The following is a 288,358-nucleotide window of genomic DNA, read 5'->3' as shown; positions in this document are numbered from 1 at the left end:
GCTTTAGGGTGGGCTTTCCTTGCTTCTTATAATTCCTCCAGCCACCCCTACAAAACTCTGACATAATCCCCTGGAAAGGTTACAGCCCTCTCCTCCCTGGAGGCTCGGAGGGGGTGGATGGACAGGTCTCCCCTCCCCTTTACCACTATTTGGTGGCCCAGGACTAGCTCACCAGTCATTACAAGCCTGTCCAGACACCTCAGAAAGCCATCGGAACAAGGGAGGGGAGATGTTACCATTGAGTTGGTGCAGACGCTTCTTTAAGCCTCTTCATTCCAAATACCTTCCTTCCCACAGGAAGAATTCTCATCTCCTGGGTTCTCCTCCTGCCCCAAATCAGGAGAGTCATGGTCTTGAGTATCTTCTACCTCAACCAAAGAGACGGTTATGTCTCTTACCTTCCAAGATCTTAGATGAGGATGCGTTTCGGTCTTGCAGGTATATGAGCATCCATCCTCTAATTCAAGGTCTCTTTTTAAGTCTCACCAATGAGATCTGTGGTCCTGCTGGTTCCTTCTACAGTTCACCTATAAAACAGCCTGCCCACTGACCTTTTGGCAAGACTGATACACGAGGTACCTTGAGACTTTGCCCAGTCCATATCTGAATGACTCTTCAGTGCAGCCTCACCGTCACCATGCAGGATACTCACGAGCCCCCCAGTGAAGACTGTGGATGGTAGACTCCCAGGGACAAGTAGGAACTGTGATAAAATACCCTTGTTATAATAATGCTTTAGGAGGCTATAAGTGGAAAAAAGAAAAAGCATGGTTAATAAAACCCTTCTTAAACCTCTTAATGGGTACATACTCCATTTGTAGTCAAAAGAATAGACAGTATGCCTAAACCCCATGTGGCTCGGTTATCTATCTTCTTGGAAAAAACACTACAAATTCTATAAAACTCCTAACATATTCCTAATTCCTAATATTCCTGTACTCCACATACTACTTTTGTGGACTGAACTTGGTAATAAATATTATTAATGATGTGATAACCTCTACCAACAGAAAACAAAAAGGAGATGATAGAGTCTTCTTTCTTACCTCTGTCCAGGAGCAGGAGTTCCTGTCCCCTTCAAGGGTCCCTCTAGGTGGACTAAGAATCAAATGGACATGAGACAGATTAACAGGTAAAAATCAAATGTAATGGTGTACATACAGGGAACCCACACAGACATGGAAATTCCAAAGACAGTCAGACAAAATGAGGTATAGATGTCATCCTGAACTAAAGAGACAGGGGCAGGGGTCTGGAATTTCAGAGGAAAGGAAAGCACTTCATAGGGCGGTAAGAGCAGCAGATGTTTGGTAATTAGAATGTTTGTCTTGCCATATAGATGTGTCACTCAGATGAAATTTATCTCTGCTGATTACCTTTATTCTGGGAAAGACCCAAATTTAGATTCTTCTATGTAATGGGTGGCTCAGTCAGTTAAGCATCTGACTCTTGATTTCTGCTCATGTCATTATCTCAGGGTTGTAAGATCAAGCCCCACCTCAGACTTCACACTGGGTGTGGAGCCTACTTGGGATTCTCTCTCCCTCCCCTCTGCCCATCCCCTGCTCACATGTGCTCTTTCCACCTTGGTCTCAAAAAAAAAAAAAAAAAAAAAAAAAAAAGGAAAGAAAGAAAGAAACAATATTCTTCTATGTAGAGAAAAAAGGGGCAAAAGTTTCTCTTGAGCCCACAGGATTGTGATTGTCTTCAGCTCAAAATAATCTTTGTTCCAGAGTGGCCCATCTTATGGTGGCCTGCCCTCAGCCCCTACAACTCCATGGTGGTTTCTGTCTTGCAGAGACTGAAACTTCTCATTGTAAAGATACTGGACATATATCCACTTTGTCCCTGAACGGTTTTTTGAGTTACTTTACCAAAACCTGTGCTCACGTTCAAGGTTGCTGGGCATAGCTTTTATCAGTAAGAAATTAAGAAATAGTTCATACAGTTAACTTAATCATTTCTATCCCAGTTTCTATTTTTATTGAAGCACACCATTCAACAATAGTAACCTGCTTTAGTAAAGAAAACTGGGAGTTAGGGAATAAATGCCAACCATCGAAAGAGAAAAGGATCTTGACACTGGTCTTCTGGTTTTTTCCTGTTTTCGGACAAAGCATGGTTTAATGGTGTTTCTAAAACACAAGCAAACCGATAGCTCAATACAGTGCCTTTGCTGGCACCAGCTGGTTGAATCATCAGAAAACAGATTTCTTCTGTTTTGTTTCGTGTTTCTCTAAAATGGCGCCCAGTTTGTGGTGGTAAATTGTTTTTAAATGATAGGTTCTGAGATCAATAAGGCATGCATCCTCCTCTTGAAGATCAATATTATTTTCCGCTCCATCTATCTCACTGTGGAAAATGGCGGCAGGGGTGGAAGTTACAGCAGGCTGGGAAGGCTGGTGAAACCCGGCCATCTGGGCCTGGATCAGTTTCAGAGCTCTTTTAAAGCAAGCCTGGGTGAACAGAGGAGGTTTGTTTAAAACACTTTGTCATGCTGCAAGGCCAATAACTAGCTGGGCAGGCTGAAGGTAGGACAGGGTTATAGGCCCCTAGACAGTTCATCAGAGAACTTGTATTAGTAAATTGGAAATTGCACACCTGGAGGAAAAAAAAAAAAAGAAACAGGGCAAGAAATGCTATTGTTAAAGTGATATAAAGAAACCCTCTGCTCCCCAGAGAAATGGCATCTCATTTTTATTCACATAAGCTGTTATATAATAAAAACAAAGAAAAAATAATGCCCAGAAGTTATGTTTTGGGGGCAAAAACACTTAACAAATCTCTCAAAATATGTGAGAAAGCTTGTGAGTAAATATTCCACTGTTACGGGGTGTTATACAAAGTTGCTAGACTTCAATGTATGTAGAAGTGAAAAAACTTTAAATGAATCTATGTTTCTTTTGTTTTTAACCTTACTAACTATCCACAAATAAGAGAAAGTTACCAATAGATTACCAAATTAAATTAGGAAGTATAACAGAAGATGAAAGTAAATGAGATTTCATTTCATATTTAAAATAACAATCTTTTGCATTTAAATGAAATTCTACCTTAAAATACAGCATATGTTAAAAAAAAAAATGGAAAGCAAGTTTTCTCTTATCTTGTGGAGGGGGGACAGATGTGCCCAGATGAAGAACTATTTATTCTACTCCTCAAACATTCACTAAGTATTATAATCTATATATCATTTTCATATAGTCAAATGTCATAGATGGATCTGATTAAATTATAAATGTTAACATTATGTGAGAATTTTGTGGGAAAGTGTAAGGTTTCAATTTGCTTGCTACCATAAAATTTTTAGAAGTTTCAAGTAATCCACAGATTTTGTACAAGTGAATGGAGAAGAAAATAATATTTCTCATCCAGGAGAGTCCACTTGATCTGATGAACTGACTTCAGGTTACAAAATCACCAGATGTCACTGAGGATGCCCTCAAGTAGAACCTTCCTTCCATCCTTAAAATGATGAAAAAATAAGATTATAGAGTTGTGACTATATTCTTTAGTCTAACAAAAACAAAAACAAAACAAAACTTCAGTTTTATTAGAGGTGCCTCTCCCTGTTACTGTAAGTTCCGGCTGCCACCATCCACTGGGTACACACACTCACATTCACAGAGTCAATATTTTCTTTGTCAATGTTCTAGACACTAACCCACCATTCAACCTGTCCCCCGTGCCATCCTTACCACCCCACATTTTATCTAAAACAGTAGGAAAATCCTGCACACTTAAAAAAAAGAGTTGGAATAAGCATCTCGAAATCAAGTTGATGAATTTACAGGCTAACAGTTCTGAATCTGACAGTATCTATCAAACCTGTGTCCAATTCTTGAACTCCAATGACTTCCTGCCTCTGCACCTTAGAATCATCACTTATTCCTCTGGGGTTCCATTTCCTGGTCTGTAAAACAGAATTATATCAACTGTGGGCATTGGTGGGAGGATTACTGATACTGGAAGTACAGCGCCCGGGGCCCAGGGCTGGCGGGCGTGGCTACTGCTGGGTCACTTAACACTTGGGAAGCTCCTGATGCTTTGGGAATCAGATTCTCTCTAGAACCCGATTCGCTATTTGCACCGAGACTTCTGTACCATTAAAAAAAGTTACACATTTTTTTTTAATTTTTTTTTAATGTTTATTTATTTTTGAGACAGAGAGAGACAGAGCATGAACAGGGGAGGGGCAGAGAGAGAGGGAGACACAGAATCTGAAATGGGCTCCAGGCTCCGAGCTGTCAGCACAGAGCCCGAGCGGGGCCCGAACTCACAGACCGCGAGATCATGACCTGAGCCGAAGTCGGACGCCCAACCGACTGAGCCACCCAGGCGCCCCAAAAAAAGTTACACATTTTTAAAATGAGGGGATGCTTTGGCCACTCTTGAGTGGTCTGCCTTCTCTTCTCCAGGTTTATTTCACTGTTTGATTCCATTTGGATTGGAAAGTATATTCATTGGCTAGGGGTGCTCCAACCAAGCACCACAAACAAATGGCTTAAACAGAAACTTGCCATCTCACAGTTCTGGAGGCTCGCAGTCCAAAGTACCAGCAGAACTGGTTCCTTCTGAGGGTGTGAGAAAGAATCTGTTCCAGGTCTCTTCCCCAGCTTCTGGTGTTTTGCTGGCAATTTTTGGCATCCCTTGGCTTGCAGGATCATCACCCCGGTCTCTGCCTTCACGTGGTGTTCTTTCTGTGTGCATGTCTGTGTCCAGTTTTCCCTTTTTACAAGGACACAGTAACACTGGACTAGAGCCCACACGATTCCAGTATGACTTCATCTTTAATTACATCTACAAGGACACTTACGACCTCAACATATGAGTTGGGTGGGGGGGGAAGTTGTACAATTCAACCCAGAACAGAAGGTTATAAGGCTCTCGTCATTTCCATGAACTTTCTGGACCATAAACTCCAAAGGAAATAAGCAGGACCTAATGATAACTCTGGGTGTCAGCCTTTTCACAATGCAAGCCGTCTGTGCTGGGCACGAATGTGTAACATGATATACAGAACAGAAAGGATCTGACCTTCCTACAGAATGGCAGATCTTTCTAGAATTCTATCCTTTTTTTTTTAATAGAAACGCCACAATTAATGTCCTGAATTTATTTTTCACTTTCATCTATTGCAATTAATACTTCAGCTAACAGTCACTCCATTGACAAGGTGAGATTTCAGAAACCCTGTAATAGGAAATAAAAAACAGGACACCACTTGACCAAAAGCCTAACAAAGAACTTCACCTAAATACATGAACATTTTGATGTTGCTCAAAACAAAGGAGCCAAAACTCTGAGCCTGGGAAGTATTTTTGTTATGACAAAATTTTCTTCAGGTAGGTTTTTCTTATTGCAGTTTTCTGGGTCTGTTACTTGAAGAAGTGATCCAGACACAGAATTTTTTTTTAACGGGGAAGAGCTGCTTGCACAAAAGGTCTGCAGTAATAATAAAGGAGTCTTCCCTCTGTGCCTCCCAGCTACCCACTTCCGCTCCCCAGAGGAAACCCCGGCTGCCAAGGTTTTTAGTGTCCACAATTAGAAACAAAGACGCCTGTAAACTCACACCAAAGATAGTGCTGTGGACTGTCCTGCACCTGGCTTTTTTTTTTTTTTTTTTTTTTCTCTCTTTACCTTGTATCTTGAAGCTCCTGCCCTATCAGTAGCTGTTTCATCAGTTGTAACAGCTGCATTCATTGTGTTCTGAAGTCAGGATTCCTCCAGGGTAGGAATTTTATCTCCACAAGTAATGCTGTGTTCTCACAATACTATAGTACGCCCCCTCTCCATCCCCCACTCCTGTGAAGGAAGGAGAAGGCAGGTTTGTGCCTAAAACACAGTATCACATGGAAAGATGGACAGACCTAATCAAGGCTTTCAATGGCACCATTGTACTGGAAAAACTCTGGTAACTTGCAGTGTAAGAAAAACATTAAAAATCAGGTTCAGGAATTGTTGCTTCCCTACCCAGCCTCCCTTACTAGCTCCTTTACTAACGTAATTTGCAAGTGAAGGAGTCATTAATTCCACACCACCATGGCTAACAGCCACAGCGACTCCATCCTAGGGCTGGAATATGATTTATTTGAAATTCCTCTATTGTTGAACATTTAGGTGGTTTGTACTTGTTAAGCATTCAAAACAATGCTGAAATTCACTTACCCTCGACATTTCTGGGAGGGCACAAATTGCCAGTTTGACTCTCAGAAATCAATTAAGCATTTGTTTTTAACATTTGAGAGCATGGGTCCCTTTGAGAATCTGATGGAACTTTCACCTCTCTTCAGAAAAAAAAAAGAGAAATACACACGGAAATTTGCATGCAATTTTAGGGAAACTTCCCTGCCCCTCAACTGACCCCAGGTTAAGAACTTAGTATTAAATTATGCTCCAACCAACAATGTAAATGCTTCTTTGCTCACACCTTCACTTTCTTCTCAAACTTTTTACTGATTTGATAGATGAAAAAAGTATACCACCCTTAATTTTTTTTTTTATTTCTAATTGATAATAAAATGTGAACACCTTTTTTAAAAGTTGATTTGGTCATATATTGTTTTTGTCTATTACTTACTCAAGTCTTTTATATAATAACTTGCGTTTTAAATATTAAGTAAAAATTTTTAGCTCAACACTATAAAAACAGATGATAAAATGGAAACATCCAAGCCCTAGGCATTGCCTGGACTAAAATAATGCAATCTTTCATCTAAGAGTGTCAGATTCCAATGTTGCATGTTTCATGTTTTCCACTAGAGGGCGATATTAGCTTGTCTATTCTCTGGCTTCTGCGGCCCTCAAGACTGCTGCATTTGTTTCCTAAAGAGAATTTTTCTAAAAAAAAATTTATAAAAAATAAAAAGTTATAAATACTTCATTATGCATAATATACATTATTATATAAAAATAACATTTTAAATATTCTATTTAATTTTATTTAAATTAATTAATTTAACAAAAACCCTCGAGAAAGTCGGGATAGAAGAAACATACTTAAACATCATAAAAGCCATTTATGAAAAGCCCACAGCTAATATCATCCTCAATGGGGAAAACTGAGAACGTTCCCCCTGAGATCAGGAACACGACAGGGATGTCCACTCTCACCGCTGTTGTTTAACATAGTGTTGGAAGTGCTAGCATCAGCAATCAGACAACAAAAGGAAATCAAAGGCATCAAGATTGGCAAAGATGAAGTCAAGCTTTCACTTTTTGCAGATGACATGATATTATACATGGAAAATCCGACAGACTCCACCAAAAGTCTGCTAGAACTAACACATGAATTCAGCAAAGTTGCAGGATACAAAATTAATATACAGAAATCAGTTGCATTCTTATACACTAATAATGAAGCAACAGAAAGACAAATAAAGAAACTGACCCCATTCACAATTGCACCAAGACTCATAGAATACCTAGGAATAAACCTAACCAGAGATGTAAAAGATCTGTATGCTGAAAACTCTAGAAAGCTTATGAAGGAAATTGAAGAAGATACAAAGAAATGGAAAAACATTCCGTGCTCATGGGTTGGAAGAATAAATATTGTTAAAATGTCAATACTACCCAAGGCTATCTACACATTCAATGCAATCCCAATCAAAATTGTACCAGCATTCTTCTCAAAGCTAGAACAAGCAATCCTAAAATTTGTATGGAACCACAAAAGACCCGGAATAGCCAAAGTAATATTGAAGAAGAGGACCAAAGCAGGAAGCATCACAATTCCAGACTTTAGCCTCTACTACAAAGCTATAATCATCAAGACAGCATGGTATTGGCACAAAAACAGACACATTGGCACAAAAATAGACCAATGGGATAGAATAGAGACTCCAGAATTGAACCCACAAAAGTATGGCCAACTGCTCTTTGACAAAGCAGGAAAGAATATCCAATAGAAAAAAGACAGTCTCTTTAACAAATGGTGCTGGGAGAACTGGACAGCAACATGCAGAAGAATGAAACTAGACCACTTCCTTACACCATTCACAAAAATAAACTCAAAATGGATAAAGGACATGAATGTGAGACAGGGAACCATCAAAACCCTAGAGGAGAAAGCAGGAAAAAACCTCTCTGGCCTCAGCCACAGCAATTTCTTACTTGACACATCCCCAAAGGCAAGGGAATTAAAAGCAAAAGTGAACTATTGGGACCTCATCAAGATATTAAAAAGCTTCTGCACTGCAAAGGAAACAATCAACAAAACTAAAAGGCAACCGACAGAATGGGAAAAGATATTTGCAAATGACATTATCGGACAAAGGGCTAATTTCCAAAATCTATAAAGAACTCACCAAACTCCACACCCAAAAAACAAATAATCCAGTGAAGAAATGGGCAGAAAACATGATAGACACTTCTCTAAAGAAGACATCCAGATGGCCAACAGGCACAAGAAAAGATGCTCAACATCACTCCTCATCAGAGAAATACAAATCAAAACCACATTGAGATATCACCTCACGCCAGTCAGAGTCGCTAAAATGAACAAATCAGGAGACTATCGATGCTGGAGAGGATGTGGAGAAACGGGAACCCTCTTGCACTGTTGGTGGGAATGCAAACTGGTGCAGCCACCTCTGGAAAACAGTGCAGAGGTTCCTCAAAAAATTAAAAATAGGTCTACCCTATGACCCAGCAATAGCACTGCTAGGAATTGACCCAAGGGATACAAGAGTGCTGATGCATAGGGGCACTTGTAGCCCAATGTTTATAGCAGCACTTTCAACAATAGCCAAATTATGGAAAGAGCCTAAATGTCCATCAACTGATGAATGGATAAAGAAATTGTGGTCTATATACACAATGGAATAGTACGTGGCAATGAGAAAGAATGAAATATGGCCTTTTGTAGCAACGTGGATGGAACTGGAGAGTGTTATGCTAAGTGAAATAAGTCATACAGAGAAAGACAGATACCATATGTTTCCACTCTTATGTGGATCCTGAGAAACTTAACAGAAGACCATGGGGGAGGGGAAGGAAAAAAAAAGTTAGAAAGGGAGGGAGCCAAACCATAAAAGAGTCTTAAAAACTGAGAATAAACTGAGGGTTGATGGGGGATGGGAGGGAGAGGAGGGTGGGTGACAGGCATTGAGGAGGGCACCTGTTGGGATGAGCACTGGTGTTGTATGGAAACCAATATGACAATAAATTTCATATTAAAAAAAATTTTTTTAATAAAATAAAAAATAAAAAATTATAAAAATAAAAAGTTATAAATACTTCATTATGCATAATATACATTATTATATAAAAATAACGTTTTAAATATTCTATTTAATTTGTTACAACACAAGAAAATGTACAAATAGAATTTCAATTATCATAATCAGTGCTTCAGATGAAAACTATGCCTGTATTAGTATTTACTATCACACAGATTTACTAAAATTATCATAATTTATAGAATGGTATTTACAGCATGATTTAGAATTGTAACTTCATTAATCATTAGTATAAAAAACTGAAGAAAAGCAAGTGACTCCTGAAAAGCCATTCTTAAAAGGCAACCAGATTAATTCTTGATTCCAAATATTTATTACAATTTGGCTGGCCACGTACTACCAGATATAGCCTGATTTGTTCTTGTAATTCAATAAATATTTACTTGGGGCACATGCGTGCCTCAGTTGGTTGAATGTCTCACTTGGCACGATCCCAGGGTTGTGGGATCAAGCCTCCTGTCATGCTCCGCACTGAGCATGGAGCCAGTTTGGGATTCGAGCCCCTTGTCTGGCTACACACTGAGATGGGCGCTGAGCAGGGAACCTGCTTAACATTCTCTCTCTCTCCCCCTTTACCCCTCTCTCCTGCTGGCACACAGGTTCTCTCTCTCTCATAGATAGATAGATACAATTTACTGATCAGCTACATTTGCAGGACATTCTTCTGGGGCCTACAAATACAGTCATGAAGAAAACAGAAATCTCTGACCTCAAGGAGTTATCACACTAGAAGGTTAAGGCAGAGAGGATATACAAATATGTAGTCTTATATACACGCTTGAAGGTGTTAACAAAAATGCCTCTGAATTTGAGTGTATTTGAAGATCTAATGGACTTTATTAAGCCATTCATCTATTAAGCATCCCATCCAGCAAATAGAAAGGAGCTGTAAGGTGTTGTACAAAGCAGAAGGTTTTTATAGGAAGGAGGGTGGGACAAGGAAATTATTAACAAAAGAAAAGAAAGGATTGCTTTAGGCAAGGTCACTTTCCCCCTAAGAGGAATGGAGTTCTTATTGAGATTATCTCATCTCCTGCTGGGTGATGAAGAGGACCACACAACTGATTACCTCACTGTTGCTGACCTTAAATTCCTTAAGAGACCTGTTAAGACTTCGTTTCTGGGGCTGGTTGAAACTGCAATTGGGTTAGATATTAAGTCCCAGTTTGGTGACTTGGTCTAGCATAAGTGACTCCATTTTGGGCCTGGTTTTCTTTTTTTTTTTTTCTTTTTTTTTTCTTTTCAACTTTTTTTTTAATTTTATTTTTGGGACAGAGAGAGACAGAGCATGAACGGGGGAGGGGCAGAGAGAGAGGGAGACACAGAACCGGAAGCAGGCTCCAGGCTCCGAGCCATCAGCCCAGAGCCCGACGCGGGGCTCGAACTCACGGACCGCGAGATCGTGACCTGGCTGAAGTCGGACGCTTAACCGACTGCGCCACCCAGGCGCCCCCACAAGAGACTCTTAAATACAGAGAACAAACTGAGTTTGATGGGAGGTGGGGGAGAGGGGAAAGTGGTGATGGGCATTGAAGAGGGCACTTGTCGGGATGAGCATTGGGTGTTTTATGGAAGCCAATTTGACAATAAATTATATTAAAAAAAGGAAAAGAAAATGTTCCCTCTTCTATTTTATGAAAAAGTTTAAGGGCTGGTATTACTTCTTTAAACATTTGGTAGAGTTCACCTGTGAAGCAATCTTAACCTGGGCATTTATTTTTGGAAAAGTGTTTGGTTACTAATTCTGTCTTCATGTTTGTTACTGGTTTCTTCAGGCTAGTGTTGTTCAAATCAGTCATTTAATTTTTGTGTATTTTGAAGTAAATTTCTGCCTTGAGATATGCCAACATTGGCTTTATATTTTAACTGCTCTAATATTGGATGTACACTTATAATTATTATATCATCCTGTTAAATTGACCCATTTATCATTATATAATGACTTTTTGTCTGTAGGCAGTTCTAAACTTAATCTATTTTGTCTGATAAAAATATAGCCATGCCTGCTTTCTTTTGGTTACCATTTGCATGAGATAGCTTATTCTATTCCTTCACTTTCCACCTTTGTGTATCTCTAAACCTAAATTGGTTCTCTTGTAGGGGGCACATCACTTGATCTTATTCTTTTTAAAAATTCATTCAGCTACTTTATGCCTTTTTAGTATTAAGTTTAAGCCACTTATATGTAAAATAATTATCAATTGAGGGCTTAACACTGCAATTTTAAAATTTTCTGTTCTGCAGCTGTGTTTCTCTCTTCCTTTTTTTCAGTTTGAGATATAATTGACTTATAACTGTATAATTTTTACATTATAATAACTTGATTACATATATTGTGAAATGATTATCACAAAAATTTAGTCAACATTCAGCACTTTATATAGTTACAATTTTTTCCCATTTAATGAGAACTTTTAGGATTTGCTTTCTTAGTACCTTTCAAATATACCATACAGCAATGTTAATTATAGTCCTAACCTCAGTACTTACTTATCTTTTTTTTTTTTAATTTTTTTTTTCAACGTTTATTTATTTTGGGGACAGAGAGAGACAGAGCATGAACGGGCGAGGGGCAGAGAGAGAGGGAGACACAGAACCGGAAACAGGCTCCAGGCTCCGAGCCATCAGCCCAGAGCCCGACGCGGGGCTCGAACTCACGGACCGCGAGATCGTGACCTGGCTGAAGTCGGACGCTTAACCGACTGCGCCACCCAGGCGCCCCGGGCCTGGTTTTCTTTTTGACAAATGTTAGAGGGGCTAAGGAGGGAAATAAAGCTGGGAAGGGACTTACACCATACCACCGGGGAAATGGAGGCAGTGGGTGGAGGCTTCACACACGAAGTAACATCTAAGCAGACAGCTTAGGGAGCTCAGTTCTATGGATCTGAAAAAAGATCATTCCATGAGGAGAAGGGAATTGCGAGGTGCAAGGGTGCAAGGCTGTTGAGGCAGGAAAGGATCTGTGCAAGTGCAAGGGTGTTGAGGCAGGAATGGATCTGCCTGGTGAGAAACAGCAAGGAAGCCAGTGTGGCCGGAGAGAAGTGACCCAGGGAGGGGGACAGGGCCTTGGCAGCAGCATCAAACTGGGAGTTTTACTTCAAGACGAAGAAAAGTTGGGGTGTCAGCCACAGCCAAGATATAATCTATATGCATAAAAAGAATCACTCTGACTACTATGGTAAGCAGAAATAGTTGGGGGTCCCCTGAAAAAGAAAGACAGGCATAGCTCCCCCACCAAAGGAAAAGTCATTTTAGGCCCCCAGCCATCTCACCATCTATGCCTGATAGGCACTACTTGCCCAAAGCAGATTTCTTGCAGAACTTCCTGGGATATGTTGAAATTGCAGAAGAATTGACCCCAGTAGATTACGATTCTAAGGGAACAAAAGAATGCAAGAACAAATAGCCACTAACAAATAGCCCAGGAGATAGCCTAATCATATCAGGAGCAATAAATCAGTGGTAAATCTCCCAGTGCTGGCTCAAAAGTGAAGATTGACCTGAAGTGCATTCTTGAGTTATCTTGCAGGATCTAAACCCCTTTAAGCACTCAGATACCGGACAACTAAATCCAGAGAACTGATGATGTCTTGACCCTTGCCAGCCCTCATGACTTCGACCTGGACTCTGTCACCTTAAGATGACTTTGCCCCAATGCCATGCTGAAATCCCCATTGCACAAGCCCCTTCATAAATATGCATGAACCCTTAGCTTGAAATTTCCTCAATTTTGCTGTTTGAGGAGACACAGCTTTGGGAAATATCTCCGGTGTTCTCCTTTAGTTGTTTCAAGTAAAATCTTTCCTTTTCCTATTCCTTGACTTGGTTGTGTCCTGGCTCAACACCCACCAAGAGGTGAGTTTCAGGCAACACTACTTTAAGAATAGACTGTAGAGGGACAGGAGTAGAAACAGAAAAGACTAGTTGGGAAGCTACTGGCATTAATTAGGTAAGAAACAATGGTGATTTGGACCAGATTGATAACAACAGCAGAAGGCTGGGGGCAGATGATGTTTGAAGTGCCTATGAGCTACTGAATAGGTAGCTGCATACAGGAGACCAGCATTCAAGGCAGAGTCTGGGTTGGAAATAGAAATTTGAGAGACATCAGTGTAGAGGAACGAGACAGTAAAGAGAACAAGCGTAGAAAGAGCAGAAATGAGGTCTGAAAACACCCCCAGGACATCCAGCGTTTAGAAGTTCTGGCAATCAGAGGACCCAGCAAAGAAGGTTCAGAAAGAGAGTCAAGCAAAGTAGGAGACAAACCAAGAATGAGGTGTCCACAAGCCAGTGGTCTCCAGGAGCACAAAATAATCCATCTCCATTGCTAAAAGCTGAGGGAAAGGCCTGACCCTTGATGTTAGCAGGGCAGATCATGGTGGCCCTGACAAGAGCAGTGGTCCTGAGGTCCAGGGGCTGGAAGTGTGATCAGAGAGGATTACAAGGTAAAGGGTGACACATGAGATGGAGAGTATAATAGTTATTTCAAGGAATTTTCATAAAAAGGGAACCTAAAAATGAAGTGATGGCTGGAGAGTGATATGAGATCAAGAGAAGGTTTTCAAAAGATAGGAGAAATGATAACATGATTGTATGCTACCAGAGAGAGGGAAAACTGGAGGTTACAAGAAAGGGATGAAAGTTTCCACAGCAATGTCCTTGAGTAACAAAGGGGATGGGATCTAATACAAAACGTGGGGGCAACCACTTTTAATAGAAGGCCAAGTCTATGGGCCCACAGTGGCCGGGGCTTAGGTTTCACAAGAAAGCAATGAGTTGATAAAGCCTTCAGAAGGCACTGCCTCCCGGCCAACGGGGACTTTCTCAGAAAAAACCTCCCCATGAGAACAGCAGGGTTTTATCCAATTATGACACATCCAAAGTAGGTGCTTAAACAGCATAATCAGGAGGTGGCATGATATGGTGGGAAAGAGTTATGGTGAAATTACGGTCAGGTAGCCCTGAGATCATGTGCCTGTTAAATATTGGTTTTAGAAAACTTACTTTCTTATATGCTATAAAGAAATACGATTGAATCATTTGCTCAATAAGTACTGTGTGCCAAGCACTGGACTAGCACATAAAAGTCATTCCAGGGGCGCCTGGGTGGTGCAGTCGGTTAAGCGTCCGACTTCAGCCAGGTCACGATCTCGCGGTCCGTGAGTTCGAGCCCCGCGTCGGGCTCTGTGCTGACTGCTCAGAGCCTGGAGCCTGTTTCCGATTCTGTGTCTCCCTCTCTCTGACCCTCCCCCGTTCATGCTCTGTCTCTCTCTGTCCCAAAAATAAATAAAATTTGAAAAAAAAAAAATTAAAAAGTCATTCCACGTGAGACAAATTTTCCTACATTTTACTTGATCCTTTTGCTTTATTGACAACATCTTGTAGAGTAATTACCTTCTCAAAAATTCAATTCACTCATTCTTGCCCAGAACCATGAAAGAAGTCAGTTCTTTTGCTGAAGGAAAGATGATTCTATAGACAGGATTTACTTACACACAAAATGAGTGTTTCAGTCCAACTCTATCTGAAGGATTTTTCTCCACCTTTTTCATAACCCCCTCACCCTAATTTAAGATCACAGGCTCAAGAACATGTGTTATTTACTGTATATCCTATTACCTTCATCAGCAACATAATTTGTTATTCGAAATATGTATATTCCCATTGCTACCAGTTCCCATAGCAAATATTAGTGAGTCTTTCCCTCTTGAGTTTTCAAAGGGGCATTTTTCTTTTTTTTTTTTTTTTTTAAATTTCTTTTCCCTCTTTTTTTTTTTTTTTTTTTTAAATTTTTTTTTTTTTCAACGTTTATTTATTTTTGGGACAGAGAGAGACAGAGCATGAACGGGGGAGGGGCAGAGAGAGAGGGAGACACAGAATCGGAAGCAGGCTCCAGGCTCCGAGCCATCAGCCCAGAGCCCGACGCGGGGCTCGAACTCACGGACCGCGAGATCGTGACCTGGCTGAAGTCGGACGCTTAACCGACTGCGCCACCCAGGCGCCCCAAAGGGGCATTTTTCAACACGGCTGATTTTTCTTTCTTATCTGGGCCTTTTTTATCTGTTCAATTAGCAGCATTTAGTTAACACTGGATTACTTCAGGCTCTACAAACTGCCTGCTCCAGGTCCTGTGTCTTTCATGGGGGAAAAGAGAGGGTGTAATGTTTGAGCAGCATAAATTCATTAGTGGTCTCCCACAAGACTAATATAGTCTGACATCCATCGGTGGAGGACTATACTTTTGACCTCAGACTTGACAGTGAAGATGATAAGATTCATAAAAATAACGTGAAAGAAGGGAGAAATGATAGTTTCCTAAAAAATAAAAAAGCAAAACAAAAACAAAACAAAAAAAAAAACAACTAGGAATGTTGCTCTCCTATGCTGCATTGAAGAACAAATTGAAAATGAACAAACCAAAACCACGTGGTCAGATTTTGGCCATCCTATTGTTCTGACTCTTGGGGCAGGTATTATAAAAGAGAGGTACTCTCCTCATAGGAAACGGCTTCATGATCTGTGCAGTCCTCTGAGTGTTATCCGAGTGTTTGAAGGTTCATCGGTGAGGTCTTTGTTCTAAGGTCACTGAGCCCAATCTGCCCATCAGTTTATGAATTACATTCATAGGCCCCCATGTGTGTGGGCCAGCCTTGCAAATTGTATCATTCTGCACACGTTTGGACACAGAAACCTCTCTGCTTATTTACTTCCTATGATTCTTGATATTCCTTTTGGGCACCCCACCAGGAGAGAAAGATGCAAATATAATCCAATTGGTAAACTCCATTAAACAAACAGTGTCTTTGAGTAGCTTGGGCTTTCTGAGAAGAAGGCTGAGCACTGTAAGTTTATTCCACTTCCCCTTCTCCTCTCCAAGATGGCAGCTCAGAAGTGGTGGTGGGTCCTCAATACAAACACACCATTCTTTTTGCCTTCTATCTCCCATTCCTGGTCACTGGAGCCCCTACCTGGCATCTACTCTTCAAACCTGGGCCTGAGAAACCATCAGTCTTTCTCAGCTGGGTCTGATGAGGTCTAATCTTCAACTTCCATTCTACCTCCTGTCCAGCTGAGCCACCTACCCTTGCTTAGAGTCACTTTGCCCCAACCATGTTTACACCCTTCCCCTTCACCTACCACCCACACTCCACTTACCTGACCCTGAAGTTGCCCACATTGTTTTGGGAAGAATAACTCTGTGAGATTTCCTCCTAGCAAGAAGGAAGACTGCTCTTCCTTCACCTCTGCTCTCACCCTACCTAAAATATCTCTACATTCAACACTGTGGCCTAGACAGAGTCCCTCAGACACATTCTGTATCACCATTCCCTCTGCCTCTGTTACCTCCTTCTTCCCACAAGGATAGGCTCCTCTTTTTCTCTTTGGTCCTGACCAGGACGTACCTGTCATGCCCTCAATCCAAAGAGTTCCAGATGGAACCCACCCTACCCTTCCTTGTAGCCTTTGAGTTCAAGGTTCAAGTTTGAAAGCGAAGAAAAAAAAATATTGTGGGACAAAACAAAAATACTTCACCATTTTTCAAAATGTGACTTCCTCATATCTATTTTCTCAGAAGCAGAATTTTTTAACTCCTTTCTAGAGCTTCTTCATCAGCTTTTAGCTCCCTAAGTTGCCAATGTGCCTTCAGCATTCCAAAGAAGACTTCTTACTATCTCATCTTAAAAACAAAACAAAACAAAACAAACCCACCTAACCAGTTCTGTGAGCTTTGATGTCAAGACAAAGCAGCCAAAGGGCTGGAGGCTGCAGAAAAGCCATGTGTAAGAATGAAATATATATTCAACTCAGAAAACAAATGACTCACAGAATTTGGCGCACATAAACGCATATTTGGAAAATCAAGGCCCGCATTATTAATGAGGAAGACTTGCTTCATATGGTGGTGAACACACATCCATAATTACTTTAATGATCTTCAACATCACATAGGACACACCTGCAAGTTTTAAAAGGGGAGCACTGCCCTCTGAAACTCATCATATAAAACCAGTTTCATCTGGCCTCTTTTAAAAATTAATCTTCGGGGCGCCTGGGTGGCGCAGTCGGTTAAGCGTCCGACTTCAGCCAGGTCACGATCTCGCGGTCCGTGAGTTCGAGCCCCGCGTCGGGCTCTGGGCTGATGGCTCAGAGCCTGGAGCCTCTTTCCGATTCTGTGTCTCCCTCTCTCTCTGCCCCTCCCCCGTTCATGCTCTGTCACTCTCTGTCCCAAAAAATAAATAAATGTTGAAAAAAAAAAAAATTAAAAAAAAAAAAATTAATCTTCTAATGGGATTGCCTAATTGAATAAAGCTTTAGTATGACCCAATCTTATTTCAGTTTCTTTAGGAATTCAGTCCAAATATTGATGTCACTGTTGGCACAGTCATTTGCAAGGTCGGGGGGATGGGGGTGGGGTTTGATCAAAAAGACTAAATTTCTCATTACTTATCATTTCCAGATAGTGTATGTCCATTTGAAAATTAAATGGATCTCAGGGGAAAATTGAAGATCATTTTTAGAGCCTTATTATTGAAGACTCAAACAGATGCCAAGTAAAGAAATTTGCATAGTGACTAATATAAGCATTATTTTTAAAAAGTCATTCCTAAGCAAGACAAATTTTAGTCAATTAAATGGATAAAATACCCACTACCTATTGTTTTTGGCGTGTTCTCTTCAATATTTACACAATAGTTCACTGTCTTCCGTGTATGACTTCAATCAAAAAGAATAAGTCTCTGCTTTGGAACCACTGTCATTTTGAAGGGGAAAAACAGAAAGAGTCGTGGAAAAGTGATGAGAGCCATTGGAAAATGTAGCTATGCAGAAACTCTTGGAAAAACAGGCATAAATAGGGTGATAAACCGAGAATGTCAAGTCTACTGAAGCTCCCTAAACTTCCCTGAAACATAATGTCATTGTTAACCAGGATATAAAATGTCACTGAGAAAACCACAGCTTTTTAGGAACTGGAGCCCCTTCAGCCTTTTTCTCTTCCCCTAATTTCAAAATCCACTTTTCTATAACAACAAAAAAATAAATATTTGTGAACTACTGCAGTTCTTTGTTGCTACGCACGTCAATACACTTATCCACAAACTTCTGCATGTGCTTGTCTGCTTCCTCACACATACACACCCCAGATTAAAAACTAGAGCAAGGATTATGTCTTAATCTTTTTTAATCTTCCACAATTCTTATTCTCATTCTTGTAGACAATAGGTACTTAGTATTTATCAACTTGAACTGGAGTTTGCTTTAATGGTTTAAAATTTTAGCTGATATTTTCTATAGAGAAACATGGAGCTAATAGATGGTGAAACTGACGCAGTCAAAAGCTTTCAAAAAAGGGAGAATTTCTAAATAAGATATTTTATTTTTATTTTAAAGTTTATTTACCTGATTTGAAAAGGAGAGAAAGCTGAGGAGGGGCAGAGAGAGAGGGAGAGAGAGAGAATCCCAACTAGGCTCTATGCTGTCAGCAAGCCCAAGCAGCCCGATGTGGGCTCAGTCTCACCAGACATGAGATCAGGACCTGAGCTGAGATCAAGAGTCGGATGCTTAACTGATTGAACCACCCAGGTGCTCCTAAATAAGATCCTTTAAAACGCCATAATTTCACGGTACACTGGCATGGTGTGCAGACTAACATGGTTTTTCATCAATTCTGTTATACCTCGGTTCAGCAGAAAATTTGCTTGTAAGTCAATACGATAAATTCCCAGGGTTTTAGATGGTCTATTCAAAACCGAAAGCTGTGTTGACAAAAGGTATATCATAGAGATTGAGTGCACTGGCTTCTGATTAAATTAGTGCTGGATGAGATTCCCTGCCTTTTTTACTTTCTCACCAGTGAAGGCTCAGTGCAGGAGGCTGAATTTAATTGTTAGATCAAGTTTCAGGAAGAATGGCTGTCCTTCCAGGTTCTGCCCACTTCTCCCGCTAGGACAATTTCCTTTAATTAAAGACATAAGTGTCTGCTTTCCTTTTCTCTTTTTTGTATCAAGAGTGGCTCAAGATTTAAGTCCTAGGACAACCAATGCACACACATGGGATAAAGGCAAACAGATACAGTTTTGATGAAGCAGAGTAACTAAAAGAGAAGGAAAGACAGGAGGGAGAGAGGGAAGGAAGGGGGAGGGAGGGAACGGGAGCAAAGAAGTGAAAGGTAGTCCAGTGAAAATGAAAAACAAAAATAGGCGGAGAAATGAGTTGTTATGAATTTAAAGACACTACCTAGGCAGGGCCAGGACTAGGTCTCTTCTTGACTTGGTTACCCCAAGCACTTAATCACACTGCCATGCCCTCTGTAGTTCTCAGAGAATGTTAGTCATGCTTTTCAAATGCTCAGTTTTGAGCACGCATGTAAGTTGCCTGGGGATCCTATGAAAATGTATATTCGAAGTTAGTGAGCCTGGAGTCCGTCCTGAGACGGAGACAGAGTCTGTATTTCTCACCAACTTCCAGGCGATGCCGCTGTCATATGGGGACCAGCCTTTGACTAGTAAGGTGTTAGCTGGCACACTAAGCAAGAAACTGGTTTTCTGGTCTTAAAGTACAGAATGTGGTTCCTCAATTTTGGCACCTTTGTCACTTGGGGCTGGATGGGTCCTTGTTGTGGGTGCCACCCTGTAGACTGTCCCATGTCCTACACTGGAGGGTGTTTAGCAGCATCCCTGTCCTCTGCCCACTAGATGCCAGTAGCATATCCTTGAGTCAGGACAATCAGACATGCCTCTAGAGACTGCTCCGTGTTCCCTGGGAGGCAAATCACCCTAGCTGAGATCCACTGAAATCAATGACATTTTGGGGCTGTTACAGGGGAAAGGCTGCTATGTAAAACACATGCATTTTCATCAAAGCTGCCTTCTCTTTCAGTTCTTTGGCAGTCCTGACCCTTAGCCAACCTTGGCCTTCCTTTAGGAACCACAGGGGAGGAAACAGTGGTGGAAGCCTTCGTGCCAACACCTCAGATGAAAACATTACGACTCGGCCAACTGCAGCCTGGCCCCCTCCAGGGAGATCTGCCATCCAAGAACCACCCCCGCCATTTGCTGCAGAGCTGGCAAGATCCGAGCATATTCCTAGCATCCAGAAGAAATAAAATCCGTCGTACCTATTTTTAGGGTTTAGTTAAGTGTTAAACTAGTAGAAATTTTCACTATTTCAGATACACTAAAAATGTAGTTTTAATATCACCTACACAATGCATCTCAGAGATTCACTCCTTCCTTGCATTTAAGGAAGCAAATAGCAAATATTTTCTAGACTATTTCAGAAAACAGGAGAAGTTAGCGTGGCCTTTAGGGTGAATTTCAGTTTTTCCTTCCTTTCAAAAAGGCCAGTAAAATAATCTCTTGCATCATTTCAATGTTGTCATTTTCTTCACCACGTAACTCCCCAATTGCTCAAAGTCTGGTTCAAAATATTTTCCTTTACCTTCTTTATTTATTCCGTGTTGTTCAATTATATTGAATAAATTTAATTGAACATTTATTGGGCTCTACTAAATTACAAAATGTGTGGAAGACAAAAAATAAATAAATAAAACAGTATTTCTCATCTCAAAGAAGTTATCTATTTAGGTAAGGGAAGACTAACACAAATAAATGTCAAGTGAACAATACAAACCGTTCTAAGACTCCCTGACTCCTGAACGACGCCCAGCAGATAGAAGACACCCAACTGATCTTTGTGGAGTGAGTGGATGAACCACTAACGCTCCAGTTTCCAAACGCCATCAGAGTTGACAGATGGGGACCCACAAGGAATTATATTGGTCAGAGAAGTTTTCACCGGTGAGAACTGCAGACCTCCACCTGTACCTCTGCACTAAGAGATGACCAAACTCTAGGTTAGCTTTTAGCAGCATAAGGTCGTGTCCCTAGGATGACCGCAGCCCCCTCCCCCCTCCACCCCATCAAAACACCTGCCTGAGAAAGCTCACCTCTGCCAGGAAAATTGACCGCTTTTTTTAGCCAACACCCCAGGATAGGCCCAACCTCTGTTTCTTAGAGCATCTGCTAAAAGGAACTTACAATTGTGAATCCTTCCTCTCTCCCCTTGAGATGTATTGTATCTCTTACAACTCGGGAGTGTCCTTAATGACCTGAGAGCCTTTGAAATGTAACAGTATGGAAGTGTAGGGCCTCTGCCTCCCAGCCTGGGTCTAAGCAGAGAATTCTCACTTCCATCACCACCAGCTAGCACTCACAGCTGGCCTCAACACATTGGTACTGCCCAGCCTTTGTCCTTTTCCACGGGAGCCCCACTCTCATCCCCCATGCTTCCTCCGGCTACAACGCCCAGTCACCTCCATGCAAATCAGAATGGAGCTCAGCTCTTTCCCCTCCTGTCAGTAGTTCTGAATAAAATCTGTTTTCACTGCTTTCACTAATGGCCTCCTCTGTTTATCTCTGAAATGGTGACGTCGAGACTAGGACAACGGGCAGAATTCCCTGGTCCTCAATCTCTTCTGGGCCCTTCTCTCGGCCCATTTCATAGACGTGCCAACCTCCCCACAGCCACTGTCGCCGTCCACCACCGGGTCCCATTTACCTGTCGCGTCTTTCCCCAGCCAGTGGCAGCATCTGGGGAGTGTGGTCCTGGGGCAGACTGACGGCACACCCCTGAAGGAGGTCTAGTATCTGAGGTAGCTCCCGTTGCATCTAACTCCAGGAAGTACTCAGAAACTGTGGCCCACACCAGGAGCCCCTGCTGGCAAATTAACTGAAATCCCTGCTCCTCCCAGGTGTGGTGGGACGGAAGGGCTTTCCCAGGTGGGCAGAAGTGAAAACTGCTCTTCAGGGGTCCTCCTCCCCCTCTTATCCTGGCATCTGTAGGCAGGACCAGAGATATAAAGACTCTATGGAGTTCCATCTCTACAATCTTCTCATGTAATAATAGAGGAGAATAAGATCCCGGGGTTGCTGCTACTTCCACTGCCACTCCTACTTTCTTTTTGCAAGCATACTCTGCACGAGGAATTCTTTCAAATGCTTCACAAATTGCACATCCTTCTCCCCGCGTCTGCAGAGGAAGACACCAAGGCTTGAGAAAATGAAGAGTCTTACCTGAGTTTATGCAGCCAACGAAAGGGGCAGAGCTAGAATTCAAACCCACTTTAAAGACTTTTTTCTAAATGTCTCACAAATATGCAACTAAAATTAGCCACGCTCTTGTCCCTCAAACTTAAGTAAAATAGTAAGTCCGCCACCGCATTTTGTGAGATGCATTTAAAAAAATTTTTTTAAGTTTACTTATTTACTTTTGAGAGAAAGAGAGAGAGAAGGAGACAGGCAACAGAATCTGAAGCAGGCTCCAGGCTCTCAGCTGTCAGCACAGAGCCTGATGCGGGGCTTAAACCCACAAATCGTGAGATCATGACCTGAGCTGAAGTCAGACGCTTAACTGACTGAGCCACCCAGGTGCCCCTCGTTAGATGCATTAAAAAAGATTTTTTTTAATGTTTATTTATTTTTGAGAGAGAAAAAGAACATGAGCAAGAGAGGGACAGAGAGAGGGAGACACAGAATCGGCTGTCAGCACAGGGTCTGACACAGGGCTGGAACCCATAGACCCCAAGATCATGACCTGAGCCAAACTCGGATGCTTAACCAACTGAGCTATCTGGGTGCCCCTAAATGCACTGTTTAGAAAGAGATGTGTAGGGGCACGTGGGCAGCTCAGTTGGTTAACTGCCCAACTCTTGACTTTGGCTCAGGTCATGATATCACAGTTCATGAGATGGATCCCTATGTGGGGCTCTGCACTGTCAGTGAAGAGCCTGCTTGGGATTCTCTCTCTCCCTCTCTCTCTCTGTCTCCTCTGCTCTCTCCCTCAAAACAAACAATAAACTTTTTAAAAATTGAAAAGATTTACATTAAAAAAAAGAGAGAGATGTGTGCAAAATGATCAGTTTTGAGGATGCAGGTAAAGAGGTCTATGATATATAGTTAGAAATTTGTACAAAGTTCTCTGTAGACTTACCCCGATCACATTCTCCGTAAATATGGCAAGATTTCAGTAGCAATTGATTTAATATATGAAAATGGTAAGATAACATGTTATCCTAAGAGAAGCTAAAGCTTCTTCTTTTATTTGTCTCAGTTTAGTGAAAGACTAAATCAGTAAAGAGTTTTGCACATATTGGAAGTTCCATTAGGGGGCAACATAGGGCCATCACATAACTAAGACATTATTTCACCAAAAAAATCTGATTCTTCTTTTTAACCTCAAACATTTCCAGAGCCCAAGCTTACTCCAAAAATAATATTCTAGGAATTGATTTTAAAAATTATTGCCAGGAATTGAAAATTCTGTGAAACCTTCCCAGTGGAAGTGGGAGGGAAATAGAGTTTAGGAGGATAAGAACTGAAGTTGGACCTTAGGTAAGTTCTTTGCCCACTTTAGGTCTTCAAGTCCAATATTTGTTAAGTAGGGCTAAAATCACCTACACTGCTTACTACAGAGGGCAGATGCTAATTTCCAATGAAACTTTATGCCTGCACATGTAAGATTTGATTAAAAGCAGTTAAAAGAGAATGAATAAAACAACTCAGCAATCCCCACCAAATTCTCTAGTGACCTGATGTAGGTCACCAGCAGAGGTCACTAAAGAAGTGATTTGCAACAACGTGGATGGAACTGGAGGGTATTATGCTAAGTGAAATAAGTCAGAGAAAGACAGATATCATATGTTTTCTCTAATATGTGGAACTTGAGAAACTTAACAGAAGACCATGGGGGAAGGGAAGGGGAAAATATAGTTTCAAACAGAGGAGACAAACCATAAAAGACTCTTAAATACAGAGAACAAACTGAGGGTTGATGGGGGTGGGGGAAGAGAGGGGAAAATGGGTGAGGGGCATTGAGGAGGGCACTTGTTGGTATGAGCACTGGGTGTTGTATGGAAGTGATTAATCACAGGAATCTACCCCCAAAACCAAGAGCACACTGTATACATTGTATATTAGCCAACTTGACAATAAATTATATTAGAAGAAGAAGGAGGAGGAGGAGAAGGAGGAGGAATGGGAGGAGGAGGAGGGGGAGGGGAGGGGGAGAAGTGATTAGGTGAGCAGGTATCTAACCTAAACCATTAAATGAATTTTCAAAGGAAGACACGGGGTGATAAAAATCTGTTTAGTATTTTCCATAGATGTTATATATTCTAGGCAGGAAATGATCCTGTTCTAAAAAATTCATCAGGTGGGGAGGAAAAACATAACCCTTTGTTGGAGTCATAATAGGGCCAACCGTTGAAAAAAAACCAGAGCCTGTTCAACCTGGGTTCATCCATCTACGGAGTCAACATTTGCACATTCAAAACTTACAGGTATCACTTGCAGGTATACACATATTTGTTTTGAAGAGAATTTTTGGAGCCAGGAAATAGTTTACTCTTAGTGACAACCATTTGACATCTCCTGACTTTTGTCCTACCATACATGAAGAAGTCTCAAGAGAAATTTTAATTTTTACAACTTTAAGTATTTTTACTATTGTGCTGAAAACACATAGCTAGAAACAAAAGAATTCTCATGTCTCTGGGTCCCACACACCTCCACAAAGCTTCACTGTAGACTGTAGAATTCTGAAAGCTGACCCTCTTGAAAAGTGCAAAAGAAAGTTCTCAACAGGCAGTGGAAGAAAGCAAAGTGGAAGAGGGAAAGTAAGAGAAGGTGAAGGGAAATGTTCTACTTGTAGTCAAAGAAAATTCCATGACAGTGGTGTTGGGATAGAAAAGAGCTGTGTTTGGACACCAGAAATAAAGGCATGGAGTATGATAAATATGAATGCTATTTTGGGAAGAGTTAATACAACGTATGAAATCAGAGGTGTCCTAGACCCAGGTTCTGTTAACCCAGGAGTTTACAGACCTTTTCATAAGGCTCTTGGGTTTATGGTTACAGGAAGTCCTAGTGTCATGTACAGCCTCCTTTGCTTAGGCTACATACACACACACACACACACACACACACACACACACACACAAATGGCCAACTTCCCTCAAACACTGGGGCATCTGAATTTAATGCATACCAAAATTTTCAAGACAGTTTTTGCATGTAGATAGGGCTTAGCTGCCTACAATCCCTGCTAAGCCAGTCTTTCCCAAAAAAAGGCATACTTGTCCTCAATCTGGGAAAGCTGATTATCAACTTGGTTCATGCCTCCCAGATCCCCATTTAGTGACCTGTGTGCTAGTTTCCATTGGGGTTTCCAACCACCTGAGCCCTCTCCCAGACATTAGTGTGAACCCCTTCTCAGTACGTTTTTTTCTCATCACATGCCAGGCTGAAAGTCGATTTCACCACACCAGAAAATGTCAGGATTGCCCACAATGATCCAACCCTTCCAGGAAGTTTAAAAAGATAAAATGTGCCTTCAGCACCAGCTCCCCAATCTCACCCACCACTTTCAGTTCTTCACTCACTCTTTCATGTACCCTCACCTGTGCCCCAGCACCAGGGACAACCCCTCTGCACCCTAGTCCTGCTGTAGGACCCCACGGAGAAGCTGAAATTGGCATCTCTGATGGACATCATCACAAGGGGATTTGCTGTGTCAGAAAATGAACTCAAAGAGGTACAGGATATACCCCATCCTCAAACTGATTACCATCAAGTGTCAATGGCAACCTCACAATTCAACAAAATGTTTTCCAGTGCAAGGAAATGTTATAAAACAACTAGATTGTCAAAAATGTAGGTTTTATGTCAGTAGCTTTGCAGATAAGCCCCCAAAGTTAGGTTAGGTGAGAGCAGGAAGGTTTTCAAAGCCAAGGAAAGAAGTTCAATTGGATGTGATGGGTCACAGGCCATCGATAAAGGTTTTGGAGCAGGGAGTAAACACAAATGATGTGTGAGTTCTAATACTACCAGAATATCTGGAGGGCAAGTGTCTAAAGGCAGAAAAAACAGCTGGAAGCCTAGTATAATCCTCCAGCAGGGAAAACACCAAGGCCTAAGCCAGAGAAGAGCAGAGGAGATTAAGAAATAAAAAAGAACTTGCAAAGGAAAAAGCCCCTGGAACAGGACACAGAATGGTTAAATGCAGTAAAAACAAGACTTCAACCCCTGGTTCCAGGGAGAGGAGTGGTACCGGGAGCAGAAATCCTTTTTGAGTTACATAAATTTGTTCGCAAGAGACTGAGACCCTCTCTCTGGTTTTCCCAAACAGAAATCATAGTGGCCAGAGATGTGAACCCTATTTTCTCCAGCTGTTCATTCAACAATCATTGATTTAGTACTTCTTATGTGCTAGGCATTAAAAAGTCAGAAATAGGGGCACCTGAGTGGCTCAGTCAGTTAAACGTCCAACTTCGGTTCAGGTCATGATCTCACCTCCATGAGTACGAGCCCCATGTCAGGCTCTGTGCTGACAGTTTGAAGCCTGGAACCTGCTTCAGATTCTGTGTCTCCCTCTCACTCTGCCCCACCCCTGGTCCTGTTCTGTCTCTGTCTCTCTCTTTCTCTCTCTCTCTTTCTCTCTCTCAAAAAATAAACATTAAAAAAAATTTTTTTTGGGGCGCCTGGGTGGCGCAGTCGGTTAAGCGTCCGACTTCAGCCAGGTCACGATCTCGCGGTCCGTGAGTTCGAGCCCCGCGTCAGGCTCTGGGCTGATGGCTCGGAGCCTGGAGCCTGTTTCCGATTCTGTGTCTCCCTCTCTCTCTGCCCCTCCCCTGTTCATGCTCTGTCTCTCTCTGTCCCAAAAATAAATTAAAAAAAAAAAAATTTTTTTTTAATCAGACATAATTAAATGAGGTCCAGACCTCCTAGGAATTTATCAACCAGTTCCATGACTTACAAGTAATTATTTTGGTTTCCTCATCTCTCAAATATAGAACTGCCACTCAATTTTCATTCATGATTCCCCCCATAACCAATTATTATGCAGCTATCATGATTTAAATGCATGCTCTCTTGGAGGTATCACTAGCCACTGCTAAGATGTGAATAATTTATTATGCTCCCCTTTCTAGTTGCATTGTCAAGGAGAACACAGAGCTTAAAGAACACCATTTCAAATGGAATTTCAAACATCACAGAGGACCAGAGGCAATGGTCCTTCACAGCTTTTAGCAAAAAGTATCCTTCTCTGCTCTTTCTCAAATGGAATTTTGTGCTCCAGCAGGAGCATGGGCAGTACACTAGGCTGTACGTGGAGCCATGGGTAACAGGGCACGTTATTCTGGAACATCTATTTTACTTGAAGCTTTGGGGCAATTTTATTGACTGGAAGTAGCTTATATTGAAACACCAAAAGCACTATGGAATTCAATATAAATTTTGCACAAATTTTTCATTGTAAACAGGAGAGACTTAAATTTAATGCTGGGGCACCTGGTGGTTGGGGCGTCTAAGCATCCAACTCTTGGTTTCACCCCAGGTCATGATCTTAAGGCTCGTGACATTGAGTCCCCCATCAGGCTCTGTGCTGACAGTGCGAAGCCTGCTTGGGAGTCTCTCTCTCCCTCTCTCTGCCCCTTTCCACTCATGTTTCCTACCCCACCCCCTCAAAAGTAAATAAACATTTTTTTTTAATAAAAATAAATTTAATGCTGGGCTGTTGGGAGCATGTGAAAGAGACCTAGGGGAAGGGAGAGGAAGGTAAATAAATTGACTCTTGGATACAGTCCAGGGTAAAGCTTGGGAATCCTGGCTTATGCACCCTAGGATGAAAAAAAAAAAAACAATTCAGGACCACTCAATGAGACCCAAAACTCAGTCTTCCTAGGCATCAGTACATTACTAAAATTTCCTTCCTTTTCCCCTATTTTCACTTTCAGTAGAACTTACATATGCTTTATAATTCTGAGGCTATATAGGCTAGAAGTCACAAACTCAGTAACCGAAACGAAGGAGCAAGCTGTGAACCAATGACAGCGTCAGAGCTGATACTGGTGTGTGTGGGGTGAAAACAATTGTGAATATGGACACCATTGTCTGCAGACCATAGCCAACCCCCCTCCCCCAACCAGTGATGGTTCACTGGCGTGTACCAGTCAAAATGTCAAATTCAAGGTTTGTACACTCTGTCTGCTTTTGGTCTCCCCCCACCTTGCAAGGCCTTTAAAGAACTCAGGAGCCCAAATTCCTTGCCCTTCTAGGTTGTCTATGTAAATCTTGACACAAGGGAGCCATCTCCATAGTAACCCTAGATAAATCTAGACATCAGAGTGGCTTTGATCCCTTAGAAATGAGAAAATTTGGTTCAAACTGCCTGACTTTTGATTCTAAAGATGATGAATTCAAAAGATAAGACAAAATTATTGAAGTCTGTCCTCTGTGGCATCTAAATAAAGTGGACAAGTGGACGTATGATTTTCCCAGAGTTTGTCAGCTCTTGTGACTGATGGCTGAGATTTTTTGTGGCTTGGATGCAGCACCCTGGGTGTCTTCAGCAGGCAACAGCTAAAACATCACACAGGTGAGAAAGGACCCCCCTAGTGAGGTTTAGAGAAGAGCAAGCCTTAATCCTCCATTTAGAAACATTTGCAGGGTAGAGAAGAAAGCAACAGCCTTCAGTGCCCACAATGAACAGGAAGAGAAATGAGCACTGGCAAAAGTAAGGGTCTCAGAAGACTGGTTTTCCCAGACGTCTGCACTCCTTCCTATCCCTCTACTAGAAGGCCAAATTTTAGAAGGTGCTTTAACTCCCTGGAAATCTTGAGTTGGAAAAGTAAGGTGTGGGGCAGTATAACCTGATCCCTTGGCTCCCTGGGGAGCTTGCTCTCCTAGGTCCCCACACGGGTGCAGGGAGATCCAGTCTCAGAAGTTTCAGGTCTAGTCCCTGACTCCACCCTGCCCTGCCCCAGGGGATCCTGGCAGTCATTCCGGCAAGGCTGGTCTCTAGGAGTGCAAATCTCCTTCTGCTCCCGAAAAAGAAGGACCATGGGTGGGAATGGTAGGCTGACTGTGGACACGGCTTAGTTTATAACTTTAAAATATTGAGATATATGCTATGCAGCCTGCTTTCATGCTGCTGAATCTGATCCGTAATCAATTTCTAAGAAATACCAAGTCAGGGAAACATGTTAAACCAAAGCCCAGTGATGCAAGCAGCAAAAATCCAAAAAATGGAAACTCTACAGGACAAATAACAAACAAATTGCAAGAGGGAGGGGGAAAAAAGGCCACAGAAACTGTAGATTAAAAGAGACTTGAGAAACCATTCAACCAGCTACCCTGTGCAGCCCTTCAGAAACGGAGGGAGCTGACTGTTACAGTCATTCATGAGCCGCTCGAGGTGATTTTAAATTTTTTTTTTTTTTTTTTTTCTTTTCTTTTCAACATTTTTATTTATTTTTGGGACAGAGAGAGACAGAGCATGAACAGGGGAGGGGCAGAGAGAGAGGGAGACACAGAATCGGAAACAGGCTCCAGGCTCTGAGCCATCAGCCCAGAGCCCGACGCGGGGCTCGAACTCACGGACCGCGAGATCGTGACCTGGCTGAAGTCGGACGCTTAACCGACTGTGCCACCCAGGCGCCCCATCGAGGTGATTTTAATACTGACTCGATATTTGGCAAATCTAAGGTATTATTGTTAACTTTTTAAATATGTGGTAATAATATCAAGGTGACATTTTAAAAATTATCTTTTAGAAATATATATTGAAATATGAATGGATGACATGATATGACATCTGGGATTTCAAATAATCTAGCGGCAGGGAGAGGAAGGGGGGTGGATAGAGATGAACTCAGATTGGCCAGAAATTGACCCCTGTTGAGGCTGGATCATGAGATATGACAGTTCCTGATACGACTGTCTCTAGTTGTACGTAGGTTTCCCTTCTTCCCTCCCTCCTTCCTTCCTTTCCTCCAGCCATGCCTATACATGAGACTAAAAGTAAAATAGGAGCACTTTGTGCAAATAAATGCAACGTCTTTTGATATTTGAGGAACTTAATCTTTCGAGTCAAATGCTTTCCACATGTTAAATGGAGGCATTACCTATATCAAAACATTTGCTGTATCAAGACAGTGTATAGAGAAAGCAACTCTGAATCCAGAATGAGCTTTAATTTAAATCTCACCTTACCAGCTGGGCGACCTTGAGCAAATCATTAAACCTTGCAGAACCTCCCTGGCAGTTTTCTCACTTATCAACCGGTAATAAAACCACTTTGTTTGCTTTGTTGTGAAGATCAGCAAGAATGTTTGAAAAGTACCAGGAATGTGATAGGTTCTTAGCACACAGAGTTTACAATTGATTATAGACACTGTTGCTTTTATCATTTCTGCGAAGATTTAAATTCTTTGAAACAGAAGACAGAATTCTTGGTTTTAAAACTTCCACAGTTCACCATTTTATTAAAGGTTTTGTTGCATTTATATGTATGACTAACTCTTCCTTTTAGTCTGAGATAGCAGCTATAGAAAACAGCAAGCAGTTTAAAGTTCAATAGGGGTGCCTGGGTGGCGCAGTCGGTTAAGCGTCCGACTTCAGCCAGGTCATGATCTCGCGGTCCGTGAGTTCGAGCCCCGCGTCGGGCTCTGTGCTGACAGCTCAGAGCCTGGAGCCTGTTTCCGATTCTGTGTCTCCCTCTCTCTCTGGCCCTCCCCCGTTCATGCTCTGTCTCTCTCTGTCCCAAAAATAAATAAACGTTGAAAAAAAAAAATTTAAAGTTCAATATTAAATGTTGATCTGATAATGAAATTGTCTTTGACCATCACATTTTGCCTTATTCTTACACCAGCTTCTGACTGAATATTTTCTGCGTATATACTTATCCATAAGAATAAATTTTGTCGGTTGGCATATGCAAAATTCATCAGCTCTTGGGAGTGTAAAGAACGAATGTAAAGGAGGAGTATTTATCATTAACCCCCCACACTCTGCCTCCCCTCCTGGAACATGGGAGAAGCATCCCTTCTCCACGGAAGCCCCATCCCTCCGCTGCAGTTCGGCTTCCCTCTCCTCTTTGTCTCCTCAAGGACATGACTCCATGATTTTCCCTTCTCTCCTCAGCGTCTTCTGTTTCTCCCTCACTACTGGATAAAATACAAATGATAACATCTATTTAAAGAACCCAATGCTCCCTTGACCCTAGGACCCCATTCAGCCTCTGCCACATTCTTTGGCTTTCTTTAGAGCAAAATTTTAAAGTCCTCTCTCTCTCTCCACTCCCTGGCCAACCCCTCTAATCATCTTTCATCCCCACCACTCCCAAGAAACAAGTCTTGTCAAGGACTTTCTGTCACACTCAACCCAAAGACTGGGTCTTTGTCTTCATCCGAACTGACCTCTCACTGCATTTTGATGCCGTTGTCCACATTCCTCTTCCTGATAAGCTTTTTTCTCTTAGGACCTGAAGCTCTTCACTCTTTCCCTATTCCAGCCTCCTTTTCCTTCTTCTATACACAGCTGCTGATCGTAGATCCCAGGCCTAAGTCTTCAGCCTTCTTCTCTTCCAGCCTTTCTGCTCCCACCAGCCCCCCACCCCAACCCCCAACCCCAACCCCACCATGGATCTTTTCTAGGCCCATGATTTTAAATGTTATCTATTCACTAATGACAACCTTATTTTTATCTCCAGTCCTGACTTCTCCCCTCCTTAAGCTCTGATCCCATATATACATCTTTTTAAATTCAAGTATAATTAACATAGTGTTATATAAGTTTCAGGTGTACAATGTAGTGATTCAACAATTCTATACATTTCTCAGTGCTCATCACAAATAAGCGCACTCTTAATCCCTTTTACCTATTTCACCCATTCCCTGACCCCCCCCCCCCCCCATGCAACTACTAGTTCTCTGTATTTAAGAGTCTGGGGTATTTGTTTGTCTCTTTTTTTCTTTGTTCCTTTCCACAAATACAATTATTTAAATAACATCCACTCCACATTTGGGTGTTCAATTGGCATCTCAGAGCTAACATTTCCAAAAGAGACTCCAAATTTTACCTAAGCCCCACCTCTTGATTATGAGCATAGAGGGGAAAAAGATCTAAGGACACCAGTTGTTTTGCAAAAGTCACTATAAAAATAATTAGGTTTGGGCACCTGGGTGGCTCAGTCAGTTAAACACCCAACTTCGGCTCAGGCCATGATCTCGCGGTTCATGAGTTCAAGCCCTGCGTCAGGCTCTGTGCTGACAGCTCAGAGCCTGGAGCCTGCTTGGGATTCTGTCTCCCTCTCTCTGTACCCCTACCCCGCTCACACTCTGTCTCTCTCTCTCTCTCTCTCTCTCAAAAATAAATAAACATTACAAACATTTTTTAAATAAATAAAGAAACAAAAATATTTAGGTTCTGTAAATCATTCAACAAATATTATATTTTAGACACGGAGCTGAGTGCTGAAGATCCAAGAGGGATGAGACAAGGATCTCCACCATCGAGAAACTCAATATAGTATATAGCCATTGCTACTTACCAGTTGTCTAAACTTGGCAACTTCTTGCCTTGGGTTTTCCCCATCTGTAGCATAATAATAATAAAAATAATAATTATACTTTTTTCATATGATCATTACGTGAACCAAATAAAATACTACAAATAAAAGTGATTTTTCCAGTGTCTGGCACATGAAAGGCACTCAATAAAGGATACCTTTTAAAAAAGTAACTAAAAGCATATATGTCCTGTTGTCTCCTGAGATTCGAAGTGTCCTTCTCTTTATGCCTCGAAGGGAGACAGACATATAAAGAAATATGGAAATTATGTAATCCACTTGAGAGTAATACCTGAGTATAAATTCTGAAAGAAAATGTCCTCCAACAAAAAGCCCAAACCAAACAATTGCTACATAAACATCCACCGCATAGGACACCTTTTTCTCTATGCTTTTCCCTTTAACTTATTCATCTTTGTCTTCTGGTCATCTCTTCCCTCTCAAGTGTTTTTCATTTAAAAAGGCAGGCCAGGGGCACCCGGGGGGCTCAGTCGGTTAAGCGTCCGACTTCAGCTCAGGTCATGATCTCGCGGTCCGGGAGTTCGAGCCCCATGTTGGGCTCTGTGCTGACAGCTCAGAGCCTGGAGCCTGTTTCAGATTCTGTGTCTCCCTCTCTCTCTGGCCCTCCCCCGTTCATGCTCTGTCTCTCTCTGTCTCAAAAATAAATAAAAAAACGTTATAAAAAATAAAATAAAAAGGCAGCCCATATTGAGAGGCATGTTCTTTCTTCCTCCTACACGCAAGGGATCTGTTATGTTAAAAATCTGAGGCAACAGAGTGATAGTGTTCAAACAGCAATTATGGAGAACCATAAATGAACCATATCATTTCACTTCCTGCATAAGTACTTTGCAGGCACTCCAGTTTCCACACATTAGGATTGTTCTTGCTCCCCAACCACAGGCACTGAGTCTTTAGAAGTGTGTCCTTTCCTTGGGAACACTGAGGGAGACATTACAGGTAAGTGCTGTGAAACAGGGTTGTTCTACAGAGCAGTGGTACGTGTTCAGTCACTTGAGATGAGCTATTTTCAATCCTGGTTGAAAAAAGCTCAGTAATGTCATGAGCTGTTTGAAAATTCCTTTAGACGCTCTTACCAACCAAGCTAATTATTCAACCGTAGTTTCTTCTATGCCTTGTTCCAATTTTTGCTAGAGTTTAATGTATCCCATACTTAAGTCATCCACATCTCAGTCTTATAGGTTGTAAGGTTTTCTTGGAAGCACACTTAACCTTAAATTACATAGTACGCACATGAGTACTATTTTTTCTTTACCAAAATCTTTGCAGGCATGTAAATTATTGGCAAATTGAACTCCTCAAATTTCACATTAAATCCTGATGAGTGATAAAGAGTGCTATTTAAGGGTTACAGGAGAGAAACTGAAACCCAGAGACATTACTAAATCCATAACAGGGCAGGAATGGGATGAGATGATGGAAGCCGAAATAAAACGCTTTCTCCTTTTGTTTTTCCTACAGGCCTTCTTTAACCATATGCCTAGTCAGCGCCCTAAACAAGGGGCAGCCTCCTGAAGATGTTCACATTTTTCTTGAGAGGGGACGACAAAGTGTCTCCAAAGGCTACATTTAGCTTTATTCACTTTCCCAGCCCTCTTAAAGCAAATGAGTCCCTCTGTGCCCCTCCTTTGATTTATTTTGGTGAAGACCTTACAAGTAAACTTTCTTGTCTCTGTTCAGAGTCTATAAATAATGAATTACTGTCTTCAGAGATAAAAGGGAGGATTAGTTCACAGCAAGGTCAACAGCACATTGTAATGCTCCCTTAAGCCCACCCTTGATAGAGCATAGAAAGGGCAGGTCATGTGTCAGAAACTTCTTCATCAGGACCTGGGAGAAAAGCACCAGACTACCTCCCTTATAGAAGGGAACAGACTCAGGGAGGTTGACTTGCCTGAGCGCTCACAGCCAGCACATGGCAGAGCTGAAGTGTAACGGAGGCTGGTCCTATTCCACATCCATCCCCCTTCCCCTCTGCACCATAGAAGACAAGGCTGCTCTCCTGGAGCATCTTTGGGAGGGACATCTGGAGATCTATAATCTAACCCATCCAGATCCCCTGTTCTGGTCCAACCCTTGGGCCGGCCTCGGAAATCCATTTGCTCCTTCTGAGACACTAAGGCTTTGCCAAGGGCTACCCCAGATTAGGCTGAATTCCTGAATTTTGATGTTTTGAGTCTTTCTCAATCAAATATGAGTCAGGGTCAAATCAAAGCAAACTGGTCTTCGAAAATGGAGGGCGGGGGTACCTGGGTGGCTCAGTCAGTTAAGTGTCTGACTTCAACTCAGGTCATGATCTCACATTCATGAGTTAGAGCCCCACATCGGGCTCTCTGCTGTCAGCACAGAGTCTGCTTCGGATCCTCTGTCTCCCTCTCTCTCTGCCCCTCCCCTGCTCAATCTCTCTCTCTCTCTCTCTCTCTCAAAAAAGATTAAATAAATAAACATTTTTTTTTTAATGGGAGGGAGACAGAGGTCCTGGAAGCAGAAGGCCAAGTATTCTGCCTGGAATCATCATTTGCTGGCAGTGAAAACATATTGCCCCACTGCTCTGAGTCCAAGTTTCCTAATCTGGAAAATGGAGATAGTAAAACCTCTGCCTATCCCACATTATTACACTGAGAATCAAAAAAAGTAATGGAAATAGCCCAGGTGTCCCTCAATAAGAAAAAGGATAAAAGAAAAAAAAAAACTGTGGTGTATCCACACAATAGAATATTACTCATTAACAGAAAGAAACAAATTACTGATACCTGCAACAACACAGATGACTGTCAAAAGCATTACACTAAGCGGGGTGGGGGTGGGGGGGAGAGCCAGACACAAAAGCCTGAATGACCCAATTTATATGAAGTTTTCTAGCAAGAAAAGCTAACAAGTGATGACAAAAATCAGGACAGTGGTTGCATGGGGCTGGGTGGGGGGAATTGACTGAGAAGGGACATGAGGAAACTTTCTGGGGTGATGGAAATGTTCTGTCCCTTAACAGAGTATATGTGTTTGTTAAGACTGATAGAATGCACACTTAAGACCCATGCATTTCACCATATGTAAATTGTGGCTCAATAAAAAGGATAATAGCATTTAAAATTCTATGAATAGAAAAGCTGTGTACAAATATAAAATGCCACAGTCCTCTTTACATCACTTCTTGGTCAGACAACCACATCTGAGTGACTTGTGGTTGCTCCCAACAAAAATGCATTTAATTGAGGTTGCTTTCTTTTAATACCCAAAGTTCATGATTGGATCAGAACACAGGGATTTCTGAGAAAAGCAAATAGCATACAAATAAAGGAACACTAAGTTTAGAAATAATGAGTCACATTCTAATAGCAACGTGGTGGCATATGGGCCATTCCACAGCATATACACATTTCCTCTAAATCAGACTCCTAGATTTCCATAGGAAAGGGAAGTCGCTGTTTAAAATTTAGTCAAGATAGCAAGCAGCAATGAAAAGAATAATAGCCATTTGTATTGAGTATACCACCAGCCTCCTTTAGAGTGTTACTGTTTCTGCTCACAACAGCCTTGCAAAGCAGATAGCATTGTCTCCATTTCACAACTAAGAAAATCAAGGCTCAAGAATGGCAGTTACTTACAGTAAGACACATACCAAGAAGTCAAACCTATGTGTGTCTAATTCCATAGCCTCTTCACTCTATCCTGACAGATTATCAGATTATATATACATATATATATATATATGTGTGTGTGTGTGTGTGTGTGTGTGCGTGTGTGTGTAATTTTATATCATTATGTAACAGTCAGAATAGGAGTATCTAATATTTATTAGGTAAATATATTACCTCACTAAATGTTTGTGTAAATCTCACATTTAACATGTATTATCTCACTAAATGCTTGAAACAGAGTAAGAGGTAGACATTATTACTAGCTTGATTTTACAAATGAAAACAACTGACCATGGGAACTAAAGGAACCGTCTGAAGATCACATATGTAGCCAGGACTTGTACCCAGACAGCCTGGGAAAGGGCTCATGCATATTCCGGCCATTGCACTATCTTTCCTCAATGCCAGTTAAAGGGTGCTTACCTCTGAGAAACCCAAAGTGCAAGGCATAATACAGTAGGATTAAAACTTTTATTTTGGAAATGAGTAACACATTTTTCAAGTTTGCTAGGAAAGATCTGGGGCGCCTGGGTGGCGCAGTCGGTTAAGCGTCCGACTTCAGCCAGGTCACGATCTCACGGTCTGTGAGTTCGAGCCCCGCCTCAGGCTCTGGGCTGATGGCTCGGAGCCTGGAGCCTGTTTCCGATTCTGTGTCTCCCTCTCTCTGCCCCTCCCCCGTTCATGCTCTGTCTCTGTCCCAAAAATAAATAAAAACGTTGAAAAAAAAATAAAAAAAAAAAAAAAAGAAAGATCTGCAACCAGGTGCTAGTCCTAGACTATAAAACAGTTGCGCATCTCCTACTTCTAACTCCTAAGAGTAGTGGGGGCTACCAGTGTTTCTATAGTAGATGCAGTGACAACAGAACTTTATAAATCTTTATCAACAAGTATTGTAAAAAGCTCACCAGGATTGACCATCTCTTGGAAAATTACATTTATCCAGTCTAATGGTTCACCCCAACACCTCCCAAAGTTGTGTCCAAAGTTGTGTTCAGATTCTCAGAGTAATGGCTCACTGTGCAGTAATGGAAGATAGAAGGAAGAGTATGAGAAAGGGAAGAGAGACTGTGAGCTTAAGAAGAAACCCAAATGTTTCTGATACTCTCCTTCCTCTTTCTCCTCCTGGAGAATTATTGACCTAAGTCTTCTATTCCTATCACAGGGCTGCCAAATGTTAGCATGCATCAGAACCACCCGGAGCAAGGGAAAGTTCTAACAAGTCCCCAGGTGAGGCTAATGCCACTGGGCCAAAGACCACACTCTGAGAACCACTGACCTATAATATTCATCGCTAACCACTGCCCTATAATATTCATTGCTATAGATCCTCTGTTTAAATATCTCCAACCACAATGGACACCGAAGTGAAATTAACACTGCCCACTCAGCAAAGCTTCAGGAAGTTAGAATTTTATTTACTTTTCAAAATGTTAAATTGAAAAGCATTTTGTAGTAACAAATTCTAAACACATATACTTCTGAAATAAAAACAACAGAAATTTCCATATTTCACCAAAAACTAAGAGGGCACACTTCTTCTTTTTTTGTTTTACAAACACCAAAAAGCCCAGCTCAAAACTGTTTACATACGAAACCTCTGCAGACACAGAAGCTAAGGTGCAGCTTCTGCATAAACATGGGCAGCCCGAGTCTCAGTTGAGCTCATTGAGCTTAACAAGTCTCTAGCTCCAGTTCACAGTCAGAAGCAGAGATCAATAAAGCTCCATAATGCTTGTCCATTAGTCTCCAGACTTTCTTTGCACGAAATGATAAAAGATGAGCAAGGGTCAATAGTGCAATAGACATAACCCATCCCTGCAGACTCATTAGAGCTCACTACAGTTACATTGAGTCAAATAGCACTTTTTAAGGGGGTTTCTGTGTTTTTCTGGGGTCACTTTGGAGAGATCCCCTTCCCTTGGTTTATCAATTCACCAAATCCTAGGTAGGAAAGGGACCTTAGAAATCTTGTGGCTTAGGGGGCGCCCAGGTAGCTCAATGGAGCCTGGGAGCAGCTTCAGATTCTGTGTGTCTCTCTTGCTCTCTGCACTTGCCCCATTCGCTTGTGCACACGTGATCGTTCTCTCTCTCTCTCTCAAAAATAAACACTAAAAAAAAAAATTTAAATAAATAAATCTTTTGGCTTAACTTCCCATCAGCCTATATTGCAAGAAACTTTCCTACAAGATTCTTAGGAGATGCAAATATTTGCAGTCTCCAAAAAGATGAAGACAGAGAGTGCCTGGGTGGCTCAGGCCATTGAGTGTCTGACTTCAGCTCAGGTCATAATCTCATGGTTTGTGGGTCTGAGCCCCACATTGGGCTCACTGCTATCAGTGCAGAGCCCTCTTTGGATCCTCTGTCCCCCTCTCTCTGCCCCTCCCCTCCTCTCAAAAACATTTTTTTTTTTAAAGAGGAAGACCGAGATCTACACAAGTAACTTTCAGAGTAACTTTACCTCATCCCTGACCTATTCACATGATATGATTGTTGTTTAAAATAAATCCTCCAAAACCAAAACCTCCAGACTGCTCAGCTAATTTACAATCACAACAATGAAAAGCTCCATGAAAGGAGGAAGTCACCCTGTGTTTGTCACCACTGTAGGCTAGAATGGGCACAGCTGGACCTGGGTGCTCAATCAGTGTTCATTGGATAAAGTAATGAATGAATGAAACCATCATAGGCACCCATAGCTGTAACAATACTTTGTAACTTTCCAGAATAACCCTAAATGACTTGTTCTATTGCTAAGATTCCTACAAGACTGCAAAGACACAAGTTTTAGCTTCATAGAAGAAGGAACTGTGTTTTATATCTAAAATCCTAGTTAGTGATACCAAAGAGACATGTTAAAATAGAGGAAATTTAGTGTGTTAAGCCATAAATGCAGATATGAAACATTAAATTAAATATTAGTGTTGTGAAATTTAAAAAATTTTTAATTTTAGTTTGACCCTAGCGAGGCTTTCTGTATATATGAACATGAAACCTACTCAAAAAAGGAAATTAAAGCTTTTATTAACCCATTTAATCCTAAATCATAATTTTGCTACTTAAAAAAAAAATCTTTCATAAACTTCACTATTAAGGAAGTAAGAAAAATAATAACCAAGGAGTACCTGCTATGTGCAAGGCAATGGGAAACTTTTTTTAATATGAAATTTATTGTCAAATTGGTTTCCATACAACACCCAGTGCTCATCCCAACAGGTGCCCTACTCAATACCCAACACCCACCCTCCCCTCCCTCCCACCCCCCATCAACACTCAGTTTGTTTTCAGTTTTCACAAATATCATCTTATTGGGGCACCTGGGTGGCTCAGCCTACTAAGCGTCCAACTTTGGTTCAGGTCATGATCTCACGGTTCATGAGTTCAAGCCCTGTGTCAGGCTCTGTGCTGATGGCTTGGAGCCTGGAGTGTGCTTCAGATTCTGTGTCTCCCTTTCTCTCTCTCTCTGCCCCTCCTCCCCTCCTCAAAAATGAATAAATTAAAAAAATTTTTTTTAATATCATTTTATTCACCACATCAGTAGGTACTAACTTTCACATAGCCAGGTAATATAGATATCTAGATATCCACTGAAACCAACAGTAAGCCAATCAGGCAACTTTTGTGTCAAATTTAAATTAAATGATCCAACAGCTAAGTTGAAAAGTAAATTTCTAACGCCTTACCCATGCATTAAATGACTAACTAGACTTGGAGAGAAGAAACATTAGCTTTAGTAAACAAGAGTAGGGAAGGTATTTCCCGATTAAGTCAGGAATACTATTTAATATCACTAGAAAGGACAGGCATTTCAAGGGACATTGATTATTTCCTCGTGAACAAAGAAATAAAGTCAGTCAAAAGGGCTCCAAGTGATATTTTTAAAAGGATACAGGGAGGGTAAAGACAATCATCCCGTCCTTCGTAAGAGGTATAGGAGGTCAAAAACCTAAGCAAAGGAGGGCTCAAAAGCGGATTATTTACTAAGATGGTGAGAAAGCAGAGTGTCTTCTCAGAGCATTTGCAGTAAATATCCCCTCCTGTCTCTCATTCTCTATCTGTCAATCTCTCTAGCTGAGCCACTTTTCATTCTCTTGTCATTTGGGGGAAGAACCGTCTGTGTGTGTCTCTCCCCATCTTGGTGACACCCCATCCTCATCGTCTTCCCTCCGTCTCTCCCCTAGTGGCTGTGGTATAGAATTGAAGTCTTCAATTTTATAGCCCTTGATTGGAAATTTTTATAGTTCTCCCTGAAGAATGGCTCAGCTTTTTTTAAATGAGCTCCAGTCTTATTTAAAACTTCAAGGTTTATAATTACTAAAATTGTCTTGAAATCTGCTAAATCCAGAAAACCTTGTTCTACGCCTCCATGAAAGATAATTTTAAGATGAATTCAGGAAAAGCAGCATTTCTGCAGATCCGGAGAAGGAATACATACACACTGCAGGAGGGTATGTATCTACGAGTGCTCGACCTCTTATAAAGCCAACCATTGACTTAAAAACAAAAATAAAAGTCATCATAAAAAAAAATTCTAGTATAAAAGGCTTGAGGCAAATAAAATGTACTATCTCTGAGGTATATTGACTCAAACTATTACACTGTTTCCGTGTAAAGAATGAAAACCTGAAACAGAAAAAAAAAATTATTTTAAAAGAAAAAACCAGTTTATCTTAATATAAGACAATTTTCTCAAATAGAGGGAAATTCCTAGTGCTCATTTTGTTTCAGCTATTGATCTACCTCTTAATTGCTCCTTCCTTTGCTATTATTGATTTCAAAATCAGAAGGAGGGCTTAGCCTATATATTCATTTGTTTATCCCTCAAATGCCTGTGGGGAGAAAAGCTGCTGACAGAAGGGATAGTATCTCCCTGCCCAGCAGCTTCTGAACTTAAGAGACCCCGCCTCGGAGCCCAATGTCTCAAAAAGGAGGACACAAAGGTTGATGTATTATTGACTGAAACTTGTCCAGCTTATAAAAAACAAAGAACAAAAATCTGTGCTCCAAGACTCCTTGCAGCTTCAGAGTTACTGTCAGGTCCTACCATGGGTCCAAATTCACAGCTCTGTTATTTCTTCCTCAAAAGCAGGTCTTTTATTGTTGCTAAGTCCAATGAACCCAAGTCTGGCTCCCTTCTCCTGGGACTTGAAAGATCCTTAGTCCTTAGAAGGGCTTAAGTTTGAGTTCATATTTTCCAAAGACCTGTCAAAGAGACTTCTGAGTAAGCCCTCCACAAAACTGTGTTGCATCTAAACAATGACCGCAGTAAAAATAACTTTACCCTTATAACCTGGAATTGATGGTGTATTATTCACACAACAGTTTGAGGAGAATGCCTAGGTAACCTCTTACTCAAAACTGTATCTCAACTTTCCTTAGCAATAACAGCAATATGAATCTTTTCTTTTTAAAAAACTATAAGCCTCCTTGAAATTAAGATGAAAAAATAAACACTTACAGTTTTTATTTAATATTCTCCTCACTTAAATTTGGATACTTACCATAGAAATGTAGCTTCATGATGAAAGCTTCATCTTCCCACTATTTTCCATGTCTAAGAATTTTCTTTTTTTTAATTTTTTTAATGTTTATTCATTTTTGAGAGAGAGAGAGAGCAGGAAAGGAGAGAGAGAGAGAGAGAGGGAGACACAGAATCCAAAGCAGGCTCCAGGCTCCCAGCTGTCATCACAGAGCCCAATGGGGGGGGCTTGAACTCATGAACCTTGAGATCATTACGTGAGCTGAAGTTGGACGCTTAACTGACTGAGTCACCTAGGAGCCCCAGAAATTTTTTAATAGAAATGCGGGACTGCCCTATCTCCTCTAAATAAACTCTATTATCTGTGTTAATAGAAGATAGGGATATTGCAAAATAAGACTCCAGTAATTCAAATATTTTACTGTAAATATTCATGTTACCTCCCACCTGTTTTTACCAGAGCTGATGGCAAATTAAAAACAAAAACACAATAAAACAAAACAACTTTTTAAAGACTACCTCTTACTCACTAGCTAGGTCACTTCCCAACTAAGGAACTTGCTCTCTCATTCCAACCTCAAATTCAGAATTCAAGCTTGTGGCTCAGCAAAAGCACAAGTTTTAAAGACCTCTAAAATGATTTAAATGTAGTGAAATTAAAAAAATGTTGCACCCACATGTTATGCCCAGGGTCTATTCTGTAGCCTTCATTAAAATGTTTACTTCTTTATTTCATTGGTTAGATTTTCAAACAATCAATAAGATAATAAATATGTGAGAAACAGCAGTTCAACTTACTTCTTTACCTGAAAATTCTTTTTCAGGGAAAAATCTGAAAATCTACTTACATTTTTCTATAGAGAAGAAATATCACAGGTTTTAATGTGGCTTCCTTGGGGAATACTTCCTGAGGTATTACTTCCTTGGGGAACTATTCCTTTGGGAATACTTCCTGAGGTCATTTCTTTTTGAACCACTTACAATTGAAAATTTCTTCATCTTGGGTCCAGGCAGCCATCATCGTTCATCAAGTTTAGACCTGAAAGGCATCAGTCAATGATGGCAGTTCCTCCCTATGCCACAATGTCTGCTATCCTTGATGACAGGCATTTCTCTTAATTCACCTCCTGTTTCCAGCGTTGGAAACTCTAAGTGTAATGAGAATTGTGTAATCAGTAATATCTAGCCAGGTCTAACACTTTACTTTTTGTCCATTTGGTTGCCTCGCCTTGACAACGTCTTCCTGGTCTATAAATGCTAGATACCCTGCTCTCCTTTCAGTCACTGTAATTTATTTTTATCCTTTTGTTATTATTTTACTTTTGTTTCAAGTTCTTATTTAAAGTCTATTTAGTTAACATATAGTGTAAAGTTAGTTTCTGAAGTAGAATTCAGTGATTCATCACTTACATAACACTCAGCACTCATCACGAGTGCCCTCCTTAATATACCTATCACTCATTTAGTCATAATAATTTAATACCTGTTTTATCTCATGCACTTCTCTTTTGGATGCTCAACCAAACGCTTAACTGGATGAACAAGTCTAATGAAGAGACACAACATTCTAGGAGATGTCAACTGGTAATAGAGATCCCTCCACTCTGAAACACAAGTAGAAAAGAGCGTCTAGAAGGTTTGCTGTATGTTTAACTCCATCTCTGGTAGTCAGACTTTAATTAAGTCAAGAGACTTATATCTTCACATCAATGAGTCACTGAAATGTGACGTGGTGATAACTGTAAGCCTTTTCTCCACTTTGCTAATTGAAAAGCTCAAAAAAGAAATACATCTTGTGAATGCAACCCTTCTTTTAGCCCTAAAGGATCTGGATGATATGACAATATACATTTTTTATGTAATTCAGTAAAAGTCACATACTGCCATCCTCTTTTTCCCCCTGATCTTTTCCATGTGCTTCCTGGTTTAAAAGCTTTCAGAGATACGTGGCTCATTTGGTTAAGTATCGGGCTTCGGCTCAGGTCACGATCTCGTGGTTCGTGAGTTTGAGCCTCACGTCAGGCTCTGTGCTGACAGCTCAGAGCCTGGAGCCTGCTTTGGATTCTGTGTCTTTCTCTCTGCCCCTCCCCTGCTTGTGCTCTGACTCTATCGCTCTCAAAAATAAGTAAACATTAAAAAAAATTGTTTTATTAAAAAAATAAAAACTTACAGTATTAATACAATAGTGGGGGGAAATGTTGAATGTTGCTCTAATTTTATATTTGACATGGTCCAAGTATGTTTGGCCATGCCAATTAATCTTCTTGCCTTCATATATTATCTATTAGTTAACTTTCTTATTAAATAGGGTTAATACTTATTCTTTTTTTAAATGAGATGCTATAATAAAAAAGAACCAATATTCATAAAGTTTCTAAAAATATAAAATATATTTTCTCAATTCACTTCAATAAACACAGGGATTGCCAACCACAATTCAAGACACTAAGCCAGGAAGGAGGGATACAGAGCAGAGTTGACCAAGACATAGTTCCCAAACATTGCTAAATATCATTCATACTTGGGGTTTAATATCAAGAGTTTAACAACAACAACAAAGGTACAATACTCGTACACTGAAAACTACAAAACACTGTTGAAAAAAATTAACAAAGATCTAAATAAATGGAAAGACATCCCATGTTCATGGATCAGAAGACTTAATATTGTTAGGATGGCATAATCTCCAAACTGATCTACAGATTCAATCTGTAGAAAGGGATAGAAATCCCTGTCAAAATTGCAGTTGTTGTTTTCCAGATGTTGGCAAGCTGATTCTAAAATTCATATGAAAGGGAACCTGGGTGGCTCAGTCAGTTGAGCATCCAACTCTTGATTTCAGCTCAGGTCAGGATCCCAGAGTTATGGGATTGAGCTCCATGGTCAATCCACTACACTCTGGGCATGGAGCCTGCTTGGGGTTCTCTCTCTCTCTCTCTCTCTCTCTCTCTCTCTCTCTCCCCCATCTCTCTCTCCTCTGCCCCTCTCCCACTCACATGCTCTCTCTCTCTAAAAAAATAAAATTAAAAAATTAAATTACATGAATATAAAAATGCGAGGGATCCAGAATCGTCAAAACAATCTTAAAAGAGAAGAACAAAATTGGAAAAACATTTCAAATTTTCAAAACTTAGTACAGTAAAGCTATAGTAATCAAAAGAGTATGGTATGGCATAAGGCTCAATATATTGATTAATGAAACAGAATTGAGTGTCTAGAAATAATCCCTTACATTTATGGTTGTCAACTTGGGCTGCTATAACAAAATATCATAAACTAGATGGCATATAATTGACAGCAATTTATTTCTCACAATTCCAATGGCTGTAAGTCCAAGATCAGGGTGCCAGTATGGTGGAGTTTTAGTAAGAGTCCTCTTTCAGGTTATAGACTGATGACTTTTTGTGTTCTCAAAGGGTGGAAAGAGAGATACCTAGCTCTCTGGCCTCTGCTTATAAAAGAACTAATCCTATCCATGGGGGCTCCACCCTCTTGACCCAATTACTTTCCAAAGACCTCAACTCCAAATACCACTATTTTGGGGATTAGATTTCAACATATGAATTTGGTGGGGAGGGGGGGACACAAATATTAAGTCCATAACAATGCTCAATTGATTTTGACAAGAGTGCTATGAAAATTCAATGGGCAAAAAATACTCTACTCAACAAATGGTGCTGGACCAGCTTGATATCCACATGCAAATGAAAGAATGTGGATACCTACATCACACCACACACAAAAATTAACATAAAACAGATCATACACCTAGATGTAAAATCTAAAACTCCTAGAAGAAAATATGAATAAATCTGCATGACCTTGGATTAGCAATGGTTTCTTACTTACACACCAAAAGTACAAGAGATCAAAGAAAAAAGATAAATGAGACTTCATAAAAATTTGTTTAAAAATGTGATGCTTCAGGGGCACCTGGGTGGTTCAGTCGGTTAAGTGTCCAACTCTTGATTTTGGCTCAGGTCATGATCTCATGGTTTGTGGGACGGAGCCCTGCATCAGGCTCTGTGCTGACACCACAGAGCCTGCTTAAGATTCTCTCTCTCCCTGTCTCTCTGCACCTCCTCCCCTCATGCTCTCTGTCTGTCTCTCTCAAAATAAATAAATAAATATTTAAAAAACACAAACTTTTGTGCTTCAAAGAACACCATCAAGAAAGTGAAGAGACAACCCATAGGATGGGAGAAAATGTTTGCAAATCATGTATCTGATAAGGGACTTGTGTACAGAATACATAAAGAGCTCTTACAACTCAACAATACAAATACCTAATTAAAAAAAAATTAAAAATGGGCAAAGAAATTGAATAGACATTTCTCCAAAGATGTACAAATAACCAGTAAGTACATGAAAAGATGTGCAACATCATGATCCATTAAAGAAATGCAAATCAAAACCAAAATGAGATACCACTTGACACCTCCCAGAATGGCTAAAATCACAAAGACAAACAATAACAAGTATTGGCCAGGATGTGAAGAAATCGGAACCCTCATATATTCCTGGTCAGAATGCAAAATGGTGCAACTACCTCAGAAATCACTTTGTGATTCTGGCAGTACCGTGATGGAGGCAGTACCTCAAAAGTTAAACACAGAATTGGTATATGACCCAGCCATTCCACTCTAGGTATGTACCCAAGAGAAATGAAAACACGTGTTGATACAAAGAATGTACACAAATGTTTATAGCAGCATTATACATAAAAATTCAAAAGCGGAAGCAACTGAAATGCCCATCAAATGATGAACGAATAAAATGTGGTATGGCCACACAATAGAATATTATTCAACAATAAAAATGAATGGATAACTGACACATACTACAACATGAATGAACATTGAAAAAGCTATGCTAAACTGAGGGTTGATGGGGGGTGGGAGGGAGGGGAGGGTGGGTGATGGGTATTGAGGAGGGCACCTTTTGGGATGAGCACTGGGTGTTGTATGGAAACCAATTTGACGATAAATTTCATACATTGAAAATAATTAATTAATTAATTAATTAATTAAAAATTAAAAAAAAAGAAAAAGCTATGCTAAATAAAAGAAACCAATCATAAAAGACCACATATTGTATGATTTCATTTATATGAAATTTCCAGAATAGGCAAATCCATAGAGATAGAGTGCTGGTTAGTGGTTGGCTAGGGAGGAGGTGGGTGTAAGAGAATAGAAAGTGACTGCTGGGGGTGCCTGGATGGCTCAGTTAAGCCACCGACATTGGCTCAGGTCATGATCTCACAGTTGGTGGGTTCAAGTCCTACGTCAGGCTCTGTGCTGACCGCTTGGAGCTTGGAGCCTGCTTTGGATTCTGTGTCTCCCTCTCTCTCTGCCCCTCCCCTGCTCATTCTCTCTCTCTCTCTCTCTCTCTCTCTCTCTCAAAAAATAAAATGAACTTTTAAAAAAGTGCTAATGAATATGAGATTTATTTTTGGGGTCATGAAAATATTCCAGAATTAGATAGCGATGATGGTTGCACAACTCTGTGAACATACTAAAAACCACTGACGTGTACCTTATAAATGAGTGAGTTGTACGGTATGTGAATTATATCCAATAATGCTGTTTTTTAAAAATAAAAGAAGAGTAGGACAGCCATTTAAAAAATAAAATGATGGACATCAATATAAACTTTTGGTTCCTATTTATGGTAAGATTCTGTTTTAATTTACACAGCCAATAGCATGTTGTGACCTGCCTGATTTTAAAAAGTCTAGTCTTGCTGGGAAGAATTTCTTAGGTGATTATTACATGGTTTGTGAGATGCTTCACCAAATTCCCCCAATGCCTCCCATAAAGCTGTCATATAAATTTAAAATACAGGTCACTAGGTCACTAGACCAAATACTGAAGAGTGGGACAAACTGCCCACAAAAGGACCTTGGCTTCATTTTCAGTTGCCATTATGTTTGCATGAGCTTCTTTGCCTATTGTTGTTTACTCTTGACACCTGAATTTTCTTATTGCCTTAGTTTCTTTTTTCTTATTTTCACTCTGGGTTTGTTCTTTTTATACCTAACAGCAACCCTGACCCCAAAATTAAATTTGATGGTAACTAAAATAATATCTTTACAATGAATGCCAAATTCGCCACAGAAAAATCTCACAACCCTAGAGCAGCTATGAATTTTCATAGTACATAAAAGTCAGAGAAAGATGTTTTGTTGAAGAAGGGTGACAATTCACTCAGTGGGGAATGGGGCAATGATGGGGTTGGAGTTCTCCTTTTCTCATTACACAGCTATTAATTACAGCTGAAGAGTCTTACTCCAACTAATTAAGGATAAGTCTGAGAAGACTGATGCTAAATCAAAAGCCTTAAAAAAAAAAAAAAAAAAGAAGGCAATGAATCTCTTAGCAAAAGACAGGAAAAGTAAGTTTGTTCTGGGCAGAGTTGCAGTTACAGGTCAAAACCCAAAGTAAAATAGTTGGATCATTCAAACATTTTGGCCACTGTGCTGATTAATGGTCAACTTTACTGGGCCATGGGGTGCCCAGAAGTTTATGCAAACATTATTATGAATGTGTCTGTGAGAGTGTTTCCATAGGAAATTATCATTAGAATCTGTAGACTGAATAAACATGATTGCCCTCCCCAATGTGAGTGGGCCTCATGAAATCAGTTGAATACCCACATAGAACAAAAAGGTGAGGTAACTCCTCCTGTCTGACTGCTTGAGCAGGATGTTGGTCTTTTCCTGCCTTAGATTCAAATCAAGAGGTCAACTCTTCTTGAGTCTGGAGACTGTCAGCTTTTGGACTGGAATTTACATCATTTGCTCTCCTGGGTCTCCAGGTTTCCAACTGCAGAGCTTGAGACTTGTCAACCTCCATATGAAAGTGAGCCAAATCCTTATAAATTTTCTCCCTCTCTCCTCCTCTCCCACCCCCACTCTCTCTCTCTTCTGTTCTCACTCTCTCTATAATTGGTTGTGTTTCCGTAGAGAACCCTAATACAGTCACTTTAGACCAATATGTATTTCAGACATTGAGAGTTCCATCATTACTATCCTTAACTGATGAATCAATCTCTCTCATAAAACAGGAAATTGTTCTCTTTAAGTTAATTTCTACTTTTGAAATCTGAATTATTTATTTTTTTTAATTAACTACTGTTTTACTAAAAGTCTTTTAAACAGATGAGGAAATGAAGTGCTCTGTGTTTGAATATGTGATACTGAATTAAAATATGTCTTATGTTGGTCTGTTACATTAAGGTAAGCAATGGGTTTCCCTGAAAAAGTGGTTCATAGAAAACACAGTTGAGTTAAGTCATAGTTGGCACAAAAGGAGAGGAAGGGAAGAAGATAGGGAGGTAGGAGAGAAAAGGAGGGATGGAGGGAAGGAGAGAAGAAGGAGAAACCAATCATATTCCTAAAAGACTAGGTTCAAGCTGTATGTGTTATAAAAGAAAAGATTCTAATAAGTAAAATAGATGTATTAAGCATTTTCTAAGGTCCAGATACTTAGCTAACTGCTTTATATATGTATTATAATCTCATTAAGCTCTCAAAATAATGGTAGGGAACACTTATGAGACATTTACTCGGGGCCAGGCACAATTTTGAGTGCTTTCTGAGTATTAACTTAAGTAATTTAATATGTTTATTTTCCTTTATGGCAGATGAGGAAATTGAGGCTTTGAGGGTTAAGTAAGCTGTTCTCATTCACAAGTTACGTGGTCATGTTGGGATTTAAATATGGGAGGTCTGGCTCCAATATCTGTTCTCCTAACCAGCACAACATGGCCACCTTCTCTGAGAAAAGTGATATATACAAAGTCATGGGAAGATTGTTTACACTGAGCCAACAGAGTATAGGGCAAAAGACAGGTTTTGAAATCCAGCTCTTAAAGTTGTGTCACTTCCGAAGAGGCACAACCTCTGATTCTTGCTTTACCATCTATGAAAAGGAACTAAAACCTCCTATCCTGCAGACTCGTGGCAAGACAAAGATGATTTATGGAGACCTTGGTAATCATAGTTCAATAAATTATAGTCATTATCATCATTATTATTATCTTTATCATTATTATTATTCTTTTGAAGCTTGACAGAGAGCTCAAAGACCCAAGCCATACGACTTTCCTGATTGGTTGGTTGTTGGTTGGTTGATTTTCAACCTAAAAGTTCTAATTAATGAAGAAAATAAAATTCTATGTAGATAGAGGGAAACACAAGAATTGATAGTAATGGAGGATAGCAGGTACATCTTTATAATCACATAGCCAGGACGGGAAAAAATGTTTTCATTTAACACAAAAACAGAATTACCCACTTGTTCTGAGAACACAAGGATAACTATACAATCACTAATGACGTTCCTTATACTAAGCAGACGGAAACTGAGATTGTTCCTTTAATTAATATATTCCAGTAATTTATCCAAGCACCTGGGTTTAACCATGATATGGTTCTGGAAACAGTAGCTGGCTTAGCCAAAAGTGCAGAGTCGGTACAAAGCTAGTTGGTGACTCTATGCAAGCTTCACAAACCTTTAGAATTCTACTAAGTGTTACAAAGAGTTCTACTCTGGGACAGTAAGAGCATTTTATGTCATCATAAAAATAAGTGATGCTAATCTAATACTGTTTTTAAAAAATAAGGGTTAACCTGCACACTGTGAAAGCAAACCAGAAAGAAGTCAATAAAATTTGTCTCAAATTTCTGTTTTTTGCATTTATTTATTTATTTATTCTTATTTATTTTTGAGACACAGAAAGAAAGAGTGCACGCAGGGGAGGGACAGAGAGACAGGAGACAGAATCCCAGTGCAGAGCCCTATGTGGGGCTCAATCTCACAACCATGAGATCATGACCTGAACCAAAATCAAGAGTCAGACACTTAAGTGACTGAGCCACCCATGTGCACCCATTTTTTGCTTTTAAATACCCACATCTGTTACTGGGTTTCCTACTTATTCTCCTCCTGATAATACGACGAATATAAGAGAATAGGGGTTAATAGTTAAAGGGAGATGTTGCTGATGTAGTTGGCTGGAACTTTATTTTTTTTGTCTTAATTTCATTGGCTTTCCGTTGTCCTCTTTGTCTTGTCCACATGGTTGTAGATACACATTGGATAGTGTTATGTAAAGACAGTGTTTGAAACTGCTTTAGAATAGATCCTGTAGGAAATCTTTTGTTAAGCTGGTCTTACAGCAGCTCTGGGGGTTTATGTATTGTTCTTCTGGGGTCTCTTTATTGCTAAGAAGTATCCTTTTAAGAAGAAGCCTATTATGATACATTTCATATGTTTGTGACAATTAATGGGACAGCCACATTCATTCCTTAATGAAATACTCCTTTTCCAGTTTTTAGAGCAAACTACTGACTCTCATTATTAACATGACTTTTATTCTAATATTAAAATTGAGAATGTTTAAGGGTTAGGATCTTCTGACAATGAAAGACTTCAGCTTAAGCATATACATATCTGTAAACTTGGAATCAGTAAGCTGGAGCATCGTCGCTCATGCTGCTAGAACATAGCTCCATAGGTACTCAGAAAATGCATTAAATTAAGAAGAAAGTAAAGGAAGGAAGGAGGGGAGGGAGGAAAGGCAGGCATGGAGGCAATCCTGCTTTTGACATGCACCTTATAAGAGAGCAGCTCGTTTAGTTTTTAATTCAGGGGGCTCTTTCTAAAGTATTCCAAAGGTTCTCAGTCATGATGCTTGGATTTCTGAATGCTAAAGAGTCATGAAGGAGGTGGCTGAGTCACTGAAAGGAAGGGAAGGAACATACAGTCCCACTAACAAAATAGGAGAAATGTCATAGCACATAAGAGAAGTTCTGAAAGATGAGTATTTAGAGAAGGCAGAATGGAGGAAGGAAGCCAAGAGGATAAGGGGGGGAGGGAGAGATGGAGAACTATATGAGTACTTTGTAAATGGTGGTTCATTTTATTCTTCAGAAGAACCCTATGAAGCTAGTACTATTCCCACGTCACAGATAAGAAAACTAAAATATAGAGATACTAGATCATTTGTCTCAGAATATAGTCTGTTGGTAGAAAAAGCTGGGATTTGAACCCAGGAGTATTTGGTCCCAAAGTCCATAACCCTTTCCACCATGCCACGGTGGTTAAGTTTGGAAGCCTGAGAAAACTCACATTTCAAACTGTTAATTTTGCTCCCCCAGAAGTAAGACCATCCTCAGCAGATGCACACCAGATCTCGCACCTGACAGCTGGCTGTTTTAAGTAAAATCTCACATCAGGTCCTCTCTCCTCCCTGGTATGCTGAACTCCAGATATATTCCAAACAACCTTTCTGGATCAATCAGTACAGCTTTTACCAAGTGATCCCATTCCCTTCCCTGTAATATTTGTCCCCAAACCTCCCAGGTTACCAAAGGGAATATACTCTTTTATTACTTTTAACTTTTATTGCCTCTAAAAGATTTCTACCTCAGCAAACATGGGCTCTTCAGTTATGCAACAGTTGCTTTATGATAATGATGACAAAAGGCCTGGTTCAAAATGTTCAGTTGATACAATTATCATTACTTCAGATTCTTCTACTATTATATTCTAACAATTCTTTCTGGTTCTTTAAATTTTATTCCCCTTTCCGTAAGCTGTGGGGTGTCTTAACCATTTCTTATCTCACAATTTGTATTATCAGCATCAAGGGAGAATCCTCTTCGTGGGGAAAGAACATCATTTGAGAATTTTTTTTTAATATCCTCCTTATCTGTGGCTATATTTCATCTTCCCTTCCTAATGTTACTTGTGTCTTTGTTTCTTGATTTTCTCAGTGAATAAGTTTTCCTTTTATTGATCAATTCTCCTGGATTTTTAGTTTTCTATTTCATTAATTTCTGCTCTAATCTTTACTAGTTAACATAATTCTTTTGTAATTTTTTCCTAAGTTTCTTGGTTTGTACATTGTTTTGCAAAAAATACACTTAAGGTTCATGATTTCTGCTTATCTATACTCTCATGACTTTGTTACGTATGATTTTTTTTTCTTCTGTTTTTAACGATTTTGTGGGAGCCTGGATGGCTTAGTCGGTTAAGCGTCCTACTCTTGATTTCAGCTCAGGACATAATCTCACAATTCGTGGGATTGAGCCCCAGGTGAGCTGTGCACCGACAGCACGGAGCCTGCTTGTAATTCTCTCTCTCTTTCTCTCTCTGCCCCTCCCCTGCTTGGGCATGTGCAGCTCTCTCTCTCTCTCTCTCTCAAAATAAATAAACTTTAAAAAAAGATTTTGTAATCTCATTTGTTCTTCTCTTTAATCTATATTTAAAGTATTTTTAAATGTCTAGTTGTATATCAACGAGGGGGAATTTTTCTTGTTAATTTTATCCTCATTGTGCTTTGATAGATGATGTGATCTGTATGATTTCTGCCTTTTAAAATGTGTTGATTTTGAGAGCACCTGGGTGGCTCAGACGGTGAAGCCTGTGACTTTGACTTGGGTCATGAGCTCACAGTTTGTGGATTTGAACCCTGCATCTGGCTCTGTGCTGACAGCTCAGAGCCTGGAGCCTGCTTTGATTCTGTGGCTCCCTCTCTCTCTGCCCCTTCCCTGCTCCTGCTGTCTCTCTCTCTCTCTCTCAAAAATAAATAAATATTAAATAATATAAAATGTATTGATTTTTCTTTTTTTTTTTAATTTTTTTTAATGTTTATTTATTTTTGAGACAGAGACAGAGCATGAGCAGGGAAGGGGCAGAGAGAGAGGGAGACACAGGATGTGAAGCAGGCTCCAGGCTCTGAGCCGTCAGCCCAAAGCCCGAGGCGGGGCTCGAACTCACGGACCGCGAGATCATGCCCTGAGCCGAAGTCGGCCGCTTAACTGACTGAGCCACCCAGGCGCCCCAAGATTATTTTTAATGGTCTGGACGCTTCTGCCAACTGTACCAGTTCCTCCCCAACTGCAGTTGAAGTAATCACAAGGTCTTGTATCCATTTCACAAACCTTTGGCAGGGAGAAGTGAGACCTGTTTCTATGCTTCCACAAAGGTATAATCACATGGGGGGGGGGGGGGGGGGGGGGTCAAGATCTAGGAAGAAAACTAGATAATGAATAATGAGACCTAAAAACTAGTGTAAATAGTATTGGCTGTACTATACAACAGGCTTGGTGACCCTGGACAAGTCACTTTTCAGGTTTTCTCTTTGCTCATTACCCCAATGGTGGAGTCTTACTTGCTCTGCCCAAATTACGAGGTTTGTCAGGAGAAGCAGGGAGGTTAGGAATGCGAACTACACACAGTGATGATGAAGTAAAAAATACTAGCAACGGGTGCAAATATTTACATGCCGTACAGGAGAAGGACAAGGTAACATGTAAAAACGGCCAATACAGCCTCCAAAGTGCTCAGTTCCTCCTAGTGGTTTCCTTCCCCAGGTCCCAGCCACCTCCAGCTTCCTTTGGGGACACACTCCCTCCTGCGTGGAGAAAATCCCGCCCGATAACGTTAAGTCTCCCTCTTCGCGGCACCCGCAGCTTGGAACCTGCTGGAAGTGTGTTGTGAGATGAGCAGAAACCTGCCAGCAGCTGAAATTCGCGCTCCAGCACAACCAGCCCGGGCCGAGCATGTGCAGTGCCTCCTCAAGCCCTGGGGGCTGACTGGCAGATGTTGCCCAAATGCTCATCAGTCAAAGGAGGCTCTGGGCCCCGGACGCCCCTGGGTCTTGGGCAGATCGTCTCAGGTGCGGAGTTATCAGGGCTGGGAGCCTCTAGGGCCTCGGCGCTCTCGGCAAAGCAGCCGCCACGTTAAATCTAAGCACCTTGCTCTCGGTAGAGAAGGGATCGATGGTGTTCTGGATGCTGGCTCCCAGGGAAGATGCATTTCGCCGGTCCCGCGCCTCCTCGGGAAGATAATTGAGAGCGGAGCGCGAGCGCTGGGCACGCGGGCCCCGGATCCGCGGGAGCCCGCGCCGCGCGTGTCTGCACCGGCGAGCCGCCTCCCAAGCCCTCTTTCCCCAGTTTGCTTTCCTGCCGCAGTCCGGGCCCACATTAATTCTCTTCACTTGTGAGTGAGCACACACAAGTTCCCCGGGCACGATCCTGCCATCTGTTTCCCCGGGGGAGTCCAGTTTTTCAACGATTAACCTCCCAGCCAAGGGGCGGAGGGAAGGTGGCGGGATGGAGGGAGTGGGGCGGGGAGAGGCGTTTTGCACGTTCAAAGGCACCAAAATTAGCTGCCGACGCTAAACGGGTTTACTTTCCTCGGTTTTTGACAAACAAATGCAGTGGGATGCCTGCTCGGCCGACTGCCGCCCCGGCCCCGAGCCCTGGGCTCACTCCTCAGCCTGCTGCCGAGTTTCGCTCCGCAGTCCTGCGCGGCATCCGCCGAGCTTCGCCCCCTTGCCCAGGTCTGCAGATGGATGGATGCTGGGCAGGCTTCCTTCCCCTGGTCGGGTTAACGCCGGCTTAGGCTAAAGCCCCAAAGCTCCCACGTTGGGCCTCCTGTTTATCAGCCCGCCCCCACCACCACTACCAAAGGACGTGCCCCTTTGGTTAGTGTCGGGGCTCCCAGCCCAAGCGAGGGGGAGGACACCTCCCTATCCCCTCCTCCCCATCCGCGCGGCGGCTCGGGGTTTTACTGCAGCAGCCGGAGGTGACAGCGACGCCTTAGCCTCCTCCGTTGCTCTCAGAGCCCCGGCTTCCCCTGCATCCGGAAAGCGCCCCCTCCAGAGAGGCTGGTCCCCGGAGAAGTGCTAACGAGCTGCAGAAAACCAAATTTAAAAATGTAGAAGTCGCTGGGCTGCATTCCTCCGAGGACGAGCCTGATCGCCCAGGACTGAGAGTGGCAGCGTGTGGGAAGTTGGGACCGTAGAGCAAGGGGGGAGGGGAGTGGTGCAGCCGGCATTCTCTTCTGGAAGGAATCGCTGGGAGCAGTGCTGTTGGACACAAGTTTGCGTGGGAGTGTTTTCCTTTTGTCAATAATTAATCACCGGAATCAGTCTGGCAGAATTGGAGTTTTAGCAATAGTGCAGAGGGCGGGGCCGAACACCTAACTCCAGGACGCTCCGAGCCACCCGGCGCAGTGGGAAGCTGGCAGCAGCTGGGGAGGAGCCAAAGCCTGGGTGCTCACCTAAGCCGCAGGGAGATACACCCGACCGGGAGGTAAGCATCTTCCAAAATATATGCTTGAACGCTAAAGCAGATTTAGTAAGATAGAATTCCTTCCTTTGCAGGGGAAAAATTAATCCTAGCTTTAATGCAATTTATCAGTTTATTATTTAACTGCATTAAAAAATTAAAGATTGAATGGGTTTTTCCATTTGCCTTGAACTGTGTTGGAAACTAAGAGGTTTCAACTCAACAGAAGCCAAACTTTATTACTGAAACTTTCCCAGCCAAAAGAAGAGAAAATTACTTCGTTAATTACTTTCAGGATTTATCTTTGTGTAGTTCAGTAACTGTTCAGGGAAATATCATTGGGAGATGCTTGGTTTCATTCTTAAATATTCTAGTTTTATGTTCTTATACAATACTTTTTTTGCCCATAAAGCTACTTTAGGCAGTAATACACACAAGCCAACTGGCCAAAAAGTGACGAATTTCCAATAAGGAATACATTTTAACGTTTTCTCACGATTATTAAGCAATACGTATTCTCTCAAAGATGCTGATGTAATTATTTATAACTAACCAGACTTCTAAACCCCAAGAGAAAGGAATAGTCAACTTCACCATGGAGGTGGGGATGTGAGGAAGAGGAAGAAAAGGGTTTTAGATATGAGCAGAGTCTCAACTAAAGTGATATTCAACTGGTTGGCGATTAATACATAGGAGTTCAGCCCTTGATTCAATAAAGAATTTGAAGAATTATTAAATGTAAATCTTAGCCCTAAAACTACAAATAAATTCATCAGGGAAATTGGGAAAGTTGTTTTTCGAAAAGACATAGAGTGGTGTGGTAGTTCTTTTGAATTAATGAAGAAATGTATGGTCATTTTTGCCTATGAACTTTTCGGATTAATGCATAGAACTAATGAGGTTTTCATAACTTGATTTGCACATTGTAACTCTTCCTATGCTTTTAAAAACAGGCATCATTTTGATAAATTTCAATGGCGGTGATGGCCTTCTACACAGATTACTAGAGCAACAATAAGCTCTCATCTGAAATGCACCCTCATTGTTCATCTGAAATCACCCTCATTGTTCAAATATTTCCACTCAACTATTTAATAACAATAAATTAAAAATGGTTTGTCAGACCAAAAACATTTGAATACAAAGTTAAAAGTCAACCAGTCCTCAACTTCAATCAGTTTTCTTAATCCACTGTTTATAAACTTGCAAATACTTTTATAAAAACTGCCCTTCATAATTCTGTATCTACTATGTCAGCATAAACTATTTTACCACCAAGTATACAAGGTGAAACATTTTCTTTAAAAAATTATCCAAATGGAACTCAATTTCCAGAATGGTGTGTAAGGAGCTCCATGAACCCACTCCTTAGCAAAACATCAATTGGTAAAGAGTATACATCAGCAACTAGTTAGTCTCTAGAAATTGTCCTGAGGAAATATAACGGATGAAGAAAACTTTATTCAAGACAGTCTACTAAAATTCAGTAAGAGCAGCAAGAGTGTGAGGCATTTGAGCCACAACCCAGTCCCGGCCCACCTCCAGCTATGGGACCATGTTCCACTCTGGATGGGTGCCGCTGAGAACACAGGACTCCCTCTCAACTTGGATCCTAGTCTAAGGCTATGGTATATCCCTGAGAAAAGCAGGCTGCCGGCATCTTACCACCCCAGCTTTGTGTTGCAAAAGTTCTTTTCTAGACTGGAGCAGGCAAGAGGTCTGAGGCTCTTCCTCCAACTATCCCCGATTCTTAAGGCCTGTGATGAAAAATTCAACATCTAAAAGACAAATAAGCCATTTAAAAATGGGCAAGGGAATTGAATAGACATTTCTCCAAAGAAGACGTACAAACAGCCAATCGACACATGAAAAAGTGCTTACTATCAGTAGTCATTAGGGAAACGAAGATCAAAAGCATAAGATACCATTTCACACCAACCAAAGTGCCATAATAAGAAACAAACAAACAAACAAACAAAAAACAGATAATAACAGTTGTTGGAAAAGAGGTAGAGAAATTGGAATCATCATACACTGCTGGTGGGAATGTAAAATGGTGAGCTGCTATGGCAGGTAGTTTGGTAGCTCCTCAAAAAGCTCAACATAGAGTCACCATATAATCCAGCCCCATTCCACTCCTAGCTGTATATCCAAGAGAATTAGAATGTGTGTCCACGTAAGAACATATACACAAATGTTTGCAGCACCATGACTCAAAATAGCCCAAAATGAAAACAATCTAAGTGTTCATTGACTGAAAAATGGATAAAGTATGGTACCGAATGGAACAATGGAATATTATCCAGCAATAAATAAAAAGGAATGAAGTACTGATACTTGTTACAGCATGGGTGAACATTGAAAAGGTTACGCTAAGTGGAAGGAGACCATATATTGTATGATTCCATCTGTGTTCCATATCCACAATGGGCAATCCTGTAGCCAGAAAGAAAGGGTGGAATTGGAAAAGAATAGAGGACAAGTGGGGCGCCTGGGTGGCTCAATTGGTTAAGTGTCCGACTTCGGCTCAGGTCATGATCTCGCAGTTTGTGAGTTCAAGCCCTGCATCAGGCTCTGTGCTGACAGCTTTCTCAGAGCCTGGAGGCTGCTCTGGATTCTGTCTCCCTTTCTCTCTGCCCCTCCCCTGCTTACACCCTGTCTCTGTCTCTCTCAAAAATAAATAAACATTAAAAAAAATTTTTTTAAAGAATAGGGGAGGGGCGCCTGGGTGGCGCAGTCGGTTAAGCGTCCGACTTCAGCCAGGTCACGATCTCGCGGTCCGTGAGTTCGAGCCCCGCGTCAGGCTCTGGGCTGATGGCTCGGAGCCTGGAGCCTGTTTCCGATTCTGTGTCTCCCTCTCTCTCTGCCCCTCCTCCGTTCATGCTCTGTCTCTCTCTGTCCCAAAAATAAATAAAAACGTTGAAAAAAAAAAAAAAAAGAATAGGGGACAACTGCTAAAGGATACAGGTATCTTGTTGGGGTGATGAAAATGGTCTAAAATTGGTGATGTTTATATAACTGTGAGCATACTAAAAACCATTGAATTATATACTTTAATGGGTGAATTACATGTTAATAAGACTTTTTTTTTTAATAAACTAGCCAAGATATTAAAAGAACAGATGGATTTAGAATTTGGACTTCATGAATCCCCACGTACCAGTAGATGTATAGTTTATATGAGGCTTTCTCCCAAGGACCACACTGAAATAGATGACATAATTAAGAGTGGCACAGGTGTTACACGGCTATGTGATTTGCGTATGTTTGCAAACCCACCAAGCTTTCCTCTGTTTAGAAATAAGTCAAATGTCATTAAGGCAGGCCTAGAGAGAATTGGCTTGCAAATCCCCTACCTTTTTGGACTCACCAACCTACTCTATTAATTTAAGCCCAGTGAAGCCAGTTGTTCCTCCCACTTCTAGATAAATCTAGTCCTTTATCAGTTCTTCAGGCCACTTATTGAAAGAGGCCACACTAAGTGAGAGGAGGTTACTAAATCTCAGTCAAAAGTGAACTTTGTTACTCAGATTAGCCCAGTCTCGCTTACACTAGATTGGGCCCGGAAGTAGGAGTCTTGGGAGGAAAGGACGAGCTGGGGCAGCCACTAGGGTCCTCAAAGCACACTGACATGTCACTGCTGGGAAGCATCTCCTGTGATTGGGACAGTCTCAAATACAGGAGAAGCTCTCAAATAATTAATGGACTGCCTGATCTGGTCCTAAGAACCATGGAATTGGATGACAGTGTTTTGTCCAGAAATAAGAATATAAAATTGGTGAGTCTGAGTTTCGTGTGGCTGGTAAGCAGCACCACAACTTGCTGCTAGAAACAGTTATAAGTACACTCAGGCAAACCACACCCTTACCCTTAGCTGTAGGGACTCAAGTAAGTCTGCCTGCTTCAGGAAAACTCAAGATTTTCCATTCTCATCAGCATAGACTGATCCTTCCATGTATGTTTATTTTTTTTTTAACTTTTTTAAGTGTTTATTTATTTGAGAGAGAGAGAGTGCGCATGCACAGGAGACGGGCAGAGAGAGAAGGAAACAGAGAATCCCAAGTAGGCTTTGCCCTGTCAGTGCACAGCCTGACACAGGGCTCGATCTCATGAAACATGAGATCATGACCTGAGCTGAAATCAAAAGTCAGACGCTTAACCACATGAGCCACCCAGGCGCCCCATGCCATGTATGTTTAGAAGAGCCTATCATGCTGATAAAAATGGGTTCTATGTGACTTTTGACCATCAAAGTTTTGTAGAGGTCCTTTTGTCATATTTTAGCCAATTAGAATTTTTAAAAAAAATTTCTTTAATGTTTATTTGCTTCTGAGAAACAGAGAGAGACAGAGCATGCACAGGGGAGGAGGAAAGAGAGAGAGGGAGACACAGAATCCAAAGCAGGCTCCAGGCTCTGAGCTGTCAGCACAGAGCCCAACGCAGGGCTCAAACTCATGAACCATGAGATCATGACCTGAGCTGAAGTCAGACGCTTAACTGACTGAGCCACCCAGGCACCCTGCCAGTTAGAAGATTTATATAAAATAATTGTAATTGTAAATGTCCAACTAGTTGTCTATAAATTAAATATATGTAAAAAAAAAAAAACCTTGATCACAGTTATTATTTATTAATATTACTTTGATCAGGATTAATAATTCATTTATCCAACAGATATTTATCGTGCACCTATCCTGTGCCAGAACAACTCTAGGCCCTGAATGAGTAATAAACTAAGCTCCCTTGAGGAGCTTAAATTCTAGAGGGGACATCAGCCATTTAAAGAATTACTTAAAAATAATAATTATTATAATAAGTGAATTTTATAGCATATGAGCGGAGAAAAGGGCTCTGGAGAAAAATTAACCAGGGAAGGGAATGAGGTGCAGTTTTAAACTGTGGCATCAAGCTAGGAAGTAAAATTATATAATTAGATAACATAAAGATTGTGTACAAACTTGGCCACATGTCTCTGAGATAGACCATGAAGATTTCCCCCTGGGAGTCTTGGTTTCCCCTTCCCATCAGCATTATTTTGCTACCTTAGATTTGCTGCTGTTTCAATAAGGAAAATATTAGCCTCAACAAATTCCAAGCAGGTACAAGGAAGACATAGCTAATACCTGCTCTAAAGAACTATAACCTAAATAAAACACCGCCTTATGATAACAAAAATTCTCGTTGAAGGAAATCATTAGCCCGGGCTTTCGGTTTTCTTTTGCCTTTCTCTTTTGCTTTGCCCTGGATTCTTGTAGTCTGCCAGAGGACTGTGTGGTAAATAATTAAGAACTGCTCTCCCAAAGTTAACATCTTTTTGAAGAGTGAGAGGGTAGGGGAGAGGTTGAGGGGAAGAAAATTTTCAGGCCAACTTGGAAAGGTGAAAGGAGAACAGATCTTTCAAAATTAGAGAACAGAGCATGGAATCCCACAGATCACCTAATAAAAGGTGGGGGAAAGTAACCAGAGTGTCCACTTAGCTGGACTGTCCCAGAATCTCTACTCAATTCACCTGTTTTAAAAGATACCTGAGGACACATTGTTCAGTAAAATACAATGGGTGTGGCAGCTTTCCTGGAATAGAGCTTTTGGAAAATGGCTTAAAAGAGAGCAGGGACTTGATTTTTTTTTAAGTCAAAAAAAGAGCATTTATTTCAGGCTTACAGGAGAAGAATTTAAGCATGTTCAGAGTCAAGTTAGAAATAAGTCAAAAGAATCCCTGTTGGGGTGCATGGGTGGTTCAGTCGGTTGAATGGCCAACTCTTGATTTCAGCTCAGGTCATGATCCCCGGGTCTCAAGCCCCGAGTCGGGCTCCTTGCTGACCATGGAGCCTGCTTAATCCCTCTCCCTCTGCCCCTCTCCCTCACTTGCACGCTCTCTCTCTGTAGAAAGTGGCCAGAGGAGAGTGACCGTGTCAGTCTTATTCATAGTTTATATCTCCAGCATACTCTTGATGAACAGTTGATTGGATGGACAGATATGTAGATTAATGATCTGCCAGGTTAAGATCAAAGGTGTTTGCACAAAGAGACAGTATAGCAAGAGTGGTTAAGAGTTGTGTTCTCTACATTAGTTGTGAGACTTTGCACCAGCTTTTAAATTTCCCAGTGTCTCAGTTTCCTCATTTGTGAAACAGTTATAGAAATAGTGCCTCCATTATAGTGTTATTAGGCGAACTACATAAGGCAATACATATAAAGTGGTTAGCAAAGTTCTGGGACATAAGTTGTTCAATAAATACTCTCTGCGATTGTTACCAAAATAGAATGGTAGTTTCCTGGGTGACAGTTTGCTATTTAAACATTGCATCCCTGCCTTTTCAGCTCCATTAGAAGATCAAAGGTTGTCAAGTAGGAATTCCAAGCTAATGTGATCATTTTGAGTTCCAGATCTCTGAAAAGATACAAAAGAGAATTTGGGAATTAATAGAAGTAGAATATTGAACAAATAAATTAAAAGGACTAGCAGAAGAAAGAAGGAAACAAGCTCAAAATGTTACTTCCATGGCAATTTTTCTGGAGCAATAATAACTCTACTGTCCTCACACCCAGACCTCTTCTTTAGGTGACCAAAGTGCCAGCTCATCCCTGTTCTGCAACATGCTTGTGCCTCATAGAATGTCATGCCCCACAGGCATCAATAAATGTTTGCTCATGCAGAAGAAAGAAAAGTGAAAACAAAATTTGAAGTTGAGTCTTATCTAAACTTAGAGAATGTGGGGTACCTGGGTGGCTCAATTGGTTAAGCATCTGTCTTTGGCTTAGATCATGATCTCACAGTTCGTGGGTTCAAGCCCCGCATCAGGCTCTGTGCTGATAGCTCAGAGCGTGGAGCCTGCTTCTGATTCTGCATCTCCCTCTCTCTCTGCCCCTCCCCAGCTTGTGCTCACTCGTGCTCTCTATCAGAAATAATAAATGAATAACTTTTAAAAAATAAATAAATAAACCTAAAGAGTGGTATAGTATCTTTTTCATTTCTTTTGAAAATCGAATAATCCGCTTTTTGTGTGAGATCTTTAGTCAGAATTATCATAGTATCTCCTCATAGACAGTTCCCTCTTACCTTCTAACTGAGGCCAAAGGCCGGCCTATGACCAACCTATGGAAACCCAGCGTCTTTACTGCCTCCTTCTACTTCTGTCAGAGAGAATTCACACGGTCTCTTTCCTAACCATGGAGGAATGTCATGTTTTTCATCTTCTGTTAAGAATAGTAAACTGCTTGCCCCTTACTAACTCATCAACTGGGGAGTCGTTTTTAAGTAAAATCAGCTTAGAATTGCTTTATTGATGGAAAAAAATAGGCATAGAAAGAATACATAACTGACCCAAATACTTCAGTTACCAACTCTTTATTCCTCGAGGTTGCAGATACTTTACTCCACAAGGGAGATCTTGGTCCTTAAATTTTTAATAAGATATTTTATTGACTAAAATTTTAAACAAAGAAAATAAATCAATCAGGTTGCCCTAGTTCTGGTTTCGAAGGGCAGGAAAATCAGGTTATAATTTAGGACAAAGGAGTTGTTCCACAGGTTTCCTCCATTTAGGAGAAAACAAACATTGATGCAAACACAAAAGAGGTGATATGGTACCCCTGTGAACTTCCGGAGTGAAGTCTTTCTCCTAGACTCATGGGAGTCACCATTTGACCCACTTAGCTCATATGTCTCTGAAGGGTCCAGTAGAGTCACTTGAAAGGAATCTCTTCGGACTGGAAATAAGATGCATGTAGAAAATAAGAGGAACAGGTAATAAATGTGACAAAAATTATTCTCTCTGAGCCCTTACTCTCTGAGCTCCCTGAAGCATCCTCTACCAATGTTGTGTTTGTTGTATCACCTTCACAGCAACGCAGAGATAATCATTTTTGTGCTACTGACAGCCTAACCGATGTTCCCAGAGGTTAAACAACATTCTGAATATCGTACAATAGCAAACTCCAGTTTGCCAATTTCAAAACCCACACTTTTGTTATGGCAAAAAAACAACTTAATGAAGCAAATCATTCTCTAGTGGGATATTGAATTCTGTTGTAGAAATAAGATCTTAGATTTGATGAAATCTTAGTAATTTCTTCTTAAAACCTTCCTGCTGATTGGTAACAACCCTCAGAAGGTGTGGTTCAGTCTCTGCTTGAACAGTTTCCCTAATGGAAATCTCACTCCTTCAACCAGGCAATCGTTTCCCCTTTAGATAGCTCTTATTGTTTAAAGTTTTTCCTGAGATTCACCTCTGAAAACAATAAAACAATTCCAAACCTTCACCTCCATGATAGCCTGTAACACATTTAAAACACAAGTTTCTCTCTCTCCAAATCTTCTCTCAATGTTGCCCTTGAAAACCTTCCAGACGTTCTCTATCTAACTTTCTTTGGCTGTGCTCAACCTGCCGCAGTAACCACTCATACCAGCTGGAAAAAAGATGCTAATCAAAGCAAAGAGTTGCAGCCCCCTCTTGTCATCCACGGCACAGTACTTCTGTAGATACAGAAGAATATTGGCACTGCAGTCTGAATGTATCTCCCCAAAATCCATGTTGAATCGGAACCCCCAAAGTGATTAGGAGGTAGGGGCCCTTCAGAGGTGCTTAGGTCATAAGAATGGAGCCCCCTCATGAATGGGATTAGTGATCATATAAAAGAGGCTCCAGAGGGATCTCTTGCCCCTTCCACCATGTAAGGACGTGTTAGAAAGTGCCAGCTATGAACCGGGAAGAGGGCCTTCACCAGAAAGACAGTGATGCTGGCACCTTGATCTTGGACTTAGTCTCCAGAACTATAAGAAATAAATCACTATTGTTTATAAGCTACCCAGATTGTGGCATTCTATAAAAGCCCAAATGGACTGAGACAATTAGATCACTTTTATTTGCCAACCTTTCCACAACACTAATGGCTCATAATGAACTTGAAGTCAATTTAAATTCTTTAGTGTTTTTTACTTGAACTGATCATAGGCCACATTTCCCTCCATCCTACCCTTGGACAAGTAACTATTTTTTTCAGGTTTTTTTTTTTAAGTTTATTTATTTATTTTGAGAGCAAGAACTCCTGTACATGAGCAGGGGGAGGGGGCAGAGAGAGAAGAGAGAGAGAATCCCCAGCAGGCTCTGAACTGTCAGCATGGAGACTGACATGGGGCTTGATCCCATGAACTGTGAGATCATGATCTGAGCTGAAAGCAAGAATCAGACGCTTAACTGACTGAGCCACCCAGGTACCCCCAACTGACTTTTCGAACTGAAGAACACGACTTTATATTTCCCCCAAAGTTTGACCATACTTGGAACTCTGTAATCTGCTGTATTTTACAACTCCACCCCATAACTTGGACTTATCTGCAAATTGTCTTTTTCTTCCTTTCTTTCTCTCTCTCTCTTTCTTTCCTTCTTTTGCATTCTTGCTTTCATGTCTATTTATTTTTGAGAGACAGACAGACAGAGCATGAGTGGGGGAGGGGGAGAGAGAGAGAGAGAGAGAGAGAGACAGAATCCCAAACAGGCTCCAGGCTATAAGCTGTCAGCATAGAGCCCAACACAGGGCTTGAACCCCAAATTTATGTTACTTTACCAATTATGAAGCTCTTTCACAAACATTTCATATGATTCTTACAACTACCCTGTAAATGAGATACTTTTGTCATTCTATATGTGAGGACAAAGATTCAGAAAGACTGTCTGACTTGCCAAATGTGACACAGCTAATAAATAAGAAATTAAGAAACAAGCCTTAGGCCTTCTGACTCTGTTTCCAGTAACTTTTCAAAACCTGATTTTAAATACAATAATTAACTTCACCTCTTTCCTTTTTCTACAACCTCCCTGCCCCCCACATGGATATCAACAGAGACTAATTAAAATCAAAAAATATTCTCTACAAACAAAATCTCGCTCAGAAACCCACTACATAAAGCAGATTACAAGCCGGTTGTTCTGATAGAAGAGAGGTATAAGCCTCTTAGCCTCTAACTCTGTCCCAGTTGGGACCTCCCCTAAACCCTGCTATGGGTGGTAATGTGGCACCTTATAGTCCTCCAAGTACATTCAGATGTCACTAGCCAATGGCATGTTCTCAAACTGTAACCTTCTCTAAGAATAATTTTTAAAGTATGGCTAACTTTTCATGCCTTGTTTTTATAATACAATCTAGAATTTTGTGGGAAATCATTTAGCAGGATGGAACAGAATTGTCTTATTTATTTATTTTTAGATTTTATTCATTTTTTTTTAATTTATTTTAAAGAGAGAGAGAGCATGAGCATGTGGAGGAGAGGGGCAGAGGGAGGGAGAGAGAAAATCTCAAGCAGGCTCCATGCTCAGCGCAGAGCCTTTCGCAGGTCTTGACCCCGTGACCCTGGGATCATGAGTTGGACACACAACTAACTGAGCCACCCAGGCACACCAACATGGAACAGAATTGTTTTAAAGTTTGAAGGCAACCTTGGGTTAATTCCCATCTTTATTTCACAGATGAAGAAACAGCAACCCAGAGAAGAGAAGTAACCCACACAGGATCATTCCACAGAGGCACAAGGGCAAGAACCCAATCTGGACCCTCCCTGGCAGGTAAATTCTTCCAATTAGAGCATGGAATCGCCCTTTTAGAAATCTGACCCTTTTGAAACAATATGACATCTTTAATAACATGGAGCTTCTGGTTCTCACATAAGCAATCAACAAACATTTATTATACACTTGACATTACAATGGCATTTAAGATAATATAAAGGAATAAAATGTGGCAATTAGCTTTAGTAATGAGGCCTTGAAGCAGCCGTTCTCAGCTTACAGATATCAAGGCCCCTTTGAAGTGTAGGTAGAAAATGTTTATGCAAAATTTGCAAACATTTTAAGGGGTTTATAGATGCACCCCACCACCGAGTACTTAACCTCCAGGTGAGGAACCTCTCGCCAGCTCAGTACAAGTGCCAGGGTCAGGACTGTATAGCTCCAACTACTTTCTTATTTATGGGTCTGCTGGTTAAAGGCTGCTTCTGTTTCAGTATCCTTCATCTTTTATTTAAATGGAGCCGCATCCCATCCTGAAGACCTTTGATACAAGAGAGGAGTAAATGTCTTAGTATCTAATTAACTAGATGGGACAAATTGAGAAATATAAAATGAAAACATTTTCTTTCCAAAATGTTAACTGTGAAAGTGAGGATGATCCGTGCTTATAATAGGACATTCATTTCCCTTCTGTTTCTTTAACTTTTAAGAAAGTAAGAAAAGAAAAATAAACCTAGATTTTGACTAGTTGCCTGGCCACTTTTATGAAATCTATGGTAAACGGGAAAAAGAGTAGGGGTGGGGACAAAAAGAAATAGATTTATCTTCTAAATTGATTGTTTCTTAATCCTTCCCTTTGCCATAATGTTTTCAGAGATTGATGATCCTGAAATGGTTGGCCACAATTTCTTCATTTCAAAATAATTTGGGAAGTTCCAATATTACTTTAAAGTTATTGATAATTAGGCCTGATTTCAAAATTCAAAAAACACTCCTTGGACATTAGCATGTGCAGAGCATTGTCACAGGAAGCAAGTGCAGTGTGAGAGAAAGACCACTTTGGAGTGAGAGAATCCTAGGACTGAATCCCACTGTCATTTCCTCCTTGGCTTTAGACCATGAGCAAGGTACAAAAAGATAACGAACTTCAGTTTTCTTTTTTTTTCTTTTTTTTTTTTAACGTTTATTTATTTTTGAGAGACACAGAGAGAGAGAGAGAACAAGCAGGGGAGGAACAGAGAGAGAGGGAGACACAGAATCCGAAACAGGCTCCAGTCTCTGACCTGTCAGTACAGAACCTGACGCGGGGCTCAAACCCATGAACCGGGACATCATGACCTGACCCGAAGTCAGTTGCTTAACCGACTGAGCCACCCAGGCACCCCTCAGTTTTTGTATCTTTAAAATGAAGTGATATGTTTTTTATCTCCTTTTGACAGCCACACCAGAACTGAATAAATGTACTAGAGAAGAATCTCACTAAAAGTGGCCTCCAATGTGATAACTGATAAAGTTCAGATGATTTGTCTTACAGATGAGCTCATTCTCTTTTAGTCTATGCCTGGTGTCCATAGCTAAGGCTATGATTAGTAGGATTAGTATAGTGTGTAGAATATAGTGTGTAGTCTAGTGTGTAGTAATCCTAACAGTTAATGTTCACTTAGCCCTTCTTATGTATTATTCTAATACCTTACACATTTTCATCTTGCCAGAAAGTTTATGATGTTCTATTATGATTTCTAATTTCCAGTTGAGGAAACTGAGTTGGAGTGGGTAACTTAGCCAGGATCAAAGCCAGACATGATCCAGAGCCAGAGCTCCATACTCACCACACTGCCTCTCAGTGAGATTCTCACCCAGCTCCCCGTGTGGTCACTGTGAGACTTTTGCCCTCAGTTTCTTCATCCTTCATCACTTAAGTTAAGCATCTAGCCAGTGCCTGCTGCAGTGGTACTTAATAAATGTTTCTGTTCCCTGAAGAGAGTTCCACATTATAAAATTCTAGGGTTTTTAAAGAGCTCTTAATTTGTTTCCCAGGGCTGTGGTAACAAAGTACTACAACGTTGGTGGCTTAAAATAAGAGAAATGTATTCTCTGATAGCTCTGGAGGCTAGGAGTCTGAAATCAATGTGTCAGCAGAGCCACACTCCCTCCAACAGCTTTAGGGAACATTTTTCCTCTGTACCTCCTTTGCTGGAATTTTAGCTACAAAGACCCTTTTCCCAAATAAGGTCACATTCACAAGTTCCAAGATGTGGACATATCTTTTTGGGGATCCACCACTGTTAGGGGGTTCCCTCCGGTATTCTTGACCAACAAGCCCTCATTTATACAAAGAGGGAAAAGAACATTTCATCTCACCCAGTTTAGGTGTATAGTTAAATTGGTTATAAAATCTGCCAGTTGAAAATATTTTTCTTAATGTACCCACTTGCCGCTAACCTTCTCACATTTACTTGAACATCAGCAAAGTTCTTAGGAAACAAATAAGTGTTACCCATTTAAAAGAACAAGCGTGGAGCTCAGCGCTTCTCCGCTTTTCACTAGAATCACACAAGGCATCCGTGCACCTGGAGAATAAAGCCAGCAATAATATGTCCACATACTAGGAGAATGAGAAATCCGCTTGGCTCAGTTGTCAACGAGAATTTTTTCTTTTAGTATGTCATTTAAGTAACTCAATTCTAAGTACAAGATCATAAGATCTAATTAGAGTAATTTAATTTACTAAAAGCAACAACATTTTTTGACATAACTCTATAAACACCTGCCTTTCCTTTCTCCCCTTCTCATTTTACCCCTCCAATTCCTATCCCAGAAACTAGCTGACCTAGAATCCCAACCAACTCAGTAGGGAAATGCCCCTGGATCTGGGGGTTGGCAGAGAAGATAGCTCAACAATGCTATGTCAATCTCCATGACCCTTGGAGTCAGCCTGGCTTTCCACTCATTTGCCTAAAAGCAGTAATAACTGAGACACGGAAGTAGCTCAGTTGAGGGCAGTGAAAAGGCAGCAGACCATATTAGTACTGTCAAAAAATTACACCTATGGACATTCAGTGTTAGTGGTCACCAAAATAAGAAAAATACCGAACTCATCACCAGGAGCATTCCAGACAGTATGATAAGAAGTAAAAAATAAGCCAGAAGAATGAGAAGGAGGAGAAAGCAGAGGAGGAAGAACAGAAAAATAAACAAAAACAAAGTTTTATGAGCAAATATTCAGTGTTATCAAAAAAAAATAAATAAATTTGCAAAGAAAACTACAGTTAGGAAACACTGTCGGAAGTTATCTTGGTTGCCCAGCTGCCTATGCAAACAGATTTCCTTTGACAGAACTCTGGGAGCAAGTGCTCAGCAGGTATGATTTTGACACATCAATATTGCAGTAACTCGCCTTCTTCGGCCTCAAATTGTTCCTTGGAAATAAGCTTTCTGTTTCTGATGAAACATCAATTATAATGAGGATAGGTGGGGATGGATAAAGGCTTCATGGTCAGACTTCTAGCTCCTAAGAAAAGAGTCCTTTGAAACAAACAGTAAGCAAGTAGTTCCTTTACCAAATTGTGGGTTTTATGGCTAAGAGCTGGGGAAGAAAAGAGAAAGGCAGAACAGTTATGATGTGCATGGAACACAGTTGCCTAGAAAGGGGTTTATAATGATAGTAGAAAAGTTTCAATCAAACAATTTAACCACTTTCCCACTCTTACTCCTTTGTAAGTGCTCATTGTCGAAAACGAATCAGCATATCATAATTACAGTTCCTACAAGTACTGCATTCTGTATATTGTATGCCGAATTTCACTGATGCCAAGAATACACCTAAATATGTCAATCCTCCTCTCAGAAGCTTCTTTGTAGTTTGGCAGTTCCCAATTTTCCTCTTAAACCCTGCAAGTCAAGAAAAAGGGAACCCCGTTGGGACCTTGCAATTATTATTTGAAGACATCTGGGGTTATTCACTTACTCAGCTTTGGATAGTACATCTATGTGATTTTGCTCAACTTGTCATGCCCCGCTATGAATGGAGAACCTCAATGACTTTTAATGACAAAAAACATATATTGTTCAGACTGTTTCCAAGTGTATTTTTAAATTTCAGTTCTCCATAATGTTTAGAGTTATTCACTGACATTTAAAATTTTTTTAAGTTTATTTTTGGTGGGGGAGAGGCAGAGAGAGAGAGGGAGAGAAAGAATCCTAAGCATGCTCCACACTGTCAGTACAGACCCTGACACAGGGCTCAAGCTCATGAACCATGAGATCATGACCTGAGCCAAAACCGAGAGTCAGAAACTCAACAGAATGAGCCATCCAGGTGCCCCTGACATTTAAAATTAGTTGCAATAAGATACACTACACGTAACATAAAAATTTACTATCTTAACTATTTTTAAATGTACAGCTCAGTAGTGTTAGGTATATTTGCATTGCATTCAGTTTCTGAAATGTTTTCATCTTGCAAAACTGAACATAACCATACCCGTTGAACAACTCTCAGTTTCCCCCTTCCTCTAGCCCTTGGTAAGACCACCATTCTACTTTGTTTCTATGAGTTTGACTACTTTAGATATCTCCTGTAAGAGAAATTATACAACATTTGTCTTGCTGTGACTGGCTTATTTCACTTGGCATAATGTCCTCAAGTTTCATCCATGTGGTAGCATGTGCCAGAATTTCCTTACTTTTTAGGGATGAATAATATTCCATTATACGTATATGCTGCATTTTATTCATCCATTAATCTGCCAGTGGACATTTGAGTTGCTTCTACCTTTTGGCTCTTGTGAATAATATGGGTGTACATTTAATGACTTAATTATTTTTAATGACTTTAAGGCCACTGTTTGTGTGGCAACTCTGTTTACTTTTTACCTCTGAAAACAACTTGGCAGACCTTGGGAATAGTATCTTCAGAAGGAAAGGGCCACCCAGAAGCTATAGTCTTTCCTCTTTCCTTCTTTATAGGATAACAGGGTTTCTTCTTTAATAAAATAGTAATACAGAGGTTCATCTTAAGAAATGACATTATAGTTAAAAACTTGGCTTAGAAGCCCTACTCTCCACTCCAGTATTGGCAGAAATAAATAGGCATACTTGCTCTTTTTCTTTTTGTTATTATTTATTTTTTAATGTTTATTTTTGAGAGGGGAGGGGAGGGAGCGAGAGAGGGAGAGAAAGAGAATCCCAGGCAGGCTCCATGCTGTCAGTGCAGAGCCCAACGTGGGGCTCAATCCCATGAATCATGAGATCACGACCTGAGCCAAAACCAGGAGTCAGACATTTAACCGATTAACCCACCCGGGTGCCCTACTTGCTCTTTTTCTATATGAGTAAATGAAAGGACAACAGGAATAAGACAAGATATATCATCTCCCCTAGTGCAAATTTCTCTTCTTATTGATCTACTCAACACTAATGTACTTCCTGCTCTTTTTTAGTTTTGAAATATTTATCTTCTTTTTGATAGCTACCCAACATAGAGACTGGTCTAGTATGAATAGTTTATTTCTTAAATTATTTTGAAATTTTCTGTTAAAGTCAAATTCCAAATTTTCTTTCCCAGGCATGTGTCCTTAATTCACAAATCCCTCTGGAATCTGTCAGCAAATGTCAAACAATAAGGATTACTTTGAAATTACAGTTACTCAATACATGCCATGCTGCCCAGTGGTCTCAGTTGAGAGTTGGACTGGAAACACATGTTTTCTATTGTTCTGCTTTTATTTAGTGTCAGTTAAATTTGGAGGTAATAAAGTTGGTCCAGATAGCCACAAAAACACTCTGCTTTCGTGTATGATTCAAACCAACACTGTACCAACAACAACTTGGCTAAACTGTTAGTGAGACTTTTTCGTTTTAGTACTATTTCAGTAACTCACTTCTAAGTACGAGAGTAGAAGACTTCGAGTAACTTTTGCCCAAAGCGGTAACATCCTTTGACTTATAATTGTTTGTTTCTTCCTCTCTGAGGAATCTAGAGAATTTTTCAAATCCATCACTTCTGGTCTGACTTCCAATATTAACCCTGGTATCACCATAAAGGATTCGTTGCCAAAGGACGGCTGGAGCGTATTCTAAGATGGAAGGGAAATTCACATGAAAATGTTAAGCAAGGATGGAACTTTCTATGAGGCACAGAAAACATTGGCATCATCCACAGAAAACTTAGAGCAAGATATCTGGAAAAGTGGGAAGCCAATAAACTGCTATTATGCCTGATTCTTACATAGACATGATAGGAGGTTTTGCCATTAAACATATGAACTTTGTATCTTTGTGAATCAAATCATGTTCATATAAAGAAGCAGCTTTTGATTAGGTCCCCAAGACAAAAACTATTACTTAAGGTTGGGCAGGGCACAGCCCACACAGTGGTATGTGGTAACCCTGCCCAAGATATTTGAAAATGTGCTTGGAGATTGCGGTGCCTTTCAAGTAGTGGTTTGTGGTCATCGCTATATATGTGTGTTGTTGTATTTTTTATTTTTTCAAAAACATTACTAGGCAATCCAACTAGCAAACACAAATAAGGGCTGAGGTTTTCTTTTCCCCATAAAATATACAAAGCACTCCGTTATAGATAACCGTTATTTCACAAAGACTCTTTGACTTTATAACTTAAGAAAATCTTGCAAATAGTTTAAAGCGGTACCAATTCATAAGAAACAACAACAAATACTACTATGACTATGACTTCTAAAGAGCTCACAACCTATCCCTACATTCTTTATATCAGTGAGACAGACTTAGAGACAATTATGAATTATCTTTATTTTACACAGAGAAGCTGTGACCCAGAAGATTTTGGAACTTGTTCAAGGACACAAAGTAAAATGAATGAATTAATGAATGAATGATGACAAAACAGTAAAGCTGAAACAGAATTCATGTCTTCAGATGTTCTCTCGTCCTGTGATTTTTTTCTATTAGAACAATTTTTCTACCTACCAATCTTAAATTATTACTCACCTAGAGTAAGCACTTGTAAAAGCCATTTTAATGGGCTTTAAAACCACTTCACAAGTAGTTTTTTGTTCCCCACAGAGTCTGTGAACTTTTAACAGTATGAGAAGGAAAGAAAAAAAAGCATTTGTTACACTGAAAAAAATTTAGTACCAGCTTCTTCTTTCCTTCCTACAAAAAGACAGATTGTACTGAATTTATAAAAAACAATCTGCCTAAACCTCATTGCCTGAAAGCAGACAATGAGAATTCATAACTACCTTTTATGTACCCCACATTGTGCTGTGGAAATATTAAATAAGTACAGGTATGATCCCTGCCCTCACCCCACTTACAATCCAGTCAGCCATCCATCCAGCCATCCAGCTCATCAGCCAGCATACAAGTATCCCACATTGCAGACAGTGGAGATAAAGAGCTGCCTGGGGCATATTCACAGTTCTCAAAGACCTCGTAGTCTAGGGGAGAAACAGACTGTACATGGCTAATTATAATATGGTGTAAGTGCTAAAACACTGCTCTAGTAGTAACACATAAAAGAAAGCAATATAGGGGCGCCTGGGTGGCGCAGTCGGTTAAGCGTCCGACTTCAGCCAGGTCACGATCTCGCGGTCCGTGAGTTCGAGCCCCGCGTCGGGCTCTGGGCTGATGGCTCAGAGCCTGGAGCCTGTTTCCGATTCTGTGTCTCCCTCTCTCTCTGCCCCTCCCCCGTTCATGCTCTGTCTCTCTCTGTCTCAAAAATAAATAAAAACGTTGAAAAAAAATTAAAAAAAAAAAAAAAGAAAGCAATATATTTCCCTTGGGAAGGGTAGTCTCTTGGGAATGTTTCATAGAAGGGAGAATATAGGAGCTAGGATTATGAAAGTAATCAGGATTATGTCTAGAAGAGAAAGGGCACAAGAGCATTTCCAGAAAAAAAAAAAAAGATGAACAAAAGCATAGAAGCTTAAGAGTAAATGGAATTTAGCAGGAGAGTTCAGAGATGCTACTGGAGAGGTAGAGAAATCAAACTCTGAAGGGCCTCAGAGAAATGTTTCATATCATAGGAAATGGAGAGCCACTGAAGGGTTTCAAGCAGAGAAATTAATCTCTGATTTTAGAAAGTTAATTCCAGCAGCAGGATGGAAGATTTTAAGGTGAAAAAGAGATAAGTTGGTAGGCTATTTCATTAGTTCAAGCAAGAGATGGAGAGAATCCCCGGCGCCTGGGTGGCGCAGTCGGTTAAGCGTCCGACTTCAGCCAGGTCACGATCTCGCGGTCCGTGAGTTCGAGCCCCGCGTCAGGCTCTGGGCTGATGGCTCGGAGCCTGGAGCCTGTTTCCGATTCTGTGTCTCCCTCTCTCTGCCCCTCCCCCGTTCATGCTCTGTCTCTCTCTGTCCCAAAAATAAATAAAAAAACGTTGAAAAAAAAAAAAAGAGATGGAGAGAATCCATAGCACTACCCAATCCCAATAAAATTTGCTGCAATGATGAAAATGTTCTACATCCATGCTGTCCCATATGGTAGCCATGAGCCACATGTGGCTACTGAGCACTAAACATTTAAATTGCCACGTGTGACTAGTAGCTGCTGTATTGGACAGTGCAGAGGCATCTTAGAGAAGCTGGCACTTGAGTTAAGCCTTAAAGGAGGGTTTTTCCAATTGGTGTAGCTCACAATTGGGATATTTTTCAATCACCAAAGAGAATAACATAGAATACAGTAGAGCTAATCAAAGAGAATAGAATAAAAAAAAAAAGCATGCACTGCAGAGTAATATTGTTGAGAGATGTTTGTTTCGGTTATGTAGCTGGGTTTGTGTGTGTGTGTGTGTGTGTGTGTGTGTGTGTGTGTGTGTGTACCCTGGATCACAATGTAAATGTACTTTCCCTCTCCATTCTGCTTAAAAATGTTTGAAAGCCATTCCTTTTTATGAAAGGGTATGATTTAACTATGTTCAGAGTTATTAGGAAAACGTTTCCAGAAGCGCAGAGTTTAAGTTCATTGGAGTTTAGAATAGGGAATAGGGATAACTCTGGACCTTTCAAGACTTTCTTAATTACTATTTTGCCTTCCAAAAATTAATAGACTTTATTATTTAGAACAGTTTTAGACTTACAAAAAAGTTGAGAAGATAGTACAGAGTCTCCACATGCCCTGTACCCAGTTTCCCCTACTAATATCTTACATTAGTATGACACATGTGTTACAATTAATGAGCCCATGTTGATATGCTATTCAGTAAAGCTAGTATGTTACTCGTATTTCCTTGGCTTTTACCTAGTATCCTTTTTTCCTTTCCAGGATTCCACCCGTAATAACACGTTGCATCTAGTTGTTGTGTTTCCATAGGCTCCTTTGAGCTATGACAGTTTTTCACACTTAGCTTGTTTCTGATGACCTTGAGAGTTTAAGGGGTACATATTCTACAGCATGCTACTCTGTTGGAATTTTGTCTGGTGTTTTTTCTCATGATTAGACTGAGGTTGTCAGTTATTTGGGATAAAAACACAGAGGTAAAGTGCCATTTTCATGCCATGATATCATAGATACCTACCATTAACATCATTTATCACTATTGATGTTGGCCTTGATCCACTGGCTGAGGTAGTGCTTAATCAGTCTTCTCCACTGTAAATTTACTTTTTTATCTCCCTTTTCAAATAGTACTCTTTGGAACGAAATCACTCTGCTCCTTTTAAAAATGAATTACTTAATTAAAGGGAGGCTTGAACTTGGAGTAAATCATATTGAGTTCCTTCCAAAAGGAAACCTACTTCTGAGAACAGACACAGTCTCTTTTTAGATTCAGTGTCTCTTTCTGTAGCAGGCAGAATAATTTTTCACATCTCAGATTTTCAGGTTCCTAATATGAAGCACACACACAAAAGCTGAGTGACTGACATAGAGTTCCAAAGTAAGTCAGAAAGGAATTAACCCAAAATCAATTGCAAATCCTTCTGACTTTTCTCCTCAGCCCCAGATTCTGATGTTTTAGAAGTAAATTTAACCCAAAATGTGTTGGAGGGTGTTTTTTTTAATCCCCCAAGAGAGAAGATTCATTTTTAGCTAATGTTTAGAAAGGGAGATCTCATACTGAGAAAATCCAGGTATTTGGAGTACCTTCTTTAGGTGCAGGATCACGTGTTCTGTGATATTAGCAAGGTAAATTCCACCCTGCCAAACCACCTGCTACTTACCTCTCACTGCAGTTGCCTAACTTTCTGCCACTCCTATTCCCATGGACAGAAAACAACACGGAACTTCTGAGCAAGCCCCACCTCCACATTTGTTACATCCCTGCACGTTCCCTTTACAGTATTCTCATTTCATGACTCAAACATGGGTTCATGGGAACACATGTTGTTGTTTGTTTTTCATTGTTGATGTTGCTCTATTTATCCTTTCTTGTCCATTCAGGCCAGAACAAAGTCCTGCTCCTGAGTAATGTGTGTCATAAGCCCCAGGTCCTCCCTGTTCATTCTGGGAAAAGAGGTGAAACTTTATCTCCTTCCTCACTGGACACAAATCTAGTGAGAGAAAAAAATCATCATCTGTTGATAAAAAAAGGGCAGTGACATTCGGAAATAAAATATAGTCACTTACTCTCCAATCAATTGTAGGATAACTTCTTAGGGGACTTCCAAGCCCTTACTGTTTTCCACTGCCCCAGGGTCCCTGGTCATTTGCTGGATTCTCTGTAGGATTCAGTCTCTTCCTGTGGTTCCCAGGACTCTAATAATCCTTCTCCCTCTTCCTCCCCTGAACTTGGTAAAACTCTGCTTTGGGTCTTTTAACCATACTAAGATGTACATCACTAACAAGAACCTTAATTTTTGCCAGTTCCAGGTAACATTTGCATTAAATAGGCATCAGGATCCACATTTGGTTAGAGGAGCATATGGACTGTGGGATTCAGGAAAGAGTCCTGAGTAAGGCAAGAAGAGTAGAGACTGGGGAAACAGGGTAGGGCTGAAGTCTTCCAGATACCCTACATACCTGGCTCCATTGTCCTTGCTCAAGACTGAGTCTTCTAAGACCACAGAAAACCTTCACTGGACTTTTCACTTCTTTCATCCAATGTTAATTCCCAAAACACAGGGTGTTCCCTGCCTGGTCCAGTCACTTCCATTCAGTTTGACAAACCAATTTAAATGTCAACAAATTTAATATCAATTTGGTGTTAGCCCCATAGACTTGGCCCTTTTCTTTAAACTGAGTGATTTGGTCTAGGGGATCTCAGTTCCATTAACATTCTAGATTTCATTTTAACATTCTAGATTTCACTTTAGCTGCCTAACACATGTGGCAAATATTGTCCATAATGTATATGGGTGGAATATACTCAACTGAATTAGAATCCTCAAGGGTGCCTGGGTGGCTCAGTTGGTTGAGCATCCGACTTCGGCTCAGGTCACGATCTCACAGTTTGTGGGTTTGAGCCCCACGTCAGGCTCTGTGCTGACCGCTTGCTCAGAGCCTGGAGCCTGCTTCAGATTCTGTGTCTCCTTCTCTCTCTGCCCCTCCCCCGCTCACGCTTTGTCTCACTCTGTTTCTCAAAAATAAATAAATGTAAAAAAAAATTAAAAAAAAAAAAAAAGAATCCTCAAAGATGATGGTGACTATCTCTGTCACCATGGAATCTCCAGTTCCTAGCGCAATTTCCGGCATGTCAATAATTATTTTCAGTAAATAAAAGGGAGGGAGGGAGGGAGGGAGGGAAAGAGGAAAGGCTTTTTCCAGTTAGATTCTAACTTCCTATCTATATGCTTCTCCATGTACAAATCCTTTGAATTGATGCTACAGTTTCATTTTTACTAATCCTTACAGCAAACTTAAACACTAGGGATTATTATCTCCAGTTTACAACTGAGGACATTGAAGCCCAAAACAGTTAAGTACTGGGCCCAGTTTGCACAGCCAGTATGTGGAGGAGTCAGGACTTGAACCAACATCTATCTTTATTCCCAAATCCATACTCTGCATTATGCAAATGTAATAAAAGCATTTCCCAAACTATAAATAATCCAAATTGTTTTGTTATTATTATTAGAGAAACTCTGGTAAATCAAATCCATTAGGCACCTTAGAATGTAGTACCACACTGGTCCCCATGTTTTTAAAACAATGGCCCAGAGAAAGCCTTTCCTTACGCCTCACAGTCCATTCCTCCAAGTAACACTGCTGCCCTTTGCTTCACCTCCTACCTCTTACAGGGAGCCTCAATTGCTTTGTGTTCCATAGGGGCTTCCAGCCCTCCCAATTCACCCAAGGGTATCATCACTCAGCTTCAGCTGTCGGTCACACCCATCTAGGCCCCTGCAGCCACATCACTATCTGCTTAAGCAATGCTACCCCTAAAAGTACAGCCTCCTTAAAGATCTAGGAAGGTTTTCAAAATCATCAAGTTTAGAGGAACAAAATTGTTTTAATGTATGTTTATTTTTGAAAGAGAGAGAGAGAAAGAGGGAGAGAGAGAAAGAGAGAGAAAGAATGCAAACGGGGGAGAGGTAGAGAGTGAGGGGGAGGGGCAGAGAGAGAGAGGGGGACAGCAAATCCAAAGTGGGTTCTGTGCTGACAGCAGCCAGCCAGATGCAGGGCTCAAACTCACAAATTAACGGAGTCATGACCCGAGCCAAGCCAAAGTCAGATGCTTAACCAACTGAGCCACCCAGGAGCCTCGAGGGAAAAATTATTTTAAAGGTAACAAACTACTGCCTCCCTCTTTTCCATATATGGAAATCATCTTTCAAAAGCGCTTAACCAAAAACAAGGAGATTCACTGTGTGCTTGAGCAGAGTTACCATTTTAAGTTCTTTGTTTAGCTTTACTGGAATAGGGCATTAGGTCGTTAAGGAAGTGAGCAAACTAATTCCACCCTTCATTGTGAGAAATTAAGACTTCAAGATGTTTCCTCTCATCTAGTTCTATGTTACCTATGGGTAATTCATTTCATTGCATTTCTGCCATCTTATTTCCCCAAATTCAGCCTATTCTCCTAGTTTCCTTCTTAGCATCTTTCCATGTCCTTTCCCCCATGTGGTACTCATTCCTGGCCCCTCAGCCATTGTGTGTTTGTTACATGGTCCAGCGTGCTGCCTGTAAGAGCATCTCCTGTCTGCAGGTCCATTTTGGGGAAAGATTCCTTCTGAAGCCATTACTATTCAGAAGAAATCACACAGTAGTACTCAAAATGCATTTGTTGATGAATGAGTGAATTCTTCTACCCACATTACTCATCTTAAGAAGTGGGTTTTTTAAATCTTGGATGCAGTCCCATAGGAAATTTAAAAATGGAATCAAAAGGAAGTAGACATATATTACTTAAGCAAATCTAGAACCTAAATATAGTGATATTCCAACAATAGATTGTAGCAGATGGTTTACCAATAATAACCCACTCTCTCTTCTCACCTTTTCTTTTTTTAAATGTTTTACACAATTTTATCCCATTTTATTCTGTAAAAATGCACACAGATTCTAGAATATACTATAATGCCATTTTTTTTCAACTGCATTAGTAATTTTTTAAAATTATAGTTGACATACTGAAGTACCTGGGTAGCTCAGTTGGTTCAGTATCCAACTCTCGATTTAAGCTTAGGTCATGATCTCACAGTCGTGGGATCGAGCCCCGTGTCAGGCTCTGTGCTGACAGCACACAAGCTTGGGGTTCTCTTTCTCCTCTCCCCCTACCCCTCCCTTGCACACACTCAAACTCCCTCTCTCTCAAAATAAATAAACATTTTAATATAACATACAATGTTATATTAATTTCAGATGTACAACATGGTGATTCAGCACACTAACAGCACTCACTACATAAGTGTAGTCACCATACAGTTATTGCAATTATTATTGACCATATTTCCTATGCTGTACTTTTCATCCCCGTGACTAATTTATATAGTTATCTTTCTACCTAAGAAACAATAAACAATCTTTAAAGTTGCTTTTCATCAATAAGGGAAAAAATAATCCAAGTGGGGGGAGAAATCAATGCCTTGTATTGACTTTTAGAACTTCAGGAGACCGAAGTGACATATGACAATAAAAGCATTTTTTACATGTCAGAATGGCTACTGAGAGGGTTAGAAAATTATACAGAGGACTGGAAAAACTAGCAAGACAAGAAAAACTTCTAAAATCTTAATTCTCTAAATTGTTAGCAATGTGTAATCAATGTCCTACCAGGTATCCACCTTTGGTGTAATGCATTTGGTATGCTTTAGATCTATTGTTTGATTGACTGGTTGATTGATTTTTTACAGCTTAAAATAATAAACATTGACTGTCTCACAGTTTCTGTGGCTCTGGAATCTGAGCACATCTTAGCTGAGCAACTCTGGCTCAGGGTCTCTCACAAGACTGCAGTCAAGGTGTCCGTCGGGGCTGCTCAAGCAAGAAATTTAATTTTAGAAAACAAAGCTATGGCTTGTGTGTATTTTTAAAAGCTAAAATGTAGGGAGAAAAAGTCAATGATATTTCTATAAATAATTGTAAATGAGTAATTTATCTCATTTATAAAAGTGAAAAGAGTATTAAGAATATTTTAACCAGATTTTTAGTACAAGGTTGATCCTGAATGAGTAACGCCCATGGGAGAACAGAGACAGGTTTTCTGAAATCACTGGGCTTCAAATTCATTTCAACTTGGCTTTAGAATGCAGGGAAGGCCATGTGTCCATATGAAATTAACTCCTCATTCTCTCAAACCTACCACAGCATTCCCCTGTTAACCCTTAGAGACCCCTTCACTCATAGGATAAAGACAAAATATTTAGCTTATCCACCTAGGCCCTGCAGTGGTTGCCTAACTCTGGCCATTCCCTTCTCTTCAGTTTTCTCCTACTCCCACCCTACATCCCCAGATCTCTATGGCTCCATTCCCTGCCTCCCACAAACATCCATCAACCCTCTTCCCACCTTAACTTTGGCACAAACGCAACTTGATCCCTATCTTGGCCATTCTCCCACCTGACTACCCATTTTATCTGTATGACTTATAGTCATCCCTTGAATCTCATCTCAAATATCTCTTCCTCCAAGACATGCTGAGACTGGATCAGGTTTCCCACAGCCCCTTATACACTGCTCTTTTCCTTTAGGGCGTAATGTAGTTGGAAATTACATATTTGTGTATATTATTTGATTGCTACCTGTCTCCTCAACCGGACCAAGTTTCCTAAGGGATCTATGCCATAGGTCTATGCCTATGTCTGAGTCATTGTTCTCCCACCTTCTCCTAGTACAACCTGGAACATGATACCTGATGAAGGTATTCTCACACTCCCCAACAGTTACCTGGTGCCACCCTGAATCCTATCTAGGTAATGAAGAGGAAGCAAGTATGGGTAGTCATGAATAGAGTTTTAAATATAATATATACAGTTGTTTAGTGGGACACCCTAACAGCTCAAACGGTGATACCTCCTCATTTTCTCCATTTCAGCCTATCAGTGAAAAATGTTGGTTGTTTGGATAATATCACTCACTGAAATTACCACTTCTTCGGTCATTCATTTCCTCCAAGACCTAATTCTATTGGCCTTTGCTCTTTCTTTACAACCAAAGCTAGGAAGGAAAAATAATGTGGAAGTCAGCTCTTACCAAGGTCCACCTACCAGGACAAGGCATTTAAATCCAATTACTTAGTTCTTACTTTGGCTTTTAGGAAAAATGGGAGGCTGACTTTTCATAAGAAAGTGCAATGACTTCAGTTTGTATCATCCATTTATTTGGATTACCCTGGCCATTATTACAGATAATAGCAACCTGGTAACACAAAGACTTTTCATTTTCAGGTGTTGTTTTTGTTTGTTTGTTTGTTTGTTTGTTTGTAGAAATTACACTTATCAGAAAGAGTTACTTATTATCAAAGCCAAACTGTTGAAAGCCAATAATAGCTAACTATATCCTACTTAGGTTGGGACTCTGAGTGATCTATAACTATTATTTTTCTTTAAGTTGGTTGCTTGTCATTCATTTATTCACTCATTCAGCACGTATTTACTTATGACCATAGCCTGAGGAGTCCACAGTCCTATGGAGCAAATACATCATACTTTCACAAAAAAGAATCAAAGAAAAGAGACATTTTCAGGTCAGAAGATAGAAATGATCTTTAAAAAATTTAACTGTGATTTGAATAGGAAGCATTCTCAAAGTGGAATTAGATGATGTGGCACCGTTATATTCTTAGGAGTAAGCAGAAGAGGCACAAAGGTCAGCTTGTATTACCATAGACACCTATCATGTCTATGAAACTTTATAGTATCTTCCCAAGAATCTTCTTTAGAAATGATAGATGCCCTTCTTTCTAGGAGGTTTTAGATGCATATAGTTGTAACTGTGATCCATCTAATCACAGTGAGACCAAGAAAACATTTTTATGTGGTTTTCATAAGTTCTCTACCCAAAAATCAAATGACCATCCAACTTTGGGCTTCCCGTTTGTTTTAGAGATCCCCAAGACCACCCACCTGTTCAGTGACCTACCAGAAAGACTCACAGAAGTCAATATATATTTATACTCACAGATAAGGATTATTACAGTGAACAGATGTACAACAGTATCAGCAAGGAATAAAGATACAGGTAGTATCCCAAAAAATTCATTTAGAGGCTTCTGATGCTCTCTCTCTCCCATAAGTGGACAGACCAAGTGCTCTTCTTTCTCCACTAGCAAAAAGTGCAGTGATACACATGCAATATTTCTGCCCAGAGGAGCCCATTAGAGACACAGCACTGAAGTCTTCACTGGGGCTTGTTCCATGGACATCCTTTGCCTGACAATTACCAAAACTCCAGACTTCCAGAATAAAGTAGGTGTTCACCATGAATTATGTCATTTGCACAGTTTAGGCGTAGTGAATCATCCTTATCCATTAGGGAATGGAGAGAACATTCCAAAAGCCAAGTTCCCAGATGCCAGCCCAGGGCCAAACTTGCAAGCAGATCCTTCTAAAGATAGCAGCCTCAGGCTTGCTATATTAACTCTTTTCTGCACACCATTCTTTAAATCTTCTTCCAGGATACATATTGTAGGAAATAGAAAGTTCACACTTCTCACTCTTTGTACACATGGCTAAAGAAAATGTGGTTAGCCTCAATTTTTAGATATTTTCACTAGACTGTTACTAGCAATTATCATTTTTAGATAAATATTATCATTACTAATATTGTTGCCATTAATCCTAGTACTAATTATTATTTGTAATAGCAATATTATGAATTCCTATGATTAACATATTGGGTATTATTTCTATATAATACTCATATTAATCCATTCAGTGATCATTAACATGTTTTTAAAGGTGCTAACGTGCGGAGACCATGAAAACCTAAGGAGCTTCTGTGTTTGGTTCCTTATTTTATTTCTCTTCTCATCTGTTAACAGGACAGACTTTCTGCAGCTTGAAAGGAGCCGACCATGGATTTCAGACGTGTGAAGGACTATTTCTCCTGGCTCTACTATCAGTACCAAATCATTAGCTGCTGTGCTGTCTTGGAACCCTGGGAGCGATCCATGTTCAATACGATCTTACTAACCATTTTTGCTATGGTGGTATACACCGCCTATGTTTTTATCCCAATCCACATTCGTCTGGCTTGGGAATTTTTCTCCAAAATGTGTGGCTATCACAGTTCAATTTCTAATTGATCTTAGTTGCATTCTGTGAGTCGGCATTGCCTCTGTAAATGTTGCTTACAACTTACCAACTTACATGAATACTGTGTCTTCTTCCACTCTCTGATCTGAAAAGCTCCCTTCTCTATGCACTCTTGTATCTTGCCTGAAATGTGAGATAGGTGTCTCTTTAGGTTCTTTTGTACATTCTGCATTGTGCATCGGACCATGGATAACACAAAGACCTTACCTCACATACCAGCCGTATTCTCTCAATTTAAATCTACAACTTCAGATTTTTTTTTTTTAATCAGAAATTTCATATAAAATTTTTCTGGGAAGTTGGCTCCTAAGAGACCTACCAGAATCATATTTAAAATGCTCCCTTGATACTTGTTCTGTACTAAAGGGTCTATTTTTAAAAATCTGTTCATAAGCTCCTGTCAAAAGTATCCTATCCTTGTTTACAACATATGAAAAGATATGAATAAATTATATGGGCCCCCTAAAGTCTTATTTTCTAGTAAACTGCTGATACCTAAAATTCTTTTACTTCAAGTGCAAAAGAATAGGCTGGAGGCAATTATCTCTTTTCAGACACGGTTCATGAATTATTTCAAATGCCTTCTAAAAGTCTGGATTTATAACAGGTTAAAATCAACAATGTTGATTTTAGATAACCCAGTAAGTATTATGACACAAAAATGTTAAGTGTAAGGAACAAAACATAATCAAAGTAAATTTAGATATTGTGACTTGCGATGCTGCCTGGCCTTGCGTGATGCTGGGGAGCCAGGGGGAGAAGGGGGAGGGAAAAGAAACTGCTTTCTTTCTGTGATTTCACTCAGTGGAGGGTTGGGGGGAAGCACGTATTGGGCTACAGGAAGAAACGCTAATAAATAGACTGGAAGTAATATTCTACCAGCAGGAACTCGACAGCTCCAGTTAAATGCTTTGATATAGTGACTCCTTTGCAGAGCAAAAACAAGATTTATTCAATTTCCTTCAAAGTGTTTATCTCAAAAACAAATACAAGTTTTTAAGTATACTGCTGAATCAGATGTGAATGCCAAAGACCAAACCTTATAGTTTGTCTTTCCTTCCAATAACCAGTAAGGTTAGGAATTCTGGAGGGTAAAAATGGAAATAGTTTTTGGACAATATTTGCACCTATGTTTGTATTATGGGGGGAAAAAAAAGAAAACATTCCCAGGAAGCCCAGAGAGAAAGATGTTTGGCATGCCAAATTAACATGCATGTTTGTTAAAAAACAAAAACGTGTTTTGAAGATAAACCAGATCTGAACATGTACTGTTGATTTTTGCAAAATAAAATTAGGTTTAATTTTGTAAATAAAATATTCACCTCCAGATTTGCTTTTTCCTCATATTACACTAAATATCCAGGTGCTTCTGTCCTCATTTGTCCCCAGACTTCCTGTTTCTTACTAATCCATTGTGGCAACTCATCTTAAAACGGTAGGATAAAACTAACATTTATCAAGGGCCTTCTCCATAGTGAACACATTTTACATGTTGAAGTAGGTATTAAGGTCTCCCAGTTACAGGTAAGGAAAGTAGAACTTGGCAAAGATGAGATTCATGTTTAAGATCCTTTATCTACTAGTGGCAAAGCAAGAAAGCAAATCCAGGACCACACAGGGCCCTGAAATATTTGCCACATGCAAGCCCATGGGAGGATAATGTGAGCAAATGAAAGTTGATGGGATAGGGTCACCAACATGTCAGAAAGCAAAACCACATCAATTTAAAGGGGCAAGGGTATGAGGAGACAGCTGAGGTCAGAGGAACAACAGGCCCAAGTCCCAGCTTTTACCTTTGCTGTTACCCAAGTGCTGTGTTCACCCATTTCTATGCTGTCCAGGCCCATCTGCCTATTTTGAAAGATTGCTTTCACTTTTAAATATTTAACAGAGGATTCTCAGTTAAGCATGAACTTGGACACATTCCCAGTTCACAATGATTTAACACCCTTATATACATGGACCCCTACTAAGTACTCTTGGAATTCAATTACAAAGATACTGCATTGACCTTCTTAAAATCCTCCTTCTAAAAATAAGAGTTAAAATAAATGTGAATAGACACAGCAAAGCTTAATAAAAGATATTGCAAAGCACTGCCCCAGGATGTCACTTTGAAGGTAAGCATTTCCTCTGAGCAATCAAAATGATAAACACAGAGTCCAACAAATACAATCAAACAGTTTGGATAAAAACCTATCTGCATGCAGAAGGCAAGAAAGCCCTACCTGCCGTGTCTGCTTTGTCAATTTTCTAGACTAGGCAGAGATGCTCTTTACCATGACTACAGTTAACCTAGTTTACAAACACTGTTTATATGCTTTTTCTTTATTTCTTTTATATGTATGTTTCAATGGTGGTCACAGAACTGTAAAAAAAAAAAAAAATAGCCAAAAGCTTCATGGTTAAAATGGGCTTATGTTTGTCACTCACTAAACTTGGAATCATAAAATGTTCCTGCACTGATATTGGCCAAGTCGACAATTGCTTTTACCTACTTGAGCAACAAAAAAAATATGAAATGCTAAGAAATCAGGCAGTTTTAACAGCAAGATAATACTGGTCAGTCTTTGTTAATAAGTTGTGTGTACAAAAAAAAAAAAATCTCTAGTTCACATTTTCTACTTCTTTCTTCTTCCATCATTACCATATTTAGATTAGGGTTAGGGTTAGGGTTAGGGTTTAGGGTTAGATTATCTCACTAGTAGAGCATGTGTCCCCTGGAAGGCAGGAAATTTATTCTTTCTGAATGCCCAGTATCTAGCCCAGTGTGTAATACAGAGCTTAGCAGATATACCTCCTAGAGAACATTACACAGTTTCCCATATCCTGTATCCACATAGAAACAAGGAAACTCAGTATTTGTATTGGGCCAACCTCAGAATGGACAATTTCCATCTATCAACCAAAAGAGTAACACTCATTCGTTTATTTCTTCATTCAACAAGTGTATTAAAAGCCAACCATGTACTGATAGAGGAATGGCAAGATGGATAGATATTCTATGAAGAAAGCATCGTAGAAACTAGGTGGTAGGTATTCACATGTTTGTTGTAAAATTCTCTCAACTTTACTGCATGTTTGAAAGTTTTTATTGAGAAAACATTGGAGGACAAGTCTACCATGTGCTAGTTGTTGAGCTTGCCACTAGGAAACAAAGATAAATGAGACAGAAACAGTAACATTCCCAAACTCATGAATCATACAATCTGGTAGGCAAGATGACACAAAGAAAAAAATAAGCAAACAAAATATTTACGAGTTGTGGCAAGGTCTTATGAAAGGAACAGCAGAGTGCTAGAGAGGAAGAAAACAGAGGGTCGAGGCAAGTAGAGCAATTGGGGGACCCAGTGAGACTTAAATCCAAACTTCTCTTACTGTAGGAGGTTAAGCAGGGGGACGATGTGGAAAAGAGGTGATCTTACCTTGTAAGATGGGGACACCTGGCTGCTGTGTGAGGGCAGATGGGATGGGCAGGGGTCAGAGCCGGGATACCCCAGGCAGGAGAGAGCTGGACTAAGGTGGAAGCATCAGAAGCAGAGAGACAGATGGTCTGATTTCACATGTATTTTGTAGCTAAAAAGCCAACACGCCTTGATTATAGGTTGGATCAAAGGAGTAATTCCATGAAATACTCACGACCTTTTTCTTCCTTTTTTTTTAAATTTTTTAAATGTTTAATTTTATTTTTTGAGAGACAGAGACAGAGCATGAGCAGGGGAGGGGCAGAGAGAGGGAGACACAGAATCCGAAGCAGGCTCCAGGATCTGAGCTGTCAGCACAGAGCCCCTTACAGGGCTTGAACCCACCAATGTGAGATCATGACCTGAGCCAAAGTTGGACGCTCAACCAACCTGAGCCACCCAGGTGCCCCTCAAGACCTTTTTCTTTAAACATCTAACCTACCCAAAAGAAACTTCCTTCTCATTTTGGTAATTTCCGGAAATGATAAACTGTCCTAAGAGAGACTGAAGGAAACCAAGTTCATGTATTTTTACTATTTTTTCCAGCTTTTAAAGTTTCACTATATCTCATCAAGAATCCTTATCCTTTTTATTTTTAAGTTTATTTTGAGACAGAGAGAGAGACCATGAATGGGGGAGAGGGGCAGAGAGAGGGACAGAGAATCTCAAGCAGGCTTCACGCTGTTGGCATGGAGCCCAACACGGGGCTCAATCACACAAGCCATGAGATCATGACGTCCGCCGAAGCCAAGAGTCAGATGCTTAACCAACTGAGCGACCCAGGCACACCAAGAGTCTATACTTCTGATTGGAAGAAAAGACTCCTATTTTCCACCATGAAACAGAATGTTATTCTCTAGGTACTTTGCATCATCAGACTAAAACCAAAAAATCAGTAGCATGGTTCTTTCAAGGGATTAAATTATCCCAACACTAATTCTAGAGTTTGAAAAGGCTTTGAAAGAAAACTTCAGGGCTTGGGGTCTCTTTGATTCATTCCTGAATTATTATGCTGACAACAGTGAAAGTAATAGTACTGAGAAGATTTAATGGCGATCTTATCATACTGGGCTGACCAATTTTTAATTTTAGCTATTTGGTTGGAAATTATAAAGAAATAGGGTACAGAAGGAGTTCCAAAATAAAATGACAGTTGCCTTTACTATTATGGCAAAGCCTATTTCTGTAGCTTTTTTGTGAACAAAATGATGATGTATTCCATTAACAATATTCACACTTCTCATCATTTCCAGATGGAATTCAAAATTCAAATTGCTGCTTTTTATTATTGTACTTTTGTTCCTAAAAGAGGCAGCATTTAACCCAGATGTCTGATTATGGGGGAGGGGAGATTGCAAAATAGAGGAGAGAACCCCAGGTTCCACCCTCCCAGCCTCCACCTGCCAAAGCCACACCCACACCGAGCAGCCAGTAAAGTCCCTGGATGGCACCGACCTGATCAAAATGGACAAAAAGGAAGGAGAGAGAGAGAGAGATTGGGGGGAGGGAAGGGGAGGGAAGAAGGTTTATCCTTTTGTTCTTTAAGTTTATACTGGGAAAGTCTCACTTCCAAGCAAAGGGCAATCCTTCTCTGTCCTCATTCCTAAAAGAACTTCCCTGATCTCATATTTTTTCCTAACATGAGCAATATCCAAATGTTTTACATCTTGTTCATATTAATATTTGTTTCTTTTGTCACAATAATTCTCCTTTTCCCTCAGTTAAAATAAGCCTTCTGAATAATCAGGCAATTGATCCTCTCTCCATCCTGCAGTGGGTCTTATGTCTTCCCTCCTCTATCGCCTGGCTTCTAAGTTTCACTCTGCCTCACCCTATCCCAGGCCTATTGTGTCACTATTTTTCAAAGTTCAATAACCTCCTTAGAAAATTAGAGAATGGACTTGGGTCTCTCCGGGGATTCTTCAAATTAAAGTCTACAGTCCATGAAATTCTAGTGACTCTCAATATTTCAGCTTCTTGAAGCTTCCCCTGGTTATTTTTTAAATTTTTTAAATATTTATTTTTTGAGAGAGACAGAGACAGAATACAAGCAGGGGAGGGGCATAGAAAGGGAGAGACACAGAATCGAAAGCTGGCTCCATGCCCCAAGTTGTCAGCACAGAGCCCAATGTGGGGCTTGAACCCACAAACTGTGAGATCATGGCCTGAGCCAAAGTCGGACACTTAACTGACTGAGCCACCCAGGCATCCCATCCCCTGGTTGTTGATAGGAAAATCAGAATTTCTCTGAAATTCTATGGTCTCTGTAACCTTAGCACTGACCATCATTGTTGTGGGAGAAAGGTAATATAATCCATACATAAAAACAAACAAGCAAACAAACACACAAAATCCCAAAGAGTAATCGGTCAGTCCTTCACTTTAGATTCACTTGAGAAAATCTAGTTCATTGAATGGATGGTGGGTTTATAGGAGAGGCCTTCCTGGGGGATTCAGCTTGCATCTTGCATTTCAGTAGCCACCCCTACTGCACAGACCTTCCCCATCACCTCCCAGACCGTCTCAAGGTCCTCCTGCCTACGCCTACTTGGAGCCCCAGGAAGGTTTACTGTCATTCTCAGCAACCTCCGTTTTCACCACTGGATGAACACAATGGACTGGGGATAGGCAGGGCGGCTCTGAGGAGAATCCAAAAACAGAGAAGCGGTTCATGTCTATTGGTCTAGCCAATAGACAAAGTGTCCAAAAAATCAGCTATCAATGTAACCTCTGGTAGCTTATCTTGTGCACCTTATTATGCAAAGGCACTACCAACCTCCTAGCCCTGAATTGTATTTCTTCGAGCCAGAGAAAGTAAATGGCTCCAAAGGAGAGGGGAAAAAGGAAAGTCCATTACTCACATATGCATATTCCGTGCCTCTCCTATGTCAGTTCCCACAGAGGTATGTGGGTGTTGCTTCTGGAGAGCACAGACCACGTGTTTTGCATGTGTGTTTGGTTTTTGTTGTTGTTGTGGTTTTCCTCATGTAATTTTGTAAAAGCTCATTGAATGAACTGATGAATAAATTAAGTCCTTTTTACAATTCCAGGTTGAAAGGCATAGAGTAATATTCCAGATATGATTTGTCATTAGAGTTTGTATTGAGTGATTCACATATAAGGAGAGTTTCTTTTTTAAAAAAAAAATTTTTTTGAGAGAGAACATGCATGTGCACCTGAGCAGGAGAGAAGGGCAGAGGGAGAGAAAGAAAGAATCCCAAACAGGCTCCATCCCAGGCTGGATCCCATGACTCCAGCTAGATCCCATGACCTGGGGGATCATATCCCCAGCAGAAATCAAGAGTCGGATGCTCAACCAACTGAACCACCCCAGGTGCCCCTATAAGGGAGAGTTTTAAACTCTGAATAAGGAGGTGAAGGTTTTGAGAAATTACTGACCCTTCCTTATATTCTCCTACCTGTTGCTCATCTTCTGCTCCTACATTTCCTTTCGTGACAATCCCCGCATGCGCATTGCTAAAAGATAGAGGGTTTTTAAAGGTTAATTGATGAATTTCCTCCTCAAGTACTACACCATTGGTTCTCATCTGTGGCTATACATTAGAATCATTTGGGAGCTCTAAAAAACACCGGTGTCTGGCCCCACCCCAAAATTAAATCAAAATCCCTGGAAGGAGCCCCAGCCTGAGAGTTTAAAAAGCTCCCCAGGTGATTCTCATATTCAGCCCAGACTAAGGACCACTTTACCAGGTCATCATGAAGTGCTAATTAAGTCACTAAAATCCAATTTAGAGCCGGATTCTCCATTACTCTCTCCCACTTGCCGGGTTCCTGAATATGTCTGTGATAGGGTCAAGGCTCCACTGTTTCTCTAGATACAGCTTGAATCGCAACAAATACTACTTCCCTACAGTTTTTTCTGTAAAAGTACTTAACGCTCCCTTTAGAGCTCGAAGTGCGAAATAGTTAAGAACATCACACTCCCCACCGGGTTTGGTTCCACATAATGATGTCTTCAATCATTTCATCATGCATAATTTAGAAGCAGTAAAAGATCACAATTTATGCTTAGAGGCTTGAAGCTCTAAGTACACTCAATCTGCCACTGATGGGCTTGGTGGAGCTTTTTCATTTGCAACCTGAGTACAAGATCATGTCACAAGAATTTGGTTAAGCCAGATAGATAGTGCCATCAACACTGCAGCAGAGGGTGGAGCAAGGCTTAGACATTTCACCAGAACGTTGGAAGGCATCAAGGCATCATGTGGATGAATGATGGTACCTTGGCTTCCTTTTGTTTTCAATTACTTGTAGTTACCCATCTTTCATGTAATATACACATAATATAAGATGTTGTTAAACATCAAAAACAAACAGAGACCAGCCTTGAAAATTCTCTGAGCAGACAAAACCAGTTGAGTAATATAAGCAAAGCTTAATTTAGCTTTTTTTTTGGCAAGACTAACTTGACCAGGTCATTTCTTGCTTATGCCTGTGGAAATCATAAACAAGTTTCCCAAAGTTGATATGAGGTAACCACTAACCAATTCCTTATCATTTAAGAAAATTATAATATTATAAACCAATCACTGTTGAAGAATAAATAGTCACTGCCTTTCTACAATATAAATTGCTTTATAACGATACACGTCTGAGTCTCATTCCATATTTTGGTTTGAGGGTTCTCAGTTTGAGGACTGTCTTTCTGGTGTGTGCACAATAAACTTTTACTGGTTACTACTTAGGTGATTCCTGGTTTTACTTCTGCTATTTACGAGCTCTTGACAATTATACACACACACATTTTTAAACCACCTAAAGCTATAGCAGTGTGGGTGGTAACAGAAGCCATTTTAATTAGAAACTAAGTTAACCAAGTGAAAATGTGTAATTGAAAAATAAATACGAGTCGTGGATGGTGAAAGGATAAATACCAACCAGAGAGTAGAAAAGCCCAAGTTCTAGTCCTTGCTCTGGTAGCTGTGTGTCACCTTAGGCAGGTCACTTTCCTCTACGCTCCAGGTTTCTCTGCTGTGAAATGAGGGACTCACCTGGGGATGGCATATATGTTTTTTGTCTTTTTTGGTTCTTCAGGCACTGGCAGGGCCTTCCTGGAGAGGGCATTGAGAAGCATTCTGAGGCTGTATCAGCTCACTGGAAAGAAATCCATTATCAACATATCAGTGTCTATCACGAGGTCAGAAGAAGGAAAGTGAACCTAAAGTTCCACTGGGCCAAACACCAGAGAATTACTTTCCCAACTCTACAATGGATGGAGGGGCGCCTGGGTGGCTCAGTCGATTAAGCATCCGACTTCGGCTCAGGTCATGATCCCACGGTTCGTGAGTTCAAGCCCCGCATTGGGCTCTGTGCTGACAGCTCAGAGTCTGGCACCTGCTTCAGATTCTGTGTCTCCCTCTCTCTCTACCCCTCTCCCACTCACACTCTGTCTCTTTCTCTGTCAAAAATAAATAAACATTAAAAAAATACACTGGATGGAAACCAGTGGAAATAAAGTGAAAACAGCTATTTACACCACCTTACTGCTAATCTTTATAGCCATATAAAAATGCGTACACACATACTGGCACATAGTTGTCTTTACCCAGTCACACTTACCCTTCAGCTCCAGTTCAAATCTATCTCTTCTACTAGAAGAGGTCAACCGCATGCCATAATAATAAATGATAACGTTTGTGCAGCATGTACTATGTGTCAGGCACTTAATTCACTTACCCCTCCCAGCAATCCATTTAGGTAGATATTATTATTATTATCCCCATTCTACAGATGGATGAAACTGGGGCACAGGCTGTTTAAGTGACTTGTTTAAGGTTACACAGTCAATGAGAGAGCTGGAATTTGAATTGAGGCAGTCTGCAGCGGAGAAAATGCGGTTAACCACTGGATGAAATGGTATCTTCTTCTGAACATCTGTATCAACCATCCCCATTCACCATATTGCATTCTATTATTTATTGATTCCATGTGATTACCAGAGATCAATCAATGTGGTAAGCACTTTGAGATTTAGACAGAATTTTATAGAGGGTAATTATACATCCTGGTTTGTCCAGCCAGTGTCTTCGGGTGGAGGTGGGAAAATTCAGAGGCTTTCTACCTGAGATCATATCTGAGTTACATATTAAAGAATAAATAGCAATTGGGCCACATTAAAATCAGCAATTAAAATCAGCTTATTTTCTAATATAAAAATTCTTCCATTCTAGTTGGCTATATTGCTTGGACCCCAAAATACATTATTTTATAAATGGAGTGACCACCCCTCCCCAAAACTCAAAAAGAAGAAAACCCACACCATTAAGTTACATGCAAGACTAAAGTGCATTCCTATCATAATTGTGGTAATTTGCTTTACATACAAAAGGCTTAAAATGTCATTTTCAGGTGATGTTCTGGGTTCTTAGAGTAGAGAGGGAGGGAAAGATTTAATAAAATTCTTGATTCAGAAAGGAGAAAATATTTCAGGGCACCAGAAAGTGAGGAAAATTGTTCCGCTTACAGCCAAGAGCTTCAGAATCTCCAATAAATCAAAGGTAATGAGCCGGTAACTCCATGAAGACGTGAAGGAAAAGATGCTATAGTTTGGTGAGTTTCAGACAAATAAAGATTGGTTCCACGTATACACTCTGAGCCCTAGTTTAGGGATGGTTGGGCCGATAGGAAAGCACGCTGATCAGAGAGAATAAAAAGGGACTTCACTGGAATCCTGTTTTTACTTATTTCTGGTTTAGTGATCATGCCTTTTATTTAACAGCCATATTTTTCAGGTTAATTATAATAATGAATAACTTTCAACCTGACCATGACGGTGACTTTATTCCACAGACATGCAAAGATACAAGCCTTATAAGATACATTTACCTGTAGCACCTGAAAGCATCAAGAAGCTCAGGGAAGAAATGTCAAGGAGGACATGGTTGCTTCTCACCTCTTCAAAGCCTGGGTTGACTCTGGGTTAATTATCATAATGGGACACTCAAACGGAGCTAAAAAGTTGATTTAAAGATGGTCATATATCCTCTAAATTCCCAGATGGGAAGCAGGAGAAAAAAGGATGCAATCTATCAGGGTGGTGGGAGCCGGACTCTTCCAGAGACAGAAACCAACTTAGAAAAGACAAGAAATCAGTCAGAGGTGATCTCAGTCTACTGGGCCAGAGTGAAAAACCAAGATCAAGATCTGGGCAAAAACAAATAATAATCAGGAACCAGGAGAACAGAAATAGGGTGTCAAGACCCGGTGAGAAACACCAGAAGCTGGAGGGGGAATGCTGTCTGGAAACCCCATGGTCTCCACTCTTGGTGAGGCATGTCTGGGGTTCTAAATTTCACACTGCCCCTGGGAGGCTGGGGTGGAGGGGACATTTGGTCAACCTGATCCCGCTTCCCAGGCTCAATGCTAAACACCAGCTCCACTCTTTCAGAGCACGCACAGAGCATAATTCTTGACTTTGATACGTTGCCTCAGATGAGTCAGAAGATTCAGGAGGGCAGCAGAACAAGTTTCCACTTGAAGTCACCTAACATCAGAGCCCACAATCAGAGTTACAGCAAACCCAGTGTGCTCATTTGCACACTTCTCTGCAAGTTAGAGCATTTTTCATAAAGATGTGTCATGGCCTTTCCTTTATTAATTTGTTTAGCAAAATTTTTGTTCACAGTACAAAGGTGAACTGGAACACAGCCCTGTTTGATTACAAGTCCCATAGCAAGTACACCTTGTTTCTTTTTCAACTTTTCATACCGTGTGACATGATTTATTTAATGTCAGTTCTCCCCTTAGACAGTAAGTGACAAGGGGGCAGGAGCTCTGTCTATTTTTGTCCACTATTATATCCGTGCCACAGGAAACACTACCTGGCACCAAGTAGCCCTCAATAAATGTTTGCTGAAGAGACACTACCCACTCAAGAAGTTGTGAGGACTAAAAGAGAAAATATATATGAAGCACCCATCACTGTGCCTGGCAACCAAATCAACATTTTTTTTTTAATGGAGTGAATGAACGGAGGAGTTTTTACTTCCCTCTCTCTTTGTGCTCTTTCTGGTTATCTCCCTATTTTTTAGGTTTCTTTTATTACCATACTTTTCACATAAGTGCTGAATGCTTTCACTTCCTCTCTAGTTCCTCTCCAACTTCTGCCATTTGAGCTCTGCTGAAACCATCCCCTTAAAGCTCAAAGCTGTTTCAAAATCTGAACAACTGGAAAACTCCTTGAAACTCTCTCTTTAAGTGTCTGTGACACCACTACATATTCTCAGGACCTTTTCCAGTACTCTCTCCCTGTCACTGACACTCGACTTTCTCCTATTTTCTCTGTGTCACAGCAGGACTCACACTTTGACCTCCTGTTTTTTGGCTCTCATTAAAATTGGATCTAGCCAATCAAGGCTTCTACTTATCACTTCTTGCAGATGACTTTAACATTTTCAGATCCTCCATATTTTGTCTAACCTGTCGTCCCGTATTCCCAACACCTTGAGAAACTTGCCCCTCCTTGATGCCCCTAGAGCCTTTTCATCCTCTCTACAATCACAGCATGTATATCTGTCTCTACCAGACTCCCTTAGAATAAAATGTGCAGCACCTAGCATAAATCCTGGCACAAAGCACATGATAGTTTTTTGAATGAACGAATGAGTTTATAAAACTATTACCAAAACATTTTCATTTGACTCTCTTACAATATGTCAGACTTTACACCAAAATGATGTCCTTTGCCTCTGAATTCTTTTGCCTCCTGAATTTCCTGTTGTCAATAGTACTGACATCCACCTACCTGAGCCTAATTTTCAAGTCCTCTATGACTCCTCTCCATTTCCCTCACATTTATCAAATCTTGAATGTTTCCTATGATATTCTAGGTCCATTCTCCAACCCCACTATCAACATGCAAACCTCGCAAGGCCTCAGGTCCCATCTGGATCGTTACGACAGACTCTGTGTTCCCAAATGTGCAAAGATTCTGTATTATCTGCTATAGGCTTGTAATCTAATATTCTTGACCTGATTTTCAAGAATCTACATAATCCAGTCCTCCTCCTTCCCCTACTGTTGGCTACTGCCCACTCCAGACAGGCTGTGCTTGTCATTGATCACTCAAGTGGTGGCTTGCTGGCTTATTCTCTCCCTGTCTGAAATCCTTCCCTTCTCTACCATCTATGGAATTCTGCCCACAATTCAAGACTGAGATCAAATCATGCCTTTTTATTAACAGCTCTATTGAGATATCTTTGACATATAAAAATTGTATATACTTAATCTGTACGAATTGATGTTTGGATATTGAAATAATTTCTTCTGTAGGAAAGTTATTGTGACCATTCCAACCCTCTGACCACCTCTCCTAACACAGCACTTAAATTCTCTACTACAACCTCACTCAGGGCTTCATTGAGGGTTTTTCCCTGCTTTCTCTGTGTTCACCTTGTTTCTCCAAGGAGATTGTGAACTTACTGAGGACTGCAGCTATGTTCTGAGTTCTCAGCAAGTGGTAAGTGGACATTTGCTGATTGATTAATTTTATCAGATTTGGATGCAACTGTGACTCATTTAAAAGATGAGATATAGTCACTAAAAGCAGACTACCACAGATAACTGTGGGAAGCAAAACTCATTTTATTTCCCTATAAAAGTTTGAGATGAGTTCCCAACAGGAAAAATTGTGTGTTCAGAATTTTATAATGACAACTGTAAAATACAACACAATTTTCAAATCACACTTATCAAGGAAAAACAGGCTCTTTTGGCAGAAAAATGGGAAAGGGAGGACAAAATCAAATCAGTACAATTCCTCACACATCTTCACACAAACTAAATATACAAGTGTTCTCAAAGATCTTTATCTCCTCAACCTGCCTGACACTTTAAAGATGGTCCTAAAGATTGAATTTTTTCTTCCCTTCTCAAGAAAGACTCTGTTCTATTTTTTTTTCTCTTGTTTTTAACTTTTTATTTTGAAATAATTTTAGATTTACCAGAAAGTTGCAAAAACAGTACAGAGAATTTCCATATACCCTTCACCCACCTTCTTTTACTGTTAATATGGTGTACAACCATTGCACAATGATCAAAACCAGGGGCTTGATCTCACAGAGAACTGTGAGATCTTGACCTGAGGCAAAATCAAGAGTCGGATGCTTAACCAACTGAGCCACCCAGGCCCCCCTAAAACTTGAGTTTCTTAATTTACTTAATAAATTGGGATTTTGAGGGGGCACCTGGGTGGTTCAGTCAGTTGGGCAGCCGACTACAGCTCAGGTCATGATCTCACAGTCTGTGAGTTTGAGACCCGTGTCAGGCTCTGTGCTGAGAGCTCAGAGCCTGGAGCCTGCTTCCTATTCTGTGTCTCCCTCTCTCTCTGCCCCTTCCCTTCTTGCTCTCTGTCTCTGTCTCTCTCAAAAATAATAAACAATTAAAAAATTTTTAAAAACAAATTGGGATTTTGATATGACATCATGAAAATGAATGTGCAGTAACATACTCAAATGCAGCAAGCTAATGAGGAAAGAATTCAAACAGACCTAGAATGGAAATGAGGCACCAAGTTCAACAGGAGGTCAAATTACCTCATCTTGTGCTATGCAAAAGCTTAACATCTGGAGAATCAAGTCATACTATCCACAGCAGTTTAGATGTAATGGTATGATTGTTAGCACCACTCAAGAAGCAAGATGATTTTTTGTATGTATCCTCTTCTATACCAATCAGCTTGCAAAAGTTTGTTGTCAGAACGTGTAATTGAAGAGATACATGGAAAATATTTTTGTTCAATTGTCCTTTGTAAAACAGGCATGCTTTATTACGTTGATTGGTCATAGGATCAAAAGAGAGTGTATTATTTATTGTTTAAAAGAAAAAACAGGTGTGCCTGGGTGGTTCAGTCGGTTGAGTGTCCAACTTCGGCTCAGGTCATGATCTCACGGTTGACAAGTTCAAGCCCCGCATCAGGCTCTGTGCTGACAGCTCAAAGCCTGGAGCCTGCTTTGGATTCTGTGTCTCCCTGTCTATCTGCCCTTCCCCTGCTCATGCTCTGTCTCTCTCTGTCTCAAATATAAATATAAACATTAAACATTTTTTTAAAGGAAAAATAAAAATAATGATGATGATGACATAAAGAATAGTCTACCATACTCAGAATCAAAAGGATTAAGCCAACAACTCAACAACTGAAAGATAAAGAGTTACCTGGGTGGTTCAGTCAGTTAAACATCCAACTCTTGATTTCGGCTTAGGTCATGATCTCACAGTTCTTGAGATCAAGCCCAAGTTGAGACTGGTGAGCTCTACACTGACAGCACAGAGCTTGCTTGCAATTCTTTCTCTCCTCTCTCTCTGCTCTTTTCCCACTTCCCACCGCCCCCCCACCCCTACTTGTATGCATGTGCACATGGTCTCTCTCTCACTCCAAATAAACTTTAATAAATAAATAAATAAATAATCAAACATCTCCCTGTTATTCAACCCAACCATCTTTATAATGTAAATTACATTAAACCCAAACATCTATATCATTTAAGTTACATTAAACTGCATTACATCAATGCTGATAATTTTTTATTTTTGTGAAATTTTGTTGGTCCTTAATTCATTTGGGTTTTATAGTTGTGTACCACCTAGAAGCACAAGGTGCTTATATAATTTATACCTAATTATATATCTGTATGTATTGAAGCCACTACATAAAAAATTCAAGTCACTATGGTATGAAGGGGTCTAAAGTTGGGGTGGGGGGGTAGGCGGAGTAAAAAAGAAGTTACCAAAATGGGTGCAGGGGAGCAGGAAGTACAATCTTCCAGTTATGGAATGAGTAAGTCACGGGGATGAAATGTACAGCATAGGGAATATAGTCGATGGTATTGTAATGGTTTCATATGGTGACAGACGGCAGTTACACTTGTGAGCATCGCATAATGTATAGAGATATCAAACCACTATGTTGTACAACTAATATAGCATTGTGTTGTCAATTAATTATATATCAAAAAATTCATTAATTTCTTTAAAGTTGAAGAAAATTATAAACAAAATGATATTATTTATGTAAAATAGAGGAGCAACATACATACATGTATATTTGTAAATGCATCAAAAATGTTTGGATGGAGACATACCACACCATTAACAGACTTCTGAGATCCGAGGAGGTAAGGGTTTTGAGGGATAGAGATGGGAAGGAGCAACCTGAACTTTGACTTTATAATTTCTCTATTGTTTCAATTTATATGTAAATTTATTCATCTGATAGAGTAGAAAATAAGTAAATGCATAAATAAAAGGGATCAGTAGATTACTCAAGTGATAAAAAGGGCACGGACTTTGGTTTCAGAAAGCATGGGACTAAATTTTGATTCAGGTGTTTCCTTTGAACTATGGTACTTTGGACAAGTCAACTAATCCTCTAAAGCCTCAGTTTTCCTAATCTGCAAAATACCAGTGGTAGTGACTATAGGAATATTGTGAAAATTAAATGAATTAAAGCATGCAATGTGCTAAGCACAATGCAGGCATAGCACAGTGCCCAATAGATAAAAGGCATGTTTTTACTATACCAATTATTACTATTAATATTAATCACAGCTGTTTTATGAGATTATGTTAACTCTGAAAGTAGCAAAATGCGCTGCTTGGCCAATGCCATGGTTTTCTGTTTCTGCTGGACATCCATTATTTGCCCCTTCAGGTTCATGCCTCTGTGGACTCCACCTGCTCTGTGTCTTGGGAAGGATGACCTTTATGAACTACATCAGCAGATCCCTGTGTCTTTCAGCCTCCAGACAGGCTCTGACAGTGGGTGCACTGGCAGAGTGGGGAGTGTGGGGAAGTACAGTATTCGTTCTCACAGTTCACTCCTTACCAGAGAACCACGGGTTGGGTGCCCACTGTACCAAAGCCCACAGCTTCTGTCCTCAGCCCTCTCTGGGTTCTGGTAAGCTCTACCTCCCAGGCCTAGGGTGGTCAGATCTTCCTAAATTTGCTCGTCTTAGAGTTCTGCACTACCTTTGTTTTTTTTTTTCTTGACTCTGTAAAATGGTCCCTTTCTTACCCTCTTTTCAAATTATGCAGTTGGAATGTAGCACCTGTTTCTTCCCAGACTCCTACACATTCACTGTTCTGTAGTTTGGCTCCAAGGGGATAATCTAGCACAATACAGACAACTCGACTGCAGGAAGCATCCCGTGGCAATTCCTGCAAATCTCAATAGACCAGGGAACAGAGGAAGATTCTTACACTGTGCCATTTCAGTAGGATGGAAAAAAAAAAAATCCCTGTTCTGCTGGTCTGAAATTCTACCTCTATAACTATAGGTTGTTCACTAACTGATGGTTATAAAAGATGAAAGTTTTCTAATTACAGGTTATAACTCCAAAGCACCCATTCACAGCTGTCTGCCGAGGCAGAGGATGGAATCTTTGCAATGTAGCCTTGTCATCCCTGTTTTCAAGTTTTTTCTCTGCATGTGATTTGCACACTAGTGTTTCTTATACAGGCAACACCCCTTGGGTCAGTGACAATCAGCTTCCTGACAAAAACAGTACCTTTCGCTGGACCACTGGTCCTGCCTTTTATTTATTTATTTTTTTAAGTAGGCCTTATGCCCATCATGGAGCCTAACTCAGGGCTTACACTCATGACCCTGAGATCAAGGCCTGAGCCGAGATCAAGAGTCAGATGCTTAACCAACTCAGCCACCCAGGCGCCCTCCTCGTCTTGCCTTTATTACAACCTCTCAGTTTGCTCCAAGAATGCCACTTCCCTGTTCAGAAACCTACAGTGGATCCTCCTCCTACTTACCAATTACTGCTGTAGAATTCACTATGTGCTGGATCCTGGTCCAAGTAATGTATAACTATTAACTCATCTACACTTCACAATCTCCTTAGATAACTATTACTTTAGATAAGAAAATTGAAGCATAGAGATACTAGGTAAGTTGCTTCGGGTTACACAGCTAAGCGCTAGTAAGTAGAACTGACCATTAAATCCAAATACTCTGGCTCCACAGTTCATGTTTGTTTGTTCGTTTGTTTCCTAAATAAAACTCCAAAGCCAACATGGGGCTCGAACTCACAACCCCAAGATCAAGAGTGGCATACTCTACCAACTTAGCCAGCCAGGCGCCCCCATAGTTCATGCTTTTAACCCCTTCCCCCTAAACCTCTTGCTGAAGAAATTGGTGCAGACTTTTACAGACTTTTTACCAGACTTTTACATTTCTCCAAAAAATGGCCCTACTGAGCTTTTCCAGTATGATCTCCCGTCACCTACTCCATATCCACTCATCCAATAAAACTGTTTTGAACGCTGTGTGGAGATGCAACCTAGTGAAATGTCAAACATTTAAAAACAATCCAGCAACAGTGAAGTGGATGGATAAATTGTGGCACGGTCACACAATAAATGCTATACAGCAATGAAAATGAGCAAACTATGACCGCAGGCAAGAGCAGAGCCCAGCTAAGACTGGGACTGCACACACTGGGGCAGGAGCAGCAGTCTCAGCTAAAGGTAAATGTTCTCCCGGGAGGAGCTAGAGAACGGGGCCTGTGTGGGGGAGGTGCTGCTTCCTGTGCGTCTTACGCCACCTCCACCCCTGGGAGCACAGAGGCATCAGAATGTCTTTACTGCCCTTCCTTGGTTATTACAGCTCATCCATTCCTCCTGGGGAAAAAAAACACCAGGAGGATAACAAGATCCATCTCAGAAGGAAAGAAGGAAAAGCCCAGTAAATGATATCAATATTGAAATCCTGTGTTTCACTAAAGCAGCCTATGGCAGATGTTGGCATTCAAGACCTACCCTGCACACATGCCTGCATTTATGGGTGATGTAATAATCTTAGTGAACTGACAAGAAATAATGTAGGTCCATCACCGCTGAAGAAGAAAGAGGTATTAATGATAATGAATTAGCATCTAAAGCTTTTTTTTCTTTCTTGTTTTAAATTTATTTTCATTTATTTTTATTTATTTTAGAGAGAGAGATTGAGCGTGTGAGCAGGGGCGAGGGGCAGAGAGAGAGAGAGAGAGAGGGAGGGAGAATTCCTGGCAAGGGGCTCAATCCCATGACCCTGGGGTCATGACCTGAGCCAAAATCAAGAGTCAGACACTCAACTGACTGAGCCACCCATGTGCCTAAGAGCAAATGCTTTTGTATGCTTCGAAGTCTTATAGCAATATTTGTCCATTCTTTGTGTATCTAGAATCCTTGTATGTATCCAGAATCCTTGAAAAGGTAGTCTGAATTATTATTACTGGTTAAATTTTATTTTCTTGTTTCTAGTTCGATTGAGGTGGTAATTAACATCATTGTATAAGTTTAAGGTGTACCACAAAATGATTTGACTTACATATACTGTGAAATGATTACCACAGTAAGTTTAGTTTGGCATCCATAATCTCACATAAATACAACAAAAAGAAAAAGAAAAAGAATTGTTTTCCTTGTGATGAAAACTCTTAGGATTTACTCTCTTAACAATTTTCCTATATATCATACAACAGTGTTAACTATCGTCATCATGTACATTACAACCCTACTAATTATTTATCTTATAACTGTAAGTTCTGACCATCTTACTTCAATTCCCCCTACTCCTCACCCCCCACCTCTGGTAATCCCAAATCTTATCTTTTCTTTTCTATAAGTTTGGTTTGGGATTTTTGTTATTTTTTTTTTAGATCCCACATATAAGTGAGATCATACAGTATTTGTCTTTCTCTGTTTGACTCATTTCACTTAGCATAATGCCTTCAAGTTTCATCCATGTTTTCACAAATGACAGGATTTCCTTGTTTTCTTATGGCTGAATAATATTCCATTGTGTATATATATACCACACCTTTTTTATCCATTTACCCACCAATGGAGACTTAGGTTGTTTCCATGCCTTGGTTATTGTAAATAATGCTACCATGAACATGGGGGCACAGATATCTTTTCAAGTTAGTATTTTTGTTTCCTTTGTATGTATTTCCAGAACTGGAATTGCTGGATCATATAGTAGTTCTATTTTTAATTTTTTGCAGGAAGCTCCATGCTGCTTTCCATAGTGGCTGTACCAGTTTGTAATCTCACCAACATGCACAAGGGTTCTCTTTTCTCCACATCCTCTCCAACATTTGTTATCTCTTGTCTTTTTGATGACAGGCATTTTAACAGGCATGAAGTGATATCTCAGTGTGTTTGATTTGCATTTCCCTGATGATGAGTGATGTTGAGTATCTTTTCATGTACCTGCTGGCCATTTGTAGATTTTCTTTGGAAAAAAATGTCTATGTAGATCTTTCACCCATTTTTTAGTTGAACTATTTGTTTTGTTTTGTTTTGTTTTGTTTTGCTATTGAGTTGTATGAGTTTTTTATATAGTTGGGATATTAACCCTTTATCAGATGTATGATTTGCAAATACTTCTTCCTGTTCCATTGGTTGTCTTTTTGCCTTGTTTTTTCCTTTTGCTGTGTAAGAAATAATTTATGTCCATTTATTTTCTTGGTACACTGTTTATATTTGATACATTGTGTAGCAACCATTTATGTAGAAACTAAGTCTCAGTTAAGACTTCTGAGGATGAATATTTCTTCTAACAATAAAATCAACATTTCTGATTTTAATTAATTGTTAAAATATAATTTTAAAAATTGATACAAAACTATTTCTTTGAATATCAATATTTTCAATAGAATATATACATTTTTTTAATTCCCATATCATTAAATGTATCATTTTCCAGGGGAAAAAAAGTACAAAGGGGTATATACCTTATGATGTAATTTATATACAGTTCGAAAAGCAGACAAAATCATTCACTACTGTCAGAAGTAAAATAATAAGTACACCTGAGAAGTGACTAAAAGGAAGCATAGTGGGGTTCTGAGGGTCTGAATCATATTCTGGGTCTTGATCTGGGGCTGGTCACATGTGTGTGTTTTGTTTATAAAAATTCACCAAGCTGTAGACTTTGATTTGTGCTCTTTCTTGTATATGTAGCAATAAAAAGTTTACTCAGACACTCACACAAATTTACAATTACTAATTTTAGTTCTACGTGCCAGTCACTCTATTTACCTCTTTATGTATATTATCTTTATTATCATCACAAAATCCTCTGAAGTAGGCTCTGTTATTTACAGAGTTTATCTCCTCCTGCCAGCCCCCAGGTGTCTCCCAGATTACCCTTATTTCCTTCCTAGCATTTAACACAATACGTAACAATTTTATGTTTCTTTATCATCTGTCCCCTTACCCGAATGTACAGACATGAGGTTTGACTTTTTTATTCACTAATATAACTACTAGGTGAGGCCAATGCCTGGAACACAACAGGCCTTCAATAAATGTTAACAATTGCTAAACAAATGAGTACCTAAATTTTGTAAAGCCAAAGAATACAGTACAAGAGAGAACGGCAGATGGGACCTACTTGAGTGTGGCTACCCAGAGACGTCCTCTCTAAGGAAACCATATTCCCAGATGGCCAGCATTCAGGAGAAGGAAGAGCAGAGAGTGGGAGGAGGAGCACTTGTGAGGGTACAGAGCTGGGACTGGCTTGCTCACTGGAACAAGTAGAGACCAGGGGGCCTCGAGTGTGGGAGCAGGGAGCTGCGGAACCCAAGCTCTCCAAAGTGTTCTACACATTTCTGCCACCATGCCTTTCCTCCTGCCAGCCCCACTTCCTGGAAGGCTGTCCTCTAAAATTGTATCCAACATTCAAGGTTCATCTCAAATCCCACCTCCTCTAAGAAATCTCTCCTGGGGCGCCTGGGTGGCGCAGTCGGTTAAGCGTCCGACTTCAGCCAGGTCACGATCTCGCGGTCCGTGAGTTCGAGCCCCGCGTCGGGCTCTGGGCTGATGGCTCAGAGCCTGGAGCCTGCTTCCGATTCTGTGTCTCCCTCTCTCTCTGCCCCTCTCCCGTTCATGCTCTGTCTCTCTCTGTCCCAAAAAATAAATAAATGTTGAAAAAAAAAATTTAAAAAAAAAAAAAAAAAAAAAAAAAAAAAAATCTCTCCTGACAACGCCAGTCTGGAAGTAGGTGCAATGGCATTTATGTCACTTTGAACCCTCCATATCAACCTGCACTTCTCCCATGCCATTGTCCTTATTGCACTTTGTGTTGCAATTATGTGTGCATGTATCTAATTCTCCCTTCTAGAGAACAAGGTACTTTAAGACAAAGAACTTGTCTTACTCATCTTTATAGGACCCCCATTCCAAATGCTAGCATCATACCTTGCAAACATTGTCTAATAGGAACGGAATCGGGGTGTTGGCATAATTTGGCAGATGTGGGGAGTACAGAAATAGTGGGAAGCATTGTGCAAATATGAATGGAGGGGAGGGAAGAAGAATGAATCAATAGGAATACCTATACCTGCAAGTAACAGAAAAGCTAAACAACCACGACTTAAATGATGAAGGATTTATTTTTCTCATATAATCAATCCTAGGCAGTTACTGGCAATTGGTTGAGCTACTCACCTGTACCCAAGGCCCAGGCTCTTGCTTTATTTCTGCTTAGTATCCTTCACAAATTGGCTTTTGCCCCTGTGCCTGTCTCCTTGTGGGTACAAGATGGCTTTTGCGTCTCCAGAGAACTTATCCATTTTCAAAGTGGGAAGAAAGGGGTAATAGTAAGGGGCCAAACTAGTTGCACCCGTTCCCTTTTACAGGGAAATAAAGTCCTCAGCTCATCAGCATGTTCTGCCTACATCTCATTGGTCAGAACTGGGTTACATGGCTAGCAACAAGGGAAGCTGAGAAGAAAGGGTTAAATGTGGTTAAAATTTTTGGCATAGACCCAGCTGTGGGCACTTTACCGTCATTAAAAAACTCAAGAGTTTCACTGAAAAGAAAGAAAAAGTAACTGTCTCTTGGAATAAGAAACATATTATTTTAGCCTCAGGGGTGATCTGTGCCCAAAGATGAGATCACAAGTACAAAAGTTAAACCAGGCATTTTAAACCCAAAGTCTGCAAGGGAACAAATGAGTAAAACAGGCAGGTGATTTCTATACAGATTTATTTTATATGCATATGAATCCCTAGGGTACTCTTCACTTCCACAAGGTAATTTGCTTTCTCCCATCTTTCTCGAATTATGTGGCATCTTGGTCTATATCACACTTTTGATATAGACAAGGTTACAGGATATATTCTAATATCTTATTAATTCTACCATAAGACAACTGTGCAATTACATAGATGGATGGCAATTGACAATCAGCCTCCATGTCTGAAGAAAACAGAGGGGTAGAAAGAAGATGGACAATAGAGAGCAGCCCTGTCCCCAATGAGCAGCAGCTATTTAGTGATAGTTGCTATGGTGAAATGCTACCAGATTTTTTATTTATTGTTATTATTTTTTAAGGCTTATTCATTTTTCAGAGACAGAGAGACAGAGCATGAGCGGGGGGGGGGGGGGGGGGGCAGAGAGAGGCACACACACAGAATCCAAAACAGGCTTCTGAGCTGTCAGCACAGAGCCCGACGCGGGGCCCAAACTCACGGACAGTGAGGTCATGACCTGAGCTGAAGTAGGACACTCAACCGACTGAGCCACCCAGGCGCCCCTGCTACCAGATTTTTTAAAAGAAATCAGAAATGTGGATTTTTATGTGAAATCTCATGATTAAATGTTAATAACAACTGTAGAAAGTTTCAAATGGGCTAAAGGTTTTGTGCCTCTGGGAGCAGCTTGAGGATGAGAGCTCCCACTACAGTCAAGCCCAGCCTTGGAGCTTCTTTTAAACCCACATCTAAATCTCAGCATTATCCATAGGCACCTCTCCCACCTCCCAAATATGGGGTTTTTTTCTACTAACTTTGACCAACAAAAACGTTTTAAATGAGGACACTTCATTTTAAAACTGGAGTTCGTTTATAAGAGCAATTTTTTTTTTTAATTAAAGGTTGAACTACCTTTGTTTAACCTTTAAGAAAAATTTAGAAAATTTTACATCATCAGGCTTAAAAAGCAAAACCAGATATTTCTGGTCACTTTACAGAGCAAATACTGACTCACAGAATGATGAGATGATTGCTTCTTTGTTGACTTTTCTGTTTATTTGTATCCATTTAGAAAGTGCTCTTTGCTTTATAAGTCAAACCAATGGTCTGCTTTCAACTCAAAAACAAAACAAAACAAAACAAAACAAACGCTTAACTTTTTTTACTTTCTTAAATTTTCCAAAGTAAAACTTTGACAAATAAAGCTCTGCCTTGTCATCAAGCATTTTGATTTTTCTTTTTTCCCTGTTGTTTCATGTTTTCCCATTTCACTCTGGCCCTAGGCTTTCTGGTAAGCCTATATAACAAAACCAAGAGTAATTTGACAGAGAATATCCTCCTCACCTCACAAAATAATATTCTTGTTGATTTATGTCACTGTAACTAGCCAAGGCAACCATTCCCCAATCTCAAATGTAATATTGTTTTTCTCTCCTCATGATTGAGGTGCACCTTTCAGACTCTGTCTGACCTTGGTGCCTGTATCTTACATCTGCCTTTTTCATGACTGGACCACAGGGCAGCTTTCTCACCAGGTCTATAATATTCCTTTTCTGGGGCGCCTGGGTGGCGCAGTCGGTTAAGCGTCCGACTTCAGCCAGGTCACGATCTCGCGGTCCGTGAGTTCGAGCCCCGCGTCAGGCTCTGGGCTGATGGCTCAGAGCCTGGAGCCTGTTTCCGATTCTGTGTGTCCCTCTCTCTCTGCCCCTCCCCCGTTCATGCTCTGTCTCTCTCTGTCCCAAAAATAAATAAACGTTGAAAAAAAAAAAATTTAAAATATTCCTTTTCTTCTGAGAAATCCTTTAGATTTTCTATGTCCCTTTCTCTTTCTCCTAGATATTAAAAGAAAAAAAAAACAAAACTATTAAAAACTGAAATAAATTTTTCAACATGATTCTTCTAGCTACATAATATCCATCTGTGCCAGACAACTTTAGCAACTCTCCTCATATAAATGTACCTGTTTGAAGTTTACACATCAGCAGTAAATTCTTTGAATGATCCCCATTGGTCTTTCCTATTGATAACCACAATACATACCACCTTCCCATGTTTATCTAATGCTTATTGCTCCTTGATTTTTCTCAATGTTACCATCATGGTGATTAGGTTCAATATGGTGAAAGGCATTGGTCTTCCTTAAACATAAATCCAAAATTTGCCAAGTACGTTATTTATAATTTATGTTCTTTGTAGTTCTAAAATGCATTTGGCATTACTTACAATAAATCTATGTAGTCAGGTTAATTTAAAGAAAGATAAAAATGGAAGTAATATATCTTTTAGAATGAGGATGACATAGTTATTGTCACAGAGCATGAAGTCTGGCTTGAAGTCTTCTGGCATGCAAGGGAAAAGAAAACCAGAGTCTTATATAAAGCTCTCATCATGTAATCAAAAAGTGTATGAGTTCTTCCTTCAATAAATGAATCCATTTAACAAATATTTCTGGAGGACTCATAATGCCTCAGAGGCCATGTTCACTGTGTTGGATACAAAGATTGAAGATATAAAAATGACCTGAAGAGCCCAGCAATCAGTGGGGTGGACAGACACATAATGATAATAGAACGAACTGAATTTAGCAGTTGAAACATGTGCAAGATATTATAGAAGCACTTACTGGAGTCAGTAGTTCCCTCTTCCGAAGAAAGAGCAGGTAACCACCTAGGACTGAATTCACAGAGAAAGTTTCCATGTACTAGATACCCAAGCTAGAGGACAACACAAGCTAGAGGAGCAAAGAATTCCTGGGGCTTCAGCTGAGAAAATCAGTGTAGTTTGTATTAAATAAACACAATCCATTTGTGTAAAATTGTGTTTCCTCTTTGGTGAGTGACATTGTATTTGAGGTATTTCAGGTTCAAACTTTAGTAAATTCAAGGATATGTACCTAGAAAAATAAAAACCTATTTTGGGCTATATAAAATATAAAACGTGGGCTATTCTGCCTTATTTAAAAGCAATTCACACAACCTGCAGTTTTAAGACCGTGCATCACTAATTGACATTTGGAGCAATCTGACCAAGAGGGAATTTGGTCAATAGAAACTCAGCAATTATCCTGGATTATGCAGGTTGACCCAATAGAATCACAATGGTCCTTACAAGAGGGAGGTGAGTGATAATGAACTTTACTTTATATAATATATATATTAGTTCAAGTGGGACTTGAACTCATGACCCTGAGATAGAGTCACATGCTCTACTGACTGAGCAAGCCAGGCGCCCCATGGAGTGATGAGTTTTAAAGATAAGGAAGGGGCCACAAGCCAAGGAATACAGGTAGCTACAGAAGCTGCAAGGAGCAAGTTGGTGGATTCCCCTGCCAAGCTGTCAGAAGGCATCAGCCCTGCCAGTACCCTGACTAACCCAGTGAGACTGACTTGGGTCTTCTGACCTCCAGTACCATAAAGGATAAAGTTGTGTTATTTTAAGGCACTAAGTTTATGGTAATTGTTACATTTAGGAAACTAACACAAACACTGTCTTCTCCCTGTCTGACACTGTGGACTACCTTAGGCCTTCGGCTCATTTAGGAACAGACAAGGCAGCAGTGACACAAATTTCTGTATTAGCACACGTGAGGAAGAGCAAGACATCCACTCGGCACCTGTGATAAGAACTGAACTGGGAATGTAGAAAATTGAAAAGGCACTGTCCTCTGAGTTGAATGTGTGCTCAGGGTAGAAAGCCTAGTTTCAGCGGGTTGATTCACAAGCCGGGGATGAGGAAATCAGATGGCAAGTGAGTGCAGACCATGTGTTCACACTGCTCGTTGTGAAAGGGAACTAATTTAGCCATACATTTTAGAACCAACAAAGCATTGGATTCTTATACGAAGGGAAATTCGTAATGTAACAAGTAATGTCCTCAAGCAGCAGACTTATAATGATGTTCTTAAAACCTCAAGAAAACAAGAACATATTCTTTGGGTCACAGCCCAGGAGAAGCAAATTTTATAGTAGCAACACAAATTGAGTCAGAATACATTATTTGTGGCAATCTAACTTGATAAAAAATCTAGCGAGTTGAGAGCACCTGGATGAATTACAAACAATGATTCAATGGAAATGGTCTTACACCTTTAGAAAAGTTGGCTTTAAAAGTATATATTAATTTATTGTCTTCGAGAAAGAGAGAGAGAATTGGTGGAGGGGCAGGGGGAGAGGGAGAGAGAGAATCTTAAGCAGGCTCCATGTTCAGCACGGAGCCCCCAGTGGGCTCCATCCCACACCCCTGGGATCATGGCCTGAGCCAGAATCAAGAGTCAGATGGTCAACTGACTGAGCCACCCAGATGCCCTGAAAAGTTAGCTTGTAAAACCAACAAACATATTAGCAGTGACTTCTAATTTGTTTTGTTTCATTTTGTTTTTTAACAGAGAGAAACTGAACAGGACAAGACCTGCCTCTGTTTATGCAACCACCAAGTGTCTGCATTCTAACAAGTAGGGTAGATTTGAAAATCTCTTCCCAGCATGGGTTGCTGGGGGCACTGTCTCCAGGCAGTTCGATTCTACACTGCATACTGCAGAATTTACACTCTACTGCAGATCCTGGTTTGTGTTTTGTGACAGAATCAAACGATTGGATTGATGTATTCATACTGACTAGAGAGTAATTATATTGCACAGTGTGCATTTTTTAATGGCATGTCGATAGGCACACAGAATATACCATACCCATGTGGAATTCCAACAACTCGTTGCTCTGTAAAAAATGAGTGAAAATGCTGACTTGAAGAATTTCCATCTTAGCAATCATGAAATACTAGTCCCCCTGTGCAGTACCTCAATTCCAGGTGGGAATGAGTGAAGGGACTGGGATTTTTAACTCCTCTCACTAGCTCCACATAGCTTTCTCTAAACCCCACACAAGAATATATAGCTGGTTCGGGGCGCCTGGGTGGCTCAGTCGGTTAAACATCCGAGTTCAGCTCAGGTCACAATCTGGCGGTCCGTGAGTTCGAGCCCCGCGTCGGCTCTGGGCTGATGGCTCAGAGCCTGGAGCCTGCTTCGGATTCTGTGTCTCCCTCTCTCTCTGCCCCTCCCCCGTTCATGCTCTGTCTCTCTCTGTCTCAAAAATAAATAAAACAATTAAAAAAAATTAAAAAAAAAAGAATATATAACTGGATCTTAGTCTACAGATTCAGGATTACAAAAACATTTATTCTCTTTCTCTGCTTATTTTTGGCCATTTTTTTTTTAATTTGGATTCTTTTAATTCAGCTTAATTTCTGCTTGGGCTTCCATCCTGCAGGACAAGGAGGCAAGGGCTCTTCCTCTCTGGTCATGCTGGCATCCCAGAATTTGGAGCAGTGGAACACAGTGAGAGGAAGATTGGCTCAGAGACATCCGCCATCACAGGTAGCAGCCCCTAGAGTTCCAGGTTCTTTTCACTTCTGCCCTAACCTACCTGGGACATGGGAGTCTCTGTGAAACTGCCCCAAGCAGATTTCTCAACACTAGTGTCTTGCCACCCTCCCAAAGCCCTGCCTAGAAATTAAGCAAGCAGTTAAGAGAAATGAATCCAGCTTGTCTGGGTTCGACATTCAGCTCTGATACTTACTAGCTATGAGATCAGCAAATTATGTAACCTCTCTATGTGGTAATTTCTTCAGTGGTGAGCTGAGAATATAACATCTAATTCAATGGGTTGTGAGAAGTAAATACATGCCATGCACTAAGAATAGTGTCTGGCATATAGGAACCCCATATGTTTTGATATTCACTAACATGTCAGCTCCACGAGAGCAAGGGTCTATATGTATCTGTCCAGCAATCTTAGAATAGTGCATGGTGTGTACAAGAGTTGAGTTAATGAGTATTGAAAGATTCAGGGCCTGTTTTTCTCTGTCCCAGGACTTCAGAGCTCTCTGTTCTCCTCCTGCTTTCTCTTTCTAGTCCTGGGAAATCTCTCTCTAGTCTTGGTGAAATCTTTTTTCTTTTGGGTATCTGGCCAGTATGTTGTTTCTGTGCTTTTTGACCCACACCTTCCCCACCTCTGCTCCCAAAGCCAGGAAGACAAACAGACTGGGCTTGCTCTTCTCTCAACCATATCACCCCATGGAAGCAAAGAACAGACTTAATTACCTGCTTCAATGGAAGGAAGAGAAAAGAAGAAATACAGAAGAGCAAAGGTTAAAAACCTCAAAATAGTACCATCCCAAGAGCTTTGACTCTTTTTAAACTTGCAGTTGCTCCTGAATGAATCTTAAGGTTGTGCAAAATTATAGGGCTTTATCGTATAATGATTACATGAAATGTAACTCACACCTGCTCACACGTCAACTGAATCTAACCGGGTATGATTCACAGCTTCGTCACCATGTCGCATTACCGGCCAAAACAGAGCTTCCTCCTGGATCCCCTGGACGGGATGGGGCTGGCTGTGGGGCGGCCATGTCATTGGAATCATATCAGTAAGCAATTTTCTATCTTTGGTAAAAGCTCTACTCTAGTTGTTAGGTACACACGCAGCCCACACCCAAGCACCCCGCATACACTTTCTAAACAGAGGTGGGGCAAACACTGTAATGACAAGTTTCCTGCCAAGTCAGACTTCAAGTAATGTTCTCCTTCTCCACCCTTCCTCCCACCTCGTCCTCCATCTTCAGCTCTAGGCAGAACAGATAGTTACCAGCCTCCAGTGTATTTGCCAAAGCAGTCTGGGCTTCGTTGCCAAAAGACACACCCAGAAATACATGTTTGCCCCTATCTAGTTACACCAGCCCTGATATCAGCTGGAAGCCTCCCCATCCTTCACTTTCAAGAGCCCAGAGATCTGGACCCAAAGTTAACTGGGCTTCCTCTGGGACAGCAGGACAGGGCCTACAAATTTTCACTAACATTTCTGGTGAGATTGTGAAAACTCCATTTCAAAACGGACCTGAAGTTGGTTTAAGGTTTTATTTCAAGGGAGATGTATTTCCTGGTGCTTTGTTTGCCCAGGTATGGCTCAGATTAGTCTAATGTGTGCACTGCCTAAAGCTGAAGATGGTGAAACTATCCTACTGGCAAAGACAGCTCTCCCTCAGCCTAACTATTATCCAGGGCTCACTATTATGCCATAGGTACAGGGTAAATATTGATGAGCATTTGAAATGACATAAAATGGAGGTAAGAGCCCTTGACCAAAGTCCAAATATCTGTATCCCAGATTATGGCTTTGTCACTCTTTACCCTTGGAAAAGTCAATGACCTTGCCTGGATCCATTTTCCCCATCTGTATGAGATATTTTTGAAATATTTTCAGATCCTATAATTATCTTTGCCTACATTAGCCTACTTACTGACTCTGTACCATCCATCCCTTTGGGAGGACAGATATCCTCTACAACAATGGGTCAGCATCCAAGCCCATAGCTGCTTCTTATTAAAATACATAATCATGCAATAAGTCTAAAATCCCTAAGTATCTTCAGTTTCAAAGCAAACCTTGGAGTAGGGTGACCAATTCATCTCAATTTGCCCAGGACATTCCTAGTTTTAGCACTAAAAAGTCCACATCCTAGGAACCTTCTCAATCCTAGGCAAGTCAGTGTAATTGGTCATTCTATCTAGAGGTCTGGACCTATGGCTTAATTATGAGCCATAGCGTACAGATTACTTAAGGAAGAAAAAGCCTGGTAAGAATGTGAGCTCCAGGAGGAGTGAGTACTCCAGTTATCTATTAACAAACCACTCCAAAAGAATGACTTAAAACAAGAGAAATCATTCGTTTTCTCATAAATCAGAGCATTGAATGAGCTCAGTCAGGTGATTCCTGCTCTGGGTGTCCCTTGAGTTTGCAGCCAGATCGTGGTTGAAATTGATATCCTCTTGAAGCCTTCTTAACTAGCATGTCGGCACCTGGCCTGGCATACTTGAACAGCTAACAGCTCAAGCTCCTCAGATTTCTCCCTCCTCTCTTTTTCCCTCTTTTACTCTATCTCATCTCTCTACATAATCTCCCCAAATGGTGCCCTGAAGGTAGCTGGGCTTCTTACATAGTGGCTAAAGGCTCCCAGAGCATAGCATTTTCTAATCCAGCCTATGTCACACTGCATCACTCATGCCATGTTCTTTTCATTAAGGAAGTCACCGATGTGCACCCAGTTTCAAGGGAAGTGACATAGACTATACCTCTTGATGGAAAGAGTATCAAAGATTTTGCATATGTTTTAAAACTACCATAAGGAAAGGTGCTTACATGGCTCAGTTGGTTGGGCCTCCGACTTCAGCTTAGGTCATGATCCTTCAGTTCTTGAGTTCAAGCCCTGTGTTGGGCTCTCTGCTGTCAGCACAGAGCCTGCTTCGGATCCTCTGTCTCCCTCTCTCTGCCCCTTCCCTGTGCTCTCTCTCTCTCAAAAATAAACCTTTAAAAAATAATAATAAAACTACCATAAGGAGGAAGAAAGATACCCCTTCTAGGTCAGAGAATTTGCTAGAGAAAGAAGAGAGGTAGAGAAAGCAAGTTATCAGATGGATATGTGTTATGGATCACCACCACACCTCCCCAGACCATGAGATCGGGGCGGGGTGGGGGGAGGTATCAGATAGGACAAGGGGCAAGAAGAAAGTTAGGAGTGGAGGAGCTGCTACGACTTTCCATTGAACGACCACAACAAAGTAAAGATGGTAGCAGAGCTCAGTTAGGTAGTGAGAATACTTAACTGCTCAGAGACTTCTTTGGTTGCCATATGGCCCAGAAGAGCCCCAGATGTTCCTGCCAGCCTCATGAAGGATGTGAGGTGATGGTGGCGGTGGTAAAGACGCCACAGAGCAACAATGACGTGATTCTGAAGTGCCTTATGTTGGGATTCATAGGCACTCTCCAACCTTAGAGAGAAGGAACTGTGGCATCAGAGAAAATGGAAGTAGGGGTGAGTCTGTAGGAAAGGACTTTGGGCCGACTGAGTCCAGAGAATAGACTAAGAGCCCTCCCAAGACACATCACCCGACTGGATGGACAAGGACAAGCTTTGGCCCCTGTCAGGATGGAGACAAGGGGAGCTTGAAGGCAGTAGACAACTGGTGTGTGGACTCAGAGCCTCTCTCCTCCCCACCACCTTGCAAAGGCAATGGAGTTATCTGAAAGCAATGAATACACCACAAATTGGCAGGTTTAAACTTCTGGTCCTTTCTTTCAGTCTCCACTTCTATTCAGGTTAACATCTGTGAGGAAAATCAGGTCAGTGATAGAGGGAGAAAAAGCAATATTTCTTTTGCACCTCTAAGTTACAGTGTTAAACTTGTTCCTGAGCAATACAAAAAATAGGAACCACTCTTTTGATTATCTCATTCCCTGCCCTGCAGTCACAATAGCTCCTCTCACTCACATCTGACTTGCCAAGCCATTTCTTCCCTTGCACCTTTTCACCTGTGGTTCCCTCTGTCTGGAATGTTCTCTTAGCTGGTTCTTTGCACCTTTTAGATTTCACCTTAAATGTCAACTTCTGAGTGAGGCCTTCATTTACTGCTCTATCAAAATGGATCTACTCTTATTTTTCCCATTCTCAATGCCTATTTTTTTTCCTGATAAACAATTCCTCACTCCAGTCACTCTCCCCAACCTGCTCTTCCAGGGTGTCTTTTCTCTACAGATAGCTGAAAGGACTCTAAATCATCCTCCTAAAATTTTTTTTTTTAATTTTAGAAAGAGAGAGCACATGTGAGTAGGGGTGAGGTCAGAGGGGAAGAAGAAGAGAATTTCTTTCTTTCTTTCTCTCTTTCTTTATTTCTTTCTTTCTTCTTTTCATTCTTTCTGTTTGGTTTTGTTTTGTTTTTTTGAGAGAGAGAATTTCAAGCAGGCACCATGCTCAGAGTGGCTCCCAATGCAGGGCTCAATCCCACAACCCTGGGATCATGACCTGAGCTAAAATCAAGAATCTGATGCTCAACTGCCTGAGTCACCCCGGTGCCCCTCAATCATCTTTCTTAAGTACAAATTCATATTTGCAAAAATAGAGTAAAACTTCACTATGTAAATAATACAGTTAATACTTGCCGATAAGGTAAGGCAGGGCCAAGTAAAATGTAAGTTCCTCATTACAACAAATGATAGAATAAATTGCCTGTGCTCTGGGTCTATTTATAGCTGGCACTTAGCTTTCCTCTGGAATTGGGCTCCTCTGGGCTGGAGCCCAAATTTAAGTCAACGCAAGAAAATACAGAATCAAGACTCTATTTAAACTGCAAATGGTCTGTTGTGTCCCTACCTGGGGCCATATTCTTTATTGTCAGCAGTGTCTGGCTTTTAATTTTGATTCATTTTTCAAGTTCTTCTTGATAAAAAACTATGAGGATATAAGACACGCTCTTTTATTTTGGCAGGGTTCCCAGCTATGACTGTGGCTTGGTGCCTCCAGGCAAACAGCTATAGGACCCAGGACTTCAAGTTCTCTCTCAAAGTACTTCTATTTGAAGAACTATAAAGTGATGTTAAACACTCTTTGAGCTTCAAAATAAGCACATTTCAAGCCAGTCTCTGTGGTGCATTTTTACCACATATAAACTCATTGAGTTTCATAGGTTAAAAGCATAAAAGAATAAGTTTGGGGGGAAAGCAGAAGTTCAGTTTTAAAAATACTAACCAAAGGGGCATCTGGGTGGCTCAGTGGAGGAAGCGTCTGACTCTTGATTTCATTTCAGGTCATGATTTCATGGTTGTGAGGTAGAGCCCCGCATTGGGCTCCATGCTGAGCGTGGAGCCTGCTTGGGATTCTCTCTCTTCTTCTCTCTCTGCCCCTCCCCACTCATACTCACATGCTCGCTTTCTCTCTTTCTCTCTCTCAAAAGAAATAAAATAAAATTTTATTTTATTTTATTTTAAAATTTTATTTTATTTTAAAATAAAAAATAAAAATAAATAAAAATAAAAATACTAACCAAAACAAAAAAATTCTAAGATGTACATGAAAAATACAGGTATTTCTAAGCTTTTTACAAGTATTTTTATTCACTACTTAGTTTTTTTTAACCTTTTAGTTTGAAATACTGATAGGATCCTTCATCCAGCTTCCCCCAATGGTGACATTTTACATATAATAGCAAAACAGGAAATCGACATTTGTACAATACTGTCAACTAGACCAAAGATCATGTTCAATTTTCAGCAATTTTTACATGCACTCATTTGTGTGTTTGTGTTTCTATGCAATATATGCATATGTAATCCCAAGTACATATATTTATGTAGCCACCACCACACTCAAGACACCAGAATGTTACCTCATCACAAAGGAACCCCCTCATACTCTCCATTTATAATCACATCCCATCCTAATACCTGTCCCTGCCCCATCGCAAACTTTAATCTATTTTCCATTTCTGTAGTTTTGTCATTTTGAGAACGTTACACAAAAAAAAATCACAAAGTATTAACCTTTCGAGATTGACTTCTTTCACTGAGTATAATGCCTTGAGATACAGCCAGGTTGTGCATGTATTAATATTGCATTACTCTTTATTACTGAGTAGTATTCTACGGTATGAATGTACCAGAGTTTTGTTGTTTTCATTTTGGAGTGATTACAAAGCTGTTATAAACACAACATTCATATACAGATGTTTGTGTGAATGTAGTTTTCATTTCTCTGGCATAAAAATCCAAGAGTGCAATTGCCAGGTCATTATAGTAAGTGCATGTTTAGTTTTTAAAAAAACTGCCAAAGTATCTTTCCAGAGTGGCTATGCCATCCCCATCAGCAATGTCTGAGAAATCTGGTTTCTCTGCATTCTCTCCAGCACTTGGTGTTATCACTATTTTTTTACTTTAGCTCATCTGATAAGTGAGTAGTGATATCTTGCTGTGATTTAAACATGCATTTTCCTAATGGATAATGATATTGATATTTTGTGATATTTCGTGTGTTTGTTTGCCATCTGTATCTCCTTTTTTGGTGAAATATCTCTTCCAGTCTTTTTCCCATTTTCAAGTTGGATTGTTTTTTACTGAGTGTGGGAATTTTGTTGTTGTTTACTCTAGATACAAGATCTTTGGCAAAGACGTGGTTTAAAATGTTTTCTCTCAGCCTGTAGCTTATCTTTTCTTGCCATGAACAGGGTCTTTTGCAGCAAAATTGTTTTTCATTTTAATGCAGTCCAATTTATCAACTTTCCCTTTTGTGGATGGTACTTTTGTTGTCATGTCTAAGAAAGCTTCACTTAGCCCTACGTCTAAAAGATTTTCTCCTGGGTTTCCTTTCAGAAGTTTTTATAGCTTTACATTTTACTTTTTTTTTTTAACGTTTATTTATTTTGGGGACAGAGAGAGACAGAGCATGAACTGGGGAGAGGCAGAGAGAGAGGGAGACACAGAATCAGAAGCAGGCTCCAGACTCTGAGCCATCAGCCCAGAGCCTGACGCGGGGCTCAAACTCACGGACCGTGAGATCGTGACCTGAGCTGAAGTCGGACACTTAACCGACTGAGCCACCCAGGCGCCCTGTCTTTACATTTTACTTTTAACTCTATGGCCTACATTGGATTAATCTTTGTATAAGGTAATGGGAGGTAAGTCATGGTTTATTTATTTTATTTTTGCTATGGATGCCCAATTGTTCCAGCACAATTTGTTGAAAAGACTATCTTTCCTCTATTGAACTGCTTTGCCTCTTTGCCAAAAACCAGTTAGTAGTGTATGCTGGAAAGATTTGAAAACAGGTACTCAAATAAGTACATGTACATGGATATTCATATCAGCATGATTTATAGTAGCCAAAAGGTAGAAATGGATAAATAAAATATGGCACATACACACAATGGAATATTATTAAGCCATAGCATGATGCATGCTACAAGGTAGATGAACCTTGAAACATTATGCTAAGTGAAAGATGCTACAAACAAAAGGTCACATATCGTGTGATTCCATTTATATGAAATATCCTGAATAAGTGAATTCATAGAGATGGAATGCATATTGGTGGTCGCCAGGGGCAGGGGAGAAGGATGAACGGGGAGCAATTGCTAAACAGGTATATGGTTTGCTTTTGGGGTGCTAAAAGTGTTTTGGAGCCAGATAGGCGTGGTGGTTGCACAACATTGTGAATATATTAAATGTCACTTTAAAATGGCTAATTTAAAAAAAAATTTTTTTTAATAAAAAAATAAAATGGCTAATTTTATGTTACGTGAATTTTAACTCAATTTCTTTTAAAAAAATCAGTTGAATGTATTTGTGTGGGTCTATTTATTATCATCCAGCCTTGATTACTATAGGTATATAATTAAAATCACGTTTCTCACAGGAACCCTCTTGCACTGTGGGTGGGAATGCAACCTGGTGCAGCTGCTCTGGAAAACTATATGGAGGTTCCTCAAAAAATTAAGAACAGAACTACCCTATGACCCAGCAATAGCACTGCTGGGAATATACCCAAGGGATACAGGAGTGCTGATGTACAGGGGCACATGTACCTCAATGTTTATAGGAGCACTTTCAGCAATAGCCAAATTATGGAAAGAGCCTAAATGTCCATCAACTGGTGAATGGATAAAGAAGATGTGGTTTATATATACAATGGAATACTACTTGGCAATGAGAAAGAATGAAGTCTGACCATTTGCAGCAACATGGATGAAACTGGAGGGTGTTATGCTAAGTGAAATAAGTCAGTCAGAGAAAGACAGATACCATATGTTTTCACTCATATGTGGATCTTGAGAAACTTAACAGAAGACCATGGGGGAGGGGAAGGGGGGGAAAAAGTTACAGAGAGGGAGGGAAGCAAACCATAAGAGACTCTTGGATACTGAGAATGGACTGAGGGTTGATGGGGGGTGGGAGAGAGGGGAAAGTGGGTGATGGGCATTGAGGAGGGCACTTGTTGGGATGAGCACTAGGTGTTGTGACAATAAGTTATATTTTAAAATAATAAATTTAAAAATAATAAAAATAATAAAAATAAATTTTAAAAGAAAAAAATAAAATAAATAAAATCATGTGTCTCAACCCCTGGTGAGCTGAATGAGTAGACGCTTGTTTTCACTAAGCTCTTTCCCTCATTGTGATGGAAGCTTTCCCCAGAGGCACAGACTCTTCTGCCCCAACATACATTCACAGGTCCCCTATTATTTCTCTCCTTATTACATGCAGGAAGTAGTTGGCTTTGCTGACACAAATTATCATAGGGTCTCAAGAAACTGGTAAGTCAGTCAAAGTTGATTCACATTATCACTTCTATCTTCTGCTTACCCAGCTAATTATTTAGATAAATCTCCTCCAAGTATTAAATGTAATATTTGTATGTATTATTTAAAATTATATGCATGATTGAAATGGGGAAAAGAGAGTTATTAATCTTTCTATTACTCTCTAGAGTTATTTAGAATGTGAATTACTAGCTCATCAAGATATTTAGATGTTTACAGCTTAACTTATTTCTGGGTTTTATCCTAGTGAGAAAGCTCCCGGCAGGCATTTTAAAGACACCCATGCACTGTCACCAAGAGCTGTACTGGGCTTGAATGTCTCCACAGAGCCATGGAACATTCCAGCCTGCCCACTTACAGAAGGCTGGGCCCGTAACTGGGTTTCTTAACCAGCCACGGTGGAGGCTAATTGGGTTGTACAGTCCTATCTTATGCCTGTGCTTGACAAAGTGAAGAGCTCAGTTGTTGGGTCAAACCTAAAATTTGCTGACTTTGTGGATCTGGTATGAGGATTGATTTTTGCTGCCTTGTCCTTCCTTTCAAATGCTACAGTGAGACGATAAAGAGAATCTGCTCATGTCAAATCCCTGCTTAAAATCTTCCACTAACCTCAGAATAAAGTCCAGCATCCTGGCATGTCATACAAGCTCCTCAGCTTTCCAGATTCCTCTGACCCCTTCTCCTCTAAACGCAAGTCCCCATCTTAAATATTTGTACTCCCAACACTTTGCCATGTTCTTGTTTGACCCTTTGCATATGCTGTCACCCTTCAAGCTTGGTTCAAACAATCCCTCCTGGAAAGTTCTCTGTGACCTCTCACAATCAGGATCAGGTGAGGGGTGTCTCCACATTTCTCCGTTCCATGGAAAAGCTTACTTGTGTTGCAATTCCCTGTTCACTTGTTTTTCTCCCTCATAAGATTAAAGACAGACCGTGCCAGGTGTTTTGTAGGTGTTCCATAAATGTTTCTTAAATGAATACATTTATTAATTTATTATCTTTTTTAATATTTCTTTTTTTAAAGTTTATTTATTTATTGGGGGGGGGGTGGGCAAAGAGAGAGAGAGAGAGAAAATCCCAAGCAGACTCCACACTGTCAGCACAGAGCCTGACGTGGGTCTTGACATCACAAACCATGAGGTCTTGACCTGAGCTGAGATCAAGAGTTGGTTGCTTAATCAACTGAGCCATCCATCCACCCCTTAATTTACTACCTCATCAGAGATATTTCTTGGACATCTTTTATGTACCAGATACTGTTTTTTATGTGTGGATATAGCACTTTATAAGACAGGAACAGCCCTTGCCTTTTTAGAGCTTATACTATAGTAAGGTAAAGAGACAGACAATAAGTAAGTAAATGAATAAGTGTATAATAAAGTATGTGAAGAAAAGCAAAACAGAGGGAATGAGGAATGAATGAAAACCTCTGAGCTAGAAATCAGGCTGTTCAAACTACTGCCACAAAAGCCAATTGTGCTACTATAAGTTCAATTTGACATTACATGGATTTATTTTTTAATTTGTGTGCATCCTACAAATTTTATTGTCTTCTATACACCATCCATTGCTCTAGGTCTAGGATACCACAGGGAACAAAACATTTTTATTAGGAATTTTTATTCCTGTTCTTGTGGAGCTAACAAGCAAGTGTTAGCAAATATATAATGTATCAGACGTGATAAGTGGTTGGAGGAAAATAAAGCAAGAAAAAGGCAAAGAAATTATTTTTATTTTTTTATTTTTTGTTATTTTCATTTTATTTATTTATTTATTAACTTATTGTCAAGTTAGCTAACATACAGTGTATTCTTGGCTTCAGGAATAGATTCCCATGATTCATCGCTTACATACAATACCCGGTGCTCATCCCTACAAGCGCCCTCCTCAATGCCCATCACCCACCTCCCCTAACCCCTTAACCCCCACCCTTATCAACCCTCAGCGTTTTTTTCTGTGTTTAAGAGTCTCTTATGGTTTGCCTCCCTGTCTGTAACTTATTTTTCCTTCCCTTCCCCTATGGTCTTCTGTTAAATTTCTCAAATTCCATATATGAGTGAAATCATACGACATCTGTCTTTCTCTGACTGACTTATTTCACTTAGCATAATATCCTCCAGTACCATCCATGTTATTGCAAATGGTAAGATTTCATTCTTTTTCATTACCGAGTAGTATTCCATTGCATATATATACTACATCTTCTTTATCCATGCATCAGTTGATGGACATTTGGGCTCTTTCCATAATTTGGCTATCGTTGCTAGCACTGCTATAAACATTGGGGTGCAGGTGCCCCTACGAATCAACACTCTTGTATCCTTTGGATAAATTCCCAGTAGTGCTATTGCTGGGCCATAGGGTAAATCCATTTTTATTTTTTTGAGGAATCTCCACGCTGTTTTCCAGAGTGGCTGCACCAGCTTGCATTCCCACCAACAGTGCAAGGGGGTTTCCCTTTTTCCACATCCTCACCAACATCTGTTGTTTCCTAAGTTGTTACTTTTAGCCACCCTGACAGGCGTGATGTGGTATCTCAGTGTGGTTTTGATTTGTATTTCCTTGATAATGAGCATCTTTTCACGTGTCTGTTTGCCATCTGGATGTCTTCTTTGGAAAAGTGTCTATTCATGTCTTCTGCCTATTTCTTCATTGGATTATTTGTTTTTTGGATGTTGAGTTTGGTAAGTTCTTTATAGATTCTGGATACTAACCCTTTATCTGATATGTCATTTGCAAATATCTTCTCCCATTCTGTCAGTTGCCTTTTAGTTTTGTTGATTGTTTCCTTTGCTGTGCAGAAGGTTTTTATCTTGATGAGGTCCCGGTAGTTCATTTTTGCTTTTATTTTCTTAAGGCAAAGAAATTATTGAGTGTGTGTTGGGGATGGATGTTGACGGTAGCTGGCATTTTAAATAATCAGGGAAGAACTCACGAAGAAAGTGGCATCAGAGCAGAAAACTGAAGGAGGTGAGGGAACAAGCCAAGTGGTTATCTGTGGGATGAACAGTCCAGAAAGAATGGAAAGTGCAAAGATCCTGAGGACATGGTGAGGCCAGGGTGAGGCCTGTAAACCTAAAACCTGCTCCTAAATATGTAGTAGAAGTCCAAGTTATATCTGAGAGCATAGCTCTGAACTAGACTGAGAAATCAGACAGAGCTGGGTGTGAGACTCAGGGACACCACTTACTGGTTGTGTGGCTTTAGAGCGAAGCTTTAATCTCCTTGGGTCTCCAATTCTTTTATATTTTTTTTTAAAGTTTATTTATTTATTTTGAGAGAGAGAAAGAGAGAGAACAAGTGGGGGAGGGGCAGAGAGAGAAGGAAAGAGAGAGAATCCCAAGCAGGCTCCATACTGTCTGTGCAGAGCCTGGGGCTGGATCTCACAAACCATGAGATCATGACCTGAGCTGAAATCAGAGTCGGTCCCTTAACCAACTGAGCCACCCAGACAGGCTCCCCAGGTCTCCAATTCTTCATTTGTACAATCAATGTCTACTGAAGAGTATGTTCGTGCTACTCCAGCAGGATGATAGACTCTATATACTGTGCTCTATAAACTGTAGAGGATTACAAATGTCCATTTTAACTATCTTCTCATATACCATATCTTCTAGAATTGCCAGAAATGTTATTAACTAGATCATTTGATGATCTAGTTATAATGATCTAGTTATGATGAAGAAGCACTTGTTTTTTTTAATGTTTATTTTTGAGAGAGAGACAGACAGAGCACAAGTGGGGGAGGAGCAGAGAGAGAGGGAGATACAGAAACCGAAGCAGGCTCCAGGCTCTGAGCTGTCAGCACAGAGCCTGATTCAGGGCTTGAACCCACAGATGTGGGATCATGACCTGAGCCAAAGTCTGGTGCTTAGCTGACAGCCACCCAGGCACCCCAGCACTTGATGTAACTAAATGCAACATAAAATTATAGAATTTTCAGCTTCTTATGGTATATTTGCATTATGTAGTCAATTATTTATATAATATGATTTTGACAAACTTTGGATCTCAGTATTTCTTGAAAGAACTATCTTTTTTTTTTAATTTAAATTTTATTAAATCCAAGTTAGTCAACATATAGTATAATAATGATTTCAGGAGTAAAATGAAAGAGCTATCATTTTTAATCACTAACAGTATCTGGACTTTCTATGCCATTCAAAGTTAAATGTTTTTAAAAACTGATATTTAGGTTTGTTGTTGATACCTATATCTATATATCTATCTATACCTGTATCTATATCTAGATAGATAGATAGATAGATAGATAGATAGATATTCTTTGTCAAATTGATTTTGATTCCTGATTCTAGACATTGGCCAGATTATTCTTGTCACAATTTTATGATTTAAAATTGAATTCAGCTATTCCTTAACTGCTATGTGGAAAAGAGCCTCTATCATTTTTAGTTTAGATAAACATAGTACAAAGGAAGTTTAAGTTCAAGGAAGTTGAGGTCTGAGCCTCTTGAAGTCTGGGACAGCCCTGACAGGGATACATGTGTTTTGTTGGTGACTGGAACAAAGGGGAGGATTCATTATGATACCTCATTAGACTTTTATACTATACATTATTACATACATTATATGTATCACCACACAGCTCCATATGCAAAGCTAAATTTGTGTGTGCTATGGGTAATATAAAGGATTTTTAAGTATAATTTTGTTCTGTATGAGTCCTTCAGGAAACAATGCAGGCAAACATAAAAAGAGAAATCACAGCATGTGACAAATGACAAATGAGTGGCATAGACAATAAAGGTAGAGGAACTTCAGAGACAGAAAGTTAGTTTACTAATTGGACAATCAAGCAAGGCTTTGCAGAAGAGTTGGGACTTGAATTAAGGAAACATCACTCAGAAATGAACGAAGAGGAGGAAGACATTTCTAAAAAGGTATGGCAAAGGCCCAGAGAGGGTACCTGTGGAGAATGTTTGAGAGACACTGAGCAAAACGATGTAACTAGAACTGAGGGCGGATCTGAAGCAGAGGCTTTATACAGGAATAAAGGGTGGAAAGAAAAGTCTGTTAGGAGAAAATGTGGAAGGTTTTGAATGATTTGATCACTGATACAAACACTGTTGGTGGGAGTAGTAAATTGACACAACTTTCTAGGGGGCAGGTCAGCAATATTTCTCAAAATGCACATTCCTTTTGACTTAGCAATCTCTCTTCTAGGAATTTTTTAAATGTTTATGTTTGAGAGAGAGAGAGGGAGAGAGATTGCTTGGCGGAGGGGGAGAGAAAGGGAGTTAGAGGATCTGAACTAGGCTCCAGGCTCTGAGCTGTCAGCAGACAGCCCGATGTGGGCCTTGAACTCAACGAACCCCAAGATTATGACCTGAGCTGAAGTCCGACACTTACCCAACTGAGCCAAACAGGTGCCCCTTCTAGGAATTTATTTTTAAAAATGTATTCCATTTCCAGGAACTTGTTTTAAGGAATTTACTTATGAGGTAATTTAATTGATATAATCAGATAAGATCTCGAAGACTTGTGTAAAAGGATGTTTATCCTAGTGTTATTTATAATAGGAAAATAAAACTAACTGTCCCACATACCAAACTGGTATTAAATAATAGCATCTTCACAGATGGAATCCCCAATGCAACCATAAAGGAGTATTTTTCAGCATTACCAAAGTTATGGAAAGACAATGTAAACATGAAGTGAAGAAAGCAACCCACAACACCTAAAACTCATGTAATATTGTGTGTCAACCATAATTCAATTAAAAAATATATATCTATGGGGGCACCTGGGTGGCTCAGTCGGTTAAGCATCCAACTTTGGCCCAGGTCATGATCTCACGTTTCGTGAGTTCAAGCCCCACGTCAGGCTGTGTGCTGACAGCTCGGAGCCTGGAGCCTGCTTCAGATTCTGTGTCTCCCTCTCTCTCTGCCCCTCCCTAGCTCATGCTCGCTCTCTCTCTCTGTCAAAAATAAATAAACTTTAAAAAAAATTTAAAAAATATATATCTATGGAATAGTATCACCACACTGATCCCTTGTGTTGCCATTTTATAGCATATTCCCCACCCTCCTCTGTTCTTGACACCTGGCATCCACTAAACTACTCTTCATTTCTATAATTTTATCTTTGTCAAGAATGTTCTTTCAATAGAATCATGATGTCCATGACCTTTTTAGAAAGGCTTTTTTCATTCAACATAATATCCTTGAGGTCTATGCAAGTTATTGTATCTATTAATAGTTTGTTCATTTTTAATGCTAAGTATTACTCCATGGTATGAATATATCAATGTAACCATTCACCCATTGATAAACATAGCTTCTTTCCAGTTTTTGTCTATTACAAATAAAGCTGCTATGAACTTGAAAAGAAAAGAAAAGAAAAGAAAAGAAAAGAAAAGAAAAGAAAAGAAAGCACACCACAAAAAATCTTTATACAATATGAACCTGCAGGGGTGGAAATATTTTCTCTTTTCCCCTTCTACGTGCTTTGGTTGGTCTAATAATTAAATCAGCATAAGATCGATTAATAGGAGGGAAAAAATTTTAATTTCATACATACAGGAGCCCTATAAAAAATATGAGATTCCAAGAAGGAAACAAAGCAAGCAGCTTTTATAACTTTCAGACAAGGAAATGATACATTTGTGAAGAATTGACAAGATAAAGGGGTTTGGGTTTGAGGTAGTAAATTAGTGAAGAAGTAACATGTTTTGTTTATCCAGTCTTCTCAACTCTAAATCCCCTGTCTCCAGTGATAAATGCTTCTTCCTTTCTGGTACAGGGAGAATACCTTTCACATGATAGATTTATTTTCTACTTTTGGAGTACAGAGGAGGGTCAGAGCATTCTTATACTGGCTGTTTCTCAAGTAACTTTAGTTCAAAATCATCAATATGCCAAAGTGGCATATTTTGGGGTGGCAATATTCTGCCCCATCTTTGAAACTTCAAAGAAGTTTCACAATTGAGAAGCTGATTGGCAAATTTCTCCCTTATCTCATTGAACAAGTCTCTTGTCTTTGAAAACAGGTCAGTTCAGTTAAACAGTTGTGTCTCATTTCAGGAGGCGGTGTTGCAGGTAGGCTCCCAAGGTTAGGCTTACATGGTATGAGCACCTGCACCAAGTATTTAATAGGATACATTTCTATGGAAATAAAATAAAAACAATAGTTAATGATTGGAGCAGACTATAATTGCAGTTTCTGAGTTCTGAAGGCAGCTAGTCAAGAAGATTTTTAGATGTCAGGCTCAAAACATCTTCCGATGGAGTGAGGACAGGCAGGGGCACTCTGACAGATTTTCCTGGTTTGCTGTTTGAATATCTCTGGTGATCCTTCTGAGTGATCACACAGCAGCCAGCAGTCGTGAAGACTGTCCACATGTGAACTGTTATGGTGATTGCTCTGAAGTTTATATCAAGTTGTCCAACTTCAGCGCTCATGGCTTTGGGAAAGGGCAGTTTCAGTTCTCAACGATTACAAGTCAAAGGGATGGGAGATGTTAGTTTGGAGAGTTGTAGCTACAAATGGGAGGAAATTAGACATGTTCAGTATCCAGTCCAATTTACTGGTAGACAAAAAAAACCTCAAAGACAATTAACAGGACTAGAATCTGATATCTATAATGCTGTACTACGGTTTTCCATCAAACATCATTTTTCTCTCGATAGACAACCCCATTTCTCTCAGAGATAATCAAAGTAAGATGAATTTGCTTGCAAATAAGTCTTGTATTAATAAATTTGGCCTGATTATTTACATAAGTGCAATAAGACTAGTGATTAACTATATAAACTCTTTTAAAGTCTGCTTTGCTGGAACTTCTCATAACAAATCTCAGATTGGATTTTTAAAAGCCTCTTAAGGCTAAGAAGTCAAACCAATAATTGTAATCAGATTTTTACCTGCAATGTCTATAGATTTGGGTGAATTCCTTTCTTCACAAGGTCCCCAAAATATTTTGAGGTTCCTGGGCCTGCCAGGAAGTGACCTTCCTTACTTGCCTCATAGGGTTTTGGGTACCCCATAAGTAAGGCATCAGGCTGTTTTTGATAAGGGGGCTTTATTGACCCCAATAAAGTCAGTATGATTCATTAACCATATTTTTAAGGAACAATGTGATTAGTTCCTTAAAGCTGCTTTTTTTGTATTTTTTTTTAATTTATTTTTGAGAGAGAGAGACAAACAGAGTGCAAGTAGGGGAGGAGAGGAGAGAGAGGGAGGCACAGAATCCAAAGCAGGCTTCAGGTTCTGAGCTATCAGCATAGAGCCTGACATGGGGCTTGAACCCATGAACCTGTGAGATCATGACCTGAGCCAAAGTTGGACGCTTAACCGATTGAGCCACCCAGGCACCCCAAAGCTGCTTTTAGTTCTTTAAAGCTGCTCGGTCTATGGACATGTCTCTCAAATGTAAAAGCCAGTTAAAGCCTTAATAATATAACCACTATTTCCAATTATGTTATGAGAAGATAGATTTTTACTGAACTTATGCAAATAACTATATTGCCATGAAAATAAGAATACTCACTAAAAGTTTTCAAATACTAGAGGGATCAGGTAAGGAGAAAAAGTAATTGTTTCATCTTTGTCACAAAGGTATACTTTACCAAATTGCTGATAGCTTAGGAGAAAAGAGAAAAAGGTTTCCTTAAATCTGGAAAAACAAAACAGTAAAGAACCAGCAATATTTCAAACAAAAGTCATAAAAAGTTATAATCATGTTCATCAGTTTATTCATTTCCATATAATTAATTTTGTTGATCTTGATGTTTTGTTAGCAGTTTTATGAAGCCTCTAGTTTCTCCATTAGAGTTCTATAAATTCTTACCCAGTTCAGTGGTATTATCTAAAAGTAATCAGAAACCTGTAATTGTTAGAGTCCTTTCTGTGAATCTCCTTGAAGATGAAGCATTTTTGCAGGAACACTTTTGCAAAAGCATCTGACTAAAATAATAACTGTCTATAAAGACAGAAGGCTTTTAAAAGGCCATAGTAAAAGATCTGATGAGAATTTTTTATGATGCAATCAACAAGGTAATTTATTTCTATGACACAACATTTTAAGATGATAAATGCAATTATGACTAATAACATTACCTATCATATTTTTTAAAATTTTATACAATTTCTGGAACATATATGTGTATATTTTTTAAATTTTTAATGTTTATTTTTGAGAGACAGACAGAGCATGGGCAAGGGAGGGACAGAGAGAGAGGGAGACATGGGAAACACAGAATCGGAAGCAGGCTCCAGGCTCTGAGCTGTCAGCACAGAGCCCGATGCGGGGCTCGAATTCATGGAGCACGAGGTCATGACTTGGGCTGAAGTGGAACATTAAACTGACTGAACCACCCAGGCACTCCTGCAATTTCTGGAACATATATTAATAATATCTATCCATACAGGGGCACCTGGGTGACTCATTCAGCTAAGCATTGGGACTCTTGATTTCAGCTCAAGTCTGGGATCTCATGGTTAGTGAGTTGAAGCCCTATGCCTGGCTCTGCATTGACAGCATAGAGCCTGCTTGGGATGCTCTCTCTCCTTCTCTCTCTGCTCTTTCCCCACCCATTCCCATGTGTTTCCTCTCTCATTCCCTCTCTCTCAAAATAAATAAACTTTAAATAATAATAATCTATATCCATACAAATACAACACAAAGAAGATTTAACATCACTTCTAGTTTAATAATGCTTCCAATGTAATTTAACATATCAAATAATTCCAATTAGTTTATCAACTCTCTTCTTTACAAGGAGAGAGAATATATCTTTCAAGATGGTCCAGGGACCCTCTACAAAATCCCAAAGTAAGCTCAAGGTCAAAAAGACTTCACTTAGAGTTTGACTTCACTCAGTGGGTTAAGCATCTGACTCTTGGTTTCAGTTCAGGTCATGATCTTGAGGGTTATGTGTTCGAGCCCAGGCTCGAGCCCCATGTCAGGCTCCATACTGCAGATACAGAGTCTGCTTGGGATTTTCTCTCTCTCCCTCTCTTTCTGCCTCTCAACCCCCCTGCTCTCCACACCACTCAAAATAAATAAATAAACTTTAAAAAAAAAGGAATTTGATTTGGGAAAAGTTTGTCAAAAATATCAGTAGGTTTTAAACATTTGATTAAAGTATCACAGGTTAGTGTGGAACAACATTAAGTTATTCATTTAACCAAAGTGACAACTAAAAACAACTAAAGACTTTGCAGGAAAATACAGAAAGTTATATAGTAGAAAAAAATTTAGTTCTTTTAATAGAGAAGACTCTGTTTTAAGTAATCAAAGACCTCATAAAGGGAACATAACGTGAGGAAATTAAAACAAAACACAAAATCTTTGCCTTCTAGGCAGATTTCTTAAAGGATAAAGAAAAACCTTCTACAGTCTTATCAAAAGCAGACCAATAGTCCAAGAAAACTGTCCTGTTAGCAGACAAAAGAAATTTAAGTGTTTTTTTACATAAGTACACTATTGATACACTATTGATATTAGACCTTATTTCAAAAAAAGCTTATAATAAATATATTCAATTTTAGCTAGCATGACCATACAGGAAAAATTGTCTTTCCTTCTCTCTATTTCTCTCTTTTTCTCTTAAGCAACGAGCTATTATACTACTTTTTCCCTTAACAAAAATACATCTCCATGTCTCATACCTTTTCTTAGCCAAAACACATCTTTCTTTGCTTGCATAGTTTTCTTTTCCTTACTATTTTATATATTAATTAGAATTCTTAACTGTTAGAAACATTTATTTTTAGTAAAAACTAAGTAAGCAATTGTGAACTATTATACCAGTATTCTGTAGATTGTCAAACCCATTAAGGCATTTCATAACCTCTAGAAGCATATGTTTTCTTGAAGTACAATTTTTTAATGTGAAATAAGACATGTTTATTGGTAGATCCAAATATGTTTAGTATCTCTGCAATAAGAAGCCAAAAGTATATAAACCTATGCTCAATAATTAATGTTTCTGTATTTTACCTTACTTAGAAATGACCTAGATATTCAATGAATTTCCATCATTTATACTTAACTTAGCAAAACTTTGAGAGTTTAAGTTGTCAAAGAGATTTAAGAAAATTTACATAGACGTATCATTAAAAAATAATTACTGTTGGGGTGCCTGGGTGGCTCAGTCGATTAAACACCCAACTTCAGCTCAGGCCATGATCTCACAGTACGTGAATTTGAGCCCCGCATCAGGCTCTGTGCTGACAGCTCAGAGCCTATAGCCTGCTTCAGATTCTGTGTCTCCCTCTTTCTCTGCCCCTCCCCAACTCACACTCTGTCTCTCTCTCAAAAATGAATATTTAAAAAATTTTTAATGATTATTATTGAAAGTTCACTTAAACATTTTTATCTTCCTTACATTTATTTAATTCACTTATTCTTAATAATCATATTTAGATTACTGAAAATTTCATAAGACTTTAAAGCAGCTAGCCATCATCTTAACTTATTTTTCTTGCTGACAAATTTTGTAACAGGGATAACATGAGCTTATTTGACTTTTAGTAAACCTAAAATACAGTACCATTAACTGTTTTTAAATGCCAATAACTCTAAAGACATTCATTTTTTTAATTACACCAACTAACTTAAACTAGGTTTTATTTACCAAAGCTACCCCAGATGACATGAAATTGAAAGTACGTGGGTTGATTTCTATTACACTTCTGAGAGTTTAGAAATATTTAATTTGATAAGTGCTTATCTTTCTTTAAGCCAATTAAATAGGGTTTTACTACAAATTAATTTTGGTAATACCATTTGCAGACAGGAAACATCAATCACACATTTATAACATATGTGGATAAACATACATAAATTAACACACAGGGCAGACACAAACTGAGAACTTAGAGCTTTCACTCTAAAACTTTAGCCATGAATCAGGTACAATAATACAAAACCCACTAGTTTACAAATAACAGTTGAATCCAAATTGTATTTCTGGCAGTTGGAATAAGGTAAGTTTACCCACTCATGTGGCTAATTTTTTTACTATTTGTGGAGAAGACTTTTAAGATTTGTATTTGCCCTTGACAAGTAATCTTATGAAAGCTGTAGACTAGAGTTTGAACAAGGGAGATTTCATTGCACATTGTATTTTTAAAAACCTCCTACACACACTTTATTTCCTTCAGTCTCATGTGATTATGGACAGTGTTTTAGTTATCTCCTATGGTGTTTACATTTCAAAGATATGGTAAGACTCACATCTTCAAGGGACAGAGAAAGAATGCAAGTTTTATCTCAGGAATTTTGGGGTATACTTGTCTATTATCTGAAATTTAAGGTAAATACTATTTAAGTCGACTTCATGCCAAGCACAGAGTCCAACAGAGGGCTTGAACTCACAACCCTGAGATCAAGACCTGAGCTGAGATCAAGAATCAGACACTTAACTGACTGAGCCACCCAGGTGCCCCTAAGGTAAATACTACTTAAATTTTTCTCTCTTTTTTTAAATTAAAAAAATATATACATTTTTCATTTTATTTATTTGAGACAGAGAGTACAAGCTGGGGAAAGGGGCAGAGGAAGAGAGAGAGAGGGAGAGAGAGAGAAAATCTCAAGCAGACTCCATGTTCAGCATGGAGCCCAATGGGGTGCTGCATCCCATGACCCTGGGATCATGACCTGAGCTGAAATCAACAGATGCTCAGTTGCTCAATTTGAGCTCAAATAAATACAATTTTAAAAAATATATTTTTTTAATTTTAAAAAAGAGAGAGAAATTTAAGTAGTATTTACCTTAGGGGCACCTGGGTGGCTCAGTCAGTTAAGTGTCTGATTCTTGATCTCAGCTCAGGTCTTGATCTCAGGGTTGTGAGTTCAAGCCCTCTGTTGGACTCTGTGCTTGGCATGAAGCCTACTTAAATAGTATTTACCTTAAATTTCAGATAATAGACAAGGATACCCCAATATTTGCCACCCAGGTGACTCTAAATTTCTTTTTTTAAAGTGCAGGACAATTGCATTTCCAGGGTCCTGATTTTTTACATTTGAAAATGTCTGGAGGCAAGTAGGAAAGACTCTCTGTGGACTTTGTTGTTCTCAGAGTTATGCTTTTTTTCTCTAAATATCCAAATTGCAAATCAAGAATTGTTAATTTCAACTCCTTTTTTTTCTCCTTTCCTGATGGCTATCTTCAAAGAATTGGATAGCTTCTCCCATTATAATGCTTAGAGGTTGACTAGCCCACCCAATCACATTGTTTTGAATTTGCCTTTTTGATATCAGGGAGGAATTTTCCTACCAAGGCAGAAACTAAAAGATCTCTATGTTCTAGAGCTTCAGAACTTAGTGCAGTATGCCTTTGAAAAATCTGTATAAAGTGCTCAACAAAGGCCTTTGGATGCCCTCCTTCTTTCTCAACATACAATTCAAACTTAGACCAGTTCCCCTTAGTGGGAAAAGTTCAACTACTGCTTCTATCAGCCCCTGAACAGTAGCCTTCAGCTGCTCCATTTCCTGATCATTCATAGGAGGGCTTGAGAGAAATTCTGGTCATGTGTTTCCTCTTTGAGAGGGGTTTTCTCCAGGGGTCCATCTGACTTGTCTGTTAACTACAGTACAATCAAGGGTGAAAAGAACACCTTTGTAGCTAATCAAGGCTCTTGTGAGTGAGGTTGTAAATGGCCACTAATCTAATTTCTATCGAAATTGGGTAGTATCTTCTGAAAGTGGAGGTAAAAGGGCTTTATAGTTTAAAAGATCAGTTACTGTCCAGAGGACATGAATTCTTCAGGTGGGGCTGGAGGATTCCAAAATACATCTGCAAAGGATATTGCATAGGAAGGCCTGAGCCTGGCAGAGCCTGATCATAGAGACCTGGAAAGCAGGGGCAGTTTGAAAGGACAGCAAAACAAGTCTGCTAAATTTACTTCCTGCTGCTTTTGCTAAATATACTTCCTGGCTTTCAGCATTTACATGAGAGACCTGTATGCCCTGGACCTAAAGATTAGGCTGGAGTGTTCTCTATAAATCTGGTAGGGGAAGAGAAGTTAAAACAGGTAGCCAGGTGTTTAAGGGATTTTGTGGGGAAGGTGGAGGAGTTTGGCGAGCTAAGGGAATTTGCTGAAGAAATAGAGCTAGATTTTAAGAAGGGGCATTTATGTTGAATGTGGATTTTAACTTTTTCCTAAGTCTAATTTCTGTTCCTCCATCTTGTTAAGGAAGTCCCTAAGGCTAACCATTATACTTCTTCGTATCCACTTTTTAATTTGATATTTCCATAGGTACGAATAGGACAATTTTTCAGAACGAGAGCTCTCTAAAACTTTTTTCAAATACAGAAGTTTTCCAATTCCAAGGACCCATCATTGACAAGTAAGCTCTTATATCCATCTCAATAGTCACTCAAATCAATAACAATTTTATGGCACACAAGACATAAGAGGCGTTCCAAAAGAGAGTACAAAAGATGCAGCACTCATCAGACCCAGAAAGTTCACCCCCAGAGTTAGCCTAAGAAAGCAAAGACTCGGGGTCACAAGCAGTAAGAATGGTGTAATGAAAATGGTGTCTCCAGTTTCCCATGAGAACATGAGATGACTCCAGCTACAGACTTACACAAGCGCTACTAAAATGAGACTTTTCCAGCACTAACAAGACAGCAAAGGTTCAGACAATAAAGGCCCCTTATGGGCTGGAAGCTCTTATGACAAACTCCCCTAAGAACTGGCATGGCCAGACAAAGAAAGTACTGCTTGTAACTGAGTGCCTCAGAACCCTAATATTCAACTGGCCACCAAATGCAAGCTGGTATGTGTATCTTCTGGCTGGCAGTGACCAAACAGAATAGTCTCACTAGTTACAAAGCCAAGCTCTGAGGACATAGAACAAGATGAATGAAAAACTTTATCTGGTGACCCCCAGCAAAGCTTGTCTAAACAGATGCTGGTCTGGTGAGAACTGTGAACTCACCAGTCTGTGATGCTGGCTCAAATAACAGGCTTATAGGACTCATGCCTGTGTTCTGCTCTATGGTTTTCTTTGTTGTGACAAATGACATGAAAGACAGAGACAAAAGAAAACAATGACCATTTCTGGGAGAAAAAGGATCAATAAAAAACAAGAGTGCTCATAACAAACTTTTACCAGAGTTGCTATACCCGAGGAACTAGTTCACACAAATTTTCTCTCCTGCTAATCTAAATTTAGAAAAAGGAAAGAACTCTCACCACTCTAGAGTGGTCACTTACCAGACTCTGCAGGCAAAGAACTGGAAGACTGGCATGGTAAGAATTCTTACCTTCTGCTGGCTCCTGTCACAGGTCCCGGGACCTCTCAGCGGCTGCAGCCAGTGGAGAGCTCCACATTAGGCACCGAAACTACACGGGTAAAAAACTTTTTCCTTCTTCCCTTCTTGCTGCTTTGGCTGGCCTAATAATTAAATTGACATTAGATAGATTAACGGGAGAAAAAAATTAATTTTGTACATATGAGAGCCCCATAAAAAATATGAGACTCAAAGAGGTGACCAAAGCAGGAAACTTTTATACCTTTCAGACAAGGAAACGATAAATTTGTGAAGAATCGACAAGATAAAGGGGTTTCAGCTTGGGGTATTAGTGAAGAAACAACTAGTTTTGTTAATGCAGCCTTCTTGGCCCTAAATTCCCTATCTCTAGTGATAAGAGTGCCTTCTATCCTTTGGGTACAGGAGGTACAGGAAAAGTAACTTCCATGTGGCTTTCAGGGGGACAGAGGAGGGTCAGAATGCCCTTCTTGTGCCAGCTAGCTATCTTTTAGGTAACTTTAATTCAAAATAACCAATATGCCAAAAGGGTATTTTTGGGGGTGGCATATTCTGCTCTCCTTCAGTTCCAGTTTCTTAAAGGTCATACAAGATAGACAAAGAATACACCAAAATGTTAACAAGAGTTAATGGGTGATTTTTTTTATTTTTTGGAAATAATCAATACTTACCTGTCCCCAGTGTGATTAACTGTGATAACGTGGTTGAGGATGCTGAAGATGCTCGGTGCAGTGCAGGGCAGGTGCCTATGGAAAATGGTTCTTTTACAACAATGCCCTCCTGAAACCAATGCCTGAAGTCCAAAGCATAGTAAAAGGCCAGCTGTGCAGACATTTTGTTGGAAGGTAAGCTTTCACTTTCTCTGATCACACCAAGTAGGAAGAGGGGCTTTAGTTAACGTTCATTTGGGTGTCAGGCTTTGTGTTAGTGTTTTTCATAGACAGTCTCATTTAAATCTCCAATACTCCTATGAGTTGGGTACCAGTGTTATTCTCATTTATATATGGAGAAACTGAGGCCCAGAGTGGTTAAATAATTTGCAACAACATAATTAACAAGAGATGGAGCCAGGATCCAACAATGACTCTACAGTCCACATTGACTATGACACTCTCCCACCCATGTAATGGAAGACAGGGAGACAAATCCATCGTGTATATCTCATCCCAGCACCACCTGCTAAAATGTCCATGGTGGAGAATTAGGCAGCACACTATCCAATGGGAAAATTCTGGATGGGGCCTGTAGGAGCCATTTGATACTGGGCCTGGCACTTGCTAGCTTTGTAACTTTGGACAAGTCATAACCCCTCCAAGCCTTGACTTCCTCATGCATAAAAGGGAAGTAATATGACCTGACCTGCAGGCCTCCTAGGATAGCTATGAAGATCAAAGGAGACAAAACACGTGGAAATCCTAGGAAAACTGTCAAGCGCCATGCAGGTAAAAACTATTATTAGTCATAATACAAATATGGAACCCTCAGAGTGTGAAGACTGGACACCAGATTGCTCTGAGAAGCTCCCAAAGGGTTATTCTCAAGGGACTGTATCATAGTGTCCCACAGACATTTGCCCTCACTGCGCCCTGATAATAGTGCTGTGCTGTTTGGAACAGGCGCCTGATTTGCACCACAGGCAAAACATACTCTGTGGAAACACCAACCTGTGAGTAATGGACTCTGAGGGTGAGCTAAGTGATAGCATTCCCAAAACGCAAACCCTGGCCTGGAAAGCCATTCAGAGAACTGACTCTGATATTCTAATAGGAAGGTCTTTCTTGGTTCATGAGAAAGAACAGAATAAGCAAAGAATGATGGTGTCCACAACATGCCGTGCCTTGCCTGTACTAGGCCCCTCACAAATATCTTCTCTGAGCCTCATATTATTATAACCCCATTTTGCAGTTAGAAAAACTGAGACTCAGAGTGGGTAAGGAGCTTGCCCACGAGATTGCTAAAAGATAATGAGAAAATTAAGGGATGAAAACACATTTACTCATCGATTTCTGTTCTGATAAACTTATCTAAACTTTTTTGGTTTAGTCCCTCCAAAATGAAGATAATTAATAAATGATATGATTTCTTAGATTTATGTTAACATGTTAGGTAAAACTTACATTGATTAAAAATATTTTATTATAATATATGCCATTATTTTGAGACCAATGCATTGCTGCCAGACTCTCATGAAAATCAAATTAATTTAATAAGGTGAAAGATTTATGTGATCTGGTAGAATCATGTTAATTTAATAGGAAATAGTTTTCTCTAATTTTTTCTCAATTAAGAGGGAAAGGTTTTTGATTTTTAATTAAGAGAAATGAAAGGAATACTTATAATGAATATGATACCTTATTATTGTCAGTAATAAATAGACTTATATAAATTTATGTTTAACACATAAACAAATGGCCCACAAAATGAGCAGTTCCCAAAGAAATATATATTTTTATCAAACATATCAAAGTTCACTAATAATCACCTAAATTCAAAGTAAAACAATGAGATCTCACATTTTACATATTAAATAAGTAGAGATTTTTAAAATTTCAATATTTATTTTTTTTTATTTTTTTAACGTTTATTTATTTTTGAGACAGAGAGAGACAGAGCATGAACGGGGGAGGGGCAGAGAGAGAGGGAGACACAGAATCGGAAGCAGGCTCCAGGCTCTGAGCCATCAGCCCAGAGCCCGACGCGGGGCTCGAACTCACAGACCGCGAGATCATGACCTCAGTCGAAGTCGGACGCTTAACCAACTGAGCCACCCAGGCGTCCCTAAAATTTCAATATTTAATGTTGTTTAGTGTGATAATGGGCATTCTCAAGAACTGCTGGTGGAACTGCATACCATTACAACTTTTCTGGAAATGATTTGGTGATGCGTATAAAGATCCTTCGACAATGTGTTCTTTGACTATGATAGATTAAATATGACCAAAAATTCTTTGTCACTCCCCTCAGAAAGAGATGTGGTCTAACCACTCTCTGGAAACTGGCCTGGGACTGCTCTGACCACGAGAGCAAGCTGGAAGAGACCCTGTGCCAGTTCCATGCCCAGCCTTTAAGTGGCCTGGCAGCTTCCACCTCCCCCATTTGGAATCCAATGGAGAAGACCACCTAGGTCAGGGCAAAGGCCCCAGCCGACAGCCAGCACCAACTTGTCAGTCATTCGAGACAGTCTCCTAGGCAGTAGATCCTCCAGCCCCAGTCAAGCTACCCCAGCCAGGTAACATCATGTAGGGTGAGGCAAACTGTCCCCAGATGGCAAAATTGTGTGCAAATGAATGATTTCTATTGTTTTAAGGGACTGGGTTTTAAGTTTTGAGAACACGTTACATAGCAATAAATAGCTTAAGATTGACCCAATAATTTTACTTCTAGAAATTTATCGTCAGGTACTAATCAGGAATGCAGACAACGGCTTACATTCCAAAACATTTTTTGCAGAGTAGTTTTGGAGCATGTTAATATTTTAATTAGGAAAATAATTATGAAGATCACAGTATATCCATTATGGAAGTAATTTAAATGTTAGCAATACAGCAAAGACTTATGATATACTTTTAGGTGGGAAAAGTCATATAAAGAACTATGCATATAAAAAGGAAACAAATTAAGGGGTGCCTGGATGGCTCAGCCGGTTGAGCATCCGACTCTTGATTTCGGTTCAGGTTGTGATCTCATGAGTTTGTGAGATTAAGCCCTGCGTCAGGCTCTATGCTGACAGTGCAGAGCCTGTTTGGAATTCTCTCTCCCCCTCTTTCCTTGCCTCTCCCCCAGTCACACACATGAGCTCTCTCTCTCTCTCTCAAAAATAAATAAACACTTTTAAAAAAGGAAAAAAATTAAAAGTTAGTAGTGTTTTTTTCTAGGCAAAATAATTATGAGTGATTTTATTCTATCTTCATATTTTTGTGATCACTGCAGCATCAGAAAAAAATAACTCTTAAAATTAAGAAAACTATCAACTTGCAAAATCTGTCCATAGATAAAAAAAAATAAATTTCCATTAACTATAGTTTCAAAGTTTTTCATAAAATCATTCTACTGAGGCATTTGGCAATATTGATGTTGAATCATCTAGTTTGCATAACTGACAAGCCAACAGGCAGTTACATTGTAATTTTTAAAGTCAGCAAGAGACAGACCTATTAGCAAAGGGCTTTGATAATCCACAAACTAGATGTAAAAATCCTGAATAATTAAGCAGTTCTAATGATGTGGCACAAAGTAAAATAATGAAGAAAAGGCTTCAGAAAAAATCAGACTAACATCTTTGAAAGTCTGTTACCTGCCAGATTTCCCACAGCCATACCACTTAATCCTGTCAACAGCCTTGTGTGGTAGATAATATTTCCATTTTCAGATGAGGACCCTGTGGCCTTGACTGAAGTTCTTAAAGCCTGCGACTGCACAGCTGGGAGTCAGGCCCAATGCATATGTTCTTCCCACAGCACCACATCACTCCACAAACAGCATGTAAGGCTGTTTGAAAAAGTCTTTCTTTTATTCTAACACAATTAATGAAATATTTAATTGGACTTTTTAAGCCTCTTTCGTAGAATCACTTTCTTCTTGCAGAACTTGAAGTAATCCTAAAAAAGTCAAAGCCAATTTTGTGACAAGCCTTGACTTTTCTTGAACAACTGAAAGGGGTTTGGGGGAGGAGGACCAGCTTACAAAGCAGAGGTACTTACGACACAGCCCCTCTCCTTGTGCTTTCTTCTCTGGCATCTCTTCAAAGCCCTATTTTTTTTTAATTATTTTTTTTTTAATTTTTTTTTCAACGTTTATTTTTGGGACAGAGAGAGACAGAGCATGAACAGGGGAGGGGCAGAAAGAGAGGGAGACACAGAATCGGAAACAGGCTCCAGGCTCTGAGCCATCAGCCCAGAGCCCGACGCAGGGCTCGAACTCACGGACCGCGAGATCGTGACCCGGCTGAAGTCGGACGCTTAACCGACTGCGCCACCCAGGCGCCCCTAAATTTTTTTTTAATGTGTATTTATTCTTGAGAGAGAGAGAGCACACACGCATGAGTTGGGGAGGGGCAGAGAGCGAGGGAGACACAGAATCTGAAGCAGGCTCCAGGCTCTGAGCTGTCAGCACAGAGCCTGACATGGGGCCCAAACCCATGAACCATAAGGTCATGACCTGAGCCAAAGTTGGGACACTTAACTGACTGAGCGACCCAGGTACCACCAAAGCCCTATCTTTAGCATGGCTGAGGCTTTTAGTAAGCTGGAATCTGGCTGTGCTTTTTAGTTTCATTCACTATTCGTATTTGTTTTGGTTTCCAACAGGCCATATTCATTTTGGGATCCAAGATGTGAGGAGCCAGTACCACAGAGAGGCCCCACGGGGCATTTGACAGGATAAAATGGAGACAGATGTCAACCAAGCCCAGTGGTGTTTTGTTTTTAAGGGAGTAACTAATAGTAATAACAGCTAAGATTTCCATAGAGCTTATTTGCATCAGCCCTGTACTATGCACTTTACATGTGAACATTATCCTATTTAAATCCTCACAACTCTAAAAGGTACACACTAATTTTGATCTACATTTTACAGGTGAAGATGCTAAGGACCCAGCTACCAGACAGGTGGTGATCAGGGTATGAACTGTTTGTCTGATCTCAGTCCCTGCTTCTAACTGCCACATAGACTGCATTCGTCAGGGCTGTGGTTTCAGAGAGAAGTCTGCATCTTTACTCTTCTGTCAGCTCCAGAGGGAACCCTGAGTGAGCACTGGGAGAAAGGCCATGGCTGGGAGAATGGAGAAATGGGAATCCCAGTTTTGCAAGGCCAAGCTGGAAGGTGGCTTTTTCCAGGGTGCTTCTCAGTACCAAAGTGCTTAGTACCTTGAGCCTTCTTTTAAAGTGTATTTCTAGGGGCGCCTGGGTGGCTCAGTTGGTTAAGCATCCGACTTCAGCTCAGGTCTGATTTCACTGTTTGTGGGTTCAAACCCTGCATTGGGTTCTGTGCTGACAGCTCACAGCCTGGAGCCCGCTTCAGATTCTGTGTCTCCCTCTCTCTCTGACCATCCCCCGCTCACAATGTGTCTCTCTCTCTCAAAAATAAATAAACATTTAAAAAAATTCTAAAAATAAAAAAAAATTAAAAAAATAATAAAATAAATGTATTTCTATTCATTCACCATTCCCTATATCTAAAAGGATATAAGGGGGGCCTGGGTGGCTCAGTCAGTTGAGTGTCCAAATCTTGATCTCGGCTCAGGTCATAATCCCAGGGTCATAGGATCAAGCCCTGTGTTGGGCTCCATGCTCGGTGTGGAGCCTGCTTGAGATACTCTCTCTCCATTTGCTCCTCTCCTGATTGCGCACACACTCTCTAAAATAAAATTTTAAAAAGTCATAAAAAACTAAAAGGATTTAAGGTAGTTTATTATGGTAGAAAAAAATACAACATGAAGAAAGAAAAAAAAAAGAATGGACCTTTAAATATTCAATGGCTAACATAAAATCATGAGCAGCAATTGTCACAGATCACGGTGTTCATTAAATTGAAATAAACCAGTGGCTCAAGACCAGCATAACTAATGCCACTATTAAGATTGGGAAAATATTTTATCCTGAAAGCAAAGTGGCACAGTACAATGTGATAAGCAGCGCCCTCATATCTGCAAATATATGCTTAAATATCAGGCAGCAGAACAGTGTGGCTGAGCACAGAGACGCTAGAGCCAGACTTCCTGGGTTCCACCACTTTCCAGCTAGGTAATCTAGGGAAAGTTATCTAAACTGTCTGTGCCTCAGTCTCTTCCTTTAGAAATGGGGACTAGGGAAACATGGAGGATTAAATGAGATAATGGATATAAAGCAGCGTCTGGCATGCATACAGCCCTGTGCCTGTGTGTTCTAAAGTTACCATCAGCCTGGCTTGAAACGTAGCATACTTCCCACCATAGGACCCCTGTACCCATTGCATCCTCTGCCTGGCACACTCTTCCCCCATCACACATGTGGCTCACTCCTAACCCTCCTTCAAGTCTTTGCTCTAATGTCACTTTCTCAGTGAGTTTCCAAACAACACTATTTAAAATAAACTGAGATGTTTTCCCTATTCTTCTCCCACAAACTTAGTAGCCTTTATCTCCTGCCCCAGTTCATTTTTGTCCTTCTTCTGAACATTCCTCATGCTCAAAGAACCAATCACATTATTTCCTCTGTTTTTTGTCTATTTTCCTCCACTAAATGAAGGCAGGTTTCTGTTTAATTCACTGCTCCATTCCCAGCACCCAGAACAGAGCATGGCAGAGTTAACTTCCAATAAACACGCGTTGAATAAAATCAATGAACAAATTAATCACTGTACAGTCAATTGCATGGTCCCTATGAAACACCTGTAACGGTAAGTCAGTCAAAAAGTGAACCTGTAAGTTGTCTGGACTTTTCAATCATCTCATAATAATTTGAGAAAGAGTTTGAAAGTCTTATGAAATTTTTTGATAACAGAGGTAATTCCACTGAGATTTTAGGTGACATGTACTGTTTTATACTCTTCGGTGAGTTCAGAATTAGTGATGAAGAGTCACTTTCAGCAGGGGCGCAGCTAGATAGAATAGTCAAAACATGGAGTAAGAATAAAGCATTACTGGAATCAAATCATCACTCTGTCAGTTCTTAATGGAGCCAGTCCAAATAAATCATAGGTTTTATCATCCAGTTCTCTCCTGACAGCAAAGCAAGGACAGGGAAGCCAGTTATTAATGAGAACATCTTATTTTATGCATCAAAGGAACTCCATGCTTCCTAACACAAAGGCAAGTGTTAAATGTGCAGAACTTGGGGAGAGACACCAGGACACGTGGGGCTCTTGCTTAGTACTAACAGTTACGTGCCTGCACAAGCCTCAGTGGTGAGCAACCACCTTTTTAGTCAGCGAAAGGCAATCTAGCAGAACGGAAAACATGCCACAAAAAGAGCAATAGAGGTCAATGAGGTGAGTCAGGCTCCAGGTGGAGCTGGGAAACTCTCCCAGTCCCAAAGGCAGATTGACCTGTGTCATCCACTTGTGGTGAAATGCCAACATCAAAGCAGCTGACATTACTATACACTTTTAGGCCAAACAAAGAGCTTTGGGTAGCTCTTGGCTTTCCCATGGTTGAAGTAGGAGAGCTAAGAATATTTCTATGATAAATGAGATTTCTTTATAAGGTATTTTAGGGGGGAAAAAAAGTTGAATGGACTAAAGCTGCATTCTGAGCATCCTACTGTTAACCTTATCTTTCTTCGTGTAAATTGTGGCCTGAGCACAGACCTCACTGAGGTTCCCAACATGAGAAAGAACTGTGTGGCATAAATTGATGGCTGTGAATGAGCCTGTGCCTCAAGGCCCATAAAGCCATCCCATGCCCTCAGCTCACACCAGCCCAGCCACTTTCCACTTGGGTCTCTAGTCTTCTGATTCTTAATTAAATTCAACCCCATCTTACTCCATTCTTTTTTTTTTTTTTAAGTGTGATTCTTTTCTCACAGCTAAGCAATAGGTTCCTTAAAGGACAAGGGCTACGCTTTACAATTCTTCTCTTGCACCCATAAGACTGGGCACCATTGAATTGACATAAAACATTGTGTAAGTTTAAGGTGTACAACACGTTGAGTTGATACACTTATATACTGTGATTACTAAGGTAGCATTAATTAACACCTCCATCACTTTTCTTTTTAAAAAATCAAATCAGTTTCACTGACTTTTTTCTATTATTTTTCTAGTCTTTATTTCATTTATTTCTGCTGTTCTTTGTTATTTCCCCTCTTCTGCTAACTTTGGGCTTGGTTTATTCTTTTTTGTAGTTGCTTATGGTGTGAAATCAGATAAAGATAGTTCTTTTTTTCTTTTTTGGGTGGGTATTTTCTGCTTTTTTTATTTTTTTAAATTTTTATCCAAATTAGTTAGCATATAGTGCAGCAATGATTTCATTAGTAGATTCCTTAATGCCCCTCACCCATGTAGCCCATCCCCCCTCTCACAACCCTCCAGGAACCCCCAGTTTGTTCTCCATATTTACGAGTCTCTTATGTTTTGTCCCCCTCCGTTTTTATATGATTTTTGTTTCCTTTCCCTTATGTTCATCTGTTTGGTCTCTTAAAGTACTCACATGAGTGAAGACATATGATTTTTGTCTTTCTCTAATTTCACTTAGCATAATACCCTCCAGTTCCATCCACGTAGTTGCCAATGGCAAGATTTCATTCTTTTTAATTGACGAGTAATACTCCATTGTGTATATATACCACATCTTCTTTATCCATTCATCCATCGATGGACATTTGGGCTCTTTCCATACTTTGGCTATTGTTGATAGTGCTGCTATAAACATGGGGATGCATGTGTCCCTTCGAAACAGCACACCTGTATCCCATGGATAAATGCCTAGTAGCTCAATTGCTGGGTTGTAGGGTAGTTCTATTTTTAATTTTTTGAGGAACCTCCATACTGTTTTCCAGAGTGGCTGTACCAGCTTGCATTCCCAAGATCTTTTTTCTTAATGTAGGTCTTTATTGTTATAAACTTCCCTCTTAGAACTACTTTTACTGCATCCCATAGGGTTTGGTATGTTGTGTTTCCATTTTTGTTTAAAGATATATATTTTTTAATTTTGCTTTTGATTTCTTAGACCCATTGCTTGTTCACAAGCATATTGATTTCCATATGTTTGTTAATTTTCCATCTTTCCTCCTTTTATTATTGATTTCTAGTTTCATATTATTGTGGTCAGGAAAGATACTTAAGATTTCAATATTCTTAAATTTGCTAAGATTTGTTTTGTGACTTATCACATAATCCATCCTGGAGAATGTTTCATGTGCACTTGAGAAGAATGTGTATTGCACTTCTGTTGGGTGAAACATTCTGTATATGTCTGTTAGATCCATTTGGTCTAAGGTATAGTTCAAGTCTGGAGTTTCCTTACTGATTTTCTGTCTATATCCATGGTTGAAAGGGTACTAAAGTCCCCTACTATTAATTGTATCATTTTGTCTATTTCTGCCTTCAGATCTGTATTTGCTTACTGTATTTAGGTGCTCCAGTGATGAGGACATAAATAATTATAATAACATGTTGATGAATTGACCTATTTTCATTATATAATGACCTTCTTTGTTTCTTGTTACCATTTTTGGCTTAAAGTCTATTTTGTCTGATACAAGTATAGCTACTCCTGCTCTCTTTTGGTTTCCACTTGCACAGAATATCTCTTTCCATGTCTTCACTTGAAGCCTATGTGTGTTCTGAAAGTGGAAAGTCTCTTGTAGGTAGCATATAGTTGGGTATTGTTATGTTATCCACTCAGCCACTCTCTGTCTTTTGACTGGTGGATTCAATTCACCTACATTTAGAATAATTAATTGTAGGTAAGAACTTACTAATGTCACCTTATTTATTGCTTTCTGGCTGTTTTGTAGTTCCACTGTTCCTTTTTTCCTTTCTTTCTGCCTGCCTTTGTGAATTGATTTTCTGCGGTATTTGCTGATTCTCCTCTTTATCTTTTGTGAATCTACTACAGGTTTTTGCTTTGTGGTTAGCAAGATGTGTACATAAGCCATCTCGTAACTAAAACTGTCCATTTTAAACTTATAGCAACATAGAAGGTCCACCTTTCTACCCCTCCCCTTTTGTTTTTGATGTTACAATTTACTTCTTTTTATATTGTGTATTAACAAATTATACTAACTATAGTTATTTCTAGTTCTCTTGTCCTTTGATCTTATACTAAAGTGGTTAACACACCACCACTACAGTATTAGTCTGAATTTGACCATATGCTTAGCTTTACCAGTGTGTTGTCTATTTTCATGTTACTAATTAGATCCTTTCACTTTAGCTGGAAGAACGCCTTTCGGCATTTTTTGTAAGGCAGGTCTAGTGGGGATTAACTTCTTCAGCTTTTGTTTGTCTGTGAAAGACTTTATCTCTCCTTTTCTGATTTTTTTTTTTTAATGTTTATTCACTTTTGAGAGACACGGCACGAGCAGGGAAGGGGCAGAGAGGGAGATACAAAAACCAAAGCAGGTTGCAGGCTCTGAGCTATTAGCACAGAGCCTGATGTGGGACTCAAACTCACCAACCCTGAGGTCATGACCTGAGCTGAAGTCAGACACTTAACTGACTGAGTTACCCAGGTACCCTTCTGAATTCTTGATTGACAGGTTTTGTTCTCTCACCACTTTGAATATATCATACCACTCTCTCCAGGCCTGTAAGGTTTATGCTAAGAAATGCACTCACAGTGTGGGGCATTGAGGCAGTGGGGATACCTATGGGCCAGTTGAGGGAATCCACTAGCAAAGAGTCCTTAGTGGTTCATGGGCAGTCTTCTTGGTTGAATCTGTGACACAGTCGGATCCACATCTCTTTCATGCTCTCCAAGAGTTCAGATTGTTGCTCTTCCAACTTTTCCTGCCCCCCTCAGTCATGGAGCTCATGACTCAGTACTCTGGATGGAGAAGAGAGAAATGAGCCTCTTTGGCAGTGTCCCACACAGCTGGGGAAGCCAGATGCTCACCCACACATTCCTTTTCCTCTACAGGAGAGATCAAAGGCCAAGAAGATTTCTCTTGGCCCTAAGCTGTGTTGCCTTGGGGTAGAAGTGATACAGATAAAATCAAACTGTCCCTCTCACCCCTTCCAATGCATCCAAACTCATGCTTTTTTTGTTTCTATGGTGTGCTGGAACTTCTCCACTGGAAACCTGGCTCTTTTGTTTGTGGGTGACTGTTGAAGACTGTTTTATGGGGGCTCCTGGACTGCAGCCCAAAAGGGGCTAGAGCCAATTCACAGTCCACAGCTGGGACCAACATCTATATGCCTATTACGTGATGTATGGATGGGCAAAGACTCCTCCCAGATCCTGTGGCATGTGGTACTGGATCCCACAGCTTCTACAAAGGCACTCTGATGGATGCTACATTGTTGTTGTTGGGAGAAGGACACAAACTATGGGCATCTTATTCAGCCATAAAGCTGACATCACCCTCCAAACAGCCCAGCCCTTATCTCTCAGCAAGCTGAGAAATTCAAGAACAGAAAATTATTGACATCTTACCTCTTTACCACAAAACTCTTGGATACATCAACCAGCTCTTAACCTCCAGCTCCATTCCTACCTTTCAGCTTCATCTCTGTCCAATATTGCCTCTAAACTTTGAACTCTAGTTTTCTAAACTAAAACGGCCCCCTGTTTTCTATCCTATGCTTGCCCTTTGGATTTGAAATGGACTTGGCTTCTTGGATTTGATACCCTCCTTACTCTCTGGCTCCATCCACCCAGAGTTTTTACTCCAGGATGTCAAGCCTAGGCTCCCAGGGTCCAATCTGTCATTATCCACTGCTACGGAACTTATCCAGAGTTCCCTTTGGGGAGAGCAGGCAAGAGTAGATGATGATTGGTCATGCCACAATTATCATGAACACAGTCAGAAGGGGAGGGTACAATTCTGCTCACTGCTGCTTCTACCACCAGCATCAGCAACACATGTCCATGTCCTGGATGAGTGAGAAGGAACAGTCTGGCTTAGCTCACCACCACCAGAAGCAACAATTGATTTATCAGGGACAACAAGGCATGACAATAGAGAAGACTACCCAACTATAAGCTCCCTATAGGGGAATCATATGTGCATCTTATTCATAACTGCTTCTTCATGGCAGGCCGGTGTATAACATGTTAGTAGGTTTTGATAAATGTGTTGAAATAATTAATCAGGAAAAGAGTGGTACTATCTTTGATTTCCATCTCATTGTCCTTGAAAAGAATTTAAGGCAATAAACATGAATGTTCCAATCATGATGTGAGACCTTGCAAATATATAAATAGATCAAATGAGTCACATGTAGTCTTTCCTCTTAAGAAGTTTATAGCTCCCTTTAAGCACAAAGGCAGACACATTTTAGACACTATGTGTTAAGAATTCCACTACAAGTATGGATAAAGTACTATGGGCACACAGCACTGTATGGTATAGGATGTATATACATATGTAATTTATTATGTTCACGTTGGGAGCCTATAGGAAAAGAAAGTGACATTTGAGCTGGGCTTTCAAATATGAAGTATTTTAAAGAAACTTATAACAAGGATGAGCTGACCATATTAGGACTCTATGAGGAAAAGCCCCAGCCTGACAACAGAGTCAGGTTCAGGGCTGCTAGTGCCTCTCTGGTAGACAGCAAATTGCGAACAAGTAGTCTCTATCACAGAGAGTCCAGGATATATTCGAGATGTCCTAGAAGAACCCTGGGGTCATATATTGGGAGCACAAGGTTTATGACAATTGCAACTCTCCCCCAAAGTTGACTAACGATCCATGCAGCTCAGCCTGGAAAATGTCTGACACTGATCAGTTTTAAGGTTCCCTCAGCTGTTTCGGGGCTATTCTGCAGGCCCTGGGGATCTAAGCCAGATGAGAATTCTGGTTCTTCAGAGAGGGCCTGGAACCATTTGAGCCATTAGAGCATGGCTGGCTCTCTGTGGTCACTCCAAGAAGATACCTCCTATGGCAATTTCCTCAGCTCCTCTGACCACCAGAAATAGAGCCTCCCTGAAGACCTAGGCTGGTCTGTACATACGGATGTAGACATAAACTAGGGGATACCTTTTTACCTGCAGTACCTATAAAATCAGTAGGATATAGGTTGGGACCCAGATACTGATGCCCATATGGGAAGAAACAGTCCATGACCAGTAAAAATGTGGTGGGATGTATTAAAGCCAGAAAGTTATCTCTCTTGACTAGTTAGAAAATAGTAACTCTACAGAGTAAGAAGCCAGTTATACATAATTAAACAGGAAGTGAGACCCCAAGCAGCTAACCTGAAGACTCTAGGAAAGTACCACAGGCTGTGAATCAGGATATTCATAGATCTCCCCAAACTTCATCAGGGCCCCAGCTGCAGCACTGCTACTTGCTGTTTGTCTGTGGACAAATCACATTTCTGTTAATTAAGTATTATCCATTTAAAAAAATAAAATCTTTTTTTTTTTTTTTTTTTAAAGGAGGGGTTTCTGGCTGATTTAGTCTGTAGAGAATGCTGACTCTTAATCTTGGGGTTGTGACTTCAAGCCCCATGTTAGGTGTAGAGATTACTTAAAAAAATAAAATCTTGGGGCGCCTGGGTGGCTCAGTCGGTTGGGCGTCCGACTTTGGCTCAGGTCATGATCTCACAGTCTGTGAGTTTGAGCCCCGCATCGGGCTCTGGGCTGACAGCTCAGAGCCTGGAGCCTGTTTCGGATTCTGTGTCTCCCTCTCTCTCTGACCCTCCCCTGCTCATGCTCTGTCTCTCTCTGTCTCAAAAATAAATAAATGTTAAAAAAAAAAATTGAAAAAAATAAATAAAATCTTTGAAATAAATATATAAATATTATCAACAGTATTATCATAATAGAGGAAAGAATCCATTTGCAAAGAATAAATGAGCCTCATTTAAATTATATTATGAACTAGGGATGCCCAGGTGGCTCTGTCGGTTGAGCGTCAGACTCTTGATCTTGGTTTAGGTCTTGATCTCATGTCATGAGTTTGGGCCCCACCGTGGGCTCCATGCTGGTCATGGAGCCTATTTAAGAAGAAGAAAAAAAAATTATATTATGAACTAGAATTAACAACTAACAACAGTATCTTAAATAGTACAAAGTTTCAATTTCCAAGATACTTTCCCATTCATCATTATATATAATGCTTGTTATCCCTGGTGAGGTGGGCCAGTGAGACACTAACAGACAGGCTAACATGGACCTCCCACTGTTTCACAGCAAAGCAGGAGTCAAGCCCAAGAAGACTAATTCCCAGTCCCATGGTTTCTTAATCCTGATTGTGTGGCCACCAAGAAAACCACTGTGATCCACTCATTTTACTGATTTTAATGATTTTATCCAATCATTTCCAGATTTTATCTGCAAGGTGCTTTCCAGCTGAGTTTCTCTGGTGACAAATTTCTATAGCTAACTGCTCAGTACTCAAAGCACCTAACACCTTAATACCTACTACATACTTTATGAAAATGTTTTGTGGTAGCGTTTGAAACAAATAATCATCTTTCTTCTCTTTATGGTGTGTGTTTCCTTTTGTATGTAGTAAGAGGAATATAAAAGAAATGAACTTTACATCAGGCTTGTCTGAAATCACAACTTGGTAAGTGTATGTTAAGGTTGGTAAGACATGCTGTTAGGGAGTTCTGAGGAACAATTCATCACAATAGAGACTTTTAGAAAATTCCATATATTGCCTTATTTTAAAATCTGAATTCAGGAATCAGGAAGGATGCCAGCGAGGTCTTTAATTTGTTTACCACTGTATGCAAAGTGCCCAGTGCCCAACCCTGAGCAAGCAGGCACTCCCTCAGTGCGTGCCCACTGGTCTCCAGTGTTTCCTGGGCCGGTCCCACCCACTGTACCTCACCTCAGGTCACCAGCATGCTTACCATTATCTCCAGACGTGATATGTGCCCCCTTCACCACCCGGTGTTCCATTTGCAGCTTTGTCTTGTCCAACTTCCAGCTCTGGTTTCTGTTATCAATTAGCATAAGCTTGAAAAGAAGCACTGGCCCACATGTTGGCTGGGTAATAAATTTACACCAAAATCACAGAGGAATAAATGGAAAATCCAGCAAAACAGCTTAATGAAACTTGGCAGCAAGCATGAAATAAAAATGTCCTGCTCCTCTTTTGAAATCTATTTTTTGAGGACACTTACAAGCTGCTGGTATTACTTGGAGTGCAGCCATAAGCAAAACCAAAGAACAGAGGAAAGGAGTAGGGAAGGAAAGAAGTTAGCTGGCCAGTAGACTCTAGGTTCACTTGGTTAGTTTTGCTCAAAACTACTAAGTCACCGACCTTTGTCATTTAGTTTAATACATTAGTCTTTTAAGAGTCTCGGGTCAAAATGGGGAGCTGGCCTGCGGTTGCAGCATCAAGCCAGTGGCTGGAGGGTATTTGAAAATGGTATTACAATGCTGCAGGGTTCAATAAACTGGGACTAATGCAAGATGATACAACATATGAGAATGATGATGTGAAAGAGGCCATAAGAAGGTTTCCTGAGAACCTTTATAACTACAGGATGTTTCGCATTAAGAGAGCACTGGACCTGACCATGAGGCACCAGGTCTTGCTTAAAGAGCAGTGGACAAAATATAAGGAGGATAAATTCTACCTTGAACCATATCTGAAAGAAGTTATTCGGGAAAGAGAAGAATGGGCAAATAAATAATCATGGAGTTGATATCTGTGGTTGCAGCTGCCCTCAAATATTTTTAAGAAGTTGGGTAAACCCAAAATGTACAATTTGGAACTATTTGAGCTGCAAATGTTATTACTTTAAATAAATGTCTATTGTAATTATTAAAAACAAATACATTAGTCTTTTAAGAATTATCTAACAGTTGAACCCAAAGAAAACTCAAAGGTTTGATATGTTAATGATAGAATTTAAGAGAGTATGACACTTGAGACTTACAGGTAGGAACTTCCTTGTAAGACCTCTTATACCCTGACACTCCTTTTAGATTTAAAAAACAAAGCTCAAACTTGATTGTAAGTTTTCAATAGAAGTTCTCCCAACACTCATTCTAAAAGAAAACCACAAGATTCCATCTGTCATATTCTGACTTTACCACAGTTTACCTCTTTGGTAATCCGTAAGCTTTTCTCTGATGCCAGACTGTGCAGACTCAAATCTCAGTTCTGCCACTTACTAGCTGAACCACTTGGGGCAAAGTACTGAACCCTTCTTTTATCACTTACTAGCTGTATAACCTCGAATAAGTGATTTAAACCTCTTCTGCCTCCGTTTCCTCATCTAAATGGAGATAATACTATTACCTACCTCACAAAGTTTTTGTTAAGGATTACATAAATTAACGTATATTAGGCACTTAGAATGATGCCTGACATGTAGTAAAAGCCGTTTGTCATTATTATTTCCTTTTTAGAATAGACATCCTGTAGGTCTATAATCTCAACAAGAATTGGTGATGCAAATACTAACCATAAGCCCCAGGAAGAACAGAAGATAATGAGAAAGCAATGTTAAATCACAAATTCCACATTCCATCCAGCAGTTTTAACCAGTGAGCTGCAGTTTCACTTTTTCTCCTTTGATCACCCTTTTGATCTAGAAATACAAGAAAGGTGGTGAACTTGAAAGGCAAACAGCAAGAAGGAGGAAGCGGGGGAAATAAGCTGGTGGACTTTAGACTGGACAGTCAGCTCCCTTAGTGTGGAAAGCTTCACCTGCCCCAGTGCTGCTCTGACATGGTTCCACCTTTTCCTTCCCTACTTCCTGGCCACAGAAGCGTGGAGAAATGGAGAGAACCCTACGCTGGGACTGGCAAACTCCCAGAGCCATCAGATGTAGAAAAAAGGGCATGAATCGGAATCAGGCCTCTCGTCTGTCTGTGGCTCTGTCACACACCTTTGAGTGTCCTAGGGTGGGTCACCTGAATTCTCCTGGTTTACTTCGTCTTCAGAACGAATAGAGAAAACCTATGCTAAGTACCTCATGTGAAAATAAATTGAAATAAGGCATGTGAAAGCATTGTGAAAAGTATAAAGTACTATAAAGTTTCATTAATGACAGGATTTGAATTACTATAGCTTTCTCTAATGTTAACAGATACTATACACAAAAAAAGGTTCTATTATCAAATTAGCTTAGCAAATGCTGGGTTAAGAAAATTCACCAGATTTCTCTACTTAGGATAGTGGTCCCGAACCCTAGATCTAATATGCCTTTGGTGAAAACGTCTATCTTTGTAACACCTCCTTTACACCCTGAAACAAAATTCATAGACATATCCTACATAAACAATTTCCAAAAGGACCACCAACAACAAACTATGGATTTTAATATATAAATTCTTGGGAATAACTAAACCAAAAGACATAAGTCAGACACTTGTATGGAGAATCACGTGAATATGACAGTTCAAACGGGGCTACAAAGTTGTGCTGCATCAGTGACTCAAATACAACCAGTTGTGTTTGCTCACGATGTGCTTTTCTAAAATAAATAATTCTTGGCAAATCTCCAAACAAAATACAATCTTCCCTTGATTGACATCGTCATTCATTATAGTCCTAAGACATTCAGTGTCTATTATAAAATCAAAACTACTTTGTATTTACATGTAAAATGGAGGTAGGTCCTCAGCTTAATTATAAACAGATTTTTCAGCTATATGACAATAATGACAAGAGTAAGTCCCAGACAGCCAGAGATAATTCTTGCTTTTGTGGGACTGTCTGTGCAATGCAAGCTAGCTAGTGTCCATAACCTCTAGGCCAATCAGTATGACAATAAAACACTCCCAGAAATTTATAATTTATAATTTATAAAATACTCCCTAGGGGACAGTACCACTCCATTGAGAATCACTGTTACAGTCTTTAACATGACAATGTGACCTATAAAGAAGGAAACAGCAGAATATATAACAACAGAACACTTTTTTTCTCTTGCTTAACAACAGAACACTTTTCTTTCCCAAGAAAGTCAGTCTAGGAAGACTATCGTTTCACTAATCACACTTTGGGAAATATTGGTATCGATCATTTTTTAAAAAGAAGATTCAGGGGCGCCTGGGTGGCGCAGTCGGTTAAGCGTCCGACTTCAGCCAGGTCACGATCTCGCGGTCCGTGAGTTCGAGCCCCGCGTCAGGCTCTGGGCTGATGGCTCTGAGCCTGGAGCCTGTTTCCGATTCTGTGTCTCCCTCTCTCTCTGCCCCTCCCCTGTTCATGCTCTGTCTCTCTCTGTCCCAAAAATAAATTTAAAAAAAAAGTTGAAAAAAAAAAAAAAAAAAAGATTCAATAGAGAAAGCCTATGAAGTAACCTGCCACAAGTGAACATCAGTAAGAAGGCTCCGGAGATATGTTTTCCAGGAAAGTCTGATGCTTGGCTGGACCTCTCAATTTGTTACACACTTGGGTCCTTGGGCTTTCCAAGCAATAGTAATAGACTGGCACCAAACAGAAATTTCAGGAAAAGACTTTTATTGGGGCTTATGCTCTAGCACAAGGGAGATAGCACAAAGGAAAGGGTCCTTCAGGTTGAATTCCCAAAGGCCAGGGAAAGTTTTCAAAATGGCTAAGACAGAAAAGGAGTGCAAGCTAAGCATGTAGGGGCAGGGCGAGATACATAAAGTTGGGCACACAGGCACAATGGGTAGCATATGCTTCCTCATGCATCTCATGTCTCATTAGCATTTTAAATCTCCACCCCGGGGTGTGATTTTTAGTATTATAAAGAGGGAAAAAATTGGTGAAAGGTTAGCACTGGGGCCCACCTAGGTATAGACTGGTTTGGTAGTCACCAGTCTTCACATAGTCAAGTCTCTCCTTTGGTAAGCATCCTGCTTCCACATTCCTGCAAGATGTACTGTCAAAGGGCATAGTGTTTGCGCCATCAAGGAACCTGGGTTTTGCAGTCAGGATAGAGGGAAGGTGAGTCCAGTCCCTGCTCTATCTCAAATGTATTGATAATACAGGAAAAAATGTCATCTCTCCAAAAACAAGAAAGCGGGAGCTCATGGAAACTTTTCTAAGACACCCAGACATCACAGACACAGACTGAGTTTCATTACTGCCATTCAGGATGAATGGTATGAAAGTTTAATATTTGGAGTCCAAGCTGTTGCTTGGAAGTCACTTTTATGGTGCTTGGGCATATTAATTCATAAATCCATTTTTCAAGGCTTGTAAATTTCTCTTATGTTCATTTCCCAAAAGGAAATGGGATTTCTAGCTCAGTCCAGTGAATGAGATGGATAATGATTGCTATTTTTTTCATCATCAATTCAATATATACAATTAAAACAATGAAATATTTACTTCCATTATTTTCCCAAACTGTAGATTTTGTAAGCATTGAAAGTTATGTTTAAATTGTAGTCTACATTTTAGATTTTACTTCCCAAACCTAGCTCTAACTCATAACTTAATGACTATTAGAAAAATAAATGAAAGCCTCACTATTCAGGGCCTACTAAGGCTAAAAATGCCCCCATCTCTACCTAAAGTGGAAGAAACAGACTTCAGTAAATAATTCTAGAGCAATTAGGTGAATGCTATTAGCTATAGGACTACACAGCAAAACACCTCACCCAACCTAGAGCCTCAGAAAAAGTTTCCTGGGGCGCCTGGGTGGCGCAGTCGGTTAAGCGTCCGACTTCAGCCAGGTCACGATCTCACGGTCCGTGAGTTCGAGCCCCGCGTCGGGCTCTGGGCTGATGGCTCAGAGCCTGGATCCTGTTTCTGATTCTGTGTCTCCCTCTCTCTCTGCCCCTCCCCCGTTCATGCTCTGTCTCTCTCTGTCCCAAAAATAAATAAACGTTGAAAAAAAAAAAATTTAAAAAAAAAAAGAAAAAAGAAAAAGTTTCCTGAAGACTAATTAGTAGGGATTCAGAATTACCTCCTTAATTACATGGACAATACATTTTTAAGATTTTAAGAGAAGTGTGAGAATAATGCTTCCGATTTTATAAGTACTTAGTGTGCACTGGTGCCATCTGGTGGACATTAACTAAAGCTAAAATTATTATTTTAAAGAATTTGGGGCTTCCCTCATTTTTTTCAAAAAAAAGCAGAGAAATACATTTATATTACTTTGCAAAAAAATATGTCTTATAGTTACTGTAACTTGGGGACCAATGTATCAATTCACTCCTAGGTTTTCCCTATCAACCTAATTCAGGTCACTTACTACATGGCCACACTTCATCTTCATCCAGATTTGTGAATGGGCTAAGTTACCACATTATAGGTAAAATAAGTACTTGACAGTGGTGTAGCAAAAGAAATTCAAATGAATTGGGCAACAAAAGAGCACAAGTTATTTCCATATTTTTTTATTTTTTATTTTTAATGTTTATTTATTTTGAGAGAGAGAGAGCAAAAGAGAGAATGAGTGGGGGAGCGGCCGAGAAGACAGGGAGAGAGAGAATCTCAAGCAGGCTCTGTGATGTCAGTGAAGAGCCCAACGTGTGGCTCAAACTCAAAACCTGTGAGATCATGACCTGAGCCAAAATCAAGAGTGAGATGCTCAATTGACTGAGCCACCCAGGCACCCCTTTCCATATTTTTAAATTCATCCAAAGGTTTTTAGAGAAAAGACTTACTTAAAAAATCTAAATTATGGGGGCACCTGGGTGGCTCAGTCGGTTGAGCATCTGGCTTTGGCTCAGGTCATGATCTCGCAGTTTGTGAGTTCAAGCCCCACATAGGGCTTCCTATTAGCATGCAGCCGGCTGCAGATTCTTGGTCTCCCTCGCTCTCTGCCCCTCCCCCACCCTTTCTCTTTCAAAAATAAACATTAAAAAAAAGTCTAAATTATGGATATCAATGGTCCTGCTAAAACAAGACCCAGAGAAGCAAACCTTAAGGAGAAAGAAATTATAACTACATTAGCATTAAATATTTCTGCTTAACGAAGGACATTATTTGCAAATTTAACAAGTAATAAAATGAGATACCTGTAATGTCTGAAACCAGCAAGGGCTATTTACACAAGACCTTTCTTTAAATCAACACAAGGCAGAAAAACCAAAGAAAGGAAAGAATATGAATAAGCACTGACCAAAAAAGAAACAAAAGTATATTCAATATATATCAAATAAATATAATTAAAATGAGATACCACTTTACACCTATCAGACCAGCAAAAAAATATTTATAAAGGATATTAGCAAGGGCTAGTGAAAATGTGAGGAAACAAAAGCCCTCAAGTATTTCTGTTGGAAAGAAGTCTGGCAGTACTTAGTTAAGTATGCATATATTCTTATTTATTTTTATTTTATTTATTTTGAGAGAGAAAGAAAGAGAACAGTGCAGGAGGGCAGAAAGAGAATCACAAGCAGGCTCTGAGCTGTCAGCACAGAGCCCAACGTGGGGCTCGATGTCATGAACCATGATATCATGACCTGAGCTGAAATCAAGAGTCAGAAGCTTAACCAACTGAGCCACCCAGGAGCCCCTACTTATTTTTATTTTGAGACAGAGAGACAGCGTGAGTAGGGGGGAGGGTCAGAGGGAGAGAAAGAGAATCTTAAGTAGGCTCTCAAGGTGGAGTCTGATGCAGGACTTGATCCCACAACATTAGGATCATGACCTGAGCCAAAATCAAGAGTAGGATGCTCAACCAACTGAGCCACCCGGGTGCCCCTAAGTATGCATATATTCTATAACCCAACAGTCATGTGCCTGGGTCTATCAGTTACCTATCGTTGTGTAATAAATTACCCCAAGATTTAGAGGCTTAAAATGACAAACATTTATCATCTCAAAGATTATGTGGGTCAGGAATCTAGATGTGGTTTGGCTGAGTGCCTGTGAGTTTGAGTTTCTCAAAAGACTGTAGTCAAAGGTGAGGTGGGGTTACAGTTATCTCAAGTTAAGTGGAGAATTATGTTTCCAAGCTTGCTTACATAGCTATTGGTCAGAGACATAAGTTCCCTGCCACATAGACCTCTCCATAGGGCAGTTCACAACATAACAGCTTGTTTCCCCCAGAGAAGAGACAATGAGAAATGGCAAGCAAGATAGAAGTCACAGATCTTTGGTAAACTACTCAGAGGTGACATCTCATCACTTTTGCCATATTCTATTCATTAGAAAAGAATCACTTGGTCCAGCCCATATTAAAGGGGAGGAATTTAAACAAGGACATGAATATCAGGGGGCAAGGACCATTGGGAGCCATTTTAAAGGCTGCCCACCACACTGGGTATATATCCCAGAAACTCTCAACAGATCAATAATGAAACAGGAATGAAGCTGTTCACTGTAGTACTGTGTGAAAGTTGTAGGCAAATTAGATGCCCATCAATGAGAAAATAGATGAGAAGAGTAAATGTGATACAAACATATGGAAAAATAACATGCAAATGAGGAAGGATGAACCAAATTTCTATGCAGCAACATGGATACACTTCAAAAACATAATGCTGAGTGTAAAAAAGTAAAGCACAACAGACTTTATTTAAATTTAACCCATGGGGGTGCCGGAGTGGCTCCATCAGTTAAGCATCCAACTTCAGCTCAAGTCATGATCTTGCAGTTTGTGGGTTCGAGCCCCCATCAGGCTCTGTGCTGACAGCTTAGAGCCTACAACCTGCAGGCTACTTCAGATTCTGTGTCTCCCTCTCTCTGCCCCTCCCCTACTCATGTTCTTTCTCTCTCAAAAATAAACAAATAAATAAATTTAACCCACGAATGATATTATATATCTTTCAAGAATTTCAATGTATCTACATAAGAGTATGGGAGGTAGGACATATGAGACATGGGTGACAAAGGGAGAAAACAGTGGACATGATGATTTCCATGAACCAAAATAAACATGCCACAAAATGAGTATAATCAATTCAATTCTGTGGTTCTAAAGGCATTAAAAAACAAAGCCCAAAAGTAAAGACAGAAGTAAAACTAATGCATCCCTCCGTGGTTATGCTCCAGTCTCCGGTTCTCCTTCCTACAGATACCCAGTTACTGATTATAAAAGGTATATATGTGGTTGAGACACCTGGGTGGCTCAGTCAGTTGAGCATCTGACTCTTGATTTCTGCTCAGGTCATGATTCCAGTGCTGTGGGATCAAGCCCCACGTTGGGCATGGAGCCTGCTTGGGATTCTCTCTCTCTCCCTCTGCCCTTCTCTCCAGGTCATGCTCTCTCCTAAATACATACATACATACATAGTACTGGCTATTTAAAAAAAAAAAAATCTATGCAGTGCATATGTATCAAGTCTTTGTATACGTTAGTTACCCACTGTTTTTCACTTTACCTACCCTTCTATATGCTACTCTGAACATCAAACTATATTTCTATGCTCTCTTGCCAGGTGGCTTCTGTTAGACAGACATGAAAGGAACTGAGGAAGCTGAAGGAAGAGAAAGGTTCGGACTCCCAATGTGTGACAGCTGTTGGCAGGCACTCTTGCTGCTACAGGAATGGAGTGATTCCAGATGAGCAGCCGGGGCAGAGGCAACACGCTTTGGTTAAGTGTCATGTCTTCGGCAGATCCAGGCCTACCTCTGAGTACAGCAAGAGGTCAACACAAATGGCTGCAGCATGTGATCTTCCTTTTCACCACTCCAGCCCCACTTGTCTTCCTTTTGGCACTTCTAGCCCCTTTATGTCAGTACACAGTACAAACCATCTGAAAAATACCGCTTTTCTATTAACCTCGTAATAGGACCCTCTAGTTTTAAACTGAATTCCCATTTTACAGATGAGAAGATTCAGTCAGAGAAATGACTTACTTGCCTGACTCACAGCTGGGATATGAACCTAGGATGGATATCTGGCTCCTGAGCCTATACAATTTCTAGTGTTCTTGCTCGACTGGAAATTCTAAAACCATAGACAATGGAGGAAAAAGTAGAGGAAATTGGTGATGTTATCATCACATAATTAGGTTAGAGTCCAAAGCCAGGGGCTATTAGATGATTTTATTCCTCAAACCAGTAAGTCTCCACCCAACTCCTCTGAGCTTCAGTTTATTCCCAAATACCTGACAGCAAAAGTAAATGCTACTGCAAATGTGAGCACATTCACAGCTCTGAACACTTCTATTAGAAAGAAACTGCTTTTAATTTCCTGACACAGAAATTTCTCTGGATTGTCAAAACTGAAAAGCATTAGCTCTGTTAGTTGCCTTCTCCCTCAAAATAACCTCCCATAAGCTGAGGCCCCTCTTCCCTTTTGCTAAATCAGCAATAACAAAAGAAAAAATGGGTTCTTTTGTGAGACTTTTCTAAATAAGTTCCACTAGACAGAACTGAAACAACACACACACACATACTCTCTCTCTCATCACTTTAACTTTTCTCTAAGGACCATCTCAGATTATCAAAGATGAATAAATTGCCCAATAAAATATGTGAACATTCCCTCAAATGACCTGATAGCAGCGAAGAATTATTTCTTTTCCTAATATTAGCTCTAATACATGGCAATGCTTTTGATCCTGAAATTTTAATTCTGAAATAATTATATACTCACAGGAAGTAGCAAAAACAAAAAAAGTACAGGCAGATAATGTGAATTTTTCACCCAGACTCCCACCATGGTAACATCTTGCATAATTTTTAGAAAATTACAGGACCAAAACCAGGAAACTGATGCTGACATAATTCACAGAGTTCATTCAGATTTTATAAGTTTCATAAGCATTTGTGTGTGTGTGTGTGTGTTCACATGTGTACAATTTTATCACGTGGGTAGTTTCATGTAATCATCACCACAATCAAGAACTGTTTCATCACCAAGAAGCTCTCTTGTGCTACTCCATTACAGCCACACCCAGCTCCACACACACACACACACACACCCCATCCCTAAACCCTGGCCATCACTAAACTGTTCTCCATCTCTATTAATTTGTTTCAAGAATGTTACCTAAATGGAACCATACAATATGAAACCTTTTGAGATTGTTTTTTTTTTTCACTCAGCATAATTCCCTTGAGATCCATTCAGGTTGTTCTATCAATAGTTCATTCCTTTATACTGATAAATAATATTTTATGGTATGAATGTACAAGTATGTTTATAGCAATGATATTTAATTTTCTAAAAAATGCTTTTCCTAACAAAATACTGCATGAAAACCAAATGTCTAAATAAAAATGAAGCTGCTCAGCCTGACAACAGAGTCAGGAAAAACTGGAGCTAGATCATCTTAACCTTCCCCACCTGCCCAAGGCACCTTCCAGAGCACTATTTAAAACCCTTAAAACCTATAATACAGAAAGGAGAATATATACGGGAATGAACCCAAAATAGGTTTTGTACTCACTCAGATTAAGCGTGAAAATAGGAGTGACAGGCTGCTCTAAGGCAATCTGTAAGAGTACATCTACTGTCACCTGAAATCTAACCCTAATTAAGCAAGTGGGAAAAAGGGAGGTTGCCTATTTCTATAAGAAAAAGTATTATCCAGGGCACCTGGGTGGCTCAGTCGGTTAAGCGGCCGACTTCGGCTCAGGTCATGATCTCGAGGTCTGTTGAGTTCGAGCGCTGCGTCAGGCTCTGTGCTGACAGCTCGGAGCCTGGAGCCTGCTTCAGATTCTGTGTCTCCCTCTCTCTCTAGCCCTCCCCTGTTTGCGATCTGTCTCTTTCAAAAATGAAGAAACGTTAAAAAAAATTTTTTTTAAAAAGAAAAAGTATTATCCATCAACAACTGCTTAGTGAAACAAATTTTAAAGATGCAAAGATTATCAGTTAGTTACTGCCAATAATGCTGCATAAGAAACCACTCCAAAACTCAAAAGCTTAATAATAATCACTTAATCTCCACTCATGGGTTTATCAGCCATTTAGGATGACACTGCCTTAAATGTTCGATTCTGAGCCAAGTTGGGGAAGGCAGGCAGAATATACCCAGGGCATATTCTTCTCATGGTGATGACAGAAGGACAAGAGCACAAATGCAAATAAGCTAAAGCATTTTAATCTTACCTTCTTACCATGTCTGCTAACATCCCAAGTCACAAAGTTAAATCTAAAGTTAAGGGGCGAAGAAATACATTCCACCACCATGAATAAAGGGCAAGTATAAAGCTATATTATTACTACAGAGGAATTAAGAATTGTGACCAAGAATTCAATGTACCACACACACAAGACTTGCTATCTCCCAAAATATTTCCTCCATCAGAATATGCCTTTGATTAAGACTCTGATCCCCAACAAAAATGAAAACACTGTCAGGGGTAACACTTTATTTCCTATGAAAAGAGAAATGGCAAACATGACCGCAGAAGGAAGAGTAAGAGATTGGGGGAACAACCACAAACTTCTTGCTATTCTACATATTTACCTAGGATCAGAGTTTGTCTATCTATTTTCACAAAGTAAAAAGACAAAATGCCACAGTGAAACTCTACAATCAAAATACAAACTTTTTTTAAAGATCCTCTTTGAAGTCCCAACTCCACATTCCAGACCATTCAGAGTATTTACCACCCCAGAAATCTGTCTGGTAACATTCCAGGGAGACCTGTACAGTACTTGTTTACACTGACACCCTTAAAGCCAGATGAACATTGATTTATCTTAGCCTCTATTAAGTAGTCAGCCCTTCAACATTATTCTGATCCAAATATACAAACACAGGAAAACTACCACACATATTTTGTACTTCTTGATTACCGCCCAATAAATTTCCTTCTGATTACAGTATACCTTCTCTGTATAGGTCCTGTGTCCACATGATTATTTACAGATACCATTTGTGCTATTATATACAATGAAATACCCTGGAGGAAGAAAATTTACTGTATGAAACTGAACAGTCTATGTTAGCACTATAAAATCAGAATTCTGTGGTTAGTTAGCACTATACACATTAAAATTTACCAAAGTTTAGAATTAGATGCAGGTCCTACTTGCATAAATAAAATGAAGTCTTTTTTTTTTAATTTTTTTTTTTAATGTTTTTATTTATTTTTGAGGCAGAGAGAGACAGAGCATAAGCAGGGGAGGGGCAGAGAGAGAGGGAGACACAGAATCCAAAGCAGGTTCCAGGTTCTGAGCTGACAGCACAAAGCCCGATGTGGGGCTTGAACTCACAAACTGCGAGATCATGACCTGAGCTGAAGTCGGACGCTTAACCGACTGAGCCACCCAAGTGCCCCAATAAAATGAAGTCTTGAACAACATAAACAACTCTCCCTACAAATCCCATTTACCATCTCTCCAATGCCATTAAGATCTGGTTTCCTATTTTATGGACAGACTTGTAAGGAATTAAAGCCAAACGATACCCAACAAAAATTTCTACCCATTTTTCAAAGTATTCAAAAATCAGATAGTATTAACTACGTATTTGAGGACCTATGCATTGTGCTATATCTGTACTGCACTAAAGAAATGTAGTCTAGTTAGAAAGACAAAATACATACATAAATAGTAATAAAAACTTAGGAAACAAATAAAAACTAACCAAGTAGGACAGATAGTAACTGCTACAAAAGTTCAACAAACAGATCAATATGAACTGGGCCTCATCTGAGTTAACCTAGAAATCATTAAGTGAAAAGAAAGAACATGTAAAACATCAAGAATAATATAAAAGAGATACTCTCATAAACTGTACCCCATGGAAGGTATATTTCTGGAAAGAATTTTGTAATATGTCTTAAGATTCTTATATACTCTTTGACACAGTCATTTCCTAAGCAAATAATGAGTAAAATGGACAGATGTTTATGGGGGGTAGGCAGAGAAAACCAACCTGGAAATGCCCAACTTCAAAGACTAATCAAATGGTGGTGGTATTATCAGTCTATCAACTGGCTAATGCCACAGCAATGCTGTACAATGACCACAAATCCTGGGGCGCCTGTTCTCACAGCTATGATAGAGGCCCAAGCCCTCTTGAAGCCTAAACTCAGAACTTCCACCTCCTTCTAATCACCAAAGCCCAGAGCAAAAGGGCACTACCTACAAAGTTACATCAGGGGTCAGCAAACTACAGGCCATAGGCAAAACGTGGCCCACAGCCTTTTTTTTTAAGTTTTATTAGAATATAGTCACTCCCTTTTATATACATATTGGCTATGGCTCATTCATGCTACTATAGCAAAGTGATTGTGACAGAGACCATTAGACTGCAAAGTCTTAAATGTTTATTACTTGGTCCTATGCTACAGGATAAAAGTTATGAGTGAAGAATTAGGACTATTTCTGCAATCTGGCAGTGGAGTATTGGTTTATTATTATATATATTTAAGAATTTTTAATGGCGAGGATGTCTGGGCGGCTCAGTCAGTTAAGCATCAGACTTCTGCTCAGGTCACCTTCTCACGGTTCATGACTTTGAGCTGCATCAAGCTTTCTGGTGTCAGCACAGAGCCCACTTTGAGACACTCTGTCTCCCTCTCTCTCTGTCCCTCCCCCACTGGTTCTCTCTTCTCTCTCAAAATAAATAAATAAACTTAAAAAAAAAAAGGCAGTGAAATATGCAATTGAAATAAACATTAGAAACATTCTTTTAAAAAAAAGAATTTTTAATGGCTTAGAAAAGACATAAAATAGTTAAGAAGTAAAAGAAGGTTTAAAAAAGTATATAGACAGTATGATCTCACCTCTACATAACCATGTATAAGTAAAGTACATGTATTACATATAAATAATTCATATACATATATTATTTTCATATATTTTTTAAAGACAAAGCACAGATTGGGAAAATACTTACAAGACACATATCTGATAAAAAGGACTTGTATCCAAAATACACAAGAAGTCTTAAAACTCCACAATAAGAAATCAAACAACCAGGTTTAAAAATGGGCCAAAGATCTGAATAGACAACTCATCAAAGATACACAGATGGCAAATAAGCATATAAAAAGATGTTCATCACATGTCATCAGGAGACTGTAAATTAAAGTAACAATGAGACACCACTACCTATTATAATGGCTGAAATCAAAAAAACTGACAATACCAAATGCTGATAAGAATGCAGAGCAACAAGAACTTTTTTACATTGTTGGTGGGAATGCAGAATGGTACAGCCACTTTGGAGGACAGTTTGGCAGCCTCTTCCAAAACTCAAGATAGTGTTACCACAAGATCCAGCAATCAGGCTCCTAGGTATTATCCAACTGATTTGAAAACTAATGTTTATACAAAAACCTGCATAGGGAAGTTTATTGCAGCTTTATTCATAAGCACCAAAAGCTGGAAGTAACCAAGATGAATGGATAGGTGAATAAACAAGGTATGGTACATCTATACTATGGGATATACTCAACAATAAAAAAATAAACTAGCAAGCCACAAAAAGAAAGAACATTAAAGACATACTGCTAAGTGAAAGAAGCCAGTATGATAGGCTACATGTTATGTGATTCCAATTATGTGACACTCTGGAAAAGGCGAAACTACAGAGACAATAAAATGATCAATGGTTGCCAAGGACTTGGGGTTCAGGATGAATTAGTAAAGTACAGGGGATTTTTAGGGCTGTAAAATTATTTGGTATGATATTATAATGGTTGATGCAAGACATGAACTTCTCAAAGCCCACAGGACTTCATAGTACAAATAATGAATCTCCCTATATGCAAATTTTGAAAAAGCATTTAAGTCTGGGGATTGAAAGACTGTGACAAATAACTGTATTACAAATATATGAAACAAGCTCACTGAAGGGGATGGGGAGAAGGTGCTGATCTAAGTAATCCTTAAAAATGAGTACAGTCTGTAAGACTAAGGCAAGGGAACCATACATAAAACACAAGGTTTTTTATGGGACACAGGTGTATAGTAGAATTGAGTAATTAAGTAAATGGATGGCAGATGATGGGAACAATGGCCAAAGTTATAACAATTCAAACAAAATAAAGTAGCATTAGATAATAACCCAAAATATAATAAAGGTATTCATGAATCCATACTGCTATAAATAAATGACTGAACAAATTAGTACATGGGAGAAAAGAGACAAATCTTCCATACAGAAGAGTTCCAAATAATTTATACAGATATCCCACCTTCAAGGAGGGGCAGTATGACTCACTACTTCTTAGGTATAGGCTGTGCAGAGTGACTTCCTTCTGAAGTGCACATTATGGAAACGGGGGAAAAAGAGTATAGCGGAGAAATGACAAGCACTACCTCAGTCAGGTGATGAAGGCCAACATCAACAGTGATAAATCATGTTGCCAGTACATGCCCTTGATAAAATGTCATGAAAATAGCGTTTTGCCTGTGGTCTTCCTCCCAATAACCCATAATCCCAGTCTTGGGGGGAAAACATTAAATTCCAATGGTATGGTATCCTACAAAATATTTGATGGAATACTCCTCAAAACTGTCAAGGTCCTCAAAAACAAGGGAAATCAAAGAAACAGACACTGCCAAGAGGAGACTAAGGAAAACATGACAACTAAATGTAACATGAGGAGGAAGTGTCTGGGTGGTTGAGTCAGTTAAGCGTCCAACTCTTGATTTAGGCTCAGGTCACGATCTCACACTTTTGTGAGTCCCATATTGGGCTCCACGCTGAGCGTGTGGCCTACTTGGGATTCTCTCTCCCTTTCTGCCCCTTTCTGACTCGGGCACATATGCACATGCATGTGTGTGCATGTGTGTGTGTGTGTATCTGTATCCACCCATTTCTCTCTCCCTTTCTCAGAAAGCAAGAAAGCGAAAGAAAGAAAGAAAGAAAGAAAAAAGAAATAAACATTAACATGGTATCCTGGATGGGATCTTGGAAAAGAAAATGTACACTGAATAAGAACTAAAGATATCTAGGGGCGCCTGGGTGGCGCAGTCGGTTAAGCGTCCGAATTCAGCTCAGGTCACGATCTCGCGGTCTGTGAGTTTGAGCCCCGCGTCGGGCTCTGGGCTGATGGCTCAGAGCCTGGAGCCTGCTTCCGATTCTGTTTCCCTCTCTCTCTGCCCCTCCCCCGTTCATGCTGTGTCTCTCTCTGTCTCAAAAATAAACGTTAAAAAAAAAAAATTTTTAAAAAAGAACTAAAGATATCTAAACTACAGCCTTTAGTTAATAATAATATAATAGTACCGGCTCATTAAATAATAAAAGAAGCTGGGTGTGGCACAGGAACTCTGCACTATCTTCTCAATTTTTCTGAAGATCTACAACTACAAAACATAAAATCTATTTAAAAAAAAAAATGTTAACAGTGATGATCTCCCTATAAGGGAAACGTTGGAAATTTATGCTTTTGTTTTTCTAATTCTCTGTACCACACACATTTTCTAAGATAAGCTCTATGCTGCTCTAAAAAGTGTATACATAAAAGATTTGGGTTTTTTCCAACTTGTTTCAGTACAAAACACTAGAACTGTGATTATAAATTTTAAAAGCAGATACTATTTATTAAATAGTTACAATTTGCTATGAATTGTATACGAAGAATTTTAACAATTATCTGTGTAATGAGCAGTATTACTCCTTTTTAAAATGTGAAGAAATATGGGGTGCCAGAGTGGCTCAGTTGGGTAAGTGTCTGACTCCTGATTTCAGCTCAGAGTGATCTGTACTGCACAGTGCTTGGACTCTCTCACTCCCTCTCTCTCTTTCCCTTCCCTGCTCACTCACACTATCTCAAAACAAACTTAAAAAATAAAATAAAATGTGAAGAAACAGAACATCAGAAAGTTTAACTCATATAGTTAATAGGTGGCAGGTAAACAGACTCCAAAACATCCTTTTATTTCTATATAATATAGCTTCCCCACAATTACTTGTGCAGTACTTCATCAACTAATGCTAGTATATATACTATCTGAAAGCACTTCACAACAATGCTATGAAGTGAATTATAAAAAGCCATATTTATGTGAAACTGTGTCACAAGAAAAATGTGTGACAGGCACCACTGCAGTACTAACTCCACCAAAACCAGAAAACAAAATCTCCATCAGATTACACAACAAGCTGCATTACTATGTAAAAAACACAGTGGCTACCAAACCTACACCAAATAACTTTTAAGCACTACAGAGTTCTTGTTTTACCAGAAATTATCATGAATCATACCTTTTTCCTAGGTAATAAAGCAGTTCTTTCAAAATGTGTCGAGTCAAAGAACTAAAATTGAATATTCTCCTCACACTACTTTGAAATTCAAGAGATACTGAGGCTGACTTCTTGCTTTCATCAAGGCTTACCACCCCACTGCTCAAATTATTTCAACATGTGACAGAATTGATAAGCAGAACGAATAGCCTACATCTGTGCTTTTTATGATGCCATTTCATGATTCCTTAATTCACAGGGTGATTCAACTGAAGCTGAAGAATTTTAAGTAAATTGGTTTATTTTTAGGTAAACTGGTCTGTATCATGAAAATAACCCAAGAGCAGACTGCACGTGGGGCCTGAACAAGGGAAACCCAAAACCTGCCCAAAGAGTTACGTTATAACATCAATACGCATGAACAAGATCAAATATATATGGACAAGAGCCTGTCAAAAGGACACAAAAGCCAGATTGATGGGGTACCCACTGGCCAAATCTGGGACAACGCGAGCATCAAAGTAAAAAATTCAACCAATAAAAAACCAAACAACCCAACTTCCAAAAACAGACAAAGGATCTGAATGGCCATTCTACCAATAAAGATATATGGGTAACAAGTACATGAGAAGATGCTTAACATAATTAGCCATCAGGGAGACGAAAATTAAAACCACAGGAAAACACCACCATCCACCTATCAGTCTGGCTTTAAAACAACCTGACACCACCAAGCGGTGGTGAGGATGCAGAATAACTGAAATGTTCATACACTGCAGGGGAGAAAGCAAAATGGCACAAACCACTTCAGAAAAACAGTTTGGCAATTTTTTATAAAGTTAAATATATGTATACACTTAAATAGGATCCAACAATCCCATCCATACTTATTTACCTATGTAAAAGGAAAACCTATACAGAAATGTTCACAGCAGCTTTACTCCTAATCATCAAAACCTAGAAATTCAAATGTGCCTCAACAGGGGAATGGATAACTGGAACACTGTATTACTCAAAATGAAAAGAAACAAACCTTGGGTGAATCTCAAGTGCACCATGCTGTGAAAACAGACTCAGAGACTACATACTGTATAATTTCATTTACGTATTTTGGAAAAAACAAACCATAAAGTCAGGGAACAGAACAGAAATTGCAGGGGTTGGGGAATGGTTAAGGATGAGGGAAGGGCTTGAAAACAAAGGGGTAGCAAAGGGAATTTGCGGAGGGGGAAGGTTGGAGGAATGATAAAATTGTTCTGGAATTTGTGGTGGTAACTGTGTGAATCTACATGTATTAAAATTTATGGAACTGTAAATGACAAGACTGAATTTCATTGTCTTTAAGTTGAAAATAAATTTAAAAGGAAAAAATCAAGAAAAATCATGATTAAAAAGGAATAAATCCTCTAACTCCTTAAAACAGAAAACCAACTAACAACCTAAGAATGCTTAGGGACATCTGGACTAATCAACAGCACAAGTCTCCAGATACAAATGCAGTGAGAATTTGGTATTACTTCTGGGAACTTGGTATTACCTCTAGTCCTGCTAAAAGGGTTTACCCTAAATCTAATCATGAGAAACCATCAAACAAGCCCAAATTGGGGTCATTTTACAAAATAACTGGCTTGGACTCTTCAAAAATGCCAATTACATAAAACGTAAAAACTCAAGAACTGGCCCAGATGAAAGAAGTCTAAAAAGAGATATGAGAACCCAGTGCAATGCACAATCTTAGATTTATTTTTTCTATAAAAGACTTCATAGGTGGGACAACTGACAAAATTTCGATATGGCCCACTGATTAGATATCACTATTGTGTCAATGTTAATTTTATGGTTTTGATCATTGTCCTATGGTTATGTAAGAAAATTTAATTAGAAAGAAAGCAAATGAGGTAAGCGTTGGCATTTGGCAAATCTGAGGAAAGGGTATCCAGGAATTCTTTGTACTATTCTTGTAACGGTCTGAAATTATATCAAAACTGAAAGTAAATTATTAAAAAAAGTAACATCCCTTGGACTAAAAATAACAGATCAAGTAATCTAAAGGATGGAATCAATATGAACAAATTTACTAAAATAGTCTAGAGAAAACACTGGCACTTACTCAGTATTGACTACAGAGGGGTATCTAGTCCTGACACTCAAGCCTGGAGTTCTAGATTCTACTATGGCAAGGATAAGCTTGATGCTGTTAAATTATACAAGCAATTCTCCCTTAACTCTTTGCATGCTCATAAAAAGACTTCCACCTATAAAACAACACCTTCAAGTGGAGATCTGGCTACAAAAGAAGATAATTCATCATACTGACTTAGAAATTACTCATATTTATAAACTGGGTTATAAATCAGCTTCTTGAAAATTTGATTAATACCAGCCTTCCCAAATTGTATCAACTCCGGGACATGAACAAGAGTATTTGGGGACCCATAGCCTGGGAACCATACTCTTAAAATGGTAAGTTTATCAAGGCTGTGTAACTGTGAGGGCTCCGGGCTATCACCTTTTCTATTAGCTACATTCCTTCACCTCGTCATAGCCTTCTTTCAACCAAGAAGTTTCATTACTCATAAAGACAACATCAAAGAGAATAAGACTAAGTAAGTTCAGCAGGAAACTGTATTTTTAGTGGGAAAATCATGAAAAGTACTCAAATAATTTCACCTGGGAAAAACTGCATAAGATACTATCATTTAAATATGACACTAATACAATCACTTTAAGGACACACAAAAAAGGGGAAAATGTTTTTATTTCATGCTTCTTAAAGTCTTGACATACAAGAGGTAAACCAAACCACAAGTGAAAACTTTAAATATGCAGAGAGAACAGGAGCCACTATAAAAACTTCAGGCCTTTATCCATAACTTCAGAACTGGGGAGTCTAATCTTAAAAAAAGGAAAATGCTCCATTCAGCACTCACTTAATTGCCTTATTTAGTGGTATTCCTAGAGTTTATGAATTAGCTCTTGGTTCTGGCATACTTAGTAAGTCTGATATTGCTTATAGAAATAGGATCTTAATACTTCATTCTCAGAACACTTTAAAATTCAAGCCAATGTTTTTCTTTCAAAGAGTGGAAGGTATTTCTCATTCAAGTCTGATTCACGGTTTTATAAAGCATAAAGATCATTTTCATTATTTCATCATGTATATGCTGGATTCAAATATTCTTTTTGATGGTGATCTACTCAATGACAGAAAACTTAATATGAAGAAAATTCCTTCCTTCTCAATTTGTAAACCAAAATTTTAAAAGCAAAAATGTTTGAAGTGATAGGAAGACATTTTTATGACATAAGCTACTGCTCTAAGCTGCTGGCCTGAGCAAAAATAACGAAAGTACACATTGTTAACCTTTAAGAAGTCTATGTTTGCTACAAATCCATACATATTTTAAACATATTTTCTTCTGTAATAAAAATCAAGATAATCCCCAATTTAACAGCTTTTGAAGATGTTAACATTTTGAATAACTTCTCCCGAATGTCCAGGAATAAACTGAACCACAACTTACCTACCCCAATGACATAAAAATGATCAAAGTACATAAAAAGTTCCTATTAAAAATGATTCTTCATATGCACTTTTACTAAAGCAATCGATGCAAAATGAATGTAAAGCTTGTTTTATGATTCAAGATTTAGGTAACCTCCAAATAATCACAACTTTTAAGATTTGAAATCCAGTGCTACAGTATGGAAAAGAGTAGGGTCTCCTAAAAAGGCAAACTTATAAAATTCCACACGCAAAATGGCCTAAATATCTGTAATAATTACATTCTCCATAATCTTTTATCTAAAACTTCAAAGCCATCAATCTCTTTCAGTGCTCTGAATGAGCAATCAAAATAGTCCCATTTATTCAAGTTTAAAACTAAATTTCTCCTCTCTCAATATGGAAGCACAAATGGAATAGACAATAAAAGTTATTTTGTCCAACATCCTGAGCCTACAGATATGGAAATCATCTACAACCCAATCTCATTGTGTCATCATCGATTCACCTTCTTCACCAGTAGCATCTTGGGAAATATGAAGGTCTTCAAGCATCTCAGCCAGACTAATTCGAGGTGCTCCTTCATCATCCGTGTCACTTTCCACAGGAATGGTTGAATCTAAAAAAATACAAGAAGGATTTCAAATACAAATATGAAAATATACAAAATGCCTGCCTCTACCATCTTTACTATCATTTAAACATATTATATTAGCAGTTCTTGTACCATATCTAGAGCAGGCATTTATATTCACTGAATGACTCAACTGCATAAATATATAAATAAATATCCACTAGTATAGAGATCAGGAACTTGAAGGGTCATGCTCGGATACAATGATATCAAATATGATAAGGCAAACAACATTTTAATAAGTCCTACTGTTCTGCAAGTGTTTTTATTTTTTGCAAATGTTTAATTAGAGGACTTTTAAAACCACACAGTAAAAGTCATTTATGGAATGAAAGTTTAAGATACCAAAATACTTATACGGGGTTAACATATCTATACAAAAGCAAAAGATGCAACTTAAATCAAACACTCGTAAAACACTAACCTCTATAAATGTTTACATTTTTTCTAATTGCCTCATCTTCTTCAAGATCTTCAAGGAAATCTTGGTATTGCCTACAGAAGAATAAAGAAACAAATTTAAATATTTCATCTTTACCAAGACAGTATTGAGTTGTTTTCATTTTCAGCACTGTAAGATAAATGTGTTCCATGTATGAAAATCTTTAAAAATAATAACTTAAGGTCAAATATGGATGTTAATTAAATAGTCTGACAAATTTAAAAAAATATTTTCTTTCAAAATTACATGATACATACACAATTGGGGTGCCTGGGTGGCTCAGTCCACCTCTTGGACTTAGCATGCAACTCCTGATTTCAGTTCAGGTCATAATCTCACAGTTTGTGAGTTTGAACCCTGCATTAGGCTTGCACTGACAGCACGGAGCCTGATCATGATTCTGTATCTCATTCTCTCTCTCCCCCTCCCCTGCTTGCATTCTCTTTCTAAAAATAAATAAACTTTAATGTCCCTCCCCTCAAGTCATATGGCTAAGTTAAAATACATGCACTTTTAAGTCTATAGATGAAATAACCAAATATGTACTTATAATATCTAATTTAACATTATATATTTATAAATACTTACTTTAAATTACATTATGAGACTCTATTTTGCTATTTACCACTCACATTTCATGACACAATTTTATTTAAACTCATTTTTTTAGACAGTGTCTTAACCATTATTAAAACCATTTTTCAATCATCCAATATAATTTTCTAGAACCCAACATCTTCATTTCTCCTTAAGTTGTTTGAAAAACAGCATATTTAGAACAACCTGAGGGTTGATGGGGGTGGGCGATGGGTACTGAGGAAGGCACCCGTTGGGAGCACTGGGTGTTGTATGGAAACCAATTTGACAATAAATTTCATATTAGAAAGAAAAGAAAGAAAGAAGGAAGGAAGGAAGGAAGGAAGGAAGGAAGGAAGGAAGGAAGGAAGGAAGGAAAGAAAGAAAGAAAGAAAGAAAGAAAGAAAGAAAGAAAGAAAGAAAGAAAGAAAAGAAAAACAGCATATTTGATATTAAAGGGCTATTTTCTTTTCATCTGGAGTCGTAAGTACTCACTTGCTATTTGCGATATCCATAATGTAATTACTAATGTTAACTTTTCAAATGTGTTGTTTACAACAATGTTGCAATTCTCAGGTCAAAACCCAGGAAATAATAATCAAATCTGTTAAATATCATTATATCCTCCCTACATTGATTCGATATCCTCTTACACTGATTCAATTAACACAATAAGAATACAAAATTAATACTGAATGGAATAATCATGTGATGACTATATAAAATATAAAAACTATAAAGATTTATTGTAAGGATTTCCTTTGAGACAACATATAAGGTTTAAAGAAAAGTAGGACCTTTCATCATCTGTATCCATGTTTTCTCTCTCTCTTGCAAGCTCTTTCAGTTTCCAGTTTCTACGACGCTGACGTTTGGTACGGTCATAGTTCTTCTTGATTAACACCTAGAAGTAAAAGAAATATTTGCAAAGTTACAAAAAAATGGGAACTAAATAACGGGGCCTCCAAGTCCAATAAAGTTAAAAAGAGAAAGATTCTGAGAATGCCAAAAAGTCACCAAACTGATGAGTGGTTACATCTTAGGGAAAAAAAAATAGGGATCAAGAGGCAGGGTCAAGAGAAATTTTAACATTTTTCTTCATGTACTCAGTATTTTATGAAAATGCAGTCAGCCATAGTTTGCATAAGTGTTATAATTTACTAATGAAATTTTCCAGTGACTAAAAATTAAACTGCTTTTTTATACTCAAAACTTCAAATTTCTGATGTCTTAATCATCCTGAAATATTATCACAGGCAGGCATTTTTCCTTTTATTACTACTAATAAGTACTTATAGAAGTACATATATCTTTCACAAATGTATGTCCTAGGGCAGTTTAAAAAATTGTGGAATAAGTGAAAATAATTTTACACAATGCAAAATCTTGTATGACTGTCTTAATCTCCTCTTACAACCTTGTTAGACTTTTATCTAAACTATGCTTCTATTTCCTAATTTACTAATCAATAAAAGCACAACTGGGTGGTGAGAAGGGGAGTCCTTCTTATATCCTGACTTTATTTTTACCCACAGCTAAAGAGATTAGTGTTTATTTTAAAAGATAAGTCAAGCAGGAGATAAAGTCTTTCCCATTTCATATTCACTCTTGTTCATGATTCTAATAAACTCATGTTAGTATTTAACAGTTTTCTTTTTCAGAAGTAACATTCTTTCTCTAAGACTCAACACTGTAAAGATTATTTTCAACTGCAATTATAGTTAAGCCTGAATAACCTGAATAATGGTTTAAATTCTAAACGCCTTAACTGAACAATATATGAAATAAGCTAAGCCTAAAAGAATGAACCTAAATTAAGTTCTAAAGGTCATCATTTTTAGCTGCAAATTTATTTTTGCTCTATGGATGGTACCAAGCCATTCTGACAGAGTAAAAATTCGATTATAAGATTATAAGAGCAACAAAAAAAACTCAATAAATCTTGGATTTTCTCCTCAAAGACACATGATTAAACATGAAGGCTTTTGCCATTACACCTTAACTCCAATTTCAAAAGAAACCTCTAAATAGATTTTATTTTCATAAATGTGAACTCGTGCATCTTACCCATAAGAGTTATCAATCCTGTTTAACACAGGAAAAAATCTAAAGCCTTACCACATCTGGGACTCTATCTGAGTTCATTTTATTGACATGCTCATCATTTAAGTTACAGTTGGCCAAATCAAATCTGAAATAAAAACAATTAAACACTTAAGGACAGAAACATTTATGCTTTCCACATTACTTTTTACTTTATTTTAATTTTATGGAATTTAGAGTTCCTAAGATTAACATTTAATATGCTTTTCCACATTAAAAGTTTTGCAGTTTACTATACAGTGAACATGCCTTTATAGATACTGGTAAAGACAAAATGCACTGCTATCTGTGAGTTTCACGTATTATCCATCACTGTCCACCTTATCATATTGCAAAAGAATCAAAACAGACATAGATCAGTATAACATTAAGAATTCAGTTAGATGGTTCCATTTAGTTTACTAAAAAAAATGATTCTTTAAAAAGATGGCCAAAATTGGGGCGCCTGGTGGCTCAGTCGGTTGGGCGGCCGACTTCGGCTCAGGTCACGATCTCGCGGTCCGTGAGTTCAAGCCCTGCGTCGGGCTCTGGGCTGACAGCTCAGAGCCTGGAGCCTGCTTCGGATTCTGTGTCTCCCTCTCTCTCTGCCCCTTCCCTGCTCATGCTCTGTCTCTGTCTCAAAAAAAAAAAAAAAAAAAAAAATGGCCAAAATGGAATAACTATGAGCTTTTATCCAATCCAGTTTAATTTAGCTACCAATAAGCAAACTGTAACGCTCCTAAACTCTTAAATTCTTTTTGGAATAAACAGCTTTAGTATTTTAGATGGCTTTGCTGGATCCCAAAGAAAATTTGCAATGTCAATCGCCAGTTTAAAATACTATAGTACTTATAGGAGCCCCAGGGTGGCTCAGCTAGTTAAGTATCCAACTCTGTACTTCAGCTTAGGTCATGATCTCAGGGTCTTGAGTTTGAGCCCCATATTGGGCTCTGTGCTGCACTGGGCATGGAACCTGCTTAAGATTCTCTCTCCCTCTCCATCTGCCCCTTCCCCACTCATGTGTGCATGCTCACACTCATAAAAGAGAGAAGGGGAGGGGAGAGGAGGGGTGGAGAGGGGAGGGAAGGGGAGGGGAGGGGAGGGGAGGCGAGGGGAGGGAAAAGAAAATACTATAAAATAATACAAACCCCAATACCAGGTCTCCAGGATTTAGAAGATGTCCCAAATGAGTGCGACAGAAGTACTGTTTATCTGTATTCATTTCGGATGTTTTCTGTACCCAGACTTCCCCAAGCATATGCTTGACAGGAAAGAAAATGCACTCTTCAATAATCCAGGCATAACTCAAAATGCATCTCACAAAAACTATATACAATGTTGATTTTGGTTTTCTAAATTTTCATTTTAAAGACAGCAACTGTTTTATTTTTCAGATCTCTGAAACATTGTCAAAATTAACAAATTACTGTATTAAATACAGAAAAACTCAAGGAATACATAAAATGTTTATTAAGATTTTATTCAAAGCTTTATAAAACATTAAGAATGTCACCTAAATACAGATATCATATATAGAATTTTCAAAGCAAATGTTTTCACAGGGAGATAGGCAATACAAAGAGCAAAAAGAATAACTGAAAAAGTACAAGAATCTTAACTCTAGAAAATATCCTAAGCAACCCCTTATTTTATACATAAGGTTCAAAAAACCAAGGTTCAGACAAAACATTCTAGCAATCCCAGTGGCGGCACAATCCCAGTAGCTGCTGCTGCTGCTGCTGCTGCTGCTGCTACTACAGAACCCAAATCTTTATGAAATCAATTTTTTAGACGTCTACTATTTGAGCTATAACCCTTTTTTTCCTTAATACCTATTGCAGAAACAACATTCCAAGTTTGAAATTTTAAACTAGAAACAATTAAAGTCCCTTTCCAAGATAGAATTTTACAAGCAATTATAATTGGCATTTCAAATTTCTAGGCTGAATTAAGTATAGCATTTGCCAATACTTTTTACTAACAAAAAGAGACCTAAGTAAAATGGGATCAAGAGGGAAAAAACTAGGAGTAATAAACAGAGGAATTAAGGAATCTCAGGCGAAAAGAGACAGAGGGAGAAATGAAAAATGACAGGTCCCAGATTTAGGAAAGAACTGGAAAAAAAAAAAAAAGTGAATCCCTAGTTTCTTCAAAACTAAACATTCATTACCAAATGATATGACAAAACATGCTCCTTGGTATTTACTTACCCAAAGGAGTTGAAAACTTGTCTACACAAAACTGAAAACACAAGGATGTTAATACAACTTTATTCATAATGGTCAAAACTTGGAAGCAGCCAAGATGTCCTTCACTAGGTGAATAGGCAAATAGGCGTGGTAAATCCACGCAATGAAATATTATTTGGTACTTAAAGATTATACGATTCTAACTATATACAATTATGGAAAAAGCAAAACTACAGAGACAGTAAAAAGATCAGTGATTGAGATTAGGAGAGAGGGGAAGGACGAACAGGCAGAGAGCACAGAGGATTTTTAGAGCAGTGAAAATCCCTTTATGACACTATAGTGAGGGACACATGTCATCGTCAAACATTTGTCTAAACCCATAAAATGTACAATATTGAGAGAAACATAATGTAAACTACCAACTTTGCATGGTTATCATGTATCAATGTAGATTCATCAATTGTAACAAATGTACCACTCTCATGGGTGGATACTGATAATGGAGGAGGCAACAGCATGTATATGCCCTGCATGTATATGCATGGAGTATATGGGACATCTCTTACTCCTCATAATTTTGTGGTGAACCTAAAACTGCTCTAAAAAAGTACAAGACTTTCAAAAACATTTTTTTAAGAACTCAGGAGCTCCCACTGGCTAAATATGGGGCAGTCTGAATGGGAGGAAAGAAGGAAGACAGGCAGGCTAATAACAATGGGAAAAAAGTCATAACATTATTATGAAGAGATCTGGCTATCAGTGAAACAGCCGAACGCTACTATGACTTGATACATCATAAAAGATGCACAGCAACACTTCTGAAATGTTCTGGCCAAAAATAACCTAAGTTTAAGAAAGCCTCTTAGATCCACTTTTCATTAAAAGAAATTAAAAAGAAAGCTAAATGACATCATGAGGAAACAATAAGAGATCCATAAGATAAATGCCCCAGTTGCCTTAGGAAGTTATAAAAAAAAAAAAAAAAAGAATGGAAGGGGACTATTATTAAGTAAAAGATTTAAGACGTATAATATTCACATTCAATATATGGTCCCCAACTAGGTACTACTTTGAATAAAACACAAGAGACATTTTGGGACAAACAAGGAAATTTGAATATAAACTATATATGAATGATAATACTTTGATTATGTAGAAAAATGTTCTGTTTTAGAGATGCATTCTGAAGTATTCAGTAGTGATAACATATACTTAAATTTAAAATGTTTGAAACTTTTTAGTCAGAAGAAGTTTGCTTGTCATTTGGTCCTCCTATATAACAGTAAAGCAAAGAAATGCTTTTTCACAATAAACATTTTTTAAAATGTTCCCAACATTAAAGAGAAACATGAATTTACCAGAAAAATTAAGTCTAATAAATTTCACCACAATGACCACACACTAAAAACAAATATGGAATGCATTTGTAATCTAATGAGGTGTTAGCTTTATCTGGAACCACATTTTGGAATTATACTAACTAAAAAAAATACAAGAGAGGGACCAAAATAATGAATTGGGGGGAAAAAAAGATGGGCAGGATGGAACTTACCTTTTTTGATATCATTCCAGCCCCGGCACTGCGTTTTAAATCTCGGACTATGCTGCATTCCATCACAATAAATTCCTCTAGCTGTTTGGGATGGCATAAACTATTGAAAGGGTTACTCCAGAAAGTGCTTCCATCAATATCTGCAACTAAGTATAAACACAGAACATCAAAGAACAACAGAAATGAAGTATTTCAAATGTGTTAATTAGGAAGAAGTTGATATATATGAACTGAGAAGCATGAGGTCAACAGAACCACAGTGGCAACTTTCTAGAGTCATCATTTACTCCTATAAATCAGCCCAAAACTTTTCACAACACAAGAGAAATTTCAGGTGTCAGTTACATCTTAAGTAGTTACTATCATCAGAATCCCACAGAGGTAAGTGCCTTTAAAATAAGATCAGATCCATTCAGTTGTATAGTTGTTCCATGTGCTGGCATGTTAGAAATGTTATCAATCATCTTAGCTGCTTAATTTATGGTAAGTAAAGTCCTACCTGACTGATGTTCATCCCAATACTGCAAACATACCTTTGACTTATGAATCTAATTGACAAGGGTAATAAAGGACTCTAAAAACTATAAACTCTATTTTTATAACAGAAAACTACATTACAGGAAATACATGAAAAAGATCAAGAAGTAGAAGATGAAAGCAAGTACTGAGACGCCTATCAATGTGAGATCTTTAAAAATTAGTTTTTATAAAAGGAATGTTAAAAATTATGTGTGATAATAAGAATTAGTTAAAATCCATATTTAAACTAAATGTTTTACTGCACTGAAAGAAGTCAAATATTCCAAACTTTGAAATACTTGCTAAACATGAAACTTGGCAATGAACCCAAATATTCACAAAAACTAAATGACATAAATAAGTCAATTTCAGTAAAAATATATGAACTAGAACTAGTAAATTTTTTTAAAGTTCACAGATTTATTTCTTCAAATAAAAAACATAAGGATTACTAATCAAAAGCAGTGTTTTGTAAGAACTAAATAGCAGTAAAACTCTTATCTAGTTTTTCGTAACAAAAATTAATGAGAATGTTTGATAAAATTAATAACATAAGTTATTACTGCTTGCTGGACAAAACTGTCAAGGCAAATATTTCCTAAAACTCACCTTGAAGGGTATTTGGATCTATGAGATGGATGGCACTGGTTACTCGAATACACACACAAATCTGGTTCATATTTCCAAGGCTTTGTGCCAGTCTTGGAGACAGACAAACAACATTATCCTAGGCATAAGAACTAACATTTAGAGTGAAGCAAATCCTAAATAACTGTCTTCAGTAAACACTCATCTATATAAGCCTGACCCAGGTGTATATGCCCAAACCAAAATGTGATTTTTAATTCTATTTATCAACAACGGGCCTAAAGAAAAGAATCAAATCTTAGAGAAACAAAAAATAAGCTCTTCCTTCTTAAGATGGGAACATCAATTGTAATAAACATGCTTTAAAAGTATTTTTCCAGATCTTATTCACCAAGCTATTAAGTTTATTTCAATTTTACTGAAGTGTGAATGCTTACTGCTCTATGGTAGTACAGTGTGAATTCTAAAGTATTATAAACATCAGAAGGAGAGTGATTTTCTAAATCTACTTGTGATTTCTTTCAATTTCCATAAAGAACAAATATCAGAGGAGCTACACATCTATCATGGCTATATGCACCAGTATGTAATCAAAGACTTAATGCATGAAAAGCACATATGTCCATGTGTACACTAGAAAATATTATCAGCAATGTAGTTACCTGTTTTTAAGCTACATTAAAATACAAAAGAGTTATGTTTTAAGCTATATCTATTCTTAATCATAGGCTCCTCCACTGAAGGAGCATTCTGTGCATCCCTAATAGAACCTAGTCCAGTACTTTGTTTTTAACTTAGTAAGCCTCCAAATATTAATGAAAATACTCTTTTATGTTGTATAAAAATATTCATTATCTGGCCCTTTAGAGAAGTTTGTTAACCCTGTTTTGCAGGGTTTGTTTTTTTTTGTTTTTTTTTTTTTTTTAAGTAGGCTCCATTCCCAACAGCGGAGGGTTAAAATCACAACCCTGAGATAAAGAGTCACATGCTGTACCAACTGAGTCAGCCAGGCACCCCTGCTGACCCTGTTCTAGGCTATCATTTCATTCCCGTTACTACACACTACACCATAAATTAGTGAGAAAGTATCTTTATAAAAGCTTTAGAATCACTGACTTAGGCATAAATCCTGGCTTCTTCATTTTGTAGTCATGTAACTTTGGGCAAGTCATCTAACCTCCCGAAGCTTCAACTTTCTCATGTTCAAAATGATATGATTTACCCCAATTATAATGAGATGTGAAGAAGTGAAATATACTCAAATATATTAACTTTATATGAGATGGTCACAATAAATTATGGCATTTATCATTATTAGTAGATATTGATATAAAAGTTCCTATATGGTATAGATCTTTAAACATATAATCTTTAATACACTGCCTTCTATTTAGTAGATCCTCAGTAATTATTTGTTGAATTTTAATTCATTTATATTTTTGAAGCAGGGTTTTACTTTAATGCAATTAAATGAAATGATGATCTACATTTATTCAGATGTTTTTAAATCACAAAAATGATTCTAAGATCTCATTTTCACAATACTGTTTAATTTCATCATGCCAAAATCCATTTTACACACATTTTACAAAGTGGTTCACTGATAATTATTTTAATGTCATTTCCTGTATTCAAACTTTCATAAAACTTTTCATGTGTCCAATAGGATCAAAAATTTTAAGGAATATGAACATTAAAAAACTGCAAACAAGCCTTTTAGTTAGTACACCAAAATGATAGGTATGCCAATTTATAATTTAAGCGTGATTATTTTAATATCTTTTTGACATGACTGCGTATGTCAGAAAGGAATCCTTTAAGAGTTACTCTAAATTTTTAACCAATCCCAGAAGAAAATCAGGAGTTAATAATTACATATAAGCCAATTAATTACTTGTACTCTTTTATCGACATAAATTAAATGAGAAAAAGTACCTTGCAAATTGGAACAATTTCCACAGAAAAAGTGCTTTTGTAATTGTATGTGTTACTATGGATATCCTGAGAGATCAGTCTCTGTGAGGCTTTGTGTCTGTTAAGAAAAAAAGTTTATAATGATAAAAAGACAAAGGTCCCTTCTTAGATAGTCTAGAGAATATCAATTTTTATCAAATCAAACCATCACTGTCCAAGGTTTGAAATAGCTCCCTGATGCCTGTATTATGGCAAAGCCTAATTTCAACCACTTACACTTCAAAACCTTCACCAATCAAACTGCACTCCACCTCTTTTCAACTTTACCTACTCAAAACCTCTAAAACATGCCCTTGGCTCAGACCAATGTAGTCTATATATATAGTCTATATATATAGTCTATAGTCTATAGTCTATATATATATATATATATATATATGTATATAGTCATATATATATATGTAGTCTATATATATAGTTATATATATATATATATATATATATACGCTACTATATATATAGTATCCATTTAAAGCCACACTAATGTCCACCACAAGTCTTTGTTCACACTAATCTCATCTTTCACTATACTCTACCTTTCAAAATTTCCCATTTTAGGAGCTTCAGGCCTTCCTCTTCCATGAAGCTTCTCCTCAAAGCTCTCTACCCCCATCTTTCTTTTGTCTTATTTAAATACATTCAATCAAAGGTTTAGCACTATACTACTTATCACAGGGTGAGGTCTAGCTCCCCAAAGAGATTCTTACGTACTCTTTGGCTCATAATTCCCTTAAAGTAGCTAACCCAAACAGATGCTTACTAATTATGTAAGTATGTAAGTATTCTTACTACAGCTTTTTTTTAAATTTTTTAAGTTTATTTATTTATTTGAGAGAGAGAGAGGGAGAACAAGCTGGGGAGAGACAGAGAGGGAGGGAGGGAGGGAGAGAGAATCCCAAGCAGGCTCTGCCTTGTCAGAGTGAAGCCCAACTTGGGGCTCAATCTCAAGAACCATGACATCATGACCTGAGCCAAAATCAAGAGTCAGACATTTAACCGACTGAGCCACTCAGAAGCCCCTTCGACTACAGTTTTAAATATTTTAATGTAAGAGAAGTAGTCTAAGCCTGAAGAATGGATGTGACCTATGTCCATTACCAGCTCCTTAGACTTACTCACATTTAGGTTCAGAACATACCTACAGGGAACTGTACACTGAAGAAATTCTACCATCTTCTGAGCATGCTGTTTTGAGGAATAATAGAAATCCAGCCCATCTTTAAAAAGAAAAGAAAAGTCACATGAAAATCATTCTGCAAATAAAATTTTCCTCTACTAACATGACGATATCACAAATTAAATGTGTAGTAAAAAACTAAATTATCAGAAAACATAAAGATTCACAATTTTAGGGGTGCCTGGGTGGCTCAGTCAGTTAAGTGTCCAACTGCTGATTTCAGCTCAGGTCATGATCTCATGGTTCCCAAGTTCAAGCCCCACATCTGGCTCTAAGCTAACAGAGTGGGGACTGTTTGGGATTCTCTCTCCCTGCCCCTCCCCCCATCTCTGTCAAAATAAATAGATAAACTTTAAAACAAGCAAACCAACAACAACAACAAAAAGATTCACAATTTTAATTTCAGACAAAGTAAAATTCAAGGTCAAAAGGGGAGAGAAAAACACTAAACAGAAGAATATTTTATATAATAAACAATCTACTAAGAAGATAATAGGAATGCACCTAATAACATAGAAGTGAGATGCAGAAAAAAAACTATTAAAAAGAAAAAAAGAAATTAATAAATGTTAACACATGTGCAATATTGTGGGGGACTAGTATGAGACTATCAAAACCAAAATGACCAGACTAAAAATAAGAAGGATACATAGAACTTGAATAATTAACTATCAGTTGATTTAACTGAGATTATAGAACACAGTCCCAAGAATATATATTATTTTTTAAATTCACAGAACATTCATAAAACAATCATATCCAAATATTTTTAAGACTTCAATAAATTCCAAACATTAATTAGACAATATTATCTGATCACAATGAAGTAGCATTAAAAATCAGCAACAAAGGGATAATTAAAAGTAGACCTACCTGCTATGAAATGTTTATAGAGATATTCTTCCAAACAACTCAGCTAATAGGAAACTGAAATAACTCAGAGTAGACAAAAACAATTTTGAAGATGAACTAAGTTGTTGGGAACATATACTTCCCAATTTGAAAACTTGGTAACTTTAAGTAGTCGAGACAGCATGGTACTAGCATAGGATAGATATATAGATCTATGGAACAAAATTGACAATCCAAAAATAAACTGTGACATTTATAATCAATAGATCTTTGACAGAGGATCCAAGCAATTCGCTGAGGAAAGGATGGCCTTTTCACTGGGAAAACAGGATATCCACATGGCAAAGAATGAAACTGGACCTTTGTTTTACACCATACACAGAAATTGACTCAAAATGGACTAAGGAATCAAACGTAAGACCTTGAATACAAAATTTCCAGAAGAAAAGAGAGAGGGAAAAGCTTCATGACACCAGTCTGGGCAATGATATCATGGATATGACATCAAAGGCACAGGTAACAAAAACAAACAACTGGCACTACATCAAAGTAAAAAGCTTCTGCACAGAAAAAAGAAACATCAACACAGTGAAAACACAACCTACAAAATGGGAGAAAATACCAGCAAATCATATATATCAGAGAAGGAGTTAATCTCCCAGATATATTAGGAACTCCTTTAACTCAAGAGCAAAAAAACTAATAACCTGGTTGAAAAGTTTGAATTTTTTAAATGGGCAGAGAAACTGTATAGACATTTCTCCAAATAAGACATACAAAAATGGCAAACAAGTATATGAAAAATGCTCAAGGTCACAAATCATCAGGCAAATGTAAATCAAAACTACAATGAACTATCACTTCGTACTCTTTAGGATGGCTATTATCAAAACAACAACAGGGGCGCATGGGTGGCTCAGTCGGTTAAGCAACTGACTTCAGCTCAGGTCATGATCTCACAGTTTGTGGGTTCAAGCCCCATGTCAGGCTCTGTGCTGACAGCTCAGAGCCTGGTGCCTGCTTCAGATTCTGTGTCTCCCTCTCTCTCTGTTCCTCCCCTGCTCGTTCTGTCTCTCAAAAATAAATAAACGTTAAAAAAAAAATTAAAAAACAACAACAGAAAACAAGCATTGATGAGAATATGGAGAAAAGGAACTTTTGTGTACTCCAGTGGAAATGCAAAACAGTAGAGCCACTATGAAAAATAGCATGGACGTTCTTCAAAAAATTAAAAGTAGAACTACCATATGTTCCAATAATCTCTAAGTATTTATCTAAAAGAATTGAAATCAGAATCTCAAAGAGGTATCAGCACTCTCATGTTTATTGCAGCATTATTCACAGTGGACAAGATGATAGACATTTGGGTTGTTTCCACAACAGAGGAAAACATAATGTATATGTACATACAATGGAATACTATTCAGCCTTAAAAAGGCAGGAAGTTCTGCAATATGCAACAAGATGAGTGAACCCTAAGAACATTATACTAAATCAAATAAGTCAGTCACAGAAAGACAAATACTGCATGATTCCACCAATATGAAGTACCTACAATACTCAAATTCATGGAATCAAAGAGTAGAATGATAACTGCCAGGGACTGAAAGAAAAGGGAAATAGGGAGTTACTTACCAATTAATGGGCATAAAGTTTCAGTGCAGCACGATGAATAGGCTCTAGAGATCTGCTATATAACACTGTACTTACAGTCAACAATACTATATTATACACTTAAAATTTGTTAAGAAGAACATCTCATGTTAAGTATTTATGTATCACATTAAAAAAAAAGATAACATTAAGAAAATGAAAAGACAGCCTATGGGTTAGCAGAAAATATTTGCAAATCATATGTATGATGAGGAGCAACTGGGTGGCTCAGTCGGTTAAGCATCTGACTTCAGCTCAGGTCATGATCTCACAGTTCCTGAGTTCGAGCCCCACATCAGACTCTGTGCTGACAGCTCAGAGCCTTGAGCCTGCTTCAGATTCTGGGTCTCCCTCTCTCTCTGCCTCTCCCCTGCTTGCACACTTGCTTACTCTCTCTCTCAAAAATAAATAAACATTAAAAAAAATTAAAAAACAAAAAACAAAAAACTCCTAAAACTTAGCAAGACAAACAATCCAATTAAAAAATTGGCCAGGGGCACCTGGGTGGCTCAGTCGGTTAAGCGTCTGACTTCAGCTCAGGTCACGATCTCACAGCTCGTGAGTTCGAGCCCTGCGTCAGGCTCTATGCTGACAGCTCAGAGCCTGGAACCTGCTTTGGATTCTGTGTCTCCCTCTCTCTCTCTGCCCATCCTCCGCTGTGGTCTCTCTCTCTCTCTCTCTCAAAAATAAACATTAAAAAAAAAATTAAAAAATGGGCCAAAGATCTGAATAGTTATTTCAGATAAATTTCATCAAAATTTATTTTGATAGTTATTTCATCAAAAAAAGATACAGGAATGGTTAATAACCTTATGAAAAGATAATCAACATCATTAGTCATTACAAAAATGTAAATTATAACCACAAAATGAGATACCACTTCATACTACCCTCTAGACTGGCCATAAACAAAAAGAGACCATAATATTGGTGAGGCAATGTAGAAACTAGAACCGTCAAACACTGCTGATAGCAACGTAAAATGGTACATGCACTTTGGAAACTCTTCCAGTTTCTTAAAAGCTAAACATAAAAAAAAAAGATAAACATAAATTATAAATTTACCATATGACTCAGCAATTCTATACGTAGGTATATACTAAAGAGAAGAAAACAGCTGAAACTCTTGCTGAAAATAAAAGAAATATGCAATATATTGTGGAAAAAGGTAGCTATAGCTATAAACACCAGGTACATAGAATCAATATGTATTCAAGAAAACTTATTTTTGTATTTATAGATTTTTATATTTATATATATGTATAAATATATATATTTATATTTATAAATAGATTTATATTATATTAGAAAACAAACTTTCAATTAATTCAAGCAAAATAAAATTTTAAAAAGTAGAAAAAAATTTTGTAATATTTATGGTGATGAAAATTAACTAGACTTACTGTGGTGATCATTTAGCCATATATACAAACATCAAATCATTATGATGTACATCTGAAACTACTATGTTACATGTCAATTATATCTCAATTTAAAAATTTTTAAGTAGAAGAAATGAGTAATTAAAACAAAACTTTAAAAAGTGTATGCAAGAAAGGAGATATTTCAAATCAGTGGGAAAGGCTAGATTAACCTAGGAAAAACTCTAACTGGTTAACATTAAAAATCCCCCCAAATAATTTACTTTTAAAAATATAACTGTGGGAGTATACAAAGCTTTCCTATGTCAGGCACAAAATTTATAAGCCAGAGCTTTATAACTAAAAAATAAAAAATTTAAATGCTAAAAGGCATGTGACAATGCAAAAAAGTATCTGCTCTCTTAGGCTCACATTCGAATGCACACTAGCTCTCTCCAAACATACATACATAATATACACATACATACAATGAGATTAATATCCAGAATAAGACACAAAATTAATGAGGAAAAAAGACAATTCACATAAGAAGCAAGAGATAAACATAAATGGCTAACACATATATAAAAATATTAACCCTAATTAGTAATCAAGGAAATGCAAATTAAAACAAGATACCATTATTTTACCTACTAGAACAGCAAAAATTACAAAGACCAATTTGATAGTGTTGGCAAGTGCTGAGACTGCAAACTGGCACTATTCTGAAGACAATCTAGCAGTACATGTAAAAATTTAGTAATTGCATACTCCTGCCTAGTCATTTCTTTTTTTTTAATTTTTTTTAAGGTTTTATTTATTTTTGAGAGAGAGGAGAGAGACAGAGTGCAGGCAGGGAAGGGGCAGAGGGAGAGGGAGACACAGGAACTGAAGCAGGCTCCAGACACAGCTGTCAACACAAAGCCCGATGGTGGGGCTCAAACCCATGAGATAGTGATCTGAGCTGAAGTTGGATGCTTAACTGACTGAGCCACCCAGGTGTCCCCTGTCATTTCAATTCTTGAACTCAATCTCACAGAAAACCCACCAAATATGCACAAACATTAGAATATTTAATACAGTGCCATTTGTAGCAGCAAAAAATGGAATATCTTGTGGACCAATAAGATGTAACTAATTATACAAGGATTAACAAATATATATATGCACACACACACAGTGGTTAAAAATAATGAAATAGAACCATGTTCAAAGACATGGCAAGGTTTCCAAATACATTAAGATGGCAGGTCACAGAATATTATAGAATGATCCCCCATAAGGGGAAACAAACGCTACCACAATTTACATACAGAACACATTATATGATCTTGTTTTAAGGGACTAACACTGGGGATAACAAAGGGATAAATGGAACATAGAGGTCTTTTATTCATAGATATTTTTATCTCTGAATTTTTAATATTATTATGATTTTAAAAACAAAGTTACAAATAAACCACATTCAAAAAATTTATTTAAATCGAATCAAGAACTAGTAGGGGGAAAAAAACAGATTAAATCCTCTGGATGAACAAAGGGCTGTTAAATTTGCAATATTTGGGTTTCGAAAATGAGTGCAAAAGTATGACCCAGAACTGGGGCGCCTGAGTGGCTCAGTCGGTTGGGCGTCTGACTTCGGCTAAGGTCATGTTCTCACAGTCCATGGTTCGAGCCGCACGTCAGGCTCTGTGCTGACAGCTCAGAGCCTGGAGCTTGCTTCTGATTCTGTGTCTCCCTCTCTCTGGCCCTCCCCCTGCTCATGCTCTGTCTCACTCTCTCTCTCAAAAATAAACATTAAAAAAAAAATTTAATTAAAAAAAAAAAGTATGACCCAGAACTTATCCAAGTCTTTTGCTACAAAACAATTCTGTGAGTACATATCTGTCAGGGTGATGAGAAATAATAGTGTTTTGCTTTCTTAGCTAGAATATTTGGATCTCCTCATCCCCAAAAAAGTTACTCAAAACCAAGTTACTCAAAACAATGATGTATTTTTGCCTGGTGACTAGCCACAAACAACCAGGCACTATGTTACACAGACAAGAAGGGACCCTACCTTAAGTATACCTTAAGTATACCTTAAGAATTCCTTACGAATACCTTGTATTCATTAAATTGTGTTTTACCAATTTAGACTATTAACCTTATGTCTACTGGTAAAGCATTCAGGTCAGACACAAAGCTTAAAAGATGTTCTCCAGGTGACATCACTACATATATTCTCTCCCCCATGTAACCCAAGACCACACTTCTCAAAAGTACTTTCCCAAGACATACAAGATATAAGCAACAAATCAGTTAGTCACAGTGGAACTCAAAAATGAGGATATGATATAAGAATTTGGTCATTCCTTCAAGAACAGGTATCTCTAAGCCTATACTTTAGAGACTAGGAAAACAATATACGTAACATGTTCACCAATAGCAAACAAATATTAACCTTTAGCAAGAAACTTCAAGAGTCTGCTTAAGAATATTTATGTTTTCTACTATCAATCAGAGAAATATTTATCCATCATCTACTATGTATACTATATCAACAGAAAGTGCTAAGACAGAACATACTCTAAGGAGCCATTATGAAATCATACAAAAAATTTTAAATTCCACCTTTAAGAAATCTAAATATATCATTTGTATATCAAAAACAAAAATATTACAGGGGCATCTGGGTTGCTCAGTTGGTTAAGTATCCAACTTTGACTCGGGTCACGATCTAGCAGCTCATGGATGGGTTCAAGCCGTGAGACCGGCTCTGTGCTGACAGCTCAGAGCCTGGAGCCTGCTTTGGATTATGTCTCCCTCTTTCTTTCTGCCCCTCCCCTGCTTGTGTGTGTGCACTCATGCTCTTTCTCTCTCTCTCTCAAAAATAAACATTTAAAAAATACTACAAAAGAACTTACAAATCTCAAAAATAATTTTTTTCCAAACAGAAATCAATCTCTGCATAAAACAAGATTTCAATGAATTTTCCATCATAGCATTTTATATTATATTAATGCAACTACTGACTTACTCATCTGGTAGCTACTTAGTGTAAATTTAAATTAAAATAGAAAAAAAATTAAGAATTTAGTTCCTCAGTTGCACCAGATACATTTCAGGTATTCAATAGCCATACACAGCTAGTGGCTACCATAATGGACAATGCAGATAAAGAACTAAGATTTTTTTCCTTCCTAACAGAAGAAACTATTCTTTTGGACAGTACTATTCTAGCCATTGTCAATAAAGAGAAGACTTGTTACATTGGTTGAAATAAATTTTGACATCATTTCAAATGTTTTCAAATTTTAACTCACCATGAATTTCTTTGATACGAAGTGTATTCTGATGCATTCCATATTTCAAAATCAACTGTTCCAGATAGTAGAAGGTTTTTTTGTGCAAAGTCTAAACATAAATGCATTATTAGATTAATAGATGAAATGCAAACAAACAAAAAAACCATCTATAGATATAGCACACTGATTTTTAAAACAAAACAACCTCTAAAGATGATCTTAAATGTGATAGTGACCTATTTTTAAAGATGAATGTTGCAGAAACCTAGACCATCCCTGGTGCCTGAGGATTTGGAAAGAAAAAGGAGGAGGTTTTACTAACTGTTTATAACTGACAAAGATAAAATACAAGATGAAGGATTCACTCATCATCTTTCTGTCAATACCTTTTGCCTCACTTGAACCACAGCCTTCCAGAAATCTTTAGCTTCTACTCTGTGGCAATCTCCACACATCTGAGGCTGAACAACATAATCCACCACAAACACTTGCTGAAGGATAGCACCATTCATTACCTGTAAGGGGGAAAAAAAAAATCACTCCTTCATTCTTTCCTTTTTATTTAGTAACATTTTTCTTAAAAGAAAATAATATTTCAAATTTAAGAACTTTAACATTTAAAGTTACTGTGGGGAGCCTGGGTGGCTCAGTTAGCTAAATGTCCAACTCTTGATTTCAGCTCCGGTCATGATCTAACTGTGAGTTTGAGCCCCATTGTCAGTGCAGAACCCCCCTGGGATTCTGTCTCCCTCTCTCTCTGCTCCCCCCCTGGTTGCTCACTATCTGTCTCTCAAAATAAATAAAAAAATAAATAAAAATATAAATGAAAAATAAAAATAAATTTAAAAAAATTAAAAAACAAAGTTACTATTTAACTTAAAGTCTTTTTCCATGAATGCTTTGAGGACATCAATAATAAACCAATTAAAAAACTATAAAAATAAGTTATAGTATTAAGAAAAACACATAAATTTAATTTGTAGGATTAAATTCGCATTTCATATTAATTTTAAAGTGGCCGTGAAGATAGTCTTTGAAGAATCTATGTATCTACATACTTGTGTGTGCGTATGTGTGTGTGTGTGTGCGCGCGCAGAATTCATCCTTAGAAGAAAAAATAAGACAAAGAAAACTCTCAAAAAAACAAACGTTCCTTACTTAAATTGTTACCAAACATGGTCAATCACCAGAAATCACCTGGGAAGTTTTTAAACATAGATTTCTGGGTGTCACATCCAGACGGATCCAGTTGGATTCACTTAATGTGAATTACTGTGATGATTAGCCAAGTTTGAGAAACACTGTCTTAGCTCATGCTTTTACTTCAATCTTTTTCCTAACTTTTAAAAATTACTTTAGCCCACTAATCATTAGCAATAGCTGGTCTTACTAGCAACCTGATCATCTGTGCAGATGACCCAAAAGAAAACAAAAGTTAAAATTAAGATTACTCTTTCCCTTTTAAGCTATTCAAGCCATAAGGTAACTTACCAATATCTCCTCATTTTCACTACCTACAATTTAGACATGCTGAGAAACTTTGTATAGCTTACCTCTTTCTGAATAGTCAGTTTAACTTTAAGTCTCTTAGAATGGGGCTCAGTCCAAACAAAACCTGCATCTACAAGCCGTACCTTCAGAAAAAAACACAAACAAAAAGAAACCTAAATTCCCACCAGAGAAAAAGATGAAAGAACTCATTAATAGATTTCATAAGATGTTTAAGGAATCTGATTGGCATCACTACTCAACATCATCAGTAAAAAAAAAAAAAATTATTAGAGGTATGGCAACAAAAAGAGCAAATAAAAGGACAATCTAATGACTTCATCGTTTACAAGAAACCTCACAAACAAGTTTCTAGTTGGATTATTCTCTCTACATTAAATACATTGGTTTTTAAAAAAATTCATTAAAGGGAGTCTCATATTGAATACTGAATCCACAATGGTAACTTACCGCTAAATCAGCAGAGGCCAAAAAAGTTTGCTGTATGTAAAGAACTGAATGTAGCTCAATATGGCTAACATGGGTGTTTCAAGGAAGAAGAGGATTGGAACAAAAATGGAGGCTGTTTCAATAACTTGGGCAGAAAGTGCAGGTGACCTGAACTAAGAAGTGCTGGAAATAAAAGAAGCAGAAAGACCCAAGAGTTATTTAGGAGATAAGATTTACAGGATTGAGTGATACTGTATATGGGAAGGATGAAAAGAACAGATTCTAAAATGATGCTCAAGTATCCAGCTTGGGCATCCAGGTAATAACTATTTTTCTGAAACAAAGGATAGATTTGATGGAGAGAAGATACTATTTTTGGTTTCAGACATTTAAGAGGGTTTATGTATGAGATACCCAAATGAAATTGTTCAGAGGACAGTAAGATATATATTTGGTTTGGAGCTCTATGGAGAAAACTGAGCTGAAGAGAACAGATTTGGGAGACATCGGTGAGCAGATGATTTTGTCAACTCTTGTCTGATGAGAACTAGACTTGCTAGTGTAGATGCAGCACTCCAGAGTAAAACCCTCCTCACATGACTGGTTCCCCTAAAGCAAAACCCAGGTACAAGAGGGTGACAGGCAGTGTTTAATTCCCTCAGTCTCCATCTGCAAGGGTCAAGAAGGCAGCCCAAAGGCTCTAAGACTGCCCTTCCCTCAGCTTCCAAACTCATCCACAGGAATGGAGAGAAGACCCTTGACACCTACTTCAACATTCCCTAACACAGCCTCACCACACTATCAGTCCTCAATCAGAACTGATCAACTTAACTGGGCCCTTTATTCTTCTTTACAACATCCCCAAACATTTCAGTCACTCCTCATCTCCCACACTCCAATTACACATATTCCCTATTCTGTCCCATCTAACACTCCTCCAAAAATTCTGAAACCCTTTCACAGCGCCCTCTGGAACTCAACATTCACTAACACAACAAAGCCTCCTAAATGCTCAATCTTTTTGCTAAACATTCCCTTCACCTTCTAGATCTCGTTACATAGAATGCTCCCCTAAAGCTAATTAAGGACTAATTGTTCTGTTTTAATTCTTATCACTGGACCAAGAGCTAGACAGGTGTCCTTCTTGCTCTTAACTGCTAATTCCAAACCACCTCCCTGCCTCCTCCTTAAACACACCCAGTTTTGAATCTGAAGGCTATGCTACCCACTCTATTATAGTCATCTGTTAACCCCTGGGTCACCCCTCTCATTTCTCAAAGACTTTAGCTCCTGGCTCACTGTTGCTGTTTCCAACAATATTAGTACTTAGTGATTTCAATATCCTTACAATACCCTAGCATCTCCCTTCTTTGAGTTCTTCTTACAAGATCTCGTCCTCCTTCTATCTCAGCTATTCATATCCTTTTACCAGTAAGTTTCACCAATAACTGAAACCTCTCCAAAATCTCAACTCTAAACATCCCGTCTCCCACCTCTTATCTTTCCAGCTCATTTGCTCTAGCTCCTGGGCACTAAAACCCCTGCAACCTATTGCAACCCACGATCTATTCACCCTACAACCTTTTCACTATCTCTCATACCTCTTTATCTACTCACTTCCATCATATCCTAGCTTAATTTCAAGATCAATCATCAAAACCATTCCCATGCATACACTCAATTCCCTTGGTCCCTCTCTCACTTTACCTTAGTCATCTGGCTAAATCACAATCTTTGTTAAATTCAGTACACTGCCTGCTCTATGCCTTACCTGTACAACTGATGGGGTTACAGAAAGAAATACACATCATGCTAGTCTTTAAATTTTTAACAGTAACCTTTGTAACCATACAACATCATTCTAGTACATTCGCTCTCTCCCATTCACTGGAGGACTATTTCACAACTTCTCTTCCACCCTCAAACATCTAATAGTTTTTCCCTCATAACTACTGCCCAGACTTCATTTCTCAATTAGAAAAGTAATCAGAAGATTTTCCAGAAGTTCCCACTTACCAATACATTCTCTCCTGTTACCACAGATGAACTGTCCTTGCTCCTATCAAGACCAACCTTAAGAATGCACCATTAGAGAGCAGAGATACTTGTTTTGTTCCACAAAAATATTCCAGGTTCCCAAAATGGTGCCTGGGAGAGAGTAAGTGCCAAATATTTGTTGATATTCTTCCACAAGTATGTTATATCCTATCTCTTTTCCACTCTTCAAGGGCATGACCCAGGCAATTATTCTGTCTCTGTGCAAATTGTTCCCTCTGTACTCTACAACTCCTAGACAACTTACAAATATAACTATAACATCTCACATCTTGAGAAATGGGTCCCTTCCCCTTATTTCCCTCTACCCATTGCCCCATTTGTTTCCCTTTAGAGCAAATCTCAAAAAAAAAAAAGGAAAAAAAGAATTACCTATACTTGTCACCTCCAATTCTTGTCCTGTTCTCTCATTTCCATTCAAATCAGGTCTTTTATCTCCACCACTACACATAAATTGCTCATTAAAGTCATTAATAATCTTCACATTGCTAAATCTACAGAATTCATGACTTGACCCATTAGCTGTAAATTACACAATCACTTCCTTTGTAAAATACCTCCCTTGTGTTCCAAGACACTACACTCACCTAATTTTTCATCTATTTCATCTATCAACTCCTTTTCAGTGTCCTTTGATTTGTCATCTTCCCAAGCTTTTATCAGTAAAAGATCCCAGAATTCAGTCCTCAAATTGCTTCCCTTCTCTAGCCAAACTCCCTAGGAAATATTCAAGTTCACAGCTGTAAATAGCATCTATATCCCAAATTCATTACCTCCAGTCTGGACCACTCCCCTGCTGATTTATCCAGCTGCCTACTATTTCTACTTCCATGTTTAATGGACATCTAAGTACCACTATGAGATAGCTCTAATCTCTCCCACCCTGACCTGCTCCTTTTGAAGTCTTCACTACCTACTAACAGCAACTCCCTCCTTCTGGTTGCTCAAGAATCATGGATGTCAAATCATACTTATACTCATCTATCACATACACACATCCAGCTTCATAAGTAAATCCTACTGACTACCTTCAAAGTAGATGCAGAAACCGTCCATTTCTTACCACCTCTACTACTGACCCAAATACCACAAATACCACCATTACTTATGATTACTACAATCACTCCCCATAGGTCCCTACTTCTACCTTCACCCCCACCTCCTTCACATGCATTCTAAACACAACGGCAAAGGATCCTGCTAAAACATAAATCATTCATCTTGCTACTACTCTACACTATACCTACTCTACCCATTACATTCAGAGTAAAAACCTGACCTTCCATGACTTTCCATGATTGCTGTTTTCATCCCACACTACTTTTCCCCTCCTCACTCCACTCTCTCCACACAGGGTTGCTCCTGCCTCTACTTGTTTTCTCTACCCATTAAGTCTCTTCTCCAGATTCCTGCACAGCTCCCTCTCATACTGCTTTTACGGTTTACTCAAATGTCACCTTATCAGTGAGGCATTACCTAACCACTCTATTTCACTTGTTTGAATATAGATGACATACAATGCCAACTGCTCTAGTTTAAATTACAACTCTTCCCTGTGTAGTTCTTAGCCCCTTCCTGGTTTTTCCTCCCACAGAATTTAGACCTTTTAATATACCATATAATATACTGACTTATTTTGTTCAGTGTCTACTCCACACCCTCTCCTCCAACTAGAATGAATGTTCCCTAGGGTCGCCTGGGTGGCTTTGTCAGTAGAACGTCCAATTCTTGATCTCAGGATCAGGTAGTTGAGTTCAAGCCCCACCCTGAGCATGGGGTCTACTTAAAAAACAAAAACAAAAAAAACACAGAATAAAAGTTCCCTAAGACAGACATTTTGTCTCTGCTATATCCCCAAGACCAAAAGCAGACTGGCACAGAGCTGACACTTAATAAACACTGCTGAATGAACTAATGAATTATTAAGGCTCGTCAGACATTTGACAAAAGCCTGAAAGTGAGAAGTACAAAAGTGAGACCAAGTTACACAAAAAACTGACTCCAGAGCCAAATTAGGAGAACAGAAGGAAATTTTTGAAAAAAATTATCAAACCTTCAGAAAAATTCAACAAAATGCATTGCTGTTGGTAGGAATGTAGATTGGTACAGCCACTGTGGGAAACAGTATGGAAGTTCCTCAAAAAATTAAAAATAGAAATACCAGGGGAACCTGGGTGGCTCAGTTGGTTGAGCCACCAACTCTTGGTTTCAGCTCAGGTCATGATCTCACGCATCGGGCTCTGCGCTGACAGCGTAGAGCCTGCTTGGGATCCTCTCTCTCTCTGCCCCTCCCCCCACTGTCTCTCTCGAAATGAATAAACTTAAATCTAAAAAAAAACCAACCAAACAAACAGAAATACCATATGATCCAATAACGCCACTACTATTTACCCAAAGGAAAAAAAATACTAACTGAAAAAGATATATGCAGTCCTATGTTTACTAGAGCATGACTTGTCATAGCCAAGATACAGAAGGAACCTAAGTGTCCCTCAGTAGATGAATGAATAAAAAAGATGTGGTATATAGAGAATGGAATATTACACAGCCAAAAAAGGATGATATCTTGGGGCACCTGGATAGTTCAGTCGGATAAGTATCCGACTCTTGTTTTCGGCTCAGGTCATGATCTCACGGTTTGTGGGTTCAAGCCCCGCATCAGGCTCTGTGCTGGCAGCGTGGATCCTGCTTGGGATTCTCTCTCTCCCTCTCTCTCAAAATAAATAAAAATAAGTATTAAAAAAAAGGATGGTATCTTGCCATCTACAGCAACATGGATAGACCTAGAGAACATTAAGCTAAGTGAAATAAGTCAGAAAAAAAAAGAAGTCAGACTGAGAAAGACAAATACCATATGATATCATTCATATATGGAATCTAAAAAAAAAAACAAGTGAACAAACAAAAAGCAGAATGAGACCTATAAATACAGAGAACAAACTGATGGTTGCCAGAAGGAAGGGGACTGTGGGGGCAAGCAAAATGGAGAAAGGGTAGTAGAAGACATAGCTTCCAGTTACGGAATGAGTTGTAGGGATAAAAGGTACAATATAGATAATATAGTTGATTATATTGTATTACTGTTGTAAGGTAACAGATGGTAGCTACACTTGTGGTGAGCACAGCATAACATATAAAGATGTCAAATCAGTATGCCTTACACCTGAAACTAATGTAACATTGTGTGTCAACTTACACGCAAATTTTTAAAACGTTTAAAGAAAAATTTTAAAAAAAATTTTTTTTACAAGAACAGAATGCATCAAAAACATTGGTAAAGATTCTGGAACTTAAAAATATCACTGCTGGAACAACAAAAATCAATACGGAGACTGGAAGATAAAGCAAAGGAAATTACTAAGAACAGAAAAAAAGACAAAAAGATTAAAAACATCCCAAGGAGAAAAAGACAAACTTTTAAGCCAATAGGGACAACATTTGACTAACAGAAACTCCAGGAATGAAAAAAAAGAAAACAAAGAAAAAATTTCAAAAAACTATTCCATGTTATTTTATCAGAGCTTAAAAGAGAATTTGAAGGGGTGCCTGAGTGGCTCAGTCAGATGAGCATCCAACTGGATTTCAGCTCACATCACAATTCCAGAATCTTGGGATCAAGCCCATTGGGCTCTGTGCTGAGCGTAGAGCCTGCTTGAGATTCTCTCTCTCTCTCCCTCTCTCTCTCTCTCTCTCAAATAAAAATAAAATAAAACAGAATCTGAAGACTTTCAAACCGAATCCATTTCAATTAAAAATATATACCTGGTGTCAAAGTTTAACACAAAGAAGACTGAAAGTGTTATGCAGAGAGAGAGGTAAACTGGACTAAAATCCTGTTTGTTTTTTTGGAGACAATGATGCACTCACTTTAAATAACAGGCATAAATATTTTCTTTCTAGAGCAATAATGAAAATAAAAAGAAACTGAATACCATAGCCCTAATACTATAATCTCCTAAATTATGTTTAGCAATGGTATATTTTTTTAATGTTTTATTTTTTATTTGAGTGAAAGAGGTGAAAGAGACAGAGTGTGCATGCACGAGCAGGTAAGTAGCAGACAGAGAACCTTAAGCAGGCTGCATGCTTAGCGCAGAGCCTGCTGCAAGACTCAATCTCATAATCACGAGATCACAACCTGAGCAGAAATCGAGAGTCAGACACTTAACTGACTGAGCCACCCAGGGACCCCAGCAATGCCTTTATATAAATATTTTCAGAAAAAACTACTGCACATAAGAGGCTGGCGATAAATAATGAATGAAAAAAAACACATTTCACATTAAGTCTTTTAAAGCAAAAAGATTTTCATTTCCATAAAAAAAGAATATATATAACTTTAAAAATGGACACAGTTTTGTAGTAGGGTGCTTACCAACAGTAACATTTAAGTTATTTTTGGAAAACCTACTGGTAGGATTTTCTGAAAATAAGAGATTAAAGTATAAAAACAGTAACACATGCCTACAAAAACCAATTTTAACTAACTGACCTACCTTACTCAGAGGGCCTTTGATTTTTTTCAAACACAAAGCAAGAAGTTCCCTGGATTCTAATGCACACTGTATCCAAGTTCCTGGTGGCTGGAAATATCTGAGAAAGAAAATACACTGAAACCCAGCATTTCTCAGGAAAGACAAAAATTTCACTGTGAATCTGCAGACAATCCACTGATTATTAGTAAGATATAATAATACCCAAGGTTGATATGAAGCACTTAACCCAAGTATATTTAACAGTTCCAGAAAACTTTCAATTAGATCAGTAGCTTCAGTTTAAAATGTGAAATCCTAAGTATATTTGAGAAAGCCAATCTCAATCTATTAAAGAGGTCTTAATACTTCAAGCACCAGCAAAGAATTCCAGTGAGGACTGAAAAATGCCTAAAAGTTCTCTGAAGCTACACTCTGAAAAACAGGTAAGAAATCATCTTAAAATGGTATCAGAATGGTTTATAATAAGCATCTAAGATGCTTGAGAACTGCTAATTTCTCACACACAAAAAAAGATAAATTAGCACCTCATACTATGTATCAACAGTAGTTCAGACTTTTCATGTATTTCAAGTCCATTCCCAAATGTTAAATTGTAAAACTCATTATTAAATCTTACATAAAACCTAATTAAATTAAACCTTAAATCCTTTGTGCACATGCTTTAAGATTTTTAGCCCAGTCTGCTCAGGACTTAGGAGAGTGCCAAGCACATAGTAAACACTCAATAAGTATTTGTTAAATACATAATACTTCTAAATATGTTATATGAATGCTTGTTTTTGCCATACTTAAGTGCATATTCTGATTTTCACCTTTAAAGGTTCATTCAAAAACCTTATACAGGTCCATTTGTAATAAGCATGCTTCTGGAGTCAAAGGGCTTCATATATCAATTAATAAAGCCTTTCATTCTGATGACAAAATTAAGGTTTAAAGAGGTTAATTTGCAGAGTTTCAAAAAGCTCATTTGTGAGAAATCCAAGACAAACTAGGTCTCCTGATTCTTTGTCTCAGGCTTTTTCCACTCCGCCATGCTTTCAATAGCAAGTATCTGTAAATGATCAAGCCTCATACTTGCCAAACTTGCAAACTATAAACTCCCTAAAATAGTACAGAAAAGTTTCATGTTTTTGTACATATGTAAATTTTAAGTATTTTTCTGGAAAGACAGTTTTCAAATTCCCAAAGGGATTCATGAGCCACCTCCCCCATCCCTAAAACAGTGAAGAACCACTACTATCCTAACCCATTTGGGAAATCAGAGGCAATTAGTTTTATATCGGCAGTGTCACTGGGCAGTTTTGTGTTACTTGATAGCTTACTACAGTCATTTAGTTACATGGGAATTTTAATAGAATTTTTAAAACACTTTGCTCAAATACTTAAAACATTAAAACTTAGGAGGGTTTTTGTCATACATAGCATCTGGTAACTAAAATGAAAAAAAAAAAAAAAACCTCATGATAATAACAACAGTATGTCCTTAGTAATCTCTTTCACTTACCCTTATGAACATCAACTCATATCTGTTCACTGTATACAGCAAACCTATTAATCTCTTACAAGGAAAAAAAATTTAAAAAACAGCCAAGCACCTTTCCACTAACTTTACCAGATTAGCAGGGCAAACCAGAAAAGTACATTACAAAATTGCAAATCCTAAAATCTTTGGCAACACCAACATAAGTAAAATTGAATGTCAATTACATGCACTTTATTCTATGTATGTCGGTGTCATCTCAGCATATGCCAGTGGCTCTCCTATCTACAAATCTCAACTTCAAGTAGGACAAAATAAGTACTACACCGTACCTTTGACATTGCTTGCAGAAAGACACACAGACCTGCTTCGGAATGCCTTGGCTGATGTCTACTTTACTTCGCAAACAGGCCACACAAATATTGGCAGGATTTGGACTGATTGGGACACCACACTCGCAGCACAAGCTTAAATAAATAAATACAGCATAAATTTTTCATGTTAGGTTTCATAAATGCATTTGATGCCTTGATAAAGGCTATCAAACAAAAGCCTTCAAGTTAGGCCATATTATCTCTACGTTAAAAAAAGAAAAAAAAAAAAAAACTTGCAGAGCAATCTTCAAAGATGCTATAAAGCATCACCTTGGAATACTGCACCAAAAAAACAAGGATGGCTAGAATTTCAAAAATCCTCAAACTATGGTGATGTTCAGAAGGTCTAGAGAGTGTAAATTATTTCTAATAGTAATCATCAGACAGCTTTATAGTCCAAAGGCATTTTTTTTTAAAGGTGCCAGGACTACCAAAATGTAAACATTTATCCAGAGCAGAAAATTTTTCAAAGGATGGAAAGAGACTCATGTCTAGTGATTCGGTAAAATGGATGGGGGTCTTGGGGCGCCTGGGTGGCGCAGTCGGTTAAGCGTCTGACTTCAGCCAGGTCACGATCTCGCGGTCCGTGAGTTCGAGCCCCGCGTCGGGCTCTGGGCTGATGGCTCAGAGCCTGAAGCCTGTTTCCGATTCTGTGTCTCCCTCTCTCTCTGCCCCTCGCCTGTTCATGCTCTGTCTCTCTCTGTCCCAAAAAAAAATAAATAAACGTTGAAAAAAAAAAAAATGGATGGGGGTCTTAACTCCAGGTGTACTGGGGACAGAAAATGTTTAGGAATCATTGATGTTGTCCCAAAGAAATGTTCTATAATCCATAATATTCAAATATAGTAGTCACCAGACACATGTGGCGCCTGAGGACCTGAAACATGCCTAGTATGACTGAAGAACTTCATATTTAATTTTTCATCTTAGTTTCTTTAAATTTAAATAGCCACATGTGGCTAATGGCTATCACATGGACATCCAGAAGAACGTATAGTGAATATTTTAATACTCTTAAAGCAACTATTTTAATTTTATTTTAATACTCTTAAAGCAAGTATTTTACTACGACAAACTTTCCAACTAAAACTGAATTCAATTTTGTCAAGAAATAAAGCTTTCCACTTTAGACAAAGTGGAGACAAGAATTCCATCTCAAAAAACAAACGAAAAGCTTCCCTCACAGGTAGTGAGTTTCAAAGACTCACTTGATCATCTTTAAATGTAAGGGGTAAGGGGAAAAAGGAATATGACTCACATGTGTCCAGGGGTGCGGTCGGCGGATTCCGTCATATACTCCATGTTTCTGTATCCCTTGATTTCAAGAGAGAGAATGAATCGTGGGATTTAAGTCACTTGCCTATTCACCTCTATACAAATCTTCCTTCTCTTTCCTTCTCTTTCTCTGAATAAGTCAGACAAGCCTCGTAAAGCAGCAAATAACCAATTCCATCTAGCTACTTCGTAAGAAGTCACTTCCTTTAATATCAGAACCAAAGAAATTCCAGAATTCCAGAGTTTCCCTGAGCCATTAAACTCGGCTACTGACCGCAAGCATCACCACGGCGCCAACTCCCGCGGGAGGAGAAGGGCGCTCAGACGGCCGGGGCCGCCACCCCCACCCTCACCCTCAAGCCTGCAGCTACCGGGCCTCAGCCCCGCGCCGCAGAAATCGCCGGCGGTGTCACGGCGCCGCAGCCCACCCACCCGGACCCCGCACACGGCGGGTGGAACCTCACGCGGGCTCCCGGCGGGCAGCGCACACGCGGCACGCACGCGGCCTGAGGCCGGCCGGAAATCGGGGAATCCGCCCCACTCTCTCCTCAGGGACCCCGCGCGACCGCTAAGCCGGGTCTCCGCCCAGAACCTACTTAACGCCTCTGGGACAGACCCAGTTTTGCGGGAAATCTGCGACAAAACAGCCCCTGTCACCTCCAGGTGACACCTCCAGGCTGCCACACAGCCAACGCCAGCACGACGAAAGTCTCGCGAGACAAGAGCTCGAAATCCCGTGGACCGAGAACGAGGAGTTAAAAGGGCGGGTGGGGGCGGAGGAAGGGGAGGGCACAGGCGAGCCGTGCGGTGGGGACCCGGCCCAGAGGCGGGGCAAGCGGGAAGGAGTGGGGAGAGAAGGCTCGGCCTCTCTCCTGCAATAGTGGGTGGTACTTACATAGACTTTACAACTCCTCTATTGGGTTATCATCTTTCCCGATTTTCCCTGGCCAGAGTTCACTCCACGCTAACCTCGCCCTTGTATACAAATCACTTTTCAGATATCCTAATTGGGAGCTTGTGTGCTTCATGATTATATAAATGATTATATAAAAGTTGTATGCAAACAGTACCACAACACACAAATTAAACTACATCGAGGACAGTGTCTCTTTGTTCATCATCATATGCCTAATGCCTGCTACATCCTGAATACTCAAATGCAGACTTGCTGAATAGATGAAAGAAAGAAACGTAAGACACAATTATTTGTGAAGAAATCTGATAGTTTTAGTCCACTAATTATTAGAATGTGCTTCCTGATAGCGCACTTCATATCTCCTTATGACTTTATACCTTGATCTTAGAACTGCACAGACCATGGCTAACCAGTTTTTCATGACAGAATCTCAAATATTTGAAGAGCACATTTTTTTCTGTCTTCTCACCCCAATTTCAAGGACTAAGCAAGGTCATCTAATAGAAGGTGATCAAAGAAACCCTCTCATTTCTTGCCTAGGATACTTAAGTATTTTCCCATTCCTTCTCCTTACTCCCAGACTCCAACCTATCCTTCTAAAATGCAAATCTGATTTTGTCACGCTCTCCTGCTTTTAATCCTCCAGTGGTCTCTGATAACCTTCTGGTAATTTCCAATTTCTCTGCGTAGAAAGAAGACCCTTCAGGATCTAATCCAGACATACCGTGTCACATTCCCTAGCATGCAGCCATACAGGCCAACTGGCAGATCCTACAGGAACTAGTCTACCTTGGCTTATGCCTGGGACAATCCACCTTAAATATTAAGCTCAAGTATACTATATTAGTTTCCTATTGCTGCTGCAATAAATTATCACAAATTTTATGCCTTAAAACAACACAAATTTATTATCTTACACTTCTGTAGGTTATAAGTCTAAAAAAGACGTTCCTCCTTAGTGTGTGGTCCTACAACATCTTTATAGAAGGTGTATGGCTCTATAATAGTGTGAACAACACTAAACTGGATCATAAATTTTCTATTGTGCACGTTCCACAGATTCAACTGCTGGAGAGCAATCTGGTCTCATTCTTCTCCAGATTCCCTGCACCTAGCACAGTGCCTGGTGCAAAACAGACCCTAAATATGTGTTGGTAAATTATTTATCCATTTGTTATGCACAACAACTCTGAAGAAACAACGTAACTCCCCATTTTTTCCATTCCTATTGTCATTTCCCTTAAGCCAAATACCACTAGGAACACAACTGTAGTTAAATACATTGTGTCTATTCTTCACTGAAGTGAATGCAAACATACCATGAGGAATCATGGAATGTATCAGGAGGAGGGTGTTAGAAAAAAACCTATCATAGAATTTGGGCTTTCATTGGGTAACCTCAGAGAAGGTCTAAGAAAGCAGGTCTTCTCTAGATTGGATGCTGTCAGAAAGCAGGGGTAATTCTATAAATGGATATCTCAACAAATCTTATGTATAGAAAGAGAGGCAGAAAGAAAGCCGAAATTAGTAAAGAAGTAGCAGTTACTCATCTTGGCCAATAGAGGGGGTATTTGGTATTTTCCTGGGTGGCACAGTGACCTTGTATTTATCTATGGTTATACAAAATTATGCAGTGGCTTTGCTTTGTCTCATTTTAGTGTGGTGTCAAAGTAACCTTGTCAGAGGTTGGTACACTGTGAAATTGTTTATGTCTAACAGGAGAACAATGTGGGTTACCTGTGAGTACACAGGCCAGCTTCTGAATGTAGGGGCTGGTCTTTTCTTTCTCCATATACTTCCTTAATACCCTATTTGATTTGGCACCAAATGCCACAGTGCCAGGTTTGTCAGGCACTGGATATACAACAGTGAACAACACGACTGGTCCCTGTTCTTGTGGAGCAGATAAGGGTGATAACCCAAAAAATTATGTAATTGGCTGAGAGTTCTATAGCATGTAAGTGGCAGAACCGGGACCCAAACTACAGTTAATTACACTGTACCCATGTCCTCACCACCACACTGGGCTGCCTGCCTTTCTGAGGATCAGGTTATCTATTATTCACAGGCTCTTTTTTTTCTTTTTAATGTTTTATTTATTTTTGAGACAGAGAGAGAGCATGAACAGGGGAGGGTCAGAGAGAGGGAGACACAGAATCTGAAACAGGCTCCAGGCTCTGAGCTGTCAGCACAGAGCCCGACGCGGGGCTCGAACTCACAGACCGCGAGATCATGACCTGAGCCGAAGTCGGCCACTTAACCGACTGAGCCACCCAGGCGCCCCTCTTTTTTTCTTTTAAGAAACTTTATTTTCCATCAACCTTATTTCCATTTCTGTTTAAGAGTCTGTGGACGGAGCAACTTAGGATCCCTCAGGGGTTGTTCCCACCCATTCAGGGGCCCAAGCAGTGGGAGCTGCAGCCCAGTCCTGAGCAGTGGCTGAGAGCCCCAGTCTTCAGTAGGGAACTGCTGGACCGGCACTGAGGACCCCGCATGCCTCAGACCACCTGAGACCTCAGGTTGAGTAGCAGTAAATTCGGGACCCGGGGCAGTCCATTCACCTGGAAATCCCTCCTTGGTCACAGCCTTTTCATCATCAGCCTGCTCTTCCTTCTCAGTCCCTTCAGGATCTCTGTGGAAGGAGAGGTCAGGTGTGGCCTCCCACGGGTGTTCATGGGAGATGGTGCACGGGAGTGTGTGCAGAACCTCCCAGGCCAGCATCCACCGCCTCGGACCCAATGAGTGAGCTCCCTTGCTGTTGCGTGGGATGGCAGTGTCCACACAGCGCCGTGGAGAGTCTGGGTTACACAGAGCAACGGTAGGCGGGTTAACATAAAACACCTCTGTGAGGGGCTGGTGGTCAGCCCTGAATCAGTGACCAGCAGAAGACACGGTTCCCGGAAGGCAGCCTGGACCTGGCTAGTGAAGGTTCCAGGAGTGAAGTGGCCCACAGTAGGAGGGGCTCCAGTGGCAGCCGTCGAGTTGAGCACAGCCCAGTGGCCAGTGTTCTTAGAATATGACGCTTACATTAGCCGGGTTTTTGATGGCAACAATGGAACAAGCTGCCGGCAGAAGCTTCTCATAGATCTCTCTAGATTTGTAATGCACCATCACTTTCTTTTCGGTAGATGTACTGTTCTGTTTGGAAGTCAATGTTAGTGTCATCTAAGCGAGTTCTGCTGCAAGGAATTAGAGGACATCCTCCTCCCTTTGCAGGACGTCAAGGGCTCCGGACATTGTGCAAGTTTTCCTTAAAGTTACATGGGAGCCTAGAACAACACCTCCATATGGACCCCTCTCTTGTTAGCATGGAAAGGCCACAGGCTTTTCATAAATGAAATACTTATGTGGCAGAAAGTACCTACATCTCTCCTCACCCTTCTCGCCCCTCAATAATAAGATCTCCAGATGTCAGAAGTAAGTACTTGGTGTCAAATCTGTCTGCTACAAGCCTAGGATGAGCTTGGTCTGAGAGTGAGATAATAGGGGCAAATTACACCAGAAAGAAACTTGTTTTGCACTTCTTTATTTAATCCTCAAATCTCATCTGGGAAAAATGGGTTTTCTAATCCCATAGTCCTTATGTTCAGGATATCTATCCTTTTTCAAATCTTAGCTTTGGTGTAATTTGATAAACTTAAATTCTGTGTGTTTGGCCTTGGCCTTAAAATGGAATTCCTAAAAGGGCTGGAAGAGTATGACCTCCTAAGAAGTTACAGGTGCATTTTCTAGATTCATTATGCACAAATTCATTTAAAAAAATTTTTTTAGATCAGAATCCATAAAATCTCTCTCTCAACCAATTAATGTAAACATAAATATTGATTTTTATCTCTTGTGGTTTAGATTATAATACAACTTTGTTGGAGATAGATTGAATGTTTTATTTTTTTAATGTTTATTTATTTATTTTGAGAGAGAGAATGAATGAGCATGAGCAGGGGAGGGGCAAAGAGAGAGGGAGAGAGAGAATTCCAAGCAGGCTCCACAGTGTCAGTGCAGAGCATAATGCAGGGCTTGATCCCACAAACCGTGAGATCATGACCTGACCCAAGATGAAACTATGAAAGTTTTTTTTTAATTTCAGAAAAAAAATCTTTCGGATCTAGGACTAGGCAAAGAATTCTTATATTCAACAACAAAATCATGATATATAAAAGAAAAAATTGGTAAGTTGAACATCATCAAAATTAAAAACTTGCTCTGTGACAGACCCTGTTAAGAGGACAAAAAGATAAACTACAGAGTGGGAGAAAATATGTTCAAACCATATCCACCTAAAGACCAGTATCTTGAACATAAAAAGAACTCCTGGGGCATCTGGCTGGCTCAGTCAGAATAGTGTGCAATTCTTGATTTTAGAGTCGTGGGTTCGAGCCCCGTGTTGGATGCAGAGATTACTAAAAAAAAAAATAATAAGTAAATAAACTTTTAGTGTTTTTATTTATTTTTGAGAGAGAGACAGAGCATGAGCAGGGGAGGGGCAGAGAGAGAGGGAGACACAGAATCCGAAGCAGACTCCAGGCTCTGAGCTATCAGCACAGAGCCCTATGTGGGGCTTGAACTCATGGACTGTGAGATCATGACCTGAGCTGAAGTCGGACACCCAACCCGACTGAGCCACCCAGGTACCCCAGTAAATAAACTTTTAAAATAATAAATAAAATTTTTAAAGAACCCTCAAAACATATAAGTAAAAAAAAAAAAATCCAATTAGAAAATGGGCAAAAAACATGAAGAGACAGTTCACTGAAGAAGACATTCAGTAGTCAAACAAGCAGATATGAAGATGTCTAACATCATTAGGGGTATGCAAATTACAACCACGGTGAGATATTACTATCCATCTATCAGAATGGCTAAAATAAAAAAAAAATAGTGATAATACCATATGTCAACAAGGCATTACTCACATAATGATGGTAGGAATGCAAAATAGTATAGCCACTCTACAAAGCAACTTAGCAATTTCTTAAAAAGCCAAAAATGCAACTACCGTACAACCTAGCAATTGTACTACTAGGCAGTTATCCTGATGAAATTAAATTTTATGTTCCCATAAAAACCTGCACACAAATGTATATAGCAGCTTTTTGTTGTTGTTGTTGCAATGGCCAAAACAACCCAGGTATCTTTCAACAAGTAAATGAGTGAATACACTGTGTTGCATTCACACCCTGAAATACTACTCAGCACTAAGAAGAAACAAACTGTTATGCAAATAACAACCCGGGTGACTCAGTGTGACCCTCCAGATTCTCCACAGAGAATTATGCTGAGTGAAAAAGCCAATTCCAAAAGGTTATATACCATATGTTTCTATTTATGTAACATTCTCAAAATGACAAAATTAGAGAGCTGGAGAACAGATGAGTGGTTGCCAGAAAATAAGAATGAACGGAAGGGCAGGAGGGAAGGAAGTAGGTGTAGCTATACAAGGACAACATGAAAGATACTTGCAGTGATGGAAATATTCTGTATTTTGAACATCTCCAAGTCAATATCCTGACTGTGATATTGTACTTATAGTTTTGGAAGGTTAAAGGGTTCAGGAGATCTCTCTGCATTGTTTCTTACACCTGCACGTGAATCTACAATTATTACAGTTTTTAAATGGTTTATGGGGTTCGTGAGTTTGAGCCTCGACTTAGGCTCTGTGCTGACAGCTCAGAGCCTGAAGCCTGCTTCCAATTTCTGTCTCCCTCTCTTTCTGTCCCTCCCCCACTCGCACTCTGTCTGTCTCTCTCTCTCAAAAATAAACATTAAAAATAAAAAATAAAATAAAAAATCGGGGAAAGCTTTCTGTTTAAGGAAAATAACTGCCTGCTTTTATCTCTTGTAGTAATTTTTTTCACAAGTCTTCAACACTTTTGTCTACATTGTTGGCTGACTAACCCCTTCTCTCCAGTGTCCTTACCACTGGCAGCAACCATGAGATACAGTTTGGTTAGCAGGTTAGAAGGGAAAATCTATTGGGCAATCTTCCAGGAAAACTAGCTTCCTTAATGAAAAGGCACAGACTCAATGGATATGCCATTTGCCCTCACTCTTTGCTCCTTTGCCCTTCTCTCTGCTTCGGGTCTGGAATGCAAATGTGATGCCATCTACCATAAGGCAACAAGCAGTAAGGGCATATGCCATCATGCTAAGGATGGTGAGGCTGAGAGCTAGAGAGAAACTGTGTCTTGACTGTTATTTTGAGGTGGCACCGACTTTGGGCTGTCCACCTTTAAAGTTCTTTCCATTTAGGGAAAAAAAAAACCCACCATTTTATTTTTAAGCCAATGTTGGGCAGGTTTTCTATTATTTGGAACCGAACACGTTTCTAACAAATCCCTCACTCATGGGAGATTCTCAGCAGGGCTGAATACTTTGTCCACCTTAAAAGACTATTGTAAGGATGAAAAGCATGATAGCTACTTAATATTCTTTGCGTGTTTCAGAAACCAAATTGCTGACACTGCATTTTCTTTTCTTCTTTCTCTACAGTATTTTATGTTTCTTATTATTCTCCTCAGCTGGGCTTGAATTTGTATTATAATCAGACTCTTGCCAGTCGCTCTCCTAATTGAATTGGGCTTTTGTTGTAGCTGAAACAACTCAGAATTTTTTAATGGTCTTCCAAAACCATTCCAGCCCAGGGCAGATGCTCCCTTCTTCGACCTCACAGCACTTACTGTCTGCACTTCCCAATTGCCGATTCATCATGCACTGCCCCATGACACTTCTCATACAGCTGTCATAGAGTAATCGATGCTTAGAGCTGGAAGGGACATTAAAGATCATCTTCTCCAGCCACCTCAGTGCGTGTGAGTTGTGGTTTAACTCTTGGATTTTTCTTTATCCCTTCCTGGGTTTACAGCTTGTAGTCTCAGCTAGATCTTAAGCTCTTCAAGAAGAGAAAGATACAGAACAAATATTTGTTAAATTACCTGCGACAAGCCAGACCCCTTACACTCATTATTTAATTTTCACAACAATCCTAAGAAGTGGTTAGTGATCCCCACCTGACACATGAAGGAATGGAAGCTCAAGGAGGTTGTTACTTAGCAAAGGAACAATGCCTAGAAAGAGGAACCCCAGATTTTGACTTGGATCTTAAGATGCTTAAGTGCCTTTAACCTCTTTCAAAGTTGCTAAACCACTTGATTAGATTTTGCCCTTTGGAGTTCTTCAACCTTTAAACTTTAAGAAATTCTGCATTCTGTTCATATGCTTTCTCTCTTAGTAAGAAATTTAAATTATATCTGTGATATTGTGATTCATAATAAGACACATGTATTTGGTTTTCATCCCCAATCCCTGACACAGGGCTCCTAAAACTCTTATAAATTCCTAAGTGATATGAGCACTGGAGTATTGCTTATTGTATTGAGATGATTTGGGATGGGATCCTCTTTGGTTCCTGGATGGGGGCTGGTTATCAGAAAGACTAAGTCATTATTAGACTCTTGAAGTCTTGGGGCCCCTGAATGGCTCAGTTGGTTAGGTGTCCGACTTCAGCTCAGGTCATGATCTCACCATCTGTGAGTTCTTCAAGCCCCACGTCAGGCAACATGCTGTCAGTTCAGAGCCTGAAGCCTGCTTCGAATTCTGTGTCTCCCTCCCTCTCTGCCCCTCCCCACTCATGCTCTGTCTCTCTCTATCAAAAAAATGAATAAATGTTAAAAAAAATTAAAAAAAAAAAAAAAGAAGCAGCAGATTAAAATCTTTAGTCTCACCACCTCTTTCCTCCAGAGGGGAAAAGGGCTGGAAATGGAGTTAATAATTTATCTGCCAATGTGAGGGAAGCCTCTATAAAATCCCAGCTGGAAGGGTTTCAGAGAGCTTCCAAGTGGGTGAACACATCCATGTAGTAGGAGGATGATGCACCCCAATTTCATGGGGACAGAAGCTTCTGTCCTCAGGACCCTGGCAGACCTTGCCCTATGTATCTTTTCATATGGATGTTTATCTGTATCCTTGATCATATCCTTTAAGAAACTGGTAACATGAGTATTTCCCTGAGTTCTATGTGCTGCTCAGTTCTGTGAATCTAAGAAGTGGGTCATGAGACCATTGATTTGCAGCCACGTCAGACAGAAATTGTGGGTAACCTGGGGACCCATTACTTGAGATTGACATCTGAAGTGGGGTGAGAACAGTGTTGTGGGACTGCGGCTTTAACCTGTGGGATCTGACACTATCTTCTGACTCTGTCTCCGGGTGTCAGAAAAGTTAAATTGTGGTACACCCAGCAGGTGTCCTGGAGAATTACTTGGTGTCAGAAAACCTTCACACATTTGGTGACCAGAAGTATCAGAAGTGTTATGAGTGTGGCAGTAGTGTGAGAGTAAAGGGGAAACGCAAAAGAACTGTAGGCTTTTCCAACTCAGTATCTAATAGCCAAATAAGATAATGGTTCTTTGTGTGTAACATTAACATTTTTTAAATGCAATGCTGATAGAACAAAAATATTATACTGTTTTGATTTAGTGAAAAAAATTGTTAGATATCTGCCATGATAAAATTTTATAGCAAAAACACATATATTGTGAAGTTAATGCAGAACAGTTTTTTCTTCCTGAACAGCAGCAAACAGAAGTGCCTTGTAGAGAATAACTCTGTAAGCTATTTGTGATAACTTGCACCACTAAGAAAAACTAATAGAAATACTTAGAGAAATGAAATTTAGTAGTTCCAAGTTTCCAAGAAATGTCAACAACTTTTGATTCCATTAAAAATAAACCAATGGTATCTTTCTTTTTTCATCTGCAACATACCCTACCCTATTTTATTTAATTTTTTTTTAACGTTTATTCATTTTTGAGAGACAGAGAGAGACAAAGCATGAGTGGGGAAGGTGCAGAGAGAGGGAGACACAGAATCTGAAGCAGGCTCCAGACTCTGAACTGTCAGCACAGAACCCGACACGGGGCTCGAATCATGAGCTGTGAGATCATGACCTGAGCTGAAGTCGGACGCTTAAGCGACTGAGCCACCCAGGCGCCCCTGCAACATACCCTATTTTAATCTGAGCCTACCAGATTTTAACTTGGAATTTGAAGCCTTTCAGTTGCACTACCTTTTTGCAGAACTTTCTTAAATGCCAGATTGGCAATTAAGAGGCAGGGGGTAATTTCCTTTACTATCATCGCTATTGTTCATGTAACAAAAAAAAAAAAAAAAAAAAAAATTAGGTAATTGGCTTTGAAGAGCACAATCCTATAGCTGTCATCCCTCTCCGATATAAGCCAAATTTGATTTTGAAGTATAAAGATAACCTCTTTATTTAAAAAAGTGTAATTTTATATTTCTGCATTTTAAAAAGAGTTTAGTCATAATTTTAGATGCATGCTTTTAGTTAATGTACTTATACATGTCACCTTTGGGAACACAGATGTATAATCTGAGTTTATTTATAACTTGCTGATTATATACTGCTTAAATCTGCAAACTTGAGATATTGCAAGGAATATCAATTTAAAAAAAATCATCGGCTATGGTAATTGGTTGTACATGTCTAAAATGTTAACCAAAAATAAATAAATAACCTGCTAAGTAAATAAATATATCTAATAGGCTCCTGTATATCACGAGGCCACGCAGGCATCTAGTCATGGGTATGATGGTACTTATTTACCATAAGCCTCAGAGGACAAGGGCTGTACCTAGTATACCTTTGTATACATTGTGTCTAATACAATCGAGTGTAATAAATATTTGAAAGATGAATGAATGAATATGTTTCCTTCAAGGGCATTCAGATACCTCACTTCTTTGAGTTTCTCCAGATTGCTAGCACAATGTTTTGCTTAAAATAGACAACATTTGTTGTCTATTGGCATGATTGGCATGAGTGTTAAAAGAAAGGGAAAGTCTCCTTTGTCTTTCCCACCAGGCCACACCATTTTTCCAGGTATTATTAGGAAATATGCATTTTCCAGACAGCTGGTCACGAACACCACAGTGCCAAGAGTTCTGGCAAACTAGTTATGCTCTGTGCATCAGTCATTCCACTTCAACTCTTGCCTTTTCTCTGAACCTAGGACAATCTGTTAAAGAATTATTATGTAATTGTTTCTCTGTTAAAAACACCACTTAAGGGGCGCCTGGGTGGCGCAGTCGGTTAAGCGTCCGACTTCAGCCAGGTCACGATCTCGCGGTCCGTGAGTTCGAGCCCCGCGTCAGGCTCTGGGCTGATGGCTCAGAGCCTGGAGCCTGTTTCCGATTCTGTGTCTCCCTCTCTCTCTGCCCCTCCCCCGTTCATGCTCTGTCTCTCTCTGTCCCAAAAATAAAAAATAAACGTTGAAAAAAAAAAAATTTAAAAAAAATAAAAAAAAAATAAAAAAAAAAACACCACTTAAAAAATTGAGATAATGTACTACTTTGACAATGAGAAAAGAAAAAAAATGAAGAAACTGGATTCTGTTCATATTTTCTATTCTCCCACTTCATTTATAAAGAAGCTTATAATTTATCAGGGAGGTCTCAAATTGGCCACACCAAATCCAATCTGTAGAAATTTTTGACAGCCTACTATTGGCTTTTTAAAAATTGAGTTAATTGCTCCACCACATAATATGCTTAGTTACAAGCAAGAGAAACTGATTCTGGCTTATTTAACAGAAAGGAATTTGTGAACATGCTCATGGTAGGCCTCAGAATACAAAGGAAGGTGGAGAACCAGACATGGGCCATGCAGCCAGGAACACCACCCAAAATCACACATCGGAGCCAACTTACCCAGTCAAGCCCACACAAACATCACTCTCACAGCCTGTACCACGGACACACTATTGCTGCTACCACTGCTGCCTCTGCTCTCCTGGGAACGCGACTAGGTGGCACCTGTGGGGCTTCCTGAAGTCCCTGCTCCTTTGCATCAATTAGCTCCAAAGTTCAGGGCTGGTACCTGAAATCAGGTGAACCTAGATCACATGAGCAAATGAAGACTGGGCAGTAATTAGAGATGGAGGGAGAGTTGAGCCTTTGCCTGCCACTGTCCTGTGCCTTTCTTGCTGATTTTCATATAACTTCTCCTACTTTGCCACCTCTGTCCCTTCCAAGTTCAGAATCCCTAAACAAGCAAAGTAATTTGCACATTCATTGCCAAAATTAACACAGTTGGAAGCAGGAAGTTAAGAAATCTAATAGCCAGCTGTTCTTGGTAAATATTTATTAGGCCATTTTTAGACAGTGGTAATGTGTTCAATTAATATTTATAAATGTAAAATAGAAAGTCCTAAATGGTCATGACTGCACTCCTCTCGCATTCCTTTAAAATTCAGAATTACCTCCTGAAGAGTCTGCAAGTGCCTTGAGAAACCAATTAAAATTTTAATCCCTATGTGGAATGATTTTCCTTGCCTGCATTATTGTGCAGGCTCACTGTTTCCTAGTCCATTAGCTGCACTGTCAACCCTGCCCCTCTCCCATAACCTTTAATCCACCTAACAAAGTGAGCAAGCAAACGGCTCAGTGAAAATTTACTTGAGTTCAACAAACTCTTGGGTACACTCATTAATTTTCTCAAAAATCTTCCAAGAAAGTAAGTGGTGGCCCAGAATATGATATGTATTTATTTGTGAGTTGCTTGGCATACACTCACGAGCCTTAGTTTCACATAACAAGGAAATGCTTTTGGCTGCAAACATTTTTGTTTCTGTTCAGAACACAATTCATCCTCTAAATCCTAGCAAATAATTTATTGCTGAAATTTAAAGGTTTTCAATAAAACCCATCCCTGGCAGTAAAAATTGTGGACAATAAAGAATTTTGATACATGCTACATATACCAAAAGACCAAACTGTCAGATTTAGACTAGTTTATATTTACTGAGCATGGATTATGAGTCAAGTTCTAGACAAGTTTACAAACATTAGCTTAACTGTCACTACAAATCCATGAGGTAGATTTAATCACACCTTACTGAGAAGGAAAGCAAAGCTCAAGGTCTATGGGACCTAACAAAGATTACAAAGCTAGAAGGTGGTAAAGCCAGGGTTTGAACCTGACTCCTGATCCCAATCAATTCTCTGCCTTAGCAGACTGATCCAGGATGAGTAAGAGTTTCGGCATGAAAAAGTAGTTAAGGTACACTAAAGTTTAGGCAGAGATGTGTAACATCTAGCAATTCTTCCCTAATTAAAATATTACAGATGAATCCAATGATGAACCCAAATTGCTGGGATTGCATTGAGACACTGCAACTTTGCATCCTATCATTTTAAAATTGAGTTCAAAGGAAGGACATGTCTAAAGCAAATGGGCGTTTCACCTGATGAAAGCATGGTTAGATATAATTCTCCATATCTCAATGCATAGGTTTGGAAGGCAAAGGAAAAAGGAACAAAATAAAGCAAAACCACATAGAAAATAATGAGTAGAAAAGTTGTCTTATAATGGCTAGTGACTACATAATTAGACAGTCTATGGTTGGGGCAGATACTTTGCAGTCTTTTTTTTCCTTCTTCAGTCTTATCATTCCTTGTCAACCTAAGTAAGCCTGGACTTGTAGAATAGGACCTAAAGCTGGTCCAAGGGTGCATTAGCCTGGGTAATGGATTCTCGCTCTGCTCCACAGCATGGAAATCAGGAATATATCTGGCCCAAGGACATCAGGGTAACGGATTCTTGCTCTGCTCCACAGCACAGAATTCAGGATTATATCTGGCTCAAGATGTTTTAGCTTAGAGAGGTTACAGTAATGAATGAAAAGTTTATTTAGGAGTATGAGTACTACATACTCTACACCTGCAAGCCTTACATGGGTCATAGGACTCTGAGATAGATGAGGTACACCTAGCCACGGTATAGTTTTCTCCAGCATGTACCCACACAAGACCATGTCCTGGACTGCTTTAGCACCATATGTGTACGACTAGGTCTGAAGTGGGCAGCGGAACTTTGAAAGGTATGATGTGAGCTTCATTTGCTCAGATTTACCAGATACTGGGTATTTGCTGGTGTGGCCTTTTTGAGGGATCTTCAAGGGGAAGCACTTCTGTCTGTTAACAGGCAAAGAGAACTGATCTCTCTACTGCATACTCTACCAGCTCTGACTTCATGCTGCACCTTTAAATATACACACCATGTTTGACGTGCCCAAGTGGTGTCTGTATCTGGTTGTTTAGTTGATCTGAGCCTATTACTCACATTTATTAACTTTGTGTGTGTGCAGAACCAAATGTCTAAAAAACTTCCAAGATCTTGGATTATTGATTAAAGACTCTTTTCAGAAGAAAAGTATAGAATTTTTAACTTACTCTCTCGATTAAAACATACACACACACACACACACACACACACACACACACACAAAACAAACAGACACACACACACACACTGGTGCTTGGTAATGGTTCTCATCCTTGACCAAAATGTAAGGCTCAACAGGAATCTTCAAAAAATGATCTCTTTCCATCACATCTATCTAAATGAATACTCTTTTAGACATATCACATATTCTTAAACTAAGTTCTGCTAAGTAACTCACACAGAAAGGAAAGTCTAGGTCAAAACAGGCATAAAAATTTATGAAATGTGAAATGTGCTGTAGTGGTAAAACTTCTAGAAAGGTCTTTGTGTAGCAACAGAATCTAATGTCTTTTTTTATGTAGTATTTTGATATGCTACATATGGGAGGAGAAAACCTTCAAAAGTAATTTGATACTAATTTGAAAATGTAGGTGTAGACTTACAGGAATTAATAACCTCTGGAAAATATTTTTATCTGCAACATATCCTGTTAAATTAATGTCTACTCAGCAGAAAGCTGCTTCTTGCCTTCTCCTGTGTTTACAGCTGATGGCACCCTCAGTCCATTTCCAATATTCATTTAACCATTTACCCATATCTTTTACTAAGAAGCACTCCTTCCCATTTTATTTTATTGGTTCGCAGCTGTTTTCCCTCTGTGGATCCAGGCCAAAGGAAAAAAATTAACAAGGTTATAATATCTTTGAAAACTTTCAAAATGGCTACTTCACTCTTATTATTAAAGCCATATTTTTAGGGAAAGCACTAGGATATAGCACTCTGACATAATTTAGCTTCATAAAGCATTTAGCTGTTTTTAAGGTTAATACAGATATTTAATAGGCTTTTTCTTTCAATCATTTTCCAGTTTGTGTAATTCACCAATACTACTGTTTTGTAGTAGAAAGGATAGAGTCACAAAAGGAATAAAATTCCTTTCACACGGTTTCATGGTTAGACAATGGGACTCCATTACTTAGCCTTCTGGTTTCTACTCCCCTACTTCTTCAGATAAATTATATTAACCAATTTACTTTAACCTTGAAATTATCAGGTCAGTTTTTTTGTTTGTTTTGTGTGTGTGTGTGTGTGTCTGTGTGTCTGTGTGTATGTTTTAATCGAGAGAGTAAGTTAAAAAAATTTTAAAGTAAACTCTTTATTGAAATGCAACAACCAAAGAAAAGCACACAGATCTTAAGTTGTACAGTTTGATGAATGTTCACATACTAGACACATCTGTGTAAACAATGCCAGATAAGAAAAAGAACATGGAGTACCTGGCTGGCTCAGTTGATAGAGCATGTGCCTTTTGATCTTGGGGTTGTGAGTTCAAGCCCTTTGTTGGGGGCAGAGATTACTTAAAAAAAAAAAAAAAGATTAGGTTAAGAAAACAACATAACCAGGACCCTAGTTGTCCCCTTTGGGCCCTAACCCCAAGAGGTTTCACTCTCCTATTTATACTATAGATTAATTTTGCCTATTTTTAAACTTTACATAAATGTAAACTGCAGTATATATATCTTGGATCTGGTTTCTTTCACTCAACATCACATTTATGAGATTCATCCATATTGGTACATGTAATAATTGGTTTATTCCACTGAATACACTGTGAATTATTTATCTTTTCTACTACTGATGGACTTTGGGGTTGCTATTATGAATAGTGCTGCTGCGAACATTCTTGTACAGGTCTTTGATGAATATATGTGTGCATTTATCAGGGATATACTGGGAATTAAATCGTCAGGTCATAGGGCCTCATTTGGTACTGGCTGTCTTTTTCTTCTGGTAGGTTGAAGAGTATGCTAGAGTTGGCTCCTACCAGGTCACAGGCCCCAATGGTTAAATTTTCAATAATTTTGAAAGCTAGTTGTTAAACACTACCATTATTAAAAATTAAATAATATAAACTTAAGTAAGTTATATCAAAACAAAGGTAATAAGTATTCAAATTTCATTACCTCCCATTGTATTACATTTGACTATCTTTAATGCCATTAAGGTTATTTATATCAATTGTATTTGTATGGTGGGAATACATTATAATGGTGCACTGTCATGTATTTCTTCAGCAATAGCCTGTGGGTAATATGAAATTGACTACAATAGAGTGTTTACACCATAGGAACTGAGAAATGCTACTTATAAGGACTTGATTTATTGTACTATTGATTTATACAGACTTAAGAAAGTGATGCGGAAATGTGAATAATGCAGGTTAAACTCAAAAGTGTCATATTTGTAGTTGATATGCTGTGAATAGCTAAAAAGTTATCAAAGCATGGTTGAATTACAGATATGGATAGACTTCAGCAAAAATCAACAAGAGCATTCTATAAAATCAATTGGCTATATGGAATTTAGAATGAGAAGTATATATTATATTGTATTTTTTTTTATTATTTGTCAATTTATAATATACACACCATACTTTTTTCCCCCCTGGAAAGCCTATTGTCCAACCTTTACCAGCACAGTTTTGGTTATAGTGCTATCACACTGTGATTTAAGTTTACTTTCCCTGATGACTAAGGAAGTTGAACACATTTTCATAAGTTTATTAGTCACTAGAATTTTTTGGTAAAATACCTATTAAGCTATCCATTTTTCTACTATGTTCTTTTTCTTATTGATTTATAAGAATTATTTACATATTCTTGATGAGTCCTTCATTGAATACATGTATTGCAAATGTCTTCGCCCATTGTGTGATTTACCTTTTCACTCCCTTAGTAGTTTTTTGTTTTTGTTTTTGTTTTTACTTAAAGAAGTTCTTAATTTTCATTCAGTACAATTACCAACATTTTCCCTTGTGGTTAGTGCCGTTTCTATGCAGTTTGAGAAATATTTGCTACTCTGAAGATGCCAATGTTTTCTTCTAGAAGCTTTACTATTTTACCTTTCACATTGAAATTTTTTTTAATGTTTATTTTTTTTGAGAGAGAGACAGAGCACAAACAGGGGAGGGGCAGAGAGAAAGGGAGGCACAAAATCTGAAGCAGGCTCCAGGACTGACTGTCCTGATGCTAGGCTTGAACCCATGAACCCTGAGATCATGACCTTAGACAAAGTCAGACACTTAACCGACTGAGCCACCCAGGTGCCCCATACATTTCACATTTAGATCTGCAATCCACTTGGGATCAATTTTTCTCTATAGTGAGGGGAAAGCTAAGATTTTTTTTTTTTTGGTCCGGATGGATATCCAATTGGCCCAGAATTATTTTTTTAAAGACCACAAAATTAACTCTACACACTCAATTCCTATACCCTTTTATCTCTTTCTCAAACACATCAACACTGAAAGTCACATAATAAGCAATTCTGTCAACATCTTCTTTTTCTTTTTTTTTTTTTTTCAACGTTTTTTTATTTATTTTTGGGACAGAGAGAGACAGAGCATGAATGGGGGAGGGGCAGAGAGAGAGGGAGACACAGAATCGGAAACAGGCTCCAGGCTCTGAGCCATCAGCCCAGAGCCCGATGCGGGGCTCGAACTCACGGACCGCGAGATCGTGACCTGGCTGAGGTCAGACGCCTAACCGACTGCGCCACCCAGGCGCCCCAACATCTTCTTTTTCTGATATTTATCATTAGCACTTATAACTTTGCAAACTATTTACTTTCAAAATATTAAAACAATTTCTTTTATGAAATTAAAGCAAATTCTGATAGCACACTCAGATTACTGAACAAGTCAATATTTATTTGTATAACCTTATGAGAAAGAGTAGATATACTTGTCAATAAAGAGTGACTAATTCTTTCTTCAAAAGAGAAAATAGACTGTTGACCATAACAATCTGGTTTTTCCTATGTACAGGATTATGTACTCTAGGAGTAATTAAAATAAATAAAATCCATCCAGGAAGAAGATACGAATGGGAATATCATTTCTTATATATGAGAATTAATTTTTAATTCTGTTATTGATTCCATTGTTTAGAAAGAAAGCAAAAACCCCACATTTCAATTGCATACACTTTATAAAATGATGGACAGATTTTTTATGTTTGCAGTTTGATTATAAAGAGGACCTAACCTTCCACTAGAGGGCATCTTTACCCCATTTGGACTTCTGTTTTGGACTTTTGTAAAAATAAATAACAGCAACTAACCTTTTGCTTACCTTTTAACTATACAAGACCCTATGGACAAAGTTGTGAATGGTCTTGGTGTTAAAAGAGATCTTATAAACACACACATAATCTTTTTCACTAACAGTTCCTGTATTAATAGCTGTTACTGTTATGAAATTGTCTTTGGAACTAATTATCCCAATTCCAGAGCTTTTCTTTTCCACACAGACAAAAAAAGTCCCTTTCAGTATAGGCAGTATGTATATAATCAACACTAAAATACTGATTATTTAATTTATTATGCACTCTATAAAATAGACTTTCTAATTGTTATACCAATGGGAAAAATCACAAAGGAAAAATGGATACATTAGACTCAATACAAAAATATTTAAATGCAAGGTAAAATTATACACACAATTGAAATGCAAATAAAAAACTAGAAAAATAACTGTTACCAATATGAGAATGTATTAACAGCACCAAAATATATAAATACTTCATGCAGATATATAAAACACAAAGCTCTTAATAAAAGTAGACATAGTATGAATAGATAATAACAAAGTTAAAAATTAATAAGCCTCATTAATAATCTAGAAACAAAAAAATTATGATATACTTTCTAACCTACAAGGTTAGATAAAAGATAGTAAATGGTAATGAAGGTGGAAAGAGAAGCACAATTTCGTGCACTGCAGGTATAAGAAAGTGCTGACTTGTAAATATGAAGAGTGATTGAATGGGAAAATCTTCATTTTTCAGCCAAAACAGTAAAGATTGGCTCAGGTAAAAATCACCAATAAATGCTAAATGTAGGGGTGCCTGGGTGGCTTAGTCGGTTAAGCATCTGACTTCAGCTCAGGTCATGATCTCACCATTCCTGGGTTTGATCCCCATGTTGGGCTCTATGCTGACAGCTCAGAGCCTGGAACCTGCTTGATTCTGCGTCTCCTGTCTCCCTCTTTCTCAATCTGTTCCTCACCACCACCACCGCCCCCTCCCCCCCCGCTCATGTTCTGTCTCTCAAAAATAAATAAATGTTAAAAAAAAATTTTTAATAAATAAATGCTAAATCTAGAGGAGACTATCTACAGGGTCTTACGGTGTCTTCCCATGGTAGAGAGGGAAACATTTTCCCTTTACCTTTCTGGGTTCTGTGGTTAAAATCCCCCCATAATAAAAAAACAGATTTAACACAAGAAAAAAGAAGTATATTAACATGTACACCTCATATATATGTGGGAGATACCCAGGAAAAATGAGTAAAACTCCCTGAAACGGCCCAAGTCACGACCTTAAACATCATCTTCAGGTAAAGACAAAAGAAAAATGTTGGGAATTTGGGAGGTCAGTTATGGAAGCTTACCAAGAAAAACACAGTAAACAAGGTAAGGTTGTTATGCAGATTTAAGAAATCACCTTCTTCATTGATGAGAGTTTCTTGTGATTTAGAGTCATTCTTTTCTTCCTGGTACAGACAAAGACCTCCTTATCAATAGAGATTCTCTCACCAAAGGGTAAATTCAACTTTATTTTTAGAGCTACTCCTGTGTCTACCCTTAAAAATAATAATAATAATCAGCCCCAAATAATCCTTATGCCAAAGAGGAATATTTTAGTGTGGCATATTCTGCTACCCTTCACTCCTACCTTTGAAACTCCCTCCAGAAGTTTCACAGTCCAGAAGCTGAGTTGGTAGGATTCCTCTACCTCAATGAACCAGAGTCTTAGTCCTAAGAATATACATCAGTTCAGTTCACAAGTTGTGTCTCACTTCAGGAGGTGGTAAAGAGGAGAAAAAAACAATTTCTCCCCTACACTTCTAGGTTTTTGGATGAGATCCCCCAGAAATAAAAAGATTAACAAAAGAAAAACAAATTTAATTATGTAGGTACATATGGGAGCCTCACAAAAATATGAGACTTATAGCAAGGAACCAAAGCAAGAAGCTTTAATACATTTTAGACAAAGAAACAATAAACTTGTGAAGAACTGGCAAGACAAGGTTTGGGCTTGAGGTGAAATGGTGAAGAAGTAACAAGGTTCATTTATATAGCCTTCTTGGCCCTATCTCCTATTTTGGTGATAAGGAAACTATCTACCCTGCTGCTATAAGGAGGGTACTTTCACATAGGAAAGTTATGTTCTACTTAGAGGGGGCAAAGGAAGGTCAGAACATCCTTGCACTGACTCTTTCTCAACTACCTTTAATTCAAAATAATCAATATGCCAACATGGCACATTTTAGGGTGACATGTTCTGAACCCTACAGCAGTAACACATCGAGATCCCAAAACTATGCCTATAAGGTTCAAGCAAGGAGGTAGTCAATAAGAAGCATTTCTATGGAAACAAAAGGAAAACAAAGGTTAATGATTGAAGCAGGCTATAAAAAGCCCAATTTGAGTCCTGAGGGCAGCCAATGATTTCTAGATGTTGGGCCCATAGCATCTTTTTCAGTTTGAATGTCTCTGGTGATGCCATCACGTGTTCTGAGTGGCCACACAGCAACAGGCATAAAGGTTGTTTATACATGATCTGTTGCAGTGATTTCTCTGAAGTTTATATCAAGTCACCCAACTTCAATTTTCAGGGAGAAAGGACAGCCTTGAAGTGAAGAAAACCGGAAATGTTAGTTTGGGGAGTTGTAGCCAGATACTTGAGGAAATGAGAAGATTTCAGGATACAATCCAGTTTATAGGTAGATAAAAAACCTTCAAAGATAACTAACAAGAGTAGAATCTAATAATCACCAGAGTTGTACTACTGAACATAATTTTTCTCACAGATTGCTTATTAGTAACAAGAGAAAAACCCCAGCTAACATAATGTAAAAAGCCCAGACAACCCCTTCACCAGACCAAAATTAATACAACAAATGAGAGACAGATGGCACATACATTATGTGCCTCCAGGTGTGGTCTCCTGAGGACATAACATTACTAATGTACTATTCTAGGCAAGATGCATAATCTGAAACTAATCTTCGGGAAATGTTAGACCAACCCAAAATAAGGAATGTTGTACTGTGTTTTCAGGGGGCTATTTTTGTTTTCAAAACTGCTAGTGTCATAAAAGACGATGAAAAGCCAAGGACTTCTTCCATATTAAAGGAAACTAAGGGGCTCCTGGCTGGCTCAGTCAGTGGAGCATGCAATTCTTAATCTTAGTGTTGTGTTTGAGCCCCACATTGGATGTAGAGATTACTTAAAAGTAAAATCTTAAAAAAATGAGAAAGACTAAAAAAGATGTGACAACTAAATACAGTACCTGAACCTACATTGAATCCTGTGCTGAAGAGAAAAAAATTACTATAAAAAGCATTATTGGGTCAATTGACAAAATTGGATTATAGATGGTGGATTAGGAAATATAATTATATCAATATTAAGTATGCTAAAATTGATAACTGCACTGTGGTTATGTAACACATATACCTGTTCTTAGTAATGTTATAATAAGTAAACAAGGAGGCCATTAGACTAGGGTGGTTTTGAAACCTTAGCATTCTACATAAGCAAAGGAAAACCTAAGACTGTAAATACTTCAACATTAAGAAATCAAAACCAAAGGACAACCAATCACACCCAGCCAGCTAGGTTTTTCCAAATAAGGCAAACATAAGTTTTAGCCAATCAAATAATTTCTTTGTTTCCACACTTTATAAAAATCTTCCCCTGCTTCTGTCAGTGGATTACCCTTAACCACATCTGGTGTGGTACTGCTGGATTCTAATCAATTTTTGTTCAAATAAACTTTAAAAAAATTATAAGTATGCCTCCATTATCTTCTAACAGTTCATACAGACTGGAGTATTAGGGTTAAATACAGTGGGAAGAAATGGTTCACAAAAACATACATATTCTCTGAATTTAAATCTATACATCCATCTATCTAGATAGACAAATAGGTTGTTGGGGCAGAAAATTTTTCCTTCTACCCTTTAGGTTCTTTGGCTGGTCTAATAATTAAATTGATATAAGATAGGTTAACAGAAGGGGCACCTGGGTGGCTCAGTCGGTTAAGTGGCCGACTTCGGCTCAGGTCATGATCTCGCAGTACGTGAGTTCGAGCCCCGTATCGGGCTCTGTGCTGACAGCTCAGAGCCTGGAGCCTGTTTCAGATTCTGTGTCTTCCTCTCTCTCTGACCCTCCCCTGTTCATGCTCTGTCTCTCTCTGTCTCAAAAATAAATAAACATTTAAAAAAAAAAAAAAAGATAGGTTAACAGAAGAAAAAAAAATTACTAACATGTATACCTCCTATATACCTGAGAGAAACCCAAGAAAACTGAGTAACTCCCCCAAATGGCCAAAGGCATCACCTTAAATATCTTCAGCTAAAGGCAAAAGATGATGCTAGGAGTGGAGATTCAGTTATGAGAGGTTACGAGGAAAACCACAGTAAACAAGAGTGAGGTTCTAATGCAGATGTAAGTCCATGCCTTCAGCACTAATAAGAGTTTCTAGATTTAGATATCCTTCTCTTCCTGGTACATAGAGGGAGACACCATTACAAATGGCGATTTTCCTTATAAATGTAAATGTCTCTTACAAGAAGGTAACTTCTACTGGGCTTTCAGAACTTCTCTTGTGTCTGCAGCTTCTTAAAAATAACCAGCTTAAAATAATCACTATGCCATAGAGGCTTTGGGGTTGGTATATTTTGTCTCCCTTCAGTTCTATCTTTGAAACTTTAAAAAAGTTTCAAAACTCAGAATGTAATTTGATAGACTGCTCCATATCTCACTGAACCAGTCTCTGTCTTGAGAATATGTCAGTTCAGTTAAACATTTATGTCTCATTTCAGGAGGTGACCTTGCAACTGGGCTCCCAAGGTCAGGCTTATATTGCACAAGCAATCAGGTAATTAATAAGAGGCATTTTTATGGAAACAAAAGAAAAACAAAGGTTAATGATTGGAGCAGATTATAAACCAGTTTCTGAGTCTAGGTGGGAGCCAGTCAAGACTAGATGTTAGGGTCAAAGCATCTTCAGATAAAGTGGGGGCAGGCAGTGGCAATCTGAAAGATTTCGTATTTTGCAGTTTGGATGTCCCTGGTGATCTTTCTGAGTGGCCCCCATGGCAATAGGCATGAACAGTCTACACATGAGCTATTGTAGCAATTTTTCCGAAATCTATATCGAGTTGTCTAGCTTTAGTTTTTAGGACTTCAGAAAAAAGGGGCAGTTTTAGTTCTCAATGATTCCAAATCAAAAGGATGCAAGAAAACTGGAAATGTTAATTGGAGAGTCACAGCCTGATATTTGAGGAAACCAGAAGAATTTAGGATCCAGTCCAGTTTGTAGGCAAACGACAAACCCTCAAAGACAATGAATCAGAACTAGAATCTAATATCCATAAAAGTATGTTACTGAAACTTACTTTTTCTCTCTAAAATTACCCTCATTTCCACCAAAGATAGCCAAATTATGGCTAATTTTTTTGCAAAATAAGTCTGGTTTCAATAAACTTGGCCTGATTATTTACATAAGCATGGCAAGAATAGTGGTTGGCCATGTAGGCTCTTTTTAAATCTCCTTAGCTGGAACATTTCTTAAGGAGTCTTATATTGAACTTTTAAAAGCTTCTCCAGGCCAGAAAGCAAAGCCAAAGATTTGCCATCAGATTCGCCTTGTAATACCTATAGATCTGGGTAAATTCCTCTTCTCAAGGTCCACAAAATATCCTAAGGTTCCTGCATTTGCCAGAAAGTGACAATCCTTACTCACCTGGTAAGGCTGCTGGAAACTCTGTACAAACAAGGTACCAGGCAGTTTTTCCAAGGGGCTTTATTAGTTCCGTAAAGTCAACCTTAGTTCCTTAAAACTGTCTGGTCATACCTGAGTCTATGTGTATCTCTCTCAAATATGACATTCCAGTCAAAGCCATGGTAATATAACTAATGTTTACAATTGTATCCTGTTATAGGAGAACATTATTATTGGACTTATGCAAATAAATAAATTGCCATAAAAAATGTAAGAATGCTCACTGCGAGTTTCTGAATTCTGGAGGGGTTGGGTAGGGAGAAAAATATAAATGTTTCAGTTTGTTCACAAAGGTATATTTTATCAAATTGCTATAAATTATAGTTAGCTTAAGAGAAAAAGTTTCCTTAAATCTGGAAAAACAAAACATCTTTAAAAATCAGCAATATTTGAAACAAAAAAAACCCCAAAACATAAAAAATATAATTATCCTCTTCAGTTCATTCAGTCCCATGTTATTAATTCTTTTTTGCCTGAATCTAGTTTTTCCACTAGTTCCAGAAATTCTTCCCCAGTTCACTTTTGTGATCTTAAGGTTATCAGAACCCTGTATTCCTCAAAAGCCCTTTCCATCAATATTTGAAGATAACACACACTTGCAAAATTATCAGAGTAAAACAATAACTGTCTATAAATGACAAAAGACTTAAAAATGCTCAAGGTTAAAGAAATGCTGAGAATTCACTCTGATGCAATTAACAAGGAAATTTGGTTACTTCTGTGACAAACAACACTTCAAGATAATAACTAGAATTACAAGTGCTAGCATTATACCAAGACAAACAAGATTTTTAAAAACTCCATACATTTTCTAGAACACTTATATTAATAACGTATCTTCACAAATACAACCTAAGAAGGCTTAGCATCACTTATTTGACAATACTTCCCATGTAATTTAATATACTAAATAAGCCTAATTAGGTTAACAAATCTTTTAAGAGCTTCTTGGAACCTTCTTTTTTTTTTTTTTTTTTTTAATTTTTTTTTTTTCAACGTTTTTTATTTTATTTTTGGGACAGAGAGAGACAGAGCATGAACGGGGGAGGGGCAGAGAGAGAGGGAGACACAGAATCGGAAACAGGCTCTAGGCTCCGAGCCATCAGCCCAGAGCCTGACGCGGGGCTCGAACTCATGGACCGCGAGATCGTGACCTGGCTGAAGTCGGACGCTTAACCGACTGCGCCACCCAGGCGCCCCGCTTCTTGGAACCTTCTAAAATATCCCAAAGTTTCTTCCAGATCAAAAGTACTTCATTTAGAATTTGACTTTGAGGGGTGCCTGGGTGGTTCAGTCAGTTGAGCATCTGATTCTTGATTTCAGCTCAGGTCATGATCTCACGGTTTGTGAGTTCGAGCCCCATATCAGGCTCTGTGCTGACAGCATGAAGCCTGCTTGATTCTGTCTCCCTCTCTTTCTGCCCCTCCCCTACTCACTCTCTATCTGTCTTTCCAAATAAATAAAAATAAACTTTATGAAAACGAATTTGATTTTGAAGAAACCACAAGTGTTGGTGAGGATGTGAAGAAAAAGGAACCCTTGTGCACTGGTTAGTGAGAATGCAAACTGGTATAGACAGCCACTATAAAAAACAGTAGGGAGTTTCCTCAAACAATTAAAAAATAGAACTACCCTACGATCCCATAATCACACTACCAAGTACTTACTCAAAGAATACAAAAACACTAATTTGAAAGGGTATATATACCCCTATGTTTATTTGGAGCATTATTTACAATAGCCAAATTACAGAAGCAGCCTAAGTGTCCACCAGTGGATGAATGGATAAAGAAGATAAATGGCTAAAAAATGGATATATATTTATAATGGAATATTATTCAGCCATAAAAAATGAAACCTTGCCATTTGCAACAACATGGAAAGAGCTAGAAAGTACAATCCTAAGTGAAATAAGTCAGTCAGAGGATGACAAATACCATATGATTTCACTCATACGTGGAATTTAAGAAACAAAACAGAGGAAAAGAGAGGGAGAGACAGAGACAAACCAAGAAACAGACTCTTTTTTTTTTTTTTAATTTTTTTTCAACGTTTATTTATTTTTGGGACAGAGAGAGACAGAGCATGAACGGGGGAGGGGCAGAGAGAGAGGGAGGCACAGAATGGGAAACAGGCTCCAGGCTCTGAGCCATCAGCCCAGAGCCTGACGCGGGGCTCGAACTCCCGGACCTCGAGGTCGTGACCTGGCTGAAGTCGGACGCTTAACCGACTGCGCCACCCAGGCGCCCCCAGATTCTTAACTATAGAGAACAAACTGATGGTTACCAGAGGGGCGGTAGGTGGGGGGATGGGTAAAATAGGTGATGGGGATTAAAGAGTACATTTATCATAATGAGCACTGAATAATGTATAGAATTGTTGAATCACTGTATTGTATACCTGAAACTAATATTACACTGTATGTTAACTATACTTAAATTAAAATTAAAAACTTAATAAAAATTTTTAAAAAAGAATTTGATCTTGGAAACTTCAAACGTATCAAAATGTTTGGACACTTGACTGAATAGGATCATCATAGGTCACTGTGAAATACTTAGTTATCTACTTAACCAAGTGACAAAGTCTTCAAAGGCTACACAGTTCTGAGCAAAACTTAGCTCTTTTAATACCAAGAAGACTAGGTTTACTTTAGTAATCAAAAACCCAACAAAAACAACATGAAACACAGGAAATCACTTTGATAACATACAAATTCTTTGTTCTAGGCAATCACCCAGAAGGTAAGGAAAGACCCTTTACAACCTCTTATCAGGAGCGGACCAATAATTCACACAAACTTTGCACTTTTAATAGATGAAAGAAAATTAAGTTCCAGTTTTATATAAGTTCATTACTGATATTAAGGCTTGTTTTTAAAACTCTTATAACAAATTAATTCAATCTTATCCACTTTGATCACACATAAAACTCCTTTGCCAAAATTCCTTTTTCATAAACCTTCCACAACTTTCTATGTCTATTTTAGTTGGTCCCTTGTTCTCTTTCTCATTAGAGATAATCGGCTTTGCTTTAGGACAAAATTACTTTCTTTTCCCTCAACAAAAATGCAACTCCGTTCTTCATACTTTTTCTTAATAAAAGCGTACATCTTACTTTCTTTGCATATAGAAATGTGTCCCTTATGATTTCTAGCAGTTTTAATTGCATACATTAGAATTCTTAACCCTTAGAGACTTTAATTTCTAGTAAAAACTAAGAAGAAATTGTAAACTGCCTGTTACACTGGCATTCTTTAGATTGGCAAATTTATGAATACATATCATACTTTCTAGAGGCATGTGCCCCCTTTAATAGTACAATCTTTCTAAGTGGCACAAGACATGTTTACTAACCAACCCAAGCATTTTTAGTTTTTCTGTTATAAGATAATAGTAGATCTCTACCTGATGTAGAGAACAAAGGCAAAAGAAATATAGAAAAAATTAAATTTCCTTACAACTTACGGTGACCTTCCTCTAGGAACTCAACTGCCTCCATGTTAATACTTTAGCCTAAAATAAGCCTGAGCCTGACCTCCAGGATCCTGTAAGTCTCCTTTAACATATAAACATTCCTTTGGCAACTTCCTTTATCTCTACCCACCAAGATGTATGCTAGCAATCATCCTTCAAACATATGGCCCATTAATAAACATCTGAAGGGTCTCATGACTAAGGTTTTACTGAAGGATAGTAAATAACCTTATTCCAACAACAGCTAGCCTTGCAAGGTCCTGGAAACCTTGCTTCCAAATTCCTTAGAGACTTTTTCTATCCCTAACCCTCTCCCAACTGGAAAGTACATAATCAGCTACTCCTCACAACCCCAGCGCAGCTCTTTCTGCCCACGGGTTCTGCCCCGCGCTTTAATAAGACCACCTTTTTGCACCAAAGAGGCCTCAATAATTCTTTCATGACCATTTGCTCCAAACCCCAACGTTTTCACACATCAAAACCTATGTTCAATAATTAATGTTTCAGTATTTTATCTTATTTGGAAATGATCTACATATTTAATGAATTTCCATCATCTAATTTAACTTAGTAAAACTCTAAGGTTTTAAGTTACCAAAAATATTTGGGGAAACCATTTATGTAGACAAAAATATTGCTGAAAAATTCATCTATAAACTTTAACCTCACTTACACTTATTTAATTCACTTGTTCTTAATAATTATGTTCAGATTAGTTATGAAAATTTCATGTCTTGCTGACGAATTTTGTAACAAAGATAATATAAATTTGATTAGTAAACCTAGGTAGTTGTCTATCTACATTACATTTAATGTTGTAACTCTGAAAACATGTCTATTTTAATTAAACCAATACATTTCGAGTAGCTTTTATTTACCAAAGATTATCCTAGATCAGGTGAACTTGAAAAGCATCCGGGTTAGTTTCTGTTATTCAGTTACATTTTTTTTCAGAATTTTTATAAACACTAAATATATATAAGCACTTGTTTGTTTAAGCCCACTACATAGAGCTCTTTCACAAATTAATTCTGGCAATACCATCTGGAGGTAGAAAAATATCACACATCTACAATATACATTCATAGATACACATAAACATACACAGACACAACCATGGACCTTACAGTTACCAATATTTGTGGAGAAGATTTTTCATTTGCCCAATTTCCAAATACACTCTCTCCCTCCCTTCCTCTCTCTCTCTCTCTCTCTCTCTCTTTAATAACCCTACTAATGAGAAATTTCTCCCTAAAGTTTGCATTTCAAAGAATGGCTCTTAGGTCCTAAAGAAAAAGGGCATAAAAAATCTACATCGCAAAGGCACAGAGAAAGTATACAAGTTTTCTCCGAAGTGGAAGTTTTGGGGGCGTATTTCCCTATTATCAGCGGTCTAGTGTAATTTAAATATGCCCTTCCTTTTTCTGAAGTGCAGGAAAATTCCATTTCCAACGTCCCAATATCTGCAAGCATTTTGAGATGAATGTACAAGGTCTGGGATTTGGTAAAGATAGGTGGGATATGAACTGCTTCTAGAGTCACATTCTGGCTTTGTAGAGAGTTGCAAGACAAAATCAGTTGTTTCAATTGTCCTAAAAAACTGAATTACAGAGGTGCCTCTGTGGCTCAGTCGGTTAAACGTCCAATTCTTGATTTTAGTTCTGGTCGTGATCTCATGGTTCATGGGTTCAAGCCCCACATCCGGCTCTGTGCTAACAGTGCAGAACCTGCTTAGGATTGTTTCTCTCCCTTTCTTTCTGCCCCTCTCCTGCTCCCACACATGTGCACACACTCTTTCTCAAAATAAATAAACTTAAAAAAAATGGATTACAGCCTGAATATCAAGGGCATGATCATCTTTTCAACTATACTTGCTTCTTTCTTTAGGGGCACACGGGTGGCTCAGTCAGTTACATGTCTGACTTCAACTCCAGTCATGATCTCACAGTTCCTTGGGTTCAATCCCCACACTGGGTTCTGTGCTGACAGCTTGGAGCTTGGAGCCTGGAGCCTGCTTCAGAGTCTGTGTCTCCCTCTCTCTCTGCCCCTCCCCTACTCACACTCTGTGTGTCTCTCTCTCTTTCTCTCTCTGAAAAATAAACATTTAGAAAATTAAAAAAAAAAACAACTTGCTTCTTTATATCAGGGAGATTTCTAACTAAGATGGGAATCAAAATAGGGGCGCCTAGGTGGCTCAGTCGGTTGAGCATCCATCCGACTTTGGCTCAGGTCATGATCTCGCGGTCTGTGAGTTCTAGCCCCTCGTCGGGCTCTGTGCTGACAGCTCAGGGCCTGGAGACTGCTTTGGATTCTGTGTGTGTCTCTCTCTGCCCCTCCCCTGCTCATGCTCTGTCTCTCTCTGTCAAAAATAAATAAATATTAAAAAAAATTTTTTTTAAAGATGGGAATCAAAATAATTATGCCTTTGTAAACTCTGTATAAATATTTTAACAAAAGCCTTCTTTCTGAGTATACAGTTCAACCTTGGCCTTTTATCAGTCTCTAAACATTGGACTTCAGCTGATCATTTTTTTGAGGGCCTAGGAGTAATTTTGGTCATTTGTTCCTCTGTGAGGTGGGTTGTGAATGACCACTAACTTTCTAACTCCTGTCTAAATTTTGTAAGATATTCTAAAAATGGAGGTAGAAGGGCTTTATAACTTAAAAGATCTGTTGCTATACAGGGGATAAGAGTTCTTTGGGTGGAGGGTCTAGGATAGATCCACAAAGGAGATTGCATAGGAAAATCTGAAGCTGGTTGTTTACAGGGCCCTGAAAAGTAGGAGTGTGAAGAAATAGCAAAGTAAGCCCTACTGCCTGTCCCAGGTGCTTCTGGTAAATTCACTTTCTGCCTTTCAGCATTTATCTTAATAACATGTATACTTTGGTCTCAGAGATTAGGCTAGAGTGTTCTTTATAAATCTTGTAAGGAAAGGGGAGTTAAACCGTTAGGGAAAAATCTGTTATATGATGGCCAACAGGACCGATAAGGGAATTTCAATCCCTGCCTGAAGACTTCCCTTGCAGATTCTTGTTCCCACCCTGCTTGCCTCAGGTGCCAAATTACTACTGTTTGGAAAATAAGTAAAGTTCTGCACCATAAGATGGCCCACGGAACTAAAACAAGCTCTAATTCTCAGCTTAGAGACTCCTCTTCCGGGTTCTTCCTGTCCGGTTGGCTGTGCGTGCGCGGGCACAAAAGCCGTCAGGAATGCGGAAGATGATGCTATAAATTACCCTTCCCACCTGCATTCGACGCTCAGATCTCTGGACAATAATCTCCTCTGAGCCCACTGGTGTAAAATAAACCTTCTTCCTTCCGAGTGCCGCTTGGTTCTTCTGCCAGGTGATCCAGACCAACTTCCCTAATAAAAACAGGCAGATGGGGCCAGGTTTGAGGGAAAGGAATTTATGCTGGATGTGGATATTATTTTTTCCTTAAGTCTAATTTCTGTTCTTTCATCTTGTGAGGAGTCTTTAAGGCTAGGCATTATACCTCTTTGTGTCCACTTTTTAATGTGGTCTTTCTACAGGTACCAATAAGACAATTGTTTAGGGGAAGAGCTCGCTTTTTTAAAAAAAAATTCAAATATAGAACTTTGTCCAAGTCAAAGAATTCATTATCTGGCAGTTAATGAGGGTCTATTAATCTTAACAGCAACTCAAACCATTGAGCACTTTTATGGCTTAACCAGAGATGAAAGAGCCACCCCACAAGAGGGTGCAAAAAAATGCAGACCTTCTTAGAACCAGAAAGCTTACTCCCAAAGGTAGTCTAAGAAAGCAAAGGCCTTCATTGTTATAAGTGGTAAGAATGGTGTGGTGAAAATATTGTTTCCGGTTTCCCACAAGAACATGAGATACCTCCAGACACAGTCCCAGGAATCTGTGATAGCAGGTAGATGCTACTATAATGGGATTTTTTCATCACTAACAGAACAATGGAGGTTGAGAAGGCAAAAGCCCCTTATGGGCCAGGACTTCCAATAACAAACTCCCCTGAGAGCGGGCACAGTTAGACAAAGAGAATGCCGCTTGTGACTTTGTGGCTCAGAACCCCTGTTATTCAACTGGCCATCAAAATGCACACCAGTAAGTGCACCTTCTGGCTGAGAGACCAGACAGAATATTCTCACTGGTCACAAAGCCACACTCTTAGGACATAGAACAAGATAACAAATGACACAGCAGACAGAAACAAAGAAAAATTGTGACTATCTCTGGGAAGGAAAGGATCAGTAAAAAACAAGAGTACTCTTTACCAATGCAGAGGCCACTTTTAGGAAATAGGCTTGAGCAATGGCACCCTAAGTATGGTAAAAGGGCCCACAGTGACCACCCAGCTGAATGCAAATGGGCTCATTCAAAATATCTATAAGCCCTAGCTGACCAATAGGATTCTTACAACTGGGCACAGTTACCAAAAAAAGGAAAATTCCATATATTCCCATAACTCTTCACTTCCTCCCTTAACTATAGCCCCCCATCATTGCCTCTTGGCAGTCTCTCCTTTGCTATCCTGCCTGCTGCTCCCTGACAGTATATTCAAAACTTCTATCTCCTTTGTTCTGCCTTGGGTGAATTCTTTCACCGCCCACACGGCCAGCCTCCACCCAATCAGGTTGCTCCACAACAATTCTTTACCAGAATCACTATACCAAAGGAACTAGTTCCAGACATATTTCCCCTGCTAATATACATTTAGAAAAGGAAAAATTCCCTTACCACGCTTGCTTTCATCAGACCCAGCAGGCAGAGAACTGGGAGACTGACATGATAAGAATTCTTACCTTCTGCTGGCTCCTGTCAGAGGTCACAGAATCACTTAGCTGCTGCAGCCTCAGAGCAAGCAAAGTCAAGCCAGTCCTTCGTGGTCACCATCTGTGGGGGCAAAAAAGTTTTCCCTTCTTCCTGTCTAGGTTCTTTGACTGGTCTAAAATTAAGTTGATATAAGACAGACCAACAGGATAAAAACAAGCAAAAGTGCAATAGAATGTATACCTCCTGTATACATGGGAGAGACACAAGAAAACTGAGTAACTCACCCAAATGGCCAAAGGCATCTCCTTAAATACCATCCTCAGCTAAAGACAAAAGAAGAGGTTAGGGGTGGGGAGCCAGTTATGGGAGGTTACCAAGAAAAGCACAGAAAATAAAAAGTAAGGTTGTAATGTAGATGTAATTCCATGCTTTCTCCACGGATAACAGTTTCTAGAGACTAAGAAACTATACCGTTTCTTCTTCATCCTGGTACACTCAGGGAGAAACCCTTACAGAAATGGAGATGTCTCCTATAAATAAATGTACATGTTTCTTACAAAAAGATCACTTCCACTGGGTTTTCAGAGTTTCTCTTGTGTCTGCAGTTTCTTAAAAATAACCAACTTAAAATAATAAATATGCTAAGGAGGCATATTTTGGGGTGGCATATTTTGCTTCCTTTTTATACAAGTAAATACAAATAAATATATATTACACATATATATGTATATATATTGAAGATACATATACATGGAGAGAGATGAAAGTACCAATAACCAGAATACCATAAATACCACCAGAATACCATAAAGATTACTTTAAACGAGAAACATTTGAGCTACAAAAGATGCATAAGGAAATCTTATCTGAAATTTCCTTATCTAACTAAAGCAGAGCCCCCAGAATATACAGCTGCCATTAACCCCCCTTTAAGGAATTTTCCTGTTTGTGAGTAAACGGACTCTCAGAACCAGTAGTTGAGAATTCAGCCGCCATAAATTGCCCTCCAGGGGAGTTTCCAGCCAGGAAGGAGATGGTCCATTAACATTGGGAGGAAAAAGTCTGCATACATTCTCACTGAAACTCTTACTAGCCACACCTTTTCCCCCTACTAAACTGCTATATAAACTATTATGAATGCTCCCACATGTATATAAATAAATCTTGTCCTTTCTCCTGTGAACTCGACTACTGTCAATTAATTCACAGGCCCCCACGACTCCAATGTGACCTAAGTTGGTAGAGAAAAAGTCCCCCCAACCCACAAAAAGCAAATGGTAGAGTAAACGAGACAAGATGTTAATGATAGGTGAATCTAGGTAAAGGGTATATGGGTGATTTTTGCACTATTCTGGCAAATTTTTTGGAAATTTGAAATTACATTCAAATAAAAATATAAGAAAAATACAAAATAAACAAAAACCAGAGCTACTCATTGAAATGTTATCTATGATAACATAAAGAGGAAACTTATTAAATAAATGTTTAGGTATCCATTCAATGCTATCATACAGTCATCGAAGCGGATTTTTTTTTTTTAATGTTTATTTATTTTTGAGAGAGAGACAGAGCTCGAGAAGGGGAAAGGCAGAAAGAGAGAGGGAGACACAGAATCCGAAGCAGGCTCCAGTTTCTGAGCTGTCAGCCCAGAGCCCGATGTGGGGCTCAAACTCACAAACTGTGAGACCATGACCTGAGCTGCAGTCAGAAACTTAACAGACTGAGCCACCGAGGCATCCGAAAGCTGAGGTTTTTAAAAATGTTCCATAACATGGGAAATGTTACACAAATGTTCTATTTTTTAAAAAGATCAGTGGGGCACCTACTGGCTCAGTCGGTGGAGCATGCAACTCTTGATCTTGGGGTCATGAGTTTGAGCCCCATGTTGGGTATGGAGCTGAGTTAAAAAAAAAAAAAAAAAAAAAAAGGAGTAGAAATCAAAACAACCCATACAGGATAATCCCAATTAGGTTAGGTATTAGTTTATGTGTTTGTCCCAGACATCAACTGAGGTACGAAGATCCTGCATCTGTTTTGGGGTGATAGTGGGTGTGGGGGAGGAAGTACCACATCTCTCTTTGTCTTCTTTGGCTCTAAACTTTTGCTTTTGATAAATTATTTGTGTATGGATGCCATATCTCTTCTTTAGAGCTTTGTCTAAAGAAGTTACATAAGTTACATCTCCTTTTTCTTAATTTCCTTCTAAAGCATAAAGTAAGACTTTTGCATGTGTTAGGGAAATAAAAGGCCTCTCAATAAGAGAGACGTCTCCACATCAGTGCAGAAAAGAAAGAAAACTGATTTAGGACTTGTGATACTGTGATACTGTCATTCAGATGACCAAATATATATTTCTTAATATATATTTCTTATATATATTTGATCTTTGTCTACTGCTCCTGGTTCAAGCAGCTCCTCAAACCCTCGGAATTTTGTAACTGTGGAGAGTGATATTGGTGTCTTTGTTATGTTAATGAGGTGACTTTTGGAAAGCACATAATGATGGGGGCTGGTAGCCAATGAAGTCAATGATGTGATTACAGGTTTGGAATTTGGTCCCACCCCAACCACCTCCTCTAGAGGGGAAAGGAGGTAGGGGATGGAGTTTGAATCAATACCAATGGCCAATGATTTAATAAATCATGGCTGTTTAATAAAGCCTCCACAAAACCCCAAATGGATGGTATTTGGAGAGTTTCTAGGTTGGTGAACATGTGGAGATTGGAGAGAGTGGCATGCTTGGAGAGGGCATGGAAACCCCAAGCCCTTTCCCCACACCTTACTTAAAAAAATTTTTTTTAATGTTTTTATTTTTGAGAGATAGAGAGACAGAGCAGGAGCTGGGGAAAGGCAGAGAGAGAGGGAGACACAGAATCTGAATTAGGGTCCAGGCTCCGAGCTGTCAGCACAGAGCCCGATATGAGGCTCAAACTCATGAACTGCAAGATCATGACATGAGCTAAAGTCGGACGTTCAACCGACTGAGCCACCCAGGCTCCCCTTCTCATATCTTACTTTAATATTTCTTCTATCTCTAATAAATCAATCAAACCCAAGGAGGAGGTTATGGGAATCTGATTTATAGCTAGACGGTTAGAAGCACAGGTAATATAGTCTGGGCTTCTGACTGGCTGGTGTCTGAAATGGGGGGGGGGGCAGTAGGGAGCAGTCTTGTAGAACTGAACTCTGTACTGTACTGAACTCAGTTCTGTAGTGTCAGAACTGAGTTAAATTCTTGGGACATCCTGCTGGTGTCTGAGAATTGCTTGGTGTTTGGGATGTGCTCCCACTGCCAAACACACACATTGGAATTGAGTACAAGAATTTAATTTACTACTCTGTAAGCCAACAGAGCAGTACATGCACATAGGTAGCTTGTGAGTAACTCTGAAGTCAGGATAAAATCTCACACAATTAATTGCATAAAGCAGAAGAAAGAATAATTAAACTCTATCTACTTGAGAGACAAAGAGTTACTCAAGATGGTCTGCTAGATTAACTCAGAGTTGTATGTGAATCTTTCAAGGGGGTATGAAGCTCAGACTTTGGAGACATCTTTGCATAGGGAAACAGGAGATGGGGCTTGTCTAGCCCTGGAGAGATTTATCTATCTTTCCAAACATTTGAGTAGGGAATCAAGGACTGTTTTGATTCTAAAGAGACCTTTTCAAGGAGTTTCAAGGAAATATTCAAGGAATATTTCTCTTCCCCTTTACAAGCAGAGAAAAATCATTTTTATTTATCCTCAAATATGTGCGGCAGCTTTTCAGACTTGTGGAATAATGTGTCTGAAGGATGAGACTACAAGACAGTGGCACCTGGCAAACAACTGAAAGCTCAACTTTAAATGTCCTTATTAAAGTCTGCTGGCCACACCAATGACTGGAATTTTGCCCAGAGCATCTTCATCTCCAAAGGCTCTGGCCTCCTGCCATGTTTTCGTATTCCTTTTCTGATTCCACACTTCCTGCTTCTCCTCTTTAGATACCTTCCTCCTCTAGATTTCCCTAATAAACTCAATTCCCCTTGTATTATTATGCAAAGCATTTTATTTATTTATTTATTTATTTATTATTTATTTGCTGGCGCCCCGCAAAGCATTTTTGTTTTAACCACTAACTACGCTCTGACACATCAATGACATTCCCACTCCCAAATGCTTTTTTTTTTTAAAGTTTATTTATTAACTTTGGGGGACAGAGAGAGAGAATTTCAAGTAGGCTCTGCACCGTCAGCATGGAGACCAACATGGGGCTCAAACTCACCAACCTCGAGATTATGACCTGAGCTAAAACCAAGAGCAAGACCCTCAACCGACTGAGCCACCCAGGCACCCCTCCACTCCCAAATGCTTTAATAACTGTGGGCATCAACTCTAGATTCCACTCTTTATCTGCAGAAAAAAATGGGCAGGGGCTTTGCATTTTCAGTCTTTCCCTTCTTCCTTTCTCACCAGTTTCTGAAGGAAGAAAGAAGTAAAGATTGTTGCTCAACTGCTAATAGGAATTATGCTATTGCAGGGGCCAAGGTCAGGTTGCCCCACAACAGGCCACCTTGGCATGTAGATTATTTTGTCAATGTAATTCTTAATCCAGTTAGAAGAATCTAGAACAGTGGGAAATTCCTTCCTCCCCAACACTATCCTTCACCTCCATATCTGCCCCCCCAACAAAGGCAGAAATGTCTATACTGGGTTTAGTTTTAAATTATTAATTTTCTGCGATATTTCATATTTCTTTGTTCTAAGATATCTATTTTATTCATGTCTTATGTAAAAATTGAAATATATCTTTTATTTGCCATCAAGTGATGAGATACTTTTATATGAAGTTAGCAATGATTTTTGGTTTGGTATGACCAGAGGAGGTAAAAAATATGTTGTCAACACATAGCTGAATAATAAATGGAACTGACAACTATATTCAAAGCTCAATTTTAACCCAAGTTTGGAGTCTTAATGTTCTTAAATTGTCTTCAAAAAAATGTGTATCCAAAGAGCACAGAGATAGAGTTATAGAAAGTATAAATCATGTAAAGTCAGCAATAGCCACTGAGGAATTACCACATATAGATAAAGCTGTCTTTCTTATTGTCACTATTACAAGTGCAAAATAACTGCCTGTCACATACCAGGAAATGCTGTCAAAAGATTAGAGAAATTATCAGAGTTTTGGAATAGATCATGGAATTTTCAAGGCTAGGGGAGGTTGGTGTGACTCATCCATGCTTCATGAAGGACCCACAGTAAGATGTTGACCATCAATCTGTCAAGCCTCATGCTGACTTTTAGGAGAAGTTATTTATCTTCATTCAAAATAGAATTCAGTCAAGGAATGCAACAGAGCCTATGAGTTTAACCAAATAGGTAACATAGTCAAAGCACTGAAATTCAGGAACACATGCTCTGGACATTACCATGTCTCCATGATGATCTGCAGAGAATATTTATATTGAGAATATGAGAAAGTCCGGGACTCAGATGTCAATTACAATACTGAAGAGAAAAAAGGTAGTTATGCAGATGAATTATATCAACTGCTCAGGCTGCCGTAACAGAATACCACAGATGGGGTGGCTTAAACAACAGAATTTATTTTCTGACAATCCTGGAGGCTGGCAGTCCAGGATCAAGTTGCTGGCAGGTTTGATTTCTCCTGAGGTCTCTCACCTTGCTTGCAGATGACTGCCTTTGTGCTGTGTCCTCACATGGCCTTTTCTCCATGTGCACTCACCTCTGGGGTCTCTCTGTGTGTCCAAATTTCCTCTTCTTATAAGGACACCAGCCATACTTGATTAAGGTTCCCATTTTAATAACCCCATTTGAACTTAATCACTTCTTTAAAGGCCCTTTCTCCAAATTCAATCACATTCTCAGGTATTGGGATTCGACATATGAATTTTGAGAGGACACAATTCAGCTCATAATATGTATGTATTAAAAGTCAGTAGGGATTGTAAAGTGGTTTTTTAATTTTTAATTTTTTTTTTTTTTTTTTTTTTAGTAAGCTCTACACCCAGCATGGGGCTGAACTCATGACCTCAGGAGAAAGAGTCTCATGTGCTACCAAATGAGCCAGCTAGCTGCCCCTGAAGTCAGCGGGGGGAAAATGTAATAAATTATAAATAAATGTAATAAATGTACATAATAAACTATGTCCCTCCTCATACCATTTTACTCAAGTTTTATATAAACTCTTTTTCCTAGAGCCTAAGGTGTCATCAAATGTAACATTTCACTTCAAGATAATTACTTGAAGTTAATTGTAGAAACTATAGAAAACAGAGACAAATTTAAAGGAGAAAACCCCACTCCAACCCCTTTAAACCTGTCTCTATTTTCCAAAATTTCAATAATGAACATGCATTGATTTTATTAAAAACAATTTTTTTTAACGTTTATTTATTTTTGAGACAGAGAGAGACAGAGCATGAACAGGGGAGGGTCAGAGAGAGGGAGACACAGAATCTGAAACAGGCTCCAGGCTCTGAGCTGTCAGCATAGAGCCCGACACGGTGCTCGAAGTCACGGACCGCGAGATCACGACCTGAGCCGAAGTTGGACGCTTAACCGACTGAGCCACCCAAGCGCCCCTGATTTTATAATAAAAGTTTTATTTTTAAATACATGAGATGAAATATACTTAAGATCTAGTCTCTGTGGGGGGAAAAGAGCAGCCAAATGACAACCGGTTCTCTCTCCTCCTATTTATCTCACTTTCAATTGAGCTACAATTTAAAGAAAAGAAATTACATTATTTCAGGGTTTTGAGAATTAAAAGCAGCCACACAGCACCATAGGATTAAGAACAAAGAGTGTCTTCATCATCATGATTTTACTGTTCAACTATCTGTAATAAAGTGACTTTACTATTTTAAGAAACTCTTGCCCCAAAAAATAAAATTACAAATAACTTTATTCTTTTAGGAATTTCTTGAAAAGTAATAACTAATAACAATAGTGAGCTCAACTCAGTGTATCCACTCTGAGACTTGCTCTGAAACCCTCCCCTCACTGTAAACTATCTAGTTTATGTAACTAAACTATTTAGTTTATGTAAACATAAACAATTATGTCCCAACTTTGCCAATCCTAATCAAGCCCTCCCCTCCACCCCCACAAACCCCTGACTCTCTCCCTCATCCCCCTTACTCTTGCATTGCAAGGCCCACCTTAAACCATATCCTAAAAAACCTCATAAATATCCTGCCTTTACCCTCCCCACTCTGAAACACTGCCAAGACTTTTCGAGGTGGTATTCTGCTTTTCCATCATAAGCTATAAACTCAGCTTTGTTTATCAACAGATTCTTTTGGTGGTACTTTAGGGGAGACAGTTCTCAAGATTCATAAGACTCTTGAGAAATTGCCCAGTTCTACTATCCATTGTGCTTGAGTCCCTCATACATTATCTCTAACCAGTGACATTCTGGTTTCTTCTTGAATACTTCTAGGGCCTGGGATCTCACTATCTCCTAAGTCATTGTCCTTTAGACAGTGACATCTTTTTTTTTTTTAATTTTTTTAACATTTATTTACTATTGAGAGATAGAGAGACACAGAGTGTGAGCAGGGGAGGGGTAGAGAGAGGGGGGAAACACAAACTCTGAAGTAGGCTCCAGGCTCTAAGCTGTCAGCACAGAGCCCGACGCAGGGCTCAAACTCACAAAGTGCGAGATCATGACCCAAGCCAAAGTCGGTTGCTTAACCAACTGAGCCACCCAGGCGCCCCATAAACAGTGACATCTTTGTGAAGTCATCCAGGTGTTTAATAGGGGGTAACAATATCATGACCATGAATATCCTTTGAGTGAATGAAAGGATGGATGGTATATTTCAGTTTTGTTACTCCTTCCAGATAGCTGAGAAAACTATGGTTAACAATTTTATTTTCTTTCTTTTTTGTGTATGTGAATAATGTATTCTCTGTGTAAAATATATATAGGTGTGTGTGTGTGTGTGTGTGTGTGTGTGTGTGTGTGTGTGTTGGGAACGCCAAAAGTAAGTAAAGAGAAAATAAATCTTTGAAATCTGAAAAAAAAAAAGCTTAAGTAATAAATGGAATTTTAGAAAATAACACCTAACTTACTTTCAGAGTTGTATAATTATGTCCTATAGATTTTTTACTTCTTTGTTAGACTCTTTCTAAATTTACTTTGAATTATGAAGATGTATTCTTAACTGATAATAATTCAAAAAATTAATAAAACTAAGATGTGAAAAAAGAGAAGGAAAAAATATGAGAAGCTCCTCCAAATGTATTAATTAGGAAAAATACAAACTTCTGACACATCAAGAAGGAGAATAGCATGGCTGATTATCATGTTGATACAAAAATCAGACACATTTGCCAAAAGCTACTGTCAATAAACCAACTGAAAATAAAATTGAAAATCTTTTCTTAAGTTCTATTTACCAATGAAAACTACTTACTAGTCTAATTACTTCAAGGAGGAAAAAATTGTAGGAATAAGTCTGAATTAATAAGATGTTAGTACTCAGTATACAAAGAAAGATGTGTATGCGTGTCTGGAGTTGTGTTTTCCAACACTAACTCCCAACACCAATTCTCTGGACATCAACTGGTATCCTCCAGTCCTCCACATGACTACCTCTGCATCATATGCCAATATAAGCCTGAGTCCCTTTTACTTCTAACCAAATGTAAGTTCAAATATAGTAAGTTCAATTATAAGTTCAAATTATAAGTTCCCATAATTCAATAGTTTGCTAGAATGGCTCACAGATCTCAGGGAAACACGTTACTTACACTCACCAGTTTATTATAAAGGCTACAACTCACGAACAGTCCGATGGAAGAGAGGCATAGGGCAAGGTATGAGTTAGGGCCACATATGCAAGCTCCATGCCTTCTCTTGACTTGCCACCCTCCCAGCACTTCATATGTTTACCAACCAGAAGCATATCAAATCTTGTGACTCAAGAGTTTTTATAGACTTCATGTCCAGCCCCTGCTTCCCACCCTGGAGAATGGTGAGTGGTGAGTGGGACTAAAAGTTCCAATCCTCTAATCACTTGTTTTCTCTGGTGACCAGCCATCTCCTGATGCTATCTAGGGGTCCCACCCTAAGTCACCTTGCTAACATAAATTCCCGGCATATCCAAAAGGACTTATTATGAATAATAAGTCACTTGTATTACTCAAGGAATTCCAAGGGTTTAAGGAGCTCTGTTCTCCACCTCCACCCTCTACCACACATGGTGTGCATAAAACCTACACTTCCTGGGAATAGTTCCTGGTGCACTGGAGGGGAACCAAGGGTCTAACTTCCCTCTCTGAATATTGACTTCACATGATCCCCTCTGTTTTCAATACCATACTTTAATTGTTAGTATCTCTGAAATGTGAGTCCTTCAGGGATTCTGGAGGGAAAACAGGTTCATTTCTTGATTCTCAGCCAGTCTTTAGCTTATTTTGACCAACAGAATATGCTAGAAGTAATGCTGTGTGACTTCTGAGCTTCAGCTTCAAGAGATGTTGCAGCTTCTGCTCTCTTCCTCTTGGAACCCTGCCCTGACACTGCCATGTAAGGAGACTAGTGTGACCTACGGGAGAAAGAAAGGCCACCTAGAGGAGAACTGAGGCCCCAGTTAACTGCCAGATATGGGAATAAAGGCATCAAGAACCAGCTATTCTGTAGCCAACCTGCGAACTGATCACAAATGTGTGACTGAGCCCAGACAAACCCACATGGAGCAGAGAAAAAACACCACAGCTAAGCCCTATTCAAAGTGCCAGCCCACAGAATTGCAAAAAAATAAATGGTTATTTTAAAACGCCAGGTGATTTATAGTAAAAGTTAACTGATACAGCCTTTTGTGCTACCCAGGGAGGGGTCCGTATGGTGTTGTTTTGTGTTCCTGTTGTAAGTTAAAGGGAAACTTTCACAATGTCTGGGGCCCTTGATGTCCTATAAATGAAGGAGAAGGATGTCCTCAAATTACTTGCAGCAGGAACTCACTAAGGTGGCACCAACCTTGACTTCCAAATGGAATAGTACATCTACAGAAGGAAAAGTGATGGTATCTACAACATAAATCTGAAGGGAACCTGGGAGAAGCTTCTGCTGGCAGGTCAAGCCATTACTGCCATTGAAAGCCCAGCTGATGTCAGTGTCATATCATTCAGGAATACTGGCCAGCGAGCTGTGCTGAAGTTTGCTGCTTCTGTTAGAACCACTCCTATTGCTGGCCACTTCGCCACCCAGATCCAGGCAGCCTTCCAGGAGCCAAGACTTCTGGTGGTTACTGATCCCAGGGCTGACCACCAGCCTCTCACAGAGGCATCTTATGTTGACCTGCCTACTACTGCTCTGTGTAACACAGACTCTCCTCTGCGCTACATGGACACTGTCATCCCATGCAACAGCAAGGGAGCTCACTCAGTGGGTCTGATGTGGTGGATGCTGGCCCAGAAAGTTCTGCGCATGCAAGGTACCATTTCCCGTGAATACACATAGGAGGTCATACCTTAGCTCTACTTCTAATGGGATCCTGAAGAGATTGAAAAGGAAGAGCAGGCCAACACTGAAAAGGCTGTGACCAAGGAGGAATTTCTAGGTGAGTGGACTGCTCCAGCTCCTAAGTTCATCGCTACTCACCCAGAAGTTCGGACTGGTCTGAAGGCATGCAGGTGCCTCTGTGCCTGTTCAGCAGTTCCCCACTGAAGACTGGGGTGTTGAGCTTGCCAGTGAAGACCGGTCTGCAGCTTCCACTGCTCAGGTCACTGAATGGGCAGGAACAACCACTGAGTAGTCTTAAGCTGTTCTTCTACAAAGGCAAACAAAATGGAAATGAAGTTGATGGAAAATAAACAGTTTCTAATAAAATAAAATAAAAGTTAACTGATACAGTGGCAAGGTATAATGTTCTCTGCAGCTTATCTTCAAATGTTTTAGAAAAGAAACTACACACACACACACTTTTGAGAGAGTATATATATATATATATATATATATATATATATATATATTTTAGAGAAGTAAAGCAAATATACCAAAATATTAGTGATTACTAAATTTAGGTGAAAGGTATATGGGTACTCACTCTACTATCCTTTCCATTTTTATGTACATTTACAACTATTAAGTTAAAATTTCAGGGGAAATAAAATTTAAAATACAGAAGAAAACAATAGTGACAAAATGTCGACAATTGTTGAAGTCAAATAATGGATATGCAGAAATTCATAATATCAATCTTTGTTGATGTTTGACATTTTCACAATAAAAAGTTTTAAATTATACAGCAGGTATGATTGCCATATAGTGAGTTAAAATTTGGTTCAAATTTTAAAGGGAGCCAAGGTCAAAAGGGAGCCAAGAAGAATCCCAACAAACAGGCCTTGCAGGGTTCCCCCCAGTTTACAGCACTCATTCCTTAACTGTAACATTCCATTTTTCCTTGACTTGCCACTCTTCATCAAGCCTAGCATAAAAGTACACAAGTCTAGTTATTTCTCTGGCTCTTTATTTCCTTATGAAGGCTCCCATACCACATAAAACTTACATTAAATAAATTTGTAAGCTTGTCTTTTTTTTTTTAAGTTTCCTAGTTCAATACAATAGAATTGAATTGCTTCCGTTACCTCAACTAGACTCTCTCAATTTTGTAAAGTTATAGACGCTCTACGTTATCTATCTGCTTTCCAACCAACCCTCTGCACCCTTTCTAGCACAATCTACTACCCATATAAAGACTGAAAATGGCAAACCATCACTGCCCTGACTTCTGCTGCACTTAGGACAGGGGCATGTAACCCCATTCTGGTCCCATTCCTCTGTTTTAGTAGGCAGTTTACTTGGGTGGAACCAAACTTCAAACTTTGTCTTCCCTGCAGTGGGTGTACATCTGAAATCACTATTCAATTTTTTTTTTTAAGCCTTACCTGGCTGCTCAGCTAGCCTTCCCCATGTCTGTGTGGTTTAGGGCCCAACCAGAGATTTGGGCAGAGTTCATACACAGAATTTGGGGTTCCCCTCTCAGGCTCTCTCCTTTCCAGGATGTTCCCCTTTGTTGTCCTGCTGTTGTGGTCCCTCTGAACTCTGTCCTCTGGTTCTTCAAGCCAATACACTTATCTCTGTGCACAGGGGTTTTAGCTACCCCTTCTAGGGCTTGTCCTCAAACTGAGAGTCTTTAAAAATGGAGAAACTCACTCAGTGCAATTTTCCTCTTCCAACTGTAGACCCAATTTCTACCTGCTTTTAGTTTCCAATACCTCTAGTTGTTTATTTTTGCCCAGAGTTTATAGGTGTCATATGCAGGAGGATTGGACTGGGAGAGGCTGTTTCACAATGTACTCTGCAATTCTCTTTCAGAAGACAAAAGAAATACAACAGACTCACCATTTACGGAATACAAATTGCTTAATCTTGCTTTTAACAAAATATTCCAATTCTTTAAAGAATTGCTAATATTAAATGTGTTAATCTTTGTTTATAGGCTAATGAAGAATGCCCATTGTGTACCATATGTAAAACAGATAAAACTATTGATTTTTCCTATATATAAAAGTAAGTATTGTTAGCGATCAATTGTCTTCCACTTGGATTGACATTACTAATTTAGAGTCTTGCTCAACATTTTATTATCAATAGCAGCCCGGGAAAGTCTGACCACTTATTAAGTTTTTAAAATAAACTTAAAAAAAATTTTTTTAATGTTTATTTTTGAGAGAGAGAGAGAGGCAGAGAGTGAGTAGGGAATGGGCAGAGGGAAAGAGACACAGAATCTGAAGCAGGCTCCAGGTTCTGAGCTGTCAGCACAGAGCCCAATGCGGGACTCAAAATCACAGACCATGAGACCATGACCTGGAGTTGGACACTTAACCAACTGAGCCACCCAGGCATCCTGAAGATACACTTTATACAATGAGTAATGTATACAGTTAATGGAAACATTCTCTTTGCAGTTTAATTGGGAAAGAATATTTTCCAGGTCAAAATTAGGATGCAATAAATCTTACCCAACAGACCTATCAGAAAAACAAAGTATTCTGTATGATTCTTTTCAATAGCCAGTAATCAATAGGTCCAAAAAGGTAGCTATAAGAAGAGCAATACATAGGGTAGAAATAGCAGAACATGAGCCAACCTGGAAGAGGCTAAAGATGTCATCTTCTCTCATTTTCCAACAATTCAAAAGGTAGCTCCTGTCATGTAATTATGCATTAATAATATTCTTTAGGGGTGCCTGGGTGGCTCAGTCAGTTGGGTGTCTGACTTCAGCTCAGGTCATGATCTCATGGTTCATGAGTTCAAGCCCCACGTCAGGCTCTGTGCTGACAGCTCAGAGCCTAGAGCCTGCTTCAGATTCTGTTTCCCTCTCCCTCAGCCCCTCCCCCGCTAACGCTCTGTCTCTCTCCATCTCTCAAAAAATGAATGAAAGTTAAAAAAATAAAAAATAAAATGAAGTAATATTCTTGAGATTATGACAATAGATGCACATTTTACATGAGCAGCTATGCTAAATAGAGTAACAAACATTATGAGAGTGAAGAGTAAAGGTCAAAAGTAGAGTACATTTGTTTTGGGCCCTGCAAGTTGCTGACATTCCTGAGGTGATGATGATAGACCCCCAGCTTTCCTGGCCCTTATGATGATGAATCAGTGCTAACCAACTGACAGATGACCTTTTCTACATGGCTTCCACTTACTGTTTTTGCAGCTGGTTAAACAGCTGTGTCGTAACACCAGCCACTGTGAATCCACAGGAAAGTGATTATAGGCACAGGAGAAATGTCTTTCTTGGAAATTTAAACTAGTTTGTCTGTATGAATGAGAACCCTTGATGAGAAGACTTTAAACACTGTAGTTGTCTGATGATGCAGTGTCAGAGCTAGCCTCTTTATAGAAACCATGCATTATGTATCCAACACCTGGAAATATGTGTAACACGAGCTTCTGAACATTTCTTCCAGTAGATAGAGGTTTTGTCCACAAAATAATAACTTTGCAGTCTATACACTCAGCTTCCCTCTCATCTCTTGATACCCAGGAAATGACTACAGTTCACAGATGTATTTTATTCCATTTGCAAGTGTTTAAGACAAATGAAACAATATTTTATTTATTTAAAAAAATTTATTTTATTTTATTATTTTTTTTTTTAAATTTTTTTTTCAATGTTTATTTATTTTTGGGACAGAGAGAGACAGAGCATGAACGGGGGAGGGGCAGAGAGAGAGGGAGACACAGAATCGGAAACAGGCTCCAGGCTCCGAGCCATCAGCCCGGAGCCTGACGCGGGGCTCGAACTCACGGACCTCGAGATCGTGACCTGGCTGAAGTCGGACGCTTAACCGACTGCGCCACCCAGGCGCCCCTAAAAAAAATTTTTTAACGTTTATTCAGTCTTCAGAGACAGAGACAAAGTATGAGTGGGGGAGGGGCAGAGAGAGAGGGAGACACAGAGTCCGAAGCAGTCTCCAAGCTCCAAGTTGTCAACACAGAGCCCGATGCGGGGCTCAAACCCATGGAACTGTGAGATCATGACCTGAGCTGAAGTTGGATGCTTAACTGACTGAGCCACCCGGGCACCCCAACAATATTTTAAAATATGAAGAGTTTGGGGGTGCCCGAGTGGCTCAATCGCTTAAGGGCCCAACTCTTAAACTTGGCTCAGGTCATGATCTCAGATTCATGAGATCAAGACCCGTGCTGGCCTCTGCTGGCAGCATGGAGCCTGCTTGGGACTCTCCTGCTCTCTCTGCCCCTCCTCTGCTCACATTCTGCCTCTCTCAAAATAAATAAATAAACTTTAAAAAATATAAAATATGGAGAGTTTTCTCTCAAAAATTCTTTAAAAACATAAATAAAAACCAAGATTTCCATGTTCTTTTGAAGCTAGAAGAATCTGGTAACCCAGCATTGAAAGCCTGCGTGAGGACGCTGAGGTGAGTTGAGTATTTGTGGCTCCTGGAGGACCTGAGCTCCCCATTCAGCTCACCCCATTCATCTTCTTGACGTGCTCAGCCCCTAAAGGAATTGAGTTTGAGATCTAGGCCTTAGACAATTAAAATACTATCTTGTAACCATTATTCACCAGAGGATGTAAAGATGACGTTGTTACTGATAAGGCTCAGTGGCCTTTGAAAAATAGTCCCAAATATGGCAGATTATAGAGTAACCACACTTTAATCAAACCCCTACAGAGAATATGTAGGCTTTCCTAAAGTGACTTTTTAGCATACAAGCCAGAAACTATTTTGGGGGGATTCATCTATATACAGGTTTTTAGAGAATAGTTGAATACTTTATTGATGTAATTTATGTTTATTGTAAGATCCAGTAATGTATTTTTACCAATCATATATTTCCAATACGAAGTGAAAGTAGAAACGTCTGTAACCTCTAACTTAAAAGTGATGAGAGGGGCGCCTGGGTGGCGCAGTCGGTTAAACGTCCGACTTCAGCCAGGTCACGATCTCGCGGTCCGTGAGTTCGAGCCCCGCGTCAGGCTCTGGGCTGATGGCTCAGAGCCTGGAGCCTGTTTCCGATTCTGTGTCTCCCTCTCTCTCTGCCCCTCCCCCGTTCATGCTCTGTCTCTCTCTGTCCCAAAAATAAATAAACGTTGAAAAAAAAAATTAAAAAAAAAAAAAGTGATGAGAGAATTTGGGGAAATTTAAAATAAGAACTGAAAGTTATCAAAACATCAAAAAATTGAGCTTGTCCGGGTGCCTGGGTGGCTCAGTCAGTTGAGCGTCCGTCTTTGGCTCAGGTCATGATCTCACAGCTTGTGAGTTTGAGCCCCACATCAGGCTATGTGCTGATAGTTGAGAGCCTGGAGCCTGCTTCAGATTCTGCATCTCCCTCTCTCTGTCCCTCCCCCACTCACACTCTGTCTGTCTCTCTCTCTCAAAAATAAACATTATTTTTTTTTTTTTTAATTGAGCTTGTCAACAGAATAGGTACAATCTATATGAAAGAAGTTACTTCCTGACCAAAGTTCTGATAGAACAAGCTAATAATGATAATCTGTATTATTCATTTGCTCTCATGTAGTCATCAAGACGCTCTTTTTTTTCTGTGTGAGAGAGAGTGCACGTGAATGGGGAAGAGGGGCAGAAGGGGAGAGAGAGAGAAAGAGAGAGGGAGGGAGAGAAAGACAGACAGAGAATCTTAAGCAGGCTCCATGCTTAGCGTGATGTGGGGCCTGATCCCACGACCCTGGGATAATGACCTGAGCCAAAATCAAGAGTAGGATGGTCAACCAAATGAGCCACCCAGGTGCTCCATCAAGACAATCTTATGATATGTTATCTATTAACATATAAAAAATTACCCCAAAACTTAGAAGCTTAAAACAGCAAGCAAGCATTTACTTTTGATTAAATAAGATTTGGGAAACCTACAATTACCAAACTAAAATACTGATATGTACCTTCCCTTCCATTTGTTCAGATGGTAGCTTGTACAAAAATCCTCCTTAATATACACAAAAGAATATATGGAAGATAAGTTTTTAAAATGTAGTATCATACTAGAAATAGGAATGTTTTCCATGAGAACTGCTCCCCCCACCTACCACAAACCTGTTCTCAAAGTGGATCCACATCCTTGTTGGCAAGCTGAGAGCTTCACTGTTCTCTTTACTTTCCTTCTTTCCCTTGCTGTACTTTTTTTCTCTATTTCCCTCATTCCCTCTTCAAACAAATCTAATTTTAAAATATTGCTTGAATTTTACGAACCCAATTTTGTTCTCGGGATATTCTTCGCGAATTAGAAAATAAAATGTATTCTATTTTTATAGCAACATTTTGGAGGAAATTAAAACCACACTATAACAAAACACACACACACACATGCAAACCCTGAGAAATTGCTATTATATTCTTCTATAATGCAAATTAAATAGTTGACTTCAGTACGCATAGAACATCTGCTAACCCAAATTAAAATGAACGGGGAACTAAATTAGAATTGCTTTTTCCATCTAATCATAAAGAGGATAAAATATATTATGAACCAGTTATTCTCAATGTTTTAAGACATTGCCTATTAGTCGGCTTAGTACAGATTTTGAAGCAATAACTAAATAGTATCCTGGGGACCTGAAAGAGTTAATGACTGTGGCTGCCTAAGTGCTTAATTAACAGCTGGGTAGAGTTACCAGGCAACTCTAATTTAGGAATAACAACAACAGGTACAGATTTATTCTCAATCCCAAACCAATATTGGCCATAGTCCTTTCTCTGGAGTTGAACTATTTTATGCTTTCTTGTTTTAATTACCTGTTTTCAAATTTATTATCTCACTATGCATATTATGAAACAGTAGGCAACAGAAAACTATAAAAGAAAATAATTTTTAAGAACATCTCATTCTCAAAAATTTGAAAATGGTCATTTGAATGCCTGGCAGAAAGAGACAAAATATAATGCCCATTTTTGTATGGAGAATAGCCCATTACCAGTTTCTCTCTCCCCTACTGTGGCTCTCCCCATTGACTCAGGTAATTATCATTGAAGATGACAAGATTTTCTTGATCATGGTGACCTGACTTCTTAAACTTTTTTTTTTTCACCATCAAAGAAGAAACAGTATCCTGCTCTTTTCAGTAGTACATACATCAATATTGGAGCAAATCTCAAAAATGGGATTTTTTGACCCCAACTCAAAATGACATGAGAACTACTAAAATACTCCACATTTTTTCATTACTAAAAATTAAATGAATGGTTTGTAACAGTAGGAATTATTTTCAATTGTGTATAACAGGAAACCTAACAAACGTTTAAACAAATTATGGTGTTATTTTTGTTTATTCTTCCAAGGAGCTGTCAAAGATCCAATTAGCTTTCTGCTCTAGCATCTCTAGTATGTAGCTATGATTCTCATGAACCCCTCTTATACCAAGATGGCTCTTCTCCTTCCACCATGCATATATATTCTAGGAAGAAATAATGAGGGGAAAAAAAGACAAAAGACATGCACCAACCTAGTACATAATAAAATGAAGAACAGAGGCACCTGGCTGGCTTAGTCAGTAGAGCATGTGACTTTTGATCTTAGGGTTGTAAGTTCGAGCCCCATGTTGGGTGTAGGGATTACTTAAACAAAAAAATCTTTAAAAAAAAATAAAAATAAAATGAAGAATAAAGATGACCTGTCCAATAATTGATGTTTCTGTGGGAGCTTGCAATAGCAGTTAGCATATATTTAGTGCTTACCACACTCTAGGTATTAATGTAGGTGCTTTCCATATAGTAACTCATTTAATTTTCATAATAATCCTTTGGGATATTCACTGTTTGTTCGCTTCTGTGAGAGGCTGGTGGTCAGCCCTGCTATCAGTAACCTCCTGAAGACACCAGGGAGGCTGCCTGGATCTGGTTAGCAAATATTCCAGGAGTGAAGCGGCCCACAAAAGGAGGGGCTCCAGTGGCAGCAGCCAACTTCAACAAAGTCTACAGGCCAGCGTTCCTGAAAGATATCATGTTCATACCACCTGGTTTTTAAATGGTAACAATGGCATGAGCAGCCAGCAGAAGCTTCTTCCAGATTCTCTTCAGATTTATGATGCAGATGCCATCACTCTTCCTTCTGCAGATGTACTGTTCCATTTGGAAGTCAAGGTTGGTGCCACCTAAGTGGGTTCCTGCTGCAAGTAGTTTGAGGACATCTTTCTCTTTCATTTTCAGGACATCAAGGGCTCCAGACATTGTGAAGGTTTCCCTCTGAGTTACAATGAGAATAATTCTCCTCCTTCAGAGGGGAGAAAACAGAGGTGTGAAAATAAGCCATTTACCCAGGATAAATAGAAAATAAGCTGAAGAGGGGCGCCTGGGTGGCGCAGTCGGTTAAGCGTCCGACTTCAGCCAGGTCACGATCTCGCGGTCCGTGAGTTCAAGCCCCCGCGTCGGGCTCTGGGCTGACAGCTCAGAGCCTGGAGCCTGTTTCTGATTCTGTGTCTCCCTCTCTCTCTGCCTCTCCCCCGTTCATGCTCTGTCTCTCTCTGTCCCAAAAAAATAAATAAACGTTGAAAAAAAAAATTAAAAAAAAAAAAAAAAAAGAAAAGAAGCTGAAGATTCAAGTCTCAAATGCAGGTGTTAGTAACAATCTATAGTCTTAGCACCTATGCTACAATGCCTTCCATTAGAGTGACCAAGGTTACTGGTGGAACATGTGTTTATCTCTTTCTCAGAGAAAAAACAGCTTCCCCAAAAGTCTTTCCCAGTAAACTTCTATCTCATTGCCAGAACTGTGTCTTGTGACTACACAGCTGCAAGGAAACCTGGGAAACTTAGGTTTTCAATTGGCATGTCAATGCTCTACACATAAAGAATTTTTAACATTAATGGTGAAAAGATATTTTATATATATAGCCCTATACTATTTCCATTTTTATAATAAGAATGTACTTACGTAGTGTGTGTGTGTGCATTTTTAATTTATAAAGAATTTATTTATATAATGAGTGGAAGGGCATTCCAGATTGAGACAATAGTCTGATATAAAATATCTAGGGGTGCCTGGCTGGCTCAGTAGGTAAAGCATGTGACTCTTGACCTCAGGTTCATGAGTTTAAGCCCCTTGTTGGGTGTAGAGCTTACTTTAAAAAAAAAAAAGACTAAAATATATCTAGATATGTGGAAAATATTTCTAATATAATTGTATGCGATTGCACATACTTTTCATTAAAAAGATGAATTGCTAAAACGATCTAAACTGTTATAATGAGGGGCGCCTGGGTGGCTCAGTCGGTTAAGCGGCCGACTTCGGATCAGGTCATGATCTCACACTCCGTGAGTTCGAGCCCCACGTCGGGCTCTGTGCTGACAGCTCAGAGCCTGGAGCCTGTTTCAGATTCTGGGTCTCCCTCTCTCTGACCCTCCCCCATTCATGCTCTGTCTCTCTCTGTCTCAAAAATAAACGTTAAAAAATAAATAAAATAAACTGTTATAATGAATTTCTTATGCAACATAATTCACTGTATTCAAGATACAACATTTAGAATTAGCTAAACCTAGAAGACAGAAAATGCTTCAGGTAGGTTAAAAACTGTTTTGATTGGGGCGCCTGGGTGGCTCAGTTGGTTGGGCGTCTGACTCGGGCTCAGGTCATGATCTCACCTTTCGTAGGCTCAAACCCCATGTCAGGCTTTGAGCTGACAGCTTGGAGCCTGCTTCAGATTCTGTGTCTCCCTTTCTCTCTGCCCGTCCCCTGTTCATGCTCTCTCTCTGTCTCTCAAAACTGAATAAAAGTTAAAAAAAACACAAAACTGGTTTGATAGTTTTTATAGCATTCAATCACATCCAGGAAATTGGGAGACTAGCTGGAGAGAATCCTGCACAAGTAAAAAAAAAAAAAATCCACATTTGCACTTTATACTCAGATTACTTAAAAAAACATTTATTCATAAATCCAAATAGTGCCATTAGATCAAAGCTTCAAAACAGCAAAAACTTAACCCTCAATTACTTCACAACCATTTATTTTATTTTTTTAAAAGTGAAGATTTGGGGGCACCTGGCTGGCTCAGTCAGAAGAGCGTGTGACTCTTGAAGATCTCAGCGTCGTGAGTTCGAGCCCACACTGGGTGTAGAGATTACTTAAGTAAATAAAAACCTTTAAAAATAATAATTTAAAAAGTGAACATAGAAAAATTTTATTTATTTATTTTATGTAATCTCTACACCCAATGTGGATCAAGAGTCGCACTCTTTTTGAACAAGCCAGCCAAGCACTCTACAACTATTTTTCTTTTTCTTTTTATATTAAAAAAATTTTTTTGAGAGAGAGAGCATGTGCATATGCATACGCACATGAGCAAAGGACAGGCAGAGGGAGGGAAAGAGAGGATCTTAAGCAGGCTCTGTGCTTAGCACGGAGCCAGAACTCAGGGCCTGATACAATGGCCCAGGGATCATGACCTGAGCCAAAATCAACAGTTGTATGTTTAACCAACTGAGTCACCCAGGTGCCCTGACAATTATTTTTAAATTTAAAAGATTTTCATCCTTCCATTTCCTAACTTTCTGTGTACATGTTTTACCTGTTTCTAATCTCAAATGACTTTCTACTTCATAAACTGGAATCTATTAGTATGGAGAGGATGATGCAAACATTCTCCTTATTTGCATAAACAAACAGATACAAAGCAGTGAGCTCTAAGAAAATAAATAATGCAATATGCTATCTTCTCTGTACTTTGTTTTCCAAAATTCTATAAAAACTAATGTCTTTTTTTTTTAACGTTTATTTATTTTTGAGACAGAGAGAGTCAGAGCATGAATGGGGGAGGGTCAGAGAGAGAGGGAGACACAGAATCTGAAACAGGCTCCAGGCTCTGAGCAGTCAGCACAGAGCCCGATGCGGGGCTTGAACTCGCGGACCGTGAGATTGTGACTTGAGCCAAAGTCGGACGCTTAACCGACTGAGCCACCCAGGCGCCCCAAAACTAATGTCTTTTTGATAGAGCTCATCCCACGCATTGGAAGGGGAGGTTTAAAAGGTGAAGCTTTGGGAAATAGATTGCGTGCTCTGGTTGAAGGAAGCAGCTGCTTGAGGAGAAACAGGAAGAGCTCACTGAGAGCCTCAGAGCCCAGAGCTGACAGGAGTAAGAGGCACTGAGGGTATGAAGTATGAGTCAGAAGTCTGGGCTAAGGGAAATTCAGAGCATGTGGGGACAAGGCAAGTTCCTCATCTCAACTACTGACTTCTGGAGGGAAGTAGTTCCCTCTAACTCTTGTGTGTATAGGGAAAAGTAATGAATTCTAGAGTATGGCACAAAGTAAGCAAGGAAATTGGACAGAGAAGTCTAGAACTAAACACAAGTCTAGAACTAAAAATTAAGTTAAATTAAATAGTATTTGCAAAGCCTCCAGCAATGTACCTTGAAAACAATAGGTCCTCAAAAATACTAGCCCTGTGTGCACCCCTGGCTCTGTAGGCCCTTTGGTGCCTGTACTGTTGTGCATTTAAGTGTTCACATATTACATGACTGAGTGTTGGGCTGATGGCCACAGATTGATCATCCTAGGAGACAACAATTGTACAAGATGCCTTTCAGCTTTGTAAGCCTTTCTTTCTCTATATCATAATCTTTCCCCAGCATCCCCCGAGCCAATTTGTCTGTTTTTACTGTCTTCCAGAAAACAGGGGCCTAGGGGCGCCTGGGTGGCGCAGTCGGTTAAACGTCCGACTTCAGCCAGGTCACGATCTCGCGGTCCGTGAGTTCGAGCCCCGCGTCGGGCTCTGGGCTTATGGCTCGGAGCCTGGAGCCTGCTTCCGATTCTGTGTCTCCCTCTCTCTCTGCCCCTCCCCCGTTCATGCTCTGTCTCTCTCTGTCCCAAAAATAAAATAAAACGTTGAAAAAAAAAAATTAAAAAAAAAAAGAAAACAGGGGCCTGCTTATTTTATGGAGCTCTCTAATCTGTGTCTCAGGAGATCTCTTACCTTGTCAGCATTTTAATCCGGGATTTAAGATTTGTCTGTCTCTTGCAGGTGGCTGTGCAGCACCTCTTTTCCTCACACCAAGGCTATCATCACTAATGGCGCTGCTCCTTGTCCCCTACTGAGACACCAGCCAAGCCACCTCATTGCATCAGGCTGGGACCATGCAGTGGAATCCATCCTGACCACTGGCCTGTGAGCTGGCAGTCCTCTGGGGCTGACAGAAAGCTACCTATACAATGGGGAAGACACAGTGTCTTCAACAAACAGTGCTGGTGAGACAGGGAAACCGAAGGAACCCAAAGAGAGAAAAAGCTGTTTTTTCCCCCTTTGCTTCTTTTCTGGCTTCTATTCTTACCAGGACCTGCACCCCACCCCACTCTACACACGCCTTGTAATGCAAATAGCATAGGTCCTCCTCTTAAGAGATAAGGAGTCAATGACTTCTCTAGAATAGATAACATCTAAGAAGGACCAGGTGAGAATGACCACAAGAAGCTTTCACATGCATATTCCAGATCTCCAGGTGTTAGATATCTTGATATATAGTTATCTTGATATTCCTTGACTCTAAGGAATATCACCTGGATCCTCGGCTTTGTTTCAACTAATTCCTGGATTCCTGAGAGGACATGTGCCCCAGACCACATAAAAACCCCCCAGGCCCCAAGCAAAGACAAGACTCATATCTTCAATAAACTCTGCTTTCATTTCCTGCTGGCTCACATTTGATTTCCATCCTGCATGAAGCCAAGGACCCTCTAGGCTGGTCCCACGGACACCCAGCATCCACCATGGTCCTCAGACCCAGCCTGCCTGCATCACTGGAAAAATTGGATGAGTACATGTAAAAAAAAAAAAAAAAAAAAAAAAGAAACTGAACCATTTTCTTATACTATAATCAAGATAGATTAAAGACCTAAATGTAAGACCTAAAACCATAAAATTCCTAGAATAAAACATGGGCAGAAATGTGTCTGACATCACCCATAGGAACGTTTTTCTAGGTATGCCTCCTCAGGCAAGGGAAACAAAAGCAAAAATAACTACTTCTAGAAACTGTTTTATATATATACATATACGTATATATGTATACATATATACATATACATATATATGTATATGTATATATGTATACATATATATTTATTATAGAAAGTATTATTTGGGGGTAGCTCTGATGGGTCATGTATAAGCAGGTCAGAGAACAGAAAGGAAGCTGACAAAAGGCAGAATGAAGCAAAAATATGGCAGGGATAAAATGCCATGCTACGAAAAAAAAAAAAGAAAAGGAAACAGAAGACAGAAAGGAAAGGGGTGTTGTAAGACAAGGGAAGAGAAAGAAGATGTCTGGCAGCTTTGTTCCAGTGAGGCCAGCCTGTCCTGCTAACATAGGCTCTATGAGACTTCACACAAATAAACCTGAGTTGTCTTTCCTTACAGCTAAGGGACACCTTATTAATACAACCTAGCATTCTGCTTTGCTCATTAAATGTTTATTAAATTGAAGTGTTAGAGGGGTGCTTGGGTGGCTCAGTCAGTTAAGCGCCTGACTTGGGCTCAGGTCATAATCTCACAGTCTGTGAGTTCGAGCCCCGTGTCAGGCTCTGTGCTGACAGCTCAAAGCCTGGAGCCTGCTTCAGATTCTGGGCCTCCTTGTCTCTGCCCCTCCCCTGCTCGTGCTCTGTCTCTCTCTCTAAAAAATAAATAAACATTAAAGAAAAACCTTTAAATCGAAGTGTTAGACTACATTAAATAGAATTTCTTCAAGTTGAATTGGCACTGGGCGGCTTCAGGAATACAAAACACAGGTGGAACAACATCCTATGCATGATGGCAGCGAGTTGTTCCCACGGAGCAGATCTTCCAACACGGAGGAAAGAAGGCAGAACTTTCTCCACTGTTCCAAACTCTCTCATAAATATTGCATTACAAAATCAAGAGTCATTTCTCCAGAGCAATACACATTTATAACCTATGTTATTAAAAATGAATGATTCAATATTTTATATTTTATTCCAGGTTTTCAGTAATCTTGGGGTTAATTTGATATTGATTGGTAGAATGAGCACTATTACTGGAAGTTACATATAAAATATTCATGGTTATAATCCTATGGGCTGAATTAGTCATAGGAGATATGATTAAGATGTATAGAATTCTATCTTTGCTGACCTTAATAAGAGGGACAAAGTAACAGCTTCCATTGGAATTGGACCCCGCATACTAGATCAGAATTGACCTATGGTAAAATTTGACCATTATTTAAACATGCTATTCTGAAACCCCTTACTAAATTATAATAAATAAATTATATACTAGTCAGTGCTAAAACAAGAAAGATTTTAAACATGAAATGTAGCTTGCATAAAACATAGAGCCTATGTTACTAGAACACATTTTAAGAATACATTTTACATGATGTTGTATCTTATAACTATTACCTTTTGTGTATATGAAGTTAAATGTACATATATGACCAGAAATATAACACAATGCCTATGCAATAATGTGTGCTTTTTACCACAATGACAGATATTTAGAGAACAGCTTGATAGCTACATCAAATAAAAGGAAAGGCAGTGTTTTATATGTTCCTACTCTTACTTCATTCAATTTTATTTTTTATATGTACATTGTGTAGCTTGTTATGCAGAGCTGAGCAAAATGCCCAATCCTGGTCATCTGGGCCAAAGAGATGGAAAATGTTGACTGTTTTTTCCACTTGGCTTCACCTCTGGCAGAGAAAGGGAGCCAGCCAAGAAATTTCACGCTAGTGCAGACTGAAGGAGATGCTGTTGAGTAAAAAATTAAGAAATGCTACTCACATTGGAAATATATATAATTTTGAAACTATATATATATATATATATATATACACACACACACACAATATATGCATATATAAATTAGATGTGTGTGTGTGTGTGTGTGTGTGTGTATACATATATATATAATTATTAAATTTGGCTCAGGTCATGAATTCATGTTCATGAGTTCAAGCCCCACATTGAGTCCTGTGTCAGGCTCTGGGCTGATAACACAGAGCATGCTTGAAATTCTCTGTCTTCCTCTCTCTCTGCCCCTGCCCTGCTCACATGCTCTCTCTCTCAAAATAAATAAACATTTTAAAAAAATGTTTTACAAACTTTTATAAAAGGACAAAATGGAATTGACTATGCAGGAAACCAATAAGGCATCAAATAAAAAGATCTTGCTTCCAAAGACTTTCTCTTCTCCTATTAAGCCCAAAAAAGACAGATAGCAGATCCTTCAAAGAGAACCAAACCCTGGCCTTGATCTGGTGTTGGCTTTAAACCTCTCCAGTGATTAATCTTGTTTCAAAGGTATTTTCCTAGCGATGCTCTGTTCTAGAATCTCTGCTGGTGTGTCTGCAAGCAGTGGGTATAAATAAATGGCAGTGACATGTAGAGTGTGCCATAGCACCTTCCAGTGTCAGAGCACCAAATGCTTTCTGTGGTCAGAAACAGGTAACTGTGATATCTGTGTGGCAGAGGATTTTCTTGATCATTGACAGTGACTGCTCCAGTGGAGTGCGGATGGAAAGGGGCAGAGCAGGACCAGCCGTGTTGTGATGGCACTCAACATCAATAGGATGTCCTCAGGGCCAGGACCTGGACCATCTCATGATTGGATCCCAACGACCTGGACCCAGGTACATGTTATGTAGATTAGTTATGTGCCTGAAGGTGCCATATTGAATGGAGAGGCACCAAGAGTATGTGTGTCTGTAACCTAATGTCTTCTCCCCTTTAAAAAATTTGTTTAAACAAGTCATTTGGATGACCAGCTTCTTTGTTTTTAATTGAGGTATAACTGATATGTGGTATTACAATTACATTATTTTCAGGCATCCAACATAGTGATTTGACAATTATACACGTTACAAAATGCTCACCATGAAAAGTGTAATTACTATCTGTCACCATACAACATTATTACAGTATTATTGACTATATACTGCTGTATTTTTCATCCCATGACTTATTTTATAACTGGAAGTTTGTACCTCCTAATCCCCTTCAACTATTTTGCGCATCCTCCCTGCCCCCTCCCTTCTGGCAACTATGAGTTTGTTCTCTCTACTCATGGATCTGTTTCTGCTTTTGGTTTAATTTTTTAGATTCCATGTATGAGGGAAATCATCCAGTATTTGTCTTCGTCTTTGTCTGACCTATTTCACTTAGCATGACACATTCTAGATCCATCTACGTTGTTGCAAATGGCAAGATTTCATTCCTTTAATGGCTGAGTAATGTTCCATTCTGTATATATAGCACTTCTTCTTTTATCCATTTATCTATTGATGGACAGTTAAGTTGCTTCCAAATCTTGGGTATGATCAATCATGCTGCAATAAACATAGGGATGCACACATCTTTTCAACTTAGTGTTTTTGTTTTCCTTGGTAAATACCCAGAAATAGAATAACTGGGTTGTATGGTACTTCTCTTTTTAATTTTTTTGAGGAAACTCCATATTTTCCACAGTGGCTGCACCAATTTGCATCATACCAACAGTGCAAGACAGTTCCTTTTTCTCCAGTCTCATCAACACTTGTTATTTCTTGTCGTTTTGATACTAGTCGCTCTGACAGGTGTAAGGTAGTATCTCACTGTCGTTTTGATTTGCATTTCCCTGATGATAAGTGATGTTGAACATCTTTTCATGTATGTTTGCCATCTGTATATTTTTAGAAAAAAATCTGTTCAGGTCTTCTGCCCATTTTCTAATTGGATTATTTGTGGCAGGTTTTTGTGTGTGTTGAATTTTATGATTTCTTTATATATTTTAGATATTAACCCCTTATCAGAATTCTTCTCTCATTCAGTAGGTAGCCTTTTCATTTTTTTGATGCTTTCCTTGATTGTGCAAAGCTCTTGAGTTTGATGTAATCACAATGTTTATTTTTGCTTTTGTTTCCCTTGCCTGAGAAGACATGTCAAGAAAAATATTGTGAACACCAATGTCCAAGTGTTTACTCTCTATGTTCTCATTTAGGAGTATTATCATTTCAGGTCTTACATTTAGGTCTTTAATTTGCTTGAGTTTATTTTTGTGTATGGTGTAAGAAAATGGTCCAGTTTCATATTGCATGCAGCTGTCCACTTTTCCCAACACCATTTTTTTGGAAAGATTATCTTTTTCTCATTGTATATTCTTGCTCCTTTGTTATAGATTAATTGATGCTATAAACATGGATTTATTTCTGGGCTCTCTATTCTGTTCCATTGATCCATGTGTCTATTTTTGTGCCAGTACCATACTGTTTTGATTACTATATATTTGCAGTATACTTTGAAATCTAGAATTGTGATACTTCCAGCTTTCTTCTTCTTAAGATTGTTTTGGCTATTTGGGGTCTTTTGTGGTTACATACAAATTTTTAGGATTATTTGTTCTAGTTCTGTATAAAATACTGTTGGTATTTTGATAGGGATTGCACTGAATTTGTAGATTGCTGGGGCATATGGGTGGCTCAGTTGGTTGAGCATCCAACTCTTAATTTCAGTTCAGGTCATGATCCCAGGGTCATGGTACTTAGCCCCATGTTGGGCTCCATGCTGAGCATGGAGTCTGCTTAGGATTCTCTTTTTCTCTCTCTGCACCTCTCCCCTGCTTGCACTCTTTCTAGAAATAGAATAGAATAGAATAGAATAGAATAGAATAGAATAGAATAGAATAGAATTTGTAGATTGCTTTTGGTACTATGGACATTTTAACAATATTAATTCTTCTAAGATGATACATATATTTCCATTTATTTGTATCATATTCAATTTTTTTCATCCCTGTCTTACACTTTTCAGAATACAGGTCTTTCACTTTCTTGGTTAAATTTATTACTAGGTATTTATTCTTTTTGATACAATTGTAAATTAGATTAGTTTCTTAATTTCTCTCTCTGCTACTTTGTAATTAGTGCATAGAAATGCAACAGATTTCTGTATATTAATTTTGTATCTTACAACTTTACTGAATTCATTTACTATTCTAATATTATTTTTGGTGGAGACTTCGGGTTTCATATCATCTGCTAATAGTGACAGTTTTACTTCTTCCTTACCATTTGGATGATTTAATTCTTTTTATTGTTTGATTGCTGTAGCTAGGACTTGCAGTACTATGTTGAATGAAAGTGGTGAGAGTGGACATCCTTCTCTTGATCTTAGAGGAAAAGCTTTCAGATTTTCACCATTAAGTATGATGTTAGCTGTGGGTTTGTCATATATGGCTTTTATTATATTAAGGTATGTATACCTACTTTGTGGAGAGCTTTTTACCATGAATAATATTGAATTTTATTAAATGGTTTTTCTGCATCTATTAAGATTGTATGGCTTTTTTATCCTTCATTTTGCTAATGTGGTGTATCACATGATTTGTGGATATTGAACCATCCTTGCATCCTTGGAATAAATCCCACTTGATTGTGGTGAATGATCCTCTTAATGTATTGTTGAATTCAGTTGCCAATATTTTGTTGAAGATTTTTGCATCTCTGTCCATCAGGGATGGATATATCTATCTATCTATCTACCTATCTATCTATATAGATATAGATATAGATATAGATATAGATATAGATATAGATATAGATTTTTTTTTTTTTGGTAGTGTCTTTGTCTGGTTTTGATATCAGGGTAATGGTGGGCTTATAGAATGAATTTATAAGCATTCCTTCCTTTTCTACTTTTTTTGGAATAGTTTGAGAAGGATAGATATTAACTCTTCTTTAAATGTTTGGTAGAGGGCGTTGGGTGGCTCAGTCAGTTAAGCATCTGACTTTGGCTCAGGTCATGATCTCACAGTTCACGAGTTTGAGCTCCACGTCAGGCTTTGGACTGGCAGCTCAAGGCCTGGAGTCTGCTTTGGATTCTGTCTGTCTCTCTCTTTCTCTCTGTCCCTCCCCCACTTGTTCTCTGTCTCTCTCTCTCAAAAATAAACATTAAAAACATTTGTTTAAATGTTTGGTAGAATTCACTTGTGAAGCCATATGGTCCTAGATTTTTTGTTGGGAGTTTTGTTTTGTTTGTTTATTTGTTTGTTTTACTGATTCAATTTCATTCCTATTAGTTCAGATTATCTATTATTTCTGGATTCAGTCTCAGAAGATTGTATGTTTCCAAAAATTTATCAATTTTTTCTAGTTTGTCCAATTTGTTGGCATATAATTTTTCATAGTAGTCTAATAATCCCTTCTTTGTATTGCTGTGGGGGCACTTGTAACTTCTTTCATTTTTTATTTTATTTATTTGAGTCTTTGCTTTTTTCTTCTTGATAAGTCTGGCTAAAGTATTATCTATTCATTCACCTTTTCAAAGAACAAGCTCTTAGTTTCATTGATCTTTTCTATTGTTGTTTTGTCTCTATTTTATTTATTCCCATTTTGATCTTTGTTGTTTCCTTCCTTCTACCAACTCTGGGCTTTGTTGTGATTTCTTTTTCCAGATCCTTTATGTGTAAGGATAGATTGCTTATTTGAGATTTGTTTGTTTGTTTGTTTTTGAGGTAGGTCTGAATTACTATAAACTTCCCTCTTAAAATTGCTTTCACTGAGTCCCAAAGATAGTGACCTGTTGTTTCCATTTTCATTTATCTCCAAGTATTTTTTTTTTATTTCTTTGGTTTCTTTTTGGCCCATTGGTTGTTGAGTAGTATGCTGTTTAGACTCCATGCATTTGTATTCCTTCTAGTTTTTTTTTTTTCTTGTAATTGATTTCTGGTTTCAAGCTGTTGTGGTTGGAAAAGCTGCTTGATATGATTTCAACCTTCTTCAATTTATTGAGACTTGTTTCGTAGCCTAATATGTGATCTAGCCTGGAAAATGTTTCATGTGCCTTGAAAAGACTATGTATTCTGCTGTTTGGTTGTAATGTTCAGTATTATTTATTGACTTCATCTGGTCTAATATGTTATTCAAAGCCACTCTTCCCTTATTGATTTCTTTGTCTAGATGATCTATCCATTGATGCAAGTAAGGTGTTAAAGTCCCCTACTATTATTGTATTATTATCATTTCTCCCTTTATGTCCGTTAATATTTGCTTTATATATTTTGGTGATTCTATGTTGGGTGCATAGATATTTACAATTGTTATAACCTCTTGTTAGATCATTCCCTTTATCATTATGTAATGTCCTTTGTCTCTTGTTACAGTCTTTGTTTAGTCTATTTTGTCTGATATAAGTATTGCTATCCCAGCTTTTGTTTTTGCTTTTTTTTTTTTGCTTCCATTTGCATGGAATATCTTTTCCCATCCCTTTCACTTTCAGTCTGTATGTGTCTCTAGGTCTAAAGTGAGTCTCTTGTAAGCAGTGTATAGATAGGTCTTGTATTTTAACCAACTAAACTCACCCTATTTCTTTGGATAGGAACATTTAGTCAATTTATATTCAAGGTAATTAATAATAAGTATGAACTTGTTGCCATTTTGTTAATTGTTTTCTGGTTGTTTTTGTAGTTCTCTGTTCCTTTCTTCTCTAACTCTCTGCCCTTGAGGTTTGATGACTTTCTTTAATGTTATGCTGGGATTCCTTTCTCTTGTTGTGTGTATATGCATGTATCACAGGTTTTTGGATTTTATTTACCAAGAGGTTCATATATAACATCCTATGTATATAGCAGTCTATATTAAGTTGATAGTTGCTTAAGTTCGAACACATTCTAAGATCACTACATTTTTATTCCCCCTCCACATTTTATGTATTTGATGCCACATTTAACATCTTTATTTTGTGTATCTTGAGTAATTTTGGTAGATATAATTGATTTTACTACTTGTGTCTTTTAACCTTCATACTAGCATTATAAGTGATTGATCTACTACCCCTTTACAACCTGGATGTCTGTATCCTTCCCCAGGTTAGGAAGTTTCAGCTATGACCTTTTTTTTTTAATTTTTTAACGTTTATTTATTATTGAGAGACAGAGAGAAACAGAGCATGAGCATGGGAGGGGCAGAGAGAGGAGGAGACACAGAATCTGAAGCAGGCTCCAAGCTCTGAGCTGTCAGCACAGAGTCCGTTGTGGGGCTCAAACCCCCAAACCATGAGATCATGACCTGAGCCGAAGTCAGACACTTAACCAACTGAGCCACCCAGGTGCCCCTTCAGCTATTACTTCTTAAAACAAGTTTTCTGCCCCCTTCTCTCTCTCTTCTCCTTCTAGGGCCCCTATAATGCACATGGTAGTATACTTGATGTCGTTTCATCCTAACTTATGCTCACTTTTTACTTCTTTTTTTCTTTTTGATGTTCAGAGTGGTTGCTTTCAACTTCCCTGTCTTCCAGAGTGCTGAACTATTCTTCTGCATCCTCAAATCTATTATTCGCTCTAGTGTGTTTTTCAGCTCAGTTATTCTTTTCTTCAGCTCTGATAAGTTCTTTTTTAAATTTTTTTAAATTTTTTGAAATCTCTTTGTTGAAGTTCTCACTGATTTCATTCACTCTTCTCTCATCTGTTGAGTATCTTTATGACCATTACTTTGAACTCTTAATCAGGTAGATTGCATTTCTCCATCTCCATTTAGCTCTTTTTCTGGGGGTTCATCTTGTTCTTCTATTTTGGAACATATTCCACTATCTCCTCATTTTGCCTCTCTGTTTTTGCATATTAGTTAAGTCACCTATATCTCCTGGTCTTGAAAGTAGTGGCCTGTATAGAAGTCCTGTGGTGGCCAGTAGTGCATTTCCTCTTGGTCACAGAACCTGGTGCTCCAGAGGGTCCTCTATGTGGGCTGTGTGAGCCCTCTTGTTGTGGGTGGGCTGAAACTGCTATGGACACACTGGTAGGTTGAACTGCCCCCAGCTTGGCTGTCAGCAATGACTGGCCAAGATTGATGTGGGCACACTGCTTGCCATGTCTTGCCCCAATCCCTTTATTGCCAGCTGAGAGGCCGGGCTGTGGCTACTGCAGGAGTGTTGGTTGGTGGGGCTAGGTCCCCCTCTCCGTGGGTCAGGAGTCACTCTGGACAGGTGCCAATATCAGCTCCAACTCCCCACTGGGTGTGGCAGGTGGTAGTCATTCTGGGAAGACATTAGTCCCAAATGAGTATGCTTACTAGGTATGGCAATGTAGAAGGCACTTTGGACACCTGCCATAGCAGGCAGGTTGGGTGTGGTAGGTCTAAAGGGGAAAGCTGGGGTGGGGCAAGTGGTGTTGACAAGGTAAATGGAGGATGTCAGAACTGCCTCCCACAGGTGTTTGACTAGAAAGGCTGAAGGAAGACAAGAAAAATGGTGCCCACTAGCCCTTCCATTCCAAGAGAAAGCTCCTGCAGATCCCTGTCCCTCTGGCACATGTCCTAAAATTATTCAACAAATCTTTCACATATAACCCAGGTGCTTTTCAAATTGCTACTTCTGTGCCAGATCTTGGAACAAGTGATACACTGCACTGGCTCTTTAAGAGCAGAGTTATAGCCATCTACTTCTCCCAGAGTTAAGCCCAGCTACTTTCCAAAGCTCCTGGAGTTAAGCCCTGCTGATTTTCAAAGACAGACATTATCATAGCTCATCTTCCTTGTGCAGGTCCCCAAGGCTGGAGGTGCCCAGTGTGGTACTTGACCCCTTTGCTCCTCTGTGCCTCTGATATCCCTCCTACTTGTGGGTTGCCACACCAGGGGTTTGGTTGGCAACAGAATCTCTGCCTCTCCTACCCTTTTTGATGTAGTCTTCCTTTTAAGTCTTTAGCTGTGGATAGTCTGTTCTACCAGTTTTCAGGTCATTTTTAGAGTGAGTTGCATTACACGTAGCTGTTGCCTCAGTGTGTCTGTGGGAGGATGTGAATTCGGAGGCCTCCTACTCTGCCATCTTCCCTGGCTCTCTTCCTAATCTACTCTGATAAGGGCATCAGTCATACTAGATTACAGCCCATCCTAATGACTCCATTTCAACTTAATTACTGCTTTAAAGTCCCCATCTCCAAATATAGTCACATTCTAAAGTACTAGGGGTTAGGACTTCAACATATGAACTTGTGGGTGGGGGGAACACAGTTCAGCCCATAGCACCATGGCAGGACTAATACTGTATCTCCACCTGTTCCTCTCTGCATACACTTATGTTGTGACCTAAGCCTTTGGCTACATGCCCTTCACTGACAAAACTCAGAGCTCCATTCAGTTTGTTGCAATCTGTCACTCGTCTCTGAGTCCCCAGACACTGACCTTAACCACCAGTTTCCAGTTATTAAAGAAGTTGAATACACTGTAAATTTAGGGGGAAACAACTTATTAACAAAACAAACTTTTTCTAGAGAAGAACCAGATGGCTAAGGACAAATTCAAGCCCACTGATCTATTTACTGTATTTGGCCACATTGTTGTTGTTTTATGAAATCAAGAGATTTTATTTTTTTAAATCTGCAGTTTTGATTCTTTGAAAAATGCAGAGATATGGCAACTCAAGGCTGTGTAGCAATAGTTAGCTCGGACGTATTACCAGCTGCCATATTTATTTCTTTTTTAAATTTTTATTATTTATTTTAATATCATAATTAATTCTCATGTACCTGGTACATAACTAGCAATTATTAAAATGTTCCCAATTTCATTTCACCTATCCCTCTCCATGGTTTGCTTTTTGCTTAAATATTTTTAAAGCAAATCCCAGACATTTTAGTATGCCTTTGTAACTGAAAAAGATTTTTTTAACATAACCACTATGCCATTATTATATCTTTAAAAATAAGCAATAATTCCTTAATAATATTTAATATACAGTATATATTCATATTTTCTTATCTCAAAATTGTATTTTTTATAGTCAGTTTGTTCCAATTAAGATTCAAAATTACTAACCACATTTGATTGTTATGTCTCTTAAAATCCTTTTAAAATATCATTTAATTGATAAAACTGGGTCATTTATCTTATAGAATGGCCCAGATTTAGAATTTGGCTGGTTGTTTCCTTGTGGCATCATTTGATTTGTTCTTCTGTCTTCCATATTTCCTATAAACTGGTAGTATGGCCCAAAGCAGCACTGTACAACCTCACTTTCTGCAGGAAGGCAAATTTTCTATGTCTATGCTGTCCAGCAGACTAGCCATGACTGCATGTGATGAGTAAGCCCTTGAAATAACTGAGGTACTGAATTTTCCAGCCTGCCATGTAGCTATCTGTGGCTATGAACTAACATTTAGTGGATAGAAGGAAGTGATGGACTCAACTTCTGGATCTCGCCTTTAAAGGGAAGGGAGTCAGTTTTCACTCTCCCTTCTTCAGGCTTCTGCCTAACATGTGAATGTAGTGATGAGTATAAAACACTAATAAGCATGCAAGCAATATTCTAGAGATGACAGAGCAATTAGAATAAACCTGGACCCCCAATATCATATCAACCCCAGACTGTTTATGTTTAAAATATTATGGGAGACCAAAACTTCTATCTTACTTAAGCCACTGTGAATTTGGAACTTATTACAAAGCCAACAGACTCACTAATACATATCCCATTTAACTTATTACATATCCCATTTAACTTATTACAGAAGCCCACGGGGACAGGAAAAGGCTCTTAATAACCATGTGCACAGGAGTACTGTTTCTATGGATGTCAGTCATCCTTCTCCCTCACCTGCTAGGTGTGTCTTCAATTATCTAATAGGCGAAGTACCAATAGGTTTTGCAGGGATGGCATATGCATGAGCTCAATAAGGAATCTTCCCTTACAGAGGCCAGCCCTGCCAATGTTGACTAATTTTCTAGCAGGGTAGCAAATCCTAGCACTAGGATGGTACCATTCCTCTAGGGTCCTGACAGCTAGCTACCTGTTGTCAGGCTGATTTTATTTGACCCCTTTCGTCATGTAGACCATACCAAGAATAAATGCTTAAATTTGCATTTGAATAGGCTTTCCCTATCCATCATTCTTCTGCCAGGACTAACATCTGTTTACTTACTGAACATCCTATACCAATATGCTTTCTTAGTCAATATTGCCTCTAAACAAAAATTTGCTTTATTTATTTATTTTAATGTGTATTTATTTTTGAAGGAGAGAGAGACAGAGCATGAGCAGGGGAGGGGCAAAGAGAGAGGGAGACACAGAATCTGAAGCAGGCTGCAGGCTCTGAGCTGTCACCACAGAGCCCAACGCTGGGCTCGAAGTCACGAGCTGTGAGATCATGACCTGAGCCGGAGTCAGATGCTTAACCGACTGAGCCACCCAGGCACCCCTACACAAAAACTTATTTAATGACAAAAAAATGTAAAGGAGTAATATAATGCTCCTGCTGTTCTTATCACGTACTCTGGCCTTAAAGAACAGAACTGTGGAGGGGTACCTGGGTGGCTCAGTTGGTTGAGGATCCAACTCTTGGTTTCAGCTCAGGTCATGATCCCAGGATTGTGGGATTGAGCCCTGTGTCAAGCTCTGCACTGAGTGTGGAACCTGCTTGAGATTCTCTCTCTCACCAAAAAGAAAAAAGAAAAAGAAAACAAAAGAAAAAGAAAAAAAGAACAGAACAGTAGAATGGTAAAGAAGGGAAATCATTAACACCAAACTAAGGCTGCATAACCATTTGTGAAAATGAGAACAAGACCTGTACTATATTTCCTTGACTGGGCAACTGGCCATCAGAATAATATTTACATCTCCCAGTTTTCCTTGCAACTGTCTATGGTTCTGAACTAAGATTTAATGGATAGAGGAAGTGATAGATTCAACTTCTGGGTCATGCCTCTAAAGGGAAGGTAATAGCTTTCACTTCTCCTTCTTCAGACTTCAGGCTTCTGCCTGGCATGCAAAAGTAGTACCAGAAGATTAAATATTTGCCCCTTCCCCTTATTTTTTTAAGAATTAGCATAATTTAAACAAGATGCCTAATCTCTTTCCTCTTCCTTTTCCCCTAAGGGAAAAGTTAGTTGCTTTTCCCCTAAGTTGCTTATAGCAGTAGCCTTCAAACCTCTTTGCGAGAATTCTTCAAAAGAATTTTTAAAAAACATTGTTGTACAATTTTAGGTAACCTAAAATTTTTCAGCATGAGCTTAAGGGGTTAAAATTTGTGGCAATTATATATATTGACATTTTTAAATAAAATACATCATTCTTTTAAGTAAATTCACTACAAACTCAACAGTATAGTAATTTGAAAGCTACTAACATCCATTTAAAAATATATGAACAACCTCTCTCTATTTTTTAATTCCAGTGTAGTTAACATACAGTATTATAGTAAGTTTCAGGTGTACAATATAGTGATTCAACAATTCTATACATGATTCAGTGCTCATCACGGTAAGTGCACTCTTACTCTCCTTCACCTATTTTACCCAACCCCACCCCCACTGCCCATCTGGTAGCCATCAGTTTTGAACAAGCTCTTTTTCAGAAGTCAAAAGTTTCTGCAAATATTTTCGCTGTTCTGATTTTGCAATAATTCTTGCAGGCTAAACATTTGCTATATTAAGACCGTGCATGTGTCCCCAGACCTAGTTATTTCCCTAAGTCTGGTTTTATCAATGCTGGTGATAAACCAAGTCTGACTCATAAAATGAAACTTATGTAGGAGATGTCTCTGACTCTAGGCATTTGATCATCCTTGAAAATGAAAGCAAAGCAAGAGTAATAACTTTTGAAGATAACCACTGCTAATTTGATGATTACCGGTTGCCATTAAATGAATTATAAAACTAAAAAGTAATTAAAAAAATAAAAGTCAAAAGTTTTAGATCATTATTTTTCTCCTTGAATTCATATTTGCATTCAACTTCCTTCACAAAATTTTATCCTCACGTATTATATGTTTATGCTTGAGTGTCATATATTGACCATCATTTTCCTACTCTGTGTCACAAAACCACATATATATATTGAAATTAATGTTTTTAGATTCTCTGGAATACAAGACTCTAAGGTTAAAAAAATGTCTCCCAGAATGACTCAACCTTACAATTGTTAAATAAACACAATGACCAAAACAACATACAAAAATACTTTGATGAAAAATAATAAATATAAAAATAAAAGATTTATTAGACATTCATCTCTTATTGAATTAGAGATTTTTAAACTATATAGCTATGGATTTATAGATGAAAAATATTCATTAGTAGAAGGAGACAGGGCACATCATCAATTATATTCAAATTTTTAAATCTCTATAGATTTTATTTCTGAGAAGTGCTATTCCTATTAATGAGTAGACAGGAATAGAATGAGTTTTGTTCTAGTGCTACCATTTCGTTCTTTGAATTCCTCCTGAGTTTTTATTTTTTTTAATTTTAATTGTTTTAATATTTATTTATTTTGAGAGACAGAAAGAGAGAGAGAGAGAGCACAAGCACAAGTAGAAGAGGGGCAGAGAGAAAAGGAGAGAGAATCTCAAGCAGGCTCTGCACGGTCAGTGCAGAGCAGGATGTGGGGCTCGATCTCATGATCCGAGCTGAAATCAAGTGTCTAATGCTTAACCAACTGAGTTACCCAGGTGCCTCCTCCTGAGTTATTTTTTAAAAATCACATGGTATCTATCATGAAAAATAATTTTAAGAATCCAATAGCTGACAACACTGACAATTAGGTCCTCCTTCAACATTACTGCAAGCAAAGAATTACAGACCACCTGAGTTGCAAAGGACTTTTTAAACCCAATCATTAAAGTTACTCACTTTCTCATTTCTGGAAACTACACTTAAAATCTTAACCCATGTCCATCAACTGATGAATGGATAAAGAAATTGTGGTTTATATACACAATGGAATACTACGTGGCAATGAGAAAAAATGAAATATGGCCTTTTGTAGCAACTTGGATGGAACTGGAGAGTGTGATGCTAAGTGAAATAAGCCATACAGACAAAGACAGATACCATATGGTTTCACTCTTATGTGGATCCTGAGAAACTTAACAGGAACCCATGGGGGAGGGGAAGGAAAAAAAAAAAAAAAAGAGGTTAGAGTGGGAGAGAGCCAAAGCATAAGAGACTGTTAAAAACTGAGAACAAACTGAGGGTTGATGGGGGGTGGGAGGGAGGGGAGGGTGGGTGATGGGTATTGAGGAGGGCACCTTTTGGGATGAGCACTGGGTGTTGTATGGAAACCAATTTGTCAATAAATTTCATAAAAAAAAAAAAATCTTAACCCATACTTACTAAATGACTATTAAGTATTCCTGTTTTTTTTTAGAAATACCTTAGTTTTCAAGCTCTAATTGGACAGAAATTGTTCCCCATAAAACTGGAAATTTCACATTTTTTACTATTAACTAAAAACTATACTAATACAAAACTTCAATATTTGATAGTCTGAAAGTGCCTTAAAAAGGTAACAGATATACGAAGAAATGGATACCGATATGACATTATATGCATGGATACTAGAATACACCTAGATTTCTCTTTATATACATACATAGTTTCATTTCCCTTTTTTTTCCTAAGCAATCTCCACTCCCAAAGTGGGGCTCGAACTCCCGACCCCAAGATCAAGAGTACATATTCTACAGACTGAGCCATCCAGGCACCCCACATGCAACTGTATTTAATGTCTGAAAATGATAGTTGGTAAGCATACATTTGACAGAATTAGAACAGCAAATCATCATTTGCAAAACAAGGAACTAATCTTGGTTGAATACAATATTTAACTTGGGGCATTACATCCTGACTCCATTTGGATAACACTTATCATAAATGCAGTTCCTAAGAGTACATTTTAATCTATTTTGTAAACATTAACAAATTTAATCTATTTTGTGCAAATTAACAACCAAATAAAAGAAAAATGTTGGGTTACTAGCAAAGCAGATCTAAAGAAAGCAATTTCAGCGAATGCTGTTAAATGCGTTACTCCTAAAAATTCATAACACATTCCTGTTAGTTAATATATATCTAATTAGTACCTTTTAGGAATAAATAAATGAATGGAGAAGTGGTTAATAAGTGACAGCCAGCAGACTTCACTTTAAGGAAAAATAAATACAGATTTAGAGTAAACAATACTATTGTTAAATGTTAATGAAAATGATTCTTTTACCAGTCTAAATAAGTGTTTAACAAAAGATAAAATACGTACTCATCCCCAATTCATTTTATGAACCCCATCAAAATTTTACCAGTCTAGATACTCAGTAATTTAAGATCTCCATCTTGACACACATACAACTTCTATAACTGGTATAGAGGTCACAGACTTAGAATGTTCTACAGGATTTTGTCTTACAATTTCCCAGTTTACTCTTAGTGAGGAGACAAAGGCAGGATGTGTATTATTATGGGTTCACCATTCTTTTTCTCTTGACATTAGTATGTTTTGTTTTCTATTTTCTCTGAAGATACCAACTAAAATCTTTTTGGTAATTTCTAAAGTTTCTAGTTCTTCACAGAAATGTTACATTCGTATTTCAGGGTTTCCTCCCAGACATTTCCAAGGTTATTGGCTCACCACAATATGGACATTCACCAAAAATGATGTTAAAACTCTACTAGTCAGTAGTCCTCTTAACCACTCATAGAAGAAAATTTGAAGCTGTCCACATTGGGAATTATGACACACTTGATTAGGAATGGCACTATCAAGTTGATAGGCATAACAGATCTCACAATCCATAGAAAAATCAGATTTTTCCAGGACACCATGAGCTGGAAAATCTATTTCTAAAACATTTTTCAAATTTTGTAACAATTTTCTGGATTCCACAAATGTATGTTTCCACATAGCTTAATTCCCAGAGATTTTACCATATGGTCAGCTCCAAGAAAGCAGCACTCAGGAAGTGCAGTAGGATGCTTCATGTCTACTTCTATATTTATTGAAGCATTATTCCTTAATGCAACTCTGCATGCTGTCGTAGTCCATGTAGACTCTTCTGGCTCAAATCCCCAAGTCTTCTCACTGATTTCATCCATAACACCCCAGAATGCCTTCAGTGATTCTGACACTGACAAAAAACTGACTTTGAATGTTTATTAAGGAGCTCTGTGGTGTCCAAGAAACATAAAATAAAACACCTATTCATCCTCAATATCTGTTCCTTTGCTTTGAAGATATAATATTGATCCAATTCTTAGAAGTAAAAATAAAATTTTTTGCTTCCTTTTTCTTGAATATTTGAAAAACATGCCACTGAGACATACACAAAGGCACAAGTGCATGAAGTTAATCACCAAGCTTCCCAAGAGTGGTATAAATGCAGACAGCTTGCTTCTAAGCACATGGATATTTCTCGAATTGGTCTTGTCATATCTTGAGTGTACAAGTTAGACAGGGAAAAGAACCTTGTCATGGGTTTGTCACCCAGGAGAGATAAGGTGCCAGAGCCCCCGAATTTCCTGCTAATGGTCAAGGGACTCTCTCACAGAAAAATAATTCTTTTTAAAAGAGTCAGGGGATAAGAGGGACTAAGTCATTGAATGAAAATTGCCATTTCTCCTGTTTCTAATACTCCATTTCTAAAAAAAATTTTTTTTAATGTTTTACTTTTGAGAGAGAGAGAGAGAGAAAGCTGCAGAGGGGCACAGAGAGAGGGAGACACAGAATCCAAAGCAGGCTCCAGGCTCCAAGCTGTCAGCACAGAGCCTGACACGGGGCTCAAACTCATGAACCGTGCGATCATGACCTGAGCTGAAGTCGGATGCTTAACTGAGCCACCCAGGTGCCCCATCTAATACTGTTTCTACTATTCTGTTTCTAATGTCATGTTTCACTCTCCACTGAAAAACACATGAGATAGCAAAAGACACAAAGCTTTCCTGTGGGTTATAAAGGTACCTTGATTAAAGAAAGCTTCTCTAACACCAATGACAATGGCCAAATTGTGGAAAGAGCCCAAATGTCCATCAACTGATGAATGGATAAAGATGTGGTTTGTATATTCAATGGAATACTACTTGGCAATGAGAAAGAATGAAATCTTGCCATTTGCAACAATATGGATGGAACTGGAGAGTATTATGATAAGTGAAATAAGTCAGTTAGAGAAACACAGATATCATACGTTTTCACTCATGTGGAATTTGAGAAACTTAACAGAAGACAATGAGGGAAGGAAAGGGGAAAAAATAGTTTCAGAGAGGGAGGCAAACCCATAAGAGACTCTTAAATACAGACAGCAAACTGAGGGTTGATGGCAAGGGCAGGGAAGAGGGGAAAATGGGTGATGGGCATTGAGGAGGGCACTTTTTGGGATGAGCAGTGGGTGTTGCATGGAAGCGATGAATCTTAAGAATCTACTCCCAAAGCCAAGAGCACACTGTATACACTGTATGTTAGCTAACTTGACAATATATTATATTTAAAAAATAAAAATAAAAATAAAAAATAAAATAAAATAAAATATAAAATAGCATAGCTTGTAGTTTGGTCCTTCTGAGGTTTTACTACCTGGTAGATGCAACATAGTAATAAGATCTGTGATGGGGGAAAGGTATAATTGTAAAGTAAGGAAAGTCTACTGTAAAGGAGGAGACAGGAAAGTCGGGAGAGGCAAGAGTCCTCTAACTCAAACACATCTTAGGCAAACCAATTACAAGAAAGACTCCATATTGAAGCTGAGTCTCCGGACATTGATGCTCTCAGAACTTTTCATGCTGGAGTGAGTACCCCTAGGAAGGTTTTATGTATCTCTAAATGTACTTGCACCCCAGTTTAAAAACCACCATTATTTAGCATGTGTTAGTGATGATTAAAATTTTCCAGCTAATTCATGGGCTGTAGAGTATCTAAGGGTATCTGACAGAACTGGAAGAGTAGGCATGCTCTAGGAAATCTTTGGCTTACAGGTGTATGGTCCTATGGTATTACCGCTAGATCAATAAAGGGACACAAGTTTATATCATTTTCTATTGGGAAGGGGTGGCTGCAATTTTGGGTGGGGGAACTGCATCATTCAGACATAGGAGAGCTTCAGATGTATGAAATGGGTTGATGGGCATAGTGGAGAAGACAGTTTTCAAAGTACTGTTCAGCTTATAATACCTTATGTTTCTTTGGAAACTTCCCTTGATACATAAGGTTCAGTACTCATCAATCATATCTATAATACACAAACGTGTGCCCCCAAGAACAGATAATCGATTCTGGGATTGATACCCAGCCTAAACTGAGCCAATTAAATCTTCCAAGGAATTTGAAATTTTGGACAAAAGTCACTCAGAACGTGAGTTGTTAGACCTAAGTCACCTTAATGGCAGAATGCTTTAAAAAATACCTATTTCTTGAAGCTTCCTGATTTCTGACATTCCAGAGGTTAAGGTTTTCAGTAGTTCCTTATAATTCATGCAATAATACAGCATTCCTCTTAGTACCATTTTTAAAATTTAGGTAGTGCTACATAAATAAGTAGATCAATGAAACAGAATGGAATCCAGAAATAGATACAAATATGTATGAGAATTTAAAGTATTATAAAGGTAGGATTCTAGACATTAGTAGAGAAAAGAACTGTTCAATAAATGGTGTAGAGATAACCTCGTTCTTTTTACCAAGATAAATTTAAGATAGATCAAATACCTCAATGAAAAAAAAATTCATTAATTATGTCAGGAGGATTTTCCTGGTTTGTTTTCTTCCAAGATTTCATTCAAGGTATGATTTGGGAGGCTGCCTTTTGGGGAGTTATACAAATTTTGCAACTGAATTCATGCCGAGTGAAGATCTGGGGCCATGGATAGTTGATTGAAATTCATAGGCTATTGCTCTGATTTAGAAATTTGTTGGTAATGTGCTTCCATATTTTTTTATGTGTGTGGTTATCATTTACTTACTATCCCCTCTATTCTCCACCCCCCCCAATCCATAGCTAGCTCCAGACCATTTGGAAGTTAAAACTTTTTAAATCTATTCTTTGCTAGTGAGTTTGCTCCTTTTTCTAGTTGAAGATTCTTAGGAGAACACAGTAAGGTGTTCTGCTTTTACTGCAGCCACCAAATATTTAAAACAACTTCAGTCTGGGGCATAGAAGCATCTGGCCTTTTCAAGCTCCAAAATATAGTGGTCATAATTTGGATTGCAGGCCACAATAGAAGGACCTTCCTGTATTTCCAGACTGAGTCACATTCAAGTTTGGTTACTGTTACTAATTTGGGGGTAGGGGGACAAACTACTTTATAGGTGGTGCTGCGTTTTTTCCAGGCACAAAATATCTGTTTGTCTGTCTTTTGGTGATGGTGGCAGCCACTGATGCTCAATGCTTAGATTCAATAATTCATTACGGATGGCCAAAAAAATGTTGATATTCAAATTCTATTCTTTCTTCTTCAGCTATCTGATGGACTTCTTCCATAAAGAGAAAATTCACATCATCTACTATTTGATTACCTAGTGTTAGTTTATACAGGAAAGGCAGGATAAATGCTTGGTTGTTTTCTCTTATTTATCAATTTTCAAAATAAAGAGTTGATTTCCAAGCATCCTTCAGTGATGACCAATTAATTTTTTGGATCAGGGTGAAATCATGGATTTAAATATATTTGGTGTGTTTTGTTCTTATTGTTCTTAGTGATACCCAAGTTATTCCATCTCTAGTCAGTAGGAGCCAGTGACAATACCATCAATGTGATGACTGGAGAGAGGTACAAAATCGCATATGCTCTCCACATTCTCATGCCACTTCTTTTTACAATTGTACTATATCTCCATTGTCAGAGCATTCAGCCATTACACACTACATTCTCTGCCTTATATCTCTCACTTAGTCTTAGTTCCGCGTAGAAGTTAAATGCTTATCAAGTCATTTTATCAATGTCACTTTAAGTATTTTACTTATTTTAATCCCCCTTCTCCAGTAGACTCATCAAGAATACTATTCCCTGAGTTCTTATGCTGATGACAGCATGTATGGATATAAAATTCTTGCCTCATATTTTCCTGCTTTGAGTATCTTAAATATATTACTTACTTTTCTTTAAGAATAAAGTGTTGATGTTGAAAAATGTAAAGACAATATTCCTTTCTTCCCTATATAAATGACTTGGGCTATTTCTCTAAGTACCTAAAGGAATTTTTATTTCTTTCCCTTTAAAGTCCAATAATTTCACTAGACTGTATCTCAGTGATGGTCATTCTGGGTCAGCTTTATCAGATAAACTGAGTGCCCTCTCAATATTTCATTTTAATTCTCATTTCAGTGTCTCAAATTACAGATTTCAGGGTTTTTTTCTTTGTCAAGATTTTCCTCAGATATTACTAATTACGTTGACCTTCTCTGCCTGTCTTACTGTTTATATTTTTTAAGTTTATTTATTTTATTTTGAGAGAGAGAGAGAGAGCTGGCATGCACGAGTGGGGAAGGGGCAGAGAGAGAGGGACAGAGAGAATCCCAAGCAGGCTCTGTACTGCCAGCCCAGAGCCTAAAGGAGGGCTCAATCCCATGAACCAATGAGATCATGACCTGAAGTCAAGAGTCAGACGCTTAACCGACTGAGCCACCCAGGTGCACTGTCTTATTGGTTTTTGACTCCTTTTCACCTCTCTCTCTTTGTGATTTTTAAAAATTTCCCTTCGTTTCATCTTCCATTGAGGCATTATTTTGTATTCTTTTTCTAGTTTTGATTTTGTTTCAGTTCTCCATTTCTATCTTAACACGTGAAAGTAATAAAAGTGGTATTTTATTAACAGATGTTTGTTCTATAAACTCAAATTTATGATACTTACCTAGTATGCAGACAATAAAAACAAAGGTGAACATAAAATTAGCAAACATAAAATTTTTAAACAGGGAGCTATGGCAAACAGCAGCAGTGTATCAACCTTATCACCCAGTTTATTTCTGTATTTTGTTTTAGTTACAAAGTATTAAGAAAACTTTGGTTAACAAAGATTGGCTTAAAAAGGCACCATTTGCAACAGTTCCCAATTTGCTTTACAATCTCAAGATATTCTTTAATTGAATAGAGGATATATACCTTTAATTATAATTTTTAAAGTTTATTTATTTTGAGAGAGACAGAGACGGTGCGAGTGGGGGAGGGGCAGACAGAGAGACAGAGAGAGAGAATCCCAAGCAGGTTCCATGCTGTCAGCAAAGAGCCCCAAGCAGGAACCGAACTCATGAAACCAGGAGATCAAGACCTGAGCCAAAACCAAGAGTCAGACACTTAACCGACTGAGCCACCCAGGCACCCCAATTAGAGGATATTAAATAGAGGATACAGAAGAAGCTGTATAATAAGGTCTACACAAAAATGCATTAATTTGATAGTAAATAATAATACATCTTGATAATCTCTAGTTTTTTGATATTAGGCATTGTGTAATATTGTTTTCAGCACATAATTTTTAAAGCTTAGATTAAAATTTAACTAAAGTATAACTGACATCCAATGTTGTATTAGTTTCAGGTGTACAACATAATTATTAGACAATTCTATATATTATGTAATTCTCACCACAATAACCGTAATTAACCATTTGTCACCACACAGTTATTATAATATTATTGACTATACTCCCTATGCTATACTTTTATTTTTTTTTAATTTTTTTTTTAACATTTATTTATTTTTGAGACAGGGAGAGACAGAGCATGAACGGGGGAGGGTCAGAGAGAGAGGGAGACACAGAATCTGAAACGGGCTCCAGGCTCTGAGCTGCCAGCACAGAGCCTGACGCGGGGCTCGAACTCACAGACCGCAAGATCATGACTGAGCCGAAGTCGGCCGCTTAACTGACTGAGCCACCCAGGTGCCCCTATGCTATACTTTTCATTCCTTGTTTATTTATAACTGGAAGTTTGTACCTCTTAATACACTTCACCTATTTTTCCCTCTCTCTGCCTCCTACAGCTATTACCAATTTTTCTCTGTATTCGAGTCTGTTTGTTTTGGTTTTTTGTTTGTTCATTTGTTTTGTTGTTTTTGTTGTTGTTTTTAGATGCCACATATAAGTGAAATCATGTGGTATTTGTCTTTCTCTGCCTGACTTATTTTACTCAGCATAATATGTGCTAGGTCCTTCCATATGGTTGCAAATGGCAAGATTTTATTCTTTTTTATGGCTGAGTAATATTCCATTGTATACACATACCACATCCTTATCCATTCATCTATTGATGGATACTTGTTTCCAAATCTTTTGTATCTGGCTATTGTAAATGATGTGTCAATAAACGTATGAATGCATATACTTTTTTGAACTAGTATTTTGTTTTCTTTAGGTAAATACCAAGCTGTGGAATAATTGGGTTATATGGTACTTCTCTTTTTAATTTTTTTGAGGAAAATCCATACTCTTTCCCACAGTGGCTGCACCAATTTACATTCCCACCAACAGTGTGCACAAGGGTTCTTTTTTCTCTACATCCTTACCAACACTTGTTAGTCCTTGTCTTTTTGACATTAGTCATCTGACTGGTTTGAGGTAATATCTCATTGTGGTTTAATTTGCATTTCCATGATGATTAGTGATGTTGAGCACTTTGTCGTGTCTGTTTACCATCTGTGTGTCTTCTTTGGAAAAATGTCTATTCAGGCCCTCTGCCCATTTTTTAACCAGATTTTTTTAATGTTAAGTTGCGCAAGTTTTTTGTATAGTTTGGATATTAACCCCTTATTGGATAATTTGCAAATATGCCCTCCCATTAAGTAGGCTGCCTTTTCATTTTGTTCATTTCTTAATGATTTTAATTCTTTTCTGAGATCCATCATGTCAAATAAAACTTATTTGTTCTTTCATTTGTTATATCATTTTCTTTGTATTCTAGCTTGATTTGAGATATTATAGTTGTTAATCTGCTTTATGAGAATGTCCTTTGGGCAAGTTTTCATCATCTATAGGAATATTATTCTCCATTTCCTGAATTTTCATAGAATTTTATCTCCCTTTTGTTTCTTAATTTGTATGTCAAAGTAGTTTTCCTAAACTTTTAAAAAACAATGTTGTTTTGGATAACTTTTTAGAGTTTAACTTTCTATTTAAACCTTGATGATAAGTTTATATTAGAACATTATAACTCTAGAGTTCTCTTGTTTCAATGTTTTTTCTAAAGAAAAATTGGCAAGAATATGGCATGCTTACATTTTGAAATTTGATTGTTCCTTTCTACCTCCATCGCACTATTAAGCTGAATGTTCTTTTACTTTGACCTTTGCTGCCTGTGTCCTGCTAAATTTGGATTCTATCCCCAGATGTTTCTCGTCTTTGAAGAGTTTTGTCCCTGAAGGGAGTTTTACTTAGAGAATGTATATGGACCATATCATCCTAGCCTTTGCAGATTTTCTTGAAACCCTTTACACTCCCCTCACAGAGAGACATGTAATATTGATTCTATCAAGGAAAGAAGAAAGAAAGATTAAGATACTAAACATGTAAGTCTAAGATTAAAAAAAAGGAAGAAAGGGGTGCCGGGGTGGCTCAGCCAGTTAAGTGTCCGACTTCAACTCAGGTCATGATCTCACAGTTTGTGAGTTTGAGCCTCTCATTGTGTTCTCTGCTATCAGTGTAGAGCCTGCTTCAGATCCGCTGTCTCCCTCTCTTTCTGTCCCTCCTCTGTTCTCTCTCTCTCAAAAATAAATATATAAAAAAAAAGTGAGAAAAATTCTCTGAGTAAAGTCCTTGTGTGGTTATTACAACAGCCATCTAACAAAAACAATTAAGAAATAAGAGAAATTCCCCAAAGTTTCATGTGGAAACACCGTACTGGTTAACACTTCTAAGTAACAGAAACCACCTCTAGCTGAAATTTAAACAAGATAATTTATCATAAAAACGCAGAGCTGATTCAAATGGTCCAAGAGTAGGAAGCAGCCAAGCCAGTAAGTCTTTCTTCCTCCACCCCCACCTCCACCCCTTAGCTTTCAAGTCAGCTTCAATCTCTGCATCTCCTTTTTTCCTCCTCTCTTACTACACACTGGTTTAGTCTACTTCCTGCTTCACAAGGCGGAAAGTGTCCGTTGATACCTGAGTTTCCAACTCCCCTGTTCCCAAAATAAGCCTAGAATTTCTAGTCTACATTCCAAAGGCCATCAGAGAGACTCTGATTGACCCAGCTTTGATTCAAGACTATGGCCAAGAGAGTGGGGGGGGGGGGGGGGGGAGGGCAAGTTGGTAGAATAGAAGTGTCTCCACTGTGATCAAATGTTGGCATGGATTGAGCCTGAGGATAAGACAGAAGGGGGGCAAGGCAAGTGAAAAGAAGAGTCAGTTCCTGGAAAATAGGGGGCCAAACAGACAAAGCAGGTATGAAATCCATGTTTCTATTTTCATCAACATTAGCCATGTATATTTCACACATGACATCTACCTATAAAAAGTCAGGACTAAGAAAACCTGGTTCAAAAACTAGAAGAATGAATAAGAACTAGGAGATCTCTTTTCCTCCACTTCAACATACTTTCTGAAACAAAATCAAGACTGTGAGACATACAGGGGTGTCTGGATGGCTCAGTCGGTGAAGCATCCCACTTTGGCTCAGGTCATGATCTCGCAGTTTGGGAGTTCGAGCCCCACATAGGACTCTCTGCAGTTAGCACAGAGCCCGCTTTGAATCCTCTGTCCCCCCTTCTCTCTCTGCCTCTCTCTCTCTCAAAAATAAATAAATGTTAAAAAAAAAAAAAAAAAAGACAGTGTATGTCTATACAGTTACTCCCTGGGAGGTTATGAGCAATAAAAACAACATAAAACAAAAACCCAAACTGAATTCTGAGTTTTAAAAAGGATATGCTTGCTGAGCACTGTTTTGCTACTTTTTAAGAAGCAAATTTAGATTTTTCAGTAAACTGAAAGTGATAGTACTATGAGCCTCTGAACTACTTTGTTTAAATGAAGATGGAGAGGTTAGCTACTTAACTTAATGTAAGCAAAATAGACCAAGTAAAATACATATTGTGGAAGCAAATACTTTTGAAACTTGGCTATGAGCCCCACTTGAGAAATATCAGCTATTTGAAATAATTTTGAAATAGTGAGAAAGTTTGAATCCACAAAAGAATACAAATTTTAGATCCTAGAAAATATATACTGTCAGCTGTCACTGAGTTTATTTATTGTTTTACTACTTTTTCATTTTTAAGATGAACAGAAAAATAAATCTTCTCAGCCTTTGGAAAGCAAATAATTTGAAGATAAATATCTCAATTCTTCTTTCATAGTCTTGATAAAGTCTTCTTAGGAAAGATGGATATTTCTCATAAATATCTATGGTACATAATTTTTTTAAAACAAATTTGAAGTTTAAAATACATACATGAATTAACACTGTATAAAATACAGTTACACGGTTAGACCTGAGGTGGGCTTCCGTTGTAGGAGAATCTCTCCAGATAATGAATTGTGTTTTCTCATTTTTGGTGAGGAAAGCTAGCATTTGCTTCACCATTTTCAAACCCAAAGAACCTTCCTGCAAATGTACCATGATGGTAAGGGATACTGATAACAGGGAAGGCTGTGCACCTGTGGGGGCAGGGGGTATGTGGGAAGCCTCTGTACTTTCCTTTCCGTTTTGCTGCTAACCTAAAACTGCTCTAAAAAATAAAGTCTTAAAAGAAAATCTTCATGATCTTTAAAATATCCTTTGAGTTTTCTCTCTTAGATATGTAGGTGCCAGTATCTAGTGTCCCTGATTGGTTGACTAAATTGTAAAGAAGGGGCAGATGTCTGGTAGGCCCACCAAGACTAACATCCAAATTTGCATCTGTACAACAAGCAGTGACAATTAAGCCATGCCTGCTGCCTGGCTAATCACAGTCATAAGACACTAGCAATTGTTAAATGCATCTCAGGTTCAGAGATGTTAAAATGCTAAATTAAAAAAAAATGCAGCTTAGAAGCAACATAATTATTTCAGATGCCTCTCTGATGAGAGAAGTCATTTGAGCTGAAGGCACTGAGCCATGCAAAAATCTGGGAGAACAGCATCTAGGCAAAGGGAACAGCAGGCACAAATGTCCAGGGGTAGGATGAACTTGGGTGTATTTAACAGAAGGAAAGAAGGACAGCATGACTGGGATAAAACAAGCCATGAACAAAGAGTACTGAGTCCAGTATCGAGGCTGGTTTCAAACAGGGCAAAATGAGATGCTCTCCAAGGGTGAACACCACATATTGGATATGTGTCTACATGCAATTATTAATGTCCTACATCTAAATATTGCTGAGGCAGCTACTTAACCAAAAACCTTTACTGAAGCTGAATATCACTGGATTTTGTTAAGGTTATCAATAATGAGGCTTTACAAAAGTCTCTGGGAGGCCCAAGCAGCTCAGGACTGAGACCACTCACCCGCTGGATTTGGACTTGGCTAGATAAAGATCACTTAGAATCACCATTGTGGTACAGATTCATCCTAATTCTCTGCACATATTTCTGCTGAATAGAAGTCAGAATTTGGGACCTCCTTGAAGTCGAGGACTCAAACAAATGACCCTGACCACTGGGTCTGCCACATGAGTTTTGCAGATAGTTCATATGCACCTGAGAGGATAATGTAGTACTACAATCCAGCCAAGTCCCACTAAACCTAGCTGTGAGTCCTGGGGCGGGGCTGGGCTGTGTCCACCAAAGGGGGCTTTTTTTTTCTAATTTGCACATAGTCCCCATATGGGCTAGCTTTGGCCTACCCCAACTCCCCCCTCACCTTTCTGGATTTTGTAACTATTACAAACAACTAATACAAACAAACTACTTGCTTGTATAACACTTTCCAATTTTCACAGGGCTTTAATCTTATTCTCTTGTCACACAAGGCAATCTTCTTATCCCGATTTATAGAGAAGTGAACAAAGGATCAGCAAGACCATTTGGCTGGTCCAAGGTTTTCCCCTGAAGAGTGGCAGAATTGACTCTAAGTCACAGGTCTTCAGCTGGGGTCTCACTCTATATCCTGCTGCCTCAAGCATGATGATGGCGGGGAGGACCATAGTGCTGGCTGAACTGATGCTCCTGGCTTAGAATGCTGCAGGGGCCTTTCTAATCATGGAAAATGCTTCTCCATCCTTTTATTTTTCACACTCACTTTTCTGCTGGGCCAGCATTTCTCTCTCTTCTTCTCCTTGCCTTTGAAAACAGAACAGCTGCTATGACTGTGGTGATTTTATTTTAAAAGACAATCACCAATTTTTTCACTTCTCATGAATTTTATATTCTTCTCACAATTTGTTCATGATAGAGAAGATAAATGTGTTAAGGAAAGCAGCATAAAGATGACTTAATAGATTCAGATGTTCTTCTCTGAATAACTTGTCCTGGTATGTATAATTGTGGTACCATCATGGAGCACATCAGGCCACAGCGTCTTCCCAATGGGTGTCAATCTCTTGAGGAAACCCCCTGCCCAGATCATGCTCATCTTTCCATGCCAGGCCTCCTTTTGGTGGAGATCTCAAAAGCCAAGGTTTGAATTCTTTCCAACTCATCCTAGAATCACTTCCTATGTCAGAGTTTGAGGAAACATCCATAACCAGCTTTTCTTAGGTTGTGAGTTCTCCCTTTTGCAGAAGGCAGGAACTCTCTCACTTTACTTCTCTTCCAAATTTTTTAATTCCAGAAGTCAGAATAATATTAAAGCAGTTGCTTCTGATGCATATGGAAATGGAAACAGGTGAGTGAGAAACTTTTTACCTGCTGACTACAAAGACAGAATAAAGACAGGGAAGTGAATTTTGAATACAGTTGAATTTATTCGATTTGACCATCCATTAAGCTAAGGTTGCCTCTGTGTCTTTATGTTAAAACAGACTGTTTTTTAAAACGATGGTGATAACAGGTAGAAAGTTTTTTTTTATTTTGTTGTGCCTTTTTAACAATGTCCTTATTTGGCAAAATATGGTCACAAAGCTTTAAGAATGGAAGCTATTGTCCTAAGGTCTGTGATACAGAATGAACAAATTCTCACTGTGGAAGATACTTCCATTTTCCTCTCCTATGTGTTTCACCCTATGGCTAGACTGGCTCAGCAATTCTCAATCTATAATGGAAGCAACCTTCTCTGCCAAAAGTTACATGCAATTATTCTGAAAATAGAAACCATAAAGAACTTACATATCTATTACAAAGGAAATGGTTAAATATACCATAGAACTAGGGATATCATCCAGCAGTTAAAAGAATGAGGCTATTGTAAATGTATGACAGTTAAAGCTCTCCCTAACCAAGTATTTTATGAAAGAAGGAGTGTATTCATTATCTAGTGTATTAGTTGGAATCTCCAGAGAAATGGAATCAATAAATGTATATCCCCTAAATCTATTTACCTACATACCTACCTATCTCCCTCCCTCTCTCTCTCTCTCCATATACCATATATATATATATATATATATATATATATATATATACACACACACATATATATATACATATATATATATATGTATATATATATAAACGATTTATCATAAGGAATAGGTTCATGCAATTATGGAGGCTAAGAAGTCCGACATCTGCAAGTGGTAAACTTATGAAAAAATATTGTTTTCAAAATCACTGGGATTTCAGAATTATTGATAGGAGATTGTGGATCTATATAAGGGAAAGACAGAACCAATGAGTAATGGGTACACACTCCATTATTTAATTGATTTGTATAGAACTGATGCCCTTAAGAAAATATTTGTGTGTCTTTGCTAACTGGGGACATCGTCCTTATCACCCCTTTGTCCTATAGGGGAGAGGCAGCATTTTGCTCCTTACCACTGTCTCCTGGCTGGGACAAGCCCTTCCCTTAAACCCCCACCAGAGCTGAGATAGGTTGGCAGGGAAGCTTAGCAGACGTGGTCATTTCTTACTGCTCTTAGAAGTGGCTTCTCTCAAACATGCCACCACCAATGGAACCCTGCCTTGACTACCTCCCTGTTTGGCTCCCATCTATCTTGATGTCTCACGGTCCACATCATACTTCCAGCAAGGACTGAAAAGGAGATAAAAGTTCTTCCTCTCTAGTTCCTGTCCATCCTCCATCCCTAAATTTTGCACCCCAATAATTTACAACTACTAGTCACGTGGATGATTGCCAGTAGAATTGTTTCCTTTCAAAAGAATCACCACCAAAGCAAGGCTATGGTCATCCTAAGCTCCACCCCCTCCCACCCATCAGGATAATGATGACATAATGGCAGCCAACATCAGCATATTCTGGGTTATAGAATCTCAGTGGGCATATCCACAGTCCACTCTGTGCTACATTGGACCAAGTCCAGGTCACTTTTCCAAAGTTCCAAAGGTAGATCAGGTATGCTTAGCTCTCCTCCAGTTTTAGAGGTTCTGCTCCTAATTCTCTGCACATTACTCCACAAAGAACACATATACACACCTCCAGCAAAACAAACAGAGCACGGTCTAAATCCAAATATGGAAAGTAATCCTTTCTCCTGTGTTAGACACAAGTCTGCATGGTCTGGCTTTGCTAAAATACCACTCTTTGGCAAGACATACCAGTTTTACA

At 38.9% G+C, this 288,358-nt stretch overlaps 3 protein-coding genes, 1 non-coding gene and 3 pseudogenes across 7 annotated transcripts; 4 read left to right on the top strand and 3 right to left on the bottom strand.

Moving 5' to 3' along the window:
• The first annotated feature begins 55,179 nt into the window (after positions 1-55,179).
• SPTSSB (serine palmitoyltransferase small subunit B) lies at positions 55,180-85,310 on the top strand. Of its 2 annotated transcripts, XM_030329632.1 has the most exons (3): positions 55,182-55,890; positions 66,333-66,428; positions 83,716-85,310. In XM_030329632.1, the coding sequence occupies exon 3, from the start codon at positions 83,749-83,751 to the stop codon at positions 83,977-83,979; it is 231 nt and encodes a 76-aa protein (XP_030185492.1). In that variant the 5' UTR covers positions 55,182-55,890; positions 66,333-66,428; positions 83,716-83,748; the 3' UTR covers positions 83,980-85,310. The 2 variants fall into 2 exon arrangements, with proteins under 2 accessions (XP_030185493.1, XP_030185492.1); XM_030329633.1 differs by lacking the exon at positions 66,333-66,428 and having other exon boundaries at positions 55,180-55,890.
• A 66,327-nt stretch (positions 85,311-151,637) lies between these two features.
• Positions 151,638-152,063, top strand: LOC115523899 (cytochrome b-c1 complex subunit 7-like). Its single transcript, XM_032594695.1, has one exon. It carries the CDS (start codon positions 151,833-151,835, stop codon positions 152,061-152,063), a length of 231 nt encoding a protein of 76 aa, XP_032450586.1. The 5' UTR covers positions 151,638-151,832.
• Positions 152,064-171,088: 19,025 nt separating this feature from the next.
• Positions 171,089-245,333, bottom strand: NMD3 (NMD3 ribosome export adaptor). 3 transcript variants are annotated; one of them, XM_030330607.1, is made up of 17 exons: positions 245,227-245,333; positions 234,637-234,727; positions 202,344-202,399; positions 201,044-201,178; positions 199,232-199,328; positions 192,296-192,376; positions 191,129-191,257; positions 190,761-190,851; positions 183,551-183,629; positions 182,374-182,470; positions 180,460-180,577; positions 179,332-179,477; positions 176,736-176,848; positions 175,624-175,696; positions 174,303-174,409; positions 172,912-172,982; positions 171,089-172,472 (listed from the first exon to the last, which is right to left on the bottom strand). In XM_030330607.1, exons 3-17 carry the CDS (start codon positions 202,385-202,387, stop codon positions 172,339-172,341), a joined length of 1,515 nt encoding a protein of 504 aa, XP_030186467.1. In that variant the 5' UTR covers positions 202,388-202,399; positions 234,637-234,727; positions 245,227-245,333; the 3' UTR covers positions 171,089-172,338. The 3 variants fall into 3 exon arrangements, with proteins under 3 accessions (XP_030186467.1, XP_030186468.1, XP_030186466.1); XM_030330608.1 differs by lacking the exon at positions 234,637-234,727; XM_030330606.2 differs by lacking the exons at positions 234,637-234,727; positions 245,227-245,333 and adding an exon at positions 202,957-203,120.
• Positions 205,638-253,314, bottom strand: LOC115524235 (annotated as a pseudogene).
• Positions 244,516-245,392, top strand: LOC115524236 (annotated as a pseudogene).
• Positions 253,315-271,390: 18,076 nt separating the features above from the next.
• On the top strand, positions 271,391-271,522 carry LOC115524359. The gene has a single exon (XR_003972062.1). It is a non-coding gene; the product is annotated as a small nucleolar RNA SNORA72 (small nucleolar RNA).
• Positions 271,523-273,500: 1,978 nt separating this feature from the next.
• LOC115523784 lies at positions 273,501-287,874 on the bottom strand (annotated as a pseudogene).
• Between the last annotated feature and the right edge of the window lie 484 nt (positions 287,875-288,358).

This window comes from Lynx canadensis, chromosome C2 (assembly GCF_007474595.2).
Source record: "Lynx canadensis isolate LIC74 chromosome C2, mLynCan4.pri.v2, whole genome shotgun sequence".
Lineage (NCBI taxonomy): Eukaryota > Metazoa > Chordata > Mammalia > Carnivora > Felidae > Lynx > Lynx canadensis.
Note: the sequence above shows the minus strand (reverse complement) of the source record. Positions and strands in the feature narration are given on the sequence as shown.

Coding starts and splice junctions, on each gene's coding strand:
- SPTSSB (XM_030329633.1), top strand. CDS start 83,749: ATGGATTTCAGACGTGTGAAGGACTATTTCTCCTGGCTCTACTATCAG.
- LOC115523899 (XM_032594695.1), top strand. CDS start 151,833: ATGCAAGATGATACAACATATGAGAATGATGATGTGAAAGAGGCCATA.
- NMD3 (XM_030330607.1), bottom strand. CDS start 202,387: ATGGAGTATATGACGGAATCCGCCGACCGCACCCCTGGACACAT. Junction 199,329..201,043: donor TTCTGCAAGCAATGTCAAAG/GTACGGTGTAGT, acceptor TTTCTTTCTCAG/ATATTTCCAGCCACCAGGAA. Junction 172,983..174,302: donor ATGGATACAGATGATGAAAG/GTCCTACTTTTC, acceptor ATTCTTCTGTAG/GCAATACCAAGATTTCCTTG.